Source organism: Alligator mississippiensis, chromosome 3, assembly GCF_030867095.1.
Source record: "Alligator mississippiensis isolate rAllMis1 chromosome 3, rAllMis1, whole genome shotgun sequence".
Lineage (NCBI taxonomy): Eukaryota > Metazoa > Chordata > Crocodylia > Alligatoridae > Alligator > Alligator mississippiensis.
Genome location: NC_081826.1, coordinates 19,468,145 through 19,755,835, shown reverse-complemented (window position 1 = coordinate 19,755,835; position 287,691 = coordinate 19,468,145). Strand labels below are relative to the sequence as shown.

The 287,691-nt window shown below is 44.4% G+C and overlaps 9 protein-coding genes and 4 long non-coding RNA genes across 34 annotated transcripts; 7 read left to right on the top strand and 6 right to left on the bottom strand.

Moving 5' to 3' along the window:
• The first annotated feature begins 14,312 nt into the window (after nt 1–14,312).
• On the top strand, nt 14,313–24,134 carry RNF139 (ring finger protein 139). 2 transcript variants are annotated; one of them, XM_006262744.4, is made up of 2 exons: nt 14,313–14,550; nt 22,037–24,134. In XM_006262744.4, the coding sequence occupies exons 1-2, from the start codon at nt 14,385–14,387 to the stop codon at nt 23,878–23,880; spliced, it is 2,010 nt and encodes a 669-aa protein (XP_006262806.4). In that variant the 5' UTR covers nt 14,313–14,384; the 3' UTR covers nt 23,881–24,134. The 2 variants fall into 2 exon arrangements, with proteins under 2 accessions (XP_006262806.4, XP_059579749.1); XM_059723766.1 differs by lacking the exon at nt 14,313–14,550 and adding an exon at nt 14,814–17,607.
• Nucleotides 24,135–24,663: 529 nt separating this feature from the next.
• On the bottom strand, nt 24,664–60,471 carry TATDN1 (TatD DNase domain containing 1). Of its 5 annotated transcripts, none has more exons than XM_059723779.1 (12): nt 60,411–60,471; nt 48,523–48,588; nt 40,951–41,000; nt 39,385–39,448; nt 38,200–38,343; nt 38,066–38,108; nt 32,711–32,796; nt 32,556–32,596; nt 30,298–30,374; nt 29,342–29,412; nt 28,141–28,267; nt 24,664–24,959 (listed from the first exon to the last, which is right to left on the bottom strand). In XM_059723779.1, the coding sequence occupies exons 1-12, from the start codon at nt 60,430–60,432 to the stop codon at nt 24,857–24,859; spliced, it is 894 nt and encodes a 297-aa protein (XP_059579762.1). In that variant the 5' UTR covers nt 60,433–60,471; the 3' UTR covers nt 24,664–24,856. The 5 variants fall into 5 exon arrangements, with proteins under 5 accessions (XP_059579762.1, XP_059579764.1, XP_059579761.1 ...); XM_059723781.1 differs by having other exon boundaries at nt 60,419–60,442; XM_059723778.1 differs by lacking the exon at nt 60,411–60,471 and adding an exon at nt 50,657–50,747.
• Nucleotides 50,677–59,218, top strand: LOC132249230 (NADH dehydrogenase [ubiquinone] 1 beta subcomplex subunit 9-like). 3 transcript variants are annotated; one of them, XM_059723783.1, is made up of 4 exons: nt 50,677–50,885; nt 53,923–54,115; nt 55,938–56,051; nt 58,956–59,218. In XM_059723783.1, the coding sequence occupies exons 1-4, from the start codon at nt 50,677–50,679 to the stop codon at nt 59,082–59,084; spliced, it is 645 nt and encodes a 214-aa protein (XP_059579766.1). In that variant the 3' UTR covers nt 59,085–59,218. The 3 variants fall into 3 exon arrangements, with proteins under 3 accessions (XP_059579766.1, XP_059579767.1, XP_059579768.1); XM_059723784.1 differs by having other exon boundaries at nt 50,803–50,885; nt 53,895–54,115; XM_059723785.1 differs by having other exon boundaries at nt 50,807–50,829.
• Nucleotides 60,416–68,973, top strand: LOC132249227 (NADH dehydrogenase [ubiquinone] 1 beta subcomplex subunit 9-like). 2 transcript variants are annotated; one of them, XM_059723771.1, is made up of 4 exons: nt 60,416–60,639; nt 63,678–63,870; nt 65,693–65,806; nt 68,711–68,973. In XM_059723771.1, exons 1-4 carry the CDS (start codon nt 60,431–60,433, stop codon nt 68,837–68,839), a joined length of 645 nt encoding a protein of 214 aa, XP_059579754.1. In that variant the 5' UTR covers nt 60,416–60,430; the 3' UTR covers nt 68,840–68,973. The 2 variants fall into 2 exon arrangements, with proteins under 2 accessions (XP_059579754.1, XP_059579755.1); XM_059723772.1 differs by having other exon boundaries at nt 60,561–60,583.
• Nucleotides 68,106–70,254, bottom strand: LOC132249232 (uncharacterized). Its single transcript, XR_009460630.1, has 2 exons — nt 70,166–70,254; nt 68,106–68,624 (listed from the first exon to the last, which is right to left on the bottom strand). It is a non-coding gene; the product is annotated as an uncharacterized LOC132249232 (long non-coding RNA).
• On the top strand, nt 70,186–78,728 carry LOC132249224 (NADH dehydrogenase [ubiquinone] 1 beta subcomplex subunit 9-like). 2 transcript variants are annotated; one of them, XM_059723767.1, is made up of 4 exons: nt 70,186–70,394; nt 73,433–73,625; nt 75,448–75,561; nt 78,466–78,728. In XM_059723767.1, the coding sequence occupies exons 1-4, from the start codon at nt 70,186–70,188 to the stop codon at nt 78,592–78,594; spliced, it is 645 nt and encodes a 214-aa protein (XP_059579750.1). In that variant the 3' UTR covers nt 78,595–78,728. The 2 variants fall into 2 exon arrangements, with proteins under 2 accessions (XP_059579750.1, XP_059579751.1); XM_059723768.1 differs by having other exon boundaries at nt 70,316–70,338.
• LOC132249231 (uncharacterized) lies at nt 77,861–80,009 on the bottom strand. The gene is made up of 2 exons (XR_009460629.1): nt 79,921–80,009; nt 77,861–78,379 (listed from the first exon to the last, which is right to left on the bottom strand). It is a non-coding gene; the product is annotated as an uncharacterized LOC132249231 (long non-coding RNA).
• On the top strand, nt 79,941–88,484 carry LOC132249226 (NADH dehydrogenase [ubiquinone] 1 beta subcomplex subunit 9-like). Of its 2 annotated transcripts, none has more exons than XM_059723769.1 (4): nt 79,941–80,149; nt 83,188–83,380; nt 85,203–85,316; nt 88,222–88,484. In XM_059723769.1, the coding sequence occupies exons 1-4, from the start codon at nt 79,941–79,943 to the stop codon at nt 88,348–88,350; spliced, it is 645 nt and encodes a 214-aa protein (XP_059579752.1). In that variant the 3' UTR covers nt 88,351–88,484. The 2 variants fall into 2 exon arrangements, with proteins under 2 accessions (XP_059579752.1, XP_059579753.1); XM_059723770.1 differs by having other exon boundaries at nt 80,071–80,093.
• Nucleotides 87,617–89,765, bottom strand: LOC132249233 (uncharacterized). The gene is made up of 2 exons (XR_009460631.1): nt 89,677–89,765; nt 87,617–88,135 (listed from the first exon to the last, which is right to left on the bottom strand). It is a non-coding gene; the product is annotated as an uncharacterized LOC132249233 (long non-coding RNA).
• Nucleotides 89,697–98,235, top strand: LOC132249228 (NADH dehydrogenase [ubiquinone] 1 beta subcomplex subunit 9-like). 2 transcript variants are annotated; one of them, XM_059723774.1, is made up of 4 exons: nt 89,697–89,905; nt 92,939–93,131; nt 94,954–95,067; nt 97,973–98,235. In XM_059723774.1, the coding sequence occupies exons 1-4, from the start codon at nt 89,697–89,699 to the stop codon at nt 98,099–98,101; spliced, it is 645 nt and encodes a 214-aa protein (XP_059579757.1). In that variant the 3' UTR covers nt 98,102–98,235. The 2 variants fall into 2 exon arrangements, with proteins under 2 accessions (XP_059579757.1, XP_059579758.1); XM_059723775.1 differs by having other exon boundaries at nt 89,828–89,849.
• On the bottom strand, nt 97,368–99,514 carry LOC132249234 (uncharacterized). The gene is made up of 2 exons (XR_009460632.1): nt 99,428–99,514; nt 97,368–97,886 (listed from the first exon to the last, which is right to left on the bottom strand). It is a non-coding gene; the product is annotated as an uncharacterized LOC132249234 (long non-coding RNA).
• LOC132249229 (NADH dehydrogenase [ubiquinone] 1 beta subcomplex subunit 9-like) lies at nt 99,448–107,855 on the top strand. 2 transcript variants are annotated; one of them, XM_059723776.1, is made up of 4 exons: nt 99,448–99,656; nt 102,695–102,887; nt 104,720–104,833; nt 107,593–107,855. In XM_059723776.1, exons 1-4 carry the CDS (start codon nt 99,448–99,450, stop codon nt 107,719–107,721), a joined length of 645 nt encoding a protein of 214 aa, XP_059579759.1. In that variant the 3' UTR covers nt 107,722–107,855. The 2 variants fall into 2 exon arrangements, with proteins under 2 accessions (XP_059579759.1, XP_059579760.1); XM_059723777.1 differs by having other exon boundaries at nt 99,578–99,600.
• A 3,218-nt stretch (nt 107,856–111,073) lies between these two features.
• MTSS1 (MTSS I-BAR domain containing 1) lies at nt 111,074–278,894 on the bottom strand. Of its 10 annotated transcripts, none has more exons than XM_059723761.1 (16): nt 278,597–278,894; nt 256,005–256,066; nt 250,605–250,678; nt 155,528–155,612; nt 153,968–154,059; nt 151,992–152,066; nt 132,995–133,152; nt 131,008–131,115; nt 129,954–130,051; nt 126,445–126,571; nt 121,143–121,262; nt 120,021–120,215; nt 117,739–117,903; nt 116,817–116,979; nt 115,124–115,228; nt 111,074–113,972 (listed from the first exon to the last, which is right to left on the bottom strand). In XM_059723761.1, exons 1-16 carry the CDS (start codon nt 278,666–278,668, stop codon nt 113,284–113,286), a joined length of 2,388 nt encoding a protein of 795 aa, XP_059579744.1. In that variant the 5' UTR covers nt 278,669–278,894; the 3' UTR covers nt 111,074–113,283. The 10 variants fall into 10 exon arrangements, with proteins under 10 accessions (XP_059579744.1, XP_014466963.1, XP_019337302.1 ...); XM_014611477.2 differs by having other exon boundaries at nt 126,445–126,655; nt 278,597–278,893; XM_019481757.2 differs by lacking the exon at nt 120,021–120,215 and having other exon boundaries at nt 126,445–126,655; nt 278,597–278,893.
• Nucleotides 278,895–287,691: the final 8,797 nt, after the last annotated feature.

Here is a 287,691-nt window from a genome sequence, read left to right as displayed (position 1 = left end):
ATGGACAAATGGATTATTGAAGCTAGGGTAGCTGGTGCAGTTCAGACCTAAGTAAGTAACATAAGATTTCTTGGAGTTGTAAGTAAGAGCAGAAATAAGTGGGGCCTTGAACTATCTGAGATTCTAAATTTTAAAATGTACAAATAAATACATTTCTGAAAAGGAGTTCCTTCACGTGTGTGGATGTGAGTTCAGTTAAAGCTGTTTTTCATACTGAATCTCTGAAATTATTATTTGCTGTATAGAAAAATGGAACTCAACTCAGGACTTGGCCTAAAAAGAAACTGATTTTCAAATATCTTACATTAAAATATAAATGAATAGAGCTAAATTCTGGTAAATGTAAGGAAAAAGTCAAACTCCACCAAGAGGCACAGAACCGTATGTCAGTATGCAGTCTATTCTGCTTGAGAGAACACAATGACAGCACCATTTTAAATTCAAATGTAGTAATAACCTGGGGAAGAACCAGACAGAAAGACTTTGATAGGACCTTTTCGGTTATTTAGAAATAAATTTTCATTTATTTGTATTGTGTATTATGTTTTAACATATAACAGCATATACAGCATCCACATTTTACATAATAATAACAACATTTTGTTTGATCTGAAATGTAATTGTTTCAGATTTTTTTTTGCAGAGAAATGTTTCATTTCATTCTGATTTGGTTGTCATTTCTCAATTTTAAAATCTCAAAATCATTCACTCAATGGAATCTCTGATTTCCACACATCTGATCTGGAAGGTATGGCATGTTTACAGGGACCACCAGTGACCAGTAATGGTTTCATATGCAAGAGCGTCATACTGGTTTCCCCACCCCTTCCCCCTGTCCAACATGCCATTCCTTGGTGTCAATTATGTAGTACCTTCGAAGCGATCTCAAAGCTACATTTGGAGATTGGGGAATCAAGAGGCAGAAGGCCACTAACCATTCCTACTCCCATCAATAATTTTGCTGTCTGCATAGGCATATTGTCTACTGCAGTTTGGCTCTTCATCAAGGGCTGAAATTCATGCAGTACAGAAAGGCACCATCCTAATGCATCACTTAGCCCAGAGATTCTCCACCAGGATGCTGTGGCAATTTTAGTACTGTTAAGTGTGCAAATATGCTTCACAAGATAAACCCAGAGATTTCAAATAGGAATGAATCCATAGTGTTAAAAACATCCTGGCCTGTTGTAGTCTCTCTCAGTTCTTTGCAACAGAATTGCTGTATTATTTTTCTGTAGTCAAAAAATAAGTGAAAACTAAGAGCGGGTATTTTCCAAGGGTGTATCAAGGCTACCAAGGGATGCCTGAAGTCTATCAAGGGGTGCCTTGAGTCTAAAAATGTTGAGAATCACTGATTTAAACCCATCCTAAGCCCTCAATTTAGCATATGCCTTGTATTGCCTTTTGTGCCAGCATAAATATTACCCTTAGTGACATAACTTCACTGTCTGTTTTCCACAAGTCCCTGGCATAGTGGTTGCAAGAGTGCAGGTTTTAAATAATCTTAGTTATGAAATTCCTTTTGAAGTCAAATGTCAGAGCAGAACAGCTGTAAGAGCAGGCTCCGTGCTGCTTCCCTCGGCCAATACTAGCTCTTTACACTAATCTTGCCTATGCAATATCATGAATGATTAATACTCAGAGTTCACTTATTGCCATCTAGATGCAATATTTTGCAAGCCTTTTACTGAAGGCTTTTAGAGGGAGCAAGGCTGTGATTTCCTCTTCCATGAAGAAGACAGGGCAGTGTGGCACCTTAGGGACAAACTGGTTCAGAAAGCTATGAGCCTCTGTAGGTCAGTCGCTTTCAGGCCTTGGATAGATTCATGTCATTTGCATTGGTTTTATAGCGGGATGTAACTTGTACCAGGATTCAGAGCAAGCAGACAACCAACTGTTGCAGGATAGCTGTACTACTACAGCACCTCACCACCACTAGACTGTTTGCCCTTAGCAAATGGCAACCCCAGGATGGGGAAGACCGACAGCACCTGCACTGCTTTAATGTACTTTGGTATATTTTTACTGCTGATTTTTACAAAAGTAACTTTACGGCAGATTCAAGTGACCAGCTCCATTCCTCTCTCTCAGAAAATGGCTGAAAACAAGTACTTTAATCACTGGTTAGGACAGAGACTTGAATCATCCCAGAAAGTAGATCATTTGTAATTCTTTTGTATGACAAAAACAGTGTCGATATCTTTATTTTTGTGAGCTTTGGCATTTTTGTCGATTCAGGAGCTCTTGGTCATGAGAGATGTTACCAGGGATCACTACGTGGAAGTGGCTCTTGTCGATCCCCATTTGTAATTGAAAAAAATATTAATTCCTGTGCAGTTTAGTCAAACTGCTACTCTCAAAAATAACTGTCATCTAGTGCTGTAACTCGGTACTAGTATTAATTACATGATTTATTACTGATGTCCTGAGTAATCTGGTGCTGGTTAGCTCTCTGAGAAAGTGTCTAAGCTGATGACAGATTTGTGTTCAGAGTATAAGTAGTTTTGATCTTCTCAGCTCTCCTAAATGTCTGAGTCTCATATCAGTCTTGTATCATCCCAAAGATGAGGGATTACAATTGAAAAGATTTGTCACATAGAGTTTTTTTATTAAAGTCCATAAAGATGGAACCTCTGCAGGTTTAGAATAGATGAATATTTTATGCCCAACTGTAAATTCCACATAAAATGCACAGCTCATAGTAAAGGTATAAGTTAATTTTAAGAGGATATGGATAATATATACCCGAATTCAGGAAAACAAATAAATATGTATTTATTTTACAAATAAATTATGTTTAAAATCAATCATCAGAAAGCCCACCAGCATAACATAATGTGTAGTTACAAACCAGACAAGTAGATTACTTAGTCCAATAGTTCTCAACCTTCTTAGATTCACCTCCTTAGACTTAGAGCATCCCTTGTTAGACTCAAGGCACCCTGCAGAAAATGCCAGTTCTTAGTTTTCAGCAGGTCAGAATGATTGTAACATCATGAATTCCTATCTGAAAGCTCTGATTTTATCTTGTGAATCAAGTTCACACACCCAGCAGGTGTAGTACCCCACGGCACTCTTGCAAGGATCTCAGTGGTTGAGAATCACTGACCTAGTCACATCTCTGATCATGACTAGTGTGAAATCGAATAGGTCAAAGGAAGGTGAAAGGTATCTCCTTAATACAATGTTTCTATATAAATGCCTATCCCTTTTTGAATCTTCCTAAGCACTTGGCATTAACAGAGTCTTCTGCCTGTGAGTTTCACAAGCTAATTATGTATTATGTAGAAAGTATTTCCATGTATCAATTTTAAACATACGGTAATATTTCTCAATTTCATTTACTCTCCATTTGTTCTTTATTAAGAAGAATAGGGAAGTAAGAGTGTCTGGTTTCTGTTCTCTTTTCAGGGCTGTTATCACCTCATTTCCTATTCTCTCATCCATACCACCATCCCTGAGGTGCTGCTCTATGCAAATATAAATCTGGACCAGTGCAGAGCCCCACTGAAGTTAACAAGGGTCCTCCATCCATGTGCATCTGTGTGGAACAGCTTGCAAAATAGTGACCTAAATCTAACAGCCCCAATATTGACAATTCTCGTAATTTTTGGCATTGTTTTTAAGGTCTATGCTTCAGGAATGTGAAAGACATAGCTCTTTCTTTTATATATAAATATAAAATATATATAAAAGAAAGAATTACGTTTTTCATGTTCCCAAAGCATAGACTTTAACAACAACGCCAAAAATCATGAGAATTGGCAGCACTGCAGCCCTGACTTTTCCAGTTTCTCCTCATTCAAAAATTTCTTTAGGCTTCTAACCATTTGCATCAGCTTTGCTCTTCTCTGAATGTGTTTTACAAAGTTAAGAGAAACTATGTTTTCTGTAGGAATCTTTTGGCTGCTAATGCACAATGAGCAGAGGTTTCATCTGAGCTGCCTACCATTACACCCATCTTTACCCTGAGTAGTTGTATTGAAATTCAAACCCAGCAATGTATATGGGTATTTCAAATGACTCCTTCCAATATGCATTACGTTGCTTTTTCCAACAGTGAATTTCCCATACATTGGCCATACACCTAGTTGTATTCACCACTGAAGAGTGTCCTGGTCTTGTTCTTAAGGCTGGCCGGAAATCAGATGTATATGTTGATTCTATTAAACCTATCAGTTAACTTTGTCCTCATTGACCATGATATACTGCTGACACATGCAGGACTTGATAGAGGTATCTTGTCACCCTCCCCATTTGATACATGTAAGAGACTACCAGGGGAGATGGACTATATGGGTCCTGTTGCATTCACTATGCAGATAAAATAATTCTACGTCTCAGTACTATTGACTGGCTTTTTCAATGTGTGCTCAGACTGGAAATTAGAAACAATCTGAAATGGGTGAGACTCAGCCCAGACTGGACACCTTACTTGAGGAATCCTGTCTGCTTTTTCTTCCTTAGGTTTGCAATATTAAGTGTTTTTCTGTTACTGCCTGGTTGCCTGTACAGCATCTGAAGAATTGAGCCCAGGCTCACAAAAGTTTCTAATAGATATTTCTGATTTAATTTTTCTATGGGTGCATCTTCATGTCACCATACGGTGACGTTGCTACAGGTGGTAGTACCTTTTGGAAGTGCTAAAGCACGGCGCAGTATAGGCGGTTACTGCGCGGTGTGTGCAGGGCATGATTAGATTTCACTGCTACGTTGCTGTAGCAGTGCACTATACCCAGGGAGTGTGCCACTACAGCGACATAGCTGGCAATCACGTGTAGATCTGCCAGATTGCTACATCGCCGTAGTGTACCATACAGCAATGTAGCGCGTTGCTAAGGTGCAAATCTACACTGCCTTCTGTCTGACTTCAGACTACCATGGCTAACTGCCTCTCTGCTAAATAACTGACTGCAGCAGTTGCCAAGAAGGCTTTACTTCACATATATTTAGTTTAGAACATCACTATTTCTTTTCAGATGCATGTCTTACTATCCTTTTCCCCCAACTCAGATTAGTTTACAGAGACACATTTAACATAAAGATACAGTAGAAAATAGCTTAGAAACTTCAGCCAGTGTAGAATATCATTGCCATGTATTAAGCAACATTTCCCAAAGGAAGGCTAATTACAGCTCTGCCACAGAAACACACTGGAAGTCAATGCTGACTATGTGCAATTGAAGATGGCACAACCCCTTGCTCTAAGGGGCTATCTGCTCTGAGTACCTGCTACAGCTGGAGGCACATACTCTCAAGCACACCCCACCCCAGTCTCATTCACACAGACCAGACCCAGGAATATAGTAATGCTGCTGCTCCATGAGCTTCCCTGAAACCACGCTCAAGGCTTTAGCCATTGGCTCACCGGAAAACAGCTGGACCGGATGCCCCTGAAGCAGCTTCACTTTCACACTTCTGGGTTTGGTGTGTGCAAGTGGAAGCAACTGGCCAAGGGGCACTTGAGAGCATGTGCTCCTGGCAGCAGCAGGAACATGGTCTGGACATACTATGAGTGGCTTGGACTACTCAAGCTAACAGCTAGATAGTTCCTGACCTGTGATGATAAATTTGTGGGGACTAGCATCTCATTTTCTTTCTTGATCCACTACTTCTTAGTCAATTGGCAAATAAACAATCGTATACTGAGCTGCAAATACCATTTTGCAAGATCAACTCCACTTAGTCTGTTACTGAGTTGTTTCATAGTTGTTAGGGGCTGGAAGGGTCCAGCCCCCCTGCACTTGGGCAGAAAAGACTGCTGGGGTCAGGTGACCCCAGAAAAATATATGAACACTCATTCTACAGTTGGAAGAAAACTCTTTCATTTTGTTGCTTAGGCTTTTCAGATGTCTTTATTAGAAGATGCCAGTAGATTAACATTTGAAATCCCACTGTTTCATTAGTTAAAAAGACTGAGCTTTATCACTCAGTTGTTAGCATTATGCATAAGCTAGCAGGACATAACAACCAAAACTCGTCATGGCCCCTTCCTCCCTGGTGTCCACATGCATGCAAATGAAGCATGCAGGTCCCTCGGGTACATTTCTCCACATTTTATTATTCAATTAATCAAGTTACTACATTCAAGACTCAGAAAACCTACTGTTAAATATATGATATACATAAATATGCACAAGTAAAGCCAGGTGTAAGGGGCTGGGTTGTACCACAGGACCCCTTTGAGCCATCTACTCTGCTTAATTGCTGGGCTTGAGTGCAGACAGAATGGGAGTAGAGGGCAGAGACTGTTCTACAACAGTGGCTGGGGGTTCTGCAGGGAAGCAGAATAGCCATAAACTAAGTCAGCAGATATCAGTACCAGGTCCATTTAAAGTTCTCTACCTACCAAATCATAAACCTCTATAACAGTAGTGATTAACCTATGGCCTGCTGGCTGGATCTGGCCCCTGAACTGCCGAGATTTAGCCCATGGCACAAGAAATCATCAGCAAGCAGCCCCACTTTCTCTGCCCTGCCCTGTGCTGCTGATCCTCTCCACACCTTCCCTGCTCTCTTCCCTCCCCCACCCCAGGTGCTGCTTACTCTCTCCCATGTATGGCCCATGCTGGCCAGTGGTGCATCTGGGTCACAAGCCCCTGGCCCTCTCCTCTAAAAGGTTGAGCACTACTGCTCTAGAATGTAAAGGGGGTTCATATTGGATACGTAAGACTAGATTATATCAGTACAGTGCTATTTAAGATTTGTTTTAGTTAGGAGCCAGTTCTCTAGCAGATCAGTATTTTATTTACTACATCATTCTGATACCAGAGCTATGAGATCCAAATCATGGCAAGAAGTCAGAATGATGTGACATCAATGTCTTCACCTCCATTGCCTGCTCTTTAATGTGCTCCACTTACAGTCCATTAATGGATTTTCTTTCTAAACTGTTATTAAAAATCAAACTAATGTTGATTTGTGATCTATTAGAAGAAAATTGTTGTGTGTATACTACAACCATCCTGTCCTTGGAATGGTCACACTCAAATGCCAGCCATCGCATTTTTATATTATTTCATAGATTCATAGACATTAGGGCTGGAAGGGACCTCAGAAGATCATCGAGTCCAGCCCCCGGGGCAGGAAGTCAGTTGGGATCATAGGATCCCAGCAAGATAAACGGCCAAATGTCTCTTGAAGGCACTCAAAGCAGGTGCTTGAACCACCTCCGGAAGCAGTCTATTCCAGACCTTGGGGGCTTGGACATTAAAGAAGTCCTTCCTTATGTCCAGCCTGAAACGGTCATGGAGGAGTTTGTGACCGTTCGAGCTTGTCATCCCTTGGGGCGCTCTGGTGAACACACGTTCCCCCAGATCCTGGAGAACACCCCTGATAAACTTATAGGTGCCCACCAGATCACCCCTGAGCCTGCGCTTTTCCAGGCTGAAAAGTCCCATAGCTCTCAGCCTCTCACCATAAGGTCTGTTTTCCTGACCTCTGATCATGATTAGTCTGTTTTCTTCCACATGCTGTCTGAATAAGGGATCTATTTCAGACAGTCCTGCTGAAAATCATCAAGCTCCATATGGCAAGGGCCAGCGTCTCTCTTGCAATCTTTCTGTAGTAAGGAGTCAGTGTGGGAAAATGTAGAGTTCACCCCTACCTTGGAGTATGGGGGAAAAATGGAGAAAGGTTATTCTCAGTTTTGGTGGACTCAGAAATTTGCTGTCTCAGGAAAACTACTCTTTGCTTTGTCTTTCCACCATAAAAGTGTTCTGGAAATGTTTCTTTCTTGAGCGAGATTTTTTGCCGGAGGAGAGGCCGAAAGCCCTTTGGCTCACTTAAGGGCACTGCTAGATAAGAGGCACTCAGACACTGCAGTAAGTGGCCACCTTAGACATGCGGGAAACAGAAATGGGAAATTCTACACAGACAAATTATTACAATTGAACTTTTGCTCCCCTCAATATATTTAAGATTCAATCATTTTTCAGGCTTGGTTGATTTCAAAAGTGAAAACTAAACTCTTGACTCATATTTTAGGGGAAAAACCATGAAGATCAAAGCATAAATACAGTAATGCTATCTGAATCTTACAGACAGTGCCTTTTATGGGCAAAATAGAAGCGTTGTTGTAGCTGTGATGGTCCTATGTGAGAAACAAGATTGCAAGGTAATACCTTTTACTGGACAAACTTACAGTTGGGAAAGATGTTAGACAAGCTGCCAGGCATAATACAAATGGGAAGAAGACAAGCGATTCAACTCTTAAAATAGGAGAAAGATTGCCCAATGATATCGGCAAGTATTTACCACTGCTATTTTCAATTCTCTTCTTTTTTAAACGCGCTTCTTGTTTGCTCTGTCCTAGTTGTTTTGCTTCTAGCAAGCAGGCATAAGCTATTGTCTGGCAAAGATTTTACTGGTATGTGCATGACCCAGGCCAGTGTCTTTAATTAGAAAATCTGAAAAATAGATACGAACCTTAACTGACAATTCTGCTGGTCTCTAATTATCTTGCATGCTTTTAGTATCATCGACAACGGTGTATCTAGACCAACTTGCAAAACAATATGCAGGTTTAGATAATGCTGTCTCTATCTGCAGTTCTCACTAACAATCTTTTATTTACCTCATAGTCAGTACAAATAGTTACAAGTCCATAACATACATACATTTAGGTAAGCATAACTATGGACAGAATTTGTCCCTTTACAAAAAATAATCCACTAAACATCAGCAAGCAAGGTTCTTCGAGTAGATGTGATATCCTTTATTAATGAGCAGGTGGAAAAAAAGTCTTTAGCAAGCCTCCAGGTACAGTCACCCTTCATCAGGCATAGGGAGTCTCTGCTGGTCTGACAAGCAGACTGACAAGCCAGACCAGCAGAGAGTCCCTATGCTTGCAAAAGGGTGACTGCACCCAAAAGCTTGCCAAGCACTTTTTTCCAACTACTCAGCTCGTCTAATACAAGACATCACATCTACTCAAAGAACCTTGCCTGCCTATGTCCTTAGACCAACACGGTTACAACCAAAAATCCACTAAACATCTGCATACTAAACATGCAGAAGAAGCTCACACTAATAAAATATTGTTACTGAGCAATGGTCAAACTTTAAATTTATTTAATGGCAGAGAGAAAGCCTCAACCCCAGTTTCCTTTCACGGTTCTCTTTTCTTTGGGTCTGTTAAACAAAGAATTTCACTTTTTCTAGTATGAAAAAGATGGTGATGAATGAAATATTGTACAGAATAAGATATGGGAAATAATTTTCAAATTATTAGTTCCGAAAATTCCTTTGGAAGAAAGGAAATCTTGAAATACAGAAGGACGTCGACTGTTTTATCATTTGCAAATTGATTAAAACTGATTTTGAATTGCCTCTCTTTCAAAAAACAGGAACGGTTTTTAGTTCTTGTGACATGGCTAGATTCATATGGCAAAATCAGTCCTTGATGACATAAAGAAAAGATCTCTGACTATACTTACAGGCTGTTCAGAAATGTGTGGTTAGAAACAAAAATCCTTTGCTCTGTTCCCCCTATAATTTGTAATGAGCTTTGAAATTAGTGGAGCTGCTTTGTTGAGACCCTCATTTGTTCCAAGTCAACACTGATAACACTGAAGTTCAGCTCTGGGAACTTCATCAGCAGGATTCAATTCAGGCTCTGCCATGATGGGTGCATGGGTATCTAATGCTACAGAAGCAGGGGGAGTTTAAATATAGAAATGTAAGGCGCTGCACTCTTTACACAGAATTGCAGTAGCAGGATGGCTTCTACATCACCCATTTCCTCCTCTTCACTTGTAGGAATTTGGATCTTACAACTGCTTGTAGTTTTGCAGTATGGACTCATAGAGCCTTAGGGGACCTCTAAAGCAGGGGCTGGCAATCCTTTACCAATGGCAGACTACAACTTGTGAAACAGGCTACCAATCCCACCTACCAGGCAATCTCTATTCTCCCCAGCCTCCGTCCCCAAAACCCCTCAGAACACCACCGACGGGCTTACCGGATAACGTTTGTAACCTGGACAGCGTGAAGGTCACATCCTAGTAGGTCTAGTCCCTGCATCAGCCTCATGCAAGCCTCCCCCCCCCCCCCCCCTCCAAGCCACTAGAAATGATGCTGCTGTTGCAAGGGGAGCCAATTCTCAGGGGATTCATGCACCAGCTCCCAAGGGTAGGGACCATCTTGTTCCCCACTTGCCTCCCCCCAAGTTATGCTTCTGGTTGTTGAACCCCCTTCCATTGCTACAGGCAGATCAGACCATCATGGGCCAGATTCACTCTCTTCATGGGTCAGATCTGGCCTGCAGGCTGCTGACCCGGTCTAAGTCATGTTTCTTAAAGACCCTTTGGAGCACCTAACTGAGAAGAGGAGTCCTTACGAAACATCAGTTGTTTCCAACAGCAGATATAGATGAGGCAACTATGTAAGGCAGCAGAGACCTATAAACCTGGCTTCATTAGGGGATAGTAAATAGAAAGCCTGATAGGAGAAGTATGTGAGAGTGTACGCCGACCAGTTATTTTGAGCTCCAGCACTGGTATCCTGTACATGTTCAGTTCGTTCGTAATGAAGTTATTAAACTAGCTGTGGCTCACATAAACCATCATGGTCTGTGTATGACACCTATAATCCAAGAATCTCAAAACAGAGCTGCTTGAAAAATACAGGAAAAATCTTGTGAACAACTTTTGTCATTTTTCAGGCAGGTCAAAAACAAACAAAAAAAATTCTGAAAATATTATAAATGTTTTTGTACCATGTCAGATGTGTGGTAGTATCACAGAGTAAGTCAACAGCAAGATGGAAAGCTCCATCTTTCTGCCATTCTTTAAACCCCAGACTTCATTCCAATTACCTGACACACAGTTTATGAAAGGCATGATTTAACTTGGTTGCCTGATAGGGAAATGGCATCAGGGACCCAGAAGTTTCCTTCTACTTCTGCAGTCCTATGCATTATCAGTACAATATTCAAGGCCTGTTCCATCATACTGCTTTGTTAAGAGGTCTAGACTTGAAAGAGGCAGGTGAAGGAGCATCTATGTCTACACTATATGCCAGTTAAATCAATAGGAAGCCACAGAAATCCCTAGGCTATGTAAGGAAACCATTTTTTAGGAGTGTTAATATAAATTCAAGGAGGAATAAGATGTAACCTTAATATTTATATCGGGGTGCTAAATTAGGCTTAACTACAGAAATAATGTGATATAGTCTGTACCATATGTGTGATCCACTGGCTTTGGTGAGGTTTCATCAGTCTAAAAGAACAAAATGTGGTTTGTTATTGCAAATGATCATCGTACGAGAAAAGCACAATTGCAAAACTGTAAATATCCAGCAGGTGTCATCTTTACACATCCTACCTATATTAATGCTGATTTCTAGAGTAGAATGCAAGCTTTTTTTTTTTACTTCAGCGATTAACAGCAGCAATTTTAGATATTGGGGCAAATTTTCAGAAATACGCATGCAAAAATGTATCTGCTCATTTGATCTGAGTCAATTTAGTTGCATTAATATACCTTAGGAGTTCATGTGGGTTGGAGCTGTATGTTACTGAGCTGTTCACAAACACGCATATTCACTCTGAAAATCCAGTCAACTGCTTTCTTCCCTTTATTTCCATCAAGACAATGCTCAAACAGCAGTGCAGGCTCTGATCCTGCAAGCTGTACTGTGAAAGCTGTACTGCAAGCTGAACTTGCACCACTGAGGATATTAATTGAAGTTAATGAGGTCCTCTGTGGGCATAGGATTTCACCTGCAGGGAACAATTTGCAGCTGATCATCAGTATAAATTATACTATATACCAATGAATATTTGCAATATATCTTGTACAGAATTATAGCTCATTATACATATTTATTTATACAATATAATTTATTATATTATATTTAGTCAGAACTATACATTTTGATCCCATTTATTTCTTCTTCAAAAGGAGCATTAACTGGATTTCATATACTTCATCTCAAGTCTGCTTGATTTACATTGCTCTTTATTTCAAACTGAACATGATTGCCAATATTATTATAAGTACCAGGCTTAGGAGAAGCTATAATTAAGAGTTTTAGTCATTTTTATGCCTACATTTTTGTAAAATTCTTTCTTGCCTGGCAGTAAATTTATTCTGGAAAGTTTGAATCATAATGGTTCAGCTATCTTCAAGGAAAAGCAGAATAAAAAATACACATATCCCCCAGTGAAACAAAAAACAAACCCGCAACTTCAGTTTGGCCTGGAACTAGTTCCTGTATTTACCCTAATCCAAGACAACGTTGCATATAAAATGACCCCCCCCCCCCTAAAATTTCATACATTTATAAATTTGTTACAATTTTCCATGTATAAAATCTAACTTTTGGAAGGACTTCTTAAATTCACCACTCTCCCCCCCCTCCAGCAGTGCAAGCAGCAGAAGGAAGGCAAGCAAGTGCAAGGGGCAGGAAGTGGGTGTACAGGTGATGGGGGAGTCAAGTGACCTGACCCCTACCCCTTCCTTCCTGCTGCCTGCCCTGCCTGTGTGCCTTTGCCCCCCATAACTGCCCCCCTGGCCACAGCTTACCCTCGGTTGTGGCTCCAGCTCCTGCCCAGGGCACTGAGCACAGGATAGCTCCAGTCTCCACCCAGCCAGGCAGTAGCTCTAGCCTTGGCCCCTGGACCGAGCTGGAGCTGCCACCCTGCAGCTGCCTGGCCCAGAAGAGACTGGATCCAGCTTGTGCCTTTCACTGTGCAGTAGAAATTGTTGTCAGAGATAAGGTTTCCTTTAAAAAAAAGTACTCTGTCCATGTGTGTTGGATTTTGAAAACCAATTCCTTAGCAATCTGCCTGTGTTTTTTCAGCTTTGTGAGGGTGCACAAAGCTTAGGGTCATTCAGAGGCAACAAAGTTGGGCCGGATCTAAATCCATCAAATTAATGGAGAGACCCCCATTACCCTGGAGGGCTGTAGATCAATGACAATATTTGAGGAGGGAAAGGTGATTTCAAAGAACACCTCTCTTTTACGTGATCTAGACACCGTGTGTCATTGATTGTATATAATCCCTCAGGAAATCCCACACAACCCACTAAAACAACGGTAACGCTCAAAGGTGAACGACGCGCTCAGAAGCAACCGTCCAAGTCTCCCGTGTCTAAACAAGCTTAGAAAACGTGGTAGTAAAAATACAGGCACGTGAAGGAAATTTTATGAAAATGGCCAATGTAGGCAGACTTCTGGGGCAGAGTATGGAAGATTTGGGATCGCAAATTAGATGAGTTACTAAAACCATGAAAGCAGTGCGGTGCGGGCGTGCTGGGAGGGATCATCCTTCCCATAACCGTATGTTGAGCCAGACTCAAACTGTGTAGTGCTAGATTCAGTTGAAAGCTCATCAGTGATCCGTTGCCACTAAAAACAAGCATACAGGTCTGGAAGAGAAGTACCCTCAAAAATCACTGACTGGTCATGGCTTAAAACAGGGGGTTTCAACCTTTTTTAATAAATGTACCCCTGGCAGCCAGCCACAGAGCAGCAGCGCAGGCTGCATACAAGCTTCCCCCACCCAGCCAGCCAGGCACTGTAGAGGGGCACTGCTGCCCTTGCCACCCCCTGGCCCCGCTCCTGGAGGTGGCGGCACAGGGTGGTGCGTGGCTTCCCAGGTACCCACAAGGGTACGTGTATCCATAGGTGATCGGTGCCTCCTGAGCCTGGGGGGGCACAAGATTGCCAACTGGGCGGAGGGTCCCCCAGCAGCTGATTGCCAAGCCAGTGGCGAAACTGGAAGTGCACTTTGTTTCGCGGCTGGTGCTGCCAGGGGGTGCGTGGGCACCCCCTACGCATCGCCAACGCCTGCACCCCTGGTCGACAACCCCGGTTTCAAACATTAGGGAAGTTTTACTAATGGAAAAGGCATCCTACCCAGTCCCGAGGGGGAAAAAAGGACCATCCATAATTAAGATATGGAAGGAAAAGGGATAAAAAAGAAAGGGACCAAAAAAAGGGGGAAAGGGAAAGATACTTTCTTGGGAAACTGTTAGAAACTTGTTAAATTTGCTTATATATTTTTTTTCTGCGTCCAAACCGAACCACTGGAGGAACTTCTTTGGAGCCTGGCAGTCGGGGATGGCAGCAGGTGGTGCAAGGCGCTCGGGACACGCTCCGACACGCCGGAGCTGCTGTCGGGCAGTGACGCCCCGGCCCCGGCGCTGGGACCTGGGAGCCGCGCAACACCGCCCCCGCGGGGTTTCCCGGGCGCGTTCCGGGGGCAGCAGGAAGCGGGGGGCGGGGCCTCGCATTGTGACGCGGCGGCCCCGCCCCGCCCCGAGCGCCGCGGGCGGATCCGCGCGGGAACATGGAGGCGGCGGCTCGGGCGCGGGGAGCCCGGCGGGGCCCGGGCGCGGCGGCGGCGGCGGGGCGGTAGCGCGGTCCGCGCGGCGATGGCGGCGCCGGGCCCCCCGTGGCTGGGCGCGCGGCTGCGGGCCGGGCTGGAGGTGGCGCTGCGGGTGCCCAGCCTCTTCCTCATCGACGCCATCTTCAACGCGGCGCCGCTGCCCGCCGGCTCCCGGGGCGCCGCGCTGCTGGGCGCGCTGCTGCGGCTGCTGGGTGAGCCGGGGGCGGGGGCCTGGAGGACACCCGGGCCGCGCGGGCCCCCCACAGACGGGCCAGGCCGGGCCGGGCCGGGCCGGGCCGGGCGGGAGCTGTGGCTGCGTCCCGCTCCCGCTGCCTTTGGGCCGGGCCGGGCCGGGCCGGGCCTGACCCCGCGAGCGCCTGCGGCCCGGGGTGTTGACATGAAAGGGGCATCTGTGTTTGCGGGCAGGAAACGTGTGCGGGGTGAGGGCAGGCCGCTGGTGCCTCGGCTTCAGGCACGGGTCGGGGTCGATTGACACCTTCCAGACTCGCTCAGTCAGAGACGGGCCAAGCTTTTGCAAGCAGCAGATCCTGTCATCAGATGGTGTCATTGAATCAGATGGTATCATTGCACCCCGTTTCACCAGATACCAGTTTTCTTAGCCGATGCTTTGCACGTCTGCTGACTTCGGCCTGACACTGCTGGGGTTTGGCTTCCCTCCCCCGACCGTGGACAAGGAGGGTCCGTCTCGGGTGCTGGGGCCCTGCTTCCGAGTCAGGCTGGGTAGCAACTGGCTGTGGAGTGGTTTCATGTTTGCAAGTACCGATTTGATAGCTCCCTGGCTCTTTTTTCTAGCTGGATAGTGCTTTTTAGGGTGTGATGGGTACTTTGCCTGTGTGTGGCCGGTGTAAATTGGTTGTGCGATTCACCCGTGTATGTAATGTATAGGAGCTGCCTGAATGCAACCAGTGTGAGAGGTGTGACAGCTGGCCTCTGGTGCATGGGTTTTAGGCAGACGTCGGGGTAGATCTGCAAAAGCCAGATACGACTGATACAGCTGAGTGCCCCTCTCTGCTCATAAGTCCAACAAGACTTTCACCTAGTTGGCTAAGCCAGGATGCAAGAAGCAGCTCGCTTCATCGGATACAGATTTAGTTAGCCAACAAGGTGAAAGTCTTGCTGGACTTGACTGATACAGCTGAGTGCCCCTCTCTGCTCATATTTGGCTTTGGGTCTTTTTTTACCCAGAGATATTGGAAGCATCTCTGATTCTGAGCCATAAATGTGACCAGAGTGATTGCAGGTCCCTGGTGTCTTGGTTTCCCAGTAGACTTGCACCTTATAGACCAGCTTAGAGATGGGAAAAGCCTTTTTGTAAGCAGCAGCTGGCTTCATCAGAGACCAATTTCAGGAGCTGAGAGGGGGCAAGCCTAGCCTGATTCCAGATAGATGCAACTCAGTGCCTCTCTGTTCATATTGGGCATCTGGTTGCGTTTTTACCTATAGATAAAAGGAGCATCTCTGTTTTGGGGCAATAAATGTCACTGGTGTGACCAGTGTGATGGCAGGCCTCTGGTGCCTTGGCTTCAGACAGAAGTTGGGGTAGATTTATACCTTAAAGACTAAATCAGAGATGCACAAGTTTTCATAAGCAGCACCACTTCATCAGATACTGATTTCCTTAGCCTGTGCGGTGCAAGTCTAGCCTGACTTCAGACTGACACAGCTAAGCGCCTCTACTCAGGTTTGACTCTGGGTCATTTTTTTTATCCGTAGAGAGAAGGAACATCTCTTTCTGAGTGATAGGGTCTTGCTGCATGTTCAAATTAAAGCTGGATGGAAAACAACTATTAAGTTGTTTCATGTTTGCAAGTACTAACTTTATAGCTCGTTGACTTTTTTCTAGCTGGATAGTCCTTTGCATGGTGCGATAATTACTTTGCATGTATGGCTGGTCTAAATTTATTGTGCGATTCACTGGTTAATTGTGTTAATATATGCAATGTGCAGCAGCCGCCTAAGTGCAACCAATGTGACCAGTGTGATTGCGGGCCTCTGGAACATTGACTTCAGGGAGAAATCAGGGCAGATTTGCACCTTACAGACTAACTAAACCAGAAACACATAAGCTTTCATAAGTAGCAGTCAGCATCATCACATACCACTTTTATCAGCCAACAAGATGCAAGTCTAGCCTGACTTCAGACTGACACAGCTAAGCACCCCTCTGCTCACAGCGGCTTCGGGTCTTTTACCCGTAGATTAGGAGCATCTCTGTTTCTGAGCTATAGGGCCCTGCTACACATTCAAATTAAAGCTAGATAAAAATTAGCTATGAAATGGCTGCATGTTTTTCAAGCACCAACTTCCTAGCTCCTTGGCTCTTTTTCTAGCTGGATAGTCCTTTTTATGGTGTGATAATTACTTTGCACCTGTGGCCAATCTAAATTTATTGCAACTTTTTCCAGCTGATTGTGTGATCATTACTTTGCACCTGTGACTGGTCTTTGCACATGTGGCTGGTCTAAATTAATTGTGAGATTCGTCAGTTAATTGCATAATATATGTAACGTGTAGCAGCAGCTTAAATGCAACCAGCATGACCAGTGTGATTGGAGGCCTCTAGCATTGTGGCTTTAGGTGGTGTTAGGCTAGATTTGTGCATTGTAGACTAACTAAATCAGAGATGCATACACTTGTAAGCAGCAGTTGGCTTTGTTAGATATGACATGGTGCAAGTCTAGCCTTCAGACTAATGTGGCCAAGTACCTCCCTCTGCTTATGTTTGGCTTCAGCTTGTTCTTTTACCCATAGATAGAAGGAGCCATCTACGTTTCTGAGTGATAGTGTTTTGAAAATATTAAGTGCCTTCAGATGCCAGTATGGGATGCCCTCGGACTGCCGCTTCTTACATTGAGGCGGTTAGAAAGACTCTGGGCTCAATGCTCTTTCCCCTAAAACAAGGAGGTTAGAAAGCCCTGACTTATTCCCTGTGTATGAGATTGTAGCTGGTGCGGGTAGCTTTGGCGCTGCTTCTTTCGCTTTGTGGAGGAAGGAGAGAGGATCTGTGGTTCCAGTCCCTTTCTCCGGGAGCACTGAAACGCTCTGATTTACTTTCACCTCTCCCACCCTTGCATCTCTCAGCTAGTAAAGGTGAAGCCTGAAACAGACCAAATGAGTGATGGTTTGGGGGAAAAATTCTTTTTGCATGTCTCAGTGAAGCACATTTCGGAGTCCTTCATGGCAAGAGAGAAATGTTTTATCAAATGCCTTGACATTACGCAGCTGAGGCTTGGTGGATATGTTGCTGGGTGAGCTCCATTTAACTGTGTAATAATAGGATTAAATAATTAAGGAGTTCTGCAGAACTGTATTCATATGGTAGCTTTTCCAAAAAAAAGTTTTGGGGAAGGAGCAGTGGTTTGTTTTATTTGGAATATTTACATATTAGACGGAAACACTTAACTGTGCTGAAGGGACTGGTCCAGTAGTAGATGACCTACTGACTGTTGGGGTTTTCTGTCTTTAGTGTATTAGAAACAGTTTAAGTAGCGAGGACACTCCCTTGGAGTGTTTGTTGCTCGCTCTCTTTAATCCTTCATTTCTTCAAATTAAGAAAAGTTTATATAGTCTGTGTTTGTAAACAAACACGGGGATCTTTTGAGTTATAGGTAAAGACTTGTTTTGCAGTTGATAAATATGCAACTTCAAGATCAACAACATACTGGATTCAGAAACATCCTTTCAATCATGCCATATTAAATGGGGAAAGTTTGTCTTAAAACTATTGCAGCAAAAGATAGGTCTGATTGTACTTGTAGCAACTTACTATTATTTTTCCTATTTAAAAAAAATGTAACTATGTATGGATCAGAGGAAAAGTGTTCTGGTGGAAATTTCACTGATACTTTGGAGGGAATTGCTGTTCAGCACTTCAGAAACACTGTTCCAGATGGCTCCGTAACAGCCTTGTTTTGCTTCAAAATTGTATAATAAACTTCTAATTTTATTTTTATGCAATAGCCTTGACTTTACTAAGATTATAGACATTAAGTTGGAGGAAAACTAAGCCTTAAAACTGTTGTGCAGTCTTTTTATTACCCTGTTGCTTCACCTCATTTTATCTCCCTAGTTACCTACTCTCTATCTCCTTTTGCTTCTAGCTAGGAGATCTGCTTGGGTGACACTGGTCTGTTGTTTTTAATTGCCACTTCAAAAAATAGTCTCTCTTCATATGAGTGAACTGATTTGACAGAGTAACTGGCAGCACTGCTAAGGCTGAGATTCAATTTGAAGGACAGGGTTGGGGGCAGAGAAGTTCAGTGGCAATTCCATGTGATTTTGAGTTAGAAACAACTATTATCTAAGGAGATTATATCCTTTTGACACAGCTCTGATGTAACTGAAGGTCAAACTCTGGATACCACATTGCCAGGAAGGCACTGACAAATTGCTGGGAGTTGAGAAATAATTTACAGTTGGAGAGTGGTTTGAAAGAGTAAAAAGATTGATTAAATGTTGAATACAGAGAGACTATGTAAATATTTAGTTGGGGAAGAAGTTACAGCCACAAAGAGAGGTGAAATAGTATGGAAAAATGTAGGTGGAACGTGAAGAAAATTGTCTTGAGCAAGATATATTAGGCTGTGCAGGATAGTTTCCCGAGATGAAATGGCAGAAGCCCCACTGTTTAGTAAATACTGCACAGAACAATCTTGCATTAGCAAGGCAATGGACTGGATAGGCAGGATTTGGCCGGGGGTGACTTGACATTTATGCAGTCGAGGATTTTGCCCATGTGGTGGCTGGCCTGTTGGGAAAAAGCAGTGGTGGAGCACAGGAGCCTGCCTGCCTTTTAGATCAGGATAATTTCTATTTTAGGAGCCTCTGAGCATTTGTGAACGCTCAGTGTTTAAAAATGACCTGTAATATGTAAATGCAAATAAGTTATTCTAGGCAGGAAGGGAAAGCCAGGTTTCCTGGCTATGTGTTTCAGAGCAGCTGAACAGGTGAGAAACTTGTATTTAGCGTTCAAGATATCACAAGAATGTGGATGCAAAAAATCATGTTCTTTGAGTCCTGCTAATGACTATGGGTAAACAGGAATCATTGATTCTTTCCAAGAGTTTGTACAAGAAATAGTAAATGAACTCATTCCTACCAGAAAGATAGTTCTAAATAATAATTTGGCTCCTAATACAAGACATTTCTTTAAAATTAATTATAATCTTGGAGTTAACTTCTTGAGTCTCTTCCTTAAGCTACCAACTTCTCCAGGTTAGTCCTTAATCTTGAGAAAGTGCCCCTGATATCAGCCAATATTGCTTAATGAATAGGTCTTGGTAAGATGTACAAATGTCTTATTTATACCTGTTGACATTTGATTCTTATCCACATCATTCTTGGATTGCTGTTTCCTTTTATACAGTCCCTCAACCCTGCTAGGATAATAATCATTGCCAACACTAGTAATGGAATGCAGTCTCAGCAAAGTTGATTGCTCCATTGTTTCCAAGATGCCATGTGAAATAAATACAAAACCACAGCACAGGAGTTAAGACTAACATTACTTTTGTAAAACTGTGGTATAAATACTTTGCAAGTAATGCCATCCTAAGGTTACTAAAAAAATTTTGCTTTAAAACATTTATTCCTAGAGGGTTTGGAATAATATAAAAAAGCAAACTGAATTGGTACTTTTAGAAGGCATATGTTTGTCCTTAAATAAAATAGATCTGGGATACCTTTGGATTATAGAACAGATATTGATAGCAACTTTTAGACTTGGTAAGAAAACATAATCTATCCAAACTTGTATGTGAATCAGTTTGAACGGGAAACTGCAGAATAAAATCATCCATAGACTAGACTCTGTTAAGTACGGTTTACATGATGACTTTGGATTCTTATTCCATTACCAGGATTCACTTTTGCCCATGGGTCTTTGCTTGTTTGCTTCCCCCAGCACTACCCTTTCTCCCCCTCCCTGCTGCCTTTGTAGTCAAATGTGCACGTGCTTCCACAGTATTTGATAAAGTGAGCTCTGCATCTCTAGATGAGCTCGAGGCCCTCCTCAGAAAATGGCAGTACAGACGAAATTAAACCAAAAAGGGGCCAAATATTTTGGACCCTATGGATTTATATTTGAAAGCTCTGGGTTTATCTTGGGAACCATATTTTGACACCTAATGGGCTAACATTGCACAGCACCCTGTGCCACCCTTCAAAGGATCTTAAAGTACCCTGATTGAGAATCACTGCTTCAGTCTATAAGGTGCAAATCTACCCTGCTTTTTACTTGACTTCAGCTCAACAAAACTAACTACATCTATAGAACAGTCTCCAAAGTTTCCTTCTTAAATCAGAAGGAAAAATAGGCTTTTAAATCTAAACTAGAAACATTTCTTTAAAATTACTCTAGGTACAAATCTAGGGCAGTGAGGAAACAGAACGTAAAACTTGACAGGTTTAATTTCTGTGGTCGTCTCCTGGCTTGCAAGGACACTGCATCTGTAATGCTTCCACGCTAGTGTTTCAGCCAGAGGTTTTGATCTCTGCCCCTGGGATTGTGAAATCCAAATGGGAATGGGGTAGAAGCACTGAAAAATGTTACCAGTCTACAAGCAAAGAACCTCATTCTCCTACTCGGTTCCATACCTTTCCATTCTCCAACTATTTCTCGGCACACCCTAAATGGTTACTGGGATAATTATAAAAATAGGAGACTGCAAATACTTTCTGTTTAAATACATGGATATCTACTTGAAAAGCTCAGAAGCCACTGCCCCAGCTATGTGACAGGAGATTGGTTTGCTGCCTGAGTCTCTCCTAGCCATTAGAAATATGTGGGTGCAGTAAAACTATAAACTTGAACCTAACTTTTCCATAGCTTCTTGCAGGCATGAATAAGAATAATTTGGGTAGTTATCATTTTTGTTTCATATCTTGGTAATGCCACACTTATTAGAAAAAAAATAATTGTTTCCTATCAGTTTAATTTGTTTGAGGTGCTTCATTATTTTGGGATGTGACAAAAACTTGACTTTTTGGAGTGATGCAAGTTGAGTGACCACAAAATAAAACCAGTTTAATTTAAGCACAAGTGGTTTTTAAATATAATTATTGCTCTACTTAATGGCCTCTAGATTTTAAATAACTTGATAAAAGGGGTTTGAATTGGGTTAATGGTCCCAGAGACTGAAGTCCTGTGTATGTCCACGGGGTCTGAATTCTTAAAATTCTGTGCCACCCCTGCACTGAGCACCTGTAACCTGTAAGGTGAATTGACTTGGATTAGACATGCAGGTCAGACTAGATGATATGATGACTCCCACTGGCCTCAGAATTCATATGCTCTGTGTCTCAATGCTGTCTGAAGCCACCTTCGTGAATGATGAGGAAAACTTGCAAGTCTCCACACAAGCTGCAAATAATGTTGATAGTAGTGGTAACTTATGCTTGTGGTATTTTTGCTTTGTAGGTGTTTGGTAAGTTCAAGACTACAGCAAAAGCAAATTAAAGTAGCCCTCTTCTGCAGTGGTGGTACCTCATGCAAAAATAAATAAATAAATGGAGGTTTAGAAAATAGTTTTATTTGCCAGTTTTATGGGACTGTGTAAAATGAATGCAAGTGACTGAAGTGAAAAGGAAGAGTTGAATAACTGTGTAGCTCAAAACTAATGAGATAAAAACATGTCCAGTTTCTACTGCATGCTAAATGATTTCCATCTGTTTTTTTAGGTGTCTTTGTATCCAGTGTGGTTCTGGTCTTGCAGCAGCGAGCACTTTTCAAGTTTTATATGATCACCTCAGCTTTTCTGCTTGCTGCAACTTCAGTATTGGTGAATTATCATGCTTCTTTGCACATAAACTTCTACAGTGCCTACTATACAGCAGCTTCTGGAATTCACTTCTTTCCTCATAAGGGACCCTCGCTATGGATGGCACTTTCTGTCCTTCAGCTTACCTTTGGAATTGGATATGTTACATTGTTAAACGTGCAGTCCATATATTCTCAACTAATCATACTGGATATATTGATCCCTATAATAGGATTGATTATTGAATTACCTTTTCATGTCAGACAAATTTTAGTTTTCACTTCAGGCCTGATTCTGACATTATATACCACAGTCATTTTAGCTATGAAAATTAAATGGTTCTATTATTCTGCGCGATATGTTTATCTCCTTGTAAGGCACATGTATCGCATTTATGGATTACAGCTATTGATGGAAGACACATGGAAAAGGATCCGTTTTCCAGCAGTATTGCGTGTCTTCTGGCTAACAAGACTCACAGCACAAGCTGTCATATTAGCGTATGTTGTCAGGATGGCAGAAACTGATACAGAAGAGAAATTCTACCTAATATCTTGGGAAAATTGTTGGGAATTAATTTGCAGTCTTATTATAAGTGGGTGTGATTCTACTTTAACTGTCTTAGGCATGAGTGCTGTAATTTCTTCAATCGCCCATTATTTGGGACTTGGTATTTTGGCTTTCATTGGATCAACTGATGAAGATGACAAGAAGCTTGGTTTTGTAGCACCAGTTTTGTTTTTTATTTTGGCTCTGCAGACTGGTTTAAGCGGGCTAAAGCCAGAAGAGAGACTAGTTCGCCTAAGTCGAAACATGTGCCTTTTGTTAACTGCAGTCCTGCATTTTATCCATGGAATGACAGACCCCGTGTTAATGTCTCTCAGTGCCTCCCACGTGTCGTCATTTCGCAGACACTTCCCAGTACTGTTTGTTTCAGCTTGCCTTTTTATCCTTCCAGTTCTACTCAGTTATGTCCTTTGGCACCACTATGCACTAAATACATGGCTTTTTGCAGTTACAGCATTTTGTGTGGAACTCTGCTTAAAAGTAATTGTTTCTATCACTGTTTATGTTCTGTTCATGATTGATGGCTATTATAATGTGCTGTGGGAAAAGCTTGATGATTATGTCTACTATGTCCGTTCAACGGGCAGTATTATTGAGTTTATATTTGGAGTGATCATGTTTGGAAATGGAGCTTATACCATGGTATTTGAATCGGGAAGTAAGATTCGGGCTTGTATGATGTGTTTACATGCATATTTCAACATATATTTGCAAGCAAAGAATGGCTGGAAGACTTTCATAAATCGTAGGACTGCTGTTAAAAAAATTAACTCCCTTCCTGAAGTAAAAGGAAGTCGATTACATGAAATTGATGATGTATGTGCAATCTGCTACCATGAGTTTACTACATCTGCTCGTATTACTCCCTGCAATCATTATTTTCATGCACTCTGTCTTCGGAAATGGCTGTATATTCAAGACACTTGCCCAATGTGCCATCAAAAAGTATATATTGAAGACAAAGAAAATGCAAATATCTCTAATAACAATGGGTTTGTTGCACCTAATGAAAATCCCATACAAGTTGCTGAAGAAGCTGCTGATGCTGAAAATGAACTAAATGAAGACAATGACAGTACTGGAAGTGAGGGTGAGGAGGAGGAGGAGGAGGAGGAAGAGGAGGAGGAAGACAATGAATGCTTGACACAACACCTGAATGAAACTCTAAATGTTGACTCTGATTCACTCGGTGATTAAAATGTCACTTAAAAATCCAGTGTCAGGCAGTTTGTTTAAAATTCAGTTCAACGGAATACAATTATCATTTATCCTTGTATGCTTAAGCACAACAACAGTATCTCAAAATATTGAGTCTGTGAATGGTGGTTGTTTACTGTGGTGTGCTACTGTAAATATACCTCTAATTACTGCTGGTCTCTTTCGTGACCACCTTAAACTTGTGTACATTATTGTACATGGAATAAAATGTTTTCACATGTTTTTAAAACAAAGTTGGACAAACACTTTTTAATTGTGATAATGACATATGCAGACCATCAGCTGTGCCAAAGACTGCAAGCTAGTAAATGCCCAAGTAGAGACTGGTGGGGGAAGGGTGGTAGCGTATAAATAAGTCACTGTGTGGACCTGGCAGGTATAAGCAGAGATGGACAATTCTGAACAACAACTTGTTGACAGCTCTGTTCTTCAATTTGTAGGTAAATTAGCCATAAATTGTAGAGCTGTTTAAAAACGGAATTTTAGGTTGGTAGAGAATTAAATATAGGAACAGCACTTACATATGTAAAACATGAGAATAAAATTGCTGTGCTTTCTGCTTGTTTAAGCAGTAAGGTGTACGGTTGATAAATGTTAAGCCATTTTACCTTTCAGCCCCAGTAAGATATTGAGAAAGTATTGCACATTCAGTAGACTTGCTTAAAGTTAAGTCTGAAATAACACTGGAAAAGATGACCAGACAGACTACCCTTGCGAGGGAAATGGCAGAGAAGCTGCCTGAACAAAATACAAACCAAAGTGTTTTAGGTTTAGGTGTTTATTCCTGCTGCTCTTAACCACAGGTTATCTCAGCATCTCAAGGAAAAAATAAGTGCTAAATACTATTCCCCTGGATGACATGCTTAAGATCTTGTAGACTTGACTATTGAAACCTCACAACAATTTTTGTTTGACTTGATAAAGTATGCAAAATGCATGTAAGATAAAACTAGCTTTACATACTTGAAAAGAAGACTTTAATAGCATTGTTGTATAAGGTATTTGCCAATTCAAGTGGGTCTTCTTCTCTTACTGTTGCCATTATCTCCAGTACTTGACTAAAAAGAGAAAGATTTCATATTTTGAGTAATATTACTACTGTTTATAGCATGTACATAATTAACTCTTCCAATCATTTGCAGTAATTTAGTTACTAAGAAACCAAGAAGGGAAGAATACTTCTAGTGAAAGGCTTTATCATTACTTCTGTTAGACCCCTTAAAGTTGCCCCCTGCTGCTCAGTGGTGTAGACTCATGTTTCAGCTTGAATTTTACTGGAACAGGGACTAATTAAACAGTCTTGCATCCCAATGAAAATGTGATTCTGTTGATTGTCCTTCTAAATGACCTTACTCTGCGTGTGACAGTTCTACCAGCCTCCCTTTTGGGATAAGTGAAGTAGATACCCCCTGTGGAAGTAAATATCTTAATTTATGTTGAGTATAGTTGATTCACTGGCTCAGAGACTGTTCATTCCTGTTTGTGATCCAAACTGAAGTTCTAGTAGAAATACCTTCAAAGAGCAATATTGGTGCTCATACATTTATCCTGCGATTACAAGCTGTAGCTATAAAAAGAAATCTAACTCACAGAGACCTAACCTTCACTAGCTGAACTATACCATTAAAGGCCTGTAGTCCAACCATGTTTTTTGGCAGTATCTCACTCTTCTACGTTTATGGCCATAACTTTGTCTCTTAAATAGTTAAGGCACCTTCATTTTCACTTACCACATTTCAACTTAAGTAAAGTTAAAGCCACACTGAAGTAGCCAATTTAATATTTGGTCTTTATCAGTTTACAGCTGACTAATATACAGGATATAAGTTTGCTGAATGCTATATGATGATATTAAAGGACCACTGACTTCAAAGCAACAGTTTAAGCCAAGTCTTGTACCTCTTGTTACATTTAAATGACTACTATTACTGAAATTAAATGTTTTTTCTAATATCTGCTTCAGCTATAATTAAAGTGCATCTGTCTCTTATAATACTCTGGATGGAAGCTTATGCTTCCCCCAGGATGTGTAAACAGGAGGTTTAACAGTAAAAAATGCAAAGGTGCAACAGCAGAGCATCTGCATGCAACCAGGGAAAGATGGGCCCTACAAGACAGCATGCACAGGGAGCAGAAGAGATCTTTACAAATTACATGCATAATGATACATAACTGTCATAAAAAAACATTTCAGCCAGTCAGAAATCACTGATATTCCCTGAAGGTTTCATGCTGCTTTTATGTTTTGTTTTGTTTTCAAAATGTAAAATACATGAAGTTCAGAGACTCCTCTAAAACAGCAGCTGGAAACCGTTTTTTTCAGGCCACAGGCTGGAATGACTCAAGTCAGGTTGGTGGAAGAAGGCAAGTGCTAAGTAGGATCGACCCATGGCTGCTTCTGCCCATGGTGATATGGGGAAAGTACCTGTTGCCAAAGCCTGTGTCTACAGACCCTAGGCTACCCCAACCTCTGCTATAAACTGTTACTATTCATAGTTTCTGTAACTTTAATGTTGTCTTTTCAACCTACACTTTTTCAGAAGCCTTTAAGTGGTGCTGATTTTTATGGAGGGTGAATCCCTTTGTACCTAAAGAAACTATGCTGTGGGTTACTTGCCAAATTCTTAAGATTATTTACTAGTTGCATCCAAAAGTTTTAAAAAGTTGTCTTTAAAAAGGTAAATTTATGTAACCTTTCATAGAAGGAAGCAAAAAAGCAGAGGCTGTTTTCTGACCAGGTGAACCGATTTCACGTTTGGTTTGGTTACACATGTATTTATGTTTTTGCAAACTTGTTGCTGGGCTGAAATTGAATTAAAGTCATTTATAACACAAGGAGAGCTTTTCATTTAATTTTTTGTGCTGGTGAATGGAAGCATCTAATATGTCAGCCAGGCTTTAACAATGGGACCAAATTTCAGATTTCTGATATTCAGTGATGATAATTTTTAAAACAATCCCCTATTCAACTACAACAAGAGATTCATTTGCTATTTTTTTCCATTCATGCAAGTTTCACAGGAGAGAAGTCCACAAGCACCTGAAGAGTTTTCCCTCGTTTGAGGCATTTGTGTTCATCTTCAATCCTCCCAGTCAAACTTGATTTACTGCCCTTAGTCTGTGGTTGGTTTTTTGCTTTTTACACGCAGAATGGAGCCGCTGTGATCCTAGTAAGTTTTAGATGGCTGCTGATCCGCAGGTTACAGATACACCAGCCTGCTGGCAGGTTCTGAAATGGGCTTAGAGAAACAAGCTATTCCTGCCTACGTGTCATGCCGCTCCCTTTTCTTCCAAAGGTATGACAAATGTGCCTCATGGCACACCTATTGTAAACACTACCACAGCTGGAGCAGCAAAGAGGCTGACGGTAGTTGGGTTCTTAGTTCTGTTTGGGTAATGCTATAGGATGGGTCACCAACATTTTGCAGTGAGTTATGCTTTAATTGACCTTCCAAGCACAGGCTGCTTCCAACCCAGCCCACCCGCAGTCACCACTGTCTGTCACAGTGCTGCCACGTCCCCCTGCTGCCTGGCTGTCACACCAGAGAACTCCACTGCATTCATAATGCCACAGAAGCCTCACAGCTCTGTGGGCTGCAGGTTGCCAACCCCTGCATATAGGCGAATTTTTTATTTTGGTGAGGAAATTTTCAGTTAGGGGAAGGAATGCACAAGGCTACAAGATAAAGACTTAATAGCAAGGGCCTGGGGTTTTCAGTGGTTTTAAGCATTCACTATTGCTGAAGCTCAGAACCTTTGCAAATAAGCTGCTTACGCAATTGGTGAAATACAGCAAAAGCTTTGTTATCCAGCACTCATGGGAAATGTGGGGTGCTGGATAACCAAATATGCCAGTTACCAGAGAGGCCCGAACAGGCATCTTTGCCTTTTCGGGCAGCTGCACCTCCCTGGCATCAGTGGGCCAGGGGACGGGGCGGGGCCCCACGCAGGCTGCTATGCCCTGGGCCGTGGGGGCTCGGCCGCGCAGGCTGCTTTGCCCCAGGCTGTGGGGGCTTGGTGAAACTGTAGTGCCACGGTGGGCACTTCCAGTTTCACTTTTGCCAAATTAACCGGCATGCCAGTTAATGGAGCGTGCCGGTTTGTAAGATGCTGGATAACATGGCTTTTGCTGTATATCTTTACTCTAGATTCAATAACCTCATTAACGTTAAGCCTCCTAAATTCAATATAGATAAACCTTCTTCAAAACTCTTTAAAACGTAAAAATGATGCACTTACATTATATGGCAGGGTTCATTTCTGTCCTTCAAGCAGTGTCCTATTTCCCACTTCTTTTTTGTGGGAAATGTAGTTTTTATAAACTTTGATCCAGCATGAGTATTTTTTATTCCACACCATGGGGCATCTAGTTAAATCAAAGGTATTAAAAAGCAATGAAATCATTTGGTAATTGCATGTAATTGTTAACTTTACTGTCAATTAATACAGTTCCTCCTTCCATAGGAAGGCCTCTGAGGGCTTCAGTCTAAGTGCACTCCCCTCCTCTTCCCACAGCAACGGTATGATTAAAAGACAGATATTTCTTGTTAGTAATATTCTAATTAAACTCATTCTAGCTTCTCATCCCATCTTATATTTTCTACATTTGTAATATATTAAAAAATCATCCACTCTACCTAGCGGTTATGTAATGGAAAAAATAAGAGAACTGCTATGATGAGGGCTGCTAGTAAATAATACACTATGTATGGCCCAAGGTGGAGTATGTACACGTTATACAATACTGTTGGAGATAAGAATCCCTGACTAAATTCCCATGTTTCATTTCAAATCTTGGCAGGGGAGGAGGGAAATGGGGAATCAAATTTACTGTCAACTGAGTCCTATGAAAATCCATATTTAATGGTTCTGTTTACTAGCAGTTAAAGTAAATGTGAACAGACATAACATGTGCTAGAAGGCCAATTTAAAATCACAGTTGATTATTCCAGGAGGTATTTTTCAGGCCTTTTTCACGTTGTTTTACTTAATTACATGCAATTTCTTGTTATGTATCGTAGTGTGGTGCTATTATTGCCAAATGGGAGGGGCTTAATTAAAATCTTTAGCATAACATACATTTGGCATATCTAAACAGGGCCACACTTTTTAAAGGTACCTGGGAAGGTACGAGCCATCCAAGTGTCAGCCATTTTTATCTCGCACACGTTTACTCATTCACCAAGCTCAGGATTTGATAAGGTAGCCTATGCTTCTTCTAGCAGAAGACAGCTGGAGCCTCTTATTGAGCACTGAATCAGGCTTTTTGGACAAGAGAATAATTTCATATTCCTGGCCCTTGTTGCCATGGCACATTTGTGTCTCAACTCTGTTCTCTATACCTACTGCAAAACAAGAAAACCCTAATATCTAATAGGTTTCAAATTATGATCTAGTATTAAAGCAAGATGCAGTACAATCCATCTGGACAGCAACTTACCTGTCTCGATCATTAATCTTTCACTAGGAATTGATTTCAGCGTTTCTAAGTTGGCTTCTGTTTTCAATGAACTATAAGATCATAGAAATAAGGAGTAAATTTGGATTTAAAATCACTATATTTTAATACTGTGACTGTTCAAACTACACTTAAGCTTATACATGGCTGGAGTTGTTCTCTCAGAGTCTCAAAAAGACTCATCATTTTTAGAAACTAGCTACCATGTTGGCTGACTGCTTTATAATTATTTTGCTCACAGAAACTGTTTTCTAGCAAAAGTGGTTTCTTAAATTTACTTAATAATGTGCAGCTATTATTTGCTTTAACTTGCATAAAAGCTCTTAATTGTGAACTCAAGACACTTGCTAAAAGTGGCAACCCTAGGAAGGCCAGGGGGGTTGTACACTGTGCCAATCCTTGTTCCAGAAACTCACAATCACTCAGACCTGGTAAAACACATGGAAGCCTCTGCAGGGTTTCACTTGGCTCCGTCTAGCAAAACAAACTGAAGGAAGCTTGAGCCCAGATACATTTAACATTTCGGTCTCAATCAGATGAATATTATGGTTTCTGCCCAACCATTGGTAGAACCGGGTGATCAGATTACTTGTGGACTAGGTCAGGTGGTTTACAGGTGGATATTTAGTTTCTCTCTTGATAGTTTCCTCCAAAATACCAGCACTTCCAGCAATCAACAGCCTCCTTTATGTACACATAGCAGCATGAAAGAAGGGGTCAAGGCATTACCTCAATGAACTACTGGGAAATGTACAGTATTTGACAAAATACCTTTTGGCAGCTAACAGATTTACTTTAATAAGTGCATGTCTAAATGAGCATACAGATGATCATGAAGACTCTAATAAGCACTGAAGACTTAACCATATTTTTTTAAAAGGCATTACAGTTCAACAGATATGACATTTTAAAATCAGTTTCATTTGAAACGAACTTACCAACCATTTATACCAATATAGAGATCCAAATCAATTATAGCAGCTGCTTCTTCCTTTGTGCCATCAAATGAATGTACCTAGAAAAATGTTTATATATTTTATCATGTGAGAAAAACCTATAATCCAAAAGGAAGATACGGTTTCTCAGTGTAATATAAAAACCATGACGATGCATAATTATACGTAAGTGGATTACACAGTCAATGTGGCTTAGTTGATAGTACTTCTGCTTTTGGGAAAGAAAGTCACAGGATGAATTTGCCAGAATTGGGGGTCAAACACTAGGCTGAAGACAGAACATGACAGATTAACAGTGTTAGTGTCTGTAAATGTGCTGAGGAAAGGCCTGCCTGGCCTGCCTCTCTCTTTTAGCTGAGGATTTTGGTTATAAACTAAAAATAACATGAAAGAGGTTTTTAAAAAATAATTAAAAAAAAAATTTCTCTCTAGTAGCTAGTAATGCAGGACCTCAATTCCTGCAGGTACTGACTCATGGAAAATTACATCCAGGCACAGTTTGGAGAAATGAACAAATGCAACAAATGGAAAGTTAAAAATGAAGATGTATAAAGTTCTACCACAAAGTTTGCAGCTTGTCAAGTAACTGCTGATGAGCATTTCCTTCCAAAAATCTCTTAGGCAGTAGTGATGGTAAGGGCAATGATGAGCAGGGATTGGGTTTTCCATTTCAGATGGAAAAACAGAGTAAAACGCAGATTTCTCATTTTAGTAGAGAAACCCACAGCTGTTGCAGTTTTGCCACAAGCCCTTTGCAGGCTGGCAGAGTGCACATGCACGTGGCTGCCAGGCAGCCTGGAGAGCAGCTCCCACCGGTAAGTTGGGGGTGGGATTGAGGTCCTCATAGGGAGGGAGGAAGGGAGAGAGTTGGGCAGGGCTGGGGATCCTGCCCAGCTGGGAACTGCATGGGGCTTGGGGCCCAGGACCTCAATGTATGGCTCGAGGGCCCCAATGGGGAGCAGGATGGGGCTGCGGGCAGCTCATCTTGGGGGTAAAGGGGTCAACTCCCCACTGCTGCATACACTCCCAGGCAAAGAGGGGGGGCTCAAACCCCCAGATCTGTGTGCAAGGTGGGCACAAGCTATGCGCCCAGGCTCCCGCCCTGCAGCCCTCCCCACAGTGTGCGTGACCAGGCACTGCACAGCAGAGTGTGGCTGTGCAGGAAGGCTGCTTGCCACTGTGAGCTCTGAGCTGCTCTGATGTGTTTCCCATGCCCAAACCCATGCCGCTGCTCCCAGTCATGCAGAGGAAGTGTGGCCAGGGCAGCACGGAGCTCGCAGTGACAAGCAGCTATCCTGCGTGGCCAGATTGCACATGCTGGGCTGCAGAGGCCCCAGGGGAGGGCAGCAGGGCAGAAGCCCAACTGCGCAGCCCGCACCCACCCAGCACACAGATCTGGGGAGCCATGGGTCCCTCTGGCCCCACCAGAAGCATGTGTAGCAGCGGGGAGCCAGCCCCCCTACCTAAGCCTGCAGCAGGTGGGGAGCTAGGCTCTGCTCCTTTCCAGCAGCCACCGCCTCTTGCCAAGGGCAAGGGACTGCAAACCCAAGTCCCAGGCCCCAGAGCCCTGGCAACTGGGGGCCCCCTCCAGCAGGACCAGGGGGAGGGGCAGTTGGACTGTGGGGGCCTTTAATTTTAATCAAAGATTTTGGGGTTTTATTAGAGAATTTGCATTTTTTTTTAATCAAGGAAAACCAGGATCCCTGATGATGAGACAGGTCTGGAGTTATGCAAACATAAACCTTACTTTAAAAGTCTGACTATGTTTAGTGGAATGGTGTCTCAGCACCTGGTGTCTAAAACATGCTCTGATTATGTTTTTAGCACTTCACTCTTATATACAGCTCAGATTTTTGTTAGGTTTCAGGTTGTGGGCAGGATTTGTATAACCTTTGGGATGACCACAGCTATAGAAACTGCAGAGCTGGGAAAGGGCCAGCATATGGTAGAAGGTGCTTAAGCTGCACTTTTGCCAAGCCAAAGAAAACTGCTACTGTCAGCAAAGAGTCTCTCTCTCCCTGACCTATCCTTTTATCTTGCATGAAATTGTTGGATAAGCAATAGGAGGAATAAAAAAAGTGAAAGGGCTTGAGAACCTGTTATTAACTTGACGTGTTTTAACGGTGTATCAGGAAATCCAATTAGATTATATTATGAACAATAAGTTACAAGGGGCCAGTACTGAAAATAATCTAAAAATATTAGATTGAATATAGTTTAGAAGGTTAGTTCATACTTACCACTCCTCCCACACACCTATCTCTGTTTCTTCTCATGATGTCTGTGAATTAAAAAGGAACATTAGCAAAACTGCTTGACAGAGGGCCAGTGAAAACATGTTTTTCCCCTCAGAATTAGTCTTTGGCATTACTTTAAAACTGTGAGTGAAACCCACCTAAAAATTCAGCATGTGAATTTCTACAATGGAGAAACACTGGTAATTTTGTTTGTTCTGACAGGTCAAATTGTTTTTCAAAGTATCTGTAAGAAAAAAAAATACAAAAATGTAGTGCAAGGCTGAATAAATAGCTTAAGTGATATAACAGCAGAATGGAGTTGTTATGCATATACATTCTTATCCACAAAAATCAAGACAAAATGGTTCTCTCTCAGACATTTTTACCTGTGCAACAACTGGGCTTTGCTAGGGCAGCTTAATACATTAAGTGATCTATTTTGGAAATCAGATAAGTAGTAATCAGGACTTTATGTTGGCCAGCTAATAAACTGGAAGATGACTCCTTTTTACCTTTTTGCCCCTGCCACCCCCAGGTTTTGTTTTTCTTTACTTTTTTTTTAAATTTTGGCAAACAACTAAATTTCCTTTAGGGAACTTTTAAACCCTAAAAAACTTTAGGATTAAATTTAGCACAGTTGTGGCAATTCTTCCCAAAATTTCAGGAATAGGTAAGGAGAGAGATTATGAGGGTACCACTGACCCAACGAACCATCAGAGAGTAAATGTGGTTTACTAAATGCGTGGAAAGTATTCCCCTACACATTGCAAAAAACTAAAACCAAGTAGCAAATATGACATTTGTACAGCACAGTCATCCTGGAAATACCCAGAAAGTATTTAGGTAGACCTTCCTCTCTCACACTTTTCAGTTACAAAATAGGGTCCCAATGTTAGGATGAGTTCTTTTTGCCTCTGCCTGTCCAAAATCTCTCTAGATATTCCATTATTTATCTCCCGTCTTCCTTGTTGCAAGTGTCTGTATGTCTCATCTTTCTAGATTGCCTTTTATCTCTACTATTCCCTTTCCTTGAGGGATAAAGGGTTGATAGAGAAGGGTCTTACAGAAAAGTACAGAAAGGGTGGCAAAGAGAAACCAGCTAGGGTGCTGGTTTCCTGATACTCATTTGAAAGGAAACCGATTAGTAGTTCAACAACCTTGTCAGTTTCCATTTGCAGCTAACTCCGTCTCTAGAGTACTGCCATCAACCATATTTGCTTGGTTGTCTGCCAAACTGCACCCAGACAAGGCACATTACAACCACTCAGGAAATACAGTAGAGGTACTTATGGTTGGCAGATGGCCAGCAATGCACAAATAAATCTGAAGAATAACATTAATAGTATAAGGCTGGACAAAGTTGCCTGTTCAGCAAACCAATGCTAACAGCATTTATTGGATTTCTTTACATTTCGTTGTTAAAAACTGGACGGAGCACTGGATCATGTTTGTCCATACATATCAAGGTCTTCCTTTTAGAGGAAAGATTCAGTGTCCACCGGTAGCTGCATACGATTTGTAGGCTTGGGGTGGAATGGAAAAAGGTTAAGGTTAATAGATGCTTAGTTTAATGCTCATCTTTAGAGCACATAGAAGAATGGAGGAAAAGTAGATGCAACAACTGCAAAGGTAGAGATATTGGCAGCACTGCAGAACCAGAATCAAGGGACAGTCTCTCCATATCTACCTCTGCCCAAGAGAGGAAAAAATAAAAATAAAAATTACAAGAGCTATTAAAAAAAAATGAAGCCACGCCAACTATTTAAATATAAAGGCCATGATAGCCACCAACCAAATTGTTATTTAACAAAATAATACAAACGAACAGAAACACAATATCCAGATTACAGAAAAAGGAAATCCATCATTCACATTTAAACAAGTTAAATCTAAGTCATACCCTTGAATCTTCATGCCAATTGTTATCTTTTTACAATCAGAACTTTGTCTTTTTTTAAAAATGTTTCCCTCCCTTTCTTTCCCAAGTGGAAGACACCCCCAGACACATCCAAAACACAGAAAAGCTAACTGACTACTCATAAAAGAGAAACAACAAAGTGATTAATTAGAAAGGGGTGTGTGAAATGTACAAAGCAAGCCAACTGGGGAAAAAAATGAAAACAGTTTCTCTCCCATGTTTTTTGTTATGTTAATCATCAATACATTTGAAATCCCAGCAGATATACATTCAGTGATAGTTAAATTGATATTCCCTTTTCATTTCATATTTTAAAATGAATTCAGCATTTGTGAAAGATTCTAGACTGACATCAACCACTCACATATTAATGAAGGTATGCACAACCCAAAGTGTCAGCAAAAAATGTTTCCCTTGGACTGCATCTCAGAGAACTGAATGGGGGTGTGGGTGGAGTCAATGCCGCCAAAACTTGGCTTTTCCCCATAGCCAGTAAATACAAATGAGAATGCTTAGCTTGATATTAAAGGATCTCTGCCATCTCACATAATTTCTGATGCTGCAGTAGACGTACATACTACCAAACAGTACCAAATACTACCATATCATAATGGCAGCATTACATACCTGCTTAGCACAGAAATAGATAACTATAGAACGAGCTAGATAAGAGAAGCAGTACTGAAGTGTTTAAGCTTACATTTACAGACAAACCCCTAAACCTGTCAAAACAAGCCGATGAGAAGCTAAGCATGTGTTTTAAGTATCAAAAGGCCTGAGCCACAGCTCTCTGAGGAAATAAAACAAATTAGAATCAATGATGTAAATGCTCTCCAAAGAAGCAATTCTGGATGTACATTCAGTATTGGATGTATCCAGCACCGGAAGTATCTCCAGATAAGTACAATATTTCTTCTCTTTGTATATACCTGGGTAGGGAAACTTCTGTCCTAGGAGTATTTGATCCATGCAAGTCCTGAGCAATATTATATTACGAAACATGATTTACAAGAAGTTGGAAAAACTGGGATTAGTTATTCTGGACAAGACTGAATGATTATACATCTTCAAGTACCTGAAGAGTGGTTATAAAGAGCTCTGGACAGACTATTCTCTGTGATCACAGAAGACAGAGCAAGAAGTAAAAGTCTTAAATTACAATAAGGAAAATTGATGTTGGATATTAGGGAGAACTTTCTGAGTGGCTTAAACACTGAAAAAGACAACCTAGAGAGCTGCAGAGTATCCAGCCTTGGAAGTTTTTCACTGAAGACTGAACACTTGGATGACATGATTCAGGCAGGGATGATCTTGCCTTGAGTAGGAGGGGTGGACTAAATGAACTCTGGAGGTCCCTTCCAGCCCCATTTTTCTATAATTTTATAGCAGAAGAGAAGTCTCTAGACTGGTATTACCAATTTATCCATAATGTGTCAAATCGCTGAACTGTCTAGATAGTATTTTCATCTGCAGAGATCTAGACATTACCTCTTATCATTTAAACCATTTCTACACTAGAATAGGTGAGAAAGTGGAAAGCCTGGTAGAAACCAGTCCTGGAGCAGCTTTACCAAAGGACTTTCATCCTGTCTGGATGTGCAAGCCAGGATAGAGAGTAGAACGGCCATCCTGTCATCTTCACAGGCAAATAACTGTCCACAAGGAACAAAGTTAAATATAACAGAAAAGAATGTTTAGATGTTGGGTGGAGGTCAATTTCAGGTATTATTCACTAGGAAATCCCCACACTTTCTTATCTTACCGTATAACTGAGGGTGACTGTTTGGAACTATAAATGGCTAGCATAAGAATCTCAACTCCCACTATGCTGACAGCTGGCAAGTTTGCTGCACTCACTCCACCCTTTACTCTTAACATGTCAAAATATTAATAGCAGAAGTCTCCCACTAATCTGAAGGAGGTTTTGAAACTTCGAATCTAAGGTCTACCCAACACAGTGTTCATTTTTTTCTTTTGTTAATTGTGCAAACCAGATTTGCATAGGCAGCTATAACAAAGCTACCAGTGAAAGCAAAAATATATATGGAAATAAATAAGAAAAACGTACAAACCTAAAAATGAAGTGCATCTTTCCTTGGGGCTTTCCCCATTTTACATTTCTTTAATCCCTTATCTTTCTTGCCTTCTGTCTCTCTGAATCAGTACTTCCATCTATCTTCTTTTCTATGATCTCCAGCAATGGTGGCAACTGGAGCCACTAGAAATTGGACTGACAAAATCAGCTTATTCCACACAACCCAATGCACAAGTGACAAAGTCTCTATTATTTGACACTACCAACCTAGGCCCAAAAGGAATCAACTGGTGATGTTTTCCCGGTTTTATTCGTCTTCCTTTTCTCTCCCATGTTAATTTAAATATGATTAGAGATTTCCTATAGCCTAGCAAAACTGAAGGTCAACAACTTTGTGTTAGTGAGCCTGCTGGCATAGGGCTGTGTTTTGATGTCAACGTACTGGGAAGGAACAACTGGACTCTGGCTCTACTGATGATTACGAAGCAGGCTCAGGATTTGCTTGGCAAACAGAATAATCTTCACTGACATCTTGCCTTCTCATTATACCAGTGTTTTATTGCACTGCAAAGGCTGGTTAGGGGTCCTCCAGATTGTACTTTACTGAATTCACTTCACTCTGGATTCTACTAGAAATCATAAAACGATAAAGAATTATTCTAGCCACTCGGTCTATCTTCTTACTACAGGAGGCTAAATCAGGAGCACAGTAATGCTGTAAACTAGAGATTAAAAGTTACAAACTAATACACCTTCTACAGTGGAAGCTATGCGAGATGGTGAGGGGAAAATATCCCAACCAATCACTCTATCACAGTGGTTGACAGGGGGTTTCCAGCTATTTAGAGCAGTGATAGTCAAGCATCATCCAACAATGGATCATTTTGTTTGCATTATCATTGGCTTTCCTCAACTACTTAATAGGCCATGCATTTTCTGCCCTGAAAGCACAGTATAATTGAGATGCAGTGGCTGTATGCTTCCATTCCAACAATCCAGTACCTTCCCTGCTCCATATTCCATATCCCACTTATGACAAGCCACCTTTCCATCTTCCAGTTTTCTCTCACTTGTTTTTCCTGACTGCACATCTCCCAAAGACCACTCTTGTCAATTCATTTCCCCCCTTCCAACTCCTGACTCCACCCCCTCTGACTATTCTGCTCCCTTCTACCTACCTTCTTTCCCAACAATGCAGATCCTACCTTGGGCAATACTGCAGGTTTCCCTCCCCACTGGAATTTCTGAGTGACCTTGAATTCAAGGGAATGAATGCCTATCGATCCAGAAATCCCCAAATTCTGATCAATTCTACAGCAGAGGACATGCTGATTCAATGTGAGGTCATGTAGGAGTAGATCTGCACCAGAAAGTTCCTAACTGCTTGAATGTGGCTTTCTTTCCAGTAGTTGCTGGAAACTCTAAAAACATAAACCACTTAGATCAGGTACATTTTACACAGTGCAAGTTGCATAGTTACCAAATGCCACTTGCTACAATACAGAATTAAAAATGCTTCTGTAAATTGCTATAAGGTTAATCTACAGTAATCTTTCTTACTTGAGCTGGGTGTCCTTAGGGCAAAATTCTAATCTATCAAAATCTACAAGAGGAAAAAAAAGAATAATTAATTAACTTTCCTTTTCAGGATGCAAAGGAAGAGAATAAACTTGAAGCAGTCTGATCATACTTACCCAGGCCACATTCCCCAACTGCTATGACCTTCCCCTTATTTTTTTCAACCAGATTTTGTAATTCAGCTAAATATTGGTCAGGGTCACTCTTCTCGAATTCTCCACAGCGAGTGGGATGACAGCCAACCGTACTGTAAAACATCTCTAATGTAAAACAGTTTTAAAAGATATTTTCAGGGACAGAATATATTTTTGTAAGTTACAGACATCATTTGTATTTTTTAGTTCCTAAAGAAACTTTCTCTCCTATTGTCCCTATATTATCTGTCTAGTGAATTAATACCAATGATATATTCTACCTCAAGGACAGTAACATTTATCCAGAGGCTGTTCACTATAGACCAAGTGTAGTATCCGAACAATCTATTCCAAAACAGTAACTCATACTTTAGTTTTTCCTTGGGTTAATTATCAGACAAAAACGTAACTGGGGTATACACACATCAGGTGACAATTGTTGCTTATGCTCTTGAATCAGCATCTAAGTTTCTTCCTCTCACCTACTCCAAACTCTGACACCTGCTGGAACAAAATCTCTGGGTCAGCCCCAAGCAACCCCTTACAGGTTGGAACTCTGCCACCCTGCAAGGGGAAACATGCAGTTTCCCACATCTGTCTCTTTTAAATGACAAAATCTGCATTTTTCCATGACAAACGGAAAACCCAGATTCCTGGTAATCATAGATGCTACTTATTCCCCAGTACAGTTATCCTAGCATAAGATTTTATGTTGTCTGTCCATTCCTTTGTAAGATAGTGTAAAGGTCAATTACTTTAATGTAAACTTGGTGTGTGCACAAATTCTCAGGTCAGTTAAAAATAATATATACTCTGCACTGTATGGCAGTGCAGCGTGGGCAGTAAATATTATACTAGCACATTAACCTACTCTTGGGAGAGGAGGCGTGAGGAAAAATTCCTCCTCCAAAAGCATCGTTCACTTGTCTAGAAACACAGAAATGGAAGACAAAGACTAATGCCCACCCAGACCCAAGCCTCCCTGAGATAACATCAAATAATACAATGTGGCCATGTGACCCCAAGATAATATTCCTTTTTTGAATCTGATAAGCCCGAGTTCTGCCAGCATTTTCAGGGGTAGATAATTTTACATGTCAATCATGATGGGGGGACTGAAAGTGATGCTACCCTGACTAGATATTTAGCATATTAAGGCAAGGATACCATTTGTCTGTGCCAGCTGTAATGCATCTTTACTGTCTTGTAGACTTCCACCTGTAATCATAAACTGAAATGAAGAGAATACTGTCAGCATATACTTATTCAGCTTTGAGTTAATAGCAAACTAAGGGTATCAAAGGGCACTTAGATACCAGAAGGATAGGACACACAAGAACCTAAACAGATAAAATACTAAGAGATATTTCCATTATACAGTAAAAGTTCTGTTATTTAGCATTTTACAAGCCAGCATGCTCCACTAACCAGCATACCAGCTTGAAAGATAAAGTGAAACTGGAAGTGCCCACCATGGCACTTCTGGTTTCTCCGAGCCCCCATAGCTCGGGCCAAAGCAGCCTGCGCTGCCAAGCCCCCATGGCCCGGGAGCATATCAGGTTGTGCGGGGCTGTGCGGAACCCACCTCCCTGTCCCGTAGGACCCACAGAGCCCCGCGGGAGCAGCAGCGATGCCACGGGAGGGGTGGAGGGATGCCCCAGACGCAGCGTGAGAAATGGCGGCTGGGGCCACTCAATTATCCAGCATATTTTGTTATCCGGCATCCCCCGAGAATGGGGGATGCCGGATAACAGAGCTTTTACTATAAATAAATTCAAATTTTGGTAAATCATGCAAGTAGCTACTGAGTCATCGAGAGACATGATAATGAACTTACAGTGGACCAAATGGTGGATTCTGTTCAATAGTACATGAAGTGGATACCCATCTCGACTGTTGTTGTAAACCCAACATGTACAGTACCACTGCTTACAACAATACTAACTCCTTATACAGTGATTTTCACCTACAAAGACTTCTTCATGTCCAAATATGAGCATTATTAGTTACTTGCCCCACAAAGCTGCTGAGGAGCATATAATGCATGTACATAGCTTTTTAAGTGCTAAGAATTAAAATTATTCTCTGTTAATGATTGGATGGTAAGTTTTCCATCATTCTTCAAAATTAGTTTTTCTTTAACTCTCCAAATGTCCTTTCAAACCCCTTCAGAAAATAGCTTTTCAGAAAATAGCTTTTTTTGCCAAACTTCTAAAAACGCTTGTTTCTCTAAAAGAGAAGCTTATCAGTATACTTCATTAACAGGGTAACATAATATGCAACTTGCATGATGCCACACATTTTATATATATAAATATTTGCATCAGAATCATAAAAGTATGTTGGTCTGGGCTAACAGAGATAATCACAGTGTAAGTGTTTCACAGGATGAAAAAAAGAACCCCCAACATGCTCACATTAAGTTACAGCAGAAAAGATGATTAAAACCGGGCACAACAAATTCTATATGCATGACACAAATAAACCTCTTAGAAAAAAATACCCTTAAACTTAAGTTTCAGAATCATCTAATTACTGTGCACAGGAAATGTAATGCTTTGTACAAGAGTATTTTGATTCCACCATAACAGAGGGATTTTGTAGCATTTTTATTAATACAAAACTTCAACAGAAAGTTGTTTCAGTATTTATAAAAATCCAGTTGAAAAGATTAGAGAAAAATCAGTACAGCAGAAAGAAATGCACATATACATGATCTACAAGAGAAATTACCTTTTTAACACCAGTTTTGACTGCTCTCTCTATTATGTCCAAAAAGTCATCTGCAAAAAATTACCAAAAAAAATGGTAAATTTAAATCCACTTTTTGGAACATTATTTAATTTAATTACTTTAAACTACAGCAACTTTTGCACACTTAATATTACATTTACTATAGCATGAATAATTTTTGGACAGATGCAATTGATTAATGCTTAGGAAGACTGTGACAGGGGGCCGTCCCAGGGCCTATCTAGGGCAGTCCTCTTGCCTGACGTGCCTGCCACACCTTTGTTGTACAGTACTGAAATAACTGTTTCTAGGCAGGAGACCCTAATTTAATGCCCTGATGCCAAGGGTGTAATACACAGTTCCGACCTACCATTTACCATGTCCCATGCCTTGCAGATGGCATTCAAAATCACTTCCGCTGTTACTCCTCTGGCCCCACTGCTGGACCGCATTTGGCCTCTGGCTCAAACTTGGCCTCGGGTGTCCTCAGACTTACCTTGGCCACATGCCCCATCACTGGGGTCTCTACTCCCACATGCACTCTGGGCTCCTAGCCTCTCATTAGGCTCCTAGCCCCTCTCACACAGCCCCCTCACTGGGGTCACTATTTTGCCCCCTCACTGGGGCTGCGGGGCCTTATGCCCTGTGGGCCTCAGGTTTCTGTCAACGTGCCAGGACCTCACTCTCCTTCAGACCTTACACTAGGCCCCACTCTCATTTAGGCCTCGAGTCTTTCTGGCCCCTGTGTTGTTGCTCAAGCCTCACTCTCAGGCATTGGGCCTCAAGCCCTCCAGGCCTCCATGTTGTTGCCCAAGCCTCTTTCTCTCAGACTTTGGGCCTTCCCGGCCTTCATGCTGTTGCCCGAGCTTGCTGCTTTTCTCTCAGGGTCCTTTCCTCTCCATAGGGTCACTGGCAAGGAAGTGGGGGCTGAGGCTTTCCAGTGCCCCAAACTTGCTGTTCACTAGGGAGGCACTGGTGTGGCATTACCTGAGGACTGCCCTGCCACACCATCCTCCCCAGCAGGGTATAGTTTCAGGTCATGCCCCAGGACCACTGCAGGCCGCCTGCCCTAGTCTTACCTCCACTCACTTGGGTCCTGGATGTTCTCCATGGGTTGCTCACTCCCGGGCACTCTGTTGCAGCCTCCTTCATAATCTCATAACCTTCCTCTCAGCCACAGGCCCCAACTCTCTCAGGCCCCCTTGCAGGGCACCTCCCATCAAGAGGCTGGGCTTCAGCATCCGTCACACCAGCGTGCTGGCCAGCTGACCACCTATCCTCTCTTGGCAGTGATGTCCCCCCCATCGAAGGGACCTTCAGCCTCTTTTAGGCTCTGGCCCCTTCTCCAAGCCAGTTGAGGTGCCAGTAGCTCTCCTCAGCCCTAGCTTGCCCCTCGTGGTAGGCTTACTTGCCCTTTGGCCTTTCAGCCCTGGCCCCCTTGCTTTGACCAACTGAGATTCCCTGGCATCAGTGTAGCAGCAGCTGACCTCCCTATTCATCAGGGGTCCCCCCTTGGGCTCCACCATGAAGCCATCAACTCCCACAGGCTTACCTAGAAACCTAGAGATCTTCTATCCGGCAGCCTTTCACTCCACTGGGTTCATCTGAGCCCCTGGCCTCATTTACAGCCAGTTCTGATCAGGGGCTTGCCCAGCCCTTCAGTAGCCCCCATTCTCTAAGCCCCTTTCCTAGTCTGGCCTAGCTCTCCTTAGGCTCACAGCCATTTCCTTGGGCTCTGGCACCCCACTAGGTCCCTAGGAACCTCCTCCTTCCCCATAGTGCCTATCCTCGACCTCCAGAACATCCTGGGAGCAGAAGAACTCCATTCAGATGTTCACCCTTTGGCCCCCCTAGTTGCAACTGCCAGCTCTACTCCTCAGGGCTTGCTTTTATTCTGAGGCTGCTCCAATCAGGCGGCCTCCTGGCTATCATGTCACTGCCTGATTGGCTCTGCAGTCACCTGCAGGCTGCCTCACAGCTTGCTCAGGCTCTTAAAGTGGCAAACACCTGAAGGTGCACTGCCACAAAGACAAAAAGGTGAATGCAGTGCCTAAGGATGTGATACAAAGGCATGCCCAAGCTCACTTAAAGTAGTAGGCTCATCAGAGATTACTGACACCCTTAGGTAGCAGTACCACCCTTAGGTAGCTACATTGCTTCCTCTTTAGGAGTTAGCACATGCAAAGCAAACATGGTATTATAACCAAATAAAATGCATGGACCTCTAGTTTCTTTCTTGTCAAGCTTCTCTTCAGCTTCCCTAAATGCCTATGCATATTTAGTGAAAGATTTAAAAAAAATGAAATGCTGCTTTTTCTCAACATATTAATTTTGTTTCAGTGGGAAATAAACACATTTTTTTTTCATTTTCCTCACTTTTTGCACTGGAGAATGAGGAAATTTTAAAAAAAGTGAAGGTTGGACTTTTTCCTCACCAAAAGATAGAGAAAGAAGAAAGGATAAGAGGAAGGGATAGAGGGAGAGGCAAAGAAGTTGTGGGGCAGGTGGACAGAGAAAAAGAGATTTTCACTGATAAACATACAAAAGATCTAGGATCTCCAAAAACTAGTTAAAAGCTGAAAAACTGTTACACAATGTGATGTATTTTGATTAGGTGTCTTTAATATGACGATTAAATTAAGGAAATGACTGAAGATGGGAAATGATTTAGCGCAACAACGGTGATGTTGCAGTGGGGGGCTGCTATAGACCATCAGACTAGGAAAAAGGCTTTCTTCAAACAGCTATTGGAAATTTCCCAATTACAGGCCCTGGTTTTCATTGGGGACTTCAGTCAGGGTCAGCTGGGAGAGCAATATAGGCAATCCAGAAATATTTGGGGTGTTGGGGACAACTTCCTAGTGCAAGTGCTGGAGCAGCCAAGTAGGGACCATGCTCTTCTTGACCTGTTGCTCACAAACAGGAAAGAATTGGTGGGGAATGTAAGTAGATGGCAACTTGGGGAACAGCGACCAAGAGATGATTGAGTTTTTAATTCTGAGGAAAGGAAGGATGGAGAGCAGCAAAGTAAGGACTCTGGACTTCAGAAAAACAGACTTTAACTCGATCAGGGAACTCATGGGCAGGATCCCCTGAGAAGCCAGCCTGAGGAAGAGAGGAATCTAGATCAGCTGGCTATACTTTAAAGAAGCCTTACTGAGAGTGCAGGAACAAACCATCCTGATGCACAGGAAGACTAGCAAGAATGGCAGACCAGCTTAGCTTAGCAGGGAACTCTTCAGTAAACTAAATCACAGAAAGGAAGCTTGTAAGAAGTGGAAATTTGGGCAACCAACTAGGGTGGAATATAAGAGTGTTGCTTGGGCATGCAGGGATTAAGTCAGGAAGGCTAAAGCACAATTGGAGCTGCAGCTAGCAAGGGATGTGAAGGGTAACGAGAAGGGTTTCTACAAGTATGTCAGTAACAAGAGGAAGGTCAGGGAAAGTGTGGGTGTGTGTGAATGGGGGAGGCAACCTTGTGACAGAGAATGCAGAAAAGGCTGAAGTACTCAATGTCTTTTCACTTCAGTTTTCTCAGGCAAGGTCAGCTCCCAGACTACTGTACCTGGCAGCACAATTTGGGGAGGAGGTAAGCAGCCAACAATGGTGAAAGAAAAGGTTAGGGACTATTTAGAAAAGCTGGACATGTACAAGTCTATGGAGCCAGACGGGATGCACCCCAGGGTGCTGAGGGAGACTACAGAGCCACTGGCCCTTATCTCTGAAAACTTGTGGCAACTGGGGAAAGTCCTGGGCAATTGGAGAAATGCAGATCTAGTGCCCATCTTTAAGAAATAGATGGAAAAGGGTCTGGGGAACTGAAGGCTGGTCACCCTCACCTCAGTCCCTGGAAAAAGCACAGAGTATATCTGTAAGCAATCCATTTCTAAGCACTTGGAGAAGAAGGTGATTAGAAACAGTCAACATGGATTCACTGGGGCAAGTCATGCCTGACCAACCTGATTCCATTCTATTATGGTATAACTGGCTCTGTGGATGTGGAGAGACTGCTGGATGAGGTTTACCTTGATTTGAGCAAGGCTTTTGATATGGACTCCCACAACATTCTTCCAGGCAAGCTAAGGAAGTTTGGGCTGGATGAATAGACTGTAAGGTGGATAGAAAACTGGCTGGAGCATCAGGCACAGAGGGTAGTAATCAATGGCTCCACGTCTAGTGGACAGCTGGTATCAAACGGAGTGCCCCAGGGGTTGGTCCTGGGGCGAGTTTTGTTCAATATCTTCATCAACAATCTGGAAGGTGGCATAGAGTGCACCTTCAGTAAGTCTGCAGATGACACCAAGCTGTGGGGAGAAGTAGATATGCTGGAGGGTAGGGCTAGGAGTCAGAGTGACCTAGGCAAATTGGAGGATTGGACCAAAATAAATCTCATGAGGTTCAACAAGGGCAAGTGCAAAGTTGTGCACTTAGGACAGAAGAATCCCATGTACCAGTACAGGCTGGGGACTGATTGGCTGGGCAGTAGCTCTGTAGAAAAGGACCTGGGGGTTACAGTGGACAATAAATTGAATATGAGCCAGCAGCGTGTCCTTGCTGCCAAGAAGGAATACTGGGCTGCATTGGTAGGAATGTCACCAGTAGTTCAAGGGAAGCAATTATTTGCCTCTTTTCAGCACTGGTGAGGCCACATCTGGAGTACTGTGTTTAGTTTTGGGCCCCCCACTATCGAAAGCATGTGGTCAAATTGGAGAGAGTCCAGTGAAGGGCAACAAAAATGGTTCGGGGGCTGGGGCACATGACTTCTGAGGACAGGGTGAGGGAACTGGGCATATTTAGTCTAGAGAAGATTGAGGGGGGATTTAATAGCAGCCTTCAACTACCTGAAGGGCAGTTCCAAAGATGATGAAGCTAGACTGTTCTAAGCGGTGGCAGATGACAGAACAAGGAGCAATGGTCTCAAGTTGAAGCAAGGGAAGTTTAGGTTAGATATTAGAAGAATGTTCTCACTAGGAGGGTAGTAAAACACTGGAACAGGTTACCCAGACAGGTTGTGGACTCTTCATCCTTGGAGGTTTTTAAGACCTGACTAGACAAAACCTTGATCTAGTAGGTAGGGGATAGTCCTGCTTTGAGCAGGGGGTTGGACTAGATGACCTCCTTAGGTTCCTTCCAACTCTAATTTCTTATGATTCCTACACCACCAGAAGCAGGTACTCCTTACACCTGCAGAAGAGGATCACACGGCTGATGGGCCAACCAAGATTAAAAAAAAAGACTGGGAGAAGCCCAGAGTAAAGAAATAGACAAAATCTTGCTCAACTGGGACTTAAATTACTATAATAGTTTTCTGGACTTCAAGTCAGTACATTTTAAAGGACGTTAAAATTTCATCTCTAAAAATTGTTAACGTCCCCAACCTTGTTTGAAGAGGGAGGAAAAGAAAATGAATGCATGTACGAGAAATTCCTTTGCAGAAAAATATTAAATTAATGCTCACTGATACTATGAACCAGAAAATAACGCATGTGAATAACAGTAAACTGGAAAGAGAGTAAAGATATAAAAAAATAAATCTTGATTCATTAGCAATAAATATTTATTGATAGAGAAAGTATATTGCATCTTTCTTAGATAAAAAGAGACACAATCATTGTTACAAAAAGCTTAGGGGGGAGCAATTATTTCAGGTGGAGGGCTGCTTAATGAGTTTTGGTGAGCTGCCAAGGACCACCTGGGTGGTCCCATCCCCTGACAGTTGCACCACCCTTTTGTTGCTATCTTGGGACCAGAAGTCCTGCCCCCTAACCCCTGACCTTTGCCACCGGACGTCCTTCCCATTGCTCCCCGGAAGTACTGCTTCTGGGAGGTAGGGTACCATCTTAGAACCAGAAAATAACCAAATGATACACTAAAAGTCTAATACTTACTATAACATATTTAATTTTATTACAAAAAATATTTTTGTCATGATTTGGGTTTGCATAGAGTATATAAAGGCGATTGCATAATAACTGAAAAATACATTCTGAGTTTTGTATATTGTAGGGGGGTATGGTGGGGTGTGTGTGTATGGTGGGTGTGGGTGCATATGTGTGTGTGTGTGTGTGTGTGTGTGGGGGGGTAAGATGGGGGTAGGGGGTTTGTGAGGGGGTGTGGCTGTGTGTGTAGAGGGGCATAGGGTATGTTGGGAGGTTGCGTATGTGTTGGGGGTTGGGGAGACAGGGTATGGGTCCTGGGGAGGGGTGTGGGGACTCCTCCACACTCTCCCCATGGCACGCAGCCCCAGAAGGCAGCAGCAGCAGGTGGGGTGCTCAAGGCACAGGTGCCTGGCAGGGTGCGGCTCTGGCCAACACTGCACATCACACCAAGGAGTGCAGCATTTGCTGAGCCTCCTGTACTACTGGTGCTCCCTGCCACTCACGCGCAGACCCTGAATTTGCACAGCAGGGAGGGAAGCCCCATGGAGGAAGGACCCTGGGGCTTCCCTCCCCTGCAGCGCAGCCCCTGAGAGGAAGGCAGCTGGCTCCAGCACCTGAGACTTCTCTCCTGTGTTGTGCAGCCCTGGCAGGCAAGGCAGCCAGCTCCAGCATGCGGGGCTTCCCTCCCCGCTGTGCAAGTGCAGGGGCTGCATGCAAGTGGCAGGGAGCGCCAGCAATACAGGCCATTGCGCAGAGGCTGAGCCCCTCGCTGTGATGTGCAGTGCTGGCTGGAGCTGCACCCCACTGGGCACCTGTGCCCTGAGCTCCCCGCCTACTGCTGCTACAACTGCCTGCTAGGGCTGCACACCATGGGGGAGTGTGGGAGGGTCCCCACACACCTCACTCTCCCTCACACCCACACACTGCCCACCCCAGCTCCATGCTGCTGCCACCTCCCCACCCCCCAGGGGCAGCAGCAGCAGCAGGAGCCCTGCATGGAAGCTGTACGCTGGCCAGCTTCTGCCCAGGAGGGTGGGAGCCAGGCAAAAGGGTACATTTTGGGGCTGCATGTACACGTAGGCACCTCACTCCCACCCTTGCAGGCAGAAGGGATGGGCAGGACACATTTGTTGGGGGGCCCCACAGGCAGGATGAAAGTGGTTGGCAGGCCAGATCCAGTCCACGGGACATATTCTGCCCACCTCTGGCTTAAAGTCTAAACCAGACAAACTACTGAGTCCAAACGCATAGGACAGGATCCTCAGCAAAAGGAAACCACATGTGTATGGTCTGTAAGATTGTTACCTGTTGCAAACTGCACTAATTCACCTCAATGGAAATAGGTTAATTCATACCTGGCCAAAAGAAAACAAAGGATACAGTTCTATGCTCAGAACCCCAGGCATAAATGAAGGAACCCTTGTTTAAAGATGTAGGTAAAGATTTCAGCTATTTAGTTCGGGTTTTTTTAACCATCTGAAAGTTTTATAGCACAAACAGATTTCAGCTAGAATGCATCTTTTTATTTCTAGAGTGCATATCATATATCAGGCCCCATTTGAATAAAAATAGTACATTTTATTTACTTTATATAACCTCTGAGGGAAAAAAGATGAATGTGTCATAGTTGCTACTTAGGTAAGGAAACAGGCCCTTAGTCTAACACTGTTGCTAGATTCAAAGAAACATTTACCTTGATGTTTCTGTGTACCTCTGTAAATCCCTCTGAACATAGGGTCTGTCAAATTAATAGCGATATCTGTCAGGAGAAAAACAATGGAGATTAAGTTACTTGTTGTAGTCATCCCCTCCGCTTTAAAGGTATTCCCACTTTGAAGTAGTGGGTCTTTGTAACAGAGAGCTACGCTGGCAGTTGCATGGTGTAATTACCAGGAGGGTCTCCCGTGCCAAACAAGTTGAAGGGTAGAGACCAGACTAAGAGGAATACCCTGGACTTCCAGGTTGGGCATGAACCCAACCACTTTATCTCATGAAAAAAACCCATGTTATGAAACCAAAACTAAAGACTTGGACAAATATGAAATGTGGATCTTGGAACATTAGACGTTTGTGTATGCCTGGAGCTGTAGTTTGCCTATTAGCAGAGATGGAACAGCGGAGCATGAATGTTGTCGCTATCCCAGAGGCAAGATGGTCTGGACACAGAAATGTTGTAATAACATAAAACTGATTCTGCAAGGACAGACAAAGACGCAACAAGGTGGAAGGCAACTGCACAAGACAGGAAGAGATGGAAGGGCTAGAGCTATGGCTGTTACAGGCCCTCGAGGCCTGCAAGGCCAGAGAGGGAGTGCTCTTCACTGAAGGAAAGATTAGGGAATATGCATGTGTATTCACATGTGTGCATGCGTGTGTGTACACACATTCATCCACATGTGTATGGACATACACACCTACATATACATATTATACATACATGTGCATATGTTGCCTACATGCTAGGTGCTCACTCTGGGTTAGGAAATAGCTTTTCTCTAGTCCCAGGCTATCTACTTGAACGGTTTCCCCAGAAGTATTTACCTACTAAATGTTACTCATGCTAATGTACGTCAATACTGAAGTTTTATAGGGTAGGAAGGCAAGGCCAGTCCATTTCTCCGTTCATCCCACTGAACATAACTTGTAGTGTAGCGGCTGCAACACTGAGCCCAGGGCTGTCCAGCGTACGTGTGGTCAGGCACTGCGCTGCCTGCTCCTACCCTCTGCCCCCCACATTGTGCAGACAACCCGCACTGCTTCCCCAGCCCTGTGGGCCATGCCCTGCTCCCACACACATCCACACGTGTGCCTGCACGTCTATATGTACATATACAGGAAATCCTCGACGGATGGCACTTCAGACGTTTATAAATTAACACTCTGTTTTGACTTTCTCACATCAGTTTTGACTTTACAAAGCTTGATCCCACACCAGCGACCAGGTTCACTGCGTCGCCCATCTCCCTGGAGAACATCTGGCCAAACTTCCTTGGACGCTTTCGTTAAGAAAGCAGCCGAGACTCCAGAAAAACCTGCAGCCAGGACTCCCAAGAGAGACTCCAGCCAGGAACCCTTCAAACAGTCCAACCAAGAGCCCTTCAAAGAGTCCAGCAAAGTCACCTCAAAGATGTCCTTCCAAATCAAAATGATTGCTATTTACAATATAAATACATTAATGTAGCTATATTCCTCATCTATAATTGACTGAGTACAAAATTCTGGGTTATTTTTGGTGAAAATAGGGTATCGGGCCTTGGTTCAGGAACCAATCCCCCATTGATAACACTGCTGCGATGGGAAAATCAGTTCCAAATTAACGAGGTTTCAAATTAAGACACAATTTTCAGGAACCAGTTGTGTCGTAAGTCCAAGGACTGCCTGTACACACGTGTGTGTGCACACCTATACACACACGCATACCCCCTTACAGGTACACACACACATGTGCACCATACACACACATCTAAACGTGCAGGTATATATGTATACCGGTGTACACACACGCGTGCAGCATACACACACCTATACCTGCAGGTACCTATACACACACACATGTACACCATACACACACAGACACACATCCGTACATGCAGGTACCTATACACACAGATCTATATATGCAGGTTTATATACACACACGTGTGTGCACCATACACACATCTATACGTGCAGGTACACACACGTACACAAAGTACACACGTGTCCCCATGCACACCTCATCCACACCTGTACACGTACACACGCTGCAGGTCGTGCCCCGTGGCGGGCAGCCGCCCCCCACTCCCCACCCCATGCCCGGCCCCGCCCGCGCGCCCCTCCCCCCTCACCGACGAACTTGCAGCGGCTCATGTCCGCGGCGGCGACGGGCGGCTATCGCGCGTGCGTCGAGGGCGGAGGATTCCGCCCCCTTCCCGGCACCCCCCGCGCCCCGGGCCAAGAGGCGCGGAGGGCGGAGCGTCGCCGGCCCAAGATGGCGGGGTACCTGACACACCGACAGAAGGTGCTGCGTCTCTACAAGCGCGCGCAGCGCCACCTCGAGTCCTGGTGCATCCACCGGTGAGGGCGCCTCCCGCCCCGCGCGGTGTCTCCTTGCAGCCCCCCCTCCCCCCCCGCCCATGACGCAGGGGCCTGGTCCTTGGGTGCGGGGGAGTGCGCATGCGTGGGGGGAGTGGCACCCAGTTCAGCTTGGAGGGATTGCGCATGCGTGGGAGGACTACCCCGCTCAGCCTCTCTGTGAGCAGCGCCCCCTGACGGTGGGAGGCTGCAGCGCTTGCAGGGGGTAGGGGAGGGGTCAGGCTGAGGCTGGATCCTGGCTGCACCCCGTCGTGCAGGAGTCCAGCTCCTTGCACCCTGCGAGGTCTTGCCAGCAGCAGCCGTGAGGAGGGAAGGAAGGACCCGCCTGCCCTGTGCGATGTGGCAGCTATGGGTGGCGTGGAGCCTGACTGCGGGATTTGAATGACTGGATGCACCGTGAATCCAGGCAGCAAAAACACAGCCCTGGCACCACTGCCAGCCGTGCAGGGATGTCTCCTTCTGCAGACCCCTGGGTCCTGGTGATGGGCAGGAGAGCAAGCGAGGGTTGTGACCTAGCCCTGGTTGCCCTCAGGCCATGTTGCCTGCCCCTACTGCCGTGGCTGTATCTCTGATTCATGCTGGAGCTACTGCTGTAACATGGGGCAAGGGATAGAGCCACTGCTGCATGCCTGGGGTCAGAGGAGCGGCAGCACCAGCTCCAGCTCCAGCCACTTGCTCCAGGTTAGAGGTGCAGCTGCAGCAGCTTCCACCTCCTTGTGCCCCAGGCTGGATCTGCCCGGCAAGGAGCCCAGTGGCCTAGATCCAGCCTGGGGCATGAAGCAAATTTGATGCCCATGCCATGGATCCAGCAGAAGCTGTTTGCTTGATGCAGAAATAACTGGGGGACTTCCTTTGGCCAGGGTTATGCAGGAGGTCATATGAAGGCAAATGTAATGGTCCCTTCTGACGTTATGAATTATTTATAGTACTCACTGGCTTTAGTTGAGATCACCTGGTCAATTGTGCTCTACAAATACTTGAGTGATCCATGTCTACAAGCACTTGCATCTTCTTTCTCATGGTTATGAAGCTTTTGCATATTATGTTAGCATGCTAGAAACATTGCAGTAAGAGCAAAGTATTTGGCATGATGATACTCCACAAATGTAAAGAGAGATCCCTGGAGAGGTATCCCTGTCCCTAATCATTTTCCATAATAGATAACGTATGAGCACAATGGTAGTTTTCATAATTCTGCTGTTTGCAGAAGGAGCAACATGGGAGAAAGTGCAAAGCTAAGGGAAAAACTGTGTGGTAGACAGTGCCTAGTACTAGAATAATTAGGTCAAACAGGACACTTCTGTGAAAGGGCTCAAGGATAAAGACTGGAACTACTGATGTGGAAGTGAAAAGGGAGCCCATGGAGGGATTCTGAGTGGATATATGCAAAAAGTAGTGTGCCAAGAAGACTATCTTAGTATTAGCATTTGGTGTGATCTTAAGAGGTACTGGGTTGCAGCCAAGTTCACTGAAGAAGATAACTATTCATGATGCAAGTTGATGAAGAACTTTGCTGAGCATTCTGGTGATGAGAGCACAGATCCTCTATAGCAGGGGTGGGCAACGTTTTTGGGCCGGAGTGCTGAAAAACACCACAATGCCTACCTCGGAAGGTGCCGGAGTGCCGGCATGGCAGAAAAACAAAATGAGGGCAAGGGGTACATGGCAAGATGCCCTTCTTGTGCTCTGTGCCCCCCACCCAAAGCCCCTGGCCCCCAGCCCTGCTGCCCCTGGCCTCCCACCCAAAGCCCCTGCCCCACAGCCTGGGTTCTATGGCTGCCAGCAGCTACCCCAACTCCAGGTAGCTAGCTGCTGCCAGCGACGGAGCTGGGGCTGCTCGGAGCTGGGCTTGCAGCGTCCCAGCTGCCTGCTGGGAGCAGCCTGGGATCCTGGCTGGCAGCAGCTCCCCAGAGCTTCAGCAGGGAGGCTCCAAACAGCTGTGCCAGGCTCTAGCACCAGCTCTGCACCGGTGCATGCAGGCGTGCCTCGGAGCAGGTGGTGGGGGTAGGGCCTGAGGCAGCACAGCCCTGGTCTCTTCCTCGCCCCAGCACGGAGGTGATCAGCCCAGTGCAGCTGTTTGCAACCAGCCCAGCCTCTGGGCAGCTGCAGCAAGCAGCGGGCTGGCTACAAACAGCAGCACTGGGCTCATCACCTCCGTGCTGGGAGCGGGGGAGAGACCAGGGCTGTGCTGCCTCAGGCCCCACCCTGACCACCTGCTCCGAGGCATGGTCTGCACGCACTGGTGGGGAGCTGGTGCTGGAGCCGGCACAGCTGTTTGGAGCCTCCCGGCTGAAGCCGGCCCTGGCTCTGGGGAGCTGCTGCCAGCCAGGATCCTGGGCTGCTCCCAGGAGGCAGCTGGCATGCTGCAAGCCCTGCTCGGAGCAGCCCGGGCTCCGTTGCTGGCAGCAGCTACCTGGAATCGGGGCTGGCTGCCGCGTGCCAGGCAAAAGGGCCTTGCGTGCCACACTTGGCACACATACCAGGGGTTGCCAACCCCTGCTGTTTAGAAATGTTAGATCAGGGGTAGGCAACCCCTGGCACCAACCAGTACCAGAGTGTGGCACTTTGCTGGGTGGACAGCAGGGAAGGGGCTAGGGCTGCTCTGTCACGATAAGGATCAGGCCTCTCGCAGCTCCCCCGTCCACCTCTAGTATGCCAGCATCTTACAAGTTGAGGTTGGTGTTATTGGCACTGCCCAAAAGCGTTGCTGACCCCTGGGTTAGAAATTGCCTGGGTTTGCATAACCAGGCAGAGGGATGGACTAATTTAAATGGACAATCTGCAGGCCTTTGTTAGAGAATGAATAGATGACCTAAGAAGGCTTTCTGCTGCTATTTCCTTGATGAGTGGTGATGAAAAGGATGAAAAATATTTGATTTGTAAAGCTGAGGACAAATCAGCTTTACTTGAGGACAAGACTATGCTGCATAGAGACATTTCTAATATTCCTGTACTGGAAACCTTTGACACATCTGCTTTCTTTCCCACTAGAACTATTGCAAGTTTTTTGTACTTACAGAGATAAGTATAGATTCTATGCCTGTTTGCTGAGAGATCGGTTTGATAAAAACAAGAATGAGAAGGATATGGTGAAAGCAACGCTACTGCTAAAAGCTGGCGAGGAAGAATTTTGGATAAAGCAGCATCCTCAGCCTTACATCTTCCCTGACTCTCCAGGAGGCACGTCCTATGAGAGATATAACTGCTACAGGGTAGGTAAGATACCAGCAGGCTGTTTGGCAATATGGGTCTTGTATGCTGGTCTGCCTTCTTACACCATCGTTGCCTCTTGCTTTGGGGATGGGGCTGAGGATTTCCATCACTGTTGTAGGTTTGTAATGCTCTGCTATTCTTTTCATTCTGTTAGGGCTCTTATTTTCCATGAAGGCTGTTAACGGATCCCTATTTCTTTATCCTGCCCTTCCCCCAAAAAACCTCTCACTCAAATGTTGCAAGTTAAGGTTGTAAATGATTGATTTCTGATTTGTGGATTACTGTCACATGTTCAACACTGCAGTGATACATGGTATAACAAAAAGCCAAGGTAGATTTGCATTAACATTCCTGGGGTTTTTCTTAAAAAAAAAAAAATCTATATAGAAAGTTTTTAAGGTTGTTGCGTGAACCTTAGGTGGTCTTTTTCTTGTTCCTCACATGCATTTCAATAAGACTGTGACTATTGGACAATGCACCCACCCTTTCCTATATCAGCAAGTGGGATTTGAAGAGGGTGGTGATGTTTAAGATTAGTTCAGGTGTGTGGTCTGCATAAGGAGCACATTGGGATAAAGAAATGAAGACTGAGGTGATGGACACACCCAAGGATATACATGTGATATGCATGATGCTGTGTAACTTTACTACAATGCGCAAGCCATGAAAAATGTGTCATTGATTTGCTCAGCGCGCACTCACTTCCCTGGCCAGGCACTGTAATAGTCCCTGCTGCAGGTAACCAACTTGGAGAGCTGTTCCTGTGTCCACTCCTTACTATGGAGTCAGTATACTGCAAAGTAAAATCCATGTACTTTCTTCTGTGTCTACACCCAAAGGAGGTGCAAAGCTGTGAGGGTTCTTGGAAAACAGAACGTGAAGCTTGAATTTGAAGCGATGGAAGCATTTTGAGAGGATTTGGGTTTACATGATTCAGGCAAATGACCAGGAAGGTCTTAGCTGCGTTTTGAACAGGTTGGGGAGGGATATGGACTTTGGCAGGATAAATGGGGCAGGAAAGGTAGCCCGCAGTTATCAAGGTAGGAGATGAGGGACCTGAATGAAGAGGAAGGGTGGGATTAGTTGGAAAATTGGTAATGAGGGGGGGAAAATAGTACTTATACAGAGCCTGGATGTTACTTTGTATAGTAACAGGCAATTAACAGCAACAATCCTGCAAGGATGTGTACTGACGCATCCTGCTTCTGCTCTTGATTAGACTGCACTTCAGAGTACATTTTATAACCCCCCTCTTATGGATATATGATTGCTGAACCAGACAGCATAAGAAAAAATGAGGTGAATTTTTAGTCTTGCAACTTTAACTGCTATAACTTCCATATCTTCCTTTCATTGCTGCATCTGGTTTTACCACACATGGTAGTGACCAAACTTAAACACAAGACCCATTGTAAATTGCAGCTGTTCTATAACTTAATTCAAGCATCTGCAACTGGTGCTTTTCTTGCAAGGGGAGAAATGGGAATAAGTTGGCTTAGTGAAAAGAGCACTATGGGACTAATGAGCCTTGGATTCTCTCTTGAGCTTGCTTGCTTGTGCTCTGAGTGACATTTAAGCAAGTTACTGTCCTCCCAGTATCTGTTCAGTGGTCTGTAAAATGGAGGAGAGGCCAGTAATTTTATCCCTGACATGATTAGAGATCTACTGGGAAGTGCTATGTAAGAGCTAGATATATTGTTATGAAATGCTGCGCTTCACAGACCATTTACCCATCCCATGACATCTGTTGCCCAAGATATATGTACTGTTGCTGTATTTTATGGTTTCTTTCATCTAGTGCTTGGTTTGCTCTTTGGACAGGCTCCTGAATGGGTCCTGGAATACTGGCATCCTTCAGAGAAGGCAATGTATCCTGATTACTTTGCCAAAAGAGAAAAGTGGAAGAAGTTGCAGTTGGAAAGCTGGGATAAGGAGGTCAGTACTGCTTGAATGCAGAACAAAGCTCACTTAGTGTGCAATCTGAGTTTAAAGAAATCAAATTTAATGTATTAAAGACTCTTACTGAGTGAAAAGAAATGCCCAATTTAGGCATGAAAGTAACTCCTCATGGTTAACCTGCAGCCCCTAAGTTCTCACCCCTCCTCCAGCTTTTGCTTCCTGCCCCTGGGGCAGTGTAGCAGGGCACAGCCCACAGGGCTGGGGAAGCAGTGGGGATTGCTTGCAGTACAGCATGGAGCATGGAATAGCATGGGGGCAGAGGGTAGGACCATACAGCACAGCGCCTGACCACACATAAGTTAGACAGCCCTGGGCTAAAAGTGTTGCAGCCACTACACTAGAAGTTATGTTCAGTAGGATGAATAGAGAAATGGCCTGACCTTGCCTCCTTTCCCTATAAAATTTCAGCATTAATGAGTAGCATTTAGTAGATAAGTACTTCTGGGGAAACACCATTTTTGAGAGAATTATCCTGGTGCATGTCTGCGAGGGGCCAGCAGGGGAGACTATGCTTAGGGGCAACCAGCATGGATTCATTAGAGGCAGGTCCCATCAGACCAGCCTGGTGGCCTTCTATGACCAGGTCACAAAATCCTTAGACGCAGGTGTAGCAGCGGACATAGTCTTTCTGGACTTTAGGAAGGCCTTTGACACTGTCTCTCACCCCATTCTCATTTAAAAAAAAAACAAACTAGGGGACTGTGGTGTCAACACCTACACAGTCAAATGAGTTACTAACTGGCTGGAAGACCGCACCCAGAGAGTGGTGGTGGACAGGTCTTATTCGACCTTGAGGGATGTGGGCAGTGGGGTTCCGCAGGGCTCAGTCCTCGGGCCCGCACTGTTCAACATCTTCATAAGCAACTTGGACAAGGGGGTAAAAAGCACCCTGTTCAAATTCACAGATGACATTAAGATGTGGGGGGATGTGGGCATGCTAGAAGGGAGGAATAGGCTGCAGTCAGACCTAGACAGGTTACAGGGTGGATGAGAACAGGATGGGTTTCAACACTGACAAGTGCAAGGTGCTGCACCTGGGGGGGAAGAACCTGCAGCATACCTACAGGCTGGGGAACTCCTTTCTCATCAGTGCAGAGGCAGAAAAGGATCTTGGAGTCATTATTGATGCCAAAATGAATATGGGCCGACAGGAAGGCCAACCGTACCTTGTCATGCATCCACAGATGCATCTCGAGCAGGTCCAAGGAGGTGATCCTCCCCCTCTATGCGACACTGGTCAGGCTGCAGTTGGAGTACTGCGTCCAGTTCTGGGCACCGCACTTCAGGAGGGATGTGGACAACATGGAGAGGGTCCAGAGGAGGGCCACTTGCATGATCGGGGTCAGCAGGGCAGGCCCTACGAGGAGAGGCTGCGGGACCTGAACCTGTTCAGCCTCCACAAGAGAAGGTTGAGGGGGGATCTAGTGGCTGTTTACAAACTAGTCAGGGGGGACCAGCAGGCAATGGGGGAGTCCCTGTTCCCCCGAGCACTACCAGGAGTGACTAGAAATAATGGTCACAAGCTGGCAGAGGGTAGATTCAGACTAGACATCAGGAGGTGCTACTTCACTGTCAGGGCAGCTGGGATCTGGAACCAACTTCCAAAAGAAGTGGTGCTGGCTCCTACCCTGGGGTCTTTAAGGGGAGGCTAGATGAACACCTCGCTGGGGTTGTCTGACCCCAGTACTCTTTCCTGCCATGGCAGGGGATCGGACTTGATGATCTGCTCAGGTGCCTTCTGACCCTACCAACTATAAGTATGTAACCTCAGGACTGGAGAAAAGCTATATGCTATATGCTAACCCAGAGGTAGCACCTAGAATGCAGGCAACATATTAACTGCTGCCAGCACTAAGACTTGTCATCTACAGCAGTCTCCCTTGCTTACCTTTGGCATTCCTTCACCCACTACTTCCCTCTCATCCCTGCCTCCCCTATTACCCATTGTTTTCCTAATTTCCACTTATTTACATTCTCACTGACCTCCTGTCACACTTTTAGCTTCTTTCATTCCTTGGAGATCTCAGAACAACAGCAGAGACTCCCAGTCCTGAAGTAGGGTGCTTGTGCCTGAAAGCTTGCAAAGAACTTTTTTCCAACTACTCAGTTGATCTAATAAAAGATACCACACCTACTCAAAGAGCCTTGCTTTACCTTGCTAAGGCTTCTTACTTTCTTTCTCTGAAAACCTTTGCCTGGACTAGCAGCCTAGAAATTGACAGGACTTAGTTTCACAAATGTTGTAGTTAAACAGAATATCACAATGTAAAATAGATGGAGCTAAAATATTCTTATGTATTTAACCAATATGCACTTTCTTATAAGCAATACAAGTAACAAATAAGGATCAACATTGTGTTATGGAGTTAAGCAAATTAGGCCCTTAGATATTTGTGTAACCTGTACATTTGGTAAGCTTTCAAGAAATACCAGCTCAAAACAGTCACAAAGCTTAAGTAAATCCAGTGTAGTCAACAGCTGAATTTCTAGAAAAGAAAAATTCTTTTAAGGCATTGGAAGAGGTTGGCTTGGGACCCATAACTTGTAGTGTGGTATCTTACAGTGCATAAGACAGGATATTTTTATTCTTTAGTTTAGCAACCTTGTATTCCATTATTTTTTTTCAGTAGGTTACAACTAGGTTTGAAGTAACAATTGGAGATTCAAATGATCCATATAGCAGAAGCTGCAGGTCAACACTACGTAGTTCAGCCAAGCAGCTTGAGTGAGGGAATTTTGTGAAGTTGGTGCTCCGTTTGTGACTTAAGGATCTTCACTGTACCTATGTTTGAGCCTGAAGTAAAATAAGAAAGAAGCAAAGATTTACATCTTTAAAATATGCTGATAAGCTGTGTGTGGACCTTTTGTTTTTTTGTATAGGTTCAGCAGCTACAAGAAGAAATTCCACCTGAAGGTCCAAAGAATGAAGCCTTGCCCCCAGCCCGCAAAGAAGGGTATTTGCCACCTCTCTGGTGGCATTACGTAACTAGACCCCGTGAGCGTCCATAGTAAAAGCATCCTCCGGTGTGCAGCTGAACTAGTGGCAGTGGGCTTGTTCTCCACAAATCCAATAAATACCAGTTTGCATGTATTACTGTATGTAATCAGCAGTAAGGCTTAACAAAATAAAAAACACAAGTATACTTTGGTGGGACTTGGTGATGTGCTATCTTAACTCTTAAGTCCAAGGTGCCTGTGGGTTACAAGTGACAAGGTTGGTGTGAATATATTTATATTACACATCTTAAATGACTGTTCTGCAGCCGGGTGTGCATTAAGGTGGGGTGTGACGTGCATCTCTAAGCACTCCTGCTTATGAAGTATTAATAGTGCCTTGGATGGATCATAGAACAGTTTAACTTCAGACTAAGTTGTGTAGGTGCTGCATGTATGAAACAATGGGGAATCCAGCTCCTGCTTCTGGCTGCCTGGTGCATTGAGCAGCCACCTGTGGGTGGAAGGCAGTCTGGAGCTGGAGTCCTCCATAGTGGGACAGGAGCCACCCAGCTGTAGCTTAGCTCTTCTCCCCTCTTTCCCCCTATTCCTCTGCCCAGAGTCAGGCAGCAGAGGGAGGAGAAGCTGCTGCAGGCAAGGAGCCCAGCAGTACCTGGTTGGCTGCAGCTACACTGCAAGCAGCCTTGGTGGGAAGCTATTTGATTGCTATTTACAATATAAATACATTAATGTAGCTATATTCCTCATCTATAATTGACTGAGTACAAAATTCTGGGTTATTTTTGGTGAAAATAGGGTATCGGGCCTTGGTTCAGGAACCAATCCCCCATTGATAACACTGCTGCGATGGGAAAATCAGTTCCAAATTAACGAGGTTTCAAATTAAGACACAATTTTCAGGAACCAGTTGTGTCGTAAGTCCAAGGACTGCCTGTACACACGTGTGTGTGCACACCTATACACACACGCATACCCCCTTACAGGTACACACACACATGTGCACCATACACACACATCTAAACGTGCAGGTATATATGTATACCGGTGTACACACACGCGTGCAGCATACACACACCTATACCTGCAGGTACCTATACACACACGCATGTACACCATACACACACAGACACACATCCGTACATGCAGGTACCTATACACACAGATCTATATATGCAGGTTTATATACACACACGTGTGTGCACCATACACACATCTATACGTGCAGGTACACACACGTACACAAAGTACACACGTGTCCCCATGCACACCTCATCCACACCTGTACACGTACACACGCTGCAGGTCGTGCCCCGTGGCGGGCAGCCGCCCCCCACTCCCCACCCCATGCCCGGCCCCGCCCGCGCGCCCCTCCCCCCTCACCGACGAACTTGCAGCGGCTCATGTCTGCGGCGGCGACGGGCGGCTATCGCGCGTGCGCCGAGGGCGGAGGATTCCGCCCCCTTCCCGGCACCCCCCGCGCCCCGGGCCAAGAGGCGCGGAGGGCGGAGCGTCGCCGGCCCAAGATGGCGGGGTACCTGACACACCGACAGAAGGTGCTGCGTCTCTACAAGCGCGCGCAGCGCCACCTCGAGTCCTGGTGCATCCACCGGTGAGGGCGCCTCCCGCCCCGCGCGGTGTCTCCTTGCAGCCCCCCCTCCCCCCCCGCCCATGACGCAGGGGCCTGGTCCTTGGGTGCGGGGGAGTGCGCATGCGTGGGGGGAGTGGCACCCAGTTCAGCTTGGAGGGATTGCGCATGCGTGGGAGGACTACCCCGCTCAGCCTCTCTGTGAGCAGCGCCCCCTGACGGTGGGAGGCTGCAGCGCTTGCAGGGGGTAGGGGAGGGGTCAGGCTGAGGCTGGATCCTGGCTGCACCCCGTCGTGCAGGAGTCCAGCTCCTTGCACCCTGCGAGGTCTTGCCAGCAGCAGCCGTGAGGAGGGAAGGAAGGACCCGCCTGCCCTGTGCGATGTGGCAGCTATGGGTGGCGTGGAGCCTGACTGCGGGATTTGAATGACTGGATGCACCGTGAATCCAGGCAGCAAAAACACAGCCCTGGCACCACTGCCAGCCGTGCAGGGATGTCTCCTTCTGCAGACCCCTGGGTCCTGGTGATGGGCAGGAGAGCAAGCGAGGGTTGTGACCTAGCCCTGGTTGCCCTCAGGCCATGTTGCCTGCCCCTACTGCCGTGGCTGTATCTCTGATTCATGCTGGAGCTACTGCTGTAACATGGGGCAAGGGATAGAGCCACTGCTGCATGCCTGGGGTCAGAGGAGCGGCAGCACCAGCTCCAGCTCCAGCCACTTGCTCCAGGTTAGAGGTGCAGCTGCAGCAGCTTCCACCTCCTTGTGCCCCAGGCTGGATCTGCCCGGCAAGGAGCCCAGTGGCCTAGATCCAGCCTGGGGCATGAAGCAAATTTGATGCCCATGCCATGGATCCAGCAGAAGCTGTTTGCTTGATGCAGAAATAACTGGGGGACTTCCTTTGGCCAGGGTTATGCAGGAGGTCATATGAAGGCAAATGTAATGGTCCCTTCTGACGTTATGAATTATTTATAGTACTCACTGGCTTTAGTTGAGATCACCTGGTCCAATTGTGCTCTACAAATACTTGAGTGATCCATGTCTACAAGCACTTGCATCTTCTTTCTCATGGTTATGAAGCTTTTGCATATTATGTTAGCATGCTAGAAACATTGCAGTAAGAGCAAAGTATTTGGCATGATGATACTCCACAAATGTAAAGAGAGATCCCTGGAGAGGTATCCCTGTCCCTAATCATTTTCCATAATAGATAACGTATGAGCACAATGGTAGTTTTCATAATTCTGCTGTTTGCAGAAGGAGCAACATGGGAGAAAGTGCAAAGCTAAGGGAAAAACTGTGTGGTGGACAGTGCCTAGTACTAGAATAATTAGGTCAAACAGGACACTTCTGTGAAAGGGCTCAAGGATAAAGACTGGAACTACTGATGTGGAAGTGAAAAGGGAGCCCATGGAGGGATTCTGAGTGGATATATGCAAAAAGTAGTGTGCCAAGAAGACTATCTTAGTATTAGCATTTGGTGTGATCTTAAGAGGTACTGGGTTGCAGCCAAGTTCACTGAAGAAGATAACTATTCATGATGCAAGTTGATGAAGAACTTTGCTGAGCATTCTGGTGATGAGAGCACAGATCCTCTATAGCAGGGGTGGGCAACGTTTTTGGGCCGGAGTGCTGAAAAACACCACAATGCCTACCTCGGAAGGTGCCGGAGTGCCGGCATGGCAGAAAAACAAAATGAGGGCAAGGGGTACATGGCAAGATGCCCTTCTTGTGCTCTGTGCCCCCCACCCAAAGCCCCTGGCCCCCAGCCCTGCTGCCCCTGGCCTCCCACCCAAAGCCCCTGCCCCACAGCCTGGGTTCTATGGCTGCCAGCAGCTACCCCAACTCCAGGTAGCTAGCTGCTGCCAGCGACGGAGCTGGGGCTGCTCTGAGCTGGGCTTGCAGCGTCCCAGCTGCCTGCTGGGAGCAGCCTGGGATCCTGGCTGGCAGCAGCTCCCCAGAGCTTCAGCAGGGAGGCTCCAAACAGCTGTGCCAGGCTCTAGCACCAGCTCTGCACCGGTGCATGCAGGCGTGCCTCGGAGCAGGTGGTGGGGGTAGGGCCTGAGGCAGCACAGCCCTGGTCTCTTCCTCGCCCCAGCACGGAGGTGATCAGCCCAGTGCAGCTGTTTGCAACCAGCCCAGCCTCTGGGCAGCTGCAGCAAGCAGCGGGCTGGCTACAAACAGCAGCACTGGGCTCATCACCTCCGTGCTGGGAGCGGGGGAGAGACCAGGGCTGTGCTGCCTCAGGCCCCACCCTGACCACCTGCTCCGAGGCATGGTCTGCACGCACTGGTGGGGAGCTGGTGCTGGAGCCGGCACAGCTGTTTGGAGCCTCCCGGCTGAAGCCGGCCCTGGCTCTGGGGAGCTGCTGCCAGCCAGGATCCTGGGCTGCTCCCAGGAGGCAGCTGGCATGCTGCAAGCCCTGCTCGGAGCAGCCCGGGCTCCGTTGCTGGCAGCAGCTACCTGGAATCGGGGCTGGCTGCCGCGTGCCAGGCAAAAGGGCCTTGCGTGCCACACTTGGCACACATACCAGGGGTTGCCAACCCCTGCTGTTTAGAAATGTTAGATCAGGGGTAGGCAACCCCTGGCACCAACCAGTACCAGAGTGTGGCACTTTGCTGGGTGGACAGCAGGGAAGGGGCTAGGGCTGCTCTGTCACGATAAGGATCAGGCCTCTCGCAGCTCCCCCGTCCACCTCTAGTATGCCAGCATCTTACAAGTTGAGGTTGGTGTTATTGGCACTGCCCAAAAGCGTTGCTGACCCCTGGGTTAGAAATTGCCTGGGTTTGCATAACCAGGCAGAGGGATGGACTAATTTAAATGGACAATCTGCAGGCCTTTGTTAGAGAATGAATAGATGACCTAAGAAGGCTTTCTGCTGCTATTTCCTTGATGAGTGGTGATGAAAAGGGTGAAAAATATTTGATTTGTAAAGCTGAGGACAAATCAGCTTTACTTGAGGACAAGACTATGCTGCATAGAGACATTTCTAATATTCCTGTACTGGAAACCTTTGACACATCTGCTTTCTTTCCCACTAGAACTATTGCAAGTTTTTTGTACTTACAGAGATAAGTATAGATTCTATGCCTGTTTGCTGAGAGATCGGTTTGATAAAAACAAGAATGAGAAGGATATGGTGAAAGCAACGCTACTGCTAAAAGCTGGCGAGGAAGAATTTTGGATAAAGCAGCATCCTCAGCCTTACATCTTCCCTGACTCTCCAGGAGGCACGTCCTATGAGAGATATAACTGCTACAGGGTAGGTAAGATACCAGCAGGCTGTTTGGCAATATGGGTCTTGTATGCTGGTCTGCCTTCTTACACCATCGTTGCCTCTTGCTTTGGGGATGGGGCTGAGGATTTCCATCACTGTTGTAGGTTTGTAATGCTCTGCTATTCTTTTCATTCTGTTAGGGCTCTTATTTTCCATGAAGGCTGTTAACGGATCCCTATTTCTTTATCCTGCCCTTCCCCCAAAAAACCTCTCACTCAAATGTTGCAAGTTAAGGTTGTAAATGATTGATTTCTGATTTGTGGATTACTGTCACATGTTCAACACTGCAGTGATACATGGTATAACAAAAAGCCAAGGTAGATTTGCATTAACATTCCTGGGGTTTTTCTTAAAAAAAAAAAAATCTATATAGAAAGTTTTTAAGGTTGTTGCGTGAACCTTAGGTGGTCTTTTTCTTGTTCCTCACATGCATTTCAATAAGACTGTGACTATTGGACAATGCACCCACCCTTTCCTATATCAGCAAGTGGGATTTGAAGAGGGTGGTGATGTTTAAGATTAGTTCAGGTGTGTGGTCTGCATAAGGAGCACATTGGGATAAAGAAATGAAGACTGAGGTGATGGACACACCCAAGGATATACATGTGATATGCATGATGCTGTGTAACTTTACTACAATGCGCAAGCCATGAAAAATGTGTCATTGATTTGCTCAGCGCGCACTCACTTCCCTGGCCAGGCACTGTAATAGTCCCTGCTGCAGGTAACCAACTTGGAGAGCTGTTCCTGTGTCCACTCCTTACTATGGAGTCAGTATACTGCAAAGTAAAATCCATGTACTTTCTTCTGTGTCTACACCCAAAGGAGGTGCAAAGCTGTGAGGGTTCTTGGAAAACAGAACGTGAAGCTTGAATTTGAAGCGATGGAAGCATTTTGAGAGGATTTGGGTTTACATGATTCAGGCAAATGACCAGGAAGGTCTTAGCTGCGTTTTGAACAGGTTGGGGAGGGATATGGACTTTGGCAGGATAAATGGGGCAGGAAAGGTAGCCCGCAGTTATCAAGGTAGGAGATGAGGGACCTGAATGAAGAGGAAGGGTGGGATTAGTTGGAAAATTGGTAATGAGGGGGGGAAAATAGTACTTATACAGAGCCTGGATGTTACTTTGTATAGTAACAGGCAATTAACAGCAACAATCCTGCAAGGATGTGTACTGACGCATCCTGCTTCTGCTCTTGATTAGACTGCACTTCAGAGTACATTTTATAACCCCCCTCTTATGGATATATGATTGCTGAACCAGACAGCATAAGAAAAAATGAGGTGAATTTTTAGTCTTGCAACTTTAACTGCTATAACTTCCATATCTTCCTTTCATTGCTGCATCTGGTTTTACCACACATGGTAGTGACCAAACTTAAACACAAGACCCATTGTAAATTGCAGCTGTTCTATAACTTAATTCAAGCATCTGCAACTGGTGCTTTTCTTGCAAGGGGAGAAATGGGAATAAGTTGGCTTAGTGAAAAGAGCACTATGGGACTAATGAGCCTTGGATTCTCTCTTGAGCTTGCTTGCTTGTGCTCTGAGTGACATTTAAGCAAGTTACTGTCCTCCCAGTATCTGTTCAGTGGTCTGTAAAATGGAGGAGAGGCCAGTAATTTTATCCCTGACATGATTAGAGATCTACTGGGAAGTGCTATGTAAGAGCTAGATATATTGTTATGAAATGCTGCGCTTCACAGACCATTTACCCATCCCATGACATCTGTTGCCCAAGATATATGTACTGTTGCTGTATTTTATGGTTTCTTTCATCTAGTGCTTGGTTTGCTCTTTGGACAGGCTCCTGAATGGGTCCTGGAATACTGGCATCCTTCAGAGAAGGCAATGTATCCTGATTACTTTGCCAAAAGAGAAAAGTGGAAGAAGTTGCAGTTGGAAAGCTGGGATAAGGAGGTCAGTACTGCTTGAATGCAGAACAAAGCTCACTTAGTGTGCAATCTGAGTTTAAAGAAATCAAATTTAATGTATTAAAGACTCTTACTGAGTGAAAAGAAATGCCCAATTTAGGCATGAAAGTAACTCCTCATGGTTAACCTGCAGCCCCTAAGTTCTCACCCCTCCTCCAGCTTTTGCTTCCTGCCCCTGGGGCAGTGTAGCAGGGCACAGCCCACAGGGCTGGGGAAGCAGTGGGGATTGCTTGCAGTACAGCATGGAGCATGGAATAGCATGGGGGCAGAGGGTAGGACCATACAGCACAGCGCCTGACCACACATAAGTTAGACAGCCCTGGGCTAAAAGTGTTGCAGCCACTACACTAGAAGTTATGTTCAGTAGGATGAATAGAGAAATGGCCTGACCTTGCCTCCTTTCCCTATAAAATTTCAGCATTAATGAGTAGCATTTAGTAGATAAGTACTTCTGGGGAAACACCATTTTTGAGAGAATTATCCTGGTGCATGTCTGCGAGGGGCCAGCAGGGGAGACTATGCTTAGGGGCAACCAGCATGGATTCATTAGAGGCAGGTCCCATCAGACCAGCCTGGTGGCCTTCTATGACCAGGTCACAAAATCCTTAGACGCAGGTGTAGCAGCGGACATAGTCTTTCTGGACTTTAGGAAGGCCTTTGACACTGTCTCTCACCCCATTCTCATTTAAAAAAAAAACAAACTAGGGGACTGTGGTGTCAACACCTACACAGTCAAATGAGTTACTAACTGGCTGGAAGACCGCACCCAGAGAGTGGTGGTGGACAGGTCTTATTCGACCTTGAGGGATGTGGGCAGTGGGGTTCCGCAGGGCTCAGTCCTCGGGCCCGCACTGTTCAACATCTTCATAAGCAACTTGGACAAGGGGGTAAAAAGCACCCTGTTCAAATTCACAGATGACATTAAGATGTGGGGGGATGTGGGCATGCTAGAAGGGAGGAATAGGCTGCAGTCAGACCTAGACAGGTTACAGGGTGGATGAGAACAGGATGGGTTTCAACACTGACAAGTGCAAGGTGCTGCACCTGGGGGGGAAGAACCTGCAGCATACCTACAGGCTGGGGAACTCCTTTCTCATCAGTGCAGAGGCAGAAAAGGATCTTGGAGTCATTATTGATGCCAAAATGAATATGGGCCGACAGGAAGGCCAACCGTACCTTGTCATGCATCCACAGATGCATCTCGAGCAGGTCCAAGGAGGTGATCCTCCCCCTCTATGCGACACTGGTCAGGCTGCAGTTGGAGTACTGCGTCCAGTTCTGGGCACCGCACTTCAGGAGGGATGTGGACAACATGGAGAGGGTCCAGAGGAGGGCCACTTGCATGATCGGGGTCAGCAGGGCAGGCCCTACGAGGAGAGGCTGCGGGACCTGAACCTGTTCAGCCTCCACAAGAGAAGGTTGAGGGGGGATCTAGTGGCTGTTTACAAACTAGTCAGGGGGGACCAGCAGGCAATGGGGGAGTCCCTGTTCCCCCGAGCACTACCAGGAGTGACTAGAAATAATGGTCACAAGCTGGCAGAGGGTAGATTCAGACTAGACATCAGGAGGTGCTACTTCACTGTCAGGGCAGCTGGGATCTGGAACCAACTTCCAAAAGAAGTGGTGCTGGCTCCTACCCTGGGGTCTTTAAGGGGAGGCTAGATGAACACCTCGCTGGGGTTGTCTGACCCCAGTACTCTTTCCTGCCATGGCAGGGGATCGGACTTGATGATCTGCTCAGGTGCCTTCTGACCCTACCAACTATAAGTATGTAACCTCAGGACTGGAGAAAAGCTATATGCTATATGCTAACCCAGAGGTAGCACCTAGAATGCAGGCAACATATTAACTGCTGCCAGCACTAAGACTTGTCATCTACAGCAGTCTCCCTTGCTTACCTTTGGCATTCCTTCACCCACTACTTCCCTCTCATCCCTGCCTCCCCTATTACCCATTGTTTTCCTAATTTCCACTTATTTACATTCTCACTGACCTCCTGTCACACTTTTAGCTTCTTTCATTCCTTGGAGATCTCAGAACAACAGCAGAGACTCCCAGTCCTGAAGTAGGGTGCTTGTGCCTGAAAGCTTGCAAAGAACTTTTTTCCAACTACTCAGTTGATCTAATAAAAGATACCACACCTACTCAAAGAGCCTTGCTTTACCTTGCTAAGGCTTCTTACTTTCTTTCTCTGAAAACCTTTGCCTGGACTAGCAGCCTAGAAATTGACAGGACTTAGTTTCACAAATGTTGTAGTTAAACAGAATATCACAATGTAAAATAGATGGAGCTAAAATATTCTTATGTATTTAACCAATATGCACTTTCTTATAAGCAATACAAGTAACAAATAAGGATCAACATTGTGTTATGGAGTTAAGCAAATTAGGCCCTTAGATATTTGTGTAACCTGTACATTTGGTAAGCTTTCAAGAAATACCAGCTCAAAACAGTCACAAAGCTTAAGTAAATCCAGTGTAGTCAACAGCTGAATTTCTAGAAAAGAAAAATTCTTTTAAGGCATTGGAAGAGGTTGGCTTGGGACCCATAACTTGTAGTGTGGTATCTTACAGTGCATAAGACAGGATATTTTTATTCTTTAGTTTAGCAACCTTGTATTCCATTATTTTTTTTCAGTAGGTTACAACTAGGTTTGAAGTAACAATTGGAGATTCAAATGATCCATATAGCAGAAGCTGCAGGTCAACACTACGTAGTTCAGCCAAGCAGCTTGAGTGAGGGAATTTTGTGAAGTTGGTGCTCCGTTTGTGACTTAAGGATCTTCACTGTACCTATGTTTGAGCCTGAAGTAAAATAAGAAAGAAGCAAAGATTTACATCTTTAAAATATGCTGATAAGCTGTGTGTGGACCTTTTGTTTTTTTGTATAGGTTCAGCAGCTACAAGAAGAAATTCCACCTGAAGGTCCAAAGAATGAAGCCTTGCCCCCAGCCCGCAAAGAAGGGTATTTGCCACCTCTCTGGTGGCATTACGTAACTAGACCCCGTGAGCGTCCATAGTAAAAGCATCCTCCGGTGTGCAGCTGAACTAGTGGCAGTGGGCTTGTTCTCCACAAATCCAATAAATACCAGTTTGCATGTATTACTGTATGTAATCAGCAGTAAGGCTTAACAAAATAAAAAACACAAGTATACTTTGGTGGGACTTGGTGATGTGCTATCTTAACTCTTAAGTCCAAGGTGCCTGTGGGTTACAAGTGACAAGGTTGGTGTGAATATATTTATATTACACATCTTAAATGACTGTTCTGCAGCCGGGTGTGCATTAAGGTGGGGTGTGACGTGCATCTCTAAGCACTCCTGCTTATGAAGTATTAATAGTGCCTTGGATGGATCATAGAACAGTTTAACTTCAGACTAAGTTGTGTAGGTGCTGCATGTATGAAACAATGGGGAATCCAGCTCCTGCTTCTGGCTGCCTGGTGCATTGAGCAGCCACCTGTGGGTGGAAGGCAGTCTGGAGCTGGAGTCCTCCATAGTGGGACAGGAGCCACCCAGCTGTAGCTTAGCTCTTCTCCCCTCTTTCCCCCTATTCCTCTGCCCAGAGTCAGGCAGCAGAGGGAGGAGAAGCTGCTGCAGGCAAGGAGCCCAGCAGTACCTGGTTGGCTGCAGCTACACTGCAAGCAGCCTTGGTGGGAAGCTATTTGATTGCTATTTACAATATAAATACATTAATGTAGCTATATTCCTCATCTATAATTGACTGAGTACAAAATTCTGGGTTATTTTTGGTGAAAATAGGGTATCGGGCCTTGGTTCAGGAACCAATCCCCCATTGATAACACTGCTGCGATGGGAAAATCAGTTCCAAATTAACGAGGTTTCAAATTAAGACACAATTTTCAGGAACCAGTTGTGTCGTAAGTCCAAGGACTGCCTGTACACACGTGTGTGTGCACACCTATACACACACGCATACCCCCTTACAGGTACACACACACATGTGCACCATACACACACATCTAAACGTGCAGGTATATATGTATACCGGTGTACACACACGCGTGCAGCATACACACACCTATACCTGCAGGTACCTATACACACACGCATGTACACCATACACACACAGACACACATCCGTACATGCAGGTACCTATACACACAGATCTATATATGCAGGTTTATATACACACACGTGTGTGCACCATACACACATCTATACGTGCAGGTACACACACGTACACAAAGTACACACGTGTCCCCATGCACACCTCATCCACACCTGTACACGTACACACGCTGCAGGTCGTGCCCCGTGGCGGGCAGCCGCCCCCCACTCCCCACCCCATGCCCGGCCCCGCCCGCGCGCCCCTCCCCCCTCACCGACGAACTTGCAGCGGCTCATGTCTGCGGCGGCGACGGGCGGCTACCGCGCGTGCGTCGAGGGCGGAGGATTCCGCCCCCTTCCCGGCACCCCCCGCGCCCCGGGCCAAGAGGCGCGGAGGGCGGAGCGTCGCCGGCCCAAGATGGCGGGGTACCTGACACACCGACAGAAGGTGCTGCGTCTCTACAAGCGCGCGCAGCGCCACCTCGAGTCCTGGTGCATCCACCGGTGAGGGCGCCTCCCGCCCCGCGCGGTGTCTCCTTGCAGCCCCCCCTCCCCCCCCGCCCATGACGCAGGGGCCTGGTCCTTGGGTGCGGGGGAGTGCGCATGCGTGGGGGGAGTGGCACCCAGTTCAGCTTGGAGGGATTGCGCATGCGTGGGAGGACTACCCCGCTCAGCCTCTCTGTGAGCAGCGCCCCCTGACGGTGGGAGGCTGCAGCGCTTGCAGGGGGTAGGGGAGGGGTCAGGCTGAGGCTGGATCCTGGCTGCACCCCGTCCTGCAGGAGTCCAGCTCCTTGCACCCTGCGAGGTCTTGCCAGCAGCAGCCGTGAGGAGGGAAGGAAGGACCCGCCTGCCCTGTGCGATGTGGCAGCTATGGGTGGCGTGGAGCCTGACTGCGGGATTTGAATGACTGGATGCACCGTGAATCCAGGCAGCAAAAACACAGCCCTGGCACCACTGCCAGCCGTGCAGGGATGTCTCCTTCTGCAGACCCCTGGGTCCTGGTGATGGGCAGGAGAGCAAGCGAGGGTTGTGACCTAGCCCTGGTTGCCCTCAGGCCATGTTGCCTGCCCCTACTGCCGTGGCTGTATCTCTGATTCATGCTGGAGCTACTGCTGTAACATGGGGCAAGGGATAGAGCCACTGCTGCATGCCTGGGGTCAGAGGAGCGGCAGCACCAGCTCCAGCTCCAGCCACTTGCTCCAGGTTAGAGGTGCAGCTGCAGCAGCTTCCACCTCCTTGTGCCCCAGGCTGGATCTGCCCGGCAAGGAGCCCAGTGGCCTAGATCCAGCCTGGGGCATGAAGCAAATTTGATGCCCATGCCATGGATCCAGCAGAAGCTGTTTGCTTGATGCAGAAATAACTGGGGGACTTCCTTTGGCCAGGGTTATGCAGGAGGTCATATGAAGGCAAATGTAATGGTCCCTTCTGACGTTATGAATTATTTATAGTACTCACTGGCTTTAGTTGAGATCACCTGGTCCAATTGTGCTCTACAAATACTTGAGTGATCCATGTCTACAAGCACTTGCATCTTCTTTCTCATGGTTATGAAGCTTTTGCATATTATGTTAGCATGCTAGAAACATTGCAGTAAGAGCAAAGTATTTGGCATGATGATACTCCACAAATGTAAAGAGAGATCCCTGGAGAGGTATCCCTGTCCCTAATCATTTTCCATAATAGATAACGTATGAGCACAATGGTAGTTTTCATAATTCTGCTGTTTGCAGAAGGAGCAACATGGGAGAAAGTGCAAAGCTAAGGGAAAAACTGTGTGGTGGACAGTGCCTAGTACTAGAATAATTAGGTCAAACAGGACACTTCTGTGAAAGGGCTCAAGGATAAAGACTGGAACTACTGATGTGGAAGTGAAAAGGGAGCCCATGGAGGGATTCTGAGTGGATATATGCAAAAAGTAGTGTGCCAAGAAGACTATCTTAGTATTAGCATTTGGTGTGATCTTAAGAGGTACTGGGTTGCAGCCAAGTTCACTGAAGAAGATAACTATTCATGATGCAAGTTGATGAAGAACTTTGCTGAGCATTCTGGTGATGAGAGCACAGATCCTCTATAGCAGGGGTGGGCAACGTTTTTGGGCCGGAGTGCTGAAAAACACCACAATGCCTACCTCGGAAGGTGCCGGAGTGCCGGCATGGCAGAAAAACAAAATGAGGGCAAGGGGTACATGGCAAGATGCCCTTCTTGTGCTCTGTGCCCCCCACCCAAAGCCCCTGGCCCCCAGCCCTGCTGCCCCTGGCCTCCCACCCAAAGCCCCTGCCCCACAGCCTGGGTTCTATGGCTGCCAGCAGCTACCCCAACTCCAGGTAGCTAGCTGCTGCCAGCGACGGAGCTGGGGCTGCTCTGAGCTGGGCTTGCAGCGTCCCAGCTGCCTGCTGGGAGCAGCCTGGGATCCTGGCTGGCAGCAGCTCCCCAGAGCTTCAGCAGGGAGGCTCCAAACAGCTGTGCCAGGCTCTAGCACCAGCTCTGCACCGGTGCATGCAGGCGTGTCTCGGAGCAGGTGGTGGGGGTAGGGCCTGAGGCAGCACAGCCCTGGTCTCTTCCTCGCCCCAGCACGGAGGTGATCAGCCCAGTGCAGCTGTTTGCAACCAGCCCAGCCTCTGGGCAGCTGCAGCAAGCAGCGGGCTGGCTACAAACAGCAGCACTGGGCTCATCACCTCCGTGCTGGGAGCGGGGGAGAGACCAGGGCTGTGCTGCCTCAGGCCCCACCCTGACCACCTGCTCCGAGGCATGGTCTGCACGCACTGGTGGGGAGCTGGTGCTGGAGCCGGCACAGCTGTTTGGAGCCTCCCGGCTGAAGCCGGCCCTGGCTCTGGGGAGCTGCTGCCAGCCAGGATCCTGGGCTGCTCCCAGGAGGCAGCTGGCATGCTGCAAGCCCTGCTCGGAGCAGCCCGGGCTCCGTTGCTGGCAGCAGCTACCTGGAATCGGGGCTGGCTGCCGCGTGCCAGGCAAAAGGGCCTTGCGTGCCACACTTGGCACACATACCAGGGGTTGCCAACCCCTGCTGTTTAGAAATGTTAGATCAGGGGTAGGCAACCCCTGGCACCAACCAGTACCAGAGTGTGGCACTTTGCTGGGTGGACAGCAGGGAAGGGGCTAGGGCTGCTCTGTCACGATAAGGATCAGGCCTCTCGCAGCTCCCCCGTCCACCTCTAGTATGCCAGCATCTTACAAGTTGAGGTTGGTGTTATTGGCACTGCCCAAAAGCGTTGCTGACCCCTGGGTTAGAAATTGCCTGGGTTTGCATAACCAGGCAGAGGGATGGACTAATTTAAATGGACAATCTGCAGGCCTTTGTTAGAGAATGAATAGATGACCTAAGAAGGCTTTCTGCTGCTATTTCCTTGATGAGTGGTGATGAAAAGGGTGAAAAATATTTGATTTGTAAAGCTGAGGACAAATCAGCTTTACTTGAGGACAAGACTATGCTGCATAGAGACATTTCTAATATTCCTGTACTGGAAACCTTTGACACATCTGCTTTCTTTCCCACTAGAACTATTGCAAGTTTTTTGTACTTACAGAGATAAGTATAGATTCTATGCCTGTTTGCTGAGAGATCGGTTTGATAAAAACAAGAATGAGAAGGATATGGTGAAAGCAACGCTACTGCTAAAAGCTGGCGAGGAAGAATTTTGGATAAAGCAGCATCCTCAGCCTTACATCTTCCCTGACTCTCCAGGAGGCACGTCCTATGAGAGATATAACTGCTACAGGGTAGGTAAGATACCAGCAGGCTGTTTGGCAATATGGGTCTTGTATGCTGGTCTGCCTTCTTACACCATCGTTGCCTCTTGCTTTGGGGATGGGGCTGAGGATTTCCATCACTGTTGTAGGTTTGTAATGCTCTGCTATTCTTTTCATTCTGTTAGGGCTCTTATTTTCCATGAAGGCTGTTAACGGATCCCTATTTCTTTATCCTGCCCTTCCCCCAAAAAACCTCTCACTCAAATGTTGCAAGTTAAGGTTGTAAATGATTGATTTCTGATTTGTGGATTACTGTCACATGTTCAACACTGCAGTGATACATGGTATAACAAAAAGCCAAGGTAGATTTGCATTAACATTCCTGGGGTTTTTCTTAAAAAAAAAAAAATCTATATAGAAAGTTTTTAAGGTTGTTGCGTGAACCTTAGGTGGTCTTTTTCTTGTTCCTCACATGCATTTCAATAAGACTGTGACTATTGGACAATGCACCCACCCTTTCCTATATCAGCAAGTGGGATTTGAAGAGGGTGGTGATGTTTAAGATTAGTTCAGGTGTGTGGTCTGCATAAGGAGCACATTGGGATAAAGAAATGAAGACTGAGGTGATGGACACACCCAAGGATATACATGTGATATGCATGATGCTGTGTAACTTTACTACAATGCGCAAGCCATGAAAAATGTGTCATTGATTTGCTCAGCGCGCACTCACTTCCCTGGCCAGGCACTGTAATAGTCCCTGCTGCAGGTAACCAACTTGGAGAGCTGTTCCTGTGTCCACTCCTTACTATGGAGTCAGTATACTGCAAAGTAAAATCCATGTACTTTCTTCTGTGTCTACACCCAAAGGAGGTGCAAAGCTGTGAGGGTTCTTGGAAAACAGAACGTGAAGCTTGAATTTGAAGCGATGGAAGCATTTTGAGAGGATTTGGGTTTACATGATTCAGGCAAATGACCAGGAAGGTCTTAGCTGCGTTTTGAACAGGTTGGGGAGGGATATGGACTTTGGCAGGATAAATGGGGCAGGAAAGGTAGCCCGCAGTTATCAAGGTAGGAGATGAGGGACCTGAATGAAGAGGAAGGGTGGGATTAGTTGGAAAATTGGTAATGAGGGGGGGAAAATAGTACTTATACAGAGCCTGGATGTTACTTTGTATAGTAACAGGCAATTAACAGCAACAATCCTGCAAGGATGTGTACTGACGCATCCTGCTTCTGCTCTTGATTAGACTGCACTTCAGAGTACATTTTATAACCCCCCTCTTATGGATATATGATTGCTGAACCAGACAGCATAAGAAAAAATGAGGTGAATTTTTAGTCTTGCAACTTTAACTGCTATAACTTCCATATCTTCCTTTCATTGCTGCATCTGGTTTTACCACACATGGTAGTGACCAAACTTAAACACAAGACCCATTGTAAATTGCAGCTGTTCTATAACTTAATTCAAGCATCTGCAACTGGTGCTTTTCTTGCAAGGGGAGAAATGGGAATAAGTTGGCTTAGTGAAAAGAGCACTATGGGACTAATGAGCCTTGGATTCTCTCTTGAGCTTGCTTGCTTGTGCTCTGAGTGACATTTAAGCAAGTTACTGTCCTCCCAGTATCTGTTCAGTGGTCTGTAAAATGGAGGAGAGGCCAGTAATTTTATCCCTGACATGATTAGAGATCTACTGGGAAGTGCTATGTAAGAGCTAGATATATTGTTATGAAATGCTGCGCTTCACAGACCATTTACCCATCCCATGACATCTGTTGCCCAAGATATATGTACTGTTGCTGTATTTTATGGTTTCTTTCATCTAGTGCTTGGTTTGCTCTTTGGACAGGCTCCTGAATGGGTCCTGGAATACTGGCATCCTTCAGAGAAGGCAATGTATCCTGATTACTTTGCCAAAAGAGAAAAGTGGAAGAAGTTGCAGTTGGAAAGCTGGGATAAGGAGGTCAGTACTGCTTGAATGCAGAACAAAGCTCACTTAGTGTGCAATCTGAGTTTAAAGAAATCAAATTTAATGTATTAAAGACTCTTACTGAGTGAAAAGAAATGCCCAATTTAGGCATGAAAGTAACTCCTCATGGTTAACCTGCAGCCCCTAAGTTCTCACCCCTCCTCCAGCTTTTGCTTCCTGCCCCTGGGGCAGTGTAGCAGGGCACAGCCCACAGGGCTGGGGAAGCAGTGGGGATTGCTTGCAGTACAGCATGGAGCATGGAATAGCATGGGGGCAGAGGGTAGGACCATACAGCACAGCGCCTGACCACACATAAGTTAGACAGCCCTGGGCTAAAAGTGTTGCAGCCACTACACTAGAAGTTATGTTCAGTAGGATGAATAGAGAAATGGCCTGACCTTGCCTCCTTTCCCTATAAAATTTCAGCATTAATGAGTAGCATTTAGTAGATAAGTACTTCTGGGGAAACACCATTTTTGAGAGAATTATCCTGGTGCATGTCTGCGAGGGGCCAGCAGGGGAGACTATGCTTAGGGGCAACCAGCATGGATTCATTAGAGGCAGGTCCCATCAGACCAGCCTGGTGGCCTTCTATGACCAGGTCACAAAATCCTTAGACGCAGGTGTAGCAGCGGACATAGTCTTTCTGGACTTTAGGAAGGCCTTTGACACTGTCTCTCACCCCATTCTCATTTAAAAAAAAAACAAACTAGGGGACTGTGGTGTCAACACCTACACAGTCAAATGAGTTACTAACTGGCTGGAAGACCGCACCCAGAGAGTGGTGGTGGACAGGTCTTATTCGACCTTGAGGGATGTGGGCAGTGGGGTTCCGCAGGGCTCAGTCCTCGGGCCCGCACTGTTCAACATCTTCATAAGCAACTTGGACAAGGGGGTAAAAAGCACCCTGTTCAAATTCACAGATGACATTAAGATGTGGGGGGATGTGGGCATGCTAGAAGGGAGGAATAGGCTGCAGTCAGACCTAGACAGGTTACAGGGTGGATGAGAACAGGATGGGTTTCAACACTGACAAGTGCAAGGTGCTGCACCTGGGGGGGAAGAACCTGCAGCATACCTACAGGCTGGGGAACTCCTTTCTCATCAGTGCAGAGGCAGAAAAGGATCTTGGAGTCATTATTGATGCCAAAATGAATATGGGCCGACAGGAAGGCCAACCGTACCTTGTCATGCATCCACAGATGCATCTCGAGCAGGTCCAAGGAGGTGATCCTCCCCCTCTATGCGACACTGGTCAGGCTGCAGTTGGAGTACTGCGTCCAGTTCTGGGCACCGCACTTCAGGAGGGATGTGGACAACATGGAGAGGGTCCAGAGGAGGGCCACTTGCATGATCGGGGTCAGCAGGGCAGGCCCTACGAGGAGAGGCTGCGGGACCTGAACCTGTTCAGCCTCCACAAGAGAAGGTTGAGGGGGGATCTAGTGGCTGTTTACAAACTAGTCAGGGGGGACCAGCAGGCAATGGGGGAGTCCCTGTTCCCCCGAGCACTACCAGGAGTGACTAGAAATAATGGTCACAAGCTGGCAGAGGGTAGATTCAGACTAGACATCAGGAGGTGCTACTTCACTGTCAGGGCAGCTGGGATCTGGAACCAACTTCCAAAAGAAGTGGTGCTGGCTCCTACCCTGGGGTCTTTAAGGGGAGGCTAGATGAACACCTCGCTGGGGTTGTCTGACCCCAGTACTCTTTCCTGCCATGGCAGGGGATCGGACTTGATGATCTGCTCAGGTGCCTTCTGACCCTACCAACTATAAGTATGTAACCTCAGGACTGGAGAAAAGCTATATGCTATATGCTAACCCAGAGGTAGCACCTAGAATGCAGGCAACATATTAACTGCTGCCAGCACTAAGACTTGTCATCTACAGCAGTCTCCCTTGCTTACCTTTGGCATTCCTTCACCCACTACTTCCCTCTCATCCCTGCCTCCCCTATTACCCATTGTTTTCCTAATTTCCACTTATTTACATTCTCACTGACCTCCTGTCACACTTTTAGCTTCTTTCATTCCTTGGAGATCTCAGAACAACAGCAGAGACTCCCAGTCCTGAAGTAGGGTGCTTGTGCCTGAAAGCTTGCAAAGAACTTTTTTCCAACTACTCAGTTGATCTAATAAAAGATACCACACCTACTCAAAGAGCCTTGCTTTACCTTGCTAAGGCTTCTTACTTTCTTTCTCTGAAAACCTTTGCCTGGACTAGCAGCCTAGAAATTGACAGGACTTAGTTTCACAAATGTTGTAGTTAAACAGAATATCACAATGTAAAATAGATGGAGCTAAAATATTCTTATGTATTTAACCAATATGCACTTTCTTATAAGCAATACAAGTAACAAATAAGGATCAACATTGTGTTATGGAGTTAAGCAAATTAGGCCCTTAGATATTTGTGTAACCTGTACATTTGGTAAGCTTTCAAGAAATACCAGCTCAAAACAGTCACAAAGCTTAAGTAAATCCAGTGTAGTCAACAGCTGAATTTCTAGAAAAGAAAAATTCTTTTAAGGCATTGGAAGAGGTTGGCTTGGGACCCATAACTTGTAGTGTGGTATCTTACAGTGCATAAGACAGGATATTTTTATTCTTTAGTTTAGCAACCTTGTATTCCATTATTTTTTTTCAGTAGGTTACAACTAGGTTTGAAGTAACAATTGGAGATTCAAATGATCCATATAGCAGAAGCTGCAGGTCAACACTACGTAGTTCAGCCAAGCAGCTTGAGTGAGGGAATTTTGTGAAGTTGGTGCTCCGTTTGTGACTTAAGGATCTTCACTGTACCTATGTTTGAGCCTGAAGTAAAATAAGAAAGAAGCAAAGATTTACATCTTTAAAATATGCTGATAAGCTGTGTGTGGACCTTTTGTTTTTTTGTATAGGTTCAGCAGCTACAAGAAGAAATTCCACCTGAAGGTCCAAAGAATGAAGCCTTGCCCCCAGCCCGCAAAGAAGGGTATTTGCCACCTCTCTGGTGGCATTACGTAACTAGACCCCGTGAGCGTCCATAGTAAAAGCATCCTCCGGTGTGCAGCTGAACTAGTGGCAGTGGGCTTGTTCTCCACAAATCCAATAAATACCAGTTTGCATGTATTACTGTATGTAATCAGCAGTAAGGCTTAACAAAATAAAAAACACAAGTATACTTTGGTGGGACTTGGTGATGTGCTATCTTAACTCTTAAGTCCAAGGTGCCTGTGGGTTACAAGTGACAAGGTTGGTGTGAATATATTTATATTACACATCTTAAATGACTGTTCTGCAGCCGGGTGTGCATTAAGGTGGGGTGTGACGTGCATCTCTAAGCACTCCTGCTTATGAAGTATTAATAGTGCCTTGGATGGATCATAGAACAGTTTAACTTCAGACTAAGTTGTGTAGGTGCTGCATGTATGAAACAATGGGGAATCCAGCTCCTGCTTCTGGCTGCCTGGTGCATTGAGCAGCCACCTGTGGGTGGAAGGCAGTCTGGAGCTGGAGTCCTCCATAGTGGGACAGGAGCCACCCAGCTGTAGCTTAGCTCTTCTCCCCTCTTTCCCCCTATTCCTCTGCCCAGAGTCAGGCAGCAGAGGGAGGAGAAGCTGCTGCAGGCAAGGAGCCCAGCAGTACCTGGTTGGCTGCAGCTACACTGCAAGCAGCCTTGGTGGGAAGCTATTTGATTGCTATTTACAATATAAATACATTAATGTAGCTATATTCCTCATCTATAATTGACTGAGTACAAAATTCTGGGTTATTTTTGGTGAAAATAGGGTATCGGGCCTTGGTTCAGGAACCAATCCCCCATTGATAACACTGCTGCGATGGGAAAATCAGTTCCAAATTAACGAGGTTTCAAATTAAGACACAATTTTCAGGAACCAGTTGTGTCGTAAGTCCAAGGACTGCCTGTACACACGTGTGTGTGCACACCTATACACACACGCATACCCCCTTACAGGTACACACACACATGTGCACCATACACACACATCTAAACGTGCAGGTATATATGTATACCGGTGTACACACACGCGTGCAGCATACACACACCTATACCTGCAGGTACCTATACACACACGCATGTACACCATACACACACAGACACACATCCGTACATGCAGGTACCTATACACACAGATCTATATATGCAGGTTTATATACACACACGTGTGTGCACCATACACACATCTATACGTGCAGGTACACACACGTACACAAAGTACACACGTGTCCCCATGCACACCTCATCCACACCTGTACACGTACACACGCTGCAGGTCGTGCCCCGTGGCGGGCAGCCGCCCCCCACTCCCCACCCCATGCCCGGCCCCGCCCGCGCGCCCCTCCCCCCTCACCGACGAACTTGCAGCGGCTCATGTCTGCGGCGGCGACGGGCGGCTACCGCGCGTGCGTCGAGGGCGGAGGATTCCGCCCCCTTCCCGGCACCCCCCGCGCCCCGGGCCAAGAGGCGCGGAGGGCGGAGCGTCGCCGGCCCAAGATGGCGGGGTACCTGACACACCGACAGAAGGTGCTGCGTCTCTACAAGCGCGCGCAGCGCCACCTCGAGTCCTGGTGCATCCACCGGTGAGGGCGCCTCCCGCCCCGCGCGGTGTCTCCTTGCAGCCCCCCCTCCCCCCCCGCCCATGACGCAGGGGCCTGGTCCTTGGGTGCGGGGGAGTGCGCATGCGTGGGGGGAGTGGCACCCAGTTCAGCTTGGAGGGATTGCGCATGCGTGGGAGGACTACCCCGCTCAGCCTCTCTGTGAGCAGCGCCCCCTGACGGTGGGAGGCTGCAGCGCTTGCAGGGGGTAGGGGAGGGGTCAGGCTGAGGCTGGATCCTGGCTGCACCCCGTCCTGCAGGAGTCCAGCTCCTTGCACCCTGCGAGGTCTTGCCAGCAGCAGCCGTGAGGAGGGAAGGAAGGACCCGCCTGCCCTGTGCGATGTGGCAGCTATGGGTGGCGTGGAGCCTGACTGCGGGATTTGAATGACTGGATGCACCGTGAATCCAGGCAGCAAAAACACAGCCCTGGCACCACTGCCAGCCGTGCAGGGATGTCTCCTTCTGCAGACCCCTGGGTCCTGGTGATGGGCAGGAGAGCAAGCGAGGGTTGTGACCTAGCCCTGGTTGCCCTCAGGCCATGTTGCCTGCCCCTACTGCCGTGGCTGTATCTCTGATTCATGCTGGAGCTACTGCTGTAACATGGGGCAGGGGATAGAGCCACTGCTGCATGCCTGGGGTCAGAGGAGCGGCAGCACCAGCTCCAGCTCCAGCCACTTGCTCCAGGTTAGAGGTGCAGCTGCAGCAGCTTCCACCTCCTTGTGCCCCAGGCTGGATCTGCCCGGCAAGGAGCCCAGTGGCCTAGATCCAGCCTGGGGCATGAAGCAAATTTGATGCCCATGCCATGGATCCAGCAGAAGCTGTTTGCTTGATGCAGAAATAACTGGGGGACTTCCTTTGGCCAGGGTTATGCAGGAGGTCATATGAAGGCAAATGTAATGGTCCCTTCTGACGTTATGAATTATTTATAGTACTCACTGGCTTTAGTTGAGATCACCTGGTCCAATTGTGCTCTACAAATACTTGAGTGATCCATGTCTACAAGCACTTGCATCTTCTTTCTCATGGTTATGAAGCTTTTGCATATTATGTTAGCATGCTAGAAACATTGCAGTAAGAGCAAAGTATTTGGCATGATGATACTCCACAAATGTAAAGAGAGATCCCTGGAGAGGTATCCCTGTCCCTAATCATTTTCCATAATAGATAACGTATGAGCACAATGGTAGTTTTCATAATTCTGCTGTTTGCAGAAGGAGCAACATGGGAGAAAGTGCAAAGCTAAGGGAAAAACTGTGTGGTGGACAGTGCCTAGTACTAGAATAATTAGGTCAAACAGGACACTTCTGTGAAAGGGCTCAAGGATAAAGACTGGAACTACTGATGTGGAAGTGAAAAGGGAGCCCATGGAGGGATTCTGAGTGGATATATGCAAAAAGTAGTGTGCCAAGAAGACTATCTTAGTATTAGCATTTGGTGTGATCTTAAGAGGTACTGGGTTGCAGCCAAGTTCACTGAAGAAGATAACTATTCATGATGCAAGTTGATGAAGAACTTTGCTGAGCATTCTGGTGATGAGAGCACAGATCCTCTATAGCAGGGGTGGGCAACGTTTTTGGGCCGGAGTGCTGAAAAACACCACAATGCCTACCTCGGAAGGTGCCGGAGTGCCGGCATGGCAGAAAAACAAAATGAGGGCAAGGGGTACATGGCAAGATGCCCTTCTTGTGCTCTGTGCCCCCCACCCAAAGCCCCTGGCCCCCAGCCCTGCTGCCCCTGGCCTCCCACCCAAAGCCCCTGCCCCACAGCCTGGGTTCTATGGCTGCCAGCAGCTACCCCAACTCCAGGTAGCTAGCTGCTGCCAGCGACGGAGCTGGGGCTGCTCTGAGCTGGGCTTGCAGCGTCCCAGCTGCCTGCTGGGAGCAGCCTGGGATCCTGGCTGGCAGCAGCTCCCCAGAGCTTCAGCAGGGAGGCTCCAAACAGCTGTGCCAGGCTCTAGCACCAGCTCTGCACCGGTGCATGCAGGCGTGCCTCGGAGCAGGTGGTGGGGGTAGGGCCTGAGGCAGCACAGCCCTGGTCTCTTCCTCGCCCCAGCACGGAGGTGATCAGCCCAGTGCAGCTGTTTGCAACCAGCCCAGCCTCTGGGCAGCTGCAGCAAGCAGCGGGCTGGCTACAAACAGCAGCACTGGGCTCATCACCTCCGTGCTGGGAGCGGGGGAGAGACCAGGGCTGTGCTGCCTCAGGCCCCACCCTGACCACCTGCTCCGAGGCATGGTCTGCACGCACTGGTGGGGAGCTGGTGCTGGAGCCGGCACAGCTGTTTGGAGCCTCCCGGCTGAAGCCGGCCCTGGCTCTGGGGAGCTGCTGCCAGCCAGGATCCTGGGCTGCTCCCAGGAGGCAGCTGGCATGCTGCAAGCCCTGCTCGGAGCAGCCCGGGCTCCGTTGCTGGCAGCAGCTACCTGGAATCGGGGCTGGCTGCCGCGTGCCAGGCAAAAGGGCCTTGCGTGCCACACTTGGCACACATACCAGGGGTTGCCAACCCCTGCTGTTTAGAAATGTTAGATCAGGGGTAGGCAACCCCTGGCACCAACCAGTACCAGAGTGTGGCACTTTGCTGGGTGGACAGCAGGGAAGGGGCTAGGGCTGCTCTGTCACGATAAGGATCAGGCCTCTCGCAGCTCCCCCGTCCACCTCTAGTATGCCAGCATCTTACAAGTTGAGGTTGGTGTTATTGGCACTGCCCAAAAGCGTTGCTGACCCCTGGGTTAGAAATTGCCTGGGTTTGCATAACCAGGCAGAGGGATGGACTAATTTAAATGGACAATCTGCAGGCCTTTGTTAGAGAATGAATAGATGACCTAAGAAGGCTTTCTGCTGCTATTTCCTTGATGAGTGGTGATGAAAAGGGTGAAAAATATTTGATTTGTAAAGCTGAGGACAAATCAGCTTTACTTGAGGACAAGACTATGCTGCATAGAGACATTTCTAATATTCCTGTACTGGAAACCTTTGACACATCTGCTTTCTTTCCCACTAGAACTATTGCAAGTTTTTTGTACTTACAGAGATAAGTATAGATTCTATGCCTGTTTGCTGAGAGATCGGTTTGATAAAAACAAGAATGAGAAGGATATGGTGAAAGCAACGCTACTGCTAAAAGCTGGCGAGGAAGAATTTTGGATAAAGCAGCATCCTCAGCCTTACATCTTCCCTGACTCTCCAGGAGGCACGTCCTATGAGAGATATAACTGCTACAGGGTAGGTAAGATACCAGCAGGCTGTTTGGCAATATGGGTCTTGTATGCTGGTCTGCCTTCTTACACCATCGTTGCCTCTTGCTTTGGGGATGGGGCTGAGGATTTCCATCACTGTTGTAGGTTTGTAATGCTCTGCTATTCTTTTCATTCTGTTAGGGCTCTTATTTTCCATGAAGGCTGTTAACGGATCCCTATTTCTTTATCCTGCCCTTCCCCCAAAAAACCTCTCACTCAAATGTTGCAAGTTAAGGTTGTAAATGATTGATTTCTGATTTGTGGATTACTGTCACATGTTCAACACTGCAGTGATACATGGTATAACAAAAAGCCAAGGTAGATTTGCATTAACATTCCTGGGGTTTTTCTTAAAAAAAAAAAAATCTATATAGAAAGTTTTTAAGGTTGTTGCGTGAACCTTAGGTGGTCTTTTTCTTGTTCCTCACATGCATTTCAATAAGACTGTGACTATTGGACAATGCACCCACCCTTTCCTATATCAGCAAGTGGGATTTGAAGAGGGTGGTGATGTTTAAGATTAGTTCAGGTGTGTGGTCTGCATAAGGAGCACATTGGGATAAAGAAATGAAGACTGAGGTGATGGACACACCCAAGGATATACATGTGATATGCATGATGCTGTGTAACTTTACTACAATGCGCAAGCCATGAAAAATGTGTCATTGATTTGCTCAGCGCGCACTCACTTCCCTGGCCAGGCACTGTAATAGTCCCTGCTGCAGGTAACCAACTTGGAGAGCTGTTCCTGTGTCCACTCCTTACTATGGAGTCAGTATACTGCAAAGTAAAATCCATGTACTTTCTTCTGTGTCTACACCCAAAGGAGGTGCAAAGCTGTGAGGGTTCTTGGAAAACAGAACGTGAAGCTTGAATTTGAAGCGATGGAAGCATTTTGAGAGGATTTGGGTTTACATGATTCAGGCAAATGACCAGGAAGGTCTTAGCTGCGTTTTGAACAGGTTGGGGAGGGATATGGACTTTGGCAGGATAAATGGGGCAGGAAAGGTAGCCCGCAGTTATCAAGGTAGGAGATGAGGGACCTGAATGAAGAGGAAGGGTGGGATTAGTTGGAAAATTGGTAATGAGGGGGGGAAAATAGTACTTATACAGAGCCTGGATGTTACTTTGTATAGTAACAGGCAATTAACAGCAACAATCCTGCAAGGATGTGTACTGACGCATCCTGCTTCTGCTCTTGATTAGACTGCACTTCAGAGTACATTTTATAACCCCCCTCTTATGGATATATGATTGCTGAACCAGACAGCATAAGAAAAAATGAGGTGAATTTTTAGTCTTGCAACTTTAACTGCTATAACTTCCATATCTTCCTTTCATTGCTGCATCTGGTTTTACCACACATGGTAGTGACCAAACTTAAACACAAGACCCATTGTAAATTGCAGCTGTTCTATAACTTAATTCAAGCATCTGCAACTGGTGCTTTTCTTGCAAGGGGAGAAATGGGAATAAGTTGGCTTAGTGAAAAGAGCACTATGGGACTAATGAGCCTTGGATTCTCTCTTGAGCTTGCTTGCTTGTGCTCTGAGTGACATTTAAGCAAGTTACTGTCCTCCCAGTATCTGTTCAGTGGTCTGTAAAATGGAGGAGAGGCCAGTAATTTTATCCCTGACATGATTAGAGATCTACTGGGAAGTGCTATGTAAGAGCTAGATATATTGTTATGAAATGCTGCGCTTCACAGACCATTTACCCATCCCATGACATCTGTTGCCCAAGATATATGTACTGTTGCTGTATTTTATGGTTTCTTTCATCTAGTGCTTGGTTTGCTCTTTGGACAGGCTCCTGAATGGGTCCTGGAATACTGGCATCCTTCAGAGAAGGCAATGTATCCTGATTACTTTGCCAAAAGAGAAAAGTGGAAGAAGTTGCAGTTGGAAAGCTGGGATAAGGAGGTCAGTACTGCTTGAATGCAGAACAAAGCTCACTTAGTGTGCAATCTGAGTTTAAAGAAATCAAATTTAATGTATTAAAGACTCTTACTGAGTGAAAAGAAATGCCCAATTTAGGCATGAAAGTAACTCCTCATGGTTAACCTGCAGCCCCTAAGTTCTCACCCCTCCTCCAGCTTTTGCTTCCTGCCCCTGGGGCAGTGTAGCAGGGCACAGCCCACAGGGCTGGGGAAGCAGTGGGGATTGCTTGCAGTACAGCATGGAGCATGGAATAGCATGGGGGCAGAGGGTAGGACCATACAGCACAGCGCCTGACCACACATAAGTTAGACAGCCCTGGGCTAAAAGTGTTGCAGCCACTACACTAGAAGTTATGTTCAGTAGGATGAATAGAGAAATGGCCTGACCTTGCCTCCTTTCCCTATAAAATTTCAGCATTAATGAGTAGCATTTAGTAGATAAGTACTTCTGGGGAAACACCATTTTTGAGAGAATTATCCTGGTGCATGTCTGCGAGGGGCCAGCAGGGGAGACTATGCTTAGGGGCAACCAGCATGGATTCATTAGAGGCAGGTCCCATCAGACCAGCCTGGTGGCCTTCTATGACCAGGTCACAAAATCCTTAGACGCAGGTGTAGCAGCGGACATAGTCTTTCTGGACTTTAGGAAGGCCTTTGACACTGTCTCTCACCCCATTCTCATTTAAAAAAAAAAACAAACTAGGGGACTGTGGTGTCAACACCTACACAGTCAAATGAGTTACTAACTGGCTGGAAGACCGCACCCAGAGAGTGGTGGTGGACAGGTCTTATTCGACCTTGAGGGATGTGGGCAGTGGGGTTCCGCAGGGCTCAGTCCTCGGGCCCGCACTGTTCAACATCTTCATAAGCAACTTGGACAAGGGGGTAAAAAGCACCCTGTTCAAATTCACAGATGACATTAAGATGTGGGGGGATGTGGGCATGCTAGAAGGGAGGAATAGGCTGCAGTCAGACCTAGACAGGTTACAGGGTGGATGAGAACAGGATGGGTTTCAACACTGACAAGTGCAAGGTGCTGCACCTGGGGGGGAAGAACCTGCAGCATACCTACAGGCTGGGGAACTCCTTTCTCATCAGTGCAGAGGCAGAAAAGGATCTTGGAGTCATTATTGATGCCAAAATGAATATGGGCCGACAGGAAGGCCAACCGTACCTTGTCATGCATCCACAGATGCATCTCGAGCAGGTCCAAGGAGGTGATCCTCCCCCTCTATGCGACACTGGTCAGGCTGCAGTTGGAGTGCTGCGTCCAGTTCTGGGCACCGCACTTCAGGAGGGATGTGGACAACATGGAGAGGGTCCAGAGGAGGGCCACTTGCATGATCGGGGTCAGCAGGGCAGGCCCTACGAGGAGAGGCTGCGGGACCTGAACCTGTTCAGCCTCCACAAGAGAAGGTTGAGGGGGGATCTAGTGGCTGTTTACAAACTAGTCAGGGGGGACCAGCAGGCAATGGGGGAGTCCCTGTTCCCCCGAGCACTACCAGGAGTGACTAGAAATAATGGTCACAAGCTGGCAGAGGGTAGATTCAGACTAGACATCAGGAGGTGCTACTTCACTGTCAGGGCAGCTGGGATCTGGAACCAACTTCCAAAAGAAGTGGTGCTGGCTCCTACCCTGGGGTCTTTAAGGGGAGGCTAGATGAACACCTCGCTGGGGTTGTCTGACCCCAGTACTCTTTCCTGCCATGGCAGGGGATCGGACTTGATGATCTGCTCAGGTGCCTTCTGACCCTACCAACTATAAGTATGTAACCTCAGGACTGGAGAAAAGCTATATGCTATATGCTAACCCAGAGGTAGCACCTAGAATGCAGGCAACATATTAACTGCTGCCAGCACTAAGACTTGTCATCTACAGCAGTCTCCCTTGCTTACCTTTGGCATTCCTTCACCCACTACTTCCCTCTCATCCCTGCCTCCCCTATTACCCATTGTTTTCCTAATTTCCACTTATTTACATTCTCACTGACCTCCTGTCACACTTTTAGCTTCTTTCATTCCTTGGAGATCTCAGAACAACAGCAGAGACTCCCAGTCCTGAAGTAGGGTGCTTGTGCCTGAAAGCTTGCAAAGAACTTTTTTCCAACTACTCAGTTGATCTAATAAAAGATACCACACCTACTCAAAGAGCCTTGCTTTACCTTGCTAAGGCTTCTTACTTTCTTTCTCTGAAAACCTTTGCCTGGACTAGCAGCCTAGAAATTGACAGGACTTAGTTTCACAAATGTTGTAGTTAAACAGAATATCACAATGTAAAATAGATGGAGCTAAAATATTCTTATGTATTTAACCAATATGCACTTTCTTATAAGCAATACAAGTAACAAATAAGGATCAACATTGTGTTATGGAGTTAAGCAAATTAGGCCCTTAGATATTTGTGTAACCTGTACATTTGGTAAGCTTTCAAGAAATACCAGCTCAAAACAGTCACAAAGCTTAAGTAAATCCAGTGTAGTCAACAGCTGAATTTCTAGAAAAGAAAAATTCTTTTAAGGCATTGGAAGAGGTTGGCTTGGGACCCATAACTTGTAGTGTGGTATCTTACAGTGCATAAGACAGGATATTTTTATTCTTTAGTTTAGCAACCTTGTATTCCATTATTTTTTTTCAGTAGGTTACAACTAGGTTTGAAGTAACAATTGGAGATTCAAATGATCCATATAGCAGAAGCTGCAGGTCAACACTACGTAGTTCAGCCAAGCAGCTTGAGTGAGGGAATTTTGTGAAGTTGGTGCTCCGTTTGTGACTTAAGGATCTTCACTGTACCTATGTTTGAGCCTGAAGTAAAATAAGAAAGAAGCAAAGATTTACATCTTTAAAATATGCTGATAAGCTGTGTGTGGACCTTTTGTTTTTTTGTATAGGTTCAGCAGCTACAAGAAGAAATTCCACCTGAAGGTCCAAAGAATGAAGCCTTGCCCCCAGCCCGCAAAGAAGGGTATTTGCCACCTCTCTGGTGGCATTACGTAACTAGACCCCGTGAGCGTCCATAGTAAAAGCATCCTCCGGTGTGCAGCTGAACTAGTGGCAGTGGGCTTGTTCTCCACAAATCCAATAAATACCAGTTTGCATGTATTACTGTATGTAATCAGCAGTAAGGCTTAACAAAATAAAAAACACAAGTATACTTTGGTGGGACTTGGTGATGTGCTATCTTAACTCTTAAGTCCAAGGTGCCTGTGGGTTACAAGTGACAAGGTTGGTGTGAATATATTTATATTACACATCTTAAATGACTGTTCTGCAGCCGGGTGTGCATTAAGGTGGGGTGTGACGTGCATCTCTAAGCACTCCTGCTTATGAAGTATTAATAGTGCCTTGGATGGATCATAGAACAGTTTAACTTCAGACTAAGTTGTGTAGGTGCTGCATGTATGAAACAATGGGGAATCCAGCTCCTGCTTCTGGCTGCCTGGTGCATTGAGCAGCCACCTGTGGGTGGAAGGCAGTCTGGAGCTGGAGTCCTCCATAGTGGGACAGGAGCCACCCAGCTGTAGCTTAGCTCTTCTCCCCTCTTTCCCCCTATTCCTCTGCCCAGAGTCAGGCAGCAGAGGGAGGAGAAGCTGCTGCAGGCAAGGAGCCCAGCAGTACCTGGTTGGCTGCAGCTACACTGCAAGCAGCCTTGGTGGGAAGCTATTTGATTGCTATTTACAATATAAATACATTAATGTAGCTATATTCCTCATCTATAATTGACTGAGTACAAAATTCTGGGTTATTTTTGGTGAAAATAGGGTATCGGGCCTTGGTTCAGGAACCAATCCCCCATTGATAACACTGCTGCGATGGGAAAATCAGTTCCAAATTAACGAGGTTTCAAATTAAGACACAATTTTCAGGAACCAGTTGTGTCGTAAGTCCAAGGACTGCCTGTACACACGTGTGTGTGCACACCTATACACACACGCATACCCCCTTACAGGTACACACACACATGTGCACCATACACACACATCTAAACGTGCAGGTATATATGTATACCGGTGTACACACACGCGTGCAGCATACACACACCTATACCTGCAGGTACCTATACACACACGCATGTACACCATACACACACAGACACACATCCGTACATGCAGGTACCTATACACACAGATCTATATATGCAGGTTTATATACACACACGTGTGTGCACCATACACACATCTATACGTGCAGGTACACACACGTACACAAAGTACACACGTGTCCCCATGCACACCTCATCCACACCTGTACACGTACACACGCTGCAGGTCGTGCCCCGTGGCGGGCAGCCGCCCCCCACTCCCCACCCCATGCCCGGCCCCGCCCGCGCGCCCCTCCCCCCTCACCGACGAACTTGCAGCGGCTCATGTCTGCGGCGGCGACGGGCGGCTACCGCGCGTGCGTCGAGGGCGGAGGATTCCGCCCCCTTCCCGGCACCCCCCGCGCCCCGGGCCAAGAGGCGCGGAGGGCGGAGCGTCGCCGGCCCAAGATGGCGGGGTACCTGACACACCGACAGAAGGTGCTGCGTCTCTACAAGCGCGCGCAGCGCCACCTCGAGTCCTGGTGCATCCACCGGTGAGGGCGCCTCCCGCCCCGCGCGGTGTCTCCTTGCAGCCCCCCCTCCCCCCCCGCCCATGACGCAGGGGCCTGGTCCTTGGGTGCGGGGGAGTGCGCATGCGTGGGGGGAGTGGCGTCCCAGTTCAGCTTGGAGGGATTGCGCATGCGTGGGAGGACTACCCCGCTCAGCCTCTCTGTGAGCAGCGCCCCCTGACGGTGGGAGGCTGCAGCGCTTGCAGGGGGTAGGGGAGGGGTCAGGCTGAGGCTGGATCCTGGCTGCACCCCGTCCTGCAGGAGTCCAGCTCCTTGCACCCTGCGAGGTCTTGCCAGCAGCAGCCGTGAGGAGGGAAGGAAGGACCCGCCTGCCCTGTGCGATGTGGCAGCTATGGGTGGCGTGGAGCCTGACTGCGGGATTTGAATGACTGGATGCACCGTGAATCCAGGCAGCAAAAACACAGCCCTGGCACCACTGCCAGCCGTGCAGGGATGTCTCCTTCTGCAGACCCCTGGGTCCTGGTGATGGGCAGGAGAGCAAGCGAGGGTTGTGACCTAGCCCTGGTTGCCCTCAGGCCATGTTGCCTGCCCCTACTGCCGTGGCTGTATCTCTGATTCATGCTGGAGCTACTGCTGTAACATGGGGCAAGGGATAGAGCCACTGCTGCATGCCTGGGGTCAGAGGAGCGGCAGCACCAGCTCCAGCCACTTGCTCCAGGTTAGAGGTGCAGCTGCAGCAGCTTCCACCTCCTTGTGCCCCAGGCTGGATCTGCCCGGCAAGGAGCCCAGTGGCCTAGATCCAGCCTGGGGCATGAAGCAAATTTGATGCCCATGCCATGGATCCAGCAGAAGCTGTTTGCTTGATGCAGAAATAACTGGGGGACTTCCTTTGGCCAGGGTTATGCAGGAGGTCATATGAAGGCAAATGTAATGGTCCCTTCTGACGTTATGAATTATTTATAGTACTCACTGGCTTTAGTTGAGATCACCTGGTCCAATTGTGCTCTACAAATACTTGAGTGATCCATGTCTACAAGCACTTGCATCTTCTTTCTCATGGTTATGAAGCTTTTGCATATTATGTTAGCATGCTAGAAACATTGCAGTAAGAGCAAAGTATTTGGCATGATGATACTCCACAAATGTAAAGAGAGATCCCTGGAGAGGTATCCCTGTCCCTAATCATTTTCCATAATAGATAACGTATGAGCACAATGGTAGTTTTCATAATTCTGCTGTTTGCAGAAGGAGCAACATGGGAGAAAGTGCAAAGCTAAGGGAAAAACTGTGTGGTGGACAGTGCCTAGTACTAGAATAATTAGGTCAAACAGGACACTTCTGTGAAAGGGCTCAAGGATAAAGACTGGAACTACTGATGTGGAAGTGAAAAGGGAGCCCATGGAGGGATTCTGAGTGGATATATGCAAAAAGTAGTGTGCCAAGAAGACTATCTTAGTATTAGCATTTGGTGTGATCTTAAGAGGTACTGGGTTGCAGCCAAGTTCACTGAAGAAGATAACTATTCATGATGCAAGTTGATGAAGAACTTTGCTGAGCATTCTGGTGATGAGAGCACAGATCCTCTATAGCAGGGGTGGGCAACGTTTTTGGGCCGGAGTGCTGAAAAACACCACAATGCCTACCTCGGAAGGTGCCGGAGTGCCGGCATGGCAGAAAAACAAAATGAGGGCAAGGGGTACATGGCAAGATGCCCTTCTTGTGCTCTGTGCCCCCCACCCAAAGCCCCTGGCCCCCAGCCCTGCTGCCCCTGGCCTCCCACCCAAAGCCCCTGCCCCACAGCCTGGGTTCTATGGCTGCCAGCAGCTACCCCAACTCCAGGTAGCTAGCTGCTGCCAGCGACGGAGCTGGGGCTGCTCCGAGCTGGGCTTGCAGCGTCCCAGCTGCCTGCTGGGAGCAGCCTGGGATCCTGGCTGGCAGCAGCTCCCCAGAGCTTCAGCAGGGAGGCTCCAAACAGCTGTGCCAGGCTCTAGCACCAGCTCTGCACCGGTGCATGCAGGCGTGTCTCGGAGCAGGTGGTGGGGGTAGGGCCTGAGGCAGCACAGCCCTGGTCTCTTCCTCGCCCCAGCACGGAGGTGATCAGCCCAGTGCAGCTGTTTGCAACCAGCCCAGCCTCTGGGCAGCTGCAGCAAGCAGCGGGCTGGCTACAAACAGCAGCACTGGGCTCATCACCTCCGTGCTGGGAGCGGGGGAGAGACCAGGGCTGTGCTGCCTCAGGCCCCACCCTGACCACCTGCTCCGAGGCATGGTCTGCACGCACTGGTGGGGAGCTGGTGCTGGAGCCGGCACAGCTGTTTGGAGCCTCCCGGCTGAAGCCGGCCCTGGCTCTGGGGAGCTGCTGCCAGCCAGGATCCTGGGCTGCTCCCAGGAGGCAGCTGGCATGCTGCAAGCCCTGCTCGGAGCAGCCCGGGCTCCGTTGCTGGCAGCAGCTACCTGGAATCGGGGCTGGCTGCCGCGTGCCAGGCAAAAGGGCCTTGCGTGCCACACTTGGCACACATACCAGGGGTTGCCAACCCCTGCTGTTTAGAAATGTTAGATCAGGGGTAGGCAACCCCTGGCACCAACCAGTACCAGAGTGTGGCACTTTGCTGGGTGGACAGCAGGGAAGGGGCTAGGGCTGCTCTGTCACGATAAGGATCAGGCCTCTCGCAGCTCCCCCGTCCACCTCTAGTATGCCAGCATCTTACAAGTTGAGGTTGGTGTTATTGGCACTGCCCAAAAGCGTTGCTGACCCCTGGGTTAGAAATTGCCTGGGTTTGCATAACCAGGCAGAGGGATGGACTAATTTAAATGGACAATCTGCAGGCCTTTGTTAGAGAATGAATAGATGACCTAAGAAGGCTTTCTGCTGCTATTTCCTTGATGAGTGGTGATGAAAAGGGTGAAAAATATTTGATTTGTAAAGCTGAGGACAAATCAGCTTTACTTGAGGACAAGACTATGCTGCATAGAGACATTTCTAATATTCCTGTACTGGAAACCTTTGACACATCTGCTTTCTTTCCCACTAGAACTATTGCAAGTTTTTTGTACTTACAGAGATAAGTATAGATTCTATGCCTGTTTGCTGAGAGATCGGTTTGATAAAAACAAGAATGAGAAGGATATGGTGAAAGCAACGCTACTGCTAAAAGCTGGCGAGGAAGAATTTTGGATAAAGCAGCATCCTCAGCCTTACATCTTCCCTGACTCTCCAGGAGGCACGTCCTATGAGAGATATAACTGCTACAGGGTAGGTAAGATACCAGCAGGCTGTTTGGCAATATGGGTCTTGTATGCTGGTCTGCCTTCTTACACCATCGTTGCCTCTTGCTTTGGGGATGGGGCTGAGGATTTCCATCACTGTTGTAGGTTTGTAATGCTCTGCTATTCTTTTCATTCTGTTAGGGCTCTTATTTTCCATGAAGGCTGTTAACGGATCCCTATTTCTTTATCCTGCCCTTCCCCCAAAAAACCTCTCACTCAAATGTTGCAAGTTAAGGTTGTAAATGATTGATTTCTGATTTGTGGATTACTGTCACATGTTCAACACTGCAGTGATACATGGTATAACAAAAAGCCAAGGTAGATTTGCATTAACATTCCTGGGGTTTTTCTTAAAAAAAAAAAAATCTATATAGAAAGTTTTTAAGGTTGTTGCGTGAACCTTAGGTGGTCTTTTTCTTGTTCCTCACATGCATTTCAATAAGACTGTGACTATTGGACAATGCACCCACCCTTTCCTATATCAGCAAGTGGGATTTGAAGAGGGTGGTGATGTTTAAGATTAGTTCAGGTGTGTGGTCTGCATAAGGAGCACATTGGGATAAAGAAATGAAGACTGAGGTGATGGACACACCCAAGGATATACATGTGATATGCATGATGCTGTGTAACTTTACTACAATGCGCAAGCCATGAAAAATGTGTCATTGATTTGCTCAGCGCGCACTCACTTCCCTGGCCAGGCACTGTAATAGTCCCTGCTGCAGGTAACCAACTTGGAGAGCTGTTCCTGTGTCCACTCCTTACTATGGAGTCAGTATACTGCAAAGTAAAATCCATGTACTTTCTTCTGTGTCTACACCCAAAGGAGGTGCAAAGCTGTGAGGGTTCTTGGAAAACAGAACGTGAAGCTTGAATTTGAAGCGATGGAAGCATTTTGAGAGGATTTGGGTTTACATGATTCAGGCAAATGACCAGGAAGGTCTTAGCTGCGTTTTGAACAGGTTGGGGAGGGATATGGACTTTGGCAGGATAAATGGGGCAGGAAAGGTAGCCCGCAGTTATCAAGGTAGGAGATGAGGGACCTGAATGAAGAGGAAGGGTGGGATTAGTTGGAAAATTGGTAATGAGGGGGGGAAAATAGTACTTATACAGAGCCTGGATGTTACTTTGTATAGTAACAGGCAATTAACAGCAACAATCCTGCAAGGATGTGTACTGACGCATCCTGCTTCTGCTCTTGATTAGACTGCACTTCAGAGTACATTTTATAACCCCCCTCTTATGGATATATGATTGCTGAACCAGACAGCATAAGAAAAAATGAGGTGAATTTTTAGTCTTGCAACTTTAACTGCTATAACTTCCATATCTTCCTTTCATTGCTGCATCTGGTTTTACCACACATGGTAGTGACCAAACTTAAACACAAGACCCATTGTAAATTGCAGCTGTTCTATAACTTAATTCAAGCATCTGCAACTGGTGCTTTTCTTGCAAGGGGAGAAATGGGAATAAGTTGGCTTAGTGAAAAGAGCACTATGGGACTAATGAGCCTTGGATTCTCTCTTGAGCTTGCTTGCTTGTGCTCTGAGTGACATTTAAGCAAGTTACTGTCCTCCCAGTATCTGTTCAGTGGTCTGTAAAATGGAGGAGAGGCCAGTAATTTTATCCCTGACATGATTAGAGATCTACTGGGAAGTGCTATGTAAGAGCTAGATATATTGTTATGAAATGCTGCGCTTCACAGACCATTTACCCATCCCATGACATCTGTTGCCCAAGATATATGTACTGTTGCTGTATTTTATGGTTTCTTTCATCTAGTGCTTGGTTTGCTCTTTGGACAGGCTCCTGAATGGGTCCTGGAATACTGGCATCCTTCAGAGAAGGCAATGTATCCTGATTACTTTGCCAAAAGAGAAAAGTGGAAGAAGTTGCAGTTGGAAAGCTGGGATAAGGAGGTCAGTACTGCTTGAATGCAGAACAAAGCTCACTTAGTGTGCAATCTGAGTTTAAAGAAATCAAATTTAATGTATTAAAGACTCTTACTGAGTGAAAAGAAATGCCCAATTTAGGCATGAAAGTAACTCCTCATGGTTAACCTGCAGCCCCTAAGTTCTCACCCCTCCTCCAGCTTTTGCTTCCTGCCCCTGGGGCAGTGTAGCAGGGCACAGCCCACAGGGCTGGGGAAGCAGTGGGGATTGCTTGCAGTACAGCATGGAGCATGGAATAGCATGGGGGCAGAGGGTAGGACCATACAGCACAGCGCCTGACCACACATAAGTTAGACAGCCCTGGGCTAAAAGTGTTGCAGCCACTACACTAGAAGTTATGTTCAGTAGGATGAATAGAGAAATGGCCTGACCTTGCCTCCTTTCCCTATAAAATTTCAGCATTAATGAGTAGCATTTAGTAGATAAGTACTTCTGGGGAAACACCATTTTTGAGAGAATTATCCTGGTGCATGTCTGCGAGGGGCCAGCAGGGGAGACTATGCTTAGGGGCAACCAGCATGGATTCATTAGAGGCAGGTCCCATCAGACCAGCCTGGTGGCCTTCTATGACCAGGTCACAAAATCCTTAGACGCAGGTGTAGCAGCGGACATAGTCTTTCTGGACTTTAGGAAGGCCTTTGACACTGTCTCTCACCCCATTCTCATTTAAAAAAAAAAACAAACTAGGGGACTGTGGTGTCAACACCTACACAGTCAAATGAGTTACTAACTGGCTGGAAGACCGCACCCAGAGAGTGGTGGTGGACAGGTCTTATTCGACCTTGAGGGATGTGGGCAGTGGGGTTCCGCAGGGCTCAGTCCTCGGGCCCGCACTGTTCAACATCTTCATAAGCAACTTGGACAAGGGGGTAAAAAGCACCCTGTTCAAATTCACAGATGACATTAAGATGTGGGGGGATGTGGGCATGCTAGAAGGGAGGAATAGGCTGCAGTCAGACCTAGACAGGTTACAGGGTGGATGAGAACAGGATGGGTTTCAACACTGACAAGTGCAAGGTGCTGCACCTGGGGGGGAAGAACCTGCAGCATACCTACAGGCTGGGGAACTCCTTTCTCATCAGTGCAGAGGCAGAAAAGGATCTTGGAGTCATTATTGATGCCAAAATGAATATGGGCCGACAGGAAGGCCAACCGTACCTTGTCATGCATCCACAGATGCATCTCGAGCAGGTCCAAGGAGGTGATCCTCCCCCTCTATGCGACACTGGTCAGGCTGCAGTTGGAGTGCTGCGTCCAGTTCTGGGCACCGCACTTCAGGAGGGATGTGGACAACATGGAGAGGGTCCAGAGGAGGGCCACTTGCATGATCGGGGTCAGCAGGGCAGGCCCTACGAGGAGAGGCTGCGGGACCTGAACCTGTTCAGCCTCCACAAGAGAAGGTTGAGGGGGGATCTAGTGGCTGTTTACAAACTAGTCAGGGGGGACCAGCAGGCAATGGGGGAGTCCCTGTTCCCCCGAGCACTACCAGGAGTGACTAGAAATAATGGTCACAAGCTGGCAGAGGGTAGATTCAGACTAGACATCAGGAGGTGCTACTTCACTGTCAGGGCAGCTGGGATCTGGAACCAACTTCCAAAAGAAGTGGTGCTGGCTCCTACCCTGGGGTCTTTAAGGGGAGGCTAGATGAACACCTCGCTGGGGTTGTCTGACCCCAGTACTCTTTCCTGCCATGGCAGGGGATCGGACTTGATGATCTGCTCAGGTGCCTTCTGACCCTACCAACTATAAGTATGTAACCTCAGGACTGGAGAAAAGCTATATGCTATATGCTAACCCAGAGGTAGCACCTAGAATGCAGGCAACATATTAACTGCTGCCAGCACTAAGACTTGTCATCTACAGCAGTCTCCCTTGCTTACCTTTGGCATTCCTTCACCCACTACTTCCCTCTCATCCCTGCCTCCCCTATTACCCATTGTTTTCCTAATTTCCACTTATTTACATTCTCACTGACCTCCTGTCACACTTTTAGCTTCTTTCATTCCTTGGAGATCTCAGAACAACAGCAGAGACTCCCAGTCCTGAAGTAGGGTGCTTGTGCCTGAAAGCTTGCAAAGAACTTTTTTCCAACTACTCAGTTGATCTAATAAAAGATACCACACCTACTCAAAGAGCCTTGCTTTACCTTGCTAAGGCTTCTTACTTTCTTTCTCTGAAAACCTTTGCCTGGACTAGCAGCCTAGAAATTGACAGGACTTAGTTTCACAAATGTTGTAGTTAAACAGAATATCACAATGTAAAATAGATGGAGCTAAAATATTCTTATGTATTTAACCAATATGCACTTTCTTATAAGCAATACAAGTAACAAATAAGGATCAACATTGTGTTATGGAGTTAAGCAAATTAGGCCCTTAGATATTTGTGTAACCTGTACATTTGGTAAGCTTTCAAGAAATACCAGCTCAAAACAGTCACAAAGCTTAAGTAAATCCAGTGTAGTCAACAGCTGAATTTCTAGAAAAGAAAAATTCTTTTAAGGCATTGGAAGAGGTTGGCTTGGGACCCATAACTTGTAGTGTGGTATCTTACAGTGCATAAGACAGGATATTTTTATTCTTTAGTTTAGCAACCTTGTATTCCATTATTTTTTTTCAGTAGGTTACAACTAGGTTTGAAGTAACAATTGGAGATTCAAATGATCCATATAGCAGAAGCTGCAGGTCAACACTACGTAGTTCAGCCAAGCAGCTTGAGTGAGGGAATTTTGTGAAGTTGGTGCTCCGTTTGTGACTTAAGGATCTTCACTGTACCTATGTTTGAGCCTGAAGTAAAATAAGAAAGAAGCAAAGATTTACATCTTTAAAATATGCTGATAAGCTGTGTGTGGACCTTTTGTTTTTTTGTATAGGTTCAGCAGCTACAAGAAGAAATTCCACCTGAAGGTCCAAAGAATGAAGCCTTGCCCCCAGCCCGCAAAGAAGGGTATTTGCCACCTCTCTGGTGGCATTACGTAACTAGACCCCGTGAGCGTCCATAGTAAAAGCATCCTCCGGTGTGCAGCTGAACTAGTGGCAGTGGGCTTGTTCTCCACAAATCCAATAAATACCAGTTTGCATGTATTACTGTATGTAATCAGCAGTAAGGCTTAACAAAATAAAAAACACAAGTATACTTTGGTGGGACTTGGTGATGTGCTATCTTAACTCTTAAGTCCAAGGTGCCTGTGGGTTACAAGTGACAAGGTTGGTGTGAATATATTTATATTACACATCTTAAATGACTGTTCTGCAGCCGGGTGTGCATTAAGGTGGGGTGTGACGTGCATCTCTAAGCACTCCTGCTTATGAAGTATTAATAGTGCCTTGGATGGATCATAGAACAGTTTAACTTCAGACTAAGTTGTGTAGGTGCTGCATGTATGAAACAATGGGGAATCCAGCTCCTGCTTCTGGCTGCCTGGTGCATTGAGCAGCCACCTGTGGGTGGAAGGCAGTCTGGAGCTGGAGTCCTCCATAGTGGGACAGGAGCCACCCAGCTGTAGCTTAGCTCTTCTCCCCTCTTTCCCCCTATTCCTCTGCCCAGAGTCAGGCAGCAGAGGGAGGAGAAGCTGCTGCAGGCAAGGAGCCCAGCAGTACCTGGTTGGCTGCAGCTACACTGCAAGCAGCCTTGGTGGGAAGCTATTTGATTGCTATTTACAATATAAATACATTAATGTAGCTATATTCCTCATCTATAATTGACTGAGTACAAAATTCTGGGTTATTTTTGGTGAAAATAGGGTATCGGGCCTTGGTTCAGGAACCAATCCCCCATTGATAACACTGCTGCGATGGGAAAATCAGTTCCAAATTAACGAGGTTTCAAATTAAGACACAATTTTCAGGAACCAGTTGTGTCGTAAGTCCAAGGACTGCCTGTACACACGTGTGTGTGCACACCTATACACACACGCATACCCCCTTACAGGTACACACACACATGTGCACCATACACACACATCTAAACGTGCAGGTATATATGTATACCGGTGTACACACACGCGTGCAGCATACACACACCTATACCTGCAGGTACCTATACACACACGCATGTACACCATACACACACAGACACACATCCGTACATGCAGGTACCTATACACACAGATCTATATATGCAGGTTTATATACACACACGTGTGTGCACCATACACACATCTATACGTGCAGGTACACACACGTACACAAAGTACACACGTGTCCCCATGCACACCTCATCCACACCTGTACACGTACACACGCTGCAGGTCGTGCCCCGTGGCGGGCAGCCGCCCCCCACTCCCCACCCCATGCCCGGCCCCGCCCGCGCGCCCCTCCCCCCTCACCGACGAACTTGCAGCGGCTCATGTCTGCGGCGGCGACGGGCGGCTATCGCGCGTGCGCCGAGGGCGGAGGATTCCGCCCCCTTCCCGGCACCCCCCGCGCCCCGGGCCAAGAGGCGCGGAGGGCGGAGCGTCGCCGGCCCAAGATGGCGGGGTACCTGACACACCGACAGAAGGTGCTGCGTCTCTACAAGCGCGCGCAGCGCCACCTCGAGTCCTGGTGCATCCACCGGTGAGGGCGCCTCCCGCCCCGCGCGGTGTCTCCTTGCAGCCCCCCCTCCCCCCCCGCCCATGACGCAGGGGCCTGGTCCTTGGGTGCGGAGGAGTGCGCATGCGTGGGGGGAGTGGCACCCAGTTCAGCTTGGAGGGATTGCGCATGCGTGGGAGGACTACCCCGCTCAGCCTCTCTGTGAGCAGCGCCCCCTGACGGTGGGAGGCTGCAGCGCTTGCAGGGGGTAGGGGAGGGGTCAGGCTGAGGCTGGATCCTGGCTGCACCCCGTCCTGCAGGAGTCCAGCTCCTTGCACCCTGCGAGGTCTTGCCAGCAGCAGCCGTGAGGAGGGAAGGAAGGACCCGCCTGCCCTGTGCGATGTGGCAGCTATGGGTGGCGTGGAGCCTGACTGCGGGATTTGAATGACTGGATGCACCGTGAATCCAGGCAGCAAAAACACAGCCCTGGCACCACTGCCAGCCGTGCAGGGATGTCTCCTTCTGCAGACCCCTGGGTCCTGGTGATGGGCAGGAGAGCAAGCGAGGGTTGTGACCTAGCCCTGGTTGCCCTCAGGCCATGTTGCCTGCCCCTACTGCCGTGGCTGTATCTCTGATTCATGCTGGAGCTACTGCTGTAACATGGGGCAAGGGATAGAGCCACTGCTGCATGCCTGGGGTCAGAGGAGCGGCAGCACCAGCTCCAGCTCCAGCCACTTGCTCCAGGTTAGAGGTGCAGCTGCAGCAGCTTCCACCTCCTTGTGCCCCAGGCTGGATCTGCCCGGCAAGGAGCCCAGTGGCCTAGATCCAGCCTGGGGCATGAAGCAAATTTGATGCCCATGCCATGGATCCAGCAGAAGCTGTTTGCTTGATGCAGAAATAACTGGGGGACTTCCTTTGGCCAGGGTTATGCAGGAGGTCATATGAAGGCAAATGTAATGGTCCCTTCTGACGTTATGAATTATTTATAGTACTCACTGGCTTTAGTTGAGATCACCTGGTCCAATTGTGCTCTACAAATACTTGAGTGATCCATGTCTACAAGCACTTGCATCTTCTTTCTCATGGTTATGAAGCTTTTGCATATTATGTTAGCATGCTAGAAACATTGCAGTAAGAGCAAAGTATTTGGCATGATGATACTCCACAAATGTAAAGAGAGATCCCTGGAGAGGTATCCCTGTCCCTAATCATTTTCCATAATAGATAACGTATGAGCACAATGGTAGTTTTCATAATTCTGCTGTTTGCAGAAGGAGCAACATGGGAGAAAGTGCAAAGCTAAGGGAAAAACTGTGTGGTGGACAGTGCCTAGTACTAGAATAATTAGGTCAAACAGGACACTTCTGTGAAAGGGCTCAAGGATAAAGACTGGAACTACTGATGTGGAAGTGAAAAGGGAGCCCATGGAGGGATTCTGAGTGGATATATGCAAAAAGTAGTGTGCCAAGAAGACTATCTTAGTATTAGCATTTGGTGTGATCTTAAGAGGTACTGGGTTGCAGCCAAGTTCACTGAAGAAGATAACTATTCATGATGCAAGTTGATGAAGAACTTTGCTGAGCATTCTGGTGATGAGAGCACAGATCCTCTATAGCAGGGGTGGGCAACGTTTTTGGGCCGGAGTGCTGAAAAACACCACAATGCCTACCTCGGAAGGTGCCGGAGTGCCGGCATGGCAGAAAAACAAAATGAGGGCAAGGGGTACATGGCAAGATGCCCTTCTTGTGCTCTGTGCCCCCCACCCAAAGCCCCTGGCCCCCAGCCCTGCTGCCCCTGGCCTCCCACCCAAAGCCCCTGCCCCACAGCCTGGGTTCTATGGCTGCCAGCAGCTACCCCAACTCCAGGTAGCTAGCTGCTGCCAGCGACGGAGCCGGGGCTGCTCCGAGCTGGGCTTGCAGCGTCCCAGCTGCCTGCTGGGAGCAGCCTGGGATCCTGGCTGGCAGCAGCTCCCCAGAGCTTCAGCAGGGAGGCTCCAAACAGCTGTGCCAGGCTCTAGCACCAGCTCTGCACCGGTGCATGCAGGCGTGCCTCGGAGCAGGTGGTGGGGGTAGGGCCTGAGGCAGCACAGCCCTGGTCTCTTCCTCGCCCCAGCACGGAGGTGATCAGCCCAGTGCAGCTGTTTGCAACCAGCCCAGCCTCTGGGCAGCTGCAGCAAGCAGCGGGCTGGCTACAAACAGCAGCACTGGGCTCATCACCTCCGTGCTGGGAGCGGGGGAGAGACCAGGGCTGTGCTGCCTCAGGCCCCACCCTGACCACCTGCTCCGAGGCATGGTCTGCACGCACTGGTGGGGAGCTGGTGCTGGAGCCGGCACAGCTGTTTGGAGCCTCCCGGCTGAAGCCGGCCCTGGCTCTGGGGAGCTGCTGCCAGCCAGGATCCTGGGCTGCTCCCAGGAGGCAGCTGGCATGCTGCAAGCCCTGCTCGGAGCAGCCCGGGCTCCGTTGCTGGCAGCAGCTACCTGGAATCGGGGCTGGCTGCCGCGTGCCAGGCAAAAGGGCCTTGCGTGCCACACTTGGCACACATACCAGGGGTTGCCAACCCCTGCTGTTTAGAAATGTTAGATCAGGGGTAGGCAACCCCTGGCACCAACCAGTACCAGAGTGTGGCACTTTGCTGGGTGGACAGCAGGGAAGGGGCTAGGGCTGCTCTGTCACGATAAGGATCAGGCCTCTCGCAGCTCCCCCGTCCACCTCTAGTATGCCAGCATCTTACAAGTTGAGGTTGGTGTTATTGGCACTGCCCAAAAGCGTTGCTGACCCCTGGGTTAGAAATTGCCTGGGTTTGCATAACCAGGCAGAGGGATGGACTAATTTAAATGGACAATCTGCAGGCCTTTGTTAGAGAATGAATAGATGACCTAAGAAGGCTTTCTGCTGCTATTTCCTTGATGAGTGGTGATGAAAAGGATGAAAAATATTTGATTTGTAAAGCTGAGGACAAATCAGCTTTACTTGAGGACAAGACTATGCTGCATAGAGACATTTCTAATATTCCTGTACTGGAAACCTTTGACACATCTGCTTTCTTTCCCACTAGAACTATTGCAAGTTTTTTGTACTTACAGAGATAAGTATAGATTCTATGCCTGTTTGCTGAGAGATCGGTTTGATAAAAACAAGAATGAGAAGGATATGGTGAAAGCAACGCTACTGCTAAAAGCTGGCGAGGAAGAATTTTGGATAAAGCAGCATCCTCAGCCTTACATCTTCCCTGACTCTCCAGGAGGCACGTCCTATGAGAGATATAACTGCTACAGGGTAGGTAAGATACCAGCAGGCTGTTTGGCAATATGGGTCTTGTATGCTGGTCTGCCTTCTTACACCATCATTGCCTCTTGCTTTGGGGATGGGGCTGAGGATTTCCATCACTGTTGTAGGTTTGTAATGCTCTGCTATTCTTTTCATTCTGTTAGGGCTCTTATTTTCCATGAAGGCTGTTAACGGATCCCTATTTCTTTATCCTGCCCTTCCCCCAGAAAACCTCTCACTCAAATGTTGCAAGTTAAGGTTGTAAATGATTGATTTCTGATTTGTGGATTACTGTCACATGTTCAACACTGCAGTGATACATGGTATAACAAAAAGCCAAGGTAGATTTGCATTAACATTCCTGGGGTTTTTCTTAAAAAAAAAAAAAAAAAAAAAAATCTATATAGAAAGTTTTTAAGGTTGTTGCGTGAACCTTAGGTGGTCTTTTTCTTGTTCCTCACATGCATTTCAATAAGACTGTGACTATTGGACAGTGCACCCACCCTTTCCTATATCAGCAAGTGGGATTTGAAGAGGGTGGTGATGTTTAAGATTAGTTCAGGTGTGTGGTCTGCATAAGGAGCACATTGGGATAAAGAAACGAAGACTGAGGTGATGGACACACCCAAGGATATACATGTGATATGCATGATGCTGTGTAACTTTACTACAATGCGCAAGCCATGAAAAATGTGTCATTGATTTGCTCAGCGCGCACTCACTTCCCTGGCCAGGCACTGTAATAGTCCCTGCTGCAGGTAACCAACTTGGAGAGCTGTTCCTGTGTCCACTCCTTACTATGGAGTCAGTATACTGCAAAGTAAAATCCATGTACTTTCTTCTGTGTCTACACCCAAAGGAGGTGCAAAGCTGTGAGGGTTCTTGGAAAACAGAACGTGAAGCTTGAATTTGAAGCGATGGAAGCATTTTGAGAGGATTTGGGTTTACATGATTCAGGCAAATGACCAGGAAGGTCTTAGCTGCGTTTTGAACAGGTTGGGGAGGGATATGGACTTTGGCAGGATAAATGGGGCAGGAAAGGTAGCCCGCAGTTATCAAGGTAGGAGATGAGGGACCTGAATGAAGAGGAAGGGTGGGATTAGTTGGAAAATTGGTAATGAGGGGGGGAAAATAGTACTTATACAGAGCCTGGATGTTACTTTGTATAGTAACAGGCAATTAACAGCAACAATCCTGCAAGGATGTGTACTGACGCATCCTGCTTCTGCTCTTGATTAGACTGCACTTCAGAGTACATTTTATAACCCCCCTCTTATGGATATATGATTGCTGAACCAGACAGCATAAGAAAAAATGAGGTGAATTTTTAGTCTTGCAACTCTAACTGCTATAACTTCCATATCTTCCTTTCATTGCTGCATCTGGTTTTACCACACATGGTAGTGACCAAACTTAAACACAAGACCCATTGTAAATTGCAGCTGTTCTATAACTTAATTCAAGCATCTGCAACTGGTGCTTTTCTTGCAAGGGGAGAAATGGGAATAAGTTGGCTTAGTGAAAAGAGCACTATGGGACTAATGAGCCTTGGATTCTCTCTTGAGCTTGCTTGCTTGTGCTCTGAGTGACATTTAAGCAAGTTACTGTCCTCCCAGTATCTGTTCAGTGGTCTGTAAAATGGAGGAGAGGCCAGTAATTTTATCCCTGACATGATTAGAGATCTACTGGGAAGTGCTATGTAAGAGCTAGATATATTGTTATGAAATGCTGCGCTTCACAGACCATTTACCCATCCCATGACATCTGTTGCCCAAGATATATGTACTGTTGCTGTATTTTATGGTTTCTTTCATCTAGTGCTTGGTTTGCTCTTTGGACAGGCTCCTGAATGGGTCCTGGAATACTGGCATCCTTCAGAGAAGGCAATGTATCCTGATTACTTTGCCAAAAGAGAAAAGTGGAAGAAGTTGCAGTTGGAAAGCTGGGATAAGGAGGTCAGTACTGCTTGAATGCAGAACAAAGCTCACTTAGTGTGCAATCGGTGTAGCAGGGCACAGCCCACAGGGCTGGGGAAGCAGTGGGGATTGCTTGCAGTACAGCATGGAGCATGGAATAGCATGGGGGCAGAGGGTAGGACCATACAGCACAGCGCCTGACCACACATAAGTTAGACAGCCCTGGGCTAAAAGTGTTGCAGCCACTACACTAGAAGTTATGTTCAGTAGGATGAATAGAGAAATGGCCTGACCTTGCCTCCTTTCCCTATAAAATTTCAGCATTAATGAGTAGCATTTAGTAGATAAGTACTTCTGGGGAAACACCATTTTTGAGAGAATTATCCTGGTGCATGTCTGCGAGGGGCCAGCAGGGGAGACTATGCTTAGGGGCAACCAGCATGGGTTCATTAGAGGCAGGTCCCATCAGACCAGCCTGGTGGCCTTCTATGACCAGGTCACAAAATCCTTAGACGCAGGTGTAGCAGCGGACATAGTCTTTCTGGACTTTAGGAAGGCCTTTGACACTGTCTCTCACCCCATTCTCATTTAAAAAAAAAACAAACTAGGGGACTGTGGTGTCAACACCTACACAGTCAAATGAGTTACTAACTGGCTGGAAGACCGCACCCAGAGAGTGGTGGTGGACAGGTCTTATTCGACCTTGAGGGATGTGGGCAGTGGGGTTCCGCAGGGCTCAGTCCTCGGGCCCGCACTGTTCAACATCTTCGTAAGCAACTTGGACAAGGGGGTAAAAAGCACCCTGTTCAAATTCACAGATGACATTAAGATGTGGGGGGATGTGGGCATGCTAGAAGGGAGGAATAGGCTGCAATCAGACCTAGACAGGTTACAGGATGGATGAGAACAGGATGGGTTTCAACACTGACAAGTGCAAGGTGCTGCACCTGGGGGGGAAGAACCTGCAGCATACCTACAGGCTGGGGAACTCCCTTCTCATCAGTGCAGAGGCAGAAAAGGATCTTGGAGTCATTATTGATGCCAAAATGAATATGGGCCGACAGGAAGGCCAACCGTACCTTGTCATGCATCCACAGATGCATCTCGAGCAGGTCCAAGGAGGTGATCCTCCCCCTCTATGCGACACTGGTCAGGCTGCAGTTGGAGTACTGCGTCCAGTTCTGGGCACCGCACTTCAGGAGGGATGTGGACAACATGGAGAGGGTCCAGAGGAGGGCCACTTGCATGATCGGGGTCAGCAGGGCAGGCCCTACGAGGAGAGGCTGCGGGACCTGAACCTGTTCAGCCTCCACAAGAGAAGGTTGAGGGGGGATCTAGTGGCTGTTTACAAACTAGTCAGGGGGGACCAGCAGGCAATGGGGGAGTCCCTGTTCCCCCGAGCACTACCAGGAGTGACTAGAAATAATGGTCACAAGCTGGCAGAGGGTAGATTCAGACTAGACATCAGGAGGTGCTACTTCACTGTCAGGGCAGCTAGGATCTGGAACCAACTTCCAAAAGAAGTGGTGCTGGCTCCTACCCTGGGGTCTTTAAGGGGAGGCTAGATGAACACCTCGCTGGGGTCGTTTGACCCCAGTACTCTTTCCTGCCATGGCAGGGGATCGGACTTGATGATCTGCTCAGGTGCCTTCTGACCCTACCAACTATAAGTATGTAACCTCAGGACTGGAGAAAAGCTATATGCTATATGCTAACCCAGAGGTAGCACCTAGAATGCAGGCAACATATTAACTGCTGCCAGCACTAAGACTTGTCATCTACAGCAGTCTCCCTTGCTTACCTTTGGCATTCCTTCACCCACTACTTCCCTCTCATCCCTGCCTCCCCTATTACCCATTGTTTTCCTAATTTCCACTTATTTACATTCTCACTGACCTCCTGTCACACTTTTAGCTTCTTTCATTCCTTGGAGATCTCAGAATAACAGCAGAGACTCCCAGTCCTGAAGTAGGGTGCTTGTGCCTGAAAGCTTGCAAAGAACTTTTTTCCAACTACTCAGTTGATCTAATAAAAGATACCACACCTACTCAAAGAGCCTTGCTTTACCTTGCTAAGGCTTCTTACTTTCTTTCTCTGAAAACCTTTGCCTGGACTAGCAGCCTAGATATTGACAGGACTTAGTTTCACAAATGTTGTAGTTAAACAGAATATCACAATGTAAAATAGATGGAGCTAAAATATTCTTATGTATTTAACCAATATGCACTTTCTTATAACATAAGCAATAAAAGTAACAAATAAGGATCAACATTGTGTTATGGAGTTAAGCAAATTAGGCCCTTAGATATTTGTGTAACCTGTACACTTGGTAAGCTTTCAAGAAATACCAGCTCAAAACAGTCACAAAGCTTAAGTAAATCCAGTGTAGTCAACAGCTGAATTTCTAGAAAAGAAAAATTCTTTTAAGGCATTGGAAGAGGTTGGCTTGGGACCCATAACTTGTAGTGTGGTATCTTACAGTGCATAAGACAGGATATTTTTATTCTTTAGTTTAGCAACCTTGTATTCCATTATTTTTTTTCAGTAGGTTACAACTAGGTTTGAAGTAACAATTGGAGATTCAAATGATCCATATAGCAGAAGCTGCAGGTCAACACTACGTAGTTCAGCCAAGCAGCTTGAGTGAGGGAATTTTGTGAAGTTGGTGCTCCGTTTGTGACTTAAGGATCTTCACTGTACCTATGTTTGAGCCTGAAGTAAAATAAGAAAGAAGCAAAGATTTACATCTTTAAAATATGCTGATAAGCTGTGTGTGGACCTTTTGTTTTTTTGTATAGGTTCAGCAGCTACAAGAAGAAATTCCACCTGAAGGTCCAAAGAATGAAGCCTTGCCCCCAGCCCGCAAAGAAGGGTATTTGCCACCTCTCTGGTGGCATTACGTAACTAGACCCCGTGAGCGTCCATAGTAAAAGCATCCTCCGGTGTGCAGCTGAACTAGTGGCAGTGGGCTTGTTCTCCACAAATCCAATAAATACCAGTTTGCATGTATTACTGTATGTAATCAACAGTAAGGCTTAACAAAATAAAAAACACAAGTATACTTTGGTGGGACTTGGTGATGTGCTATCTTAACTCTTAAGTCCAAGGTGCCTGTGGGTTACAAGTGACAAGGTTGGTGTGAATATATTTATATTACACATCTTAAATGACTGTTCTGCAGCCAGGTGTGCATTAAGGTGGGGTGTGACGTGCATCTCTAAGCACTCCTGCTTATGAAGTATTAATAGTGCCTTGGATGGATCATAGAACAGTTTAACTTCAGACTAAGTTGTGTAGGTGCTGCATGTATGAAACAATGGGGAATCCAGCTCCTGCTTCTGGCTGCCTGGTGCATTGAGCAGCCACCTGTGGGTGGAAGGCAGTCTGGAGCTGGAGTCCTCCATAGTGGGACAGGAGCCACCCAGCTGTAGCTTAGCTCTTCTCCCCTCTTTCCCCCTATTCCTCTGCCCAGAGTCAGGCAGCAGAGGGAGGAGAAGCTGCTGCAGGCAAGGAGCCCAGCAGTACCTGGTTGGCTGCAGCTACACTGCAAGCAGCCTTGATGGGAAGCTGTGCATGCTGGCTGGGGTGGTGCCATCACTGGGGGTTGGGCATGTGTGGGCTGCCCTGGGTGGGGTTCAGCTGGATGGGGGTGGGCAGGTCACACCTGCACTGCAACACATTGCCTGGGTGAGCTGTGCTGAACACACCCTGTGTCTCCCTACCCTCTCTCACTCCCTACCTGCAGCTGCCTTGTAGGACAGTGTGCTGGCACCTCTTTTCCCCACCCCTCCACACACATAGTATGGGCAAGCCCTGCTTAGTGCTCTTAATTGGTTCTGGAAAAACCAAGCACTAAGTGAAACAGTGTTAAGCAAAACTTGTATCTCCATTGGATTTAATTTAAATAAAGATAATTAGTTTCACACCACTTGCTGGCCTAGACCCCATGCTCCTGCAGCCCCACTCTGTGACATTTTCAGTTCAGCATTAAAAATTGAACAAGGGTTTTTAAGTGTAGTTCAAAGGGGTAAACTGTCCTTAATGGGGGGAACTTTCACTCCTGTCCTTTGCTATGGTTCTCCTACCAGTCTTACACAAGTCTGAATTTTAAGGGAAACGCAAGCAGACAAAGCTTTAAAGGCTACATTTATACAACAGAGAAGATAGTCATAAACCTACCATTTCTCCCCTTTGTTGTACATCTTTGGTGCACATTTTTAGTTGGCAAAGCAAGAGACCTAAGAAGCTGTCCAAAAGCTAGTTCTGGCTTACATGTGGGGGTTTTTTCCTGCAGTGAAGCCAACCATGCCTACTTAGTGAAGTAACTGCATTACTCTTTGTTCTCACAGCAGATTGCTTGCTAGTAATGCTCTGACTTGGCTAAATGGAGCATTGCACTACCTATATCCTGGAATGCACGTTACCCCACCTCTGTGACACCTGAATAACCTGCATTATTGCCCCATTTGTCTAGTGGATTGTAAAGGCCAGAACAACTGAACAGCTATTTGCAGCTCTTACTGCTGTGGGCTACATGCTCCAGGAAACTACTGTTTTTCGAAAGGAATGCCAGATTCTTGGCCACAGGAACCTGTAACCTGTTCTTTAGGGTGCTCTCTGGGAGGTGGAGTTGAATTATTTCATGCTGAGGGCACAAAACTGCCTCACTTGCAAGCAATCACCTCAGAGAAGTGAAGCTGTATTTTGGGAAGGGCCTAGTCATGGGGGATTGCGGGGCTCTCCAGTACATGCTTGTTGGGCCTCTCAGAGGCAATGGGTTGCTTAATCGTGAAGCTTCTGCTCCTTTCATTTCTGCAGCTTGTTACTGCTGTCAGGATGGAGAGGCTGCCTCTTCCTGCAAGGCCTGTGTCACTAGTGTTCCTGAATTATTCATGCTTAGCATTTTGGCACTAGTTGAGAGTAGCTAACTACTGTTTTTTCACATCACAAGTGGCTTGGTTTTAGCAACTCATTGCAAAGAATGCTCTGATTCTTTGTCTTTTAAATAGGATGCTTAATCCACCTTCTTGTGCTATTCTTGCCTAGTAACATATACAACTGGGAAAATGTAAAGATGAGCTCTTGGGCTTGCTTAATATCATTTGGGCTGATGACCTCAAATGCAAGCCTCTCATGGGGTGTCTTTTCATGGACTTAAATACAGAGGAAATTGGGCCTTATGTGGCACTTCATAGGAAGATGCAGTATTTCTTTTGTGTATTTGTTTAAATAGTGTTTGCAGACAGACGTGCCTTAACACTGTTAGGAACATGCCTCAATTACTAGAAGCTGATCCCATAGAGCAGGGTTCCTAAACTGGTACACATACCCCTGGGGGTATGCAAGGCACCTCTGTAGGGTATGTGGGAGAAGTGGTGTAATGGTGGATTTGATTTTCATTGTAATAATTGGCATTTAAGGGGTAAAAATATAAAATGCATGCTGGTAGGGGTACCCAGATAGCTGGTAAGTCTGGAAGTGGGAACACAATAAGAAAGTTTGGGAAACTCTGCCATAGAGCATACAATCATGATGTACATTTGGCAGCAGACAAAAGTGATGGAAGTGTGATCTTCTTCAAGAAATTTTTAGCTTAACTACCTGGAGTTCTCTTTTAAAATCTGAAAGAAAACGTGGAAACCTTAAGACGAAGAAAAAAAGTGGAAGCCGCAAGACATGAATTGTATTTTTCAACAGATGAAAAAATTAAGCCATTGCATGCGTCCCAGTATTATTGGCTATGCTGGACTAGATGACCTCACAAAGTTCTTCCAGCCCTGCTTTCCTATGATCCTAGGTTAAGTTTTAAGCAGGAACAATTCCTTCCCTTTTCATCTTTGTTTCAAGACACGCACAAGTCTAAGCTCAGATGTGACTTGAAGTGAACACCTGATGCAAGATGGACAAATTACTGGTATAAGCACATGCACTTTTAACCACAGCATTTCTCTCCCCTGAAGTTAAAAAGGCAACTCCACTCCATACTGCCAGCAGACAGAGAAAAGCACATTTTTCATGCCCAGGCTAGTATTTACATGTAACAGAGGAAAGGGCAGGAAAATATATTGCATTCATCATTTAGTCAGCTGTTATTCTACCTTGCCTCAGCCCACCTCTTCCAGAAGCATGCAAACAAAGCTATATGACTTTCAAGATCTCTTCTCTAAATGTCTGCTTACTTCTGGGCATGAAGTATACTTGAAGTTCAGCTGTCACTTGAATCTGAAGCTAGATTCCCTGAAGAGGTGTGGTTTGTTTTCAACAACTGAAACACAGGAGTTTTCCAGCAGTTCTTTATTTATAATGTAGGCTGAAGCAATCATTACAATGTAGAAGGGAGACACAGTTACAGCAATTATTTATACCAGTTTAGAACAAAAAACTGCACACAGAGAGGTCAACTCTCAGTACAAACTAGCAACTAAACCACAATAATTTACCATTAGAAACATTTTATTTTTAGCTGTGACACTGCTTTTACAATATGCAAAAACACAAACAATAGAACTATCCAAAGGGTCTTGTCACATTCTTTCTACATTGAATTTGGCAACATTTTATATTAAATTTTACTGAGATTATACTAACGTTTAAGAACTAAACAAGTGAAAAGCTGTACTCCGGTACAGTTACATCCATTTATTTCAAAGGTTTAAATAACACTTTTACCTATTATCTCCTATCAGTTTTTGTTTAAGCAAAAACCATCTCAAAGCCTCATTTGCACAATGCATCAGCTACTTGATTCAAGATTGGTGGGCTACACCACAGGCACTACTGTTTATTATATTCTGTAAGAAGGAGCTTGTTTTTCAAAGAAAGGAAGGTTTAACATCTTCTAAGAATCATGCCTTTTTTGCTTTAAAGCCGTAACAAAAATGTTAAGCAACCACAGCAGTGTAAAATGTTATATAGAACACAGTGACTATACAGTTACAAGGCTCACACCCAATGCAGTTATGTATTAAAGCATAAGAGGTTATGTAGGCAAGACTAGAGCCAAGAGAAATCTGCAGGGTGTCGGGTGCAAACAAGCCCCTTACACAGTTTTTTTGATGCATGTTAACAGTCACAAATGTAAAGAAGTCTGGTGTCGCTCTCATGCACGGTTCTGATGTGGACAGGCAGACTGCAGGTACCCTTTTGGACTGAACACTAGTGTCACCCTGAGTTCTCCACATTTCTCTTGGCTTTAGGAGATGGGTATCGCAGCAATAACTTATTTTTACTTGAAGGAAAAAAAACAACTTATCTATAATTCTATCAATAACATTCCAAAAGTACATTACCTAGGATACAAAAGAGAATATAGTGGTCAGCCTCCCCGTAACATTAAATAAAAATCAGTCACCCCTCCCCCCACCCCCTCCCTTTCAGTATTTAGTAAAAGCCAATCATCTGCCATTTAAAAGAAGGTAAGAAAAACAAGCCCCTGTATCGGAAAGAAACATCTGCAATTTTCTAGATGTCAAGCTGGTTACCGCTGTCAAACCATTAAATGTTTTCTTAAAATATTTGGGCTTTTCAAGGTGCCCAGCCTGCTGGGCACAGTCAGTAAAAGGCATTTTGATATATCTAAGAACTCCCTGCCGACATTTTAAAATGTCTTCACATTTGTAACTGCCTTAAGCCTCTTGAACTTTTTTGAACTTCAATGAAAGGATGAGCAGAACAGAAAGTGAATGAGGAAGAACTAAGCCTACACAGTGACAGCAGCATGCATGTGACTTCAAGTTGTTGCTCTGTGGACAAGAAATGTGGGCGGGGAGGGGGGTTATCTTTAAACACCCAGAGAAACAAACACTGCAATCCAATATGGCTTATTCTGATGCATTTACCATGAAGCTTCTAGTAATTAATCCTACTAGGCTACTTTGTGCAACAGCATCTGCTATTTTGATGGCATTCCCCTCCCGCGTTCTTCCCAAATATTCTACCAATTGCAGGTTTCTTCCTTGCATTATATTGCTTTTATTGTCAATTGCCATTCCTGCTTTTTGTATGAACACATTTCATTATACTTAGATGAGGATCTATTCCTTACTGGTTCACTTAAAAACTTTAAAATAAGTCCCATTTGTGTTTAACCTCACTATTACAAGGCGCTCTAAAAAAGCTTGCAAAAAAGCCAAATGCATTAAATCCCCTTGCTGAAGTTAATGACTTAACTTTGTTCTCCTATGCACTGAAAACTTTACAAAGTTATAAAAAAGTTAAATGGGATTTGGCACCTTCAGAAAATAAAAGCATAGCTTGGATCAAAAATGTGCAGAAACAAAATCGTTGGTATTTACAAATTAAAACACCAGTGAGGAGCATGTCTGTTACTATGCACTTTCTTCTCATTTTCTCTTTTAGAGTATTTTCAAAACTGTCTGTTACCGAGTTTCCTACAAAATCATTTGATTACAGATTGGAATGGATAGAGACAGGTAAGGTTTTGTCACAGTTCATTCTCAGTGACTAGTACTCTGGCAGTGTTCTCACGTCTAGGAAATACGAGGTGCCGAGCGGTCGTTGGTGGTGGTCTTCTTCAGCTTGACGCCACGGCGAATGGCATTGAGCATGTCTTCACCTTGTGGGGCGTCTCCAGGACTCGTGTCCCCCAGGTCCGACTGTGGCTGGCATGGGGGCGCAAGCATGCTGGAACTCTCCTTCTCACTTTCTTCTCCCTCACTTTCAGGAACTGCTTGCCTCTGTTCATCAGTAGTACTCAGTTTCTGGCTGGGTGGTGGAGGGTTGACAGATGCTTGTCCGCTCCACGAGGAAGAAGGCATGGCTCCTTGGCCACCATCTGCTGAGGGAGACTCAGGACTCTGCTCAGCAGATTCTTCTGCCCCAGCCAGGGTGCCTGGCAGTCCCCCCGGGACGTCTGGTACAGTGGGTGTTTTGACAGGAATGACTGGGGTCTTGATTGGAATAGGGCCTGCCCCGATGGTGCCCCGCCTGACCGAAGGCTTGGTGGAAGGGGTCCGTCTGATGGTTGCTACACCAGGTGTAACTATCACCGGTCCCAGAGTTGTTGGCAGGCCAGCAGTAGAAGCAGGGCGCTTGGCCTGGAACATTCGCCGGTAGGACTGGCTGATGTCGCTGTTTCTCGGAATGGTTGAAGATTTGTCGAATTCTTGTTGTTCTGCCTCCTGGTCACCACTCACTGAGAAATAATCGTAATCTGAAACTGAAACCAAAAACAGCACCATTAGCAGCAAGCTGGAACAAAACGGCTGCGGCAGGCTAGTAAGCGTGAAGCCGAATGGACGCTACTAGTAGCCAGGACAGAGCTACACCACTCAGGGTAGTTGCTGCTCCTAAGCAAGATTCAGCTGATCTGCATTAACTGTTCCATAAGTCTACTCCTATCCTGCAGCAAGTGCAATCATTTATCCCCGAATGAAATGGGTGCTTAACAACTGCAGTTTAAACTGACACTTGCTTCAAGGTGGAGTGGACACATGATGCAGTTACAGCAAGTTCAACTGAACTCTGGTAATCCACCCCCTCAGCCATTATCAGTCGACATAACTTTGTTTGTCCATCCCCTATGTTTTAAGAAACTGTTAGTGGGAGCAGCCCTTGGTAAGGAGAGCCTTTACCAACCTGTGCTAGTCCCCGGACAAAGTCACACCCCTATGGCCTTGTAGCCAAGACTGCCAAGCCTGAAGTCTGGCACCCAAATAAGAGTAGATGATCTTGGAAGTGCTGAGCCCCCACTTCTACCACTAAAGCTAATGAGAGCTGTGAGCACCTAGCACCCTGCAGGGGGAAAGGAAAAATCAGGATGCTCATTTAGGGGCTGACACTGAGGGTCTAGAGTTTCTGAGCTACTGACTTCTATGCTGTGGCAGGATGTGTTTGCTAATGCCTTATTGGGCTAACTATATAGCTGGAGAGAGAGAGCGCGCGTGAGAGCTCAGAAAAAGGTTTCAGGCACAGAATCCCCTTCCTCAGGGTCACCTTGTCTAATGTCTCTCCCAACTAAATAATCCAATAAGAAATATTACCAAAGTAATCCTACTTCTTGCGCATCTCCTGGACCTTCGTGGCTACAACGCCATGGCTGTGACACTGATGCCTGTCACAACCATGCCCCACCATTTTGAATAAAAATGCTTAAATTGCCAAAAAATTGATCCACAGTCCTAGGCTGTAGGTGGCACTGCAGGGTACACACGGTTGCTAGGCCTCAAGGATTTCTGCAGCAAATGAGGAAAAATAGGTGCCAGCCCTGCTAACTCAGCCTAAATCGTGAGAGTTAAGCTGGTTCCTTCCTTCTCACACAAAGGCTGGGCCAACTCAGGCCTTCAGTTACACCTGTGCAACTCCTATTACCTTTAACAGACTTGCCCAGGTGCAACTGATCCAGGCTTAGTCCACAGTTCTGTTGATGCGAGAGGAACGGAATCCGGCTCAGCCCCTCCTTGCTCCCCGCCAGTTCTGAAGGTGAACACAGAAAACCCTTACTGCAATCGTCACATAGCCCCTGACTGTGCTTTCGGCACATCCAGGTTTCAATTACAATTACTAGTTTACACCTGTTCACACCCTCCCTTCTTCCCCTCTCCAAGCAACTCACAAAATGAGGGTGCCAGGAGCTGCACAGAGGATGTAACGCCAAGAACTACAGAGCAAAATCCATGGACTTGCTACTGGCTCGTACGGCACACTTCCCCCCTCCCCACCCTCAGTCCAGTGACATGTTCTACTTAATTTGTCTTTTAAATACAATTCAAAATGCCTGAACAGAGTTTCTATAAAACCAGTGATGCATTTAGGGTGCAATTCACTCCCTGGCAGACAGGCTGCACAAAGCATTTCACAGCACATCAGCCCTCAAGGGCTGACTCAGTCCCATCATTTCTTCAGCAATGTGCAGTTTTGGACTCCATGTTTCAAAAAGGACATGGGAACATTAGAGAGGCTCCAGAGGTGGACAACAAAAATGATAAAGGGCTTGGGAGGCAAGTCCTACAAGGAAAGGCTGAAGGAGCTAGGCACATTCAGCTTACAGAAAAGGCATGTAAGAAGGGACATGAGAGCAGCCTTTAAGAGCTGCCATAAAGAAGAAGGAGGACACATTTTCTTTCTTGCTGTAGAGGAGGACACAGACCAATGGCTTGAAGTCTCAGCAAAGCAGGTTTAGACTGGATATCAGGAAGAACTTCCAGTCAGAGCAGCGAGCCAGGAGAACAGACTGCCCAAGGAAGTTGTGGCATCTCCATTACTGAAGGTGTTCAAGAAGAGAGTCCCTGGTCAGAGAGGATCTAGACATAGCTATGCCTATGTTCTGCTGTGGGTTTTTCCCATGCTTCTGAGCTTTGCTGTTTGCCACATGGTAGTGGGGAGAATTCCCTCCCAGCCCATGTAGCAGGGTTTTGTTTTGTGGGTTTTTTGTTTTGTATTTTTAAGTCTTCCTCAAATGCACTGTGTGCTGGCTGTAGCCAACGCTTGGGATTTTGACTGGAGTGTGCCAACACTCTCTTGCTGGGGCTTAAAGTTGAAGGTTCCTGGCTAGAGGGTCTTGCTCCTCCGCTCAGCATCAGACCAATCATCATATTTGGGGTCACGAAGGAATTTTACCCCACGGTCAGACAAACAAGCTGTGTGTGTGGGGGGGGGGGGGGTTGCCTTCCTTGGCAGCAGGGCGCATGGCCCTCTTCCTGGGATCTCTCGAGCATGAATTAACAACCTAACACAGGCTGGTTGCTGTGGTCTTCCTGCTTTACCTGTGGTAAAGCCTACCTGTGCTTTACCCTTCCAGACCTACTTCTCTGACTTTGCACTTGTTTAAGAGAAAAAAGGGCTGAGAACCTTGTGAGATAGATGTATTGCTAACATTCAGCTCACACTTATACCTGAAATCCCTTCAGCAAAATAAAATGAGCTTTTCCCTTGTCCCATTACTGGCCCTGCAACAGAGCTTCATTTCCTGAATCCAAATCCTTTAGTACCAAGGGGGCAGGGCCTGAGATAGCCCTTGTTAGGAGTGTAGCACCTGGGCATAAGTAAATTCAGCGTCATTTACCTTGTGATGGAATAGTGTCCTCTGAACAGCAAGGCGTGGTGGTCTGAGTGCTGTAGCCACTGGAACACTGTAAGGAATCCCTGCTGCTTCTCTGGGTGTCCAGCTGCAGACCCCTTGTCAGAGCCAAAGCCAGCTCCTCACATGCTTCCATCTCCTCTCCTTGCTAGGGACACAGAGAACGGCATTTCATTGCATTTATGAATGGTTTGGTCAGGTCAATACATAGGAGCCCTCCCTTAGCTTGGTCCTGCCCCCATCATGTCCTTTGGAACCTGGCATCACCACCACAACCCACCAGGACGTTTTAAACCAGTGGTGCTCAACCTTTCGGGGTGGTGGGCCTGGTGCTTGCAGTCTGGCTGTGCCTCAGGTCAGCAATCCCCTCTGGTACCAGAGTGGGGAGCAAAGGGGACAGGAACTGGCAGCCAATGTTGGAGTGGGGAGGGAGCAAGCATGAGCTTACCTCTTATTCAGTGTCTGCCATAGGGGAGTGGGGAAGGAAAAAGGAGGGAGAGAAGAAGGAGTGCCTGCCTTAAGGGAAGGGAGAGGGAAAGAGCAGAGGGTGTGGAGGGGATCAGGTGCATGGCTGGGAAGGGGACACCCTGGGCTGAGCTCCTTGACACTAAATCCTTGACACTAAATCCCCTGTGCTGCAGACCAGATCCAGTCACTTCACGGCCTGGACCTGGCCCACAGGTCGGAGGCTGAGCACCACTGTTTTAAACCATTAAGAGACAGGCATTGCATGTGACAGCAAATGGTAGTTTCTGAATCATGCACAAGGCTTCCTATGACTGCCGGAGCTCTATCGTTCTGTGTCTGTACAGTGAGATGCCCCAGCCAAAAGCACATGAAACAACACTCCTGCAATCACCAACAGACATGTCCCCTCTGCACTGGACTGGTTAGTAAAGAGCATTACCCTTGTGGCTGCTGACACAGTCATACTCCGAGGTCTCTGGGCCTCCTCAGTGGGCAGAAGTGGTCCGCTCTGGGCTCCTCCATTAGGGTCTGGCTCACGTTTTTCTTTGCGGCGTTGCAAGGTGTTTGCCGTAGGCTGGTCATAGGGGCCGGGCTTAGACCAATCCTAAGGAAATGTTTGCATTAGGAGACATGCTTTCTCCATGGAACTACAGTCATTCCCACTACATGGCAATATCAATACAGCACATTGTGTATCATAGTATATAGGTGCACTACTTAATCTGAGGTTACCTGGAAAAACTTCCTAGTGCAAAAACTACTTCTGCTAACCTACTGCCCCTTTAAACAGAGGTACCTAAAATATTAAAATACCTTAGTTCTCTCCATATGAGCCTTTCAGTTGTTTAAGGGCTAACATTTCAGAACTATAAAGGCGTACACTTGCAAACCACCACAAATGGGCAAATGCAGTGCATCTGCAAAGGCCAGTTAGCCATTCATGAGTCCTTCTGCATATGCAAGAGATGGAGCACACCACATCCCGTGCACACAGCTCTGAATGCCCCCAGAAGTAGAAATGTACATATTTTGAAGCCTACTCATCAGCTTTAATCCAGGCTGTAGTTATGAGCTGCGAGGAGACTGTTTCTTCTCCTTTCCACACAGATGTGAAATGCACTGAGGCTTGGGCGATTACTCAAGCTGACAGGGATGCATTCACTTAGGGATCTACCAAGCAGTGAAACTCCAGGTGAAGCTGGGGCCTGTGTACCAAACAAAGTATCTAGCACAGATGGCAGATTCACTGACCACCTACTCCATAGGTCCCAAAGTACTAATGCTCAATTACCTGTAGGGCCTCATCTCCTTCCCCAACAGGGACAACTTGGAGACCACTGACAGCAGGTTAGCTGCTAATTACCTACTCCAGTGCCATCTCCAAATCAATGGCTTCATGACAAGCCAGGTCTCTGCAGCAGATTTCTGTTGGCACAGGCTGTCAGGGCTGATGAGGTTCCTGACCGACAGAGCTATGGTGGCAGAAACCCCTGGTGTAGAGACTGACACAAAGCCCAGCTATGCCCAAAACACTTTGCCAGTACAGTACTTCTCACACCAGTCTCTTGCTCCAGTAGATGCAGCTGAAGATGCTCAAGACCCACAGTTATCATTACTCTCCTCTGCATGTGGTTTGCCAAGAGTCAGCCCTATGGTCTCCACATACTGGACTGGGGAAGTACGGGACACTTATGTGTAAAATCTCAGAGCTAACAAGGGGCAGTCTCCAGAGCCAGGAGTTATTTGAAAAAGGCCTTCTTACTAATTAATTTCCTGGGAGCATATGTAACGTTGGAACAAATCCATGGCCATCTAGCAGGTCAGGGTTCCCGGAGGTCAGGGCCACACAGAGCCTCAACATTATCAAGGAGAAAAAAGCTTCAACCCATTTACTCCAGACACAAGCTCTTCCTCCCACTTGCAAGCAGGGAGCAGTACTGGAGTGATGAGGCAATGGGGCAGTCCCCATGACATCCACCAATGAACTGGTTAAAGTAACACAGTAGCAGAGTGCTTTAGGCACCTCACTACAGCTCCAGAAGCAGGCATTTGACCCCATTCTGGGTTGGTGCCAAAGGCTGCTCCCAGTCTACACAGCAGTAAATGTGTACCTCACCACCCACCTGGAGTGGGTAAGTCAAAGGCTGCCAGACATGAGGTTAGCTACAGAAGCTGGCATGCCTTCATCATGCCACCCCATGAGCCATTAAGCTCAGGAGGACCCAGGACCTTTTTGGCTTCCTCTGCATGTCCTGACTCATTCATTACAATACTTAAAAATAATACGTGCATCTTGTTACACAGCGTAAGAAACAACATTTTCACTAAACAAATGCTGTGCCAACCCTGCACTTGCGACCTCAGGGTGGGTGCTGAAACACTTACAGACATCTGGCTCCCAGCAGCAGAAGACCCAGAGTGCATTCAAGCCAAGATGCCTCCTCCCCTTTCCAAAATCTGACCGTCATCCACTTGTTAAAAGGAACGCAAGTACTAATATCAGACTGTTCCTGTTCATTCTGAAATGCCTATTACCTTCCTTTAGATCATTATATTTATCATTGCATGACTCTAGTAAATGTTTAGCACCTATCTCCACTCTGCTATGGTATTAAAATAGCCAAATGAACTGGTAATTATGTGGGATTTGAAATGCTACAACTATAGTGGGTCGTGTAGGCATGGAGAGGAGAGTGCTGCTACAATGAAAGAAACACAAACCTTCCAGCTAGGGATCTTAGATGATGGTAACATGCCAGGCCCAATGGTGTAATAATGAACGTAGTCTGGATGGAGGGCTGAGGAAGCCCGACTCCATGCGCGGGATGCAGGCAGGTAATGAGGGAAAGAACCTGCACCAAATGAAGCTACGGATGGGTCACTTGGTAAACTACAGTGATAAAACCCATTATACAACTGGAAATGAAAAACACAAACAAAAACAAAGAAATTAATATAAACAGGATGAATATGGAAATACACAGCCACACATGCTCTAAGGGGAGAGACATTCCTCGTATTTCAAAGCAAAAACTGAGAACTGCGGCAAACAAACAATGGGGAGGAAATCAGTACGGTGTTTGCTCCTGAAAGATTGTTTGAAAATTGTTACTGAAATAACAAATTTCCACACACAATCTAGAAATTATTTTCTCTGGGCTGAGCCACTTTGCCCAATCTCTGGTGGAGATGGCATGCTGCATCGAGTCTCAACAGGTTGGTTATGCCGACTCTGGACACCGAACCTCAAACATCTCCAAAGCTGAAAGCCTTCGCATGTTGATGTCATTCATGGCATACAACAAAACAGAGCAGAGAAAGCATGCAGCCCCAGAAAATGACTATCCCAGCAGCATGAGAGGGGAGGGAAGAAAAAAATAAAAAAATTAAAAAAAAAAATGGCAAGGATTACCAGATGTAAATGGACTAATACCGACTTCCTCCCCCAGATCCAGAATGTATCCCAAGCTTATTCTAGCCTGCTGTTTTGTTCTGTTTTTAAACGTACTTGAGTTGCTTAGAGAGTAATGCATGCTACATAATTTAGGGAAAGAAACCTGGACAGTAAAACGTGGACAAGATCTTTTAGGCAGCCTCCTGCCATGCTATGGCTGCACTTTTTCCAGAAAGCCACCACTGTTACGTTGCCATAGTTTGCAGGTCATCCCAACTGGCACTTTAAGACATGTTTCACCATGGTTTACTTATTCGTTAAAGGGGAGCATATAACAGTTCTTCACAGGGAGGAAAATCTTAGCTGCATGTCCCATGCATGTCGTTCGCATCACTGAACCAGGAGAACAAGCTTAAAGACTGGTATGTCTGCGAGATGAAATGTTTCACCTTCTCTGTGGAGGCCCAAGCCCCCATGGTGGAGCCTGAGCTGACTGAGGTGGGGGAACTGCACTCGCTCACTGACTGGCAGGTTTCAGAGGCTTCTGAAGAGGCAGAGCTGGACGAATTCTGCAGCATAAAACGGCACCGCGACACCGCAGAGAAAAGAAAACAAGCCACCAAAAAAAAGAAAGAGGGGTTGGGGTGACAAAGCGCACACAGACAGACAAACACAGGAGAAGGGGAAGGATGAGAGAAGCAGAGGGTTAGGCATTAATCATTATAAACTGCTCAAAACCATCACTAATGATCAGCAATTTAACAAGAGAAAAAGCCAGAACAGTTCCTTAAGACGGAGGCCAGCTGCACTGGGGTGAGAGGCCTCCGTTTCCTCGCACCTGATCCCTCGCCGTGCCTGCACCTGCAATTGGAGGGCCCAGTCCTGTCGGGGGACGAGACCCTGCCTGTAACAAGTCGATGAAGCTGAGAAACTCAGCACATCGCACAACTAGGTCTTCAACGCACTTGATCTGTTTGATATCAAATGCGTGTCATCCCAGAGCTCGCTACGTAAGGATTCAGCCTGCCTGCAGGAAGGTGAACAGGAAATGCCACTGGTGTTTACACGTGCTGGAGTTTTTCTTTGGACACAAAGCTCGGCTGAGTCTTTGGGTTCGAGTCATGATTCCTACTGGCTGCAAAGTTGCAACGTTCACCTTTCCTCTGGTGTCTTCTCCCTGCCTGCACTGATCGGGGCTGCCTTACAGCATGCTCTGCACAGATCTGAGCAGCGCTTTGCAGAGTGACATGTAGCAGGTTACTACCCTTGGAGGAATCCTATCTGGTCTGTCAGTGTGACCTTATTTGTTTCAGTCTGCTCTTCAATAACCTTCTTGGTCAACACACACAGTTCTTCATGCTCTGGGCCACTGCCTCACTTTTCTATGAAACTGCACTTCACATCTATTAGCCTATTGACCTGCAAAAACCTTAGAGCTATCTCCATCTGCTGGCATTCTTTATTCACTCTGTTTTCAATTCACATACAGCACTTCTGCCCAAAAACGTACTAGACATGCATCTTCCTTCTGCAATGGTGTTTCCTAGAAAGACAAAATCCCACTGAAAAGCCTGATTTCCCAGGGAACTCTACTAAATCCTGCACTTGATCTGGATCAAATCTGAAGCAACTGCATGTAGAGAACTTGTGAAAGTTTCCTTCTGTGAAAGACTAGCAATGTAAGGTGAGTTCCTGATAGGACCTGATCAGTGCTCTTCCCAGAGAAGTTAAGGCTCTTCTGAGATGGTCTCCTACCTATTCACTGAGACTTAGCACTTCAACAAATGCTTTCTGGAAATGCAGGTAAACTTCTCCTGTGTTTTAGTCTGGATCATTGGAGTGAGGGACTGCATCATCCTCACTCAAATAATCCAGACTAAAACACAGGAGAAGTGGAAAACACTGAGGCTGTGTCTCCATGAGACAATACTGCGCAGTGGTTACTGCACGTTTTATTTAGCACTTGTTTATGCAAGTACTAAATAAATGTGCAGGAACCCGAGTGCAGTAAATCCAAAGAAGTGATTTTCCTGCTTTACTCAGCATTGGTGAGACCACAGCTGGAGTATTCGTCCAGTTCTGGGCACCGCTCTCCTCCTCATCAGCAGAGTCCCATCACCTTCCTGATTTGTACAAGCAGAAGCCAATTTACAAAGCAAGCTTGCCCTGTATTTCTGATCTACTTTCCATTTTTAGGTGATCTGCTTCTCTCTACTCTATATGGGAAAACTTCAAGAATGCTACTTTATTGTTAGTAAAATTAGACCCTGCACTTCGAGAACAGCATTTGTTTTGCTCCAATTGTTCTTCCAACTTGTTTCGTCTGCTTATTCTTTTACAAAGACACCGTGCAATTTTCACTCTCATCGGGCTGTTTCAAGAAAGCCTCTTCAACTGTGTCCATAACTTTCACTGCCCTCTGTCCTGACCAGATGCAAGCCAGGATGAATTTCAAGAGCAGCCTCTGACTGTGTAATTATTGCCAACTTTCCTCCAGTGCGTTTCTCATGTTATAAAACACAAGGCATTTCATGTTCACTCAGAGGTGTTCGTAAGTCCAATAAACAGAGCACTTGATCACTGATGCTCCTAAGCCCAGGTTTGTCTGTTGTGCCTGGCTGTGCTTAGCTTCAGGGGGTGAAACACCCTGCATGGGCAGCAGTCCCAAAAGCAATTTTAGGCTTTCTCTGCCAGTGGTTTCTACCAACATACTTTTGTTTGTTTTACACACTTGTAAAAACCACCTGTGGTCATTCCAACCCCACCTGTTCAAGACTGGCCTTGTGATTGCCGAGTGCAAAAAAAGCTTGTTTATATTCTGTGCAAAGACTAATGACCTTTGAGGTCCCTTCAACACCTTGATTTTGACTGCTTAGCAATACTCAGTTAACATTTGAGTCATTAGGAATGAAGTACTTCTTAGAGCTTTACTTGTCAGGACATACTATGGACCATGCTCTGACATCCTTAGTCCCTGAAGTTGATAGAAATGTACCTGGAAAAAAGGCTATTAAGCCAGAGTAAGAGCATCAGAATCTAGCCCTTTTTGTCCAGTTTCTGTCCAGGGTGTGTGTCAGCTATCTTGACACTTTTCCACAACAGCCTTCATTTTGCCCTTGAGGATCAATGACAGACTAAATAACCCTTTACCTCTGCTGAAATCTGAACCCTGCTCATCGGACTGCCCCATTATTGCCCATTTAAAAAAAAAAAAAAAAAGATTTATTCTTAAACTGCTAATTGGAAAAGTGTTGTTGTATGCTTGCTTAAAATTTGGGTAGATGTATAAAACCAACTTCCTGTAGCCTGACTGGAATTTATTCCACAGTTTGACTCCCTTTACACGGTGCAATGTACCCGGTCCCTTTCTGCATCTTTTCATCCATCACCGAAACAAAACAAATACGTATTGTTTAAGGTGACAAAAGCATGTTAATAAACATCAATCCATTGAGTTAATAAAACCCATCAGCAGCAAAAGGTCAATCAGTACAGGGAGTAGTGCTTTTTATCCGTTTAAAACTCCCTGCTCCCCAGAACGTTGATGTTAGAAACAATGACACTCAGGTTTCAAAAACATTCAGCAAACAGTAAATGTGCATCTTCCCCCTCCCCAGCTTTGGGAGTACGATACCAGAACAGAAGTCTGTGAAGTTAGGCACACACAACATAAAATACACTGCATATTCAACAGCCTCCCAATAAATTTACCCTTGCATTTTTTTTTGTCAGCAACGCACACATTTTACTTAGTGCTGCACATACAAAACAAGACACAAGCCAAAATGAAGCAGTCAGGCAGTGATGCATCACTTTCACCTTGAGAAAAAGATACATGGAGTAAGAGATGTGGAATCTGCACCTGTTCATTATATGAACATGCTACACTAGAAAAGTCAAAGAAAATAGCAGTAGGTCTCAGCTATTGCTCTCCTAGAGCTCCAGAATAACCGCAGTGGCGTTTGGGTTGCTTTGTCACTTTGTGCATCACAAAATGAAGTAAAATGATACTTGGAGTCACCCCTCAGTTCCACTGTTACTTCAGTTTACACCAACTAAGCAGCTGTTAAAGTACAGATGAATGCGTCTCCAACTGCGGATGTTGACTATATAAAAGCCTTATCAGAAAAAAAATCCTTCGGCTGCAAACATGACTAGAGTTGTCATATAGCAACTCAGCACACTTTATAGAACTGCTCTGGAACGTTTGAACAGCTAAGGGGATCCCAGTAGCTAAAACCCATATGGTTTAAATTGTCCTTACTAATTCAGTTTGCTTTTTGTCATTCATGCTGCATTTACTTTTTTGCATTTCACTTGAATTAGCCACAGCCAGTCGAAATGGGGTTAAATTTCAGTGACCTGCATGCTGTTCTTAATCACTTTTCTTTTCAGAATATCATCTGTAAGAAAAGAAGCTGCAGTGTCCAGGCTGCAGACGCTGCAGAAGACGCACCCGTTTAGAAACAAAACGTTTCTATTAAAATACTGGAAATAGCAGAGTTGACAACGTTCTGTTTATGGGTACACATTTTGGGCTTGAATTAACCCAACAGTTTTCTTTTTAAGTAATTGCCTTTTTGTTTTATTTCAAGTCCTATTTATCAAATGCTCAGGAAGGAGCAAGGCACTTGATACAGTGATGGAGATGCTGAGAGGAGCAGCCAATGCACTGATGACATCTGCATGGCCTCGTCCTGGTTTCCAGTGGATACAACTGCTACCAAATGGAAAAAGAAAGATCGCCAAAATGCCATGGTTGTTAAAATGCCAGTAAGGGAGCGTTTTTTCCCAAATGATTTCAGTGGTGTTAAGTGACACACAAATCCCAGCAAGATGACAAGGCCCACAATGGGTCTTAATGGTAAGCTTTACAGGTGGGGTTGAGAATTCAGGGAGACAAAGTCAGACAAGGTTCATTTGCTAACAAAGTCTTCATGAGCACAGAATAACAACATTATCGTATTTAAAGTGTGATTTGTGAAATGAAGCCAAATTCAGCTGCTGAAAAAGATACAGCGGACATGTGTGCAAACCACTGTCCAAGTTCTCCAGAAAGTTTTGTAGGATGCTTGATTTGAAACACAAACAGAACAGCAATTCACTTTTATAAAAAAAGACAAAAACATATGATAAAAAGGGCAAAGGATGAAGCCACAGATAAAATCTGATCCTATAAATGCTGACAGTCAAAAGTTCATTGATTTCAATTGGGCCAGGATTTCATCAAATGTTTATAAGGAATGCCTATTAACCTAAACTCCTATTCCCCCCCGCCCAATGTTTGTGTTATTTACTACAAGCTGGTGGATTGACAATCAAAGGGAATAAAGCTATCAACTGAGGGAGGAGACACTCAAATGGACAGAGCAAGTTTTGCCAATGCCACTTATTATGACTCTAAAGGGGCCCTTTGGAAGTAACAGAAGGAGAACAGTGTTCGGCAGGCTCCGTGGTTGGCCTCTGTCCACACTGCTGGAGCTCATACCCACTGTCAAGAAGCTAGTGTGACATGGATGTCTGTCCACTGGAAGCTGAACAGCCACCAGATGTCAACAGCTTGTAATCCTTGTGAACTGAGACAGGATACCTGGGTGAGATTCAACTGAGAATGAATTCCCACAGTTAATGTTTAAAATCCTATTCCCTGATACCAGAAACCTTGCACTGCTTTCTCTGACTCCATGGAAGTCAAGTCAATCATCATATACCGTTCGCATCAAGATAATTGTATTTTACTATTGCACGTACCTGGTTAGGAGCTTCTGGTGGCATGGGGGATGGCGATTTGGACTGGAAAGCATCCTGGGACATGAATCCAGAATCATGGGATGACACACTGGACAATCTCATGGGTGCCTGCTGTGGCAGATTGGAGCTGCGATAGCGATAGTGTGAACTAGGTGAGTGAGAGTGTGAGCCACTTGACCGGGAATCACTACTGTTAACGCTGTTCAGACTGCTGTGAGAGATGAAAGGGAAAGAGAAAGGAAAGGGGAGCAGACAAGACAAAAGGAAGGGTTGGGAAGAGACCGGTACAGTACAATTAACCCTCCAACAAGTCTCTAGCAACAGGCAGCATAAACCAGAAAAAACACAACCAAAAAAAAAAGTGCCAAAAGAACTGGTGAAACCATCAGCAACTGCAGTATCCCTTGTGACCAGAGAAGGAAAATGGCATTTTGTACTCAGTTTCACTTGCTGGGGCTAAATTCTGCCAGCTTGACTTTAAGGCATTGTGAGGAAAGCGTGCAGGATAAGGGAGGCAGAATTTGGTCCTAGGAAGTTTTTTGGAGGAAATGAAACAAATTTCAGGCTTTTTATAACACCATCACTACATGAAGTACTGACAAGCCAATGTTGTTCCTACAGAACAGGCAGCGATGAGTCTAGTATTGATTCCACCACTGAAGTGTGTTTTGGGCCATCTCCAGTAGCATGTCTGAAATGTTAAAGTCACAGCCCCCTGCACACCCAAAAGCTGGAGCCTGAACATGCAAAGTAGAAAGGCAAAGAAACATAGTTCTGGAAAGATGCTTTGGCAGATGGGGACAAATTCATTCTCAGAGCTTCTACAGTAGGTTTCACTGCATGTAAAAGCAAGCTGAAGGCATGGAAAACTACCCCCAAGTATGACGATCATATATTAGTTGGGTAGGAGAGGAAAAAGAATTAAAGATCCAAGTTAATAACTGAGAAAAAAAAAAATTCTGTTGGCCTCTGAATCCAACATGACAGGTTTCATTTCCCAATAAATCTCTGCTGCAGCTATGGCTCTAGCATCTTTAGAGAGTTTTTCCTTTACACCTTGTGACTTGTAGGATAGAAACAGACACCACCAAGCCAAAGCAGATCAACTATGATGGGACATGTCCCACCAGAGCTGATCTGCTTTATTAGGTGATGCACACATCACCTTTGTCCTGCATCAGACCTCTGGCCTGATGTGGAACAAGGAGAGATGGGTTCCTCTTGCCCAAGGATGCCCCAGGACCATTGCTGCTACACATCAGGTCTCGTGCTGAACCATGCCTCCACATAAAGCATGAGCCAGTGCCAAGTCCTGCACCAACCCAGAGGTATGGGTCAGCACAGGTCCTGGGCATAGAGGTATGGGGCACTGAGAATCTCCCACCTCCCATGCTGTCTTGCACCTCCAGGACCCATGTTTCAGACAGAGGCATAGGTCAGCATGGGTCCTGGTACAGAGTAGCACACGAGTCAGGGAATCTGCCTGCATGCTGGGACCTGCGCAGACCTGTGCCACCACCTGAAGCACAGGTCCCAGCACAGGACCAGGGAATCACCAAGAGCCCTAGACCTCCGAACCCTGTGCCTCCACATCAGGACCCACACTGACCAAGCTTCACACAGACACAGGTCAGCATGGGTTCCCCGGTGGAGGCGCGGGGCACCCAGGATACCCCAGATTCTGTGGCTTTGCAGCACGACCCCTGCAGGCTTTCCCTGCTTGCAGAGCCGTGCCCCTGGGGAGTATCTCTAAGTGAAGAAAGCCAGGCAGGTGCTCCAGGTGTTAGAGGGGCCTGATCCTATCCAGAGTGTGTGGGATCAGGCTCCTCAGACCTCTAGAGCACCTCCCTAGGCTGGAGAGAGAGTGGGCAGCTCCAGTCTGTCAACACTACCACCACAAACCAAAGAGACATTGGCCAAAATTAAGGCAGTTTTATTAGCACCTTTTGTTGTGCCACTGATGTGACACAACAAAAACATTTATTTGCCCAGCATTTGCGCCACCATAAAAATGTTTACAGAAGCACAAATGCAAATGTCAAGCAATGTCTGCTTTTACCCTTAAAAGGTATCAGCAGCAGTAAGAGTTTGCCCCATCTGAGCACATCTCACCTAATAGTAAAAAGGAAGCCTAAAAAAGGAACTAGGGCATCTCCTGTATGCCAATTCCAGTGTATGAATCTATTTAATACCTACATGTAAAAAGCATGTGCTGTATTAGTGACTTAGGTGCTAGCATTGCTTTACTTACTAAGAGGGAAGGAGAATCCTTGGGAAATGTGATTGTATCTTGACTTGGTTTACAAAAGGAGTAACCAGTCAGCGAATTGGAACTGTCCTTGACTTCTGGGTCTAAGCTTGCAAAGCAGTCCTGATCATAGCCAGGCTGTAGTCTTGTCTCTCAAAAGACCAAACCTCACCAGGTTTTTGGTAACAGTAGGGGAAGCACTGAGGGAGTGGGGAGCAAGGAGGCAAAAAGAATGTTACTTGATTCATATAAAAAAATTCTGCTGCTTTGCAATCTGATCACTTAAGAAAATACAAGGTTGATTAGAACCTAGGTTCCATGTGTTTTCAGCCATTTTCTTTGATAGTTTTAGGATACTGCATCTTTAAGCCTGTGCTTATTGCTGTAAATATATTTAAGAGGTGGGAAACTGTATCTCCATGCAAAAACAGCTTATGTACAAAACCAAAGTGCAAGTTTGAGTTCAGCCATGCTACAAGCTTACTTAAAGTCATGCGCAGGTGCCTACCATATGTTAGATGTGTAAGGCAAACAAAAATGGCAATAATACTAGAGAGGCTAATGAGGCATTAGAGGAGGGTGCACAATATACCGGTAATATCTTCCTTTTCTAGAAAAGGAAAGAGTGAATTTAGATGCCAAGGTAAAGGGGCAACATGATGGTAAACTGTTTGACAGAGAACAGGTTGTGGGGTTTTATCATTTTGTTTTGGTTTTTAAACAGAGAAAGCAGAGACAGGGTCTAACTTTTCAAAAACACACTTTGGAACAGTCTTTACAGCATTAAACAGTCAGGGAAATCTTGCATTTTACAGTATAGCATTTCCACCTAATAGACCAAAGTAAGAATCATCAAGAATATTCTCTTCTTTCCAACAAGTTAACCAACTAAGAAATTGAAAACGGTGCAAGATTATTTCTTCACTAAGTCGCAGTATATAGTACATATGATCAGAAAGGATAGTCACAAGCAAGCAGTTGCAGAGCTTAGATCACTTAATACTTTTGCTCTTTGCTCTGTAATGGATTCAACTGAGCTGAATCAAAAGATACTTCCCAATTGTCTTACTGGTTTTGAGTTCAAAGTTGTTTGACTTATGTCTCATTTTTAAATGCTTGTAAGTCACACGCATAAATGTATGACTGGGAGGGCCCAATATGATCAGATTTTTTTTTAAAACAAGCAAGTATGAACCTGAAGTTGCCACCTAGCCCGAACTTCCCCTTACAAAACAGGTTAAAATGATATTCATCCACCTACCTGCAAACACTGGACTTTCTAGACATGGTAGTACTGGGAGAAGATGGAGGCGTCTGATATGACCAGCTGTAATCTGAACCTTTCAAATCTAGAATTACCTGATTAAACAGAAGTGATAATACGAAGGGTTAAAAACAAACAAATCCAACCCATTTCCTTATTAAGGCAACTTCTGTTGCTTGCAAACACTGTTCATCGTAAGAGGGATTTTCAGTATTATTATAATGTATTTTTTTCCCCTCACTTTATAATCTGTGATCACCAATTCATGCTCTCCATTTTACAGTCTTTAATTCAAGATGGAACGACAGCTTCTTTAGTTCCATCACTGGGTTCTCACCCAGGCACTAGTGTGTCTGGGTGGCAAAAGCCAAAGTTTTACTTGCATTATAATTATAAATAAAAAAAAAACTTTTAGGCCATCGCACGCGTGCGTTCCCATTAATTTCAATGGATTTAATATGCATTTGCAATCAGGGTTGCTTACATTGTTGGATCAGTGCAGAAGGGTCTTACTGTAAAGAGTCTCATTGAGAACTGGGCTCAATTAGAGTAAACTAAAACGATTAGTGGATCTGGGCCTACACTCTAGAGCAGTGGTTCCCAACCTTTTTTTTCCCCCTGCGCCCTGCTGCTGGGAGCAGAGAGTGTGGTGGCGGATCAGGGGTGGGGGAGCTCCTGGCACGGATCGTCTTTTCTGTGCAGCACCGCTGGCACTTTCCCCACAACCTTCATTTGGGTCACAACCGCTGCTCTAGAGTAAAATGACCTTATAGTTAAGGCAGGTCAGGAGAAGGAAGACAGGGAAACTGAGTGAATTCATGGAAACACCTGTCCAGAGCAGTGATATTGCTGTCTCAGCCTGGGATATTCTGAAGGTGCTTAAGGGAGTCAAGCACCACATCATTTAAATGGGAGTACCCAACTTTGATATTTGGTAATGCTGCATCCTGCTGCAGCTAGGCCCTCACAAAATGTGTGTGCATGGACCCTTGCGTGCATCAGCATTTCTATTAAGTAACAACAAAACCTTTTCTAAGGAAGGAGAACGAACCTGTTCACTTGAAGATGGCAGTTTGTGAGGGTCCATGGTGAGGCTTTTCAGGTCATCTGAAATGGTCTGTAAGTGGGTTATTTCTCCTAGCATTGAAATTTCTTCTTCCTGAAGAAATAATACACAGTAGGGCTGTTCATACTCTTGCATTTATAAGTTAGAGAGTAAAGAATGTACAAAACTCCATCCTCTTGTGGTTGCAGATGCATCAATGACGCATCCTGTCTTTGCCCTTGAGATAATTATTTCTTGTGAAAAATGTCAGGAAAGGCCAATTTACTGTGTTTAAAAAGTAGCTTTGGGCCATTTTCACTTGGCAGCATACACAAGCAGCAAAACTCTTCCTCAATTCCCTCTCTCATCCTTGAGATATAGAATCCCAAACTTTTCTTTTTTTTTAAACCTCTGAAAACCGAGTCAGCCCAACACACTCCATTTAAAAACAGGGATCCAACAACCGTAGGGCACTCAGTATCTCGCCTTTAGGATCTGATCCTTAAAACCCAAGCTGTGGTTTAGAACCCTATACATTTTGCTGATTTTCTGCGCACTCCATCTGGACAACAGGTACTACACAAAAGGCACAGACAGAAACCACGTTTGTCATGCAATTGACCCCTTGAAATCACTCTAAAGCCATGTCCAAACAGACGAGCATGGCTGCAGAGCCCTCTAATCTCATGATAAATTAATTAACCCTCATTGTATGAGGGTTCAAATGAAGCTGCTCCTAAGCAGAGCGATGTCATTAATTTGTCTGTTTTGCTGCAACAGTAACCCAGCTGGAGCTGCTGTCTCTGGATGGGAGGGGGGAGAAGGCAGGAGGAGGAAGCCCCTTCTGGGATTTTCAGGGCAGCGGGGGGGGAAAGAAGAGTGGGATGGGGCAGTGGACTGGAGCCCCTCACCTCAGGAGGCCTCCGCTCCAGTGGAGCTGAGAAACTGAGAAGAGACATCCTCCCCCTACCTTCTCCACCTCCCATCCAGAGACAGCAATAGAGCCGGTGGGGAAGATGCAGCCTCTCTCCCTGATGATCCAACAGCCAACATCTGTCGGATTGGGAGGATCAGTCTAAGCCATGGTGATTTCTATGAAATACTATGAGTTAGACCCAGGAGCTGCACTTCTGTCTGTTCCTAAATATAAGACAGGGGTGCTTAATCTGTGGCACGTGTGCCACAAGTGTCATCTGTAGCCTCTGTGTGGGGCAAGCAGCAGATCGGGGAGGGGACAGAGCATAGTTACATATTGGGCAGGAAGCAGAATGCAGAGCAGAAGATCAGGCAGCCAAAGGGGACTGGTATTGCTCTCTGGGAGGGTGGAAGATAGTCTGGGGCGCACCTGCCAAAAAGTTCGACTTCCACTGATGTAAGGCATTAAATATCCATGAATCACACTAGTGTGAAACTATGTTGGTGGCTGATTTAACCAGACAGTTTCAGTGATACAAGTTCCCATAGTAATCCCATCAGGTACCATGGTAATTTTATATAAAACTTGAGTGTCTGCTATTCACCTCCTACTACTCAGCCTTCTTGCTTCCTACCTTTAATCATGCTTCTATGCAAGGACTGATGCAAGCAAGCATCAGGACTGAATTACAAGAGCACAGAAGACAGTGCAAAAATACACAAGGTTGATAGGATGCCCTCAAAGACCCCATCCCTGCTTTAGGCAATCTGTTTATGAACATATATTTAATCCTTTTGAATTGACTGAAGACATCATGTAGGAGGTGGAAGCTGCCAGAAAATTGTACAGAGCAAGCTGATATCTGTCAAGATAATGTCATTTATATGCACAAGGCTGTCTTGAAGAATACCTTGGTCTTAGCACTCTACTAGGAGTGTGGGAGGAATATATTAATGTAGGAGGGATATGCACATTAGTAGCAGAAGTTTTGAATTAAGTCTTATTATTAACTAGTCTGCAAAGTTATGTGCCTCCATTAGACTTGTGAATTTTAGAAATTTGAAACAAAGGACTTACTATCACAGGCCGTAGCATCGAGACGAAAGTACAGAATCGGCCACGCTCTTCAATGAGGGCCTTCCTAACAGCCTGTTTCTCTGTTTCTTCCAGAAGTAGGTACTTATCATTGACATCTTGTAATGCACTGTCCAACTGCGGCTGGATGTCTCCTCTTCCTGTACATAGAAAAGAATTGCAAGTAGGTTTTGTCTGAACTACTGACTTACAAAGGAGGAGTTCCTCGTCATCAGTCAGTATCCTTGCTGGATTGGGTTTGTCATACTTAGAATCTAATCCAAAATATTCCCTAAATTAAAAACTGTTTTCTTAATCCAGTGTTTTCCCATACTTATTTTCTCATTTAATAGGATAAATTCAGGTAAATTCACAAGTTGTTTCCATCCAGTTAGAAAAGCAGGCCCCAATTTGCATTTCAGATAGGAAGCATAAGACTGTGGCCCAAAACCCTCACAGCATCCTTAATAGACACAGAAGCCTGCACACTAACCACAGACAAGTGTCTCTCTCCCTTGCCATTCCTGCATTTAGCAGGCTCCCAGTTATGACCTACAGAACTGTGTAGACCTGTAAATGATTGCTAGTGATTTTTCCTGGCATTAAATTAATTAGGTAAATGGAAATGGCAGTTGGACCATTGAACTGGATTTTATTAGCACAAATACATGATGAGACTAAAGCAAAACATTCATCTTTCTCAGGTCAAAAACTTGAATAACTGAACACATCAGTTCAGTATTTTTTGCATTATTCTGCCTAGAAAACAAATTAAAAACAAAAAAAGAGAGATCTGACTAGTTGCAACCAAACTCAGCCTGTTGCTGCAATGTAGGTAGATACTCACAGCTCGGCCTCCAACAAAGCAATGCCCCTGCTCACTCCCTACCATTCATGCCTAGTAATGAAAAGCAGGTTGGGTACAGCGCTGCTGTAACAGGAGAACTTATTGAATGTGAATCTTGTTAAAACAATATTGAAAGAGTGTTGCAAAAATCATACTGTAATTCTTAAATGTGATGTTATTTCTAGAATGGAGTATATCTTATACATTTCCATTCCCATCACAACTGAATCCCAGTGCGTGGTTTTAATGTTTATGCTTACTTATATTGAAGCTCCTTCTGGTAGTTTTAACTGAGTGATGCTGCCATCACTACTTTCCATGTTTTTCTAAACCAGCTGGGACGAATTGCAAGACAAGGTAATTGGCATTTTGGTATGGAAGTTAATATGCTTCATAGTGAATTGCATGAGTATAGTAGAACAATGCTAACTGAATCTGGTATTAAGTACAGGTGAGATGTCCTTCAAAAGCACATATGTAAAATCAATAAATGACAGTAAATGTGATGCTGAAACAGTTTGTGATCATTAGGAGTTGTTTGAAAAGTATGTATACTTCTTAAAATGGAAAAAAAAACCCTCTATTTGTTTTTAGCTCTACTGCTTAAAATATCTTACATCTAATACCTAGACAATCGTGCACTTCTATTTTAGGTTTTATTATTGTGTAATTTATCTATGTACTATTTGGCTTACATGCAGGAAAGGTGAAACCTGGTCAAATTTATTTTTCAGTAACCGTTTGTCAGCCCAAGCTCTGCTGTCATCATCTCTAAAACCGCAGTGTTTACATTTTATTCTCTTTAGCCAACTCTCGAGTCCCATCTCAACAAACGTTGTTGTGTGACATTTTTAATACTTGGCTCAAGGATGAGTTTTATAAAGTGGGAGCATTTGAAGAAACTCTAGCTTGCCCTTTGTGATATAGATCGGCTCCCATGATACCAAAGTTGGCAGGATCTGAATCTTATTTGCAAATGGAAGTTGAAGAATAAAGAATACTGCTTTCCTGTTTTCCAGACCAATTGCTGAATCGTGCCTACATCCATTATTCCAATCCTCTTTAAACAAGGGCTATTCAGTGCACTGAAATGCAAATTTACAGCACAGTACATAGAAAAGTTTAAGGTGAAACTTGTTTATGTGGATAAAGATAGTTACTGGCAAAACTTGATCAGAGCAGAATTTGATGCATCCTTGTGCACAGTAATTTTAAGAGAGACAACAAATGATTAAGTAAGATTGGGTAAGCTCAATGGTACATTATCTAGCACAGGATGAAAGTACGGTGTCAAAGGTGCAGGGTTTCCCACGAAGATAGGACATTCCCTCCTTGGACAGGCCTTTATGAGCATTTTGCATCATTGTAGTATCCCCTTTGGAAGTGCAGATAACTGTACCCCCTTGAGAGCCAAGAGCAGCTTAACAGAACCATTCACACAACCCCATGGGCTTTGAGTGAAGAAGGTCAGTAAAGGAAATTCAGATGAATGCCTTTGCCTAAGAAGTATGTCACCCTTCTGTGTGGAGTAGTGTACCCTTGTCAGCCTAAAAGGCACAGCCAGCATGGGCAGGTACAAAGATATGAGTTTTTCAGGAAAGGTGGAAAGGTGCGAGTATTTTTATTTTTATATTTGGTGCCGATACTCTTGTGTCAAAGGTAGCAGCAGGGTCCCAGCTGGGCTCTGACCGCTCGTTGAAGCTGGAAAAGGAGGAGAGGGAAAGAAGAGGATGGGATGTTGGGGGTTCAAAGAGATGTCCCCCGTAGCGGTATGTGTAACAGAACCCATAATGTGGCACTACAAAATAAAGCACCAGCAAAGCTCCCACTTGAGAAACCCAATCCATGAGACAAAGCTGTTTTATAGTCAGATATATCAATTAAAAAAAAATTAAATAGGACACTCTGAGGTGGCAGAAGTATAAGCTTTTCCCCAAAATACATTTGAAGTTTGCCACAAATAACTTCTACACTGTCATTTCAAATAGTTTCTTAATGAACCAGCATCTTCTCAGACTATTGCCCATCTCTGGAGATAGTCAAGATGGTGTCTTCCTGTCCGTGTATTGTTCCAGGCCATTCTTATTCAAAAAGATTTGCTCATCTTTGTAATTAGCAGCATAATTAAAGCATTGTTTTACATCACACTAGATCATTTCTTCTATTAGATTGAGGATGTTGTTGTTGTCAGGGATTATATTCTGCACGCTTATTTTGCAAATGGCTGCTGGTGGAGTACCCTCAGGTACCTTACATCAGTGTAAGCATGCCAAATGCAACATATACTCATTAACTGAACTGCAAAAGTTAACATAGCTCACCTTGGGGGAACAACTGAAACCCTGGCCCAGCCCAGTAAGTCTGGCTGAATTCATATATTAGGGCTGTCAAACAAAAATATTAATCACGATTAGTTGTGCAATTAAAAACATTAGTCACAATTAATTGCGATTTTAATCACACAACTAAAAAGTCAAAGTTACATGCAAAAACCCCTCAAAATTATGCAGGTACTTTGTATGGTTCAGGGGTGGGTTCGGGGCATGTGCAGGGGAGGAATTTGTGAAGGTGTGGGGGGCTGTGGGTGTGTGTGGGGTTTGGAAACTGGGGAAGGGGATGTCCCCTCACACCCTGGCAGGATGCAGGGTACTGTGGGTCAGAAGTGAAGGGCAGCAGCAGGGCTGGGGGTCTGTGAGGAGCAGACAGGCATGCAGACACAGCACCCAGTAGGCAAGTCTGTGGAGGGGAAAGGGCAGGGGGAGAGAGAAAGAGTGGGGTGGGGGGCACAGATCAAGGGCCTCATGGCAAGGCAGAGAGTTGGGCAGGGGCAGGTCATCGGACAGAGCCATGGGAGGCTCGTCCAGGGGTTTCATAGATTCATAGATGTTAGGGTCAGAAGGGACCTCAATAGATCGAGTCCGACCCCCTGCATAGGCAGGAAAGAGTGCTGGGTTCAGATGACCCCAGCTAGATCCATATCCAACCTCCTCTTGAAGACCCCCAGGGTAGGGGAGAGCACCACCTCCTTTGGGAGCCCGTTCCAGACCTTGGCCACTCGAACTGTGAAGAAGTTCTTCCTAATGTCTAGTCTAAATCTGCTCTCTGCTAGCTTGTGGCCATTGTTTCTTGTAACCCCCGGGGGCACCTTGGTGAATAAATCCTCACCGATTCCCTTCTGTGCCCCCATGATGAACTTATAGGCAGCCACAAGGTCGCCTCTCAACCTTCTCTTGCGGAGGCTGAAAAGGTCCAGTTTCTCTAGTCTCTCCTCATAGGGCTTGGTCTGCAGGCCCTTGACCATACGAGTGGCCCTTCTCTGGACCCTCTCCAGGTTATCCGCATCCCTCTTGAAGTGCAGCGCCCAGAATTGCACGCAGTACTCCAACTGCAGTCTGACCAGCGCCCAAAAGAGGGGAAGTACCACCTCCTTGGATCTATTCGTCATGCATCTGCTGATGCACGATAAAGTGCCATTGGCTTTTCTGATGGCTTCGTCACACTGCTGACTCACGTTCATCTTGCAGTCCACTAGGACTCCAAGATCCCTTTCCACCTCTGTGCCACCCAGCAGGTCATTCCCTAGGCTTTAGGTGTGCTGGACATTTTTCCTCCCTAGGTGCAGCACTTTGCATTTCTCCTTGTTGAACTGCATTCAACAAGGGTGGGGGGGGGGTGTGCGTGTGGTGGGGTGGGAGGCAGATCGAGGCCCCCACAGTGAGGGAGGGAGTGGGGCAGGGGCAGACGCTGGGCTGAATGGGGCCCTGGGGCCAGGGTGGGTCACGGGTCGAAGCTGTAGGAGGCACATGCCCCCCAGATTTTTGCACAGGGCAGAGGTGGGCTGAGGCTCTGCATCCTGTTGCCTTTGCCCCAGGAGCTGCGCGCTGGCTGTGCCATGTCCCCTGCCGACCTGGCGGTGGGAGGCACAACATGACGTTGCGCGGCTCTTAGGGCAAAGGCAGCCTGCTTCCACCCTACACGCAAGTCTGGGTGCGCCCCATGACTCCCCGGGGGGTGCACGCAGCAGTGGAGCTGCATTCCTCACCTCCTCCCCCCACATACCTGGACAAGCCTCCTGCAGCTTCGACCCATGACCCAACCTGGCCCCAGGGCCCCATTCAGCCCAGCACCTGCCCCACTCCCTCCTTCACCCTGGGGGCCTCGATCTGCCCCCCACACATACACACTTACTGGCACGACACTGCTCTACATACAGAGTGCAGGCTGTGCCTGTTCATGTGGTCTGTGTTCCCCCCTCGAAGCCTGCACCCAGGCTGCCCTGCAGTCCTCTGCACTGCCACTGATGTCCCACTGGGCAGCCTGGAGCAGAGCCCAGAAGCAGGCTCCAAAGCCAAGTGTGTGCTTAATGCATTAAAAAAATTAACAAAAGAACCAATTAAAGTGTTAATCGCGTACATTAACTGCAGTTAAATTGACAGCCCTAATATCTATTGATGTAAAAGACGAAAGATGCACTCACAATGTCAGAGGGATCTACTGATACAGCAGGTGAAAGTGAAAGACCCAGGAATGCTGCCAACTACCTGGGGTACTTAAACCCAACCCCATTTTATACCAGTATAACTCCTTTGATTTCCTTGAAATAACCAAGACCAGAATCAGGCCTTTTCATTTTGTCCAAATCCCTTCAGCACGTTTTTGTAGCCTCCCACAACTTTTGGGCACCACCTATGCTTTTACAAAGTTTTTGTTTTGTTCCTTTATGTAACCTACCAAGTCCAGAGGGACTCTCAGCCATTCTTTGGACAGGAAATCTGTACCAACCTCTGTTCAGTGAGCCACAATGCAGAAGCTACTAAGCCAGTCTTCAGGGCCATGCACAACCTACACTCTGAGGCATGTTGTCCTTGGTCCTTTCCTGAGGAATGAGTCCTCTGTAGGACTCAAAGCTGGTTCTTCAATAAGGCTAGGGACAGATATTACATATAAACCAATTTAAGTGATCAGAAACTGGTTTAAACCTGTAACAGAACAGATGTTCCGTACACATAAACCGGTTTCAGCCATTTTCAAACTGGTTTGAGATAAACCTGATTGAATGTAGTATCAGACTTAGCTGATTTGGGTCCAACTGTTTTATGCAATGTCTGTCCTAGATCCCTTCCTGGTTTAAGATAAGCCAGACTCCCCCAGCATCCCAGATGTTTGAAGTAGAGAGCCCTGCCCAGGGCTGCAAGAGAGCTGGGCTCGCCTTGCCCCTCTGCTCCCTGGCTGGAGCTCTGGCAGAGACAGCAGGCACAGCAGTGTCTGCCTGGCTTCCCTGTGCCCCCTGCCCCCCCACTCGAGCAGGGATTCCCCACTCCCTTCTCCCACATCACAGACCATAGGCAGCATGTGATATGCTAGCTTATGCTGAGAGGCGTCTGTGTAAGGCAGACGGGACAAAGACAGACAGGACAGTGTCCACTTAGGGCTTTTCGGAGCCAAGCAACAAATCAGCTGGTAATGTCCCTCCATTCCTTCCTTGGAAAAAGCTGTTTAAGAAGAGCTTGAACTAATGAGAGACTTATTTTCCTGATGGGCTTATAAGTGCTCAGTTATCAACTCTCTGCTGGACTGGTCAAGAGCAGGAAGGAGAAATCAGAGCATCCTGCCAGGGTCTGGCCACACCCCACCTCCCCCCTCAGCTCAGCACTCTGAAAGGGAAGGGAGGGCTGTTCCAGCACCACCCTCCTCCCCCCCACCCCACCAGCTTCTAGCCTGAGCCACTGCAGGCATTTGCCTGCATTTCTTCAGTCCAAAGGGGATATCTGTGTGGTTACAAACCGGTTCAGCCTAGCCAGGTTAGACTAACCTGCAAAAATTGAATCAATTCAGGCTCAGGCTTTTTGAATGTCTGTCCCTAGCCTAAGGAACAAACAGTGCTGCACTTATGTTGCACTCCTGATGCATTAAAGTATCAGATCAGAGCAACTCCAAAGTCACACTATTAAACCTCAGATCACCACTTACTCCTCACCTATTGCCTTGACTAACCTGAATTCACCATTTTTACTTACATGAAGGAGCTGTCAAATGTCAACTCAAACAAAAAAGTAAGGAACTGTGCACGTGTCGCATCTAATTTTCAAACACTATGAATCAAATTGAGGCTTTTCCCTTCAGGGAAGTGTCAAATTGTTTATTGCCTTCCTGACAAATCAACAGAACTATTTTTTGTTTGTGACCTTAAGGGAAGCATCAGTAAGGAACATGAACAAATGGTTATTCTTTCCAGCACAGAAATCTTGGGTTAAACATCTGGATATATTTCCACATAGTAAAAATTCTTATACGATGGGGAGAAAAAATTCAGTGAAATTACACTGGAGTGAAAATATTGGTAAAGATGGTATTTTATGCAAATATAAGCCTTATGGGCATCTTTACACATGCTCTGGGGGTGAGCGGGGGCAGCACTTTAATCAGAGTGGCTCTGAGAGCCACTCTAATTAAAGCACCTGCAGCATCTCATGTAGTCAACATCCTGTGCTTCAAAATAGCAGTGGGGGCGCCTTAACTAAAGCTCATTGACAAGCTTTAGTTAAAAATAGCAGTGAGGGTGCTTTTAAGTGTGGGGACAGTGAATACACGAGATGCAGAGACTGCTGGAGCATGCCAATATGTACACTCTAGCAGACTTGATTAATCAAGAAGACTTGGATTACAGCACCTTGGAGCAGATTCAATTTAATTACAGCGCATCAGAGTAGTGTCCCCACACATGTACAGGCACCTTATGAGACCATTTTTACTTTATATTATAAAATAATGGGAGGGTATAAATTACATCTGCCCTTTTCCTTGCATCTTTGAACAGCATAATAAGCATCCCAGAAAATGGGGAAACAATGAATTATTTGCCCAGAAACAGAAGGCATTTTCCTAAACCAAAACAGAAGGGGACAGCAAAGATTATTGTGGGTAAATGGACCTATTAGGAAAAAGTTAAAAAGCCAGGAAGCTTGCACTGTATGAGATGTTCCTGCATCAGCTGGGGATTGGACTGAACAGCTTGACAGAGGAACAGCTCTCTGTCGGGTCTCCAATATGGAATGGTCCCAGTCACTGATGAAAATGCAGTACATTAGGTGGTGGACCTATGGAAGAACACAATGGCACCTAGTTAAAAAGGAGAAATTCTCATTCACTTCTCAAAACTGATCTTTACTGCTGCTGTAACTGGAACCTAGACAGGGGATGAGAAACCCTGTCCCGACTCCTCCCTGCTGGGATGAAAGCAACAGGTTTCTGGCAGTGGTGGGACTTGCTGGCTGACACGGACAGGTACACTTCTAACAAATGGTTCATAGAGCTCGTCACAGCTACTCAGCAGCCTCCCATCAATATTAACATAAATCCACTGCTACCCATAGCACAGTCTTAATATGCTGCCTCAGTCCTGGAAGAGCTTACAATGATCAACATGCATGAAACCATCAAATTTCACAGTGGTCCATGTGAACTACTACTATGTGCTCATGAACCCAAGTCAAATGCCTATCTTTTACAGCGTTTCAGGGATAAAGCTTGTAGTTGTGTTGGTCTAAAAAGCAGAGATAGGAAGTTGCTCTGTAAATAGGGAGATTAGGCAGGGACAAAGCTCCAGCAGGTTTCTTCCCTGAAGGTGTCATATCTGGCAGGGAGTTGAATTTTGCTTATTACCTGTTTAGCAATGAAGTTTACAAGTGAAGGCATGAGCTTTGTCCCTGCCTAATCTGCATATTCATAGAGCAACTTTTTCCACAAATGGACTTTGAAGCCCAGGGAAACCTCACCATCCTTTACTTCCCCTGTGCAAGATGAAGTTTCTTTTCTACCTGGGAGAACTTTTATGATCTTTGAATCCTCCTCAGCCTGATGCAGGGTGTTTGGACCCGAAAGCTTGCAAAGAAAGAATATTTTTTGGCTACTATTTAGTTGGTCTAATAAAAAAAATATTGCCTCTAAACCAGGAGTTTTGTCTGCCTCTATCTTTTACACTGAAAGTTTCATGAAAGGGAGATGTTAAAGATGACCTAGTTTCCAAATGACTTCATGCAGGCCATTCATGATGCATTGTAAATAAAAACAGCTTTCAACTATACAATTATTTCAAAATGCAATCGGTATTTAAGTCTGAATAGTAAGTTTATAGCTAGTATTGACCAACTTGATAATGCAATATGTATAATGCAATAAGTTTATATAGATCTCTCTCTCCAATTGTGCTTTTCATTACGTGTGTGTGGTGACCCAAAGCCTGCTCAGGTGCCCACCTAGAATTTTAAAATTGTATTTTAACTCAATTCATTACACAAAACAGACCTTACACTGCTCAGCAAATGCTTGTTCAGTAGCTAAGTGTCTCCCTCCCCCCACCACCCACACTTTCCCCTAACCATTTCATCTACAACAGTGAGTCAACTTGACTTTCCAGTACAGTAGCTGGTACAAGTACTACACAAGAGTCAACAACCATCACGGTCTAGTCCAGTGGTGTTCAACCTTTTGGCCCAGTGTGCCAGATAAGGGGTGTTGAGCCCATCTGTGGGCTAGATGGGACCCCACGTGGCAAGATCAGGATCCAGGCACCCTGCACTGCCTCCACCTGGTCTCGCAGCCTGGGGCCCCCACAGCAGGCTGCATGCCTGACCTAGAGTACAGAACCACATCCCAGGGGCTCCCTGCAAACATGTGGAGAGCCCTTCAGATCAGGTGATAGTGCAGTGGATCTGGCCCACAGGCTGGAGGGTTAAGCACCCTTGGTCTAATCTGGAAATAAAAATAGTCTGAGAACAAAATGTTTTGGAGAGGTGGAAACCTAGTAAGTATTTGTTCTTTGTTAGCATATATAAGCCCATTACAGGATTATTGCCGATGTATTATACCAACTATTTTCGGAATTGAGGAATAAAAACTAGTAGGTTAAGTTAGACTGCAAAATCCATCTCCAAATTCTCTAAGGAATGCCTGCAGTCCCTTACAGAACAAAATCCTGAGAAGCCCAATCGCTGAACCAATCCCCAACCCTATTTCTGAAAACATCCAGAGCTCTGTTGCTTTGAAAAAAATATGAATTAGGCCAGAATGCACCTTTCAGCCATAGGTCTGTGCAGAGGCACGTGCCACTGAGATGGAGAATCTAAGCTGGAGAAGCCCGTCCATCAGAAACATTGCTTTCCACTTGTGCACCGTGGAGAAAGACATTTTTGCTGCTGCTGTTGCTAACTTCAAAAGCAATTTTCATGTCCAACTCTCACTGAAATCAATGGAAGTCTTTCCAGTAACTTCAAAAGGAGTTGAATTGGCCCCTAATACCGTAAAAATTGCTATTTGCTCTTACAAGGACAGCTCAAAGTCATTTAAAAGCTTGCAAATTTCAATAAACCCGAGAATATAAAGCACAGTTTCAACAAGGAGAAACAGACTGAAGCTTAAGACATTAGTTGAACACAAAAGGACTCAAGGCAACTCTTTTCAATTTCCAATTTGATGATTGAAATTGCCTCCGATTCAACACTCAAATCAAGCAACAGAAAGGGAAAAAGAATTAAGAATCTAATTTCCACCCTTTTCCAGTATAGCTATTTACACATAATTTGCTGTTAATCATAACAGGTACATGCATGTTTCAAAAAAATTATTAGAAAAACAGTGGGGGGGAAGGGGCAGACTTGAATCACAGGTTTACGTAAACGACATGAAAGGACTTCAAGCTCTAGACTTTACTTTCAATATGGAATAAATTCAATTTGAACATGAGTCTGATGATGTACCATTTCTTCAGAGCAACTTTTCTCACAACCGTGGCCTGAGCTTACCAGTGCTTGTTAATCCCTTTCTAAAATAAACCTGCAGTTTCTCTCCCACATTATAGATCTGTTTCCTTCTTTTCCAATGCTCCAGTGAAATGCAAAGAAAAGAAGATCTTAGATTGGTTGTTGGCTTTTGAGATCACTGAGAACAGGCATTATTTTCATTAAGAATTAAAGTCTAGGCCACTAGCAGAGACCAGACAACCAGAGGCTACAGCAAGGACTACAATAAACCAGCCACCAGGGGTACAGCACGGCACAGACTTACCCAGAGCCTCAGCTGTCGGGAAGGTGCGCATGATGAGAAATTGCAGGATACAAAATTGATACAAAAAGGAAAATAGAAGTCAAACTGGTGTTCCAGCATTCCTAGTGTTAACACATCAATATCAGCACCAAGAGTCAGTGCAGAGCAGGCTACGTTGATTATTCCCGCGCAGTTTATCAAGGCAAATTTCTAGTACTGATTTATAGCAATTCAGCAACAAAACACGCTCCTAGTTACATGCCTAGTAGTTTTATTTTTAAAGTTCATTTTGCAATTTATAAAAGATGAACTCTGTTCAACTCGCTCTTCCTAGGAAGAATGTGGGAGCTTGTCCCTGTGGAAGGTACACAATATATATAGTGAAATGTCAAACTCATTTACTTGGCACACTGGAACAAGGCAGATGTCTTTCCATCTTCCACTCTCCCTGACCCTCCATTTAAAACAGTAGACACACAGGGAACAGTAGCTCAGGGCTTTGTAAATTTTGCTCATGTACTAAAGGCACTGTAGAAGGCAGCTTTATTAAACTAGTCCCCCAATCAATTGAGACACACAACAAGGTCCTTACTATGAGAACTTTTGCCCTAAGTTTTCTACTATCCTTAAAAATCCTTCAGAAGAGCGTGTCATTTTCTAATATGCAACATGCACCTTTTTCTTAAAGACCAGCTGTTGGAAATTGGAGTGTGGATTATATGCAGAAATACAGTAAAAGCAGGTTCTGCTGCTTACTGGGCGAAATAAAGTCAAACGTGCAGCAATCCATAGGCAGAACACTGACCAGCGCCTGCTCCTTAGCTGCTACTCAGCTCCTCGCTACAAGGAAAAAGATATTTTCCATCATCCTTCTGCCTTTTAAAAACCAAGGTGTGTATAATATTGTGAGGTGTGTTACATGCAAGAAAATACAGTAAATCCCTCTGCAAACTAGAACTGATAAATCCAAACAAGGTTTCTTGCCAATGATTTGCCAGATACCTTCCTCTTATTTTGTACACAGTGGAACGTACATGGCAAGGTCGTGAGTAATGCAACATTCAGAGACCATGGCTTTGTCTGTATCAAGGTTTTTCCTTAAAGTGTTCCAATGTCCAAGAGTTATTACTCCTACTTTAGCATCACATGCTCCAATCCCTGGTAACCGTGAGCCCCGTCTGCAATCCCATGCTTAGGGTGGAGTTGCAGTTATCACTCCAAGTGTGGTTAGTTTAACAGAAAACATCCTAACATGCACATTCTAGAGTATGCAACGCCAGCTAGAATTTAAAAGGAGCTATTCATGATGGTAACACAAAACTGACTGAAGGGTACTTAAATGCTCATCTGTTCACTTAGGTATCTATCCCCAACTCCTATCAAACTGGAGCATACAAGGATCTAATTTATTCATCTCTCTTCAGTATAATGTATACACAGCAATAGTCATACTTTACATTTTTCACAGCTGTGCTAATTATTCAAAATGAAAACATCATCCAAAAATCAGCTAACAAAAATATGCTTAACTTTGTACCTTACCCAAGCAAAAATGAGCAGGGGGTGGGGGGAGCACTGGAAGCTACTACACTGATTTTATTAATTTACTGAAAAACTGCTGTGTTACTACAAAAGGAGGTTCAGAGACTGAATCTAAGGCAGAAGTAGGCAAAATATGGCCCCATAGGCTAGATCTGGCCCATGGAGGGCCCCTTGGATCTGCTCGCCCAGGACATGGCACATGCAGCATGGCTGGGGTGGTGCAGTGGCCAGACTATTTTCCAGTAGCCCTGGCAGTAGCAGCTTCTTCCAGCAGCTGCTGCTGCTGGATCCAGCCCCACTGCCTGGGCATCCCGGCCTAAACACCTTGCATCCACCACCAGGGGCAGGACGCTTGGCTGGCATGGGGCTGAGGGTGGGCAGGGAGTAATGTCCAGGAGTGAGATGGGCAGGCATGGCCAGGGAGACCCTGGGATCTTGGGGCGGTGAAAGCATGGGGCCAAGCCGCGATCTGCTGCCTCCACACCAGTTCTGCAGCAGAAGCGTGCAGGGAGCAGATCCCAGCTCTGCCCTGGCCCCAGCCCTGTGCTGTCCCTGCCCCACAATCCTGGCCCCAGATGCAGCTTCCCACCTGCCCATGTAGCTCCCAGGCAGTCTAATTGGGGACCCTGGGATCATGGGGGTGTGACAGCATGGGGTCCGGGTCAAAGTCCTGGTTCTGCAGGCAGGGATGTGCAGGGGCACATTGTGGCTCTGCCCTACACCGTCATTGCCCCACGATCCTGAGGCCTTCATGGAGACCAGCTGGGAGCTGCACAGGCAGGGCACACAGCTGAGCAAGGAGCTGCATCCAGGGCTGGGATCTTGGGGCAGTGACAACGTGAGGCTGAGACCGGGGCTGAGCTACAATCTGCTCCCTAACTGTTCTGCCTGTGGGACCCGCGGGCAGTGGACTGGACCGTGGCTCTGCCCTGGGCCCCAGTCCTGTGCTGTCAACACCCCTCCCTACCCCCCCCAAACCCTACCCTTGTCTACCCATCTCACTCCCGAACGTTGCTCCTCACCTGCCTGTGCAGCTCTCCAGCTAACAGGCTGCAACACCCGTATAGCACACTGCTTGCCACATTTTTCACGGTACCGGAAATTCTTAGTGCCAACTGAACACCTGTCCATACCCTGAATGAAGCAAAACTGAATTGCCCTGGCTTAGCTTTCATTTACTGCAAGGTAACGGGACCAGTTGCTGTGGAGCGACTGAGGCTCGATTAAGCCCTGCCCCTGTTATGTGTGGGCACACTGGGAATTCGGGACTCCATGAAGCTCACAGCCCCTAGTATAAGGTCTACTCAATTAGATCCAAAAAAAAATCCCACTTTCCATAAATACATTTTTAAACCCTTGAGAGTTTTGTTTACACAGCGTAGGGATGCGGTGAGTGGCCTTCTTCCCTGCTCTCTCCCCCCACCAACAACACACCTACACAACATGCACACCCAAGTAGGAGAGAGCAAGTCTCTGATGAGGCCCTTTGGACTTCAACACTTTGCCATGCAGTCTCTCCAAGCCCTGCATGAAAACCATGCTGCACAAAGAATCTGGAAGAGAAGGCTTGGGGACTCGAGTTCCAACCCACAACGAGATCTGTTCAGTGTAGCAGGAAACATAGAAGTTAATTTTTTTTGTTTTCCAGGTTACAGTCAAAGTAGCTAACAATTTAATATTTTAAAAAAGCAAGATATGATTACTAGTTACAAAGAGTCTCTTACAATGGTAAACCCTTTACTGTCCCCAAAATGGTTATAATCAAGGGAGACAGGACAATTATATATACATAAGCACAGATCCTCAGCTGGTACAAACTAATCACAACTCTACTGAAGTCAGACCATCTCTGACCATTTCTAACAACAGATGATTTTTCCCCGAGGGCTCAATTCTAGAACAGGTAAGCAGAAGGGTAACCAGAGGTGTTCTGCATATACCAAGGCTGACTGGCCACAAGTTCAAAAGAAAACGGAGAACAATTTGAAAGCTGTGACATGTAATTTGGTCCTCCGTAATAAATGAAATATATCATATCAATAAAAAGTCTGTGAGTATCTGTTTATGGCCTTACTTCAGTGGCTTTCAATTTCTTTCATTTGTGAACCCCTGAAAAATTTCAAATGGAGATGTGGACCCCTATGAATTGTAAGTGTGAGTATTTGCTTACTTTTGATTGATCTTTCATGAACCCTTCAGACAGTCCGTGGACCCCAGGGGTCTGTGGACCACAGGTTGAAAACTACATCCTTAAGCTTTCATAAAGAAACCACAAGAAAAGACTGTGGTGAACCTACTCCAAATTCATCAAGACATTTTCAATCCCTTCATTTCCATAAAAGGCCTGTTGTTTTGCCAACTATCATCTGGCTAACTTGGAAGAAAAAGGAATCCAAAAATCACTGATTTGACTTATTTAGAGTTCTAGCACTTATATTTTCCCCTTCATTTTATCCCTATTAAAAAAAACAACAACAAAAAACCACCCCACACACACACCTCAAAACATTTTGATCGCAATTAAAAAAAGCAAAAACACACCTGAAGTATACTTCCTAATTACAGACCTAGAGAGTCAGAAATTGAGTTTCAGCGCTGTCACAAGGAATCAGATAAAAGTATAGCCTAAGCAATTCATAAGAGGAGATGAGCCCAAATGCATTCAGAGCTCTCTGGATTCTAACAGATGGAGGTGAAGTAGGCATGTCTGTGGGATGGACAGCAGCTTATCCTAGAAATCCCTACATCTAAAGCTGCCCTTATACTTTTAACTAAAACCAGATGGCCACTTTCCAGTTCATGTGGCAGAAATGTTGCATATATTTTGATAGCAAACCATATCTTAAAGTGTAATCAAATCCAGATCTCAACATTACCTCGTGCTCCCATCACTAAAGCATTAAGGTCATTAAAATACATTCTAGGTCAGGGGTGAGCAAAATGCAGATGGGAGGCCAAACGCAGCCCGCCAGGCCATTCTATCCAGCCCGCAGGGCTCCTAAATATTAATTTTCTAAATTTTTTATCTGCCCTGGGCTGCCTGTCATGCGGCCCTCGACAGCTTGCCAAAACTCAGTAAACGGCCCTCTGCCCAAAATAATTGCCCGCCCCTGTTCTAGGTGGAGCTGGTAGAAGATAATCTTGTTATTTGTTGCTAGAGCGCAAGCATGCTAGGAACATCACAGAAAACAGAAGAAAGGAAGAGATATTCTTGCTTGAATCCAGGACATTAAGGGTGCTTACACAAGTTACATTTTTCATATAAATCGGGCCCCTGAAAGCATTCTACAACGGTGACGTAACACATGTGCACAGCTATAGAGTATTGGTTAAATGGCCAATCATGTGAAAAATTAACCCTGGTCAAATGAGTTCTTAGATGAAAGTGCTCTAAAGCAGAGCACCTTAAAGAACTTGTATTTCCTCCAGAGCTAATTTTTCACACTGGGCTGCCAAACTGCTCTTCTCCCCAGCCCCTCCCCAACACTGTCAGTAGGGGAGGCAGCAGCATAGAGCTACCAGCTGGGCTTAGCCTGGCGAGAGCTGGAGTGGGGTGGCGTCGAACGGAGCCCCATCACTCCTCGGGGAACACCCCAGCTACCCCGGGTGGGATTGGGGGGGGGGGCGGGTGCAGAGCTGAGGGGGCTCCGTTCCAAGCACCCCCCCCAGCTCTAGTCAGGCAAAGCAGTTGGCCGCTCTGTGCTGCTCCCTCTACTGCTGACAGGCCCATGGCTGCATTAAGGAGTGGTTTACCAGCCTCCTTGGAGGCTGCTGGAGCACCCTTGCCTGCTGGCCAGGACCAGTGCAGGCAGGCTCTAGCCATCCCCTCCTCCCCAGTCCAACAGGTGACTGTCTGTTGGGTTGAGGGGCAGGGAAGGAGGGGAGCTTTAATTCATGGTGCTTTACGTAAAGCGCCATGAGTTGCAGCGAGGCCTCTAAACATCTGTAGGTATCCAAAGTGAAGTGGGAGAGATGAACAAGAAGGAAATAAAAACATAACAAGTGTCCATGTACACATCATAAACTAAATAATTCTGTACCATGGGCGTTCAAAAGGTTTAATGCCTATGTGCTTACTTGCCAGCTCTCCAGCCCCTTAAACGACTGGGATTCAAACCCTGCTTACATCTACAGTGAAATCGGCTTCTGGTGCAAGGTCTACAACCTTACAAAACCACCACATCTCAATTTCGCTTCTACTTATGAGAAGCCTCAGGCAGCTGGCTGCAGCACTGCTCTCAGGAGTGTGGCATATTAATAAGAGCTGTAGGAGACGGCATAGAAAAATGCATCTCCTCGTGATGTCGGAGGTTAGACAGAATCCTGATTCTGTTCAAGGACAAAGCCTTACTCCTTCCAATCCGAGGGTGAGGGAGAGAAGAGGCATGGTTGCCATTCTTCTCTTCTACATCTCACTGCTTTGTATTTTCTTTCTTCCAAATGTTATGGGAAACAACTCTGTTCTTCTCTACTGTGCCTGATTCTGTGGACTAGCTACGTAGCGCTATCTCCCCACAAGGCAAAGAAAACGACAAAAGAAGTGTGAAGTTTTCCACAATTACAGTGAGCCCTGACTGTGCTATGTACTGGATATCTGGACAACTTCCTTGCTCTGCTCACTTTCAACCCTACCGCATCCCTTTGAAACTTTTGTGTCATCCCTCCCCAGCCCCTCACCTTCTACCCAAAATAAATTATGAACTCAAACGAACGTGCGACACAACAACAACTCTGAAACTTGGGACATCCCAGAACGCAGTGCAGATGGGTGCACGTGGTTCAGGAAGCAGTCTGACAGCATGCCCCAGGGTACAGTCATTACATTAACAACATTAAGACAGACATTGTTTAAATGTTCAATCACTCAATCATGGCATTCATTATTACTTTAGATTTTGTGGAGACGCCAACAGAAAAATAGAGACACCAATAGAAAGTGCTTTTAGTTGCTTAAAAATAAATAAATAAATAAAAGTAGGATACACCACACTGTATTGATTTTCTTTGCCAGATTTGTTGTTTGCCTTCAGAAAGAAAAAAAAAAAAATCTACGCCCCAAAATGCCCTGTATACATACTTCTCTCCCAGGGAGAAGACAAGAGTACAACTTAGTCACATGGCATCACACCATGCTGGAAAGTATTTGCATTACTCTGAGGATCATAGCATAAGAACCTCTATGTACTCTACCACATTGTGTCCAACTGTTCAGGGACTGAGCCTGGATGGCTGTCGGCTACACTTGGAGCTCCTGTCAACTAGGAGGGAGCAAGCGGTAACCCATTTGGGTTCTAAGAAAAAGCTTATGAAAAAATGGTTATTTTCTGCAAGTGTCCCCTGCCAGGTACTGCAGGTTGCTTGTGCTTCATTATGGAGAAACAAGGCGACTGTGAAATGGAGGTGGCAAGGAAGGAAAGGGAAGAGAGATGGTGCAAATACTACACTTTTTGATAATAATTGAATCAAAGTCAGCAAATTTATCATATAAAGGGTAAACAAGGCTAAGAATCATAAGACTCGGAGCTAGATAAAGCCCTCCCCTAAACAGAGACACTATGGGTGCCTATACACATGCAGCAAAGCTGCTCCAACATGTTGTAATTACAGCGTATCAGAGCAGACTCAATTAATCGAGTCTGCTGGAGCATGGCAATTACCACGCTCCAACAAACTCCAGTATCTTGTATATCAGTGTCTTTGCACTGAACAATGGCGATGGAGGCGCTTTAAGTAAAGCTTGCTTAGTCCCAATGTCTACGCTCTCTGTACAGGAACAGCTAACACTATTGTGTGTTCAAAACAATCCTCCAACAGCATTTTTCAGCGCAGAGACTCTGATACATGAGAAGCTCCAGGTGCTTTAATTAAAGTGGTTCTCCCCTCACTCCCAGAGCACATGTATAAAATGCCCTACGATTCAACAGCTGATTCTTTCCCAGAAAAAGGTCCTGGTACAGGCAACGGTCACTGACTCCACTAAGTCAAATCCTTTTTTTGGAGGCTTTTTTTCTAGTTCCTTTTTTCCTTTCCCTACTGTTAGTTAAGATTCGAGAGCCATTTATTCCCTATGATAAGTTGATTACATGATCTTCCACTAGAATATAGTTATCCATGAACCCTGATACCACACTGATCAAGCAGGAAAGGCAGAGATGACTATACTGCTTTGGCTATAAACACAAGCAGATCTGACCCTAGGAAACACACCCCTTAAGTCTTTTTTGGGATTTGGTTCCATGAAGTTTTACAGGTATCATCATGCTGCACCAGTCACTTTACAATGTCAAGTTGTTAACACAAAGGACCGGATTAGTTATTCCATTTCAGAAGCAAGCTCCCATCACTCATTAAAATCTGTAGATAAATCTTAGGTTTAGTATCAGAATATGAACAGCAGCTTTTCAACAGTTTAAACAGCATGCAATAACTCGATAAAGGTGTTCAAGGTGCACATGACAGGAGACAGCATGGTGCAATGATCATTACAAGAGAATGTCCTTCTGCTTTCCAATGGTTTGCCAAGGAACCCCTTAAAGTGAGACTCAGTGAAATAAGTATACAGAATGTTACCTTTCTTTGCTTTCTTCTGTAGCTTCAGTGTGTCTGACGATTTCTTTTTTATCTCCTGTCGGGCTTTTTTGTATTCTAAAAAAAAAAAACAAAAAACCACAGTCTGCATTTCAACATACTTGATATTTAAATAGGTCTTTGATTTATCAAAAATGCTACACCTGAATATGAGACTACAAAGTTTTAAAAAAGGGATATTTGCTTTTTGATCAGTTTAGAAATCAGATTTGTATTTTGTAGTGCCTGTAGATTTGGTTTTACAAGTCTGTTAGGCAAAAATAGCCTTCACAATGAACCATGTATTTGGAAATAAACCAAATATTCACAGAAGCAACAGCTGGGTACAATACATAATGAGAGTGTTCTCTTGATTTATGGCTTATGTGCCACCTGGAATGGAACACAGAAGGATTTTGACAGGCTTTTCAGAATATACCTTTGTTCAAAATTGAGTATCCCACAAACAGAAAGATAGGTAAGTGATACTATATTAATGATGCTCTTGAAAGTCAGAGAAAGGATGGCCTGTCCTTCACACTGCAGAGAAGGATGCTGAGATTCTGCCAAAGTATAGGTCACACTGGCCCCTCTTTTACATAAGTGGGGCAGATTTTTAGTTGCCCTCATTTAACAGAAATGCAGCCCCATGTGGACTAAAAATCCCAGTACATAATATTCCACCACAGTTTTGACACAATGAAGGTACCAGATATTTTAATTAATAAAAGTGGATTTCATAATACATATAGCTCTTGTAACAAACTCTTTTAACCATTACATTTCAAAGCACTCTACGAAGAAGGGATTACTGCCAATTGGACAGATGTGGATAAGGGGGAAAATGAGACATGGGGTAGGCTCATGATATAGCTAGGAACTGAACCCGGGCCTCCTGCACTCCACTGTGTAACACTGATCTCTATACATCAGAGATCTCCACCAGATAAGCCACCCCTTGCTTCCACTCTCCTCCTCACTCTGCCCCAGTAACATCTACTATTACAAGGGTGAAGAGCAAGGTGGGTGAAGGACAGGGTAGAAATTCTTTCAGAAACTGTTGATGTTGTTTGGCCCCAGCAATATTAACTGGGCGATAAAAAGGCACTTCCTCCCCAGGGACTAAGCATGTTGTTTCCACAATAGTCTCAGCTGCTCCCAGGGTCACCCTCTTAGCAATGATTTAAGTGGTTAGAGTACTATCAAGTCAGCAAGGACAGATCTGATTTGTTCAGACAGGCCTTGAATTTAATGCACAGTCAGCAGTCCCAATGTCTACGTTCTCTGTACAGGAACAGCTAACACTATTGTGTGCGTTCAAAACGATCCTCCAACAGCAACCCCTAGCTCTTGCTGTGAGATCCCACCACTGTGCCTTCTAATGGCAACAATCACCCCACCAGTGAACAGCACTGCAGTTATGTGGGAGCTGTACAAGTTGGCTCCTCCACTCCTCAGACAGATGTTTTTTCCAAGTTCTTTTTGAATAGGCATTTCTTACATCTCACAGCGCAAAGTAATACTAAAAAAAGGAAGTGCTTTCCAGGACCACACAGCATCAAAGACACATGGCTGAGATGCAGCATAACCTTAAAGGTAGCTTAAATATCCCACAGCTTTCCAGTGGTGGGTGTGACATCCTCAATAAAATACATAAGGAAGTATCACACAGCAAGGAGGCTGCTGAAGGAACCCCAACACGCAAACTTACATGAAAATATTTACCAAGATGCTGAAAATACCTTTTTACAAAGTCTGAGGTCTGCAGAACCAGGCTTCAAATTTTAAGAACTTGTGGAGCTTGAGAAAGAATTGGTTAATTATCTTTGCTTTGGAGCCATTGAGGGCATTTATGTTAAAAATAGCAATTTTGTTTGGTTTCCCAGGATACCAAATGAAAGGGGAAGAGCCATAGCAGAAAATAATCTTATATATCACAACCTTATCCTATTATACTGATGTTCTTCTTCTGTAGCTACCTTTTGCATGGTCTTTATCCAGTTGATTGGCCACTTTCTTCCACTCTTCCATCTGTTCTTGAAGTGGGTTTATCAGACAGTCAATTAAAGCACTAATTTTGTTGAAAAAACACAAAGAGCAATCAAATCCTGCAGATGCCCTTGTTTCTATAGAGAGAACCATGGTCAACATTGGAGTATTTTACTCTCTGCCATGACGGTTGCTAACATGTAATGTAAATATCCAAACATAAGAGTGTTTAAGTATCTACTACATAACTGGGTGATTAACTGTTTGATATATGGTGCAGTTCAAACCTCTTAAAACCTGGGGCCGGTAGAAAAATTCCATATAACAAAGGTGTCCAGAATTACCTGTGCAAAGGTTCAGGATGGCAAATATAAATAAGAGACCTTAAAACAAGGCCAGCATATACAAGTACACTTTTCATTTGTCACATGAAGTTAGTACTTGTAAAACACTTTAGACTGATGTCCAGGAGACTAGACATTTCTATTGATCAGAGAAGTATACGTATCCACAGAACACAGACAATAGCAATGGAAGCTCACATATCTACCCATCAATGGGCCTTAACCCTCACCTACAGGGACCATGGTACTGAGGTAATTCAGACTCCATGCCCATTCACACCTAGCATCTCTCCTGAAAAATTAAGGAAGAATGCTACTGTATTGGTGGGTTTTGTGATACGATTTGGGAACTCCTCAATACAGAAGTGAATTGAAATTGAAATTTCTACAGACTACTGAACAACCCTTTTTTGTTCACAGTGGATACAGAACAGACTCAAACCAGTGACCCACAAAGAGAAGTCTGAATATCTTTTAATCTCCAGAGTCATTTGCTCTCCCAAATGCATCCCTTAAAAAAAAAAAGTTAAACAAAACATCTATATGGGTCATACAAACAAAAAATCATGATTCCTTCTTATCCTCAGGCTGAATAGACACTTTATTTCTATGGCAAATAGCATGCAAGGAAGCCAATTTTCTCATAACAGGTGTAGGTAGCATTGTTTTCCATCTGTCCTCTTTCTTCTCTTTTTTTAAACACAAACAATGGGCAAAAATCTGCAGAAAAGGTCTACAGTACGAGACTTCATTAGAATCTCCTATCCAAGTTGTTTAAGTTTCTGTACATTTAGGAAGGCAGCACAGCATTTGCCATTACTCCAGCTCAGTGAAGAAGTTTAAGATTCGGCAACTCAAAAACTAGTCTTCTCCATCACTGACTGACTGCTCACTGCTGAGCTACAGTGTTTAGTGACAGGAATTCCCAACATTTAAAGCAGCCTGAACTGGCAAGTCCAAGTCTAAGACTGGGCAGCTAAATCTTGTGTTTCTTGATCTCTATAAAGCCCAATTTGTTGGGGGAAAGAAAAGAAAGCCTGTTCCCCGTGGCATTAAGTCAGAGGTTAGTTGGAAGCCAAAGCTAGTAAACAGCTTAAATGTGCTCCCGAATGAAAGGGGGCTGCCTGACAAGTACTTTTTTGACTGTGATCCAACAGCTCATGAAGAGCGAGGTCCAAGCTTTGGGCCAGCTGTGTAATCACTCACCTTGAAAACTGCCTGAGTTTGGACTCTATACTTCTGTGCCTCATGCACATTCTGGTTAGGGCAGACCCAATTTCTCTGGTACCACCTGGAAACAAAATACAAAAAAAAGTTAAGACTCCCCAAAGCATCACAATGTAAAGCAGGTAGAATCTATTAAAAGCACATCTGAAGACTTGCTGAACACCTGTAAAAAAGAAACTGAATCAAATACCACATTGTAAAATTAAGTCTCCAATGGACAATTAAGAAACTGGAGGAAGAAATTTCTTTTTGCTCACCAGTAGTCCAGAATTGGACTACTAAGTAGTTCTCTCTCTAGAAACCTCCAGTGCACCAAGAATGCTGTAAGGCTAAAAACTATTTAGGAGAAGAATCAAAATAGGATCTGATGTCGAAGAAGGAGATTGAAGGGTAAATATGGGAAGGAGCTATGCATAAAGAAGGAAACATGATTTGGTGAGTGTTTAGAAAGACACCCAAAATAGTGAAATATCCTATGAAGGTCTCTGACCTAAATTTCCTCTTTGCTAGACCAGTCATTGCCTCCATTTGGAAGGATTTTGTTGCTTCAGGAAATTCTCTCCTCCAATCCCACCACACACATAGAGCAGGCACACGCATGCACACCCACCCGCATACTTACAATCAGACTATGAATTCATCACGTCTCACAATGTTGCCAGAAGATGGCACTGTTTATTTGCTCTTAGACTATACTCCTAGTTATTAATTTTAGTTCCTCCCAATAACAATTATTCAATGACACGATTACATTTTTAGTACTTCCTCCCCCAAGTTCTCTTCTTCTAAAGCAATCATTCTTTTTCCCCCTGTAATTTGATTAAATAAACACACACACAAATATATACTATACTATTAGATATATTATATTTGTGTGTGCTTGCATGCATGCTTACCAGGATAGCAAAAAATACATACACATACTGAAGTTTCCTAAATAAAGGTTTTTTATTTTGATTGAAAAAAAAAAAATTGATCAATTTCTTATCCCCTGTGAAAATATGATTTTGCTAAAAATCAAAAGGCTTAAAAAGCTCAATATTGTCAATATTTCATTTTTTTTAAATCAATTTATAAACTAGAAATCTTCCAAATACCATGTTTCGACACGAAACCATTATTTCAGGACTGATTTTTTTTTTTTTTATATATATGTTTTGATCCATAAACTGGCTCACAATGAAATTACAGATTTTTTTTTTCCCATAAAATACTGTTCTTTGCTAGAGGTCTTTTATATGCCCTTCCAAGCATATGCTAAATTGAATTTATTATTTAAACTTTAAAATAAAGAAACAGCAGTTTAAAACGCTACTAATACCTGGTTATAGTAGAGGTAGGTGGCTGTAATTTAGCTAACAACTGTGCGTAAGCACAGTAACTGGAGGAGCCTGCAGACCAGAATGGTTCTTTGCAGTGGCAGCAGATTAATCTTCTTTCTTTAACACAGCACTTCAATCAAAAGCTGTTGTAAAGCCAGGTAAATCAAGAAGTACTGTGGATGAGTCAGATTAGAGCAGAACCATTCCTGCTACAAAAGCTGTCATCCTTGCCAGCTAACAGGTACTGCTCTTGTATCTCCTTTTGCCCCTAATCTAAACAGAGGAGGAACTGCCAAGTCATCAAGAAATGAGCAAAGGAACTCACTCACTTCTTAATAGATGCAGAACTCCTCTGGGAGCCGGGCCTGCTGGGAAACAAATGCTAGAAGACTCCATTGTTACTGATGGAGCTACTTATCAATCAAGATCAAAATAACGCCAGGTCACTCAGTGATGGGGAAAATTAGCAAGAACAAGTACTCCTAAGATTTAACAGTACATTGTTATGCCTCCCTAAAGCAGACAACAGGAAAACAAGGAAGGACCATTTAAGAAGTATAAATGAGCTACCCGGCACAATATGAAATAAGGATCAGTCAAATGGGGAAAAAAAGGGATGAGTTCTAACAAAGCAAGCCACTAAAATCTGTAAGAAAGGAGTATTATTATTCAGATGTTCAAAACCAAAAAATATCATTATGCACATGCAAGAACAATATGTAAAAGAGAATATGCAAGTGCCAGCATATCTGAATGACAAAAAAAACCCAAGGATAAATTGAGTTTTGATTCCTTATAGCAAAACACATTTGGAGATTAACAAAAAAAAATCCAGACACACACATGCACACGTGTTATTTATTGTACAAAAACATTTTCTGGGAAGAGGAATAAGTTCCCCCACCTCCACATTTGAAAGACATTTTGGGGGGCTAAGGGGTCCATTTTTTTTAAATTTCTCTTTCCCATCTTCCAAATTTCATGTTGCTGTGAAGCACGTAATGGAACATGATATCTAAAAGCCTGGTTCCAATACTAGAAACATCAGGTGTTAATTTTTCCTGTGAATGTGAACTAGTAAAAAAAAAGATAAAGAAAAGTTAAGACAATCTAAGGTGCCATTACACCTGTTAGGAGACTAGGGCCAGGTACAGACATTACACTTTTACCTGTGTTAAGCAATTGGAAACCCACCTATACCCGTAACAAAACAGAAGTTCAACGCACAACCGGTTTATACCTGTAACAGAACGGAGTTCGGCGCACAGACTGGTCTAAAATTGGCAGCACCCAGTCTAAGATTTGCCCCGTCAAAGGGTGAACACATGTTGTGTTCGCTACTAATCTGAACGCCGCCGCTTACAGAAAACCATGCAACTTGGTTCAATTACGTCTCAGGCATTTTGAATGTCTTTACTTAGACTAAATATAAAACAGTTATAAAATCCCCCAGAAGAGAGTGATAGGTAGGGTCAGTGGTGATACCTGAGAAGCAGGACATGAAATTAACTGTAACCAAGTTGCCAATGATTAGTGAAGTTTAAGTTAATTAAAAATTGAGAAAATTGTGAGCAAGCAGAGCAACGTGGTACTGTGTAATGCCAGCTAGATCCTCTTATTTTTTGTTACTCAGTGTCAAACCAAGCAGTTGGTTAACTTAAATAAGTTGCGGTGAAAGCTGTTGATCAACACTGCAAAATTAGTTATTAATATTTAGGAAAATTTCTAAAACAATACAAGTTTTTGACTCAACTTATTTACAGTCGAAAGAAGAGGTAGGAAACAAGCAACTGACAAAAACTTGCAAAGCAACAAGAAAGGATTTGCAAAGACTTGGTTTCTTTATAACCCTTCAAGATCAAGTGTACCACAGAAAGAAAAAAGTTTCTAGAAGCGAGGCACAGCAGAACATCATCAGTTAGTCTGATGATCCTGCAAGTGAGACATCTGCAGTGCCAAAGCCGTCATCACAACCTAGCTGCAGTGACATCTTAAGCCCTAGAGATCCAGGATTTCCAGTCGCTCTTCATCTTCTTTCAAAAGCAACATGACCGGGACCATTTAAAAAAAAAAAGTTTCATGCAGCAACTTGCCACTAATAATTACAGTGCTGTTTGATACAGACGGTGGGAAGCTTTGTTCTATCGCTCAAAGCCTTCTCATGTGCAAACTGCTGCCATCTCACAACACAACAGGCAGCTAATGGACACACAGTCAATCAGCCCATAGAAGGGGGCAGGTGGCAAACATGCACTGAAAAGCTGTTCTGTGCGAGCAAGCTTCTGCTGCAAAAAAGGAACTGGGCTCTGTTCAAAGCATATTGTCACAATGAAGTCATTGTGCATTTCACATTCCCATTTAAAAGCTAATGTTATTGAAGTCTAATTAAGTGCATGAGATAGAACTACTGGAAAAAGGCAACAGACTTTTAATTTTGGCACATGCTTGATCAGAAGAATCAGAGCACCATGTAAAGTAGTGCTCATAAACCACTATCAAGGTGAGAAGGCACACAGCACTTCTAGAACAGCTCCAAGGGAGGCTGGGAATGCCAAAATGGGAATAACGTCAGGATACCTTTCATGTCTCATCTCAAAGGATTTCCCTAGAACGACACTCAGCAGGCAGACTATAAAAGCCACTTGTTAAAATCCTACAGGGAGAATTAGGCCAAGACTCCCGATCTGAAATCATTGCCTTTTTCCTATACATATTGCTAAGGCTTCTTTCCGACATGTTATTCATACCCAGGACTTAAGGAAACAGTCTGAAGAGCAAATAAACTGCTGTTGTAAAACATGGTCCATTCCCAGCTGCTAGATATTTAAGGAATGATAACTTCACCCTTCGGAGGAGGAAAAAAGTGAAAGCCTCTCATATCTTTAGCACCTCTTCAAAATTACCCCATGCTACATTAGTAACATACTTGTATTTTTCTTTCCAATACAGTGGCCACTCAGTGTGAACAGACAGTCTCAGGTGACAATGTATTGATGTCAAGGCTGGGGCACACCAGCAGGATGTCACTGCAGCACCTGCACTGACATTAGCACTGCAGTTGGGAAGCTGCAACTGGTTCATCTCAACATCTCTTAAAAAGGTACCTGGGCATGGGCTGGAAGATTATCCTAAAGACAGGTGCCAGGCAAAAGGAGGGCTCTTCAAATCACTGAATCTTAGTGAAGATGATTAAATGCTGTCAAGCTTTTAGAAATGTTATGATCTTTAACTTTCAGCTTCCACCAAGATAGCAGACAGATTGGGAAGCAGAAGCAACACCAGCTTTAGACTTTCATTAACTCAGTGTCTTGCCCATGCAATGATGGGCAGAGACCACTAGCTACTTGGCTCATAGCAGAATTCTCCAATTTCACATAGCACCGAGGTTTTCCACCACAAGCGACTCCTCAGAGCAGATGCTGAGCCCTGTATGTGGGAAGTCAGCTTTACAAACAGTGCTCAAGGGATGTGTGGAAGTTCATGTATTAAACATGCAGTCTAATCCTTTGAAGCACAAAGCAGGAGCACTGCAAGTCCTGATGGGAAAGCAGTTTTTCATTTCAAGGAGAGGTAGTTTTAAGGCAGATAAGTATGGTTCCATAGTGAAATCCCAGAACAATGAAGTCTATGTACAGTCAAGTACAGGGAGGTACACTGGAGCTCCCAGCGTTAACCAAAAGGCACTTCTCCCTAACAGCCAATATCAAAGCTCAATACTGTATTTACCACAGAGCCTCTCTGCTGAGATGGGCCCTATGAGTGGTCAGCCACAACGTGAAAACCCGTTCACTATCAGTACACTATCAGGAACTGAACACTATCAGTTTGGTTCAAAGCAGCAACCAGAAAGGAGCCGACCTTTGGTTGCTCTCAAATCCGGTAGGATGGAGCTCAGAAGTTAGGAGGTAAGACTGTTGCAGTAGTCCCAAGCACGCCTGCAACTTGTAAAATTGCCAAACCAATTAAAAACCCATTCTGTATAAAAATCAGACTTTTGCACCAAGTCAAAGCACCAAGTAAACTTCGAAAACAACTATACAATACCCTAAAGTAGGGGTGTCAAACATGCAGCCTGCAGAGCTATTTCATCTAGGCTACCAGAAGTTGGTTGTGTGGCTAAGGGAGGGGGAGGGCAGGCATGGCCTGCTGCAGAATCCAAGGTCCCTGGGCTCCAGGAGACATGGCCCTTGGCAGCAGGATATCAATCAAGGGCTGTGCTGATGCAGCCTTGCTTACCCTGTGCAGGTCCCACCACAGTCACTGCTGTCCCATGCCCCAGGCCAAATTCACCCAACAGGGAGCTCCACAGTCTGGATGTGGCCTGGGCCATGGGGTGAGCTTGACTTCCCTAACCTCAAGGGAATCAATGGCTAACTTATCAGTCTTTCAGTCAGAGGTTCAGCCACTTGGACACCGAGGTGACTCCTCAAACAAGTTCCCTCTCTACCACATCTCAGGACTACTCTAAAAAAAACATAGGGTAATACTTACCCGTCTCTCAGGGGTAGTGCTATGACTCATTAACAAATGCAAAGCTCTTTACCACTAGGTCAGGTATAAAATAGTAGTATAAAAGTGAAGGCTAATGTTACTACAGCGCATCAGAACCTCTCATTAGTATTTAAGTACCATTTTATCAAATATAAGTTAGATTAAAATGTCAAGAAAACGTCCAATTCACAATGCACATGTGCTTTTTTCACTCCCCATGCTGAAGTGTCCCTACAGCAATCTATTTCAATAAAATACTGTGAATAGGTACTACATCAAGTGCCCCGTAAATGCTGAAATGGTTTGGGGTTTTTTTTGTGTACAATGTTGTTATAAAGGATTTAAAGGCAGAAAGGGGTTGGGGAAGGACATCTAAACTTATTTATTAGAATCATTATGTTCATACTTACGCTCATGTATCAATGAAATGATCTTATGAAATATGCAGCTGTATAATTGTAAGGCCTTCTGTATACTTGAATTAATCTCTTACAATCTGTCTCTTATCTCTAGTCTTTCACTTAACACCACTGCCTTTCAGATTTGCCTGATAACGGATCAATAGGATAAGTGACTTTAAAAATTCCACTTATTTACTAATTCCTTTTCTATCTGGAAGGGCAAAACCCCAACACATGGGCAACCTTTCTCCTTCAAAAAGGACTGAAGGATGAAAAATGGATATAATATTCTGTAAAATCAATGTGATCAGGAGATGGTTTCACCTCAGAGCAAAAAAGGCACCAAACACAGGAAAGATAAGACAAGACAACTAAGAGAAGGAGGCTTGAAGCTTAAGTCCCATGGTCCCCTACACACGTTACACATTTAAGATGCAATTAACTGGTAAATTATGACCTAAATACTAACCCAGCCACACATTCAAGTCAATTGAAGCCATGATAGAGTAAGCAAGCTGCAAAGTTATTCCACATTATAGCAACTTTATGGCTTGTCTTTATCATGCCTTAAACTGAACACGTGGCAGATGTGAGCTGGCCCATCACAGATTCCAATATTCATCTGAGTGTCTGAATCCAACACGGGGCAGCCCCAGGGTCTGGGACACAGCTGTCCCCTATCCAAATCGGGCTGGGGGAAGAACCAATCCCTGGACCTTGCATCTCCGCCTGACCCCCGGAAGCATGTCTTGGGGGTAGTGAACTAGGCGGAGGGAGGGTGTGCGAGTTCACCAGACTCAGGAGTCAATGCACTCCAGACTTAAAACCCATGTGTGAACCTGGGCTGCACATAATTTCTGACATCCCAGGACCCCAGGATCAAGCAGCCTCTCCCCAATCCCAAGATCCCCAAGCACCAAGGATGTCAGGGGAAAAAAAAAAAAAAAAAAAAAAAAAAAAAAAAAATATCAAAAAAAATCACGTGCACAGCCAAGCTGCAAACACTGTTTTTAAAAGGCTCCATCCTGACAGGACCCTGGGATCCGGGGGGGGGGGGGGGGGGGGGGGGGGGGGGGGGGGCTTCCTAATCCTGCTTGGGGACCTGTAAAAGCTGTACGTGCCCCCTAACTTACAAACTCATCCTGGGAGATGCATCTTATTTCAGTGACCAAGTCCTCTTGCCAACACAGATCGTGCCAGTTCTTCAAATGAAATAAAATATAAACCACGCTGACATCATTATACCGACCACTGCCAGAAAAACAACTTACATGTGTTCCAGGTCTAAGTAACTGGTATGTTTGGTGGATCTCAGAGGGAGCGAGGTGAAGACTCTTCTTAGAAAGGGGCAGAGATTTGGGAATGAAAAGAAAAGGCAATTTGCAAAACCCAGGTCTAAGTTTCAGCCCACATTCATTCAAGCTGTGTTCACAATCCTCCCTTCTTGTCCTCTGATGGCGGTTCACTTGTTGTATTTGACCGAGTTTACGATATTGCACAGGCCTGTTAATGGAGAAGTGTGTTGTACTGTTCCAACATCATGTGAAATCCTACATGGGTGTAGCAGAAAGCCCCCTTTTCCTCTTGCCTGCATTTGCTCTCCCCTCTTTGGATATGTTTCTCTTTTTCTACCTTTTCTTCCTTCCTCTCTTTCACTTTAAGATAAGGAATTGTATTTTAAAATTTGTATGTGTGCATTTTGTATCTCCCCTTGTAGTTTGGTATTTTTATCTATTTGTGTGCCATGGCATTTGTAGCTTATATTTTATACTCCTCACCTTTCAACTTTCAACTAAATGTGTTTTAGTAAGTTATACATTGTAACATTGTTAACAAAGGCAGGAATCATACTGTCCTTCCCTGCATCAGGCTGGCCTCTGAAAGAGTGGATGAATCAGTGATTGAATGTGTAACATGGAAGCAGGCAGCAATTATCACCTGGAAGCTGAACTCAATAGAAGACAGTGTAACAACCGGGAAATCTCTATACCTCACTGATCAAGGGCTAGAAGCCCTGGCCTGACTTAATCAACACCAGAGACCAACTTTTGGGCTGAATATCTCCAGATCGACCACTCCCAGAGCCCTATTCTAAATTCATCAACGGACTCCCAAACCTGCACGTACATGCGGACGACCCCTGGGGCTGACAGATGCTGTCCAGTAGCCACCGAGGGGGGGGAAGTCCCACGAGGGTCAATGACCCCTGGATTGGGCAAACCAGAAAACTGGGGAGTCACCAAAGTCTGCCAAGGACAGATAAAAGGCAGTGAAAAGTGACCCTCAGTGGCGCCCTCTTGATCTCCAACTCAACCAGACCTGTCCAGCCAGAAGGACCAGCCGGCGACCCCCTTCTGGAAGATAACACCACACTGAAAGAAGCCTCAACGACAGACTCCAGCGCTTGTAGGATAGGTATACCTGACTCTGTAGCCTGCTACTGTGTGTGTGTATGTGTGTGCATGTGGACCAGCCCCAAGGCTTATGATTACAGTGTTTCAATCTGCCTAATAAACTAGAATTTTAAGGATCCCGAGTTGGACATTTGTAACTGTTCAACATGGGTAAAGGGGTAAGTGAAAGAGACTGTAGTTGTAGGTCATGACCTTACTTACTCCTGGAATTTTGTTCAGTGACTTGGGAAAAATCTCGAGGAATGGGGCATTTGAGAGCAAAATTAAAAGGGGGGGGGGGGGGGGGAAGAGAATTGCCTTTAAGAACCTGAAGTCTTGGCTTGGAACAAATTAAGCCAGGACTGAACAAAATCTGGCAGGAAAAAGCCCTTGGCTAAAGGCATCATATCCCACTTATCTCCCTGGCCTCCCAAAAGACGAGGTACAGTGACACATGGAAAGCTCAGGTTGCAGTAAAGTAGCCAAACAAGTAAAGAATCAGCTAGACAGACAGACAGAGAGTGTTTCCAGCACCTATTGTCAACTCTTCCTCCGACCAATTTTGTTAACTCCCTTAAAATAGGCTCACTGACTGTACAGAAGGTGTGATAGAGGAAGATCAGCCCCGTTTTGTTGAGGCTTGACTCTTTTTAGTCCCAAGTCCGCATCACCTTTCAACCCAATGGTTTTTGTTTGCTCCAGGTCCTTTCCCCACATGTTCAATAAAGCAATGTGGGATGAAATCTCAGCCCCTTAGAAGTTAATGCAAGTTTTGCTACTGTCAGCATTACTGAAGTCATTACACCCACACACTGGGATCATATGCATCAAAAGAACTGCTCAAAATCCTTCCAAGAGACAGGCTGAATTTATAATAATGAGCCAATCATAGCATTGATCCTTGAATCCATGTGCCCTCTTGGTTCATAACAGCCAAGGTTTTGCTGGCCTTCACAGCATATTGCAAAGCCCATCTGTTCTCCTTCACTTATATGGATATGTGGAGCTGGATAGCAGTACTATGGGATTCTGGTGGGAGATTAATAATTTACTACAGTATATCTTGATCTGGGTAAATTAAAGCCAATTTATTGGGACATGAACTTTACAAAAAAGAGGCTAGGACTGCCCCCAATATTGGATGCAATTTTTTTGAAAGCGCAATAGAAATCCATACAAAGAGGTTTAGCAATGGACAGTGCAATGAGTGCACTGCCCAACATGCAGGTTTGTGTAAAAAAAATAAATAAATAAATAAATTTAAAAGCACATAGAGTACTCAGAGCTATCTGCCTTTAAGCAAGGATTATTCATGTCTTCTGTGTTTTCTGCTGTTGCTATCCATAAAAACTAAGCTGTTAATGCCAATAAAATTAAGCATCAGCAGAAGCTTGTTTGCTTACAAGAAAAAACACAATACCAAAGCATTTCCAAGGGATTATTTCTGTTATATTCTTTTGAAGTCAAAGATTCTGTATATTAACAAAATCTGGCAAACACTGAAAATACCCAATTAATATTTTCTTCTCCATTTTCCAATATTTACCCGATTACAAGCAGGTTTTTTTTCCTCCACTGAACGAAAACATTGTGCAATTTTGGAATACTTTTTTAGCTTCTGAAAGGGTTCAGCCATTAATATATTTAGGTTTCCCCAAAACACTATACCTACTAATAGCTTAAGATAAGCAGGGTAGAAACAGAGAAGCACCAGAGAGCACAGGCAAGGATTGACGCTACTGCTGTTTGACCTGCGTGAACAGAAATTAGACTGTACACCAAACACAAGCCAAATGCCCTCATTTTACTTCATGGGTGGGCAATTATTTCAGTTGGAGGGCTGCTTAATGAGTTCTGCCAAGCTGTCGAGGGCCACAAGGGTAGCCCCACCCCTTGACAGGTGCCCTGCCCCCTAGTTGTCATCCTTGGCCCAGAAGTTCTGCCCCCTCCTAGCCCCTTATCTTTGCCATCGGAAGTGGGGGCAAGGGAAGGGACAAGTACTCCTTTTGGGAAGGGAGTTTGCTGTCTGGGAACCAGAAAAAAACAACAAATTCTATACTAAAAATCAAACATTTAAATATTAATTTTATTAAAAATATATATATTTTTTGTCCCAATCTGTGTGTTGTATATAGACATGATGGCAAAATAGCTCAAAATGTGATCTTACTTTTGCATATTGTGGGAGGGTGCAGAGGGGTGCAGTGGGTGGGCAGGCAGGTAGGTATAGGGTATGTGGCGGAGGGGGATTTTGGCTGGGGGCGTGTGGGCACAGCAGAGAGCGGGTCTCCCCCCCCCCCCCCCCCCCGAGACACAAAGGTGTGTGGCGGGGTGCATGTGGGGTTTGTAAGGGGGAGGGTGTGGGTTGACATGGTGATTGTGTGTGGTGGGGTGCGACTGTGGGCTTTGCAGGGGAGGGTTTGTAGGTATGGTGGGGTGTGCATGGGAACCCCAGCACATGCCCCCCTGAGCCAGTCAGCACCAGCCCCTGTCCCTGCCCCACAACAGCCCAGATCCCACAGGCCCTGCAGCACCTCTCTGCCACTGCCAGCAGCACACAGCCCCAGCCCCTGGACTCACACCACTCCCCCAGAGCAGATCAGCCAGAACCCGGGCACAGCCCAACCTGGCCTGCCCCCAAACTGCTCTGCACTGCCCAGCCATGGTGCGTCTTGCTGCCCCCTGGGCACACAGCAGGCCTGGGGCAGCTCCGTAGCTGGACTGTCTTTCTAGGCAGCTCAGGTACAGGCAGCTCCTTCAAGCTGCTGCCACCGCCAGCCCCGTAGTACCAGTGGGGACCTGTGCTGTATAGCCCCGACCCTGCATGCCCCGCACCTGCTTTGGGCTCCAGCAGCGGTGGCACGGGACAGAAGCTGTTGCTCAGCACAGGGGGAAAGGTGACCTCTTCCTCTCCAGCTGCCAACAGTTCTTGCTACAGCGGCCCAGAGGCCACACGGAGCCGGGCTGCTCTGCATCTGCTCTGTGCTGCCACGTTGGGCAGCGATAGTGGTGGAGAAGCAGGGCAGCCCAGCACAGCATAGGATCTAGGTCACTGCAGCAGGAATGGCTTGGCAGTGACGAGGGGAAGGGGCTGCTTTTCTCCCTGCGCTGAGCATCAGCTTGTGTCCCACACCACCGCTGCTGATCCAGGGTGGGTGAGCCTGGAGCAGGCACAGGACACGTGGGGTTGGGGCTGTGTAGCGTGGGTCCCTACCAGTACTGCGGGGCTGGGGCCAGCAGCAGCAGCAGATGGAAGATGCTATTGCTGCCTAGTCTGCCAAAAAAGGCAGTCCAGCTGCAGAGCTGCCCCAGCCCCTCCGTGTTTCCAGGGGGCAGCAGGACCTGCCATGGCTGGACTGAGGGACCTGCTGCGGGCCAGACAGACCCACCACATGGCCCATGGGACATATTTTGCCCATCCCTGGTTTACCTGGTCAGGCATAAGACCGAATTATGAGTCAAAACACTGTCAGATGGAAAGAAATGCTGTTTCCATCATGGAGCATTGTCTGCTGGGTATCCCAGACAACTTGAACCCCGCCCCCAAGCAAAGGTGGAAAGATCTTTTCTACTTTTTGTGACAGTCTTAAGAGCAAGAAGGTATTACAAAAGTAGGCATATTAATGGTTTTTACAGTCCGAAGCAAGAAGGAATATAATTGCATGTACATACCTAAGTGACACTCAGCTGCCTGCTATGTCCAGTCCTGGGTGGTTATTTCTTTAAATTTCAAGGAGTTACGATGTATGGGAAGAATGGTGGGTGTTCTACATACTCATGGACACCTAACTTTATTAGGAAAAAAGTCCATGTTTTCTAAACAGCTATTATTAAATCTAGGCAATGCTATAAATCTGGCTGTGGTACAATCAGATAAGACTTGAATGGAGGAGACAGAGTTAATAGTGACTGGGTCACAAACACAGTTTTACGCTGAATATGGCATTGTGAGGCTCATTTTGAGCCCACAATCTCCATGCTAAATGTGATCAGTCTACAAATATTAAGTTTCTTATGCCTTTACCAACCCTACCAACAACTTGAGCTATAAAAAAGAAAGTCACGTTGAGTTCTTTCTGTGCCTTGCATCAATAGCAGCATCTGCCCAGTCACTGAGTTTGCATAGGTGGCAGTGACTAACTCAGTGGACAATTCTATCGATGAAATAACCGTTTGTTGCATTTGCAGGTACCTCCACAGCAGCAAACCAAACACAGCTAAGACTAACAGGTGCAAAAAGTAGAACATAGGATTTTTGACACTGAAGTCAGGAGATATAACTGGAAACATACAGCAAGCAGATCTGCAGAGTAAAGCAGTGCTATTTTTACACTGTCACTTCTCTGAACAGAACCACCAAGAATTCTTCCTAGGCAGAGGAAAGGGAAGATGGAGGAGTGACTCCAGGGTAAATTTACTAAAGGTTATATTAAATCAACACTACATACCTGCTTTGCAATTTCCTAGGTTTGGGTTGATTACACAAAAATACATAAAGCATATATTTAAATTGGCACATCAACCAATAAAAGCCAATTAAATGCACGATTAAACATGAATGGTACCATATGGCCTTTAGTACTTTTGCACAATGGGACTCAATAAAGCACTTAAGGGATGCTTAGCTCTGATCTCAGGTATTTGAAGATGTGCTGCATTTCCCTATTTAATCTCCTTTGCTTTGCATCAGTGTTAACGTTTTCTTGCCATATTTCGTATGTATGCACGTTCAAGTAAAATCTGTTCTGACACTTTTCAAAGCAGATGCTGTGCATGTGCATCCATTTAAAAATGGATCTCACCTCATTTTTTTAAATATCTGCACACCTCATGATTAATTTATTGCATGTCAAAACTAGTTTCTACAAGGCCTGAAAAACAAAGAATGGAGTTTAAAAAAAATCATCTTCTTTCTACTGCAACGTATGCAGGAATTTCTTAGGCATAATTTGGAGGATTTAAAGGACACCTTGAATTCAAGGATAAAGAAACATAATCAAATTTAAAGTTTAACAGTGGAATGGGGTAGTAATTTAAAGGACTACCTAGATTACGTCTGTGAAGCCCGTTAAATCTAATCTATTCTACCCAGTACTGTTTCAAAAGACAACTCCCAGGTTGTCTAGCATCCCAGCATTTAAACAGTTAACTAGGTGCCTTCCACAAAGATGGAAAGCTGTAGTACTGCAGAACAACTCTAGTTTTCTTAAACTTATTGCACTGCTGTGCATTTCCACAAAGGCGGGGGAGAACGCAAAACACATGAACTAACACCAGCTGGACGCTTAAACCCACTAGGCAAAGGAATTTAGTACACAACACTGACCTCAGTGGAGAAATACAATATTCCACCTGTTACGAAAAAGCATAACAAGGACAATCTGCACATACAAAACCCAAGTGTTCTTGCTTTTTTGTTCACATAAGTGAACGAAACACTACTAATGCTAAAAGGCTAAATCCAGTTACAAAATAGCTGTGGATTTTCAGTTTAGGAATGGTACCATGCTGTTTATAGGTAGAGGGGAAAATGCTAAATGGCTATGCTAAACTTGGATACAGATTTAACAGAATAAGCTGCAGGTAGAAAATCTGATGAAGCCAGAACCTTGTTCTTCAAACAAATCCTTTGCTGGCTTGAATTCACAGCTCAGTTGGCAAACTACTGTTTATGCCAAATTTTTTATTTATTTATTTATTTTTACAAGCAATCTAAATAGTCACGCTGCATTTGGAGCAGCCCATTCAAAACACCCAGGGCAAATGGTGGGACTAACTCATGGAGAGTTCTGTGCTTTGAGTACAAGAGATGAGGGGCCTACAAACCTTTTTTCCTTTAAAAAACAAACAAACAAAAAACCCTGTAGATTGCTGTTGTGGTACTCTAGACATGGCAACACGCAAGGAAGCAGCTTCGGTTGCTCATTTATATGCAAATACAAATCATGTGCTTGTGTTTCACTGCAGGTAGATGCAAGGGATGAGAAAGCACGGCATCCCGTATGCACACAACCTGCAGGATTTCAGTGGTCCATGAAACACAACACCTTTTGGATTTCTTCTTCTATGAGAGACCCTGTCATGATAAGGATGATGATGCTGACAGGAATGTAAGGGCTGTGCACTATATTGTGGTAGTTACTGCTATAGTATTCACAATTACAAAGAAGGTGCAAGAATTTGGACAAGGTATACGTTAAAAGTTACTTCTCTGATCACTAGACTCAGTAGGAACGACTGCTAAATGCTTTGAAAAAGCCCACACTTTGCGGGGAGAGCACGGGCAAGGTGGGGGGCACTGATTATTTCTTCTGATCATAAAAATGAAGATAGGTGGGGGGGAAAAGAATCAAAAAACTTGGCAATTCCTGAGATCCAGGTTGTGCAAGTCAGCCAACATCCATTGTTGCTCCTCTATCATCCCATCATCTGTCCATATTTGTGTCTGCTTCAGAATCTCACAATCAGTGTTGAAAAGGCCCTCAAAAAGCCATCTTGGCCAAGTCCCTGCATGAATATACGGTGTGCTATTCCCACACCAGCTCTATAAAATCCACATGTCCAGCGTCTTCCTGAAAACCTCCAATGAAGAAGATTCAACAGTTTCCCTGCGCAGTTTGTTCCACTGCCCTACCGTCCTGACAGTTGGGCAGCTTGTCCTGAGATTTTCTCTACATCTGCTTTGCTACAGCTTAAGCCCACTCCTCCATGTCCTGCCCTCTACAGAAAGGGAGAACAGTTATTCTCCCTTTCCTTTATGGCAACTTTTCAAATATTTGAAAACTGCTACCATATCCTCCCTGCACCTGTTAATCCCCTCTAAGCTAAACATACCTTACTCTCTCAGCCTTTCCTCCTATACTTTTCTTATAGCTTTACTATCTTTGTCATTTGTCTTTAGATCCTCTCCAGTTTCTCTCTATCCTTCCTGCAATGTGGAGCATCAAACTGCACAAAAGACCCTAGCCGAGGTCCAACGGGCACCAAGCAGAGTAATCACCACCCAAGACTTAAATACAGTACTCAGTGGTCCTTAACAATTTGTGACCAATGGTCACAGATGGTTTTAACAAAGGGTTTTAGATGCTCCCAGTGCTCTTGGTGCGTTTTCTTAGTATGGCAGCTAAAAAAAAAAAAAAATAGTTCCCCAACAGCTTGCACGTGGCTGTCTTCTTTTAACACATTTGGTGCAATTCTTTAGCTGTATAGACAGAAGCCCCCATATTTGCCTTCCCCAGGCCAACGGGGAGACATAAAACTTTAGACCTTTGTTTTTAGTGTTTTAAAAACAAAAAAAGTATCTACGGCCCCACAAGGAGCTGAGCATGAAAGCATTCAAACTTGCATCATAACCAGAGACTGAAACGAGAGCAAGTGCAAGTGAGCAAATAACCATTTTGGCTGGTTCTCCTTCCTTCTGGCATTGGAAGCAAGGGAACGTTTCAATATCCATCGCGCACATGCTTCTACCATGCACGCAACCTTTCAGCATGCTGTTCCCAACTCTGCCTAGCTGCCCAAATTCACCCAGAATACATTAAACACACATGTACTAAGGGCGTATAGCAAGCGAGGACCCCAAGGTGGTAGGCAGTTGTGCATGCTGTATAAGCAGCTTTAATGTGAACAGAATTCAACCAGATGTGTGATAGGATCAAGTTATATCACCACCATCTGCATACCACACCAAACCACACCCCAGGGCAAGAGAAATAGAGGCTAAACTGCAGGAAAATACTAAACTGTTGACTGCATCTGTACATGAATACGTCCTCCAAATCCTCCTACAGCACAACAAAAATGTATTTTCCTTTTCAAGGGAAGTCAATTTATGCCTAACACTACAACCTGCATCCACTCTGGCTCTTTCTGGTGATGAGCTGAACTCCAACCCTTGTAGCCCCTCACGTGGTCTGTGCCTCCCCAATACTGCAAGGGAGAGCTCATCAGCCACTGTTCAGAACAGCATAGCTGGCTTATTATCTACTGCTACTAGATTGCTGATTAGAGGTGACAGGAAATGTCAGAGCAAGCAGAAGCACTTCTGACCTAGGCACCAAGCGCTCCAATGCACAGGACCAGCATATAAATGACAGGTTGAGAGTGAACTGCTTACAGAGATTCACCTGCTATTTAGAACATATTAACAATTCCCCTGGGGAACACTTTGATTTAGTGCCACAGGGCCATGTTCCCACATTTGTAACAATGCTGTCGCGTTATAGACTTCCCTTCCCCTCCCCCCACTTCAATTGAAGTGGGACTCGGTGCAATGCACCCAGCTGTTCTTGCGAACACAGCCAACATAAAAACCAGGTTGCTCTCAGACAAGGAGCACGACCCCTGCATACAATTACACACTGTGGTATACAGCCCACATTTGTAATGCCATCTTGGGATGGGGAGGGGAAGAAAAAGCTTTAACATGGCTTAACACAGCAGCTCCTCCTGTCAGAGCACGTTTAATGGACTGGCTCTGTGCAAAATCTGACTTTTAACTGATGGACTAGAGAAAGTGTGGCTGTGTGTTAACCAGGGATCCTGGTTTTCCCAGATAAAAAAAACCCCCAACAACAACATGCACACTCTCCAATAAACCCCCAAAATTCATGATTCAAATGGAAGGTCCCCTACAGCACCCCTCCACCCCCAAGCCCTGCTCATGCCCCTCACTCTCCCCACAGCCTCCCCAGCTCTGCTGGTGCCCCTTACCCTCCACCCACAGCCCCGACTTCCCCAGCCCTGCGAAGGCCCCAGGGGAGGGCAGCAGGGCAGGAGCCCAAGCCCACAGTGGGCAGCCCCTACCCCATGCACAGATCTGGGAAGCACAGGTCCCCCCCATGCCTCCCCCCAGGAGTGCAGGCAGTGGTGGGGGAGCCAGCCCCCTCACACCTCCTCGCCGGGACTCTGTGGCCATGCACTGTGGTCCCAGGCCCGAACCCCACACACCGCCCAGCTGGGCAACATCCCCAGCCCTGCTCAACTCCCTCCCTATGAAGGCCTCAATCCCCAACCCCACTTACCTGCAGGAGCTGCTCTCCAGGCTGCCTGGCGGCCATGTGCATATACATGCATGTGGTGCCCCGTGTCTGACCACTCTCCTCCCGCTCCCCCAAGCTCAGAGGTGGGCAATTATTTCAGGCAGAGGGCCGCTTACGCAGTTTTGTCAGGCTGTCGAGAGCCACATGGGTAGCCCCGCCCCTTGACAGGTGCCCCACCCCCTGGTCACCATCTTGGGACCAATGTCCCAGTGTCTTGGGACCAAATGTCCCAGGGCCAGCACTGGTGGGGCCCAAAGTGGGGCACAGGCTGGCAGGGGTCTGTGGAGCCAGGCTGGGCTGCACCAGCAGGGAGAGGGGGGAGCTGGCCCGGCTCCATAGAGCCCCTGCCAGCTGAGGCCCCGCACTCCTGCCACCTTCCTCTGGGCCCTCTGTCATTTTTGACAGGAACCAAGGGCAGATAAATATTAATTTTCTAAATTTTTTTTAGGGGCCCCATGGGCTGGATAGAATGGCCTCGCAGGCTGTATTTTGCCCACCCCTGCCCTAGCTCCTTGCAGGCTGCAACTGTGCCAGCCTGCAGAGAGCTCTTTGCAAAACTGTAAAATCCACAGGTTTTTCTGCCAAAATGAGAAATCCACGTTTTATGCTGGTAAGGGGGGGAATCCACATTTTACTGTTTTTCCGTTGGAAACGGAAAACCTGGATCCCTGGTGTTAACTTAAGTGGCAGATACCTGTGTTCTGGAAGCTTTGGGTGCGTACATACCACAGAGACCAAACACTCAATCGTGCTGCTGAGGAAGTAAGCCCTCTCTCCCTACTCCTGCTCCACATGTACGCAAGATGTGTCAATCCCAAACACAAGACAGTGAGGATCTCTCAAGACACTTCCGCACTGCTGCCCGGAAACGCACCAGAAGCGCAGGTGCTGAGCATTGGGGTTCAGGCGCTCCTTAAGGTGTCCTCAGCACCTTGCTTCCAGGTTGGGAGGCAGGATTGGGAGCGGGAGGGCATGGTTTATTTCCTCAGAAGCATGACACTGCGCCCTGGGGTTGCAACAGACATTTTTATGGACCTGGGCTCCGGTCTCAAATCCACAGGGGCAAGAATGCATCAAACTGTCTGCAAGCTCATGAACATTTTACAAACCCAAACCCTACCTTCCCTCTTGATCATGAGCATAAGGATAAAACCAGGGTTCTTAGACCCAGAATACATCAACTCAAAGGAACAAATGGGGAAGACCCAGGCCTGGCCCTGGCACATCCAGTTACTTTCTACTTCACCATACCTGAAGGTTAGTCAGACTTCAAGGGAAGCATGTATGCTCCAACTAACATCATACCTGCAGCATGCACGCATCAATGAAAAACAGCTTCTATTAAGAGTCAAGGCAAAAGGAAGGGTAAAATGAATTCTTATGCAAACTAAAGCGATATCAAGACCAGTGTTCCCTGCATACTTCAGATCAGACCCAGAAGTTCTACTGGAAGGACTGAGCCGGTTTTGTTTGTGGACACATACGCGCGTGCACACAGCTCACTTATTAGGCATAAAACACAAAATATTTAGCACAGGACCCCATTGACATTGCTGGGCAGGTGGTCAGACATGACCACAAATCTTAGAAATGCATGTTCGTGGTCATGTTTTCTTCATTATTTTAAATGATCTGTCCTTTGAGGTGATGCTCTGGTAAATACTGCTATCAGTCTTCATATACCTTCAATGCAATACATTTTCCTTGGCTTATGTCCTGCATTTATTTCCCAAACTCCTGGCTGTAACCCAGGGCTGTCCAATTTCTGGGCAGTCAGGGACTGTTTGCTATGTGGGTAGTACCCTCTCCACCTCCCACTGTAGCACAGGCAGCCCAGTTCCTCCTCCCTCTCCCCATACTGCATGTGTAGCAATTGCTTCTGCCTACATGCACTGCCCACCTGGCTCCTTCCTTTGCTGTGCAAACAGCCCAGCCCCCTCTGCCACCATGCGCACAACCATAGTGGGGGTAGGAAGCAGAAGCTGGAGGAGGGAGGTGGAGTACATACAAACACACATCCATTCCCCCCAAAAACAGCTCCTAGAAATCTGGAGTGCATACTGTATGTGCGAATTACGATAAGAACAGGTTCTGCCACTTACTGACAAACAAAATAAAATCTACAGCGGTCTACCGGGCACAGAACAAGGAGAAATTCTGCTCCCCAGCTGCTGCTACTCAGTTGCTTACTACAAGGGACGATTTTCTCTTCATTCTGCCTTTCAAAAACAAGGTGTACATTATTATAATCCAGAGTGTGTTGTACGCAAGAAAATACAGTCTTTCTAAATATTAAGAGGTGATGCTCAGAACAAAAACCTGCAACTGCTTGCGCCCTTTCAGCTCTGTATATGATATTAAGAGACGAGGGAGAAAGTGAATATGCTGCACAAGAACTATTTACATCAAGAACCAGAGAACACACGGATCATAAGAGCTCTCCCCATTATACAGAGCACTAAAGTCACACTTTCCCAGGCTCCCGAAGAACACTTCAGCAGCCTGAATCTCTGGTTGTGACGCAGGCTCACAATAACTGCAATGCAGTACTCGTGTGGTCTCCGATTATCTCAGAATTTGTCTTCTGAAGCAGAAATGTTGTCACTCATCCTGAGAATAATTCAAGGGCAAGTCCTTAACAAAATAATTGGTGCATTCAAGCTGTCCAGCTGCAATCCATTCTAGACAAGTGCCTGCAATAGCTTCAGCCTAGATTTTGTAACAGGATGTTTAAAGTAGGTAAAACAAATGATTCAATTAAAGAGATATCCCCCTAAGAATTATTTCCTGATACAAGACTAAGGACAAAATAATTGGGTCTTGACGCAAGTAGCAGATCCGTGGTTAAGAAAAAACTATCTGGTGAAAGCCTTTAGTCTCATTAACCTGTCATTTCCAAAAGGGTCAAAAAGTTGTGAAAGGCACTACTTGCAGGCAAGACTGAAATAAAATGAGAGCTATGTCCCTTAGTTAGCAATTCAAGTTAGAACAGTGGCACAGGTGAGATATATTCTCTGTAAAGCAATATTTAGTATCTACTATATGTGGCAAAATCTGACAGCAAAAGAACTGGGAAACATAATAAGACCTTAGGAGACTGATACATTTCAAAACAGTCACTAAAAACAGAGCTAGGCTCAAGGACCAGGTATCGACATCATAACAATACGCCATAAGAGATCAGAAAGAAGCAAGGCAGCAGAGTGATTAAAGCATCCTGGCATGGCTCCAAAGGCACAAATTCAAACTCTGTTCCGGACTGACTGAGCTATAAATGAGAGCCTAGTTGTTTGGTCTGGGGGGGCGGGGGGGGTCAAAGGCAGCTGGATGCAATATTACCCACATTGCTTCTTTAGTATGCCATTGGCAAAAGAAACCAGCACCCCTCACAGAAGCCAACTTAGTTGCTAGCAGACTCAAAAGGACCTTTGACCTTGACAGCAGACCCGATAAAAGCCAAGAAAGCTACAGGACAGAGGCATCATCTAAGAGATGCATCAATATCCAAATAGGAACTTGAGATCACCCCCCATTCCTAGCATTGGGTTTTGTTTCAAAGCCTTTAAAGAAAAAAAAAAAAAGTGCCAGAGATGCAGCCACAGGATATATATAGAGAGAGCAAGGAGCACCTCCCCTTCATACACAGGTAATAATAGGGATGTAAGGAAGGGTCACAAGAACTATTGTTGGTAATGACAGCAATTGAAAATCAGGGGTGGGGGGAGGAGGAAGAGTTTCCCAAAAAATATTCATCCCTTGTTAAGGCCTAATTTTGAGAAAACTTTTTTGAACGTAAAAATTGTGGACAGGAGGTGATTGCATAGGGCTTCTTTTGAATTTTCATTGCCATCTGCCACACCCTCCTACCCCACTCCGCTAAGAGACATGGCTTTGACTTTATAGGCAAGAGGCATCTAATTTAGGCTAGGACTCTTCTTTTTTTTTTGAAAGGCCTCATCAAAATATGTACAAGGATAAAGCACTTTTTGACAAGCACAGCTTTACCCAGCAAAATAAGCCCTTCCCTGTGCAAATGCATCTAACCATATGCTTTTGCTGAGTGTCATGTTGGTCACAGGTCACGTCAGCACAGTCCTGCCCAACACAGCTGGACTGGGAAAAGAGCGTAGGGCAGACCTTGTCTGGTTTAAATGCACCAAATGCTTCTTTAATAAAAGTGGGGTGGAAAGTACAGTTTTAAGTTTTCCTGATGTTCCTCCTAAAACTTCTATCTTGCCTCATCATCCCCCTATCAAGGTTAAAGCCAAACTTCTGCCCAAGCCTAGATGGCCCATTAGCCTGTAAAGACCAAGAGATGCCCGATTCTGTAGCTACCGGCACATAAACTTACTTTGACTGTCCAGTCCAAATGACCAGATACCCATTTATAGATGTGCCAAAGGCCAGTGGATCCAAGCCCAGGCTACAACTCAAACTTCAGACCTCTAGATCCGTAGCTACAACACAACACCACACATCCTCCTCCCTTTAAATCCGTAAGTAATTCTTCCCCTTCCTTGTGGTTGCCATCAGGCAATCTACTACTACACAAATAAGAACCACCACAATAGGGGAAAACATGGAGTTCATAAAGGTTACATGTGTGAAACTGCGAGCAGTAAGTGAGTTGTAATGTGCCACCCTCCAGCAAGCCAGACCCCAAACTGTTGATTAGCAGTCAATATGCAAATCTGTGTTACAATGTATATAGCACACTAGGCCTGTGCGAAGCAGAAAGTATTTGCTTCAGATTCAGCAATTTGGAGGGACACCAATTCGATTCGGTGATTCAAATCACTATTGATTCGATTAGGCCGAACTCAAATTCAAAGATATTCGGCCATAGACTATACAGGCAGGCAGTGCCGTCAGGAGCAGCTGGGGTAACAGCCAGATGAGCCCCGGCTTCAGCCGGCAGCCCCGGGAGAAGCCACAGCTCATCCCACTGCTCCCCCGGCTGGCGCCCCGCTGGGGCAAGGCAGGCAGTGCTGGTGGCCCCGGGAGAAGCTGCAGGGGCTGGAAAAATTGAACCAGGAGCTTGGGGGAAGCCCCTGATCATTTACCCCAGCCTCCACGGCTTCTCCTGGGGCTACCGGCTCAAGCCGCAGCTTATCCAGCTGCTTCCTCACTGCAGCAAGGCAGGCAGTGCTGGCAGCCCTGGGAGAAGCCACATGAGCTGGGGACAATAACTGGGGGCTGAGGGAATGAACAGGGGCTTCCCCCAAGCTCCTGGTTCGATCCCCACAGCTCCCACGGCTTCTTCCAGCACTGCCTGTCTCACCCTGGCGGGGCGCAGCCAGACGAGTCACGGCTTCTCCCAGGGCTGCCGGCTAAGGCCAGGGTTCGTCTGGCTGTTCCCCCCCGCACTGCCTCGTGCCTGCCTGTACAGTCTACGGCCAAATCTCGAATCGATTCAAAGGATTCGGACTCAATTTGGAGAGATTAACGGGTCTCCCAATTCGATTCGGATTTGGAGATTCGGCTGCCGAATCTCCTCCGAATCGAAGCAGCTCCTGAAGCTTTGCACAGCCCTATAGCACAGGTACCCACAAGATGGGCCGTTCCTTCAAACTCACATTTGTTCTAGTGTCCTGTGATTACTGCCCCATAACACAGCAGTGCAGCAAACTGGGACATCTGTTGGAAAAAGCACAGCACAAAGAACAAAGCCACAATTTCTAATCCTCCAAAAAATTAATGAAGTGACCAACCTTAAACCATGCCTTAGCCAGCTCAGTACAGCCAATCCTACATCAAAAGGAGTTAATCGCACACAGTCATTGACCCAGACTTTAATATAGGCCAATTTGTTTACAGTGAAGAACATTTCCTGCCACAGAACACCAGAGCACAGACACTGTTACATTACATTTCTTCAAAAACCCTGTTTTAATTGGGGCCACAAGCCAATAGTGATATAAGAAACAGTTATCTAATAATTATTTTTCTCAGCTAAAGGTTTTGATGCTTTTGCACGTGCTAAGACACTCGATTCTCTATCCTCTTTTGTCTAGATTTTCTATTATGGACTATGTGAATGCTACTCCAGAACAGTTGTCAGGCATGCTACTACTTGTCTGGGTGACATGACAGTCATTACATTATCAAATTCTTCTGAATCATACCACTTCTTCCACATAATAGTAGCTATAAAGAGTGCAGCCCCCATGCAAAACAGTGGGTAACCTTGATGCATTGTCCATAGTGGGGAACACACCTGCTTTCTATGTAAGAACCTCAGACAAAAGTCTGAGTCCCATGTGCATGTCCCCTCCCATGTCCTTCCGCTACAAATTTTCCTAGGCAATCATTTGAAAATTACAAGAATGAGAGAATTATATTCTAGTCTCTCAAGCACTTCTTGCCACCTAACATTTGGGACAGAAGTCTACCCAAATCTAGGAAGACCACGACAATAATAGATGTCAACATATCTCCCTTCAGAAATGGAAAAAACCTGCTCCCTAGAAGGCAGTATTGGACTAATGAACAAGAAAGCACAACTAAACCCATTAGACTAAGCGAGGTCAGTTTTGGAGGCCAGGAATTCAGCTGTTTTCCAGTTACTGCTCCACTGAAGAACATCTCTGAAGCGGTTATCTACTGGGGACACATCAGGGTATCAGTCCCACCTACTAAAACACTGGCCCTTAAATAAAACAATAATTGCTGGCTCCAAGACACGAGATGGAAGAATAGATCTGATGGAAGAACAGGATGTTGAGAAAGAGCTCTTCAGCTGCACTACCACATTGCCTTCAAACCATGGGCTAGAAAAACAATGGCACCATTATAGTTACCATAACTACGACCTTCAAATGATTAACTAATGATTTATTCTTTATGGCCAAAGCAGGAGGTGATTAGCTTCACTATAAGTCACCATGTCCCTGTAGTGCAATATTTCAATTAGACACTTTTTAACAGCTTTCAATTTTGCTCAGGACCTGTTTGTTATAACCACATTCCCAGGCCTGCGCTCTTGTTCTGCCTCACAAGCTAAGCAGGGTGAGTCTGGGTCAGTACTGGGTGGGGGACTCCTACGCGAGTCAGGTGCTACAAGAGATGGGAATAACGGCGTGGAATTGTATTCTGAATGGCCTGTACATTTTTAAATTTGTTTCTGGAGATAAAATGAAGATTTGGATCTCTTCTCGTAACTGCTCTTACAGCACCTCCTGCCAGGACTGGGGCATCAACCCGAGTACTCTGACCACATTCCCACTTGGGTAGTTGTATTCAGCAGCCCTACATTCCTCCAGCAGTTTCATTTCCTTTCCTAGCCCCTGTTCTGCTAACTATAAAACCGCTGTGTTCTCCGCCCTTGCGTCTCATTCAAAGATGATTATCTACCTCCTTCAACTTCCACCCCAAGAGCACCAAGAAGCAGTCTGGGGACCGGCTACCCAAGTTGTGGTGGACCAATGAAGCTTTCCATCATGCTCACATCCATGTTCACCTGCACTGGAAACTCCAGAAGCAATGAGGATGTGGGTTCTGTAAGACTGATTACATGTCCCTGGAAACCAGAAGATTTTAGAGCCAATCCCTGTTGCATTGGCTGTACAAAGAAGTAAAGCCCTAGTTTTAGGACTCCCTCACACAGCTGAACCAATGAGTCTAGCCCGCAGGCATCTCACTGACCTTCCTTACCAGCTGTGTTGTCCCCTACCCTTCTAGAAAGCCAGGTTTCCAAGTTCATGTGCTGATTTCCAGGCAGTGATGCAAATGGCAATGTAACAAGACAACCCAGCTGCATCTGCAACACGCTCAGAACGACTGACCTACGTCAAACCTTCTGCTCACCTCCTCTGAACAGCAGATGGACAGTGCAATATGGCATGGTGACAAGCAACAGCAGGGAGTGGGAGGGAAAGGGGCAGAGAACCTGACAGAAGAACACAGAGAAAGCCTACAAAAGAAATGGGGAGATTACTGCGACATGGAAAACAAAAGCAAAAAGACAGAAAATGATCAGGGCAGACACAAGCAAAACACAAGTGGAACAGTAATACTTGCCCTTTCCACATGACTGCCAACCCTCTTGAGAAGAGTCAGGTTAATCATACACAAAAGTATCTCCTTGTCCCAGTAATTCTTAACTAGGGTGTCATGAGAGTCCTTTAAGAGTGCCACAAGGTGTCACATAATCAGCACAGTGAGGTGTGCAAGCACCTACACACGATTCCCAAGATAAACCTGGAAATTTCAAACAGGAATCCACAGCGCAAAAAACTATTCTCACCTGCTGTGGTCTTTGAGCTCTTAGCAACAGATTTTTCATAGTCAGGAAGCAAGTGAAAGCCAAGAGCTGGCATTTTCAAAAGTGCTCCTTGACTTTAACGAGGGGTGCCTCGAGTCTAAAAAGATTGAGAACCACTGCCTTAGCCTCACCCCTCAAACCGCAGCGCTCCAAAGCAATAGCTATAGTTTTTGGCTTCGCAAAATAAACAAACCAAAAAAATTAGTAGCCAAACTCCCCCACCCAGGGCCTAATTACATTCAAAGTCGATGCTCTGACTGCGGTGAAAACACCGAGCCAGGACACAGAAGATCGGTTTGATTCCCAGCTCCATCACAGACTTCCTGCATCCCCCTGTGCAAGTTATTTATTCCCCACGTCATAAAAGCTGAACCAACAAAGCATGGCAATCCCAGGTGTAAAATTAGTCTATGCGCACTATACAAGTTCTTCTGAGGAAGTGACTGTGCCAGAAAGGCTCAGAGCATAAGGAGGCCCCCCCCAACTTCACTGCTGTAGCACAAGATAATGGCAATGGTTTTGTCCCACTTAAATATGAAGTTCCAATTGTCATACCGACTATTTAACCATTAAAAAATTAAAGTTTGTCAGCAAAAATCTGAGGACATCAACCAACAGTTCTTGTGGCTCCAAAACCAGAAGTGCAGTCTTTCTTTTCATAAAACTACTGTAGCACAAGGCAAACCCCCCACATTAACTCTGCAGAAAGGCTTTTAACCAGATCTTAATTTAAAAGCAATGGAGCTTGATTGTCCCCCCCTTTGGTGGATCAGCCACCTAAACAGTTTTGCAGATTTCAGCCTAAACATTCGCTAGTCTGATGAGCTAGAACTAACCTATATTTAGGGACCTATTTAATTCATGCCCAGACAAAGGAATTTCACAGCTTGGTCGCGCACGAAGAGCTGATTTCATGGGCATTTCCCAGAGGCCCTGCCCCAATTGGCAGAGGGGCCCCAGGGAAAAGGAAGGACAAGGGGGTGGCTGGCTGGCTGCCCTTCATGCCATCCCATCAACCACTGCCTTCTCCTCCAGGGTGGGCTGCAAGACAGGAAGGATCACTGGCTCCCAGTGTTTTATTTTATTTTTTTATAAAAAGTGTTGTTTGTTTTTTAAGACGATTTCACAGACAATTACAGATTTCATGGTTTTCACAAATTAAGTAGGTCCCTACCTATACTGTAGTATAGTTCTCTCTCTCTCTGGTGGCTAAGTCACAAGTGTTTACAAATCTGCTACTGGCTTCAAGTTATGAGAGCTGGGTATTTCCGTTCAGGTAGTAGAACTGCACAATTTCATACCCATGGGTTTTCAGTTTAAGCTCCCTTGCTACCAACCCATCCAGGGGATATCCTGCTACATGAAAAAACACTTAAGTGAGAAAGTATACAGGAGTTCTACAGATATAACTGTGAGTGCATGAGCACATGTGTGCACGCTGTGCAAGACTTTGCTCTAGAGCTGCTATCACTAAGCTCCTGCCAGATGTGCAGGCAAAGGCACGATAGGATCTAAATGTGCTTTCTGCCATGCCACCCATGCACAGCAGGAGGCACGACTGTGAGAAACTGAGCATCAAACCCCATCACAATTCGCTGCCGGTGCAGGGGGAGTCTGAAATTACAATCCTGGGCTCCCCTGCACCAGCAAGTAGCAAGCTCCCTCCACTGAGCTGGTAAGACTCCTAGCCAGAAGCACATGGTGCAACCCCACAGCTGGGAACCCTGTCAGCTGCACGCTCCCAGCCACGGGAATGCATGATTGACCCCTGAGGCTCTACTGAGATCCCATGTCCACCGACAGGACTTCCAGCTGCTGGAGTGCATGGTGTGCTCCAGCAGCTGGGAGTTGCAAACAGCTGACAGGGCTACCAGCCACAGAGGTGCACATTATGCACCCCCACAACTGGGAGCACCAGTGGCCAACAGGGCTCCCAGACATGGGAGCACACCTAGCCAGGCATTCACTTAATAGTGTCACAGGAACCAGCCCACAAAAAGTATGTAATCATTTGGTAAATAACTTTGTGGCTTATTCTTTGTTTTATGACACCCCTAACTGCTTTAATATATGTGGCTGGGTTATAGCTTAAGACGTGATTAACCAGTTAATCACATCTTGTGTGTAAAGCATGGCAGGGGCCTAAGCAACTGTGTTTCTTAACAAATCTCTCCCCACCCACACTCAAGAAAGATTCTCATCTTAAGAGTTACCCTACCTTTATTCAACAATGATTTATCAATATTAGGCTGGGTCCTCACTTAAGGATTTTGTACAGCTCTATCTATCCATTAGGAATGAGAATTAAAAAAAAAAAAAAAAAAAATTTAACTATAATACCTATAAACATTTGCCCTAGTACAGGCACAACTAGAGTAGTGTAAAGGTGACTAGCAGCTGGGTCATTACTCCCCTTTCCGTATGGCAATAACTACAATGTTATAAAATACCTTTATATCAATAATTGCCCATTTTCAGGAGCTGCATCATTTTAACTACAGTAGCGGAGTTAAAGCAAATGCCATGTTCTAATGCAGTCAAGTTCTAACTGAATTGTACACGGCACTCTTCCAAAAGGTGAGCAAGACTTAACAGCTGCAGGAAGGATACATGATGGATATCAATGCATCTGTGCGAATGAGAGGTGGCTGGTATCTCTGGGTTAAAGAAATGAAACCAGAGATGTTTTTGGAGATAAGTGGTAACTGCATTTGAAAGTTTATTTTAAACTGATTTTCACTTAAGGAGGAGCCTCAAAAAAGATATCTTCTCCTTAGAGCATATTCAGTAATGAAGGTTCAGTATGCACGAGCTGTGTATAAAATTAAAAGAAGGCTCAGCAATATAAAAGCACCCTCCATTTTTTCTAAACTTCTCATTCCTCCACAAATAAATCTTCACGACTCCAATAGGCAGCTCCACAGACCTATATACTTACAGGTGATCTGCACAGGAGGCAAGGGAAGAGGTTTTCCCTTTTGGAGCATATGTATTCACTCTGCCATGCACTGACAATGCATGAAGCATCAATTAACTCCTTCATCACCTGAACCATAGACTTCGTGAACCTACAGCCAGACTGAGGCGTGTCACAACCCCAGGAAATGGAAAACATTGGGGGCAGGAAAACGTCTGAAGATATATGTTGAGCAGCTGACTTAGAAGATGGAGAAGACTGTGAACCTTCCCCTTTTTTTTTTTTTGCTGGGATCACTTGATCCCAGCTGACTTCTTGCCTATGGCGGGGTGGGGGAGGAGGGAGAGGCTGGACTCGATCTCGTGAGGTTCCCTTCCAGCCCCAATGTCTATGAAATCTATGAAGTCACAGGTGTCAAAAATCACCTGGGTCCCTGGGCCAGATTCAGACCACAGGGCTCCTAGCTGTCTGGGCTCACCTTGGGGCACACAGATGAGCACCATGGCAGCAGTGACTAGTCCAGTGATGATGGAAGGAGCCTAAGTGGCAAGGGGCCTGCAGGTGGGGGTCCACCAGCTGTGGGAGGGGTCTTGCAACAGCAGCAGCAAGCCATGGCCAGTGGCCATGGCTACTGGGACCAAGAGGGCTCCACAACAGATCATGCCCAAACTTCTGGTGGCCTCCTGGTAGCCCAGTAGGCTGGAGAGAGAGGCTCCAACAGCTAGATCCAGCCTGCAAGCCTTATGTTTGACATCCATTTCAATCTCTGCATCACAACCTGGTTCACAGCCACAAGAGGAGAGTCTCCCTGGCACCGGATTCTGGACAGACTAAACTACGAAGTGGAGGATACAGCATTGTCTGTGGAGGGCCCTGCGTGGTAGCATTCTGCCCCCCCACTGGTCCAGAGGCAAAAACATGAACTAGGTCTTTCTGCAGCCTTTCAAAGTGCTGGACGCTTGAGTGCTACTAAGACCGGGAGCAACTGGTCCATTAGATTTACGTCGACTTTAACGTGCACATAGGTACCAGGCCACATAGTGCACTTACCAAACCGGAAACTGTGAAACTCAGACCAGCTGATTAACCAGCTTGGCCTTCTTGTGAAGGTTTAATTCTACAAAGAGAGACCTTTAGAGCCACTATACCGCCAGCTGGATAAGCCATGCTTGGAGCAGATCTTCTGACCTGCCCAAACCCCATGTATAAGTTAAACACTGGACTTCTGACCAAAAATTCAGCATAGGGGGTGGTGGGAGAGCAGCTAATAGGGGTAATTTAGAGCATGTCAGCATTGTGTCAAGACTTGGGAGGTAGCCTAATAAAACAGCCCAATTCCTCCTCTCTTGCTGGGACATCTGGTCACTGTAGGAGCAGGAGAGAAGGAGGAACAATAAAACGACAGAGCGATGCATCAGGAAAACCCAACTACTTCCGAGGTTAGCAAAGCTGATAAACATGTCAGAGCCATTTTTCTTCCCCTCCAATTCAGGGCTCTGTATTGCTAAAAAGGTAGGTGGCAGACCATGCCAAAGGGTTGTCATGGTTACCAGATGGCAGAAAGTATTTCCCCTGTTGTAGCTTTCTGCCTCCCCACTGCTCATGAGTCAGCAAATACAGTCACAAGCGCGATAACGTGCAGCGGCACACAGCCCCATCACCGCGCAACAGCGTCTCGCTTCAGTGCAGGGGGGCGTCTCCTGGAGGACTGGCTACACTCAAACTAGCCATCTTCCAAGGCTGTTCTCAGGAGCGGAAAATGGGTTGCTGCTGCTTCCCCAGTGTAATATTGCACCCTTTCATGCAGGGGCTGAAGGAGCGCTCTCTCGCTACAGCCCTGTGAAGCAGCAAATCCCCCGGTTTTGCAGATGGAGGGACAGACACCTAACGCACGGCAGTACTAACACCAGGAGCAGAGCACCAGGGGCTAGGAGAAAGGGAGCCCCCATTACGAGCACACTTCACCTCATCAGGAATTACTCCCAAAATGACAGGTCAAAAAAGAAAAAAATCCCATAGCAAGCCCTTTCACATGTGCACAGCTAAAACCACCAAGTGACTTAGACTCCACTAGCTACTTCGAAAAGTCACTTGAATAACAGGTGCCCAAGTGGATGTTATCAAGTATCTAGTGTCAAGAAAGCTCAAACAACTTATTTTTTTGAATTTCAGAACATTGTCCTGTGTGCTAATAAATTCAAGCAACAAAAACAGCTTTTTTTTTTCCCCCCCCCCACACACTCCACATCATGAAGCACGTAACAAATAATGCCGAGCAATGCCACTACCTCAATTTTATTAACAGCAAGAGGAGCTGCAGCACCACATGCTAGACAGAGCATATAGGATTAAAACAAAATTAACTATGCAATTTTATCAAGTCTTTTTTTTAATGAAATCAAGTAGCATATTGATTAATAGCCACTATAAAATAACCTAATGGCATTCAAGTAGCAAACTTGGGAGGTTCCAGAAGGGCCAACAAGACCCAAACATTTATCATCTTGACTCCAGGCACACCACTACTCCCCCTGCGAGTAATTGCTTAGTAACACAAGTAAGCTAACAAAGATGATGCTGGAATGTATGAGCACGGCTAACTGCAGTGCTGTACGCTGATCAGACAAAGTGCATGTGACTGCCTTTTAAACACGTGCTCTGTGGTAGGTGCTCTTCTGGAAGGTGCGTGCAGAAAGCTAATAAACAGTGATAGCAGAGCTGTGAGTCATAACCAGAACTGGCATCCTGTTTAAAAAATTAAAAAAAGCACGAAGGCCGGATCCATTCCCAATTTCATTCAGAATTAGGGAAGTAAATCTTTAAATGTTCCCATCCGTCCTTGCCATGTGACCGGAAACACCAAGGTGCTCCTGCTCAGCTTCGCACCCGTTTCGAGACCAGCAATGGCATGACATGGGAGAGAAACAGTCCGTTTCCTAGGCAAGCCCTGGCAAAGAATACAACCACAGCCAAAAATAACCCCCCAAGGTTTTAAAATGCACGTGAGAATCGTAAGTACAGAGATGCAAGGGAAAGATTTCCATCTGCAGTGGAAAGACATCCTGTGGCATGATCACACTCCAGCAGCAGAGATACTCCATTTCTCAGCCACGAAAATTCACTTTGGGTAGGAAGAGTGTGCAAGAGTGAGAAATCCTAAGTGTCGACTGAACGAGCACGTGCAGCCACCATGCTGACAAGTTGACACACCAGGCTGGACCTGCTCCATGGTGCCAGAGTCCAGTAGGCTTTGATGCAAATTAGTCACGTCAGTGATCCAAGGATTATGTAAGTGATAAGAGCGGGTAATCTTATCCCCCAGAGCTCATTTTAATTAGAAACAAAGGGTCGGACCTCACAAAATCAAGGCAGGCAATACAGGGACCGATGCTAACAATGCCATTTATCCTGCTGTGTTATAGTATTACCCTGAACTGCAAACACCCGAGGATTGGGTGTCCTTAAAGGGAGACGAGGTGTTAAAATAAGTCACCTCTGCAAGTGTAATAGAAAGGGTAGAGAAGCACATATTTCATCCACATCCCTGCCTTGTTTTGGGCACCTGGAAGCATTTCTCTCCATTTTGACAGGCAAAAATATGTTGGGGGTTTTTTGTTCAATCATGTCGGCATAATAGTGTTAAATAAATTAACGTGGCAGAAAAATACAATTTTTAGGTCTGTCAGGCCAGGAACTGCGGAAAAAAAAAGTTAGATTCATCACCTGCCCTATGAAGTCTGTATTTCCTTCTCCAAACTTAACCCTTGGGCTTTCCATGACAAAAGCAAAAAACAGGCCAGAGCAAGAATGTATATAGAAACAAAAGTTTCACATATCTTCAAAATCTGGGCAAATATATAGGACAAATCAGCTCCACTCCCTTACTTCAGTGGGTCTCCACCTTGTTAGGCTCAAGGAATCCCTCAGGAAAAGCTAGTTCTTAGGTTTCTCTTCTTTTCTGACTAGAGAAAAGTAATAGAGCAATTCTTCTGTTGCAAAAAACACAGAAAGACCACAGCAGGTCTGAATGTTTTTAGCATCATGAATCCTCATCTGAAATCTCTGGGTTAACCCGCTGAACCGTGTTTGCACAACCTGGCAGTGCTAACATTACGTGGCACCCCACAGCTTCTCAGCACTCATGAATTCGGTGCTCACTTGTACCCTGTGGTACCTATTGATTAGGAATAGGACCAAAAACATCATATCCATTCACACAGGGGACAGAAAAGCCAGTTCAGAAAACCAGCGTTCAGTCTCTACCAGTGTAAGGCAACCAGCAGCCTCAGTATAGGTGTTTGTTCTATTACCGGTCTCCTAAACCATCAGTTTCCCAAAAAGTCAATGACTAGATAAATTAAAATTAAAGCATCAACATCAGAACTGGTATTGAAACGAGTGGCATCTTAAGTGAGTCAGAAGACAAACGTGACTGACTTACACAAGGTGCTGAACACAGAGGCATGCTCCATAATAAGCAACGAATCAACAACCATCGTGGAGAAAACTGAGCGGGCGCTTTAAGATGGAAGTCTACAGGCGATTTCAAGGGCTATGTGCAAGATGCTCTCACTGAGCCGGGTCAGATTCATAACCATGTGAAGGGCCCGCAAAGGCCGAGGTCACGAGGTCCTTGGTATTGCCTCAGAACATATTTGCAGACACTGGATGTTCCCTTGTGTATCTGGCCGACAGTAACATCTGATTTCACAACCAGTACCCCCTGTTCGGGGAACTGAGATTACATGCGTTTGCGAAGGACAAACAAAGCTGGCACTAGCACAGCGTAACCTTGCCTCCAAAGTCTCACTTAACTGCCCTGATTTTTTCCAGACGAACTGATGTGGATGTTGTAAGCAAAGCAAAGGGACGGACACATTTTAATGGGGGGGGATGAGGAGGAAGAGGGGTTAGAGAGATCTCACCTCTCAAAGCCTCCACATCAGAAACAACAAAGGACAAGATTTCAAGGACAGCATTGGTGGAAACCAGTAACTGAAATGAAGGCAAGAATAAAAGCTGTCCTAAATCGAGTTCTAGCTAGATCAGAGGTTCCCAAACTCAGACAGATTGCAGACCACCAATTTAAAGATCATACAACCTTAAGTACCACCAGCAAATTTTTGTCACAAAGTAACTATAATAAATCTGGTAACGTATACCACTGACAGATTTATCATCGGTGGTACACGTACCAGATTGGGAGCCACTGAGCTAGAGTGCACTCCAGTGTGTGGTCATGTGCATCTTCCTAGTAACTGTATGAACAGGATTTGACTGTCCTCTATGCTTGGGACCTTGGGACAAAACCTGTCAATTAACTGATAGGCATCACTGAGCTGTAAAAAAAAAAAGTCTCAGGAATTCTTGTTCTCTCTTCTCAGGAGCACTTAGGTGGCAGCCTACTGTCTAACAAAGTTACAAAGCAGAGATGCACATTTCAATAAGCGTTAAAGCCAAAGCTCTAAGTATGTATCTGCAACAGTGCAAACTTTGTATTGTATTTTCCAACTGTTAGACTGCTTGGTAGACAGTATGGAAGATTAAAACCATTTTATCAAGTTCCATATATGGAAGATATGGATGATTTCCAAAGACAGACAATTTGTTCTGCAAAAGGAACTGGGAAAAGATGCAAAGAGACTCAAAAAGAAGGAGACTGTAAATGCAATTGTTCTGCCAATAGGATATGCTTAGGACATGAGTACATAATGTTCATTAGTACGTACCCATCTTACTGGTGCTCTCTCCCCCTCTATTTATGCCTCTGTCTCTTATGCCTGTACCTACAATTAATGTATGATTTAAGATCAGATGTCTATAAGCCCTTGGTAAACACCTGCCAAGCATGTGTGATAACCTACAGGAAAATAAACTGGCTGCTGTATGCAGCCACAATCAAAGAGACTGTTACAACCACTTTGACATGCCTGCTTAGCTAAACATCCACACTCCAGTCCATAGGAGACAAAGAAAAAATATTAAGCTAAAAAGTAATGGCTGCACTATTCACAATATACCAAATGCAGTGCTCTTTCACAAAATTGCAAGAGCCCATCGACAGGGTGAAAGCACCACGGATCTCCCTCTCAGCCCCTGCAAGTAGCCCTGCAAACACTGCTGACATTTTCCTACAGTTATATAAAATATAGACTCACATTTCTTCACCTCTCTCCTCTGGACCCCATCATTCATGGAGAGAAAGGAAAAATAGCCCGCATTACAAGTGTGCATCTCACTCACTTCAATATTCTGTTCCAATCCCCTTTTTTTTTTTTTTAAACAAAGAAAGATTATGGTGAAAGATGTTTCTCCTCCTGGTGCCTGACATCCCAATATAAGCTGTTCTTTATTTGATGAAATACAGCAAAATGGTAGCTTTGTCCAATTTGGACTCGATCTAAAAAGAGGGAGTACGAGCAGTCCTCGGACTTACAACAATTGGTTCCTGAAAGCCACAGCTTAATTCAAAAAGTTGCAACTCAGAACCAGTTTTCTCATAAGAAAACGTTATAAATGGGGGATTGGTTCCTGAACCAAGGCCCAATACCTTATTTTCACCAAAAATACCCCAGAATTTTGTACTCGATCTATTATAGATGAGTAATATGGCTACAATGTATATTGTAAATAGCAAGCATATTGATTTGGAAGGACTTCCTTGGGGTGACGTTCCTGGATTTCTTGAAGGGTTCTTGGCTGGATTCTTCTCAGGAGTCTTGGCTGCAGGTTTTTCTGGAGTCTTGTCTGCTTTCTTAAAGAAAGTCCAAGGAAGTTTGGACAGATGTTCTCCAGGGAGATGGGTGACAAAGCACACTTGATCGCTGGCGTGGTGTGGTGTCAGATCAAGCGTTGTAAAGTCGAAACTGACATCAGAAAGCTGAAGCAGGGTGTCAATTTATAAAGGCTGTAAGTGCAAAACATTGCAAGTCGAGAACTGCCTGTATAACCAAACCTAAATAAGCTTAAGGAATAGGAAGAAAGAGCTAGATGAATTGCACCTTACTGTATTTTTTATATGGCAAAAATCACAGTTCAGCATTACCAGTGTGTTTTACTGCATTTCCAGAAGGCATTAGAGAAGCATTTAAAAAAGGCAGGTCACTTGGGACTACTATCCAGTACCTTGTCATCTCTCCAAGTGATGCAAAGTATAACTAGATGTTGAATGTAGGTTCTCTTTAAGGAAATGCATCTCAGCTAGCAAATGGCAGCGCTTCCAGATCATGTCTTATTGTTTTTCAGCTTAATACAACCCTTCTGCTTTTATATGTAACAAACTGAAAAAAAGTCTCTCTGAAATGGTGCAGTCCTTGCAATATACCACTGAAAGTATGAACATTAATAAGCTCTATACAAACAAAGTTCTCAAAAATTCAACCCTAGCTTATAAAAGGAGCAAAATTGGTGGTTTCCAAAAGATTTAGACACATAATAGGATCAGAAAAACTTGCTGCATATTATTTAAACAGGACAAAATTGGAAAGCTAACAGGGTTTGCAGCCTAAAACTGCTCCTGGAGGCAATAAATGTGACATGATCATTTTGACAGCTGTGACAAATTAGGTTTCATTTGCCTGAGAGCCAGCCATGTTCATTTAACCACAATTACTGGTGCATCATGATCCCCACTATGGAGAATGCATCCAGTCAATGAAACAAAGCATCTTGTACAGATCAACATGCTCAAATCATTTCCCTGTAACCACATCAAGATACTCAAGTCTTCAAAATAAACATAGGCAGACAAGGTTCCTTGAGTGAATTTGGTATCTTTTATTAGACCAACCCAAATAGTTGGAGAATAGTTATTAAGCAAGCTTTCGGGTTCAAAAACCCTTCATCAGGCTAAGGAAGTTTCAGCAGTTGGTGTGTGCTCTTCCTGCTGAAACTTCCTTAGCCACACAAAGGGTTTTTGAACCCGAAAGCTTGCTTAATAACTGTTCTCCAACTATTTGGGTTGGTCTAATAAAAGATACCAAATTCACTCAAGTAACCTTGTCTGCCTATGTCCTTAGACTAACATGGCTACAACCTACACCCCTGCAAAATAAACATATGCATTTACATGCCCATAGTTTCCTCAGGTGCTTACCACACTTGTATTTTTCAGCAGCAGAAAGAAAAATAAAGCCCATTTTTGATACTTGCAAGTATTTGCCCAGCAATCTGAGGAAACACCGAGCAATCCTTAAAAACAGGTTAGTCCATACATCCTGCAGAATCTTCTTACCGTTTGATCAAAACAGCTCTCACGATTGAAAACTATCAAATGCTGTTCAATCTGTATCTTTACATGTGATGGAAATTATTCAAAAATCCTACAGACAAAGATTTAGTTCTATTTGACTTCATCCATATGACATGCAGTAAGAAACTTAACCATAAAAAACATTTGGTAATTTATTTGGGACCATATTTAGTAAGAAGAAGTGAACAGTATGAATAAGTCAACCCAAAGAGGGAAAGATGTTTTTTGCACCTACAGAAGGACTGGCTGCGTTGGCATCCTCATTACGCTACAGCCCCAAAGCAGAAGTGAGTTTCATTCATCTGAGAACATGCCAATGAAACAGCTTTCCTTCAGTGAGATTCTTCCCAAAAAATTAAGCTCTGATTGTCAAACTGCTTTAAAGCTGCTAAATACCACACCCACTGCAGGTTTAAGTGATCCATTTAGATTTAGAAAGTTCAAAAAAATGTTGCTTTATAATAACATTCTCTCTTTCTTAACCCCCCCCCCCCAAAAAAAAATAAAAAAATAAAAACCACTTAAATAGATTCCAAAGCATAATGCTGCAAACATGCAATTTGAAACAAGAATGTAGGAAAGTCCTTGTACATGGTGTTGTTCAGGCACCAGCTGCTCTTTCAGGCTGTGGCCTGCAGTAACAGGTGGCTTATGTGGATGGGGAGAATCTCTCAAAGAAAAACACCATTGATGGAATGCAAAAAAAAAGAACAGTGGCATTTAGCCTTCAATGCCCAACCTAAAGCAGCATTCCTCTGATCAGCAAGTGGAAAAAGTTGCTTCCCAATACACTTATCTTCCAAAGCAAATGAGATGCACTCTCCTTGGACTGAGCTCCACATTCAGATGCATGAGAGCAGAATGGCTGAAGTCTATTAAATACACAGAGTTTGCACTTCATCAGAAAATCGGTCTCTTCTCAATACAGAGAGAGACTTCTAGTATAGTATATTTATAACTTCATTTAGTGTGCAGGCTGCTCTCGCCTACATCCTTCTATTAAAAAGGAAGCCAAGGTTACATGGCATTTAGCTAGTGGTTAAATATTCCTGTCTATTCAGGAACCTGAGACAGATTTCCCCCCAGCCCTGTTTTTATTTTAAAAAACCCAAAAAAACACAAAAAACCAACCCCCCTGCCCCCACACACACAAGTGGCTATAAGCCAGGCAACTAAAATACTCTGGTTAATAACAGTGAATGAGTAAAAAGCGGCAACAGCACAGAATGCCTATGCATTTAATAATAACCTATTTTGGAACTGAAGCTAAATTCATCTGCAGTCTTACAAGATTGACATATGCTTAAAATTTGACTTAATGCCCTCTGACATCAACAGGGTTACTTACAGTGCATAATAGTTAAATATTGGCTTGAGTCACTTGGGGATTCTACTTTCAACATGTCCCTTTTCTTCCCCTTGCCCCATGCTTCTGCATGCCTTGCATTGTTAGGTTACAAGCTCCTCATGGTGGAGTACTGCCTTTGTATGTTATTATACTTAGCATATTTTAAATACCAGTCCAGTATAAACAAGGTAATTACCCCAAACCTATTCACATGGCCCATGTTCATAATATAAAAGCAAAGTTTATTCAGAAGTGTACAGCTTTTGAAAAGGTTATTCATTCCTTTTCCCATCTGCAGACAGAAAGGTTAACCTCAGCGTCTTCTGCAGACATCAGAACCAAATGTATGAAAGAAAAAGCTACAAAGAACACAGCATTGAATACCTTTTGTCACAGAGAATGCCATGCTGTGAAAAAGCGGCCAAAAAATAGCCTTCCTAACCTGGCTATCTTGGTTGTTTAAATCAAAGATTCCATTCAAAACAATTCTCTGAAATGAGGTTGCCAACGAGTCTTTGGACAGTAAAACGTAACACAAAAACAAAGAAAAACAACACATTTATACCTAGAAATAGGCACCCATTAGGGATCTCTGACTGCTTTACCAACATGAAGACTCAGAATAACTTTATGAAATATTAGCAATGGGTAAACTGAGGCACAGAGGTTAAGTGGCTTGCTCAAGGTCAGAGCTAATTAGATTTAAAGTGAAGAAAAGAACACACAATGCTCTCAGAGGGAACCGATAAACATTTAAAACCAAAGGGCATCTATACACATGCTCCAGGGTGGGGTGGGTGTGCTTTAATTAAAGCGGCTCAGAGCAGCTCTAATTAAAGCGCCCGCGGTGTCATGTGTATTCAGCGACCTGCACTTCAAAATGGCGGTGGGGTACTTTAACTAAAGTTTGTTCAGTGAACTTTAGTTGAAGCTCCCTCACCACCATTTGGAAACGTGGGAACACTGAATACGTGACGGACCCTGCTGGAGAGCACTAATTAGCATGCTCCTGCAGAGTTGCAGCAGCTAATTAGCATGCGTCAGAACAGACGTCCATCATGTGTATAGGTGCCCAAAGCTTTTACTTCACTGGTGGGATAGGTCTATTAGTTGTGCTCTACAGGATTAAATTCAACAGCATTGAAAACAGTCGTGGGGACTAACTTTCTATGCCAGGGGCGGGCAATTATTTTGGGTAGACGGCCGCTTACTGAGTTTTGGCAAGCCATCGAGGGCCGCATTACAGGCAGAGCAGGGCAGAAAAATATTAATTTTCTAAATTTTTTAGGGGGCCTGCAGGCTGGACAGAATGGCCTGGCAGGCTGCATCTGGCCCCCAGGCCGCATTTTGCCCACCCTATGCACTCCTCCTCTGAGTTTTAAATCATTAGGTTCATCTTGCTAGAGTATTTCCAGACAAGCACTTTGCATGGCTGCCTCTCCTCCACAGCCAACCAGCCACGCAGCAAGCTGAACAGGCAGCACTGGACAGATCCCATTTCCAAAAACCCAATTCTTGGCAGAAAGCTATGGTAATATTTAAAGGGAAATTTAGCTATGTTTGTCTAAATTCAAGTCAAGTAGAAAACAGGGTTAATTTGCACCCTACAAACTTACGTGAGCGTGTGTGTACTTTAAGTGAGGTACAGTATTGGGGAAATGCATCTCATTCAAAAGCCTGGATTTCATTGATTTTTAATTTGAAACAGGTAATGGCAAATTGTTCTTAAAATAAAAGAAAAGAAGAGAGAAACTAAGTAAACTTAACTGACAAGTGAATAAATCAAAATTCCTTAAATATCTGATGAAGTAAGTTACCTTCCTGTATTTTTACTGCAATAGACAACAGGTACATGCCTAGAAATAAGAACCCATCATGGCTCGCCGAGTGCTTTACCAAAATGAGGACTCAGAAAAATATATATGCTGCAACTCAAATAAACAAATGAACAAACAAATTAAATAAGTAAGGCAATATTGCGAAAGCAACCTAAAGCCCTTTGGGCATGTTTGCTGAAGCTATTCGGAAAAAGGAACATAGGCATTTTCTATCCTTGTGTTTCTAATGAGGCTCCATCATCCCCAGGAGCTATAGCAGAATGAAAATGGGTCACATATCTAATTACCACTATCGAAGCATGAAGCCCAAACATCCCTGAAATGTAATAGATTTTTTAATAACTCCAGCCTTATTAGAATATCCCAGTCACCTATGTATTGCCAGAAGCCTAAAAGGAGTGCTATAAAGCAAGGATGCGCCTGGCACCATGCTGTTTCATTATCAGGGGTAGGGGTGGTGGAAGGACAGGATGCTTGACAGCATTTAATCTGCTATTTGGTTAAAAAAGTAGAATGATTAGTCAATCAGCCTAGCACAGAACGTTCTTTTTAATCTAAAAACCCTCCCCCCACAAGAGAGACATGCACAACTAAGTACCAACAAAATAACTCCAAATTCAGTTTAAGGGAACAGCTGGACAGTGCTATAGATTCCAACATGGGTTACTTAAAAACAAAAACCAACTTAAAAAAATTATGGTTTCTATTGCACATCACACATTTAATATTGCCCTTGACACTAAAAAAACGTCAACTGCACGCTGTCCAAACGTGCATAATTCTGTTTTCATCCCCTTATTCTTCTCCCATACATACTGACAGAGTCCGCACCCACAAGCTATTTAAAAACCTAGCTACGCATTTAGGCTGTCCACACTTAAAATTACAGGTGTGTACTTTGGCTGCAATGGGAAATGAACTTCGCTGAACCAGCTTATCAAGATTAAAAAGAAAAAAAGGAGAGAGATACCAGGAAGAGGCACAGGGGAAAGCCAGGCCTATTTACAACACAAAGCTCCTGACAACAGGAAGCAACATCAGCTGCATGCCAGACTGCCATGTTCTGCACACCAGTTATTTGTTTGGTCTCTTAAACCTTGTTTCCATATGAAGCAGCATGACCCCCACCACGCTCTCAAGCCAGACCCAGTTTCACAGGCAGGTTCCCACTGCCCTTCCCCCGTCTGGGATATTGCTGCTATTTGCACCAACATACCAGCAAAGCCAGCGGTAAAAACAGGTCCAGCTGAAGGACAGTTCAGTAACTGGAGGTTTCTACTCATACAACTGCTAGAAGCTAGTACACCACAATTTAAACACACAAAAGGCACAAGGTAACGTGCAACGAAAACCAACAGTCATAAATTAGGGATCCAGATTTTCTGTTCACCCTGGAAAGATGCAGTAAAACCTAGATTTTCTCATTTTAAGGAGAAAAATGCAGGAAACAGTGGGTTTCCCCCAAGTTCCAGCCTGCAAGAGTGGGGGGAGCGAGAGAAGGGTGATCAGCAGGGGCACCATGTGCATGTGCGCATGTACATATGTGCACGGCCGCCAGGCAGCCTAGAGAGCAGCTCCCTCAACTCTCCGCAGGTAAGCCTGGCCCCCATAGTGAAGGAGGGAGCTGGGCAGGGTTGGGACCCGGGGCCCGAATGCGCAGCCATGGGGCCCGGCAGGGAGTAGAGTGGGATGGGGTCACGGGTGGCTCATCTGGGGGATGAGGAGGCAGCGTGGGGCAGGAGCTGGTTCCTCACTGCTGCATGCACACCTGGGGGGATTTGGAGTGCACGTGTCCCCAAAATTTTGTGCATGGGGCATGGGTGGTCTGCTTGCTGGTGGCTTGGACTCCTCTGCCCTCACCTTGGGGCCTCTACAGCCCAGCGGGCAGGACCTGGCACAGCAGGGCAGGGAAGCTCAGTGCTTCCGCTGCAAGCTCCACACCGCCATAGCAAGGTGCCCCCTGCCCACCCAGGAGCACGGATAGCAGTGCAGAGCTGTGCCCCACATTGCTGCTGGATTGGCAGGGGGCACCTCGCTGTGGCGGTGCAGAGCTCCCAGCAGCGGAAACGAGCTTCCCCGCGCAGCCCTGCTCTGGCCCGAGGTGCCAGGTACTGCCCACTGGGCTGCAGAAGCCCTAAGGGGAAGGCAGCAGGGCAGGGAGCCTCAAGCCTGCAGTGGGCAGCCTGTATCTGCCCCCCTCCTCAACAAGCTCCACTCCAACCTTGCCATCCATGGCAGAGAGGGAGCCAGGCTCTGTGCTCTGCTCCGTCACAGCAGCCACTGCCTCCCATGAGCAGCAGCTGGGGGTTGGGTGCTGTTGTGAGGGGCAGGGGGCTGTGGACCCAGGTCCTGGGCCCCACAGCCCCCCAGCTGCCAGGGCTATAAGGGGGGAGTGAAGGGCAATGGCATAGGCAGGACTCTGGCATACCAGGGCTGCTCAGTGCCACAAAGTAGTGGGGGGGACAGGGAGAGCTCTGATTTTCCATGATAAAAATCACTATTTTATTATAGTGATTGAGGCAATGGCAGGCTTCCAAGTTGCTTTAAAATTGTAAATATAAAAATCAATAAAATAGTGTTCAACTGAAACACACATACACATGCACAGAAGCGTTTGATTTTAATCATGGAAAAATACAGATTTTAGGGGTTTTAAATCAGGGAATTTGCAATTTTTAAAAACAGAGAAAACCTGGATTCCTGGTCATAAAGATTTTAGAAATCAAAATAAGCTTGCCAGTCCTATTTCAAATTAGCCTACAGCCACCCCCCCCACACATGTCAAGCAGTACAGCGTTCATGCTATTATGCGGCGCTCTCTAGGAAAGCAGAAACAAACAAGAAGAGATGATGCTAGGGGGGAGCAGTGAAAAAACAGTGAGCTGCTCATTTTGAATGGGACGCGCGGTTCTGCTTGTGCCCTGCAGGCTAGTAGGCCTTTTGCAGTACTTGGCACGCAAGCACAGCTTTCTCTCTGCATTGATTTTCCATTTCTGTTTATTATATTGCAAGTGCTCTTCTTACAGATCATCTGTGACGATTGAGACTGACCCAATGGTTTGTTAAAGCAAAATTTACAAAAAAAAAAAAAGTTTACAGAGAGTCACTTGATAAAGCCAAGGAAAATATGAATTCTTTGATTAAACAATGGCTGAAATTTCTTGCATGTAACCCTTGTGGTTAGGAGCAGTCGTTTTCTTTGGACATGGCTAGGCTTACATTTACATATGGGGAGCTACAGCCTAAGCTAAGGGCCCAATTCAGAGCTTACAGTCAATGAAAACATTCCCACGTATGTCAGGAGACACTAAATCCAGCCTTACGTGCCTTGCCTAAGCAGGGAGTGCTTTGCCTAGGGTTACACAGGTGTCAGTCAGAAGCAAAATCCAAAAGTTCTGGTCTCCCAGGTCCTGCCATCTTTCCCATAGGAGCATCATCCACTGTGCTACAGAACAAGTGGAGAGGAAGCTTTCAATGGAAAAATGTGATGCAAATAAAGAAAAAAAAGTGTAAAAGCTTTGTCAGCACATTTCATCTTTTTAATGAGATAAACAGACTAATCTTATATTCCATGCACAGACTATTTCTCTCTCTAATTTGAAAAGAAACCAACCAAGAACATGGAACTTGATAGCAAGCAAAGGCTGAACGAAACATTTTCTGACAGGGTCTAAACTTTAAATGGAAAATGTCAAATTTTCATGCCATGAAGAACAAATCAAGGGTTTCCCCTCACTTTCTCCACCTGAGCAATTTAATTCTTATAATTACTCGTTCCCTTTTAGATAACATGACTATAATCAAAAGTTTGACAGGTGCAAAAAGTAGCACACGGCTAATTCTATGCAGGAAACTAGTTTACTGGAACACTGAAGTTGAAAGTCAGAATAGAAGTCCTTGGAGCAATCCAACCTCAATCCCTTTAAAATACATAAATGACAACTAGCTATTCTGCCAAAAATTAGGGGACATGGAGGTAGTTCTTTCCAGCCTTAGCAAGCCCAATCCCCTTCATTTGTAGGTAAAAATCTCTGAAATCACCACTTCAAACCTTCAGGCACAAGCTACAAAGCACAATATTAGAAACATCAAAAAAAATCCTATAGTACCTGTAGCATGCCAGAGATAGAGAGCAGAGGAGACAAGGGCACCACCAATGCCCTGCTGCCACCATGGCAGGTAGTTGGTTAACATGTGTTCAGAGGATCCTAAGAAGAAGATCATAGTTCAAAACTACTGAGAGGCAAACCCTTCTTCCTCAACCCCCAAGGTGCCATAGGGGGAAAATTCCTTGCTGATCCTAAATCTGGCAATCGGTTTGAACCCGAGCAGAAGATCAAGACCAGAGGGTACGTTGCAAGTCAGGATCTCCAGCCAGGAGCTCGTTTTCTGGGTACCGTCAGGGAATATCAACATGGCCACAACTAAGGTTTTGGCTGGGGTATGTCACTGCCTCAGAAAAAGAAATACGCACCCAAACGCCAGGAGCCAGCAGCATTCACATGAGGAAAAAAATCCTTCCTGACCCTTACAGGGAGCCAACAAAAGCCCAGAAGCAAGGGGTGACCAAACACGGACCACGGAGAGCAGAAGCATGCATGAAAACATCTAGGTTTGCAAGCTTGTGTTAAAGGTCCTGCTGCATTTGCCCCCAATGTATTTTAAAGAAAATATTTCAATGTAGAAAGGGAAACTGTTTGTTTATTTATTAAATCCAGTTAAAAAATGGAGCCCCTTCCCAACAGCACAACTATGACCATACAACCCTCCAAGCTGAACGTATTTTACTTATTAAACATGCTGACTGCGGTTTCGTTCCAGACTTCTCCAGAATCGGAAACGCATATACCCATTGTACCCAGGCCTCCCTATTTTTACACAGTGCAGACACAGCCCTACAGCTTCAGCCATTTCACATCCTCCCCGTTAACACCACAGACCATTCCTTAACTTTCTATAATGCAGCTACACAAAAAGAAAAGGTCAACAAGCCACCACAAGAACCACCACATGGGCATACACTACAAATACTAAAGAGTGTTTCTTCTGACAGATTCTATGCAGAAAAATATTAAATTAATTTAAGATTTTTATCTGACAGACACCAGAACAGCAACTCAAAAGCACAGTCCTCTTTGCAAAGGCCAAGCAACAATGCTTCAAGATAACCTGCTTCACCCTCCAAGGAGACAATCCTTCACTGCAGCCTATAACATCTTGGAGTTTCAGCAGAAAAGCCAAAGGACTGCTGGTGGTTTGGGTCATGTTAAACTTTTGTGCGCTAGGAACTGGAGCAATATTAAATTCACTGTCACACAGCTCAAAAAGCCAGCAGATAAGCACCTTCCGACCTTGACTACAGAGGTAAAAATCCCCAGCAGCATCCAATGCAAGACCTTACATCTTTCAGTCCTTCTGGAGTTTTGTACAAAAGCTTAAAAATGCAACACACTTTTAAAGCAAAGCCACACATGGAAAGATTCAAGAGATGGTTTAGGGAGGAGTTCCTGGTGGTCTCAGAAGTTCAAAATCTAACTGGGAGTGCCATCTCACACCACATGCAGCATTACTCCACAATACTGTAAGAGGTTATTCACTTAACTATGCAAGTCTCAGACACACTGATTTACACCCATGTGAAATATGCATTCCTTCAAGTCTAAACAGAGGAGCCCAAACCAATGCAAATGATACGAAACAAAACACTGAACAACTGGCATGTTAAATATCTCTTGAAAACTATTCTTGTTATAACTGGTATTAATATATGTAATGCTAGAGCAAGAATAATATGGGAGAGAAGAGTGTCCATCTTACTTCCTGTAAAAAGGCTGCATCACCCCTTTACATTTTCTAATTTATTTCAGAGATTGTGTTTCGTGTTAAATGGAAAACTAGTATCCCAAAGGGACCACAATGAAAGTCTACAGTGCAAAAATCTACATTTGCATATGCAGCTTCAGAAAACTTATTACACACATACCTGTGTTATTCTGAGCTACCGAAAAAAGCTCTGGGCACCATTTCAATCTGAAAGGGTACTACTAGTTAGAAATCAGCTTTCTTCTGAAACGTATTAAATAGATTGCATCCAGCATGCAAACTCAACGAGGTACAGGTTTTTATTTTAGTGGAAGCAAAAGTGGGAGATTAAAACCTACCTCCCATATGTGGTTATAATGCAAAACAACACTGCCCACACTGCAGATACAACGAACTTAAAAAAACAAACAAAACCTTGGTTCCTTACATGGAACAGCCAAGCCAAAATAGTCAGAGGGATCACTGATATACTCCTTTAATTAAAAAACAAAAAGGAAGAACAAAAACAAAAAACCCCAATCCTTTAAACTATACTCTATATTGATTTTTCCCCCCGCTAAAATTCATTTAAAGCGTAAAAAAAAAAGATGCAAGACAGAGGAGCTCAGGGTCCATATCTATGTTCATTAAAAATTCAGTGGGGGAAGGGGGAGAACAACACAAACAAAGCAGCAAACAGTAAATAAAGACAAACTCATTCTAAAACGATTAACAGGCAGGTCCCTCTAGTCCATAATGTTCATTCTACATTCCCCTCTAATAAAGGGGTTTCTAGTGCCCCATCCTTTGGTTTAATTCCTAACATTTCCATGGCAAATCCTACAGCACAGAATTATCTACACTAATGGCAAATTTCTAACAATTGCTCTGTAGCTGGTTGCATTTGCTTAGCTCAAACAGTCTTTAAAAGCTCAGCACAATTCTTTATTTTCCTGGGAGGCAAGTGTGTCCAGGAAACACCACAAACACTGATCACCAACTCAGTAAACAAACAAACTGAGTCCACACGGGGTTAACGCAGTCAGGGCCTTTTCCCAGATCCTGAGAGAATGACTGGCTTCATGCTGCTCCCTCAGCACTGCAGTCTTCCCTCCCTCTCTCTGACATGATTTTCCTGGCTCATTAGGGTCTTTTCCCAGGCCCTGGGAAAGTACCCTGGCCTGGTGTTGCTGCTGCTAGCCTAGTATCTCTCACTCTCCCTGGGAGCCCTTAAAAAATTCCTGTGTACAACCTAGTTATCCTTCACAGCTGGCCCAGTCCTCCTAGGCAGCCTGCAATCCCTGACTGCCTGCAGCTGGGCTGTAACATCTGGCAGAAGCAGCCTGGTATATGCAGCTGGCTCCACTGGGCTACAGCCCCTGAAAACATGAAGCCTACTACATACCCCTACACAGCATACAGGTTTCCCTTGCGTTATGCTATACATGCATTCCTGGAACTCAAATTCACATAAAGGGACCCCACTTTACAATGCAGCAAATAAGGAAATGTACCTTCCAAGATCTCTACTGTACTGACCCCCCAGACCTGTTTCTACCACTTTTACAAGACAATTTTGGTACTCGCCAACAGCAGACATTACAATTCACCATCATAATGTACACAAGCACAGGTCACCATCATAATGAGGATGGCAATTAGAGAAACATGTCGCTGACAATGAGCGAGGAGCACAGATCCACACAAGAGATTATTCTGATGTGCGTCATTCACACAATGCACTGCACACAGCAGCTGATTGCGGGCTTCCACCTCATTGATCACATAAGAGTGAATTTACCTTGCATACAATTAATTTTTGGTATAAAAAAAGATCACTGCATAAGAGCAAATTCACACATACAGAACCCACATAAAGCAAGGGAAACCCGTACCTCAAATATATTCCCTGAACAACATAAAAACTAGAATCATAAATCAAAGCCAGAAAAATTCCACCCTTTCCCAGTACTCCATTTTCATCCTCCTCGGGTCCAACCACAGGGGTGGGCAAAATGTGGCCCACCAAGCCACTCTATCTGGCCTGCAGGGCCCCTAAAAAGTTTAGAAAATTAATATTAAACTGCCCTAGGCTGCCTGTCATGTGGCCCTCAATGGCTTGCCAAAACTCAGTAAGCGGACCTCTGCCCAAAATAATTGCCCACCCCTGTCCCATCAGCTGCCTTCAGTGCTTTCAAGAGAAGCATTGTTGACTTTGTTTTCCCTTGGCTCTTGCAATTCAGCCCTTTTTGGGTTTTCCCCTCTTCCACTCTCCCCCACCGGCTTTCAGCTGGGTTTTGCAGGGTTCACTTTGTTACATTTTCTTCCCCTCTCCAAACCTTGGCCCAAATCCTCAAAACATATTTAGGCATCTCAGGCCTACTGAAGTTAAGAGATTTGTATGCCAATATAGGAGTTAACATGCCTAGTATTTTTGAGAACCTGGGTCCTTGTCTCTAGCAACTGCAAAAACAGATTCAATTACCTCTACACTGATTAATGCTCTACCTCAGGAAATTGCCTCCTCCTGTCCAACCTAAATTCCTGGACTGCCATTTTCTTATGGATGTCCAGGCCTCAAATTCAGCGAGACCAAAACAAAAGTCATATGTTAACCCCATCCTCATTTTTGGGCATTATGGATACCACCACTCTCTTACCTGGTAAGGGGATCCATGTATAAACCACCTCTTCAAATTAGGCTTAAGATGCATTCAGGTTGTACCCAATGTTCCCTCTAAGGAGCAGCGGTCCGTGAGCACGCCGCTTTGGTCCTGCCTCCCCCTTTCGGCACACCGCGGTCCGCCGGTAAGTGTCCCAAAGTAAGCGTCTAGGTGGGAGCGGGCAGGGTTTGGCCACCTCCCTTCTCCATGCCAACTGCTGCCCAGAGAAGTGCAGTGGAGCGGTGTGGCCCAGCCACGGGCTGGACACAAATCAATCGATAGGACTGAAAGGGAGGCACTGGGGCCAGCGTGGGACACTTACCTAAGGTAGCCTCCTCATTCCTCATACAGGGCAGGCAGCGGCTCCTCCCCAAGGCGAGGTGGGGGCAAGCTCCAGGGAACTGCTCCGCTTGCCCGCATCACCTTGGGGAGTGAGGAGGCACATGGCATCAGGGCTGGGGAGTGGAGCAGTTCCCTGGAGCCGGCAGAGCCCACGCCACGCCCTAGCCCCAGGGAGGAGCTGCTGCCTGCCCTGCATGAGGAGTGAGGAGCTTACTTTTGGTAAGTGAACCACACTGGCCCCAATGCCTCCGCTACACTGTGCCCAGCTCCTCTCCAGGCAGGTGCACAGCCTTAAAAAGTTAGTGCATGCCAAGACTTTTACTTGTGTATGTCCACGCACAGCTTAGAGGGAACACTGGTTGTACTTAAATTTTACTGATTAAGCTGCATGACCACCTCCAAGATGCAGCCTTCCAATTCATCACTGTAAAGCTTGTGTCCAGGCTGTCATCTCAGTACTGGAACTGACAAACAGTCTCCACTCAAAAAGTTACTGGGACATTTGTATTTTTCTAGCTGCTTGCTTTGCATCCCTGCACTGGCTCAATTTCCTTTACCCCAAGGAAACATAAGCTACTTTTCACTCTCAAAGTTTGCACCACTTATGCCATGTTAAAGAACTCAAGAAGGAATCTTGCTCTGCCCTCCAATGCTTGGAAGAAACTCCTTATACACATCTTCAAATCCCCTTGTAACACCTACAAACACAAACAATCTTGACGAGAGTTAAGACAAAGATTGGGTAAATAGTGAACTAAGATCACTGCCTACAATAACATCAACCAGAACGGTCTCGTTTCCCTGTGCTGCTGTTGTCCCTTGTTTTACCCTGGGTTGTTAGCTCTGTGTTCTGTCTGTACAAGGCACAGCATGTTGGGGCCCTAGGTCCAGGACTGGGCACTACTGCAATACAAATATATCAAAGTAATCCCTCCCTTCTTTTCAAAGAGGTCATCAGGTAGCTCAAAACATTCCTAAAAGTTACCATATAAAAAAGCAAATGCAGCTGTCTTACTGCCCTGAAAAACTCTTGATTTTTTATATGAAAGACTATCAGTATGACAGTACCATTAGTGAGATGGACTCCAACATTTTAGATCTTCAAACAAAGCTTAAATAAGCAAACAACTGCATAATGAAAGATTATAGGTCTTTATAGATGAAAGGTCTTCCTAGAAGTTAGCACTGAGATCGGTGCAAAACATGAAAGAATGAAACCAGCACAAACACTGTGCGAGACAAAGCACAACTCAGCAGGAATGCTACTTCAAGTTTGGCACAACTGGCAGCATCCTTGTTTGTGGGCCACAAGCAGTGATTTCACTCCCGAAATCAGGATTTGGATTCATTCAGTTCGTATCCCACAGTGCAATATTGGAAGAGTGAAGAGACACTTGCCTACCTGGGAGAGCAGGAGAATTTTATTCCAGACTAGTGACTCTGCTAATCTACTGAAGCATTTTGAAAAAAAAAAAAGTTGCAATGATGGTAGTTTCCCCACAGAATAAACCCTCTGTGGAAATACAATCTAGACAGAATATATAACAGATTAAGTCAAAAATACTATGTGCAACTCAAGTAATATGGATTAGTTTTGACAAGACCTATAGGATTATCTGTAATCTCGGTGTGACTCAATGTATCATTAGGTGATAGTCTCACTTTATCCCGCCCCTACCCTCTCAGAGACAGTGGAAGACCAGGGAAGAGATGCAAGGTAGCAATATGATATCCATTTTGTTTTTCTTGTGCAGATGGTAGGAGAATGAATCACCAAGAACAAACAGGAAGATAAACCAGGTAGCCTCACCCATGCTTCCTCTCAATAAAACAAGTTTCAACATATCATGAGTTGTAGCCAAGCACCTAAACAGCATCTCCATTTGCCCTGCACACAGGCTGATGATCAGATTTGCATACTGCATGTTATAATGTACTCTGAAATAACTCAGGGTAAAAAGGTAAAAACCAAAATATTCAGTGCAAATCTTGCAAAATTACTATGAAAGTTGAAACAGCACAGACTCAACATTTACTTGCCTGTCCTGCACTACGATAGACAAATGTAAGGAAGAGAGAAAAAACACACTACAAACCAGCCATACTTAAAACACACACATATTGTAAAATTTTGCAAGGTTTTTTTATTCTAACGTAAGGCAGAGATAGTCACGTCAGGCAAACATTAAACTCCGCTACTACCAAAAAAAGGATAGAAGGTTAATCAGACCATGAATAGCCAAATTTCATTTTGCAACTTTTTCCATTTTAGTAAAAATGTGGATCACATCACTTGTATAATCCAGGTTCCTCCACATGACTGATTACATTCTTCCTAGACAGTCCAGCCTAATATTACATCAGCAAGTCGAATGAGGACACAGCCACGAAACTTTTTCCTAAACTAGAGCTGAATAAGGAAGCAGAGGGTAAGGCAGTTTCTTAGGCCTCTTTTTTCAGGAGCTCCTGCAGTCATATTCATATATTAAGTTTCGTTGCATCTCTAGACAGAGCCTTAAATGGTCCATGCCATGTTCTGCCGCCTTTAGCACTCTTAACCTACCACGAAAACATAAGGACTGGAAGGAAGCTGTTCACTGGTAGCTGGCCTTGGCTGAAGAGATCTAGATCCCCTTGCTTTGGAGGCAAAGGTTTGCTCACTTCTACATCAAAGAAAGGGTCCTCCATATGTCCTGGTACCTCCTTGGCTCAAAACTTAACTACTTGAGGCTTGGGATGTTGTAGCTGGACAACAATAGTTGTCCACTCAAGTCAAGATAGTTAATTGGATTATCAAACATTAAAAAAAAACATGTATCCAGTGTCAAAATAAGGAAACCCTGAGAATACTGCAGCTCCTAAATTCCAGCCAGGTATTTTTGCACTTAATTGGTTTTGCAGGATCTGTAGTTTGCCCTAAAGCTGTGTGTCCAAGTCTGCAAGCCTGTCAGCTGCCTGCCTGTTGATTCCAAGCATTCTGCCCTACTTGGCTCTTCTTGGTCAAATTCCTGGCTTGGGAAGCTCTTTTGATAAGACTCATTACAACTTGGCCTAAAAAGAGCAAGATATATCAGGGTCCAGTTAGAGACCAATTTCTTTTAGTAGGCCTTGGTTTTACTTGAAAGCAAAGACAGTAGGTTGTTCTAAGGCAGAGGCTGTCAACTTAAAGCCGGTGGCCAGCTTTAGCTGACACCCACTGTATCAGTTAGTATGAGAAAAGGGCAGGACAAAATTCTTGTCTTGTTGTTAAAACCGATTACTCCCCCACCCCTGCCCCCTACACATACACTAGAAGTACATCTATTTAAAAGGGAAGAGAGGTGTCTGACCCATGAAAACAACAAGTTCAGAAGAGTTTAGCTAGGCCAGCTCCTGTGGGAGACTATAATATTTCAATAGGTACACATTACCTTAATATCTATTACTGTCAATAATATGAAACTTGGCACTGTGTTTATGGGAACTGAGCTAGCTCTGCTGCACAGTGCTTTCTAATGTTTCCAGTAGACTCTGTGAAATACTGAATCCCAGCTGCTACCTACTTCAACTCTGATAGGATAGCTATGATAGCAAGTTTTGCTATTCATACCTTTGCATTTTGTCTGCAAGACTCAAGGGAGTGCATGTAAGCATAAGCATATTTGTACAGAGAGGTACAGAAAATACAGGGGGTGTCATCAAGTGGTGTCTCACTTGCATACCTACAGCTGAATATGGCCAACTCTTTTCCTTAAACAAATACTTCCTGTAGCAAAAGACTTGGTCCTTCATAGCAATTCAGAGTTCACAACTAGCATGACAGGCAATGTACAGAGTGCCAAAATGCAAGAGGCAGAAAACTTTAGTACTTGTCCCAAACAGATGCACCATTCTGGGCATCTTCCCAGTCCAGGGTTCTCTCAGTCATGTTTCAAGTTTAAACCTGTGTCTCAAATTTATCACTGACCATTTCTTGGCTGCAGCCTGTCAAACATTTGGATACATTTCCTACCATCTGTGCTTCCATTCTTTATCTTAAGATAATGCAGTTTTTCTATCACCACTGGCTAGTAGAAGGCTTTGATCTCTGATAATGCAACCTTTTTCTTTATGCTTCCACATATTGGAGAAACAGATTAAAAAACCCCTGTGTCTTATTGACCGCACAAGTGTTTCTTTAAAAATTGCGTTCTGCATCATCTTCTCCCCAGTTCTCACTTCTGTGGTCACCAGTTCTACCTGTTCTCCATCCTTCTGTCACCTGAATGCATTAACCAAGCCACTTCTAAAACACCAACAAACCAGTGATATTATTCCAGGATAGCAGCAAACTTGTCACACTAGTTATTAACACAATTAAATATTAACTAAGCAAGGAGGAGAGCGACTCCCACAAAGAAAGCCTTTCAGGTGACAAGTGGTAGTTTTATTGCTCCAAGTTGCAGCCCTTTGACCAAAGTTTACAACAGATAGCTAACAGCAACTTTTCTGGAGTACTGTGGTTCCTGTGGATTAGCATCCATCTCGTCTCTGCGTGTAAATATTGCCTTTCCGCCTCTTCCGACAGAACACAGCTAACAATTTTATCATCTTAGGAAACAAGATGCCCTAAATACTTCAGGCCCCGTTTCAAATTACGAGGTAAAATGGCACTAAGTAAGCACAGACAATTATTTATGATTGTAACAAATCTTATTTTTATTTTTTTTTTTTAAATATTACAGGAAATTTATTAAGTAGCAAGATGAATGTTTTTAACTTGAATAGTTACTCGGAAGTTAACTATTACAGACTATCTTTTTTGAATAGGATACTAAAAAAAAATCTGAAACATCTTCTGTTATAAACTTAAATATTCAAAACTGAACATCTTTTAAAAGGAGCTATGGGGGGGGGCGAGTTGGGGGGGTTGTTTTTTTTTAAACACCCAGCACTCCTCTTGGACAACAGCAAAACAAGTGATTTTTTTTTGCAGTAAGATGATCAGAATTCCTTTTTCTGATACATCGTTAATCTTTGCATTGAAAACTTTGTTGAAGAACATTTACATTCAAAAGTCTTAATTGAAAAAAAATAGTTGTCATACAAATGTCCATTCGATCGGATTTTGGAAAGCAAACCTCTATAAAACAAGAACTAATCCAAGTTTTCTGCCTAAAGCTTGTATACAATATACTTTCCAAGTGTCCCTTCAAACATATCAAGCAAGCAGCTGAAAAACTACTCCATGCATAGCACATCCACTGCATTCTGGATGTTTTATAAGTGTTCCATTACTTTTATAGAATCTCATTATAAAGTGCTGGGCTTTTCACTTATAAAGAGACAGGCAAGTCTCAGTAGCCTGCTACAGAGCTACTAGGTGGTAGCTATGGGCTACCAGAAATTAAAAAAAAAAGCCAACAACAAAAAACCACCAATCAGATCACATATGAAAATACAGTGAACAACAATAAATTCACAGTTAAAATGTTTAGAAGCTTCCTACAAACGTCTAATCCTGGCAAGCAAAATTTCTCCAAAAACACACCCCACATGCCAGGATTAAACAGTTTTGCTCCATCTATTAAAATATGTCAAATACAGCAGGAAAGTCTCTGGGAACACAGTCATTTCCACATCAGCCAGGTCATTACTGAAGCTTACATACTCCACTGCTCATGCACGTATAGCACCAAGAGTCACTCAATGCTTTACATTCAAGTTACAGAGATGTAGGTTGTAGCCGTGTTGGTCTAAGGACATAGGCAGACAAGGTTCTTTGGGTGAATCTGATATCTTTTATTTGACCAACTTTTAAGCAAGCTTTCGGGCTCAAAAATGAAGGGTTTTTGAACCCGAAAGCTTGCTTAAAATTTTTTTTCCAACTATTTAAGTAGGTCTAATAAAAGATATCAGATCCACAGAAAAGAACCTTGTCTGCCTTGTATTCAAGTAGCTTTTTGAGTCTGAGAACCATATGAGAAAGGGTTAGGTGGAAGAGAGGCAGAATTTTAGCTTGGCTACCTTTAGTAATTGAGAAGTAAACTGTTCCAGCCTCAGCGTCTGCAGCTATGAGACAAACTGGGCAAGGAGAGAAAAAACCCACAGGAAAACTGAGTGAAAGTGATGTGGAAGCATCCTAACAGGGAAAAAAAAGCCATGCACCCCTCATTGTTTGTGTAGGCTGAGCTCACTGTAAACAGCTGTGGGAATCTTAACATGCCTCCAATCCCCATCCTGTAAAGCAGGGGTGAGCAAAATGTGGCCCATGGGCCAAATGTGGCCTGTCAGGACATGCTATCTGGCCCGCAGGGCCCTTAAAAAAATTTAGAAAATTAATATTAATCTGCCCCTGGCTGTCTGTCATGCAGCCCTTGATGGTTTGCCAAAACTCAGTAAGCAGCCCTTCACCCAAAATAATTGCCCACCCCTGCCGTAAAGTGTGCACCACGAGCCTGGCCAGCCTCCTCTACTTCTTTCTTACTTGGCTTACTGCAGATCCCCAATTCCTTCCTTATTCACAGCATTCAGGTCTCCTCCTTATGCCAGGAGCTCTGTGTCCCCCTCATTCCCCACTTGCAAATGAAGGCATTTCACCCCCGTGTTTGATCTACAATCCATTGCAGAGATAGGTGAAGCTGCTGGTTTTGTTAATCAGAAAACAAACAAGTGTTCTCATTTCTCTCTTTCACGCTTTCCAACTGGCCCCCAAACGCTACCAATCTGGCTGAAAGTGATGCCTGAAAACTTTGGAATCTCTCCATTGTGGCATTCAAAAGCTATTTTTTGGTCTGTAGTGCAATGTTATCAAGCTGAACTCAGGACCTGGCTTTTGACAGGGTTTAGCATTGAATTCAGTGAAGCATGCCTGTGGCACCGCCAACCTTAAATGTTTAAATGATGATGGGATTTTCAAAAACACCCTACTGAAAAGGTTATTTGCTTTCTGAGTTTTTCTTTTTCTTTCTTTCTTTCTCCCCACCCCCCCAAAAAGGCGGGGGGGGGGGGGTGTCACATTTTCAAGATCTCTTCAGTATGGAAGAAGAAGAAAAACATTCAGAATATGAAAACTGAATCTCAAATTCAGATGAATCAGGATGCTAAAGCTCCAAGATAGACACCAGACGCACAATAAAATTTGGCAACAATAGACCTGGACATTCCCACTAACAGCATACTATTTTTGATGCGTCTTGGAAGCTATCCCTAAAACAACATTAAATGCCCTCCCCCACACAAAGTATATATATTTTTTCGCTTTAGAGGTTTAAAGTAATTGGTCCAATCTGAGAACTGTTGCCACTTCCTTGCAGCCTGATTTGCCCCAGGGAAACATAATTAATGTCAAGTTAAAATCCTACCTCCAGGATCAGGGAGATAATTGAAATCCGGTGAGTCCCAAGGCTCTCCTGAAACTGAGGAGTTGCTAAACCAAAATGTAAAGCTGTGGCAAGATGGTTATATTAATTGTACTAACCAATCATCAAGGGGATCCTATCTGAAGGCACTTTTCCATGGATAATTTATGGCCACATTTAAAAGCTCTGTTATAATACACTGTACGTTCTTCAATAAACTCAAATGAGCCGTTTCAGGTTTACAGTATGATAGTGTAGTGGCTTCAACTCCCAAGTGGAAATAATCACTTAAACACTGGCTTGTAGCGATCCCCACAGGAAGTGAAACAGCATATCATAGCAGAGATACCACCAAATATTACTTCAAAGCAGCAGCTTGGAAGCATCAATATCCAACAGAAGTACATTTAACCAATAAACTAGAATTTCAAAACAATTTGCTCCTATAAAGCATAAAATAATATTTTTAAAAAGCCAAAACTCATTTACCATTTTTGACTGATTTTTCTGCAATAGTTTCACTAATCTCTGGGATTTTTTCAGGTATTTCCCTTGTGATCTGTCTTGACAGAGTCTTTTGAAATCAATCTGTAGAAAGCGAAGCCTAGATAGAATTCAGGCCCGAAGATAAGTCTTAGTGCACATGAATAAACCAATCTGTGACACTGGTTTTCTAGCTACTTGATTAAATTAGGTCAATGCGACTAAACATATGACCTATAAAAAAAAAAAGTAGAAAAAATATTTGGCATTTGTGGAAGATAGCATTTTATATAGTCCATGGGAATCACATCAGTTTAAGACACCTCAAGAGACTAAAAGCAAGCAAGACGCCACTGAAAATGCAGCAAGTTCTCAGAGGCAGCGGATCAAAGCCTTCCATTTTATGCTGGACAAACTCAGTGGTCTTGTTATATCCAGATGTTAATGCTCTGAATACATGCCGAGTATTTCCCATATTGCCAGGTAATCAACACAGGTTCTGCCCCCCAGCACAGAGCATTCACGTTATGAAATATAACCACTTCAGCTTTCCCAATGACCTTCAAAGAGTTACTTTCCAGATGGAACGGAAAAACACTTCTCTCTTCTGCCTTCAAGCTTGCTTCGAAAATATCGTTAGGAAACAGGTAAAGTGCACATGCACAGACACATATTGCACAGGTGTGTCAAGTCATTTATGAGTAGAGAAGGACAGAAGTGGTTAAGTGGAGCTCAGCAGTCAACAATATCCTAAGCACATGGTGCTTAGCGCTGAGAGCTCTTACTTTTGTCTAAAGTTTTATTTATTGGACATTTAATTTTCTAACACACTTCTGCTTTTTTCAGCCAACAGCACTTCCACGATGCACTATAAAAGTGTTAAGAACACATTCATCCTGTCATTTTAAAGCGGGTTTTAGACCTACTTTGTAGAAATCTTACCTCTTGAATGTGGGTTCAGGCTCCACTCTAAGACTAGGGCAAATGCTATTCTACCCAAGTTTCTCTCTTTGATGCCTCAGTTTTCCCCTCCATAAAACAGGGTCTACATCCACCTCATCAGGTTAAGGAGAAAGTCTACAGAGATCCTACAGTGAAAGAGCCTACAGAAGTGTCATGTACTATGCAACCACTAGCAGTTTTATGGTTCCTGGGATCTGAAGCTAAAAATCCTATGAAGCAAAACTCAGCATCTCTCCAAAAGATCCATTTAATGAGGGCAGCATGCTTCTTCCACTAGTGAAAAAAAATAGATTTCTTTTCCCCCTTTTGGGGGGGAGGAGGGGGGTTGGATTTTTATGGTTTGGGGTTTTTTTTGGTGTGGTCCATCTGTGACTGACACTAGGTCTCATCCACATCCAACTGGGTGTACTACCATTTATAATTAAAGAAGTGTGAACACAAGCAAGTAATTCTAATTGAGACAACAGAACAAATGATGTCAGATTTTATGAAGAAAAAAGCAATTGTGCCAGAGGCAATGCATCAAACAGCTAAGATTCATTAAACCTTTCCACAAAGAAAAAGTTCACCTGCTCCCTATTAATTCACCGATTTGATATTTTGGGACTGCCAATGCTGAAAAGTCTGTTATATAATTAGATAAACAGTTGTCCTGCCTATAGGGGAAACACCATTACTGTAATGGAAAAAAGATTTAAATCTTGTTTTCAGTGCGTCTGGGCCTGTACCAAACAGCTGTTTAAAATTCTGTGTAACCACTGAAGATTTGTGCTGCCAAAGTCATTACTCAGAAAACCATAGACTGAATCATAACTGGATGGCCAATAAGTTTCTAAAAATGAAAAACATTCTTCTCTCTCAACGAAGGAATGACAAATCAACCGAAAAGGAACTGCAAGATGGCTAAAGAGTGGTTCTAGTATAGGAGTTGCTTAAAAGTACACAAATATACTCCAACTCAAAATAAAACACATTGTGCACTTACTCAAAAGAGATCCGTGTTGCTTTACAAACCCACATAAGCCAGCCAGCTCATGATTCTTTTAAAGACTTAAGCTGAAGCAAGTCCAGTAAAGTTTACCCAATATTCAGCACATATAGTGAAAAATTAAAAGTCCATTTCACATCTTTATTCTCCTCAATTTGGTTCCGTGAGCTTCCCCATCCTTATGCCTCCGAAAAAGTAAAGGCAAAAAGCAACATGTCATTTTGGCTGCAGCTTTTACTACTCCAAGTTCCTCTCATCCTGTGGGAGCTCCCTGAAAGTACATATCTAACCTGAGAGTTAGACTAAGTTACACTCTTTTCCTCTACTCCTCACACTTTTCAGCCCTCTCCATGTGTCGGCATGTATCATTTTAGACACTGCTGCAATGCTGCGCATATTTGGGTGTTGCTAAACTGCAGACAGCAGCAGTAGTTTGATATACAAGGGCCAGGTTAACTCTCCACCCTGAATTCTTTCAAAGCACGTAGTGCAAGATAAAAAACAAACTGAACAACGAACAAATGCTTCAAAGGAAATAGACTAACAAGAAACCAAATTATTAATGCAATAAGAATACAGTCTTTGATGAGCATACTTCTTTAGTATCCATGACAGCAGTCTCCTTTTCCCATCTCACATAGACCTGGTACTGCTGCTCTCTACCGGATAGGATGCATCAGGGAAAGACCAAACACCCTCTAGGGCAGTGGGAGCGATCCTTTGTCAGTCATGCCACACATTAGCCCCACATCCTCCTCAAGTCCCACTCCAATCATTTTCCCGTACCCAAGCTGCTGCTCAGCTGTCTGCTCCCCACCCTGTGCTGCCTGGCCAAGTTGCTGCTCTGCTTTCTGCTCCAAGCCCCATCTACAATTGTGCTGCCTGTCCCCTCCCCGATCTGTCACATGCCACATGCAAAGGCTGCCTGTGCCATGTGTGGGTCCGTTGCCAAAGTTGGTCACCCCTGCTCTAGTGGCCGTAACCGAGAGGATGACTGATAGTTAGTCAAGCTGCCCAGGTCACAAAAAAAGTTAGAGCTTCTTGGAATTCAGTACCTGTCAAACCACAAAATCTTGTACCCGCACATATAGCTTTTCTCAGCGTGCCGCCATGTGAACAGTGAAGCCACTGCAAGTATGATTATTCTGAAACACAGGAGTGCTACACAGTCTTCCTCTCCTAATCCTTTCCCCCACTTCTCTAATCACACATGCAGCAGCAGCATTGCTGGTTGAATGCCATCCTGACCAGCTGGCTCTCTCAGCAGCTCATGCAACTGCTTAACAACTGTATGTGACCTTCAAAATGCCAACCAAGCAGAAATTCAAAAAATGAGGACAAAGTGTAACATCCAGAGAGGACACTAGAAGGTTTTCCAAAATTCAGATGACTCGCAGGCCCCCTAAAATAAAAGCACTTATGAGGACTCAGTCCAACACCACCTGACAGTCTATATCCTCCCTTTTTGAGCTCAAGAGACAATATCATCCCAAAGGACATATGAGGTGTTTTTTGGTCTCTTACGGTAGGACAGGACAGCAGTGCATCTCTATTTCAGGTCATTTGACCATACCTCCACACAAGCTATGATGAAAGCCTACCATCTCAGCCAGCTGCAGAACACAGACAACATTTCTGACACCCACACTGTGCCAGGGGAATATTACAGCAAATCTTTTGCCACCCAAGTGTAATACTGCTGCAGTTAATCTCACACTAGGTTTCACTGTGGTTTGTTTGAAGCCCAAATATAGCAAAGCACTTGCTCAGACTTTTTTTTATTTCTCCCCCATCAAGGAGGAAACAGGCCCCTACAATTTCACAGAAGATTTGGAGTGTTATGAGCCACTGCAAAAAGGCTTAGAATGGAAACTGCTGTACAACTTCAGTAAGTTTTTTCACTATGGATCATGTGAAATACCTGAAATTTCTCTCCAAATGCTAAAAGAAAAATGTGCGAAGGGCAGGAAAGACATAGCACTGAAACTCCACCCTTCAAGGAGTTTTCTGAGAAGTCAGGAAGAAGAAAAAAAAAAACGCTTCATATGTAGCAGTGGTTTATTTATAGCTTTTGACAAAACAATACAGTAAGATAAGCAGTAAAAATTATATAAAAATAAAACAAACAGCACTTATAAATAACATCATTTTTACTAAAAGCATACAGTAAGATTCTGTTCTACCAGTTTATACTAAATTAAAAACAGAACATGGTATATGAGGATATTAAAAAAAGGTCAAATGAAGCTGTGAACAACAGAGCGAAACAGGAGACTTCTATTTCGTTTATTTTTTATGCAAGTAGTGCAAATACAGCTAGGGAACAGAAAAGAGGATTTTCCTATTTCTTCAAGAAACAAACAAAACCACAAAAATAATGATTTCAGTGGTCTATTTCACTCTCCTCGCAAAAGCAAATTCTGCCTGAATGTGGGGCCCGACACCACGGACCCTTAACAACAGCAGATCTCATTTGAGCAAATCTCAATCTAGTAATGGCCTCTCATTGTTTGTAGTTTTGCACCACAACCAGGTAGGTTTCTAGGCCAAAAGACTGTTTTAGTAATCTTAAGAACTGGTAGGTCACACTGCCAGCATATCTATCTGCATGCTGGCATCTTTAATTCTGACATCTATGTCTTGTTTTAAATACAGGGGAAATACTGGGTCAGTAACTCTCACTATATTTCCCAGGCTATTTGTCTGGAGGAGAACAGGGATCTTATTTAACCAGCCAAACAAGGGTTTCTTTGGCAAAGGAGAGGCTTGTACAACACACTTCTTCAGGGTATCTGGTAGGTGTAAAAGATTTACATTCTCATGCAGTAGTTTAGCATCTTAATTCGCAAATGTGCTCGCATTTATCAGTCTAGTTCCAGAGTGCATGAATTCCCCCACATTACGCTGAGATAAAAGCTTCCTTAAAAAGTAATTTAGAAATCTTTTGGGTTTCTGGGTAGAAACATTTTGTATACAAAATTGGAAAGGGCTAACAGACAAAATTTAAACCATATATCGTAAAAGCTAGAGGTAGGGACCCACCAAATTTGGGGTGGTTGCCCCCCCTCCCTATTTTGTGGTACGAGCACAGTGCCAGGCAACATTTTTGCAGCAGAGCACAGCAGGCCCCCCCACACCTCTGTGGTGGGGGCCCTTGAAGTCTTCCCCCCACCAGAGACTGACAGATAGCTACCTGTCCATCTCTGGCCAAGGGCGCCCCAGAAGTCCCACTCCTTCCCCAACCGAGGCATGAAAGGGCCTGCCGTGCTCTGCCGCAAAAGTTTCCACCCGCCCATGCTTCATCATACCAGGACTTCCCACCCTTTTCCGTTTTTGCAACTTTCCCCCTTGTCCCCTTCCCCACCAGCCGCTCGCTGCCAGCTTTATGCCTTACCATGGAATACCAAATTTGCAGTTCCACAAAATATGCGAAATCGCAAATTCGGTAGGTCCCTGAATATAGGCACTCTATTACAACAGAGTATACAGTAAACCCAGCCCTATACACAGAGAATCCCACACTTTACATAGAATAGTTAACTACAGCAAAAAATAAAATAAATGCACTTCTAGGGTCTCTTAGCAGCACAACAGCACTCAAAGAACCTGTACATAATCAATATTTAAAGGCACCCAGCTTGATTGTGCCTACAATAATCTCCAAAGGGGACTTCAACACAGCCCAGCAGCTGAAAAAAAATATCCCTGGGAGGCCAGAAGACAGAACTGCTTGGGAGCCTGGGCACCATCACCGCCAATGAAACAATATTCCCTCGGCATTCTGCAGACAGCGAGTGCCGTTCTGCACAGCACCAAGACCATCCGCTCCCCAGCTAGCAAGAGCACCCGCTTACCAGAAATATGCACTCGCTGTCTGGCCACGTCTGAAACAGGCTCCAGACAAAGTCTTGCACGTGGCCAGCCTAGCTCCAGCCCAGCACTAATACTTCTGTTTACATTGTTATTACTCTTTCATATTTCTAAGGGAGCAGTAATTCAATAAAAAAAAGTAAGGAGAAATCTCAACTTGAAGCTAATAGCCCCTTCAAAAAGCGCACATACAAAGAAGCAGTTACAGTGAAATATTTTATTTTTTTCCAAATCACAACCTTCCATTGTATTTGTCCTGCGTAAGGTAATGGTTGTATTTCATAAGCGTACACCATACCAGCATGAACCATGCTAAATTGGAACATTTTTTTCAAAATTTCTTGACTATAGGAAAGTGCTATGAAGTGAGCCATTTCCCCTCATCATTGTTACTACAGAACCAAATCCAAAAAGTTCAAACCTGAAGGAAGGCTATCCCAAGCTTGATGAAGGTCCCTTTGATGTGGCTATGATGTTTCACTCCCCCTGCAATACTGTTTATGATCCTACTGTATTGAGGCATGTGGAAAAAGTCCTTTCAGACTATAAAGACTTATTTTCCCATCAGTCCCATTTAGTCGCTTGCTCTCAATCCCATAGAGCTGTGTGTTCACTTTGGTGGATGCTTAAAACATGAAAATGTTGATGAATATCTGCCTTACATTATCAGTTATCCAACTTCTTTCAATACATGCCTCCATCATCTCCACTTCCATTTTCTTTTACTCCAATGTAGCCCTGTTGGTTCATTTTCAACTGACTGCATGTGCATTTCACTGACCGTTTCAAGAAATCTCTGACATTATCTGACAAATAAGATACTACCTAGAAGACTGACACAGAAAGAATATGTACGGATCTTCAAGTTACCTGAACGTTGACAGATGCAGGTAAAGACTCTGGATGTAGACCAAACATTCAAGAACTTGAGCACAAGTGAGAATAAGCACTGTACATGAAACACTCCAGGACAACTATTTTAGATTCAAATTGCTTTCTACTTTATCTTGAACCAGACTCATCAACAATTCATGAAAAGAGCTGTGAACAAGAAATCACCAGTACGCCATTGCCTGGGAAGTGGGCATTCTCTCCAGTGACTCAAAGAAAGCTCGCTATAGGGTGCCATCATCATATACAGTTCACTTCAGATTGAGTACCATTAAAAAAAGTGGATTAAAGTGTTAGCCAATTAGTCTCTAAATACGGCGGTCTATTAAAAAGCAATGCATCTGACACTTTGTTACCATTGCACCTTTAAAAGGAAAAAGGTAATTGGCATGTGTGAGCTGAAGAGTCTATGCAAATTCATCCCATCTGATTGATGAGAACACTCTCATTTGCTGCTCCTTACCAAGATTATGAATCCACACAGCCATTATTCACTTTCATCTCTTCAAGCGAGTTCTGACAAAGCGGCTATAGAGCAATTGATACAAAACACTGCATTCAGTGCATGGTTCACTTGCCATCTCAGACTATTTTCACTCTGCCATCTAATGCCAGGAGAGCACTTATCTTGTCAAGCAGCAGTCAGGCAAGATTCTTTTTAAAAAGAAAACCCACAAAAAATGCTGAAAGGAAATTTACAAGTGATTTATTAGAATCTCTCTCTGCTCACTGCAAAGAACTGGTATTTTTTCTACTTACAAAAATAATTAAATCCTACCTTTGGAAAGAGAAACCAACAATGCACCCTCACACCTTCCCCAGAAATGACTACTGACCAGAACACAATCCCACCTCTCCAAGCTAAACTAAGGACACTTTCATTTTGGCAAAACTTCTGTTTTATCACCAGACATACCACTCAATACAGGTTCAGTGGGGATAGTGCAAAGATCACTTAGACCCGACCCTTTCCCCCAACAAAATACCCTAGTGTCAATGATGAAAACCTTCCAAAATCATGTCACTGAACTGCAGGTGACATTGCAGTTGTGACACCAGCTGACACTAAGGCACAGATTACCTCAATCATTAATTATTGAAATCCTAATCATATTAAAAAGATGGTTATCATGATTATCATTGATAATCATAATAACAGGTCTTGTCTTCTATCAAAGGAGCAGCAACACCCCCTTTTTTGGGTTGGTCTTTTTTTATTTATTTTTTGAGATTCTAATATCTAACCAAAATCACATCATTAATATTGCCAAGCAAAATAAGTGGAAAGAATAACTTAAGCTATATAGCGGACTGCATTGCCAGAACGTTCCCCTGCACAAAGCTATTCTTATCAAGCAGAAATCTACCTTAAATGGGAGATAGGGTCACATTAGCCAACATTTCCATTTTGAAAAACAGCACAAGACCAAACTGAATGGTAATTTATGAAAGGGCATTCATGGAAAATGACCCAAATAAAAATGGCCTACCAGAATCCATCTAAAAGGACACCGATTCTGGGTGAAGGTGCAGCCATGACACTTTTCCAGAGCAATCTCACTCAATGGTTGTCATTCAGATGCTGAACACCAACATTGCCAGCTATGCTGCCGACCAGTTCTGCATCTTGGGCAAGTAACTTCTGCCTCTCTGTATTAACTACCCCTGTTAACAGCTGGGGAAACTGGCAGTTCTCCAAGCATTTTCAGAGAGCAGTCTACATACAGATAAAACACTATGAATTAGATCCATATATTGTTAAAAAAAACCTGCCTTGGCTCTAACATGATAGCCTATGAAGCAGAAATGCCTACACTATGACAGGTAATGAAACAATGCACAATATATATATAGTTTACATGCCTACATGACTGTTAGCCAAGTGTACAGGACACACCTAAGGATAGTATTATAGAAGTGATTGAGTCAGGCCGTATGTAGATGAAACAAGAGGCATGCATGCATGACACTTTAAAAGCGGGCTAAATGCTTCTGCACCACTTTAACGGTGTTGGTGTTTGCCTGCATTGGTGGCGTATTGTGCATTAATTCCAACTGCTATAGCAAATTTGGCGGCTTAATGAGCCTTAAATGACTTGGGGCACAGGAAACTAGAACTCCTCTAAGGAGTTTTAGTTTCCTGCCCTACAGCCGCAGAGCGAAGCACCAGGCTCTGCATAGCTCAGGAGCTCTGTAGAAAGCCCCGTAGGTGAGCCTGCCTTCCTGGGCTGCTGCCACGTTCAACCCAAGATCTCCGCCCCCACCCCGAGCCTGCCTGCCTGAGCTGTGCAAGGGCCCTGTGCTTCCCTCCACGGCTGCCGTGCCTCCCAGGATTGCCCGAGCCAGGTGCCTCCTGGGGGAGGGCTGTCACTGCCACCGAGGGAAGCACCAGCTTCCCCCCCTCTGCCCCCTCCCCCAAAAGGACTGCTCCATCCACCAGCAGCTCGCCCTCCCCTCCCCACTGCCAGAGAGGCAGGTATGTTCAGGTGTGTGCATGACACAGGAGTTTAAAGGGCCTTAAACTGAAGTGGTGTTTTTAAAAACCCACTGCTTCAATTTAGGGCCCCCATTTGGTCTATACCTACCCTTATATAACAAATCAACCATTCTTTTGTCACAAGTATTTATATGCTACTTACTGAGTTAGCAAAGTATACACATATGAAGTTCTGGAATAAGACCTCATTGCATTTATTCTGATGTTCTGCTTGGGGTATAAACACATCCATGCACATCTCGGCATAGGGAAGAAAATTCCAAACAAAAAGCCGCATAGGCTTGAACACACAGACATCTAGATGTGGCTTTTAGGTCAAAATATTTTACAAAAAATTACCTTTTCACAAAGCACTGGGAATCATATGCACACATCTCCATTAGCCAGACTCTCATGGTAGAGTAATTGTCATTTCATTGAGCTATCTCTAAAAAGTCAGTGTTATTTAACCCAGCTAATTATTACCCATATGATGGACTGACCTGTCTGTGTCTGAAAGAAGCTGGTAACAACCCCCTTTGAGTTTGGTAGTTGCACATTTTTTTCAGATCATGTAATTTAAATCCATCAGGCTGCCGGTATTTTATTTTGCTTTTTTGGTCTTTCCACTGCCAGCAAGTAACCAGAGCAAGTGACCATCCTACCAAGCTTTTTATCTCCTTTTCTGGAAACACTTGACCTTTTCCACAGCATTAAGGAAGAGCATTCCCTTACAACAGGTTGACATGCACAGAACGTAGCACTTCATTAGCAAGTATGGCAGAGTTATGCATAGCTACAGGACTTATTCCAGCACAGATTCCATGCCACCTTAACTTTAACACTGCACATGTTGACCAAAGGCTACTACTAAGCCAGTTCCAAAGGGTTTTCCTCCTGGAAGGTCACCTTCCGCTTTAACACATTTGCGAAAGGACGCATCCTTCAAACAACTGAATGTGTAATATATTCCGTATTATTTAAAACCTTAAAATAGACAAAGTAGTTTCAAATCACCCCTTTCAGAACTGCGCACTACTTAAGTATAATTATTCATCTTCCAACTAAAAAAATTAGTAAGGAAAAGCACAAGATATTATCTAGTTATTACTAGCCATTTCTGTACTGTGGTTGTGACAGCAACAAACAGAAGAAGTGATTATAAAACTATCAGTTTGATCTCAATATTTTTCTAGTAGGTAGAGAACCCTTCTGAAAATGACAAGAACATCCTTCCAATGATCAATTTAATAGTTTTTGGTCATTTCAGTAAATTAAAGTAGTACACAAAACTTCTGGGTGGAGCTTGTCTTATAACTTGGATGAATTTATTCTGAATAAATGGGAATTTACTAAAAATGGCTTGATTTTACATGCATTCAGCCTCCCTCATTCCTCATCACTAGGAAAGAAATATGACTGTCCAAGATCATGGTAGAAAGTTTGCTGATGACAAACCACATCTTCAAGATGAAAAATTTAAGAAGGAAAATAAATCTAATAAGCAGCAGCTAAGGATACTCTACTTCTTGGCAGAGCAAGTCAAAAGCCATTATTTGCATTTGATAACCAGCAGCTGCTTCTAACAAACTATGGAAATGTAAGCAATAGGAAAAGTTGAACCACAGCACAAGCATAAAGTCTAGCAATATTAAACATGACACCAACATATCAATTCCTCAACACTGTAATGCTTAAAAACCACCCAGACAAAATGAGCAACAATGCTATCTATTCCTTGTTCAGAATTTACACAGCTAAAAGCCAAACGTTTGGATTTCAAAAATGGATTTTCCTTTCCAGGCATGAAATAAAATGGGCTAAGTGAAAAACTAAAAATAAAAATTGATGAAAAACGAAGAACAAATTTCTATCAACTATAAGTAGTAAGTCACATTTCCAAAATTCCCAATTGAAAGACTCCTATTTATCTGGCACCTACGATGGCTTTTCAATTAGCAATAATTGCACCTTAGATTAACTACAGTGGCTACAATACTGCCAAATACTGCTGCACAGTGTGCTACATAGGAGGACTCCAACTTTAGCTGACTAGCTATTTCAAGTATTAGCTTTTTGGGAATCTAGACTCATAACTTAATGCAGCCTAATTTTATGAAATTTCTGAGAACCCACCTTTGGGCAGAGAGAAGGAGGCGGGAGGAAGAAGGAGGGGGTGGCACCGTGTATGGAGAGCAGATAACATATGTATTCATGCATGCAAGTAGAGTAAATGCATTTCCTTCTGGATGTCTGTCACTCCTTCAGAAATTAGCCTACACCTGCAACATACTGCCCTAGTTAATTTTACAACAGTTTATTTCACATAACCCATTTAACCAAATCTTTAAAAAAAAAAAAACCAAACAAACAACCCCCCCACAAAAAACAACCACACACCAATAGTACCAAATCAATACTTTCTTTTCCTATTTTCTCTTTCTACACATGTAACTTCATAAATCTTCATTTCTGTCTCCCTGTTTATGTCCCAGTTTAAAAGACACCATCCTGATCACTTAAATCATGTGGTGTGGACAGTTATTCTTGGTTGGGTATAGAGGAAGAGGAAGTCAAAACAAGTTGTGTCCTCTTAATTATACAGTAACAGATTTACATTTTGTTTCCAAAATGACTAAATTATAGCATTTCCCCCAAGACTAAAGATACAAGGCTTCAGTTTCCATCCTACTGCTCTGAGTTTTCAATTATCTCTAAAAATGGCACCAGTGACTTAAGACGTGGCAAGAACAACAGCAGTGGGACACAGCCTCCAAAGCCACCGGGATAGAGGGGTTCAAGTTCAGCAAAAAAGTGGTGCTCAGCCCAGGAAATACATTCTTTCTGCATCAGTTTCATTAGTTAATTTTTGATAGATGCTGGTCGCTTTTCTGTAAGCAGCAGAACACAGACACTGCTTTCAAAATGCTCATTTCTACTTCAATTTAGCCCTGATCCCATTTATGAAGTTGCTGCTGAAATTATATGCTTTCTGCTCAGATCAGCTTTGATTCCATGAAGAGAAACAGTTCACAATTGAGTCAGTGCATTTTCCCTACCGCCTGTCTTCCAAATATAATTAGGACCATTTAAAATATTGCAGCCAATAAGGAGCTTGTTTAAAAACAGACAATGGGCTAGTTCATCTCCTTGAATGTAATCCAGTAGTGTGGCACGCAAGTAGTATTTGGAGTCCACCTCTAATTGCTGCCAATTTCATTTGCAGGTTTATATGGAACAGATTAGGAACTGGAGTTGTAACATGCAACATTAAAATTCCTTTTTTTCACCCGGCACCATCTCCCTGGTATTGTACATGGACTGCAGCAGCATTAGCTTAATTTAGAACTACTAATGTCATTTCTTGGCACTTGCAGCAGGTCAGATGTGCAACACAGCTTCCTCTTAAAAGAGTAAGGAAACATTGTCAGACTACATTTCCCCTTTCATTAAAAAAGGCACCCTTTATTCAGAATATAAACTTAATCCCTTCACTTTCTGCATTTATTTTTTATTTTTAACCTGGGCTGGCTTGGAGACCACACAGCTATTTGCCTACTGTTAGAGACTAGAGAGACAGATTAAGGCTGATCTGCTACCAACTACATTCACAGCCCAGATGTTGATAGTTCTGCATAAAGAACTGAAGCCAAGATTCCCGACTCGCATACAAGAGGACCCACATGAGAATAAAAGAAAGCTGGCTTCAGCATTTCCATCCAATATGCTATTTAGAGGAATATGACTTCATACTTGTTTGTTCTCAAGTACCACAGATGTACGGTATCAACATGTATTACTGGAGGAAGAACCAGATTTAAAAACCATTCCTGCCTCAAGAGTTCAAGAAGCATGAATTTGGACCATCAAAACGTTTTTGTCTGTGATCACAGGGTAAGAAGTTAATAAAACTTTTGTCAGGGTTTTCAAACCAACAGCATGGCATGGACAAGCAGTTGCACTTCGTTCATATTCTCAGGTCCAAACCACAGGAGTGACTGCAATTTGAACTGCTAGCAAGACTGCCTTTTATCATAATTTATTCTAGCTTTGTTAAAAAAAGCTACGAATGACAGTCTTGCACATGGTGAGTCTTGCTTTAAAAAAAAAGCCAACAAAATATTGCAATGAATCATAGAAAAATGAGGCAGCAAAGGACTTTATAAGTATATTTTGTCCAAGAGATCCAGTAAGCTCCGACCTTAGGCAACAAAATACTGCCAACCCCTGCTGTACATAAATCTCACACGGTGCTTAGCCACCCCTAGTTAGGATCAGAAAAAAAGTCTGTCTGTATAGAAGTGAAAGCCAGACATAAAAACTCTTCACCACTTCCAATGCATGTAATTCTTGCGTATCTGGAAGGCAGGCTTGCTATGCCACAGTTTAACTTGAAACATCCGAGGAAATTAGAAAATTCGAATGTGCCGTTTCATGCTCACCTAAACTCCCAACATCATTTTAAAAATGCATTTTTCCCCTATATACTGTATTTTAAAACCTATTTAGGATGATCTCAGATTCCTGTTAGTTTTGTTGTCTTTTTCCTGGCACTTCCATTCTCCTCCAACATACAGCGTTCCAGCATCACTGACTTCAAAGGATACACCACCAGAAATTCATTAGAGAGGTCAAAACTTGTGCCAAGTTCCAGAACCGCTACTGGAGCTCCAGCACATCACACTTCCTTCAGCGAGGTATAGATTAGAGAGGTTCTAACAATCTGCCCAAATTATACTTTACCAACAAAAACAGAATAGTTGCTAGTATCTCAGAATTATAAAGTGTTTTAAGCTGTAGTGATGGACTTTCTTTTGTTCTGTATTATGCAAGATAATCATGAAGCATCTAGCAATTAAAAAACTATCAAAATACAAAGGTAGATTTTAATGCACTACCCTTGCTTCATTTATACCTTATAGTTTACAAGTGAAGTAATTTATTGTACACTTCCAGTCACTTGTACAAATAGCAAAGTGCTTTCTAGTTGTGAAATGCCAAATTCACTGAAGATTGTCACTTACAGTACTATGCATCTTTGAAGGTCATGTTCGGTTTTTATTCCACTACCTACTAAAATTGGCATTATCCTTTAATACTGGATCTGTTACTTGCCATAAATTATGCGCCATAACATTCTGCTTAAATATATTTGAATCCACTAACATAAACAACAGTTTATGAAAGCAAACTTGTTCAGATTACGGTAGCTAGGACTTGGAAACTAAAACCCTCTGCAATCAGCAAGCAATTTCAATTACAGTGCCCTCCCTGCACATCTGTACCGGAGGTCTACAAATAGGTCCACTGCGTTTTATGATCGGAATGGAGCTTATTTGAACTACTAATGAAAGCCACATGTTACGTTAAGGCCCTCCAAGAGCAAAACAAGAGCATTTCACATTAGCTTATTCCAAATAGGAGTCTGTTGATTTGAAAAAAAGATGACTTTAAGCAGCAGGCAGCCCGCTATATACACATACACTTAAATTTGCTGTGCAAAAATAACTGGCCCAAGAACAAGGTCACTCAAGCTTTTCCAATCTTTAATTTCTAAAAACAATGACTATATCAGGTGCAAGGGATTAATCTCACTCCTGTGATGAGGAATATAGCATGCAAAGAAAACTGCCTCAAAACTTCTGCAGCCAGAAAAACAGAAGTGTTCACAAAACAATATGGATCTACTAAAGTATCCGCTAGCCCCTACTATTGTAACTGTAGCACAGCCACCAAATTTCCTACAGACCTCTCTGGCCAAAAATATGCATCAGTGCATCCTAGGTTTTCATAACTACATCTAGGGTGTGAATTTATACGCACCCAAACTAATTCACTCTGCTTACAGATAAGATAGCTATAAAATAAAATACACCTGTATGTGACTAGCTAAGGAGAATGAGAGCAGTGGTTTTCAACCTGTGGTACACAGACTCCTGGGGGTCCACAGACTATGTTTTAAGGGATGACTGAAAAAGATGACTACGATCAAAAGTATGCGAATACCCACACTTTCAATTAAAAGGGGTCTGCATCTTCCTTTGAAGTTTTTTTTTTTTTTAGGGGTCTGCAAATAAAAAAGCATTGCAAGCCACTTGACTACAGTACACAAGCTAAAAACCAACATCATATTTTAGAGTCTATAACCTTTTGTTTTACAGCTCTCTTAGGAAGGCAAATAGTATTTGTAGAGCAAGGGGACAACTCATCTTGCAAGCACATTTATGTACAGGTAAGACTCCAAAGACCTGTGAGAAGGTAACTTTTGTTGATGGATACCTCAGTCAGGGTTGTTACCATGTTGGAGAGGGAGATCGCGTGAGAATTCAGTACTCCACAATGCTCTGTCATGGGACACAAGCACTCTCCAACTGGGCTTAGCCTCACAATGCTGAAAGACAGGCTTTCAAAGTCCATCCATGTCCTCCTCCCATCTCCAACTGACTGTGTGGGAGTTATCCCATCCACAGCTGACATTCCTGATTTTGCCAAAAGATTCAGCAAGGCCCAAAGGTGCGAGAAGTGTTCATTCCTAAGCTTGCCTTCTAACTGGCTCCTCACTTTTACTCAGGTTTTTCTGAAGTCTTCCTTTCCTGCATGTCAACTGACTTCTTATGAAACAAGGATCCACAACTTTGTGAGCTATGTGTGGACAGAAAAAAAATTGGACGGACTGAAGATAATGCAAGGATCAAACTGGCTTATCAGTAACTATCTGCTAAAATGCAGCAGTTAAGACTCAAATGAGAGTCCAAAACTGCGAGTTTCTATTCCTTCTTGGGAGTAGGAGGAGACAGAGAAGGAAAACCCCTAGTCCTGCAACCCTCTGTGAGGTTATACTATAAAAGTAGGTGAGGATTATAGTCAACCACGCAGACTAAATTTACAAGCTACATCCTTTGGGGGTATAATCCAGGGATCTAAGCATTAAAAGTTACTGCTCTATACAAAAACCAAGAGCACAGTTACTCCAAAGTAATGAGCAATAAGGTGAATAAGTGACCCGTAATATGAGAAAATGATCTTTAAAGTACTATTTTAGTTGTACTTACAGACATTTTCCTCCCAATCTACTAGTCTGTGTAAAAGTCCCAGAGAAACTGTGGGGTGAGAAGCAAGTTTTATCCCTATATGGTGAGCAACCCCATTAAAATAAACAAAGTTGCAAACTGAAACCATATACTACCAGCTGTTGGATGTGTCACTAAAAACATTAGGTCTTATAGAACTTCCTAGCAGTATATTTTTACTAGATGCTTAACAACTAATAAATGAAAGTTTACTAGTCTACTTCAACTCTAGACAAGAGAAAAAACTGGTAAAGTCATCCAAAGTAAACATCTGTTCTCAAAGAGTTCAAAGTTCATTGTTACAGGACTTGTCATCCCTCCCTCAACCCCATACGGACAATCCTCAAAATTGCAACCCATACTAGAAAGAGACCCTATTCTTAAAGAGAACTTCCCAGAGCCACCCATCCTAGCCTTCAAATGAACACCGAACCTCACTAAGCTCATCGCCAGAAACAAACTTCCTACAGCCCAGAACACACTGAATGCATCCAGACCATGTCATAACAAGAAGTGCAAAACCTGCCAACACATCTCCATCACCCCCACAATTACTACACCACACCACACCGAGCCATCAGCATTCCCGGATCTTACAGCTGTACCTCCAGAAAGGTTATACATCTCATCCAATGCACCAAATGCCCTGATGGAAATATGTAGGAGACCAAACAGCAACTGCACACCAAAATGAATGCACACTGCAAATCCATCAAAGACAAGAATACCCAATTACCTGTGGGAGCACATTTCCCACAAGAAAACCACTCTCCCTCCAATCCTTCAGTTCTGATCCTCAAAGGGAACTTACAAAACTTCTCAGAGATGAACCTATGAACTCCACTTCATCAACCTCCTGGATACTAAAAATCATGGACTAAATATAGACATTGGATTTATGACATTATACTTGCCTGACATCTGACTCACCAGGTATCTCTCCACTATTCATCCCCCTTCTCTCTCCCCACCCAGCCTGTCTCTCATTCACTGACTCCTCAATTCACATCTTCACAGACTGCCTATCTTGCTTGCAGACTGGCCCAGCCTCTGGCTTCTTTACTTCATTCCATCCAGGAAGGCACACATCAACTGCTGAAACTTCCTCAGTCTAAGGGTTTTTAAGCCTGAAAGCTTGCTTTAAAAAAATAAAAATAAATAAATAAAATAAAATAAAATAATATAATGTTTTTCCAACTATTTAAGTTGGTCTAATAAAAGAAATCAGATTCACCCAAAGAACCTTGTCTGCCTGTTACAGGGAAAAGTAGCACACTGACCACAAAGAAATACAGAAATATTCAGATAAATCCATGTTATCTGGCTGTTAAATACTAGGGCTGTGCAAAGCTTCAGTCACCGATTCAATTCAGCAGAGATTCGGCCCAATTCAGCAGCCAAATCTCTGAATCCGAATCGAATCAGGAGACCCTTTAATCTCTCCAAATCAAATTGGACCCTCAGGGTCTGCCATGGAGTGCATGCCCCCCCCCGGCAACTGGTGCCTCCTGGGTCTGGAGGGGCACCCAGGGTCCCCCTACGGCCTATCACCAAGCTGGGGGGGGAAAGAGGTCCCCCGGGTGCTCAGCAGAGGACTGGCACTACTTCTGGTCCACTTCCAGGTCTGCGGCTGAGATGCTCCATCCGGCCCTAGCATCACAGTGTTCATGAGCTGCATCTGGTACCTCAAGGTATGTAGGAAAAAAAAAAAACCAAAAAAACCCCCCACCATTTAAAGCTGTGTCTATGGCCGAATCACTGATTCTCCAAATCAGCACCAAATCTTCAGATTCGGTTGAACCGAATCGGAACAGTGATCCGAATTAACGAATCAAATCACTGTCCCCTAAATTGGCTGAATCAGAATCGAGTACGGCCTGCTTCGCACACCCCTATTAAATAGCCACTGTATTTGTCAAAATATTGCGATTATTATGAACCATTTATCTCAATTTAATATGTGCAAAGAACTAAGCGACTTCCCTTTTATTAGCTCATCCGAGTTGGTTTGAGAACATCTTGTGATCTGAAGTTACTCCAAAAAAAATTGCCACATTTTCAGATGAAGTTTATTCATAATATTTAATGCTGTGTTTCTAGAGCTGTTTGCAAAACAGCTGCTACTTCTAAAATTAAAACCTCTGGCAAAGAATATGATTGAGCTCACTTTTATTCCAGCTTTCCAGACGATTTTGCAAATGGCTCTGTGACCTAAGAGATGGCAGGGCTTGCAGAAAAGGAAGCCAATTTCCCTAATACTCCACTCCTTTCTGAAACAGAGGGGAGAGAAGAGGACGACGAGCAAACTGAGGTGCAAAGATGATACTCCTCTTTATTATTGCAAAAAGCTGTTCAGGTGAGAAGCCTATCCAGTACTAAGTCTCATAGCAGCCTGGATTGTCACAGTTATCTTGTTACTATGGGTAACCTTATCTCTAAATGAAAGGCAGCAGCATCTCCAATGTGTTTCAGCCCCCATTAACACTTGCTGGGAAACACTTATCCAGAATGGTTCCAGTGTGGTCTGGACAAAGCATGAGGTGTCTAACTGCCCTTTGTAAATGGCTCTGAAAACAGCATTGAAAAACAGACACTCTTGTAAGGCACGTTACAAGTGATGAGATCTGTTGTATGCCAGCCAGAAAACAGAGGACATTTTGACAGGGTAGCTAAACTGCCAATGTACTGTACACTCAAGATTACTGGATCTTATTGTACTTCACATTAATATTATGCCAAGATGCAGGTTAGGATACTTCACCTTTTGTATACAACTCACAATACAGCTGGAAAATAAGACAGTTTGTTTTAATGTGCTCGCTTTCTGTACAGGAACAGAAATGACAACCTGTTGTTCCCCCTGTAACCTTTCTCCTCTGTATCTGTCCCACAGCGACATGGGAGAGACATTTAACTCCCCCCCCCCCAAAAAAAAACCCCCAAAAAAGCCCCCACACCACCACCACAACAAAAACCTAGGAACAGGGACTTGTACAACCAAAAGAGGCCCACAAGGGGACTCGGAGACAAATGCAGCACCATAAACAATATTATTATATTTCCTTACAAAAAACGCACAGCTTTTCCCTCAGCTGCTGGAAATTTGAGTGTGCATTATGTGAGGAAATACGGCAAGAGCAGTTTCTGCCAGTTACCCAACAAAAAGCACACAAAGTTGGCACGCAATCCATGGGAGAAAAAACGGTAAGCAGGCTCAGCTCTACCTACTGCTACTCAGTTGCTTACTGTAAAGAAAGATCTCTTATTCTTCATCCTGCCTTTCCAAAACAAGTGTGTATTTTATTCCAGAGAAAAATATAGTGCAAGAAAATATGGAATTCTGTACCATCTTGCCGATCGCTGGGCAAGTAAACTATGAAACCTAGGAGCACCAGTACAGATGTTAGAGCATCTGTTTGGAAACATGTGTTGGCACCACTGCCAGGGGCAACAACGCTATATGAGAGGGTAAATAGTTTACTATGCTCTCATCTCCCACCGTCAGCTAACCCACATTAGGTCTACTTGGGACACTGATTGCCAGGCCACTGCTGGAACTACACCAGTGCCACATCAATAATGAGACTTGCCATCTCTTACTGGGGTTTCTCGCGCACAAAGAGCACAGCCTTTCAAGGGAAGAAAAAAAATTAAGTTAAGCTGTGAAACAGAGTGCTACTCCACTGCTAATACTAAAGCAAGCAAGTCCAAACGACTTCCCAGTGAGATACCAAACCTGTGGCTACCTATAGGGATAGAAAACCTGGAGCTGATTTTTTTTTTTTTTTTTTATTAAAGCTTAGTCTACTGATCAAAGCAGGAGTAAGAGCATCACAGGTTCTCCCCAACTCTGCCAACAACATGCTTTTTGTTCTTGAGCCAGCCATTTGACCCCATACCTCAGTCCTGTACAAGTGCCATGTCTGTCCAAGGTTCAAACATAAAAAAAGGTGAAAAACGTCCAGCTACCAGACCCATGCAAGAATCTTATGCCTACAAAACTGCTGCAAGATCCTTGGATGAAAGACATCATCTCTTATACACCCAACACAAAATAGTTCCTAATCATTTAAATCAAGAAACATACAAGTTTAAACAAATATAGTTCCATGCATTCACTTGTTAAAAATATGTAAATTATATGCAAAGGCAGTGCAATTTAAGGACCCTGCGGACATGCTCTCCAATGGCCTATTTGCACACTGCGTCCATCTGTGATATAGACCAGAAATAATATACTTGATTCAAAAGAGTGCCACTTCATGTCACTAGCTAGAACAGAAAGCCCAAAGCAGAGGGGGGAAATGTTCTCTCTGAATCACTCCTATGCTTTGAAACCCTTGGACATTTCCTCCCTTAGTGAAGCCAACAGCTTCAAACCAAAACTTTGCCATAGTTTAAATGCAGTCACCAAAACAAGGTCAAACCCATGGATTTGATACAAGCATAATATGAAGGAATGGGACAAGGCTCTAAGGCTGGCCTGGGTTTCTAAGATAGAGTTGTTACATTTTCAAACAAGCAACAAATATTTAAAAAAAAAAAATAAAAGATTTTTTTTTTCCCCCCAAAGGAGGTAAAAGGGGGAATATTTAAAGAGAAGAGGAAAAATAATGTTAAACATATTTAAGGGCCTAAAAAAGGCAGTCACCTATCCCATGCAGTAGTCCCCATGTCACCAGAGCTGATTTCTTCAAAGAGATAAAATCTGTCCCATTCACTTCTTTGGCAGGTAACTGGAAAGGTAGTCACATTTCATGCTTTACACTGCAGCATTCATCCAAATTTTACTACCAAAGACTATTAAGAATATACAGTGTAAGGTCCCAAGAAGCACCCAGTAAGTCTAGAAGATACAGCCATCTGACTGACTCTCGGTGGAATTGACCATCAGTGGATCCATCATATTGGGCCTGCGCTCTGCCATCCTTATTAACACTCCCACTGAAGCCTGCCAAAGTAAGGGCTTAATTAATTGATAAGCCACATCTATAATGCATTCATTCAGCCAGAGATGAAGTTCCTTATACTCCTGCCAAAACATTTCTGCTCCCACTCTTCTTTCAGCACGATCAAGTCTAAGTTATTAAAAAAAACCCAGTAATATTAAAAAAGGTTTTCATCATAGTTGAATCCAACCTGAGATTTCTTTAAAAACTTTCCCCAACACTAGATTCCCTATGCACTAGTTTGGAGAGGGGGCGGTTTGAATCACTCATAAAATAATTGCATCTTTAATTGCTGAAATGAAGTCTAACATTAAGTAAACTCACATACCCAACAGGAAACAAATTAGACAAGTGCAAGTCTTCTTTATATTTCTTATATGGGAATTTGTTTAAACATGTTGCTTCAAATTTTTTAGTATTGTGTAATAAAACTTGGACCAAAAAGGAGAGAGGCAAGTGGAAATTCAAATGTACTTTTAGACTTTTCCAACTTTATATTACAAAATAAGGCTAGTTATCTTAATCCCTCACTGAATCACTAAGGGCCTTGTTACACCCTATGTTGGTCGGTATTAGTGCTAGCTTGGAGGTTGAAGCAGTCAGTCTAGAAACCTTTGACTGTCCCCCACCGGCAGAGCTCTGACTTGCCACTAGAGGCCTGGTGAGCAAGGGCAGGACTAGGAGCTGTAGCTGCAAGTTGCCACTAGAGGGGTGGTGAGTCAGGACAGGCTTTTATCCCTCTTCTACAGACCTTTCCTCTCGTTTTGTGTGTCCTTGCGACAAGGTGTTTAGCAGAATTTGCAGATTTCTTAGAATCCAACAGGCCATGCCATGAGTACTTCTGCTATGGCCTTGAACTGTGACCTCTAGGCTTTCAATCATGCACCTTAGCACCCATACCACCCCAGCCCCCTTCTCCATGGAGGGCAGGGTGGGGAATCCTGGGATACTGGAGGACTTCAACATGGGTGGCATGTCTGTGGGGAGTGGCCAAAACTTATTGAAACAGGAGCTGGATAGTGAAGATCAAGAATAATCCTGTCCTAGAGTGGCATAACTTTGAGCTACATAATGAGCGTTTAAAACCACTTTAAAAGGTGTTAATGTGTTGACAATCTAGGGGTTAAGAGCTCCAAGAACTGCCCAAAATTACTGTGCAACAAGGCCATAAGAAAAGTCAACCTCTGCTAAGCAGAACACTTGTGCTCCTTTTCAATCAAGGCCAAGGTATACTCTTATGAAAAACTGTGGCTCACCTTAACTCAACAGCCACAGCTAGAACAAGCAAGATCCAAATCACTTGGCTCCATGCTTGCTTTGCAAAACAGGACCAGCAGAAGCCAAATAATTTTGCAGGTTACACACACTGTCCAGTCTAAAAGGAAATAGACTTAAAGTGTTGCTGGAAAGAAAGGCAGAGGAGAAAAAAAATAAATAAATAAAAGCCAGCATAGAGCAGGTAAAATGCTTGCTCAATAAGCTCTATCATTTGCCCAGGACAACTACGAGCATGAACATGTACATTTGAAGCCATTTCAAAAGGGGAGGGTGAACTCTTGCTCCAAACTGCAGCAGCTGTTACATTCTAACTGGCAAATCAGGAATGATACAAATGTAGCAAGAACTACTCCAACTTTAATAGTTCCACCCAGGAGTTGTTTTTGCTACATTTGCATTGTTCCCAGTTTGCCAGCACAACTTAAAAAATGTTACCACACTGCGGCACATTCCCGATCATCACCTCCCCTTTTGAAATGGCTCCAAAAACGTACGTGCATCCCTACCTGAAGTCACAAGTGGCACGGGCAGTCTGTGTGGCATGCAAATGAGGGAGGGAAGAGGCAGCACAAAAAAAATACGGCAGAAAGCAGAGCAGCAGATTAGGGAGAGGGAAAGAATTGGAGTGGCACTTGTGGACAATGTAGAGCTAATTTATGGTATGCCTGCCAAAAATGACATATCTGCAAAATAAGTACACAGAGTACTTATTTTACATAACTAATTTTACAGTACATAACTGACTTCTTAGAAGAACATACGCTCTGAGCACATTTCTCAGGAATGGTTACACTTACAAACATGGTGTAGTTGCTTTAAAAAAGTCCAAAGAAGTGCTTTGAAAAGGAGAAAACAAGGAGGGCATGTTTGCCACTACTTACCACTACAGCCCACATAAATCACTGCATGCTACAGCTAGCTGAAGTGGAGGCCTGCACATTCAGAAAGTTATTTTTGTATGCAGGCACAAATTGATCTAGAACAACCCTGTGATACAAGCAGAATGGCCACCAGTCCCTGCTTTTTAGTGGACAGGGAGAAGGGGGAAGAAACATGGAAGAAGACATTGAGTATTGTAGCACCAAGATTTCGGGCACCATGCTGTCTGGCGCTTCCTAAGCTAAGCAGCTGGACCAGTGGTTCTCAACTTTGTTAGACTCCAGATACCCCTTGGAAAGTGCCAACTCTTAGTTTTCCCTCCTTCTTGACTACAGAAAGTAACAGAGCAATTCCCATTGGCAAAAATATTTGAAAACTTATGGCGCTCAGGTGAAGTTCCTGAAGACTGGAAGAAGGTCAATGTGGTACCCATCTTCAAGAAAGGCCAAAAAGTAGATCCCGGGAATTACCAGCCAATCAGCTTGACCTCAATCCTCAGTAAGATTCTGGAGAAAATTATCAAGGAGACCCTTCTGGATAATCTGGCTGAAGGGCAACATCCTGAGGGATAGCCAGCACAGGTTTGTCACAAGTAGGTCTTGCTGAGCTCTCTAGGCTCACTAGCAGCAAATGCTAGGGAGATGGGACTGACTGACACACCTGAGAGGGCACAATGTGCTAAAACTACTTGCCTATATCACATACAGGAATGGGGTCTCAACTCCCTAGGCTTTCCCTGGACTCCCAAACCACTATGCTTTCCCTGGACTAAATATTAATTGGACAAAAGAACAACTATAACGTAGGGGTTGAGTCCCTTATGGGGGTTTCAAGCCTGCCCTAGTGACTTGGTATAAAAACACACAGACATTTACTGCAATACAGGACTTAAACCTAGGTGAGTGCCCCAACCAATCCCTAGGTTATGGAGTCATACTCCCACATTCTCTCCAAATGAAGGAATAATTATTTCATGCAAAGCAGAACAGCTTCAATGGAAGGAAGTGAGTAACTCCCATCCGGCTATGCTCAATAGCCTGATAATTATAAGCAGGTAACTAGGAGGTAGGAAATGGAAGCAGCAACCTATCAAAACAGCAGAAGGCAGCCAAAGCAAGTCTCTCATACCCTGGTATTCTGTACTGCCCACTGGGCTACTGGACAAAAGGGGCATAGCTTCCTCCTCCATTTTGTGTGGGATCTAGTTCAGTAAGCATGCTTCAAGGACATCTACCAGACTGGACCACATAGATAGGATGGAGGCCTAGCTTGTGGATCTAGATGGGGTAGACATGAGCCAGATGCCCAAATATGCCTGCAAGTGAGCAGTTAAGTATTCTCCCCTTTTGATACAGCCCTGAGAACATGCTCATCTAGCAATTGTGGCTATACAAAGTGATGTTTCATTGTCATATTCTTGACTCTATTTAAACTTAAACTGAAAAATATCACACAAACTATATTCAACACATCTACAAAGCTAGAAACTTGCCTGGGAGGAAGTGAGTCATTATGGCAAAGAGTTGAGGAAAAGGTTTCATATTTTTCTCATGTCCTTTCAACCTTTTCCCTCTGCGGCTCTTGGAAGCAGTGAATCAAAGGTAAACTGAACTGACTTGCCCCAGTTCACTTCCATGCAACTTAAAACCACAACATTAATGTTTAATGTTTGCTCCCATTGGTTATGGGAAAGTTTTTTTACATAGAGAATAAATTCCTTTTAAAGAGGGAATGTAGGGAAAAGAGCTAAAGAAGCTTTGCATTAATACTTTCATCCCTTAAATTCACAACAGATACACAATGAAGAGATTTCTTCTGACAAAGCTGTGCTACTTAGGAGAAGCTGCAAAGTCTGGCTTTCAAACCAGGTTTTCCATTTTCAAAGGTGCAATTTTATGCTGAGAATTTTGCACTCAGTAGGTGCATCTACATGTGTAATTAATTCAAAGCAATAAACTCCAGAGTACTTTGTGAGCCAGAATAAACTGCTCCCAGGTACAGCATCTACACATGCGCCTGGGACAACAGCAATTTGAGCCAGGGTAGACCAGGCCCCAGGCTAGAAGGGGCATGAAAAACATGCTCCAGGTGGCAGCGGCAGGTGGCAGAGGCTGGCAGGAAGCTGCCCCTGGCTTGCCATGCTGACCAGGCACAATGTATGCCTGCAGTCACTGTCCACCCACATGTCTGATGCCAGTTATTTACTCCGCCATAAGACAGTACTGTCCCCAAAAGTACTGTCCTATGATGGAGTTAATTAGTTTACTTTGCCCTAATACCAACACATGTAGACAGTGACATTTTACTGCGGAGCTAATTAGTCTACTCTACAGTAAACCACATGTGCAGATGCGCCCAGTGCTAAAAAGGAAAGAGGAGGAGCTAATCATGACATCAAAAATTCAGATATATTCATTCAATCTGTAAAACAGTGCCTACAGAAATGTAGGTCTGGTGTGAAAGTTAGGATTCTGAATGTTTCCAATAGAAATATGCTTAAAGACTGAGCAGTATTGCCAACTGTCTGTAAAAATGTACATATAGTATCCAAAATAGACACAGATTCTTCCAAGTAAGTATCCAGCATTCTTTCTGAAATGCAGATTGAGAAATGATATTCAAATTAATCACTCCTTGTCTGAGGTCAGCCTAAAATCTTTTTTTGAAAGATTGAATTTTTCATTAATGGATTTTAAATTAAACAAGAATGTACATCGCACAAAGCATATAGCCTAAAATGGGCCCAGGATCACAATGGACACTCAGAAACAATATTAATTTCTCCAATGGCAACTAAATTTCAGCTGAATAAACTTGGCCACATTTCCCCAATTACATCCATAAACTTAGGCTCCTGCTTGTGCAGAAACTATAAAAAGAACAATGTGAACTTTCTCTCTCAACAAGCACAGACTCATGCTTGGCTCCTATTCTTCAGAAGAGAGAACCTAGATTTGGGACAATTACACATTCACACTGGAACCAAAGAGAAATACGGTCTACTGAGCAATCTGAAATATATAAATAGTAAGCAAATAAACCTTTAAAGAGATTGGCATACCCTGCCATGATGTGCCCTTTATTCACTTATTTACCAAACAGAATTTATGAATTACTATACACAAAATTAACACATTTGCTTTATAGTGAGTACATCACAAAATTTATGAAGTCAGTAGCAAGACCTCACAATAATATTATATTTAGTCTCCATTTCCTGGAAAGTGGGGGTGGGGGGAAAAGACTATTTGTGCTATTAGGAATCATATCTATTAACAAAATTTCTCAGGAACAGCAACCAAAACATCACTGAACTGTAGCTTCTTTTGAAACATGGCACTAACAAGTTACATTGGAAGACTTCATTATACCAGGTACATAACGGTTTTGTAGTATTTTGAACAGAAGATGCATAACATACTAGCAGAACATTTGAAATCCTATTGTACTTGGATTACCCATATCTGAACAAAGAAAAAAAAAAAAGTGTTCAAAATGACTTTCAACTATTCCCTGAAATATATTTCCATGCTTCCTAGGCCTTCCGCTATTGATGCCATGAGCTCACCTGACTGGATAAGTCCATCATTCAACAAAATTCTGGGGAACTATTTAATCAAATGCAGGGGTGGAAAAGAAAAAAAAAACAAAAAAAAACGACATTTACAGCTTAGGTCCCTCATTCCTTTGATTATGCACAACACCCTCAGCTCAGAGAACTCCTATCTATGTGAAGAACACTTTTCATTTTTATTTTCCCGTTTTCATGAAAATGGGGTTCCACTCTGAAAAGATATTAAAAACAGCATCATGGGGGTCTGTTTGTACATCTGACTCTAGTATCTTATTTGTTCAGTTCACAGCCAAAACAAAGAGTTTCTCAAACTGCCAGCACATCACCACCTGGATTTTGGAAGGCAATTTGTATTGTTTCCTTTTATCCAACTCTTATTTATGCCTATACAATCCAAGTGTACTTAATGCAAGTTGCACAGGTGTAAATGAGGGCAGAGTCTGGCTCTAAGTGGAATTTTTTTAATAATGCTATTTATTATTCACAGCAGAACAAGAATCTAGCTTTGACTGTAATCGTGATAATGGTCATTGCAACAGCTGTTATTCTTTGGAGAAAAAGCACCCGTATCTAGCCTTACATCACTGAGATAGGCTGAAGTAAAGCCAGAATGTATAAATACTCAGTCAATTTCTACTGTATTCCTCAGTGTTTCAGCTCTGCCATCATAAACCCATACACTGTCCCCTCCTTTGCTTCCTGCATTCTGCATAAGGCAGATTTCCAGATTGCAATACAAATTCTGAAATGCATGCGCTTCTGTTGTAGCAACGGGAGCTACATTGTGTACCTGCTCGGTTGTAATCAAGTCCTTGTAGAGGATTCCACCGAACTGTGAAATATGCTCAAATACAGCTCCGAAGTCCCCGCCAGCTCCTTGATATTAGTTTCTATAGAAACCAGTCCCTAGACCCAGGCGCTCACAGCAGGGAAGCATGCAGATTTCAATTTTAGGTAGCAATAAATGCTGCAGGGGGACAGAGCTGCATAGCAATTACAGACACTGGCTTCGCACATGGAGCTTACCCCACTCTCACTCCCCTCCCAGGCCTCTGTCACACTGCAGATGAAGCGGATGCCCTGCCCCTATTATTTTTCAAGTGGTTATCAGCAACCCATACAAGGGCAAGTGCTGCAAAATGGAAACGTTGCTCATTGCCTTTATGAGGCTAAGAACCATGTTCCCTTTGATGTGGGAAAAGTGGACAGACAGCAGGGAGGCAGCAAAATCCAAAGAAATTTAGCCAAATGTAACCCGGGCACTCCCAGGAATAGTTTATCATTATTTCAGACCCCAAGCTCCCTTTCTCAAGATCAAATGGCAGCTGAACGAAGAGAAACCCTCCACCACAGAGATTTTGGCTTAAAGCCAGTTTTCATGCAAGAGACAAGGGGGCCTCCAACAAGAGATGAAAAAGCAGGATGGCTGCATTGCTTTGAACTTTTAGGCAGTTTTACAGGTTAGTCTTCATCAAGCAAGGGAGTGGAAGTGGTGGGATGGGCACAGAACAATAAGCCATTTATCTTAGTCAGATGATCCAGATGAAACCTGAGCATTAACTAGCTCTGCTAGGGAAGGACCCAGAATTTTGCCCCAGTACAAGGCAAGAGACTAGAAACCTGAATAGCCATAAAACTCAGCCTAAGTCTGAGCATAGCAACAGGGCAAATAAATCGAGCTGACAACACCTGATAGATCAATGACTAAACAGATGGACAAAGGAAGAAATTGGTCTATTTTAAGCCAGACGTCACTATTACCATGTAAATAAAGAAACTTCCTGCATGAGTGAGTATACAAGTATGGGATGAATCATATCACAGAGGAAAATGCCTGGCAAAATGATTAGCTCCAACTAGTTTGCATGGACACACAGAGGGCAAGGCCTATTTGCCGCTCCACAGTCAAGAGAATGGCATAGAAGAGCTGAACTTCCAGGGACCAGGCACACAACATCTGAAATATTAGGTCAAGCATCCTTCTGAAAGACAGACAGTACATCAGACAGAGGGGAAAAGCCTATTAGCGAATACAAATGCCATTGGCTCTTTTGTTCGAGCATTAAACAGAGCATTAAACACCTTATAGCCAGTAAGTTGAAAACTAAATCAAATAATGATAAATTGCAATGGAAATATATCTTTAGCAACTGTTGCTATCCAACCAATCATTTTTCTGTTGTGGTTACTACACATTAGTTGCTATGTATCAGCTGCCAATTCATCACCTCAAAAAGACTGACAGCTCTAGCCCAATGAGGATCTCCAACCGCAGGAGGATGTGTTATACTGAAAAACCACTAGCAACCAAAACTTCTGTTTGGTTTTAAAATGCATGCTATGTTTGTCACGAAACACCACACAGACACTAGGTAATCTAGTAAAGTGAAAAGTCTGAGCAGACGTCATCATGAATGATTGCAGTCTCATAATTCCTCAAAATTGAACACATTTAAGCACTGGAAAAGATCAGATTCGGTTTATACAAGGCTCAGTTCTCCAGAAAGCTCTCTTAAATTAGCAACTAATTTCTAGCTCCCGAAGAAACTTAACATACCAAGTACCAGTGCTTGAGAGAGCCCTAGAAAGGTATACCGAGAAGCTCCATATGTATGGTACCTTGGAAAAGTTAGGGCCTCAGGTATTCTCTAGTAGTTGGATGCATCTACACAAGATGTTTACTGCAGAGCTGCCTAATTAGCTCCACAGTAAACATCTCCGCAGCTACATGTGCAGCCCTAGTAGGGCACACAACACAAACTCCGGAGCAGGCAAGTAAATACAAGTACCAGCCTGCTCCAGAGTTTTTTTCTACACAGCAGTGCATATGTAGACACTGCCTGGCTGGCTGGGGAACATGGGTGCTTCAGTGCAGGGGCTGCCTGCTGGCTAGCCCCATACTGAGGCACGGTGGTACCCCAGCCAACCCCTCTGCAACACACTGAGCCCAGGAGGAATAGCCCTGGGCTGCTGTCAGCCAAGGCTGCTCTAACCAGGCTCAATGTGCTGTGCACATATAAACTCCAGAGCAATATATTCTGGAGTATCTTGCTCCCAGGCCCACGTTTAAACAACGCACCTAGGAGCAATAAGCTCAGAATTTATTCATGTACATTAATTGTCTGTACAGACATGCCTATTGAGAGCCAGAATTGCCTAACAGCGGCGAGGGAGGAAGGGGGGGGAAAAAGAACAGCTACAGTAAACTTGGGGTAATCTGCCTAGGATAACATGCCACTATGATTTAAATTGCTGCTATTTCGATTCCCCTGCCTGTGCCTCCGAAGTATCACCTCCCAGTAATTAGTCACTACTGGATAATTCACCATTGTTCGATTTCCCTTTGGACCAGCGAATCCCCCAGAGCCTGCCGCATCAGCTAAATAATGAAACTACACCTCCAGCCTTCTCACCCTCCACCAGCAAAGGCTTCCAACCCAACATTTCCAAATAGATTTGCATTTAAAAATTGGAGAAAGGGTGTCAAAAACTCTCCCTTATTACACACCTGCCCATTCCTTTCATGGGACTCTAAAGAAGTTCATTTGCACAGCCTCACAAATGTGATTTTTTTTTCCATTCTTCTAAGGAAGGTAAACCCCTGCAATTAAATTCATTTGTTTTTGCTGCCAGCATACAAAATTGTTGAAGCTGCTTAACCCACTTCCTAACTGCATTTCAGTCTCTTATCAAGACATCCAGCTTCATTAAAAAAAAAAAAAGGCAAGCTTCAGTCAAACAAATGAAAGACAATGTCTTTTTATATACCATATTGTGCAAAGAACTGTGGACTAGATGGATGTGTAGGTTGCCATAGTGATTATTTTATCCATCAAACAGGAAATTTCCCCTCAGCAAGAAGCACAAAAGCAGCACAAATTTTGATTAAATTAATCCTAAGATAGGTTTGGTCTTGACCTTAAGAAGCAGAGATGGGAAGCATATGCATCGCAATAGTAATATTTTTACTACTGCTTTATCCTTCCTATCCAATATAGGTGAGAAATTTAGACATATTTAGAGAAAAATAAGATATTTCATGCTACAACTGAAAAGGAATCACGTCTCATCTCATTCTTAACTCATTAAGTTGTGACCATCTGCTGCAGAGCTCTCAGGAAAGAGGACAGTATTAGAAGTCACTGAGCTGCATATCTATACACAAGGAGAGAGAATAGGATGGAGAAACAGCGCTGTGCTCCTCCTATCTGCCTTCAATAGGCAATTCCTTAGCATCATGGGTTGCACACATGCACACATTTTTAAAATTCACTTGTAATGTTGATGCATGCCATAGAACAACAGATTGTATGTAAGCCTGGTAATACATGAACATTACCCAACAAATTAATAAATTGGGCCCATGGGTTTTTTTTTTGAGGGGGGTTGCATTTTTATGATGTATGGACAGCAGCTTAAAGGTTTTATTTAATAATACCTTTGAATGGCTTGCTTAATACCTTCAAAGTCCACACATAAAAGCATCTTTTGATAGGGGAGGGAAAGAGAGAGGGAGGAGCAATGGAAAAAATACGTAAGCATGTATACTGTCAGCTCTTACGGTAAATGCTAAACAGAAACAGAGATAATGATATCAATATTATTGACAGAGGAGTTGGTTGATAAGAAGTTGCCAGGGGGGAGGAAAAACAGGACACGGACACACACGTGAACCTATACGCCCAAAGTGACTCCACCCGTCAACCTTACTTCGACATCACGCAAAGCAGGGGGGTAATTTATACACTAGCTGTCAAATCGCTGGAAACTTCCATAGGAGCTGGCTGAGAACAAACCTTTCATGAAAATTTCCACGAAAGCTAAATCCCATTTTTCTGACTGTTTGAAACTGGCATTTTAAAAATATATTCCACTGTGTGAGGAAGAAGAGGTGTATGCTTTGCAGGGTCTGTTAAGATGAAGAAGAAACTAGCATCTTGATCCTCCAAATGTGATTGCCCACAGAAAAGCTCAGAGCTGCTGCATAATTAAACCATTCAGAAACTCATTCATCTGCTAATAGCAAACACTGGCATGGATATTTAAAGAAACTTCAATAGAGAAGGGGAAAAAACCCACTAAAGCGAAGTGGGTATTAGAGGACTCGTTAGCAACTGCATTTTGATGATCAATTGTTAGCTCCAGGGTAAATCACAAAGCTTTCAAATAGTCTTCCCATAAATCTGCTAAATTTACACCCACAAAAAAAACTCGGAAGAGCTAGGGGGTGGGGTAAAGAGTCCATTAATAAACTTGCAAGCTCTCCTATGACTTTTCAATAAAGCAGTTGTGAAAAATATCACTGTAAACTCTGAAACTATAGCATAACATATTAAGTTACTCTTCTTACACCTACATTTTCAAATTTAATTCCAGCACCAGTCAAGGAAGACGGAGTAAGGAAAAGAGAATTGAGTATACACATAGAACAAGCAATCCAACATCCCTATTCGTACTTAATTCATACTCTGCTCAAATATTGGTGGTGATGTGTTTACAAACACAAGTATACTGGCATTCTTCTGCCATAAGAGAATGTAGTGGGACCACACCAGATTCATTTGGGAGACAAGTACACAAGACTGGCTTAGAAGAAAAGTACCACATTTTCACATTTAACCTGCACCTTCTCCTCCAAAACCAGCTGGGGAAAATTGGGGTATGAAATCTATGCGAGGAAAAGGGATACCAAATGTGGAAACTGGGGCTGGGAGAAGGGATGCAGAACAGTGGCAGCCTTAATTACTGTGGCTCTGGGAGCCACAGCAGCCAACATTGCCAATTTTTCCCCCCCTTCATTCCTCCACCCCACCACTAATTTTCCAGACCCATGTGGCCCCTCCCGTCCCATCCATGCACTGGATCAGGTCTGCATGCAGGGTTGGTCTACAGCCAGCCTCACCACTCTGAGTTCAACCCAGCACACTGCCCCACACTTGGCATGTCAGCTCCAACCCTTCACAATAGCTCCGGAGCAGGTGCAAGCGGTTATTTTGGTTGGAGGGCAACTTAACGAGTTTTGCACAGCTGTTGAGGACTGCACATGCAAAGTCTTTTAGAAGGTATCATTTTAACAATTTATAGATAAAAAACAAATCATAGACTAAAAAAAAAATAAAAAAAATCAAACATCTACTATAGCATTTTAATTTTATTTTTAAAAGTAAATTTTATTCCGATTTCTTTTCATGTACAGTGTATATAGAGGCACAATTGCATAATAGCTCACAATAAAGTCTTACTCTTGTATATGGGGGGGAGGGGTGCATGTGCAACAGAGCTCACCCAGGTGGTGCAGTGCATGTGCAGTCTGCAGCTGCCCCCATGACGCTCTGCATGGGGCTGAGCCCTGTCCACTCCCACCTGGAGCCACCAGCGCAGCACAGTGCTGCCACCCGTGCCCCAGCCAGCATGTGCAGCTTCCCCAGCGGGGCTGCTCCTGGTGGGGCTGCAGCCACCTGGGTGCTGCTTGGCTCCCCCCACCATCTCCAGTGGCTCCTCCTCCTACACCACTTCGGACATGGGGAAAGCTGCAGCTGGGAGGTTCTTTCCCTTTCCCAGTACAAAGGGGCTCCAGCACCACCTCCAGCCACCTTCCACCCATTCATCTGCTCATTGTGCTGAGTGGGGAGATAAGAATTTTTTCCCTTAAAAGCTGTCTATAGAAAAGTCAGGCTGCATATTACACTCAGGGACATGGTACATACAAGAATATACACTGTTAGCGTTTTAGAGTTCCTCAGAATGGTCATTTCCCCTTCAGTGTGCTAAATTTGCATTACAGCAGCTTTGTACCCGTTCAAGAACGCCAGAAAATTATTGGACCCATTCTAGTTCCTCTTTTCCTATCTTCAGTCGAATGCACAAGGATAACAGCAAGCACTGCAAAATTCAGATTTAGAAGTGGCTTTAGATTTTAGTGAATTAAAAGGTGTTAGTTTTTTTTAGATACTTTTCCTGGGGTCCTGTTTTGACAAGCATTCTTCACTAGAGTTCACAGTATAACTGTACATTTCATTGTGAGGGCCCTCAGATGCTGCATGGCTTTTTTAGGGTTATTTTTTTTCCAATGAAAAAACAAAACTGTGAGAACAGAAGAATTTCCTTTGTTATTAGTGGGACGAGCTGAATCGAAGCCATAGCATTTTAAAATTATTTAATGCTTGTACTACTATAATCTTCCAGGCTAAATATTATCATCTCCAAGCACAGACAGGAACAAGAGACGGGGAAGCACGTGAGTACAGCTCAACTTACAAGGTTTGGAATGGAGCTGGTCAGCAGCCCTGTTAAAACAAAGTAGCAGATGTCCTCACAGAGTTTTGGCTTTTGCCATCTATCCCAGGTTAAATGTAACATGATGTAGAAAGAGAAAGGTTTTGTTAGTTGGTTGACTGGGTCTTGTTTCAGTTCCTTTTTGTGGTTTTTTGTTTGGTTCGGTTTTTTGGGGGGGGGTGAGGGGGGAGGTTGGTTGGTTGGTTGGTTGATGCAGCAGCAGGAAAACCTAGGGCATTTTTTACACATGTAAGTGCCGCAGCTCCGCGCACTTTGAAAAGCACCACTGAGAAAATGGTGGCAGCACGCTTTTGAACTAAAACACTTACGAGGTGTTTTAGTTCAAAAGCACGCTGACATGCATTTCACCACTTACACAACTGCGCATGGTGCAGCGCAATTCACCTCCACTCGTGCATGGAGCAGACTCGATTAATCAAGTCTGCTCCGATGCAGCGGATCTCCGGTGCATCATGGGGGGAAAAAAGAAAAAGTGTATAAATGCCCCTAGGTTTTGAACTCCTTCACCTCCTACTGAAAATCACTTGACATTCCTAGCATCATTCCTCCCATATCAGGATAGTCTAGAATTTAAAGAGAGACATTTATATCAAATGAATGTTCAGGCAAAAAAAAAAAAAAAAAATTAGCTGACACAGTCACTGACTTTGTCTAGATTAGGGTAGAAGTTGTATTTTTTTTTTTTTTTTTTTTAAATGTGGCAGCACTTATGCTCTTCCCATGATCCTATTTTTTTTTCTGCTAAAACAATTCAGAAGTAAATAACATCAATATTAAAACCCTTTCAGAGCATTAAAACTCTACAGTGAACAGGACCACAGCCTTCTCCAAGGTCCAGTCTGTATGTACGAGTTTACTACGCACAACAATGAACCGTTCCACATCCACTAGGCCCTTCCCAATTTAAGAGCCAGCAAGTATAGTACAACACAGGGTACTGGAGGTCACAAGCCCCCTGGTTTTATTGTCCGAAACTCACCCCTTGAGCATCTCCACCCCAAAGATGCCAGCGCTGAGCATAAACAACACTGTGCAGCAGACAAAATTGAGCTCAGAGGATGGAAACAACCAGAGGATATAGGCCACGAAAGGAAAAAACCAGTACTGCCAGTCTTGGAATGCAATTCAACAGATAGCAGACGTGGCGTTGTACCTAATGAGATTAAGACCAGAAACCACCTATCACACTTCACCCTTAGGTAACTGCAACAGTATTAGTTTTCCTCTGCATATGTATGCATGCATGCACGTGCACAACAATTTCTCCCCTCTAAAGCTAATGCTGATGCAAACAGATTAAAGAGTAGCCAGAGAGGGCTACTGCTGACTGACTGTGATAAAATGCTTTCATCAGCTAGAAGACTGGGTCTTAAAATAACATGTCGCTTCCAGTAAAACTATAAAGCAATTGCAACTAAAAACCAGCACACAGCTTCACAACACTTTAATCACACCACTTCCAATTAGTTAATAACACTGCCCCTCCAAAATAATGCTGATCCAGATGCCTATTATTTAAAAGCCCCCCCAAGTAGTATCTGTTAATGCAATGACAATGTATAGCTGCAATTTAGAGCATACCCATCTCTAAACCCTCTCTCCTGGCAATTTTTTTTTTAACCCCTGCAACCAGTATGCCACCCGTTCTCATATTTTACACACAATGTTATTACAAAAAAAAAATCCCTTCTTGTAAGGGAATGAATATTGCTAACATCAGTTCATGTAATCACTCACAAAACTCGAATATTGTAATGTTACCATTTTTGTTCTTCTTCACGTAAAATCTATACTACAGCCTTAACCACAGGTCTAATATACATACACACACACACACTTTAAGAGCCACAGTGCATAGAAACAAAAACCCCCCAAAACTAAAACAAAGCAAAACAAAAAACAGACAGCAATATTTATTAAGGTATCTAACTCTTCAAGGAAGGAAACCGCAGACAGGAAAAAAAGAACCACCCATGTCACAACAGAAAATTCTTTAACTCTCAAAATCACTCACATCTATGCCTAATTTTGAAGAACTTAATCAAGTCACGGGAACTGCCATTAACATAAATGGCTTCGGGATTTCAAGTCCGGTTTACAGTAAAATAAAAAATAAAATAAAAAAACCCCAAAACTTGTGGAGCCGTGCTAGATGAACGTCCCTTGATGATTACCATATAACAGGCTAGTCTCTGCTTGGAAGGGGAAAGGAGTTGGGGGGACAAAAGGATAAAAAACAAAAAGAGAAGAGCCAGTAACTTGGAATTTTGATTCTGTGCCCAGAACATCAGTTTCTAAAAATAAGACAAAATTCCCTTCTATCATTTCAGTCGAGGAAGGCGGAAGGGCAGAACAGAGCAGCTATACAAGTCTAGCAGGATGAATTTACAGAGCTCCTTTTGTAAAGGATGTATTCGAAAAAGTAAGACAAAGGGACGTGATGCATGTCAGACATTTCAAATCATAACGAAAGGTTTAAAATAACCTGCAGTGACCTGCACAAACCACATTATTTAGGTTCTTTTGTTCATTCTGGAACTCAAATGCTCTTAAATAAAAGGACCATCTCATTCAAGAATGTTCATTAACCCACTAAACATGGGCCAGGAGCAGAGAAGCTAGAGTCTGAATTTTTTCTCTTCCCCTCCCCCAGCACTCCCCCTTCTTTTTTTTTGAAGAAACAGGCCACAAGTAAGGACCACAGTGTTTCACGGTCCTAAAACAAGTTTTTCAGCCTGGGGTCTGTCTCCAATTTGGTCTCTTTTCTGCAGTGTACAAAAGACAACAGCTCTATCAGAGCTGGCCTGATGTCTGACCTGCATGAGCTACACCGTTTGTTTTTAAGTTAGTATATTGCAACAATTTACACTAATACCATGAAACCTGGATCTCCAGATTTGTTATGCTATTTGGCACTCATTTCAACTGTTACTATTCCACTCAGAAGAAGTGTGGCTTAGATAACACATCACTAATGAACTCTCACACTAGTGATACAGTATTATCAGGGAGTTAAATGTGTGTGTTTAACTCGTATACCAGTTAAACATATATTTTATGTATATATAAAAATTGTTTTATATTTATATCATGGATGTATTAGGATCAAACAAAAACAAAATGCTCAAACCAGAAGCTACTGAAAGCTATTCATTGAATGGCCGTACATTTGTTCTGGAAAAGCTTGTCAACAATAAAACCTTCCTGGACGCAGTAGCCACAAGAAATACCCAACTCCTGCAGGGACATCCAAAGGCCTTCGGCATAGATAGGCAAGCTTTTACTCTCCCACTGACCCATGATCATCAGCTGCAATCATTTGACTTGTCTAGTCATAGAAAAAGCTTGCAATTACCCTATATGAACTTCATTCCCTTTCAAAGGGAACTAATTTTGGCCATTAATGGGCAAACAGAAAAAAGGGGGGCTGGGAGGAACAATATGGGAAATTTGTTCCAGAAATAAAGTACAGAAAACTGCCACAAATGTCTACCAACCCCAAGCTTCAGAATACAGGCCAGATTTTCAGCCGATATAAAAACTGGTCCAGCTTTGCTGTCTTGCACCAATTTTCATCAGCTGATGATCTAGATGTACATCTCTTCTAAAGCTACTTACAGGGCAAAGTGTCAGTAGGAGAAGAGACAGATTTCAGTAAATCTAGAGTTAAAATATTCTTCACCAACATACAATTCAGACAGCAATTAAGAAATATTCAAATGATTTATGTCACCCATATTGTAGATTATAGGTTTCCATCTTTAAAAAAAATGGTTCCAATCTCTTCTCGTTTGCTACATTTTCAAAGCACAAGCCCATCTAACAGATGTCTAACAGATCTGCTTGTCAGTTGTAACAAGTTGGGCTTATCTTTTTTTTTTATTACCACAAATGGTATAAAACCGCACACAGCATTCTGTTAAACTAAATATTGACACATCTGCTTACCACGTGTGTTAGTAGCCATGTCAGCCACTTTCTGAAAGGCATCCAAGAAGGCAGCAGCTGCTACTACTGTAGTCCTGAAATGCATACAGATAACAAAACATTAGCAATTCTCATTGCTGCCTATTTAATTGTTGCCAAAAACACATTCAGGCTTATAAAAAAAAGCAAAAGAAAAAAAGCTAGCATGAACTTGCAGAGGCAACAGTATAACAAAAAGACCCCCTATTTTATGTTTGATTTTAGCCCACTCCCTCCATAATTTCTTAATCTCTTCCTTGCTTTGTGCTGGCACTATGGACCGTGCTCCAACCATGCTAATGCCATGCTGTGAATTGCACGGAACAGGTGCTATTTCAAAAGGATGCAGCCAGCCCCTTCTAGCTGATTTCATCTGATGAACTAATATTAAGCAGTCAAACATGAAAAAGAATCTAAACAAATTACACTACGCTAATTAAACTACAAATTAAAAGACACTGCTATTTCCAGGAGACACTTCTACATTTTTAGGATAAATGCCCAGATTAAGGAGCGATAACCTCTTTGCAATCCCAGCCCAATCCCCTCCTGAAACAGGTCATTTCTGAGTTCTCATTTGCAGAGCATCTGCTTCCCCTGCAAGAGGAAGGGATCTCTTCCAAGATTTTTCTTCACACCGTCTGGCAGTTTAGGGACTAATGAGAAACTACTCTGACTTCCTCTCTGGTTCCCTAGCCAGGGCCAACTGTTTTGTCATTTTCCCCCTCGTAGGCAGACCAGCACTGAATCAGAATTGGCAGTCTGGGTTACTGGATATACCCTCATCTTTATCCCTGAAGTTCAAGCAGCCTTAATAGCCACATAAGCATGTGTTCATACACATATTCTGGTATAGCAACCAAGTAGCACCTACTAAAGAAAGCACAGGTGCCTGTACAGCTCAAGAAGGGACAAAGCCATTACAAGCAAAAAACCCAAAAAAACAAAAAACAACCCTCCCACCCCTAAAAAAACCCCCAAAAACCCCAGCAAACACACAACTGCCTGGTACTGGTGACAGCAACACCACAAGTAAGTTCCACATCTTTCCCAAGAGACAAGGTGATGAACTTGCAAGAGCCAGTGGTAGCAAATCCTAGCAAGACTAATCAAATCTCATCCCATTTGTAACAAGACCCCAATGAAGAGGGCTCACTAGCCACTGCCAGCCTCTGAGGATACATACACCAAGAGGCAGCAGTGTGAGGACATGTTTGCAGCACCTGTGAGATGGGAGATTTCCTCCTTAGCTACAAAGCTGCTCCTTTGTTTTGTCCAGGAAATGAACTCAATTGGGTTCTCTTGATTTAAAGGACAAAAGACGACCTACCTTTCATGCATGCTTCAAACCTGAGCATTATATCCATTTATCCAGAAAGTCTTAGAGCAGGGGAGGGCAAAATACAGCTTGTGAGGCCATTCTATCCAGCCTGCAAGGCCCCTAAAAAGTTTAGAAAATTAATTTGTCCGTCTTTGGTTCCTGTCAAAAATGCACTGTAGCCACTCGCAGCCTGCGTGGGGCTGCTTGTGCCTCCTCAGGACAGCCCCACGTGGGCTGCAAGCAGTTGCAGCAGGGAGCACAGTCACAAGGCAGGCAAGGGGCCCCTTCTCCCTGTGTTCAGCACCAGCTCCTGCCCTGCTGGGGAGCAGTGGGTTGGGGCTGCACGCGGGGCTGGGGGCACTGGGAGTGAGCAGGTGCATGAGGCCCACACCAGTGTCCTGGGGCCAGCGCCAGCAGGGCACAGAGCAGGGTGGCAGGAGTGCAGGGTCCCAGCTGGCAGGGGCTTTATCGAGCTGGCCCAGCTCCCCCTTCTCCCTGCTGGTGCAGCCCAGCCCAGCTCCACAGACCCCTGCCAGCCTGCATCCCACCGGTGCTGGTCCTGAGACACTGGGACATTGGTCCCAAGATGGTGACCAGGGGGTGGGGCTACCCATGAGGCCCTTGACAGCTTGCCAAAACCCGGTAAGCTGCCCTCCACCCAAAGTAATTACCTGCACCTGTCTTAGAGGCTATGGGCCTGGACTCTTACTCTCAAAAAAGATGTATAGATTCCAATATCTAAATTCGGTTGTTCTAAATAAGTAGTTCTTAAGGGACCTACACACCCCAGGTGTGCGCCAAAGCTTTCCTCCTTCTGGTTTAGAGTCCGGGTATCCTGATTTAAATGAAACTAGGTCAGGACTTCAGGGATAAGACAGGAACTGGGGCAGAGCAGTACTTCATCCTGATGGATTATCCCTATATCCCCAGGTAGATCTTGCGTTCCTCCAGTGCACTAAGTTCTCTAGGTGTTCTGGGGAGGCAGGGAGATTGAAATGAGACCCAAACAGTCAAAGGCCCTTAAAGAGGAAAAGCATCCATTACATTTTTGTCCTCAAGGGTTTCATTTCTCATTCCAGTCCAAGGGTGAATGTCCTCCTAGCTACCCCCCAAAAAAGCAAGATACATTAGCAGAGAGCTGCAGGGAACTCAACCACAGGCCACAAGGCCTGGGAGTGCTAAGAAAGGAGCTTTCCAGAGGAGGTTAAACATGTACAAGCAAGTTAGATTTTCCTGAAGGTCTATTCCAGGTCTACCCCTCAAATTACACCAAACAAAGTAGTCATATACAGCTGGACTACACCATTTAGGACTTTTCTCCTGCCTTCTCAAAGACAGGGTTTGAGAGAAGTGAGGATCTCAAACAGAAAGGATGAGGACTGAGCACTGCTACTTACATATCACTCCAGGGCTGGTGGGGGAGAACAAGTAATCAAGAACTGTAGTTTCCTTTAGCTAACTGCCAATGTTCATCCACGGTTTTAGATACTCTTTTCACATCCAAATTGTATTCTTAAATTCTTTCAAGTTGATGGGTTAAATTTTAAATCTCCAGATTAGAATCTCCTTAGAAACACCTCTGACAGGAAACTACCAGAGAACCTCCCCTCAGCTAAGATGATAAATGCTCTCCCTTATCAGAGGTAGGGGACAGGAAATGAAACGAAGACATAAGACTGATGTTTCCCAGAAGAAACCAGCAAATTCTTAGATGCTAAAGCTGCCTGTGAACAGACAGCCAAGACGCATACAGACCAGCAGCACTGAGAGGCATGGATTTACAGAAGCAGGAATACATTCTACAAAATAATTAGTTGTGCTGGAACTCGATTTCTCGGGAAACAAAAGTCAGTGTCCTGTCCCAAAGGAAGTTGCTGAAAATGTTCCTCAGTGCCCCAAGTCTTCAATTATGGTAACTGAGGCCTGGGTCCAAAAGCTCCTGTTCAAGGACATTTCTGTCTTGAGCTGCTAAGCATCAGACAGGTCAGGAACAGAGCAGGGGGGAGAAGTCCGAGTTTGGAGGCGCTGTCTGAAGTCCCCGCTCTCTCTGAAGAGGAATTTCACAGCAAGAACCTGCAACACCAACCCACATCATGCCAGGACAGCCAACGCTACCCCAGAGGAGGAAAGGGTGGATGGACACACGTCTGGCTGGGTAAAGACAGCCAGGTACTGGAGGCCAATTTGGATTGGGACCTCCATCAAGAAGAAAGGAAAAGGGCGAACAAAAGGTTGTTTCTGGAGGTAGAGCTTAAGACCTTCCTGTTTGATGCGCAACAACATGTTAACTGCTTAAACCTTCAAATACATAAGTGCCCCAGGATTTAATTAATTTTTCTGCTCTCCCATTTCTCCCTGTAACATCTCCTTTATACAGCCCCCTTACACTTCACTACATGCTGTTTTCTCCCAACTTGTGGCCACACCAGTCATCCCAGGCTAAGAGGCCGCTGGACCAGGAAGACTGGGAAAGCTGAGAGATGAGTGTATGGAGGAGCTCTTGGGGATGATCAAGTAGGACTAGTTCCTCCTCAAGCTAGCAACAGAGTTCCATTTTCTAGAAGCCCGTTCAGGAAGGGATTTCTGGAAAACTGGAAAGCTGGCCGCATGTAAAGTTTTGGCCCTATAAAGCACCAGCCTCTCACACTTCCTAAAATCCACAACAGAATCCAACGACTTTTTTCCCAAGTGCCACTTCAGCACATCAGGGCAAGAAAATATTTCTGCAACTTCAGAACCCTCAACATGCAAGAAGTGTCCTGATGGCATGGACTGCCATCAAGTAGGGGTGTCGTCTCCTTTTAGGAGGAATAAAGACCCTGAGCAGGGAAGAGCTGTGATCATGGGCATACAAGCAGGCTCAAGTTGGCTCCAACCCAGTGGTTCCCAGCCTGTTTGCCACAAGGGGCCATACTTGCAGCTCTCAGTGTTACATGGGTCGCACCCACACAACTTACTTCCTGCGTAGCCATTTAACAGGATGTCCCGGGGGCCGCAACAGTGTCCCGAGTGGGCTGCATGAGGCACGCAGGTTGAGAACCAGACTGCTATAACCCAATACCTGTGGTACACTGCAAATACATTATAACAGCTGTTGACTGAGAGGAAAGGGAGTGACAGGGAGATGAGAGAATTGAAAACAACTTTTTTAAAAGCAGGCAACTACAAAATCTAATGGAAGGGAGGTTCCCTTCTTTTTCTCCTTTTGCTTTTTCCAAGACGCGACATACCCTCAAAGGACACCCACCGGGATGGGAATGCATAGAGAAGTAAAGCACACGTGCAGAAAGCCAGTCACATCCAGGTGTTGTTTTACTTTTGCCATGACAAGAACAATGTATATTCCCATAATCTAAGAAATATGGTTCAGGTTTTACTTGCTTAGATAAGGGAAAAAAAAAACAGGACTGCATGCAAGTAAAAATACAGACCAACTCACTCAATTCTACAGGTAACAGAACTGAAGCAGGATGCAATAAAATGTTGTAAGCGCATCTTTTAATGGAAGCCATACTTACTTTTTTACAAACCCACTCCTAAAGTGAAGCCTAACAGCATACAGTTCAATAACTTCTAGAAAATGTTCCAGGACTGGAATTCCCATGGCAGAAAATGCTTTTCTCTTCATTTTTAAGAGTTACCACAGATATTGCCTAGTATTTTAGAGTACACTGGGCATAGGCCATTCAATTTGAATGGCCTATGCCCATATGAATGATACTGTGTGCTGTGGTTCCCCTGCTTTACTTGTGGCAGGTTAGAGTGGTAGGTATGTGTGGTGTCAGGGATGACAGCAGTCTATATAGAGCTTAGATTATGGTTTCTATAGGATGGTTTGGATAGGGATGATCCTGCTTCAGGCAGGGGGTAGAACTAGATGACCTATGAAGGTCCCTACCGGGATCCCCTACTTCTTGGATCCCATGATTCTATGACTTTGACCCCAGAGTTATTAAAACATGCTAAATAAGTTATTGTGGTGGAAACATTCAATTTTCCCCCTTTTTACACGCATACATATGAGGAGTGCAAGGGGTCTGGAGTGACTGAATGAAGCTTACCTCAGCTGAGACTGCAGCTTCCCCGCTTTATTTATAAAGTCTTCCCAAGCTGGGTAGCTTCCCTGAAAGAAAGGAAAGGAAACAACAACAAATGTCATTTTGGACATTCAAAGTTCACGTGATAATATGACTGACTAAAGCAATAAATGTAGTCAGTTTCTGCTAATTAAGCCTTGAACACATTTTTCTAACCATTTATCTGCCACCCTGTTTAAACAAACACATGAACCTAAAAACAAGACTAAAACTTTGGTTGGTCCTCAATTTATGCAACCCATCTGTTGAACACAAGCAGCACAGTGAATACTAAACATAGGGGCCAAGAGACCAAGAGTCCGTCAGAGACTTCTATGAGCCTAGAAAAGTCAATTAGAACCTGATTTTTAATATTTATGTGTCTAAAGAACATCTAAAAATCTAGGTCTGAGGTTCAGGGAGACTAAGGTTCTCCATCTGGGAAATGAAGATAGTACTATGTTACCATATTTCATAAGGGTATCACGGAAATGAGCAGCATTAAGACACGATGAGCTGGGATACCGTGTTAATGTGGTTCGATAAATACCTAAAGATAGAAGACAGACTCCCAGTGCCTGTCACCACCTATTCCTTGTGGCAAATACCAGGTCCCAGTTCTCCTTTCTAGAGCTTCTCGTACAATTGTGCCAAGTTACCAGAGGAGACCTCAAAAGTATTATCTCCCAAGGTAACACTAGAAAGCTCAAACCAGAAGAGAAGTACTGGAAGAATGCAGAAGATGGGGCTCTTGCAACAGCTGGTTTTCACCTGTAGCAGTTGTTTCTGGAGTAGTTCACGATTGACCTGGGAAATGACTTCAAACTAGAACTGGGAATGAAAAGGCCAATGATATTTTGGGGCATTTCTGAAGTATATCAAGTCTTCCTTCTCTAAAACTTCCTGTGAACTTTTTATGGCTTCTCAATACAAAAACCTTGACACTTTTTTTTTTTTTCTTTTGATGGGGGCTGGGGATGGAGTTATGAAAAAAAGCAAAGCAAACAAACAGGCTGTCAGTTTTTAAACTTTTCACACAACCAGCAAACAAGTTCAAAGTCTTTGTTTTGACCAAAATGAGCCAATCTACTCCAGAGTACAGGTAACCTCATCTTTTACTCATCTTTCCCTTGTCATCCTTAAAATTCCAGTTGTCTGAGGGATAAAAAGCAAGGTTCATTTTAATACATTAGAAGACACACACTTGACCCAAATGGTTAAACTTAGGTAAGACAGATACCCAAAGCTAAAATCACTACATGCTACAAATGGAGTTGAGGCTAGTAACATCTATTCACCCCAACAGGTGTCAATTGTTTCCATCAAATTGGACAGGAAAATATTTATTATTTGTATTACCATAGTGCCCAGCAGCTCATTCCAGAGCTGTACACCATTAAGACAAAAGACAATAGATGGATACAGAGGAGATAAAATGGGAAAGAACGAGGAAACAACAAAACAATACTGTTTAGCATAACAACCAGTGGTATAAGCACACCGCTGGACTAACCATTGCCAAGCATCCCCACCCCCACCCAAAAAAAGAAACAACAAACCAATTAGTGTTCAGATAGGGCATTACAACCAAAGGTCACCCCACCCTCTTGCATGAATTCTGTACCAGGACTGCCCTTTCACTTATCTGCTTATTGACATACATGGCAGCAAATCAAGTTAGGTTAGGTCCCTTATGGTTCTTATCACCTACAGGCCATCAGATCATAAGAATAAGAACCACACCCAACTCTCCGTGGAAGGAACAACTCGAGCTCACGCCCTAAGATCCCAAGTGAGAAGATAAGTATCTATCTCAATAAGTCTGACAAGATTTGCACTGCCCAATAAAAACAGAGATCTAATAGAAGAGCTGACTTTTCACCCCAACATTTAAAAAAAGAGCCATTTTATTTTTTGTTTGAATCTACAGTATACAAGGAGATGGGTACAAGACTGTAGTAGTCCCCATTCAAAAAAGCTTTGTAAAAATATTCAATTTCATGTATAATTGTAACTCAAGAGTTCCCGAGGACAAAAAAGTTCCAAATATTATTTCAACTCAGCTTATTAAAGGCTCAGAAACTACATTTTTGACAATACTTTGTTTTACATGGTTAGTGAACTGATGGGAATACATTCCCCAGGTTTGAGAAATGTCAGTAGAGAAAGACCCCACCATGAAGCTTACCACACAATGACATTTTCAAAATGTTCAGACACTTGAATCTGAAGGCAAAATCCTGACCCAGTTGAAGTTAACAGTTTTGGCACTAACTTTAAGGAAGATGGGATTTCACTGCAAGAGTTATTTCATGCAGTGCCTTCTAGTCAGCAAGGCCCAATCTTGTTCAATATGAAAGAAAAATGAGTCAGTTTTCATATCCAGAGTTATATTGAAAACTTTGTTTTGTTCTGTTATAGCTAATGGCTCTGTGTAGTTTGCACTGGTATAACACAGGTTACACAAGAACTTTACCAAACTAAGGCCAGACTACACATCTGAAATGCAAGCATTTGAAAAACCCGAATAAAGTCCTCAGAACTATTTACATACCTAAAAAGTCAGAGACACAGGTAAGCCCTTTACTGAATCCAGGCAGTCATCTATAACCCCTGAACAGGCATTTTACTTTTGCCACACAGCATCATATGGAAAAGGGAAGGAAACAACACAACGGGGAAGGAAACTCAGAGCTAAACCAGATTTTTACTGTTAGACCCTTTACCATCTTCTGAACACTAGCAACAACATAAAAACACTTCTTTAAATTTAATGCACTACCCATAAGACAAAGCTGAAGAATCTTTAACTAAAGAAATGGTAGAACATTTATACTGACTTCATCATCAACATCAAACAGCCATGGATGGGGGGAAAAAAAACCATGACTCAGGGGCACAATAAGATATACTGCCTCAAAGATGAGCCTTTACGGGTGCATCCAGACAGGCATGGATGTGCAGTATGTAGCACCACTGACCCATCTGCAGTGCCACATACTGCACATGCCACACATGCAGGCATTCCTAGCACTGCTACTTTGTGGCACCAGGAGTTTTTTGACCCCAGGATCTCAAACACACGCACACACAAAAAACAAACAAACAAACAAAAAACACAAAAACCCCACAAAAAACAAACCCACACCTAAAAAAAGCGAGGCAGCACACATGGTGGCAGTGCACACCACCCAAAACTGGAGCCTGGCCACACTCCAGCTGCAGGATCACTGCAGCAAGGGCTCCCAAAGGCCCTGAGGATCCTACACAAGGGTGCTGGGGCCAGCACAGTTCCTGGCCCCAGCCTCCCCTTCTCCACCTGAGGCAATGTGCTCCGTGGCAAAATGCGCATGGCACTGGTGTTCTCCGGGGACAAGCAGCAGTGGCACACATTGTGCCATTTGGGCCAGGAAACGCACATGTTCCCGCTCATGGGGATGCACTGTAGGGGTGCGACAAGCAGCTAATTTAGCTAGACAGAGAGGGGTTGCACAGGAACACTTAAGCTACACAGAAATTTAATTAACAAGAGCAGAGTTAGGTTAACTCAAGCTGCAAACTAATTTGCATCTCCGCTGCTTTTCTAACCTGGCCTCCTCTACATCACAAACATCTGCCAGTATTGCTATGCTGTCCTGGGGAATAGAGAGAGAGAGAGATCATGTCTGGCAGAGAACTTATCAGTCCCAACAAAACCCCTGGTCTGTATGAAGCTGTGCTTGCAGAAGGAGGCTTGCGTCTAAGTTTCTGCTGTTTCTTGCAATTCCTTCAATGGACAAAGTTGCAATAAGAGTGGTAACAGAGATGGTATATGTAGACAAAGGCAGAGTATGAGCAAGCATCACCTAAGCTTCAAACCATACCCCCAGAATGGCTGGATAGCTTGAATTTAAAGCATGACAATGCCAACTAGAGATCTGTACGCTGGGATGGGAGCTAGGTTAGTGGTGCTGCTCGAGTTATACTCCCAGTCTTTTTCAACAGTTGTCCTAGTTTCATATTACCAGTGACTCTTATATGTATATCTGCAGGAAGGCCCAATATTAAAATGTGTAAGAAAGAGGCCCTTCCTCTTATCCCTACAGATGGGTTGTGCAGGTCTAACACATATTGAGGAAGCTTGCTAGTGCTCTAGCTACAACTGTTCGGTGGGTAAAGAGAGAGCTCTTGGTCTGGAACCTGCCAAACATTTATTTTAATAAACTAAGTAAACACATGGCCATGAATATAGGGAAGAATAATTCATAGTGTCTGCATCTAATGAGGAAGAGAAAGTCTTCAATCTGAAGAGACCTGGACTATAATGTTGTATCTTAAGCCAGAACTGTCACCATTTAAAATAGAAGAACCTATTTATTTAATTAATAAATGCCATTTCCTTAAACCTGTTAGTATTACTTCAAACGCCATCTCAGCAGTAGCTGCTGGCGTTTCAGGACATGCCTACATACAGTCCATGCATTATGTATGTGTATGCCAGGCACCTTCCAAGTACTGACAATTAACAGCAGGGCCTAAGGGCCTACCAGGTTCTCAAGCAAAATACAAGCTGACAAGTAAAGATACCAAAGCAGCCTAATTATACTGCCATTTCAATGGCAGTACTGTGCTGTTAACTGTACCTACATGTTTTCTAGGGACACATACAGTTCAAATATAACTTGAGAAGGAGAAGGCTTTGGTCATCTGGCCAAAATGCATCACAAAGAAATCAAGATCAAAATAGATAACTGGCACTTCAACAAAGCTTGTTTCTCATTTTTAAGGATTAGGCGCAGCCAGCATCCAGGTATTGCACCGATTCAATGAAATGGTTCAATTCAATTCAACTGCCTTAATTATATTTATACAACTACTTCTGGTGAAGGAGTCTTAAACCCAGCCCAAGAATGGCTGATCTCAACTTCAATTTATCGCAGCTTTTGGTACCAGAACAGCAGTCAGTCCATTCAGTCGCACTTTAACCCTTTGGGGTCTGATCGTCTACCAGCTAGCAATAATCCCATTTTCCAGCAGTAGTTTCTTTGTGGTGGTTTCTACCATCATACACAACAATATTTGAACAACCCCTTCAGCCAGCCAGAACTTGCTTGATTTTTCTACTGCTCTGACCTTTCCCCTGCAAATCTTACAAAACAAACGTTTAACTTTCACAAGCCAACTCTCAGAACCAGCTCTTCCAAACCCAGGACGGCAATTTCATCATCTCTCTCAACTCCCCGCTGCTCACCCGTTTAATGACATTCAAGTCTTTTGTGCATTACACTGCATCCCTTTAGACCCTCCAAACAAATGCTTCCAACAATATAATCTTAAAAAGACCGGGTGCCCTGGGCTCTTTCTGAAAGTAGTGACAGCTTCACTTCACAGGAGCTCACTGCATGCTGTTAAACACTTCCCAGCTGTTGGGAAGGAGGATAAGCAGGGTCAGCAGAGTAAGATTTACAAGACACAGATGGAGAAGAGAGCCTCTTGTGATTACAGTACTAATGGAGGATCTGGGCTGAAGTCTCTCTTCTCTGCCACAATTTTACTGTGCAACCTTGGACAAAATTACCTTGCCATCCTATGTTCCCTACATTTATAAGGGTGGAGTAACAGCACCTCCCAATCTTACAGGGGCTTTGCAAGAGTAAATATCCGAATAGTGATGGGAACAATCTATCTGCACAGATAAACCATCCATTAAATTTAATCCTGAGAAATAATCATTGCAATATTCATTACTTTTTTAATTTGAAAATCTGACTATAACCAATTTGCTTTGACTAAGCATACAAATGTGATTTCAGGCCACTCTGGAAGACAAAGAATGCAGCATTTTTCAGTGTAATGTTTCCCCACAGCTATCTCTGAAATCAGAAATTGCAAAAGGCACAAACAGCTGATAAAGGAAATCAATTTTTTTTCCTTTAAATGTCAGAGTCATTTGAGCTCAAATGTTATCTGTAAAAGCGGCAGTCTTCCTTTATCTTTTAACCCCTGTTCAGCAAGAAGAAAATGCTGCAAGCAAGCGCAGCTGTAGGAAACAAGGTCCTAAATCCTCTATTCAGTAATCCCACAGCTTTAAAGAACAGCCAGTCATTTATTTGCAGGGCTCTGGTTTGATTTTTTCTTTTAATGTTTTTGTTGAAAAAGAAAAATAAATATTACTACTATATATATATAAATAAAAAACTTATTATAATACTATATTACTACTTTGTTATCTGGGGCCTGTTTCCCCAAAAGTACCTACATGCATAGTTTTTCAGCTTTAAAAGGTCACACATATTATGTTTTTCTTTTAAATTAATATTTTATAATCATAGTAAAATACTCCAAGGTATACTTCATAATGATATGCCTTGGCACTTAGCAGTGCTCTGCCTTTGGCTGCATGCCTACCAACCAAGGCATATCATTATGAGGCAATAAGACAGCATCATCCCATCTTATTGCTTAATTAGTTAGTTTATAATAGTGATTAGTTATAACATGGGTGAGTCTTCTCCTTGGGTCAGGCAACTAGTCTACTGTGAATTGTGAGAAGGGCACTGTCCTAACCTCTCACCGCCAAATGACTAGGCTTGCAGCATGAAAGAGTATGCCTCCCCATCAGTATTTGGTCAGTCCACAATTAAAATAACAATGTACCTTCAGGGACACACACAACAGCAAAATAATCTGAAGGTCCTAGGCCAGGGGTAGGCAAAATAGCCAATCCAGCTGGCAGCTGGACTCCATTTCCCAGCACCCCCTACCTGCATGGCTTGGGCCAGTCTCCATGGAGACCCCAGCTGCACCTGCATGGGAAAGCTCAAGACAGGGGTTGCCATGGAGACCAACCACAGGCAGCGCAGTGGCAGAACAGCACAGGGGGCTGCCCCATCGCAAGATCCCAGCAGCTCCAGAGCAGCCCCCTGCTCTGCTCTGCCAGCATGGCTATGGCTGGTTTCCATGGTAACCCCAGCCTGAGCTTTCCCATGTAGGTGAGGCTGAGGTCTCCATGGCGAGCAGCCCAAGCCAGGCAGGCAAGGGCTGCTGGGAAATGGAGTCCATGACCAACCAGATCCGGCCCATAGGCCAGACTTTGCCCATCTCCGTCCCAGGCTAAGCTGGTGGAGCTCTTGAAGGTCCTCAAGCCTCAGATGTGCCACACTCAGGTCTACTGGCATGTAGAGAAATCCTGACACACTAACCACACTCTGATCACAGACTTATCAATAGTTACAACTTCTTTTGGCCAGCTGAAGTCATTTTTGAACCGCTAGGCATAAGTGGCATAGAAAGCAAAGAGTGCTCAGGTTATTCCCAAAGTCCTTGAATAGCAGACTCATTTTACCAACAAGTCCCATTCATGCCTGCTTCTGGGTTCCACATAAGAGTTCAGTGGAAACTCAGCTCAACCCACTTTAAACCCAATGCTGCTCAGGTACATTTAGCAAACAGCTTCCAGCCCTGGAGTGAAAGAAAAAGCATGGGAAAAGCTAACACATGTAGTCATAAATCTGCAAGTGGGAAAGGTTTGTGCAATGGTCACTCGGTGGCAGATTCGGAAAGACAATGTTTGACGTATAAAAAGTGACTGAGTGAACCACTTTCATATTCATAAAATGAAATGAATATTCATTCATGATCATATTATAAAGCAAACACTACATAAAGGAGAAAAGAATATTTAAAAACTGCTTTCTTTCCTTTTAGGCTAACACATTGATAGACTTAGAGAATAATCTTGATTTTGGTTGCTTCTATCTAGGAATAGTAAGCTTTAGAAGAGGAAATAGTTATTTTATCCAGTGAATGGGACTGCTCTGGTTTCTCCAAAATTACCATCCAGATACAGATGCATTAAGTGAGAGTAGATTTGCTGAAGGGTGTCACACTTACTGAAATTAGATCCAGCCACCAGGCTGAGACAGAATCCAGGGCGCTGGAACTGGGTTTGTTATCCTAGATAAACCTAACAGCCTGACAACTTAACAAAAGGAATAGTTATGTGCCTCTTTCTACTTCAAGGGGGGAGAGGGGGAAGCCTCTCTCTAATAGCTTATATTGACACATTGCAACTAAGAGAGAGAGAAGGTGATGGAAAGTCCTTAAAAAGCAATTTAAAACATATGCACAATCTCCCCTATGCTAAATAAAATGTTTAGGTGGCTCCAGTCCTGGTGTCAGCTCCTATGAGACGGACCAACGATGACAGCAGCAAAGATGACAATGAGGGAGACAGCAAGCTGAGGGCAACAGGCAATGATATCACTCTTCATAACTCCCAGTTCCCACTCCCTACCCAATATGCCCCCCGCTTCCTACCAGCCAAGTTTATCACCACAATCCTATTCTACGCAAGACCTCATGCCATATTTTTCACTGGAGTATCCATCGGAGTGCATATTAAGCAACAGGACCACCATGTCTGTTTATACACATGAATTACTAAATTACTACTAGTAAAGTCGTGGAAGTTAGCACTTCTCACTGTTAGTCAGTGACTTCCACAGCTGTATCATTATACTAAAAAAAACCCTTAAAGGCAGGTATAATACTGATGCTAAACTTCACACCCTAATAACACCCCCGCAAACTGTGAATCCATCTGTCCAGCAGTTCAGTACTCTGCTCCTAACTGCAAGTCCTTGAAATAAAAGGAACACAATCTTATCTATCAGTTAAAAAAAAGCTTTCACAATTATTAAATGGCATTAACAGGAGTCCTATAGCATAATACTGCCACCAATTAGACTAGGGGCACTAGGTGTTATGTGCTGTATTTAATAAGGGTACACAAAAAAGCAAAGTTGGCTACATGAAATCCACTTCCACATAAAAAACATTGTTCTGTCAAAGAAATGGAAATAGCCAAAATAGAAATAAGCAAACAACAGCCATAACAAGATGGCCTCAGAAAAGGACCTTGACCACTGAGATGTATCAACATGTGGTAAGATACAGTGGCCATGGCCAACTAATCAATTTTGCTAATCCAGTAACATCAGGAGCTAAAAAAAAAAAAGGCAAGATAGCTATGGTTGGGCACATAAGCAGCTCTGATAACAGGAATTATAAAACACAGGCAAATACTCTGCACGTTTCTCCCAACCCACAGAAGGGTCTGTAATGCAAGGAGCTCTGTAGTCCAATGCACGAAAGCCCACATCAGCTCTTGCAAGACATCCGCCATCACCTTAAAAAGGTGCCACACTTCAGAAAGAATAATCAAAAATACAACTACAAAATGGATGACACCCAGTTGAATGGCAGCACTATGGATTTAGGAGTCTTGGCAGATGACAGGCACAGCACGCGTCTCTGATACAGCTGCAAAAAAAGGCCAATCAATAGAAGCATTAGGTGCAAGACATAGGAGGCAATAGTGCCTCTACTCAGCACTGGTTAGGCCTCACCTCAAGTTGTGTGTGCAGTTCTGGGCTACACATTTTAAAAAGAGATGTGGAGAAGTTAAAGAAGATCCAGAGGCAGGCAACAAAAAAAAGACAGGTCTTGAAAGGCTAGTCGTACTAGGTGAGACTGAAGGAAGTAGGCATGTCCAGGTTGCAGAGAAAGCACTTAAGAGGGGACGTGATAGCAGTCTTCAAATGCTTGAAGGAAGGGCTGCCAGAGAGAGGAGGGAAAACATCTTTTCTCTTGCTGCAGAGAGCAGGATGAGGACCAATAGCCTGAAGTTGCAAAGTAGGTTTAAAATGGATATCGGGGAAAAACTTCTTCACTGTTAGAACAGCAAGGCAGTGGCAGACTGCCTGGGGAAGACATGGACTCTCCATCTCTGGAGGTATTCAAGAGGAGGTAGAACAGGGAACAATCAGGGATGATCTAGGAGCAGTTACGCGCATGTTTGACTATGTACATTTCCATGCTTCTGCGCTTCCAACATGGGGCCAGGAGGGAATTTTTTCCCCCACTCCTGCTGTTATATGCATGAGGGGCATTTTGGGTGGCAGCTGCAGAAAAGGCTGGGTATTTTCACTGAGGCACACCAATGCTCCTGCTGAGATTTAAGCCTGGAGAAGGTCTTTTCCCCTCTGCTCAGGGTCAGACCGACTGCCATATTTACAAATCAGAAAGGAATTTTCCCCATGGTCAGATTGGTACAGACAGGGGGAAAGGAGGAGAGAAAGTGCCTTCCTCTAACAGGGAGTGTGGCCATCTTCCTTGGATTTCTCAAGTATATTTTAACACCTTTTGCAGCAACAGGACATTGTCTACCATGGTCCCCCTGCTTTACCTGTGGCAAGTAAGGGCGCTATTTTGTGGTTGTATCAGGGTTGACCGTGTAGTTCTACTAATAGTTTAGACAATGGATTCTGTGCGGGACGTTTTGGACAGGGACAATCTTGCCTCAGACATGGGCCTGGACTTGATGATTTCTGGAGCTCCCTTTCATAGACTCAGAGAGGTAGGGCAGGGTCTTTGAACTAAGAGAAAAAGACCAGCCCCACATGAAATTCAGTCACTTCGGTTAAAGCTTCCTAGTAACTTAGAACAAATTTTCCTTCCCCCTTTACTTTATTTTCCATATGCTGCATGGCTTGTTCACTTTTTAGGTTAGAAAACAAAAACATTTTAAATAAATTCAAGCACCTACTTGATGGAGCTATTTTTGGTTGTCTCCCAACTATGCATTAAGTTGGGGGACTACCATCTTCCAATAAGCCAACATGAAAACTTCAGCTGTCTGAAAACATTGCATCTTGTATGCAGGTCTATAGCTATGCAAAGCACATCTATTTGAGGGATTTCTTTTTTTAATTTATTCATTCTTGTCTTAATGAACCACATTTAATTTCTGCTGCCTTCGTTATCAGTTTGTATCTTGTTTAGGCACAAGCCGTTTTGACAATTCAGTTCTCCCATCACCCACACATTCCCCTTTTCTAAACCTCACTATTAATATTCTAGTTAGTGAATCATCTCTCCAAGTTCAGCAATATCAAATACATTATATGCCCTGTCATGAAAGATCCTGACACTGCAAAACAAAACAGGAAAGAGATCAAAATGGAATTTAAATCCAAGCATGTTAAATAGCAGTTTCAGTCCATGGTTTAAAAAGAAAATTAAAAACTATCCACTTTGGTTCTTATGGGTCGATATAAAAGTTAAAACATACCATTAAACAACAGGCCAACTTTCCTCTTAGCAATATAACAAAGCTTGAGAAATCTAATGTGGGACGAGCTTTCTAAAATGTGCAGTGTTACAATTTACAAAGCCAGACTCAATCAAAGCCATGGTCCACACAGTTGAGTATCTGGTCCAACAGTGGCCAATGCTATAAGCTTCAGAAAAAAGACAAGCAAGTCCACTAAAGCAAATTCTCACATCATTGCCTAAGTGCAAAAAAAACCTTTAACTTCCAGTACTGGGGGGAAGTTTGTATCTAAAAGCATGAGGGTTTACATACTTTCCAATTTTTTTTTTTCCTTACTTGTATTTAACTGCTATATAATGATTGTTGCTGGGATTGTGCAATAATGCCTGGTTCCTCTCGTACTTGCCTGCCACGACTTTGATCTTATGTAGGGAGGAAGGAGATTGGTATATTATTACCGATGGTATTCGCAGAGTAACCCCCGGGACAGGGCACATCAATCTACAGATTTATTCTTTTTCCTTTGCAGCTGCTCGAGGTGCAGGCAACAGCCTCCTCAATTGTCTCCTGGGCACGGCCGTTGGCTTTGGTACAGATCCCCACCAATGAGAGCCTCAGAGGCAAGTAACTGCCGCCATTTTCATGCCGCTAATTAACTCATTAGCAAGGCACAGTTTCTATGTCCTTGAACCTTCTCCAGCGTCTTTTGCCTGGAAGAGCCCCCCAGTTATCCTCTCTCTTTGCTGGGGCTGGCCATTACAGTCCGGGCTCAGCCTCATCTGTTTTCAGGGATTCATCCCCATCTCTCCCAAGCCCGTGCCGCTACTTATTGCCCGTAGTTGGCTTGTTAGCAGCTGCGCTAGTTGCACCCTGTCTTCCCCTCAACGCTCTAGAGACTGGAGCGGCTTCAGCTGCTCTCCCAAAGCTAATGCTGGTCTCTCCCAACTGGGACCCCTCTCTGGTCAAAGGGAGCTCCTGCTGAACCGCGTCGCAGAGCCTCGGCTCCTCTGGACTCACCAAAGTGGCTACAACTTCCAGTAAGTATCCCGTCTCCAGCTGTCCTGCTGGCCTTCCAATGCCCAAAGGCATTCTCCCAGGGTCCCGCCTCTGGTTTTACCCCCGGGATCCCGGGTCCATCAGCCAATCATTATTTAGGTGGAGAATCCTCTCCACCTGACTGGGTATTGTTACTCACGGCTCCCGGGTTTTAGTCTAAGTAACAAGGCTCCTGCCAGAGACCCTGTTAAAATAATAATTTTTTTTTTAAATCAGCACTGAAATCAAGAAATGTGCTTATCTGACAGCAATGTACATAGAGTAATAGAAGATGTACATAGAGTAATATCTGCATTGCATGGAAACATTATTTCTTTGCATCTGCTTTTAAATTTGCCACCTTTTGATTTCCCTGAGCATTCCTATGCTCTTCTGCTACAAGAATGAGAAAGTCTGTTTGAATAAATTGGACTTTAGACCAGCAGGTGCCAACCTTTTTTTGACAGATGTGCCACAAATTATCCCTGCACCTTCTGCGTACCACTCTAATAACTTTCTCCTACCCAGTCTTCTTGTGCTTTGTGCTCCCTGCCCTGTGCTTCCTGCCTGATCTGATGCTCGGCTTCCTGTTCTATGCCCATCTGCCACTGTACTGCCCGTCCTCTCCAAAATCTGCCATATGCCACACACAAAAGCTTCCTGTGCCACACCAGTGGCCACCCCTATTTCTGACCATTCACAGCCAGCAAAAACATTATCACATTACATGAAAGCAAAGCTACTGTTAATTTGTTGATATACAATAAAACAGAAACCAGGCACATACTTTTGCTTTAAAAATAATTCTCTACTGGAAATTTGTTTTAAAATTCCATGGAATCATGAATACTTAGATGACTGTCAGATCACCTCTGGCTCGATCAACAATATCAAGAAAAGGATATTTTACAACAGTAGTTCTCAACCTGTGACCCATGGGGCCACATGTGGCCCAATCAGCACACTGCTGTGGCCCATGTGATACCCTGTTAAAGCATTTTTTTAAATGGGTACACCGGAAGTAAGCTGTGTGGGTGCAGCCCACTTAAAGTATTGAGAGCTGCAGGTGTAGCCCACTATGGCAAATAGATTGAGAAACACTGCTTTCCAGCATAGGTAAAAGTGTGGTAACATCTTAAATCAACTCAAGAAAGCAATCCAATCAAGTGCAAGTCTGAGAAAACAACTATAGACCCCAATGAAGAAAAAATAATAGAGGCCTCTATTATTTCTATATTTCCAAAGTACTATAAAATAATTAATTCTTTAGGTATGGAAATGCAGTCACCTTCACAGTGGAATATGACAATTGAATAGAGTGCAGCAAATGCAAATTATTATTTAAAGGGAAGAAGGAAATATGGATCAGACGCAACTTTAATGTTAGAGACTCCTTTTCTTTGTTCGATTACCTTGAGATAAAACCCTCACCCCAACACGGTTCCTAAACTGAACCAATGGCAAAGTACATTAATTCTCCTGTGCTTATGTTATTTATGGATGCCAAGTCAAGGCAGTGTCCTGAATTACTTGGATCACAAGCCAATGTGTCCACCTGCTATGCCAAAAAGGATGATGTCACACTTACACTGCCTCTGGCATGATGTTACTACAGAATAACGGAACAGAAGGAAATGAAGCTCTGAATAGCCCTTTTTAAAAAAAAAATACCAATATACTGATTAATTAGCAAACCTAGTAATAATATAGGATGATAATTAGGATGCATCATATACATTCACACATACGAACACAAGCCGTTTGTAAGTGTCCTACTATGAAAATCCGTCCCAAACGTATTAGGATGACTACATTTCGGCCAGAAGTCTACTGGAATGTTCCTCTCAAATGGAAGGTCATTTAAAAGGGGGAAAAAAAGGGACCAGCTGCAGCTAGTGAAGCACCTGGCCTCTTATCCAAGGCGGTGTGCTGCAAAGAGCTGTTTGCAAAAAAATCGGTGATTCTAGAAAAGGATCCTAGGGAAAGCATGTTTGTTCCACGTTCTTCCATTCAGATGAGAATGGCAAGTTTGTGAGCAACTCTGAATAGGGGATTCCTCCACAGAGACTCATCAATACAGCCTTTCATCCACTGTATCGTTATGAAATAGCTTCCGAGTATGCACAGCAGGCACTTAAACCCACAATATTTCAACTAGATCAAAACTAAGATAATTAAAATATCAAGAGGCACTCATTCAAGTTAATGCATACAGGGTAGTCTCAAAGCAATGCCAAGGGCTATGGCCTGGTAACTCCATTAACTGCAATGGGATTCGATCTATTCAAATTTTACCCACTCCCTTTGAGAATAAAGTTTATTAATAACAGTGCCAACCACCTGTTCCATGTGCATTAATACATTAATGGCTGACCAGCTTCTCCTACAAAAGTCTAACTCGGTTCAAAATATGCCATAGAATTAACATGATCATTCCAACAAAAAAACCCCACAGAAGAATTGGGCTTTTGCTTGTGCACCAAACTTTTAACACATTTTTTCATCAGATGGGTACTAAATGATGTCCAGGGCCAGAGACAGTGGATCATCTATTTCTATTCCCCAGATTTTGAGAGACACCCCTTTTGGCCAGTTCTGGACACAATCAGAAAGGTCTCTTTCAGGTAGGCAGATCCCAAGCTGTATAGGGCTTTATTCTTTGGGTGGCTTCCCAGTTCAGTGGCACACCACTGGTTTATCCCAAGGAATTTCTTTTCCCCGAGCTGCACACTTATGCCAAGTCTAAGCACAGAAAATTTCAGAGGTTATCACTATAAAACAAGGGTTAATAATAGAAGTGCCAATGACTTAACTATTTAGTCACTGAAATCTGAAGCAATTTAATATTCAGAGCCTGACAGGAAAAAAAAAGAGTTTGGGGGCTACTTTAGAAAGTATATGCTTGGGGCTGAGATAAATCATTGATCTCACTTGGCTCACTGCAGGATTTGAATTTCTCCAGAATGATAATCATTGGTTTCGGTTTGCACAGGCTACCATTAATGCCAGTAACCTCACACAGATCTGCTTTGAACAGCTACTACAACACTTACTATATGTTGCAGCTAGCACCCCAAGACTAACGTAAATGATGCATCACTGCTCTGATCTGCCTCAACTCACTATTGGTAATTAGGGTGAGAAATACAGAGTGAACCAGCCACTATGGATTCTTCATTATCTTCAGATTAAACATAATCCTTCAGATTAAAATGCTCAAGCTGCTCCATTAAAACACAGGAGCAGTGCCCAATGGCTTTGACTTCAGATGAATATTTTGGAGGCAGAAAGGACTAAGAACTGTCACAATCAGAACTAGATACGGTTCTGCATATATCATCTGCTGTACCAGCAAACAAGAAGGCCTCATACCAGGGAACAGCAATACAGCTTGAACCCCTGACAAAAGCTTTATTAGATGCATGGTCTAAGCACAGTACAAAAAGCCAGGACCTCCACAGCATTCAAACCCAATTCTACCACTTACTCCTTTACCAAATGACCAATCCTTACCTTGCCATTTCAGAAAATGGGGTAATTGCTCCTGTGAAGGTAGGTGTTAATGTCTGTAGACATTTTCCCTTTCTGAAGAAGAAAAGTGCTACAGAGCAGATCCTACAAACTACTTAACATCCCAACTCCAGTCCGGCAGTGTACATCAGCACACAAACAGTCCTGCTGGCTTCAATAAATTGCTTGTGTGCTTAATGTTCTGCAACCACTTAAGTGCTATACTAGACTGAGGCCAGTGATTGGCATTTTACTGAAACCCTGCATAATGCTATGCTGAAAAAAAATAGAGTATAACTGAGGAGTCAAGCTCGTTTTAGCTAGTGACCTTTCTGAGGGACTCCTTACTAATTCAGAAACCCCCTGATTTGGTGGGTTTGACCTAGGCCAATATACCATTCAACTGCAATTCTCATTCTATTGTTCTGCTCTGCAATTATGGAATTTTTTCCTTCCTATCCTGTGCGTTAGCCCTTGTACTGGGCATATCCATGGAGATACCACTAGTTCCCTCCTGCTTAAAAAGTAGGATTTGTAATTTCACAAACACCAAGTCAGATTATTGGTGCTCCATCACTTATAGCAACAAGTTTGCATTGAAGAGACAAGCCTACGCAGGAAAGCACTTTATATTTTATGCTGCTGATTTTATTACATCTTTTCAAGATTCAGAAGTGAGGAAGCAGCGAACTCAGAAAAACAACGTCATTCGTTATGTATTAACTAGCACCAAGAGTGCAATTACACAGACTTGTCCTCAAACATTTGTTCAGGCAATTATGTTTTTATGCAACAAGGAACAATCCCTTCTATGGCTTACCTTTACTGTAAACCCTCCCAGAAAAGACCAGGGCATTCTGCCTTTTTTTTTTCCCCATATCAGTTTTCAGGCATTTTCCCCTCCAGACAACATCAGGAAACAAAAAACTATTGTCTACACTGAAGGGACAGAACCACAAATGAGGCAAGTTGTCATTGCTTCCCTGCAGTGAACTTAAGTCAGCCAAGGATCTGTCCTTAGAGAGAGGTCATAGCGAAGCATATTCCCAGCTCTATACAGCAACATGGAACCTCTAAATACATATTTATACACATGATTTATGCCACCCTTCCCGACAAAGGTGCAGGGCTGCTCACGGTACAAGAACACAACAACTTATAATCAGGGGAACAGTAAGAGAAAAGTGAGGGACCAGAACAACGCAACTTAAAAGGGGAACTAGCATAGCAACATAAAAACACAGAGCCACTAAGCAACAGGTCAGCCTAGCTTTGTTTGCTAAATACCTTCCCAAACAGATGGTTTTACATTGCTTCTGAAATGCAGATTAAATATATGAGGAGCCTTTCAGCATTTCTCTTCCTAACCCATCATCCATGTTTGTTATAACATGAAGAAGAGTTTTTTTTAATCTAAAATCTTGTAAGACCTTTACAGAAAGACACTACCAGCTGTTGATCAAGGGCAAAGAATTCAGCCAAAACAAATGAACTACTTGTATGAACTGCACACACACTGGAGAAAAAATAATAATTCAGCTGTATTTGCTAATCACATAAAATATTGACAACAGAATGTCAGAATACTTTGAGATGAGAATACTTTGAGAATAGAAATTAGTTTGAGATGAGAACAGAATACTTTGAGATGTGAAATTAGTTTTTTGGTGTAAATACTAAAGCTTGTGCATTTGGAATGGGCCACAGCTTTCTTAAGGGTCTTTGTACAACAAATGAGCTAACTGAACGTAGCAAGCATTCAGGACTAGGCTATGCCAGGAAAACAGTTCTCCCTCTCCCTAAGCCCATAGCTGGCACAAGTATTTAAAAATCAAATCAAGAAAATGAATGAAAAACCCCACTAACAATGTTAGCCACTGGAGGGAAGCTAAACCTTGAAATCAGCTACTGATCAGGTCTGAAGAGATCTACTCCTCTGTGTCTATATTTAACTTGAAATTGGTAACTGTCACCTTACTCCAAGGCATTTAGAGACCGTTTGTTTGAGGTGCCCTACAGGAAGTAAGGTCCAGATCCTGGAAATAAACACATGCAGATACAAGCCTGTAGGTTCATGGACCCATCTGCAGAATCAGGACCTACAGCTATATTTGTACAGTAACTGGATCAGCGTTCTCTTACAGTCACAATGGGTTGAGTCACATCACAAACATTTTCACTTGTTTTGCAAGTTTGTTCCCATCCTGTGCAAGAAGCTGCCAAGGGCTATCCCTAATCAATGAGTCAGTGTTAAATGCTAAATACCAAATGGTGGCAATTCTTGTGCATTTTAGGCCGAGTTATAGATTAAGCAGTTTAAAAACTTCTAATCCCACATAATAAAAATATACCGAGAAAGTGGCAAATACTTGAGAGTTCTCATTTCCAACAACATAAGGCACGTTGTCCTTGCTATAACTAACGGCCAGTTTTCAAAAGGTTGACAGCAGAGACATTGCACTGCCTTCTCAAACAGCATTACTAGCCACAACAGGAGTGAAGTTAGCAGTGCCTAGATCTCATTTAAAAGTAAAACAAAAGTAATGAATACTGTGCTCTCTCAGTTCCTACAGTGAGATTTCACCTAACAGGCTATGAAAAATGTCATTATGACTGGATTTTCTTTTGGAAATGTTAAGTCTTATTGTCTAAGTAAACAATTTACACTTCCTTCCTGGTGCCAGTCATTGCCCACATCCTAAATCTGGAAAAAGAAAAATCAATGGAATCAGAGTAATATTTTCAAGACTGCTGTAAAATGCAGCTAAATGCTCAATATAAAACTTAAACGACAACTCAAGGACAGCCACAGAGGTCTGCTTGTCATTCACATGGTTTCCAGGAGGCCTGAAGACACCACTCAGCACGAGTCCCTGAACCTAGGTACTGTACGAATGCAGGGTAAAAGCTCCCCAGAGCTTTCAACCAAAAAAGACAAGACAAATGTGGAGGGTAGGAGAAAGATGTATGTACTGTTCCTCATATGTTACATGCCAGTATTTTAAAACTGAATTTCTTGCTCTTGCTTTTTCTGTAAAGGGAATGGGAAGTAGCATGATTAAAGTGAAGGGAAGCAGATAAGCTAAAAGGAGCCTGGAGTTAAAAAAGGAAAGGAAAAGCAACATTAAAAGGGAGCATGGTCTGCATCAAACGGCAGGCTCATTTGAACAGTGCTCTTGAAAGGCTTTCCGAAAACTTATCTGCACGGATTTCCCTTATGCTACCCAAAATATTGAAATGAACGGCACATTGCTTCTCTGTACCTTGTTGCTACAAATGAGTTACACATTCAGATCAAATCCAACCTTCCCAAAGGGAGCTCCAGAAAGAACGCTGCGTTCAAAGGGAAACCTGCACAATGTTAGCCTAGCATAGAGAACTACTCCTAGGAGGGCACAAAGTAAGTGTTTTCTTTTTCTTCTTCTACAGTTCTGAGCACTTTGAAAAAGATCTTACATGAGAATACAACAGCTTGCAGGCGTTACATTCTTATGTTGAACAAGAATGCCTTAAGATCATTTAAGACCTACAACTATCAGATCTTTTCTATCGCTAATGTTCAATGATTCTTTAATTCTGCCATGGCCAAATCCAGGTTCTGTAACAAAGCTGCCAAGAATGGCTTCAAATGTGAACCTGGCAAAAAACAAAAAAAAAAAAAACCCACAAAAGGGTTTTGTGGCTGTTCTTCTGTATTCCATGTGAAAGGTTTGCAGCAGAGGGCTGGGATTTTGTCCATGGATTTAGGAAGGGGTCAAGATGGTTCAGAATTCAAAGTCAGTTGAGATAAATTTAAAAGAAAAAAGAAAAAAAAAAAAAAAGACTGAAAAGGATTATGGAATGAAATAAGGAAACTAATAATACAACATCCATTGTGTGGTTTGATACTTAAAATGTAATTACACAGTGCCCCATAGTTATTCATTTAGAAATAGCCGCCAAAATTGCACTGTAGAAATTTCTGGGAGAACACTGAAAGTGAAACAATTGGGATGCCTGGAAAAGGCTTCTTCCACAGTCCTGAGTTGTCTATTGGTTTAACATTTCTACTAGCATGATCAAGGATCAAGCAGTTAACCATACTGATATGAGCAGTCCTCATTAGGTTTCAAAGTTAACACACCAATGCATTAATAGGGCAGCTATTAATTTGGAGCTATTCATAGAATTATAAAACATAAGGCTAAGAGGGACTCTGGAGGTCAATTAGTCCAACTCCCTCCTCAAGACAGGATCATGCCAGTCTAAATTATTCCAGACAAATGTCTGTCTGACCTCCACTTAGAGAGGTTGTGAAATTTGAGTTTGGAGGAGTCCGTTTCCATGTTTAATCACCCTCATTGTTAGCAGGTTCTTCCTGCTGTTAGGCTCCATAAGGTGTCTACACTAAGGCAACTTAGGCAGTAATAACTGGCACAGCCAACATGATGGCCAACAAGCTGGCTGCTAGCATTAATACAGAGCCCTAATCTTAAGCAATCTATCCTCATCTCCATTCGCAACCAAATAGACCTCATCTGCCCCCACTGTTGACAACCATACTGAGTAATGTTGATGCTGTATTGGTCTGCCTTCTCTCTGCCAGCTTTCTTCCTGAGCATGATGGCTAGACACTTATTTAAAAAGCAGGGTGGATTCTGTGGCAAACCCTACAGCATCATCACCAAATAAACAGGATCTTCATTATAATCCAGTTGAAGGAAATGGCCCTTACATTTTGCCACAAAGGCGTGGTAAGCTCCAAGCCCCTATTTGTCAAAACATATTTCCGAAAGTTTGAATTTCTGACAGCTTTGCATATAACCAGCTGAATTAGCTAATATTCCACTCACTGTATTGTATAAATTGCATCAAATACAAGCACAGGTGCAATGGTTGTTTGTACTAAACACAGAGCAGGAGTGTTTCTTCTTTAAGCAGTACAAGGTTAAGTACTGATGCAGTGCTCTTTTCTATAAACCTCACACAACTCTTGTGTAAGGGCCAATTTAAAAGAGACTTCCCTGTTATCGAAGATGGGGTGGGGTGGGGTGGGGGGGGCAAGTCCACACCTGTTCTCATCGCTACAAAGCACTTGGTGCAGAGAGGTTTCTGATGAGCCAGGGCTCCTCTGCAACTACCAGGGCATAAGAAAACAGGACAGCAGCAGTTTCTCTACCAAAGCAGCAACAAAATAAGATGCATGGTTTCTACTGGAGAGAAGATGGGTGGGGGGAGAGAGCCACATTTTCTGTTCTACTGTATATATATTACACACACACACACACACACACACACACACACACTATATATATTTTTTTTTAAAGCAGCCTATATTTCATCAGATAGAACAATATATCCTCCAAATGTTCCTCTCTGTGGTATGCTTAGAGGTGTTCCCCTTTTTGTTTTATTAATAAAACCTGCGCTTCGTCAAGCAAACCAGAATTTGAAAAAACAAAAAACAACAAACCCATGACAGGAAAAACATGAGCATCGACTGCAGTGCTCTCCTCGCATGCAACCCTCCCCCAAAGCTACCTCCTCCTTTATGCTTTTAATTAAAATATCTCCACAGATCAGCACAGAGAAAAGATATGCATGCGAGCCAAAAATTAACTCCCGAAGCAAAAAGCCCAGCAGTTCCAACATACAATAAAAGCCATTCACCTACGTTCCACTGCCAATGATTTTTCCAGCTAGTAAAACCAGGCTCCCATCCAGTACACACCCACCTCCACCAGTAAATCCTTCGGTTCTTAAAACCAGTTTCCCTTGAACCCTCTCTCAGCCCTTCTGGGGGGAAAAATACAACAAGAAGTCCTGCACCAATTAAACATACATTAGAGCAGGCTGTGACACGGGTTATTAATAGTGTAACCTCCAGACTTCACTACTGGCTGCATTTAGATTAGGATCCCTCATTATCTGGCCTCTCCCTTACCAAGTGCAGGCTACAGAACCCCTCCCTTCGGGAGCCCCTTTGGAGGAAGGCAGCTCGCCCGGTGGAGGGGCACACTGCAGTATCCTGCAGTAAGTGCTGCATTACACTGCTACCGTGCTACTTCCAATGGTTCCAAACCATCACTGCTAAAATACTGTCCAGCTTTTATTTTATTTTTACCAAGATGGGCAAGCAAACACCTCCCAAGCTTAAAAAAAAAAAAACAAGAACACAACACACTTGGCTGCCAGGGGTAAACTGAACAACTCCTCACTTGAAGGGCATGTCACAAGAAGGATCCCGAGGGACTATTTGTAAAAGGGCACAGCTCCAGGAACCTGGGCACTTTGCATTTCAATATGGACTCAGGAAGAGGCAATTATCATTTTTACAAGCCTAACCGACATGCAAATGGCAGAACAGGGTAAAGGGCAGTTTCGTCCTTGAAAACTGATCAACTTTTTATCCACAGATCCAGACCCTTAAACTGCACCCGTCAGCCTAGCCTGGCGTGTGAATGGCATTGCTGTTCCTCCCAGCCCCACCCCAGGGCTCCCAAATCCATTAATGCGGGTCTCTTCCACTACACCTGCCTGGTCATTTATTCTGTTAGGAACCTGCCAGGCTCCAACACTGAAAAGAGAGGGAAAAGCAAAAAGAAAAGAAAACAATGGGTTTAGAGGAATCCACTTGCCCAAAGATCAGGGCAGGCACATTTGAACATCCACTGAAAAGGGAGCTCCTGTCTGGGAAGCAACTCAGGAACTAAATGTCATCAGGTGAACAATGAATAAATGGGAAATTAAACATTTGCTGTTGACACCGATGCACATCCAAGAAAGTAAGCCAGGATCTCTGCAAGGAGGGGAGTTTTGGGTGGGGTGAGGAGGGAATGCAACCACCTTTCAATGCAGCGGGGTTTTATGGTGCAATCGCACGGTGGCTGTCAAGCCCAGGCAGGCAGGGTGCCTAGCAGGTGGCCTGGGCACCTGATCCCCCCACACCTCCTCTTACCTTCATGTCGCTGATGATGGTCTGGAAGAGCCCTCCGAGCGCGCTGCACTCCTTCTCTATCACAGCCTCCATTTTCCCGGCTCCAGCACACGCAAACTGCTGCAATTTCACCACCAGGCTAGAAAAGAGGCCCCCCCACCCCCGGTCCCCCACCTCACGCTAAAATCTCATTAAAAAAAAATAAAAATTAAAAGTAAAAAAGCCAACCTACAGGCAGCCAAGACAATCACTGGATTCCTTAGCGCTGCACAGGCTTGGAACAAAAACCCCCACTGTTCCTCGTCCTTCTCCTACCTGCAGCCCCCAGCAGCCCCCCCCCCCACAACGCCCTGGGATTTGAACCCGAGCTGCTCCTACCCCCCCACGCAAGGGCCGCCACCACATCCATCCTTGGGCATCGTGGACCGGCCCCGCTCTTGCGGTGGGCACCAACAAAATTAGGAACAAAACCAGCCGCTTTAAAAAAGAAAAAAAAAAGGGGGGAAAGAGAGAAAAGCCAAGCGCTGGATGCACCCGAGCAGCTGCCTCCAGACAGAGAGAAGCAAAACACCTCTTCGCGGGAAGGCAACAAATCCGCCGGCAGCGAAAAGCGCGCAGGACGCCGGAGCCGCTGCTTTTTATAGTGCACCAAAAACAAAAAGCCGCCGAGCCAACCCGTGCGCAGGGGAGGGGAGCGGCGCCCGCCCGCCCTGCCAGCCCCGGCCGCGAGCTGCAGGTCCCGGCTGCCGCCTGCAGCGCCCCGCGCCCGCGCCCGCGCCCCCCCCGCGCGGAATGCCCGCGACTCCGCACCTCATTGGCTGCGGCCGGCCAGAGGCGGGGCGGGGGCGCGGGAGAGCTCACGTGTGGGAGGAGCGGCCCGAGAGCCGCGGGTTCGAGACCGGCCTCCGCCAGGAGCGGTCCGGCTGGGGCCGGGGCCGGGCCTCCGGGCTGGATGCTGCTGGAGTCGGGGAGCGGCCCAGCAGGCATCGGAGCCGGGGGTGTTGAAGCCCCTGCCTATGAGGGGAGGGGCTGGAAGAAAGCTGGGCTGGGGGTGCCCCTGGAGTGCACCCTACGGGGGGGGGGCAGACACATGCCCACAGGCCACGGCCCCCTCGGGTCCACAGGGACCTCGGCTGCTGCCACAAAGGACCCTGGTACACGCTGCATTTGATTTTTGGAAAAATGTACTTATATATACAGATAGATAGATACATTATAGAGAGAGAGTGGTAGGTGTGTGTGTCTATATATATTGTATCTATAGACACACATCTATAGACACAACCTCTATATATAAAAGGTATCTATAATTATATATATATATATATATATATATATATATATATATAAAATTATAATACAGAGATAGGTATCTATTTAGATAGATATGTCAGTATGTATATATCTAGATATAGATATAAATAGATACCTATATATGTCTATTTATAAATATAGAGGGATATATGAAAGTGTTAAATTAGAGGTATACGGATGTAGATATTCATAGATGTTTGGGTCGGAAGGGACCTCGGTGGATCATCGAGTCCGACCCGCGACGTAGATATAATTAAGTGTGTGTGTACAGGTTTCCCTTGCTTTATGCTGTTCCTGGAAAATGGCAAGTAACTCAAATTCAGATAAAGGGAACGCACTTTACAGTGTAGCAAATAGGGATACGTTCCAAGACCTCGATTGTACTGACCCCCAGACCCATGTCTGCCACTTTTATGAGACAATTTTGGTGCTCACCAACAGCAGACAGTGCACACAAGCACAGGGCACTATCATAATGGGGATGGCAACTACAGAAAGACGTGTTGCAGACAACGAGCAAGGAGCACAGATCCACACAGGACACTATTTTGGTGTGTGTCACTCCCACAATGCACTGCACAAAGCAGCTGACTGCGGGCTTCCGCCACATCTATAGCATAAGAATGAATTTACTTTTCATATAATGAGTTTTTGGTATAAAAAGGGTCATCGCATAAGAGTGAATTCACACATACCAAACCTGCATAAAGCAAGGAAACCTGTATATAGATATAGATGTGTGTGTGTGTACACATACATATATAAAGAGAGAGATACCTATATCTATATCTATCTCCATGTATACATATCTATATATGTATATATATTTATATATACACCTCTACTTTAACAGCCTTGTCTTGTGACTGGTCCGGTTCACTTGACAGTCCTTAACACACAGACACTATTACACTATCATCAACTTCCTGTTACAATAACCACACCATGCATCCACCTGCCCCTGCACCCGCGTGCCACCACCATCCCCTTGACCATCACAATCATGCAAAAGACTGTCTCCGAACCCCCTTCCCACTCAATCTTCTCCCAACTCCCCTCCTGATTGCCCAGTTCTTTCACTTGTCGCTGTCATCATTGTCATCATCACGGTCATCTCCATGATCACAGGTGTTCTCTCTGCTCGTGCTGCCTCCAAACAGTCTGTTCCAGTTTTTTCTTTTTGATGTCCATCTCCTCCCCAGTGTCTTCTACTGACTTTCTGTAGTACCCCTGCATCTCATTCAGCCTTTCCCATTTTGACATCGTCTTTGACTGGGACATTTGCTGACCAGTATGTGAGCAGGTTCCTCGTCTTCCGTGGGGTGTTCCTGAAGCAAGAGATGATCTGATTGAAGTGGTTTGTTGGAGTTCCCTGCTGCTTGGACAAGTGCCTGAACAGTGCCGCCTCTCTGGTCATGGTCTTGACCTCTGTCACCATCGTGAGGAGTAAGATTACTTTCTTACACATCCCTTTGGTATATGGGCAGCACCAATGGAGGCAGTCAATTGTTTCTGCCTTCCTCAGGCAGGTTTCCCTGGGGCAGTTTCGTTGTCCTCTCTGACACTCTCTCTATATCTCATGCAATGGACTGATGAATCACACAATAAATGTAGACCAGCCACACATGCAGAATTTTTAACACACAATTAAAATATCTATCCAGCTCCAAAAAGAGCCAACCTGGTATAAAGTTAGTGCCTGAAAATGTGTAGCAGCTCCATATCTGGTTTCTATCCAATTTTAATTTAAACGTGTGGCTGGGGCCTCGAGTACCCAGGCTCCTAAAACTTTGCTTCTGCACAGGCCCATAAGTCCCTAACTCTCTGAGCCCCACTGGGATCCTTGAAGGTCTTCCTCCACCTGTTTCATTAGAGGGCCTTGATTCAGACAGTGTGACACACTGATTGGATAAGCCCCTGTGGGACATGAGCCACCCTTTTCTTCTAAGACCTAGCCCAGCAACTCAGTGGCTAAAGCATATTCTGAGGAGGTGAAACCCGGCTTCTGGGCCCTTTCCAGCCCAAGGGAGTACAGACCCATGACCCCCAGTGTCCCAAGAGAGTGCCTTAACCACCTAGCTCTAAGCTGTTCTAGGTGGGTGATACCTGCTAGCCCCAAAACAAGTGCTATACTCCCAACTTAGCAATGGTCTGAGATCTCCCGGTGGCCAGAGGAAATGCTATAAGAACACATTGAAGAGACACCTCCAGAAAATGGATGCCAACATCAAGAGCTAGAAGGAGCTGGTTATTGACTAACTCCAATGGCACTACAACCTCAATCAAGTAACAGTCCTTGTCGAGGTAAAGCATTTTTCCCTCCAAGCGGAGAAGAGAGAACAAAGGAAGAAAAAGGAGAGAAATCATAGCCTACATCCTACTCTCCCCTGCAGAAAGACCTACAACTTCTGCAGACAGAGCTGTAGCTCAAGGATTGGACTCATAAATCAGCTGTGGTAGAGATCATCCTTAAACTTAGGGATTGCCACCAATGCCAGCTTACTACCCCTGCTGTTGAAGCTTTTCCACTTTGCAAAAAGGAATGACATGGTCACTGAGTCCAAGAGAGAGCAGGAGTGAGCATCATTTTTAATCCTAACAACTGGGGCAGTAGTGCCTAAACTTCTGACCCTGTGAGCTGGATGAGTGGTGTGGGGTCAGTCCACAGGCCAGATCCTGCGTAGGGCTGGCAATCCAGCGTGCCGGTTCGACCCCAAACACTGGATCCAGCAGCACACTGGCCTGACCCAGTGGGCTGGATCTAGTCACATGCAAACCTGACCCTGAGCGCTGCATCCAGCTGAGTGCTGGCCTGATCCAGGTCCCGTGCACCTGGATTTGGCTGCAGTCACCCCACACACCCAGATCTGGCAGCACATTGCTGTGAAGTAGCACACCTGGCCACATTATCCAGCTGGCAGAGCTCCCCATGGGTCCAGAAATTTGGCAGCAGGGGAACAGCAATTAACGCTGCCGCCGCTCCCCTGCCACCAAATTTCAAGACTGAAGGTGAGCCCCATGGGCAGGCTGACATTGCTCCAGGATCTGGATCTGGCCTGCAGCTGGGAGGGTGAGCACAACTAGATTAGGCTTCTCACCTAAGTGGGGAGAAATGGAGTTTTGGATCCCAGCCCCAGAAAGAGTGTATTTCTGTATTTTAAATCAAACTGTCATTGGATGAATTACATCAAATACTCACCGGAGCAGGGATGGATGAATTTGTCTTTAATGATGCAATCATATTATATGTTTTCCAAAGGATCCCACTTTCATTCATTGCAAAGGATGAACATGCTCTAGGGATGAATCAGGCTCCTTTAATCAGCGACTGCCACAGACACCTCTTCCAGGCTTCTTGTCTGAATATACTCCAAGCACCCACACCCCTTCAGGTCCAGTCCTTGTCCCGTCTGCATCTAAATCAGATAGCTCCCTCCTACGTGCTTCCTGGGCCAAGAAGCAGGGAGGCCAGCAGTGAGACACAGATAGGACACTCCTTCTCTCAGTCTCAGTCCCCAACCTTCAGCAGCCCAGAGCTGCAGTCACCAAGAAGTTCTGCTCAGCATGGATGGCATCTTCTGGGAAATCAGCAGTAAAGGCCTAGCAGCTCTCTACTCAACACGTGAATGATGATTTTGTGACTAAATTTGGGAGGATTTTCACAAGGATGGAAAAAAGCTCATCCCTTATAGGAAGGGTACATCTCTGGCATATTTTGAGTCTCTGCTCCAAAGCATGAGCATGCTCAAGATAGTCAAAGAAAAAGTTGCCAGAATTTTTAACAGAAGCTAAACAACATATGGTTTCTACCCTTATTCTTAGAAACGGCAAAACTGTTTCAGCTGATTTTGTGTGTGTGCATGTGTGTGTGTATACACACACACACATATACTATATATATATATATATATATAAAATATATATATATACACATACATACACACACTATGTGTGTGTGTATATATATGTATATATATGTGTGTGTGTGTGTGTGTGTATATATATATATATATATATATATATATATATATATATACACATACATACACACACTATGTGTGTGTGTATATATATGTATATATATGTATGTGTGTGTGTGTGTGTGTGTGTATATATATATATATATATATATATATATATATATATATATATACTATGTATGTGTGTATATATATATTCACAAAAGACCAAAAGACTATCAGTCTTGTAAATAAAGATTACTAAATTCTTCAGCTGGTGTGGTCTGTGTATATATGCACATGTATACACACAAATACTTATGTATGGCACTGCCTATTCTTTAAATAACTACCCTTGCACTATAAAACCCTTTTCTCAGTTTTTTTGGAACCTAGAAAAAAGTGAGAAAAGGGTCTAATAATGCAAGGGTAGTTACTTAAATAAGATGCAGTGCCATAATATAAGTATTTGTGTGTATAGATGTGCATATTTACACAGACCACACCCGTTGAAGAATGTATTAATCTTTATTCGCAAAACTCTTAGTCTCGGTATTTATATGAAATAAACATATTTCTTTTAAACCTGTTTTTTTTTTTTAATGTGTGTCTTAAAAACATAAATTAAATGTAAAAATTGTCCACCCAGAGACCTTGAGGGTATGTTCACACATGCAAGCATGTGCGCTTGCAGCAGCTCAAATAGAAGCTGTACAGATCTGAGCCGCGGCTTTTTGCCTCAGTGCATGTGCTCAGACATGCACTTTGTTGTGGAGCAAATTGTGCCACGTGGGGCAAAATAACCCTGCCTGGCTCCTCCTGGATCTGCAGCCAGGGGGAGCTAGAGCCTGGGGCCAGCACCTGTGCTGTCCCCAGCAATATAAAAAGCTGCCCTGTCCTGGCCCCATCTGTACAATAAGCTGCCCTGGCAAATAGCTCAGGGCTACTCACTCTCAGGAGCTTCTCGTGATAGGCTACTTGGTATCTCGGGACACTAACCCTTGTGCCAGTGGGACTGCTGCAGCAGCATCCCAAATCCATTTTTAAAAATACCCCAAAATCCATGTTTTTTTCACAATTAACACAAAAGACCACACTATACACACACACACACACATATATATCTTGAGAGAGAGAAAGAGAGAGAGAGAGAGAGAGAGAGACAGCAATCAGTTGGGCAATGCTTTATTGGTATATTTACAATGTTAAAGCAATGTGGAAGCCTACCAGTGTCTCTACCATCATGATAAAACAAATTCTAAATACCTATATGTGTTGATGCGTACTTTTGGTTTTCTTCGCACATGATGGGTGTGTGATGGGGGGGATGTGGTTTTGCAGGAAGTTGGTGGGAAGGGGTGTGGAGCAAGGTGGGTGGGTGTGTGGGGACGGATGTGGGTTGGTGTGTCGGTAGGTGTGGGGTGATTGCTGGGGGGACTGTGGGTGTGGGGGACCTTGTGGGGGGCTGCTCAGGAGGGGTGGGTCCCCTGGCCCCCACAGGGTGCAGCCCCCCTACACAGCACATGGAGTACCCCCCGCTGCAGAGCCCCAGCTTCCCCCGCAGGGCCACAGCTCCTATCCCCAACAGGGCCCCATCCCCCCTGCCTAGGGTCCCAGCTCCCTCTGGAGGGCCACAGTCCCCCCCCCCCGGCCCCCGCCGCCCAGGGTCCCAGGCACCCTGGAGGGCCCCAGCTTCCCCACCAAGGGCCCATAACTTACCTTTAGCAGAAGCAGCAGGAGTGGGGCACTCTGAGCCAAGGTGACAGGACACAATGTGGCATGCGGGGACCATGTGCCAGGCCCAGCCAGGTCCTACCGGCCCTGGGGCCTCTCTGCCGCCTGGCCGGGCCAAATCATAGTGGCAGGACCTGACGCAGCACGCAGGGACCACGTGCCAGACCCAGCCAGGTCCTGCCGGCCCTGGGGACCATCTGCCGCCCATGCGGGCCCTTGGTGGCAGGACCTGGCACAGCACACAGGGACCGCGGGCCCCTCTGCCGCAGGCCCCTCTGCCGCCCGGCGCAGCATGCGGGGACCGCACACCATGGCCAGACAGGTCCTGCTGGCCCTGGGGCTGCTCCTGCCACCCGCGTGCCACACCAGGTCCTGCCACCAAGGGCCCAGCATGGCTGGGCAACAGATGGACCCCAGAGCCAGAAGGACCCAGCTGGGCGCAGCGCACGGTCCCCGCACACCGCGCCGGGTCCTGCCTCTGCCCTGCTGTACCTGCGGGGGGGTGGCGCGCAGCGGGACCTGGGCCAGCCCCATGTGGGTCACCAGTTTGGCTTTGCACTGGAGCGGGTCACAGGGCTCCAAGAGGCACGGGTCCTGTGCGTGCTTCCTGGAGCCCTGCAACCTGCTCTGGTGCAAAGCCGGACTAGCGAGCCGCACGGGGCTGGGCTGGGTCCATACCCCCCGCATCCCCAGGGACATATCCCCTGCCACTCCCCAAACCCCGCCCACATCCCCCTGACACCCCTCACCCACCCACACCCATGAAGCCCCGCCACCCCGCCTTACCTTGGACAGCACCAGGGGCTGAGGCAGCAGGAGAACAGAAGAGACGCTTTGGCTAACACCAGAGCGTCCTTTTTGGAGGACTGACCTCCTGGCACGATGCCTTGCTCCACTCTTCTGTGGAGTGTTTTTTTTAGAGCCCTGGATATCCCGGGGTCTAATATTCTCCCCATGCTGCAAACTTGCAGCGCAGGGAACATTTTTTCATTCCTGCATGTGCCTCTTGCTCCGTCTCAAAGGGGTTTGAGGTGGGGCAAACGGCACGTGTGCACTCGCCTGGACGTGCCCTGATTGTGCAAAGAGAAAGAGGAACTGTGGCTATCATTAATTTAGTGCTACAGAAAAGTATCACAGCAATCTCCGCTTGTACCAGAGCCTGCCAAGCTATTAGCAGTGTGAGATTCTTGCACTTTTTTTTCCAGATTGGCAACTTAACAGGATAACTACCTGTATGTCTGAAGGGGAAATTCAGTCTTCATGGCTGATTAAGACCTTGCCTTTTCCGAAAAGAATTCCAACAAGTGGTTTGTGATATAAACACCTGCCTCATATGAACTGGATCTAAAGCAGCAATTTACTTGATACAATCAACTCAACTGACTTCAAGTAGAATAGATTGGAATCAGCAAATTAGATGCAAACATTTCTGTCCTGGTATTCCTCTCTTCAGCCATACAGACTCTGGGAGGATTCTTGTTTTACCATGAGTAATATTATATACAACCTCATTTTCCAGAGTCAGCATCTCCGATGTAAAAGGTTTGCAGTAATAAAAGCTGTATGTATGTGTGCAGGATGAAAGTAAATCTGGTTCTAAAAATAAAGGACCATTGAAAAACATATTTCAGTCAATTCTCTGAGGACTCCATTAATGCAATAGTTTTCTCAATACATATATAAATCAGTATCATATCCTTCTACTAAGTAGTAAACCATAATATAATGATAAAACAGTGTGCATGTATACAGTAAATGAAAAAATACGAATTTTAACCAAAAGGAAGTTATAAAATTCTTCTGTCAAAAACTATCAATTTGTAAAGTTAAAACATTCTATGGGAACATGCAAATTAATCAAAACCCCCTATGTTCTGCAATAAAAATCAAAATGAAGCAGTAACATCAAAATGTTTTAATAAGGTCAAAACATTGCAATGTATACTTATTGGAATGAAATGTTTTGATTTTTTTAAAATAGCTTTTCGTGTCAAAATGCATTTTATCTCAGCTTTTTATTGTTATTTGCTTTTATATTATTTTATCATTTTAAAATAGTTTTAGATTGTGATGTTAAAATAATGTCTAGAAAATGCAATATCTATTTCA

Bases quoted from the DNA above. Each gene is read 5' to 3' on its own strand.
- RNF139 (XM_006262744.4), top strand. From the start codon at position 14,385: ATGGCGGCGCCGGGCCCCCCGTGGCTGGGCGCGCGGCTGCGGGCCGGG. The intron at 14,551-22,036 runs GTGAGCCGGGGG...CTGTTTTTTTAG, and splicing joins CGCGCTGCTGCGGCTGCTGG to GTGTCTTTGTATCCAGTGTG.
- LOC132249230 (XM_059723783.1), top strand. From the start codon at position 50,677: ATGTCCGCGGCGGCGACGGGCGGCTATCGCGCGTGCGTCGAGGGCGGA. The intron at 50,886-53,922 runs GTGAGGGCGCCT...TTGTACTTACAG, and splicing joins GAGTCCTGGTGCATCCACCG to AGATAAGTATAGATTCTATG. The intron at 54,116-55,937 runs GTAGGTAAGATA...CTCTTTGGACAG, and splicing joins AGAGATATAACTGCTACAGG to GCTCCTGAATGGGTCCTGGA.
- LOC132249227 (XM_059723771.1), top strand. From the start codon at position 60,431: ATGTCTGCGGCGGCGACGGGCGGCTATCGCGCGTGCGCCGAGGGCGGA. The intron at 60,640-63,677 runs GTGAGGGCGCCT...TTGTACTTACAG, and splicing joins GAGTCCTGGTGCATCCACCG to AGATAAGTATAGATTCTATG. The intron at 63,871-65,692 runs GTAGGTAAGATA...CTCTTTGGACAG, and splicing joins AGAGATATAACTGCTACAGG to GCTCCTGAATGGGTCCTGGA.
- TATDN1 (XM_059723779.1), bottom strand. From the start codon at position 60,432: ATGAGCCGCTGCAAGTTCGTCG. The intron at 38,344-39,384 runs GTATCCTTGCCT...GTTTTACATTAG, and splicing joins ACAGCTGGCACAGACAAATG to AGATGTTTTACAGTACGGTT. The intron at 24,960-28,140 runs GTAAGTGCATCA...TTCTCTTTTTAG, and splicing joins AATGAACCCTGCCATATAAT to TCAAGTACTGGAGATAATGG.
- LOC132249224 (XM_059723767.1), top strand. From the start codon at position 70,186: ATGTCTGCGGCGGCGACGGGCGGCTACCGCGCGTGCGTCGAGGGCGGA. The intron at 73,626-75,447 runs GTAGGTAAGATA...CTCTTTGGACAG, and splicing joins AGAGATATAACTGCTACAGG to GCTCCTGAATGGGTCCTGGA. The intron at 75,562-78,465 runs GTCAGTACTGCT...TTTTTTGTATAG, and splicing joins TGGAAAGCTGGGATAAGGAG to GTTCAGCAGCTACAAGAAGA.
- LOC132249226 (XM_059723769.1), top strand. From the start codon at position 79,941: ATGTCTGCGGCGGCGACGGGCGGCTACCGCGCGTGCGTCGAGGGCGGA. The intron at 83,381-85,202 runs GTAGGTAAGATA...CTCTTTGGACAG, and splicing joins AGAGATATAACTGCTACAGG to GCTCCTGAATGGGTCCTGGA. The intron at 85,317-88,221 runs GTCAGTACTGCT...TTTTTTGTATAG, and splicing joins TGGAAAGCTGGGATAAGGAG to GTTCAGCAGCTACAAGAAGA.
- LOC132249228 (XM_059723774.1), top strand. From the start codon at position 89,697: ATGTCTGCGGCGGCGACGGGCGGCTACCGCGCGTGCGTCGAGGGCGGA. The intron at 93,132-94,953 runs GTAGGTAAGATA...CTCTTTGGACAG, and splicing joins AGAGATATAACTGCTACAGG to GCTCCTGAATGGGTCCTGGA. The intron at 95,068-97,972 runs GTCAGTACTGCT...TTTTTTGTATAG, and splicing joins TGGAAAGCTGGGATAAGGAG to GTTCAGCAGCTACAAGAAGA.
- LOC132249229 (XM_059723776.1), top strand. From the start codon at position 99,448: ATGTCTGCGGCGGCGACGGGCGGCTATCGCGCGTGCGCCGAGGGCGGA. The intron at 102,888-104,719 runs GTAGGTAAGATA...CTCTTTGGACAG, and splicing joins AGAGATATAACTGCTACAGG to GCTCCTGAATGGGTCCTGGA. The intron at 104,834-107,592 runs GTCAGTACTGCT...TTTTTTGTATAG, and splicing joins TGGAAAGCTGGGATAAGGAG to GTTCAGCAGCTACAAGAAGA.
- MTSS1 (XM_014611477.2), bottom strand. From the start codon at position 278,668: ATGGAGGCTGTGATAGAGAAGGAGTGCAGCGCGCTCGGAGGGCTCTTC. The intron at 256,067-278,596 runs GTAAGAGGAGGT...CCTTTCTTTCAG, and splicing joins CCATCATCAGCGACATGAAG to GGAAGCTACCCAGCTTGGGA. The intron at 117,904-120,020 runs GTTTGTGTTTCT...ACATTTCCTTAG, and splicing joins CTAAGATCCCTAGCTGGAAG to GATTGGTCTAAGCCCGGCCC.